Source organism: Mesoplodon mirus (genome assembly GCF_964341445.2).
Source record: "Mesoplodon mirus genome assembly, chromosome: 7".
NCBI classification, from domain to species: Eukaryota; Metazoa; Chordata; class Mammalia; order Artiodactyla; family Ziphiidae; genus Mesoplodon; species Mesoplodon mirus.
Window position 1 is genome coordinate 28,448,373 of NC_138983.1, and position 288,358 is coordinate 28,736,730.

At 40.7% G+C, this 288,358-nt stretch overlaps 1 protein-coding gene across 2 annotated transcripts; it reads left to right on the plus strand.

Annotated features, from left to right (window-relative positions):
• The first annotated feature begins 68,062 nt into the window (after positions 1–68,062).
• Positions 68,063–242,653, plus strand: MPPED2 (metallophosphoesterase domain containing 2). 2 transcript variants are annotated; one of them, XM_082628448.1, is made up of 7 exons: positions 68,063–68,112; positions 73,560–73,809; positions 116,801–116,982; positions 155,792–156,017; positions 234,957–235,072; positions 238,605–238,718; positions 241,379–242,653. In XM_082628448.1, exons 2-7 carry the CDS (start codon positions 73,682–73,684, stop codon positions 241,495–241,497), a joined length of 885 nt encoding a protein of 294 aa, XP_082484574.1. In that variant the 5' UTR covers positions 68,063–68,112; positions 73,560–73,681; the 3' UTR covers positions 241,498–242,653. The 2 variants fall into 2 exon arrangements, with proteins under 2 accessions (XP_082484574.1, XP_082484575.1); XM_082628449.1 differs by lacking the exons at positions 68,063–68,112; positions 73,560–73,809; positions 116,801–116,982 and adding an exon at positions 147,104–147,139.
• Positions 242,654–288,358: the final 45,705 nt, after the last annotated feature.

Consider the following 288,358-nt stretch of genomic DNA (forward strand, 5'->3'; position numbering starts at 1 on the left):
CAAATGTTTTTTTCTTGAAAGTGATGCATGCCATTTCCCTCACCTTTCATTGGTCTAAGCAAGCCACATGGCCATGCCCTATGTTCGTGATGAGGAACTGCATTCCTCCCATAAGGAGAGGCCCCAAATATTTAAAAAAATAAAAGAATCTACCACAAGTTCTCCTGTACTTTCCAAATTTTCTGCAATGAGTGAATATAATATTTGTTAAAAGAAAAATATCAGAGCCTTTGACTTTTAAGTAATTTTACTTCTCTTTAAATAGAAGTGCATTTAGCTGCAGATAATAGAAACTTTGACTTTCAATGGCTTAAAAAGTAAAGCCTTATTCTCTCACATAATAAGAAGTACCTGTGTGAGGTTAGGTGGCTTCAAGCATTGGTTCAGCAACTCAGTCATATTAGAGCCAACTTCTTGTCAGTTCTCCTGACTTTTCCCTCATGTTTGCAGCCCATTTCACACATGGCTGCTGCTACTGCTACAGACCTAACATCTTCAATGAAGAAAAGAGGAAAAGGAGGTAAGAAAAGCAGTAGCCACACAAGTCCCTGTAGCAGGAAAGAAAAGGTTTCCTCAGAATTTCATCCAGCAGACTTGCCCTCATAGCCTATTGGCCAGAAATGAGTCACATGACTGCTCCCAGCTATAGTGAAGTTTGGGAAAGTGGGAAACAGTATTGTTGTGATTGGCTTAGAGAAATCATGGTCTTTCCTGTGGCTTAGCATGTTGCTGCTTTAAGCAAAGTCTGGGTTATGTTAGCGAAGTGGAGTTGGGGACAGAATTTTGGCTGGCTATCTGCCACAGAAGCCAAGAGAAGGTGGAATTTGTTCTGATAAGTGAAGTACGTAGACATCTTAGCTAGACCTTGAAAGACAATAGAATTATGCCCCATAAAGTAGAAGAACACTATTTCATAAAAGAGGTACAGGGCTTCCCTGGTGGCGCAGCGGTTGAGAGTCTGCCTGCCAATGCAGGGGACACGGGTTCGTGCCCCAGTCCAGGAAGATCCCACATGCCGTGGAGCGGCTGGGCCCATGAGCCATGGCTGCTGAGCCTGCGCGTCCGGAGCCTGTGCTCCGCAACAGGAGAGGCCACAACAGTGAGAGGCCCGCGTACAGTAAAAAAAAAAAAAAAAAAGAGGTACGGCATGAGCCCCAGTAAAAAGGTGGTTTGGAAATGTCAACTAGTTCATCTGATATAACTAGAGTATACGTGTGGAATTGCCAAGAAAAAGTAGAAGCTGGGGAGACAGGAAAGAGCCAAATGATGAATAATAATAATAGTTTGCATTAATTGGATGTTTACTATAGATCAGGTACTTTTACTCCTATTGTTTCATTTAATTTTTCTCAACTCCATGAGTGATCTTATTCCCCCCATTTTACATACAAGGTTAAGTTACCTGCTCAAGGTCACATAGCTCATAAGGGGTAGAGCTAGGATTTAACTTGGTCTATGCTGTAGTGATTAAGAGCACAGCTCTGGAGTCAGCCTGCCTGGAGCCCACATTCCCATCCTCACTTCATTTACACCTTGATACCTACCTCACTTCCTCCTACAGTGTCCTCCAGGGAAATGTTTTGTAAGCATTCCAGGGCCTGGAAAAGGGAAGATTAATACAGAGACTGAATCATGCACAAGATGCTTCTCCTTGTCTGTACCTCTCAAATCACAGCAAAAGGGAGACTATTAGTTCAAAATGTTTGCTCCGCCCCCCAGCCAATTTACATTATCTGACATAAACAAGAAGGCATATGAGCCAATGGCTGGGCTATAATTCATCCACTATCAGAGAGGAGATGAGCTTAACAATACGGCTTCCCAGAAACATCTTTCAAGCACCAGTTCAGCTGCTTAAAAATTATTGCCTGAAACACTAATAAATACTGGTGATCCAGACAATATACTTCTTCATACCAACTTTAATCATGATGTAATTTCTTTTGGCTTCCACTTTCTTCATCCAGATCCATAAGATTTCTTTATAAGAATCTAACTTCTTCCCCCACCACTTTTTTTTTAAGCAAAAGACATATATACATGATTAAAATCCATAAAATAAAAAATGTATGAATATTCAAATTGTCACTTTTAAAACATAAACATTTTCAGTGCTCTACCTTATTTTAGGGTGTCATAGGTCAGTGTTCTTAATTGGGCACTATTGTGTTGGCATCCTTGGCCACCAATAGCCTTCCCCAACCATGTGACAATCAAAAAAATAAATAAAGCCCCACACATGTTTCCAAGCATCCCCTCTGGAGACATTTTTCCCTCTCTTTCCTTCTACCCTCTTGAGAAACACTGGTTGAGATGTGACAGAATTAGGAAAGTATTTTGCTTCTATCTATCTATTCATGGGAAATGAATTGATTTCCATACCTGTAAAATGATGTACCTACTTTATTGTATAGATTAAGTGAAACGTAAAACTCAATGCTTGATACATACTAAAGTACATAGGCCCATCCAAGTGAATATGCTAGCTTGAACTAAGCATAACATCTAAACTTTTTTTCCTCTCTCCCCAGGAAATACTTACACAGGTGAATAGAGTTTTAATTCACTGTTCATTCTGCATCACCATATTCTTGCTCCTGTTTATTTAAGAAATTAGATGACTTGAAGCAATATTTTTAAAAAATTGAACATAGCTGTATGATTGGTGTAAAGTAAGATACATAGAAATAATAGTGGAAGAGAGGGAAAAGTTCATTCTGGAAAGGGTGAGAATTACAGAGCAGTCATGTCATAGGGTCCTAGGAAGCTCTGTTCCCTTGATTTATAGATTTAAAAATTATCTTATAGGATTTCTTATAGAGAGCCTTCCTTCAATGAGTGGGAAGTTAAACCAGAGAATCCAAAAGGTTCATCCAATTTCTAAATACCTGTTGAAACTTCTGTGATTTGATCAACTTGATTTCTAGCACTAAAGACATGAATGACTTTCAATTCCTCTAACCTTGAACATTCTTTTATGTATTGTGATGACTGTACCCAATAGCCTAAAAGTGAACCACTATTCCTAAGTTGATGACTCTTTGGGGACAAAATATGGCTTCTATCCACTCAGTTACATATACATACTCAAAGACATATAAATATTTTTGTCACAGAGATTTAACTAAGCAGATTTAACTAAGGTAAATGCAGGGGCATTTAGCAAAGCCTAGCTCCTTTCCCAAAGTGATGAAAATAAAGAAAAAAAAAGGGATTTTTTAAACACCTTGTTAAATATGCTATTTTACTGGAGATTTCAGTTTTGTACAAAGCTATTTCGGGAGCTAAAAGATTTCCTTAACAGAGAAATTCACTTTGCTGGATATTTCCTATTCCTCTTCCAAGATATTCCCCATCCTGCTCTGGACCCTGGGAGGCACAGCTTTATAGACTGTGTCAACTGGGTTCTTGGCTCTCTGTGTTCCATTTGGGTTTAACCAACAGGAGAGAACAGCAGGAGATGGGTGGATTGGAGGAAAAATGAGAGGGAAGTATTTCTTCTGGCTCCCTCATTGTGTAGTCAGGGAAGGTTGGCTGTATTCCTCAACCAAGTGCCACAGATCTTACCTGGCAGCCCTCATATTTGGCTGTACCTAGTCTCTCTACATCCTAATAACCATTTCCCTCCTTTTACCCTTTTAGGTCTGGCTAAGCAATATTTTTTAAAAAATTGAATATAGCTGTATGATTGGTGTAAAGTAAGATACATAGAAATAATAGTGGAAGAGATGGAAAAGTCCATTCTGGAAAGGTGAGAATTACAGATCAGTCATGTCACAGGGTCATATTAGCTCCCCACTGTTACCAGCCCCTGAAGATTACACCTTTCCTTGTTAGTTTCCCCAAACACTGTAATATGTCCTTTATTAAACACTCCTCAGTTAGCCAGTTTTGAGTATGTCATCCATTTCCTGCTGGAACTCTGACTGATACATTCACCTTTGAAACTGGCTAAAGTCTTTTCATAACTACAGTGTTGGGTCATTTGGAACACAATAGTTCCAAGTGTTAGTGTGAGAGTCCAAATGCCTGGGTTGAAATTATGACTCAACCCTTCCTACCACGTGATCTTGAACAAATTTCTTAACTTCTACATCTCAGTTTCCTCACCTATAAAACAGAATGGATACTAGTAGAAACTATCTCATGGTGCTATTTTGAGGATTAAAATATCTAGAAAGATGCCTGGCACATAGTTAAGTGCTTACAAATGTTGACTACTTTTATTATGTCTTCATATACTCTGTATTACTCTTGGTAGTAGGTACAACATTTGTATATTACTATTAACTAAACTCCAGACTTCCTTTGGATTTTACCAGTTTTTCCACTAATGTCATTTTGAGTTTTTTAAGAAAAAAACTAATAAAAGGGGAAAAAAACTCCAGCAACTGATTGAGAAAAAAATAACACAAATAGGGCCTCCCTGGTGGCGCAGTGGTTGAGAGTCCGCCTGCCGATGCAGGGGATACGGGTTCGTGCCCCGGTCTGGGAGGATCCCATATGCCGCGGAGCAGCTGGGCCCGTGAGCCATGGCCGCTGGGCCTGCGCATCCGGAGCCTGTGCTCCGCAACGGGAGAGGCCACAACAGTGAGAGGCCCGCATACCGCAAAAAGAAAAAAAGAAAAAAAAAAAAAAAAACACAAATAAACAACAATTTTAATTTAAGATAATTAAAATGGAGATTTTTTTAAAATGCATAAGTTTAATCTTTTTGGCAAAGACTCTTGCCCACTACAATTTCTGGCTTTCCTTACAGTTATGTGTAGCCCTGTGACCAATTTCTCCCCCAGTGCAAAGGGAGTGGTATCTACCTATGTAACTTTGGGGCCTGGGTTTTAAATTAAGATCTTGGCCCTCCCCCTTCAAGTCTTTCTTCTCTCTTCTCACAATGAGAACAGTGGCCTAATGAAAGGCAGAGCACTTGCCTGGTCCCTAAATGACCCTGGAAGAGCATCATTCAACCACCCGTTTGAGCCATTCACATGGTAAATATTACATAAGAGAGAAATAAACAACTCTATCTCTTTCGTTTATAATTTTAAAAATGGATTTTTAGCCAACTAGAAATAAAAGGGAATTTTCTTAACCTGATAAGGAAATATCTAACAAAAACCTATAGCAAACTTCCTACTTAATAGTAAAAGTTTAAAAGCATTCTCATTAATGTAAATAATGAGATAAGAACACCAACCATTTTCACTACTATTCAACCTTGTACTAGAGACTTTGACACTACAACAAGGCAAGAAAAGGAAATATGGTCTATAAGACTCAGACAGGAATACACAAAATTGTCATTATTTGCAATACTATGGATCCGTTTACATAGAAAATAGAATAAAACTATGATTATTAAAATGTATAAGAATGTGGCAATTTTTCTGGATACAAAAATCCATAGCGTTCCTGTAACCAACCATTAAGTAGTTTCAAACAATTGGATTTCCATATAGAAAAAAATTAAATTAAATTTGTAAATTACACATGCCAAAAAATTAATTTCAGATTGATCAGATACCTACAAGGGAAAATAAAATTGTCTATCAGAAGAAGGTATATGAAAATAGCTAACTTTATGAACTCAAGGTAAAGATGCACTTTATAGGCAATATACCAAAACATCAAGGCATAAAGGAAAAGTTTGATAAATCAACTTCTGTTTATCGCTTCTGTCACTTACTGTCCATCAAAAGATGCCCAAAGTAAAAGGACATGATAAACCACAGACAGGTAGAATATACTCACAATGCACATAACTAACCAAGAATTGATATGAGAATATACAAATCACTTCAAGGAAATATGGAAAAGATAAATAATCCAATGGAAAAAATAGGAGGGGGCTATTATGAATAGACAATTCACAGAAAAAATAAAAATGGCAAATAAACTTATGAAAAGATGCTTCATGCAGAAAAATACAGAGAATATTATTCTCCCTATATATTAAACCCACCATCAGAATTTTTTAAATGTTAATTTTCTGTCATCATACCTTCAGATTTTTTTAAATGTAAAAATCCTAAGCCATTACTGATAAACCTGAAATCCCCTTCATTTCCTCTCTAGTACTATCTGGTTCCCAGATTCACCTCGGAGCAATAACAATCACACAGTGTGTATGTATAGTCCAGTCCATGTTTTTATATGTATATTTTAGATATAAACATTGTTATGTTGTTTTCAGAATGTACTTAATGAAATATTTTTTTTCAAAAAGTAAAACTAGAAGCTGTCAGAGCCTAACATTCAATCCCTGAATAAGCTTGACTTTAAAACCCACACTTTTCCCATTAAGAATGATCATGTGGTACTTTGGAAACAATGAAAATCTCCTTCTGGATCTCAGAACCAGACTGTTGTCCTGGGTGCCAAAGCTCTAGCGCTTTCCTGGCTGGGATGGGTGGAGCATGAGGCAGAGCAGAGCCGTGGATGAACTGGGGTCTCTAAGAGCTGGAAGTGCAACCCTTGTGAAAACCCCTCAGAGAAATCCAAGCTTTAAGACCTGGAAGGACTAACAATAAACCTGCAACTCATCAGAGGCAGAACATAAAGCTGGGTAGCAGGACCAAGGGTCCAACATCAGTAGAGATGGTGGTCAAATGAGAGCACTGTCTCAGGGCCTCACTGCAGCAAATGAGAGCACTGTCTCAGGGCCTCTGGCCTTTGTAAATTATAGACATATGATATCACCAAGTCCAGCTGGCTTAAAGGACGAGGGAAGGAACCAACATTTTCCCTCCTGAAATTAATGATTTATGGCTATGGAAGACTTGTTTTCTCCCTTCATGTCAAGATTAAAAGAAAATAAATCTTTCCATCCCTACCCACCCCCCTTTTCCCTGTCATCCCCTGGCTTAAGAAGAAGCAGATAATAGGGCCCCAAAGCAGAGTAAAGGACAGGAAGTAGTCCCACCCATTTTTGCCCTCTCCAAGAAAAAGTTGCTATCGTAATGGTGGGAGCACAAGGCTGTCTCAGCTTTTTGATGAATAAAAGGATCATAGAAAACCAACCTCACCGTGGGGCCTGCCGATGGATGCTTGACTGAGGAAGAAAGACGAGCAGGTGAAAATGGGTTGTAAGGGGGTCAGAAAAGTCGATATAAAAAATAAGACAGAATCCTAGGAGCGCAGTAAAATTCTTCAGCTTTCATAACCCCACCACAGTTGTGTCAGATTCACTGGGTCAGTTAGCTGCCTACTCTATCTTCCTCTACTGTTAATAATGGGCAATATCCTCTCCCTTTAAAGAATGAAAATGAAGGATTTGTGGTTATAGTAAGCTATCATTAAAAGCACGTGAATTCCTAAAAGCCTCTGAAAATAAATTAGTCTTCACATTACCATCTGCAACAATATCACCTCAGCTAGTGATCCCATTAGCCCTGTGCACTCTAAATAGGAGAGGGCTTGGATATTATTTAAGGAAAGTTCTCCAAGGGAATCAAGTGGTTGCAGAGATCAAAAAGAGAAATTCCAAAGATGGCATCTGCACTCTCACATCACTCCAGAGCCAGGACCCCAGTGCCACGTGAGGGACACCTACTGAGCCATCTCTCAAAGATGAAGACAGACTCTGTAGTACAAGTCATCAATAAAACTTCAGGATGACTGAAAACAAGAAGGGAATCTGCACATTCAGATTTAAGGATAACCCACTATAATTTTATCTGCAGATCTCTGCTTTCCAATAAACCAGGACAAGTTTGAAACCATTCTCTGGACCTCTCTGCAGCATCACATGCTGCTAACACTGCCTCCTTTTGGAATTTATCTTTTCCCCTGGTGTACTGGGTTGGATAGTGTCCACCTAAAATTTACGTATACCCCAAACCTTGAAATGTGACTTCATTTGAAAATAGGGTCTTTGCATATGCAATTAGTTAAGATGAGGTCATACCAGAGTAGAGGGGACCCTTAATCCAATACTACTGGTGTCCTTATAAGAAGAGAAGAAGAGACACAGAGACAGAGACATATAGGGGAGAACTCCATGTGACAACAGAGGTAGAGATAGGAGTGATGCGTCTACAAGCCAAGGAACACCAAGGATTGCTGGCAATATCACAGGCTAAGAAACAGGCATGAACATTCTCTCTCTGAACCCCTAAGAAGGAACCAATTTCTGCCAACACCTTGATTTCAGACTTCTGGCCTCCTGAACTATGAGAGAATACACTCCCATTGTTTTAAGCCACCCAGTTGCTGCCATTGTAGCCCCTGGAAAATAATACACCTGGCTTCTGTAATGCCACATTCTTTGCTCTCACACATTGTCTAACCACTAAACTACCTGACCCTCAAACGATAGAGTTTCTCCAGCCTCTGTCCTAGGCACCTTCGTTTTCTTTCTCTAATTTCCCCGCAGCTGACCTCATCACTTTTCATGACTTCCATTACAACCATCATACAGTTGATTCGTATTGGATGTTGAGTTATATTAGTTCCTTCCATATTTTGGATATTAATCCCTTATCAGATATATTGTTTGCAAACTTCTTCTCCCATTCAGTAGGTGGTCTTTTCATTTTGTTGATAGTTTCCTTCACTGTGCAAAAGCTTTTTTACTTTGATGTAGTCCCAGTTGTTCATATATATATATATATTTTTTTTTTTTTTTTTTTTTGCTGTACGCGGGCCTCCCACCACCGCGGCCTCTCCCGTCACGGAGCACAGGCTCCGGACACGCAGGCCCAGCGGCCATGGCTCATGGGCCCAGCCGCTCCACGGCATGCGGGATCCTCCCGGACCGGGGCACGAACCCATGCCCCCCTCATCGGCAGGCAGACTCCCAACCACTGCGCCACCAGGGAAGCCCTATATTTTCTTTTGTTTCCCTTGACAGAGATACATCCAAAAAAATATTACTAAGACCTGATGTCAAAGAGTGAACGGCCTATGTTTTTTCTAGAAGTTTTATTGTTTCAGGTCTTACATTTAAGTCTTTAATTCATTTTAAATTTATTTTTTGTGCATGGTATGAGAAAGTAGTCCAATTTGATTCTGTTGGGTATTTATCCAAGAAAAATGAAAACACTAACTTGAAACCCCTATGTTCACTGCAGCATTATTTACAATAGCCAAGATATGAAAGCAACATAAGTGCCCATCAATAGATGAATGGAGGGGCTTCCCTGGTGGCGCAGTGGTTGGGAGTCTGCCTGCCAGTGCGGGGGACATGGGTTCGAACCCTGGTCCGGGAGGATCCCACATGCCGCGGAGCAACTAGGCCCGTGGGCCACAACTACTGAGCCTGCGCGTCTGGAGCCTGTGCTCCGCAACGGGAGAGGCCGCAATAGTGGAGACCCACGCACCGCGATGAAGAGTGGTCTCTGCTTGCCACAGCTAGGGGAAGCCCTCGCACAGAAACGAAGACCCGACACAGCCAAAATAAATACATTAATTAATAAAAACTCCTACCCCCAACATCTTCTTTAAAAAAAAATAGATGAATGGATTAAGAAGATGTGATATATATATATATATATATATACACACATATATGTAATGGAATATTATTCAGACATAAAAAGGAATGAAATCTTGCCATTTGTGACAACATGGATGGACCTAGAGGGTATTATGCTAAGTGAAATAAGTCAGACAGAGAAAGATAAATACTGTATGGTTTTATTTATATATGGAATATAAAAAACAAAATGAATGAACATAACAAAACAGAAACAGAGTCATAGGTAGAGAAATAACAGGTGGCTGCCAAAGGGGCACAGTGTAGGGGAAGGAGAGAAGTGGGTGAGGGAGATTAAAAGGTACAAACTTCCAGCTGCAAAGTAAATGAGTCACAGGTATGAAATGTACAGTGTGGGGAATACAGTCAATAATTATGTAATATCTTTGTATGGTGACAGATCATAACTAGACTTACCATGGTAATCGTTTAGAAATGTATAGAAGTAACAAATCACTATGTTGTGTAACAGGAATTAACATAGTGTTGTAGGTCAGTTATACTTCAAAAACAAACAAACAAACTCATAGAAAAAGAGATCAGATTTGTGCTTGCCAGAGGACAAGGCAGGGGAAGAGGGAATTGGATGAAGGTGGTCAAAGGGTACAAACTTCTAGTTATAAGATAATTAAATACTTGGGATGAAATGTACAACATGAAAAATATAAGTAACACTGCAATATGTTACATATGAAAGTAAATCCTAAGAGTTCTCATCACAAGGAAAAAATTTTTTTCTACTTCTTTAATTTTGAATCTGTACGAGATGAGAGATGCTTGCTAAACTTCTTATGGTAATAATTTCATGATGTATGTTAGTCAAATCCTTATGCTGTACACTTTAAACTTACACAGTGCTGTATGTCAATCATATCTCAATAAAACTGGAAGGAAAAAAAGAATGTCTTAATATGTTTGACAGCCGTGAGCTAGAAATTTCTTTACCTCTACAGGGCTTCTGGGTCTAAAGCCAAAGCTGAGTCAGCAGACACCCATGCAGGAATGTCATTTTTACAGAAAGCAGCTGTACTCGAAATTTGAAAAACTCTTACCTTTTGTTCATACTACAAGAGTGTAAATTTTTAAATGTGGATTCTATTTTTTTTTACCTCCTAATTTAATTTTTAAAGGCATGACAACTTTCATATTGATAAGTTTTTCATAACTACGAAAGCATTACAGAGATTTTTTTCCTACCCTAAAGGTCAAATGTCTTACTGGACACAGAATAACATTAGACAGTTGCAACAGTACAACACTTTTGAGAAAAAAAACTCATGAAGAAGTTGAAAATATGAAGACAGGCCAAGGTGAACGGTGGGGATAAGATTTGATCAGATATTGAGGGAGATCAGATATCCAGGGTGGGATTTCTTGCTAAAGTGACTTAGCAAGATTCTTGCTACCATTGGGTAATGTAAAGAGGAACACAGAATTCCAAACATTGAAGCCTCCAGGAGAATAGGATTCAGAGGAGACTGACAAAGCTTGGTCAAGGAGGTAATATTGTCATTTGAAACATACACATCTAAGTCAAATGCAGAATACTAAGGAAAGATTGACAGTACTTTGCTAAAATCTCAAGAAAACCACAAATGCCACTGTGAGCATTCAGTGATATCAAGTGTTATACATTCATCTTTGGTTTATTTTTAGATATTTTTATGGAAAGTATTTTTCCTGCCTTTCTGAAAGGTTCTATGAGTCTTAAGTAATTAAAAGCTCATTAATCATAGAAAAAAACTATCATCTCTCCGTGATGAGTTAATTTGTCCACTGTGCTTGCTTTGAAATGTCTATTTTCAGTGTAATGATGAAATTATGCACCTTTCCTCATTAAATCCTGGCATCATATCAAAATTAAATGTGTTGAGCCTGACAAAGTAGAAAATTCTATTGGAGTTCACTTTTTTTACATTAAATATTATACATATGGTGATTTTTTTAAAAACTGACTTTTTTTCACATATTTATGAAAGCTTTTGAAGTGTCCAAGAAAGAGCTCTGAATAGGAATTGAGACACTCAGTCTCCACCCTGCCTGTGCCACTAACTAGTTGGCTGGCCTTAGAGCCTCTTCACATATAATAATGATTAAAAGAGTACATTTCCTACCTCCGTACTTGGAAGGGTTGCTATGACACTCCAAGAACATAACATGTGTGGAAGAGTTTAAAGAGTTAAAGTTCTATGCAAATACAAGGAGTAATTATTGTTACTATTTTTTATCAAGATTTTTTAAGAAGGCAAAGCATTAACACCAAGTTCATAGATATAGTGAACAGATTGGTGGTTGTCAGAAGCTGGGGTGAGGGGTGGGTGAAATGGGTGAAGGAGGTTAAAATAAAATGATTAAGTCCTGGGGATGTAATGTACAGCATGGTGACTATAGTTAACAATACTATACTGTGTATTTGAAAGCTGCTAAGAGAGTAGATATTAAATTCTCTAATCACCAAAAAATAAAATTTGTACCGATATAAAAAAAAAAAGACAGAGCATTCCATGGAGAACAATAAGAGCAAGGCAAGCACAATCTACAAAATATGGATGAATCATAGTTAATTAATAAAAGATTTCAAGTTATTGATGGATAACAGTTAATTAGTGGTCATCATCACAACCATCAGTTATCACCAGTATGCAAAATATAAAACACTTCCAAATAACTGAATAATTGCTGTAATAAAGGCAAAATATCCAGATGTTGGAAACCATCAAGTGAATGATTTAGAATAATTTAGACTTGTCTAAAAGGAAATGAAAAGCCAAAGTAAAAAGGATTCATATCACTGCTGATAGCATATATCAGCATAACCTTTCTTCAGTGAAGTGTGACTACGCATGTTAGGATACTTCAGAATGGACAGAACCTTGTACACAGGAATTATGTTTTTAGAAACTTCACCTAAACACATAATCAGGGATATGTTCAGAGTTATGTACAAAAACTCACAAGGGCTTCCCTGGTGGCGCAGTAGTTGAGAGTCCGCCTGCCGATGCAGGGGACATGGGTTCGTGCCCCGGTCCGGGAGGATCCCGCATGCCGCGGAGCGGCTGGGCCCGTGAGCCATGGCCGCTGAGCCTGCGCGTCCGGAGCCTGTGCTCCACAACGGGCGAGGCCACAACAGTGAGAGGCCCGCATAACGCAAAACAACCTCACAAAGTGGAAACCACAAGGAGATTCTGCTTCATACCCAGTAGGATGGCTATTATCCAAAAACAAACAAACAGAAAACAGTAAGTGTAATAAGTGTTGGCAAGGATGTGGAAAAAATGGAGTCCTTGTGCATTCCACGGAGTAAAAACGTAAAATGTGGCAAACAGTATGGAAGTTCCTCAAAAAACAAAACATAAAGTTACTGTATAATCCAGAAATTCCATTTCCATTCATACACCTAAAAGCATTGGAAGCAGAGACTTGGAATAGATACTTGTATACCAATATTCATAGCGGCATTATTCACAGTAGCTAAAAAGGGGAAACAACTCAAACATTCATCAATGAATGAATGGGTAAACAGAATGTGGTATAGACATACAATGGAATATTATTTAGCTTTGAAAAGGAATTAGATTCTGATATATGCTGTAACTTGTATGAACCAGAAAACACTATGCTAAGTGAAATCAGACACAAAAGAACAAATATTCAATCAAAGTATGATTCCACACATATGAGGTACCTAGAACAGTGAAATTTACAGACAGAAGGTAGAATAGTGGCTACCAGGGCTGGGGGAGGGAGTTATTGTTTAATGAGTATAGAGTTTCAGTTTGGGATGATAAAATATATCTGGAGATATATCTAGGTGAAGGCTGCACAACAGTGTGAATGTACTTAAGGCCACAGAACTACACAATGAAAAAGGTTAAATGGTAAATTGTATGTTATGTGTATTTACCATAATAAAAAAGTGGGGGCAAGAAAACTCACAAAGGTTTACACCGTAGCATTCTTTATTCTAATGAAAAAAGGAAATAATTTACTGACCAACAATAGGGGTTGAATTAATAGGAGTTGTATATATAGTGTACAGATTCAATGGTATACTACTCAACCACTGAAAATCATTTACATGTTCCAAAAAGACTTGTACAAGAATGTTTCCAGCAGCTTTACTCAAAATAGCAAAAAAATGGGAAATAACTCAAATGTTTATTAACTGGAGAATGGAAAACCTAACCAAATTGTGGTATATTCATATATCACATGAAGTTCCCCTCAGCAATAAAAAAGATGGAACTATGTGTAGCAACATGAACAAATTACAAAAGCATTATGTTGAGGAAAATATGCCAAACCTAAAAGACTAAAAACTGTATGATTCCATTTAAATAAGCTCAAGGACAGGTAAAACTAAACATGAGTTATCTTTGAGGTAATGTTAAGAACTGACTGGAAGGAGGAATAGTTCTCTGTCTGGATTGTGTCGATTATGTGGTTGTATGCATTTGTAAAACTCATCAAATTGTACAGTGCATTGTAAGATTTACTTTAATAAACTTATTGAGAAGGAATGTGCACTTATGTGGAAGTATTTTCATAGTATGTTCCTGGAGGTAAAACAGAGACAATAAAAACAATAGATGCTTCATGATGCTGGAAGGAAGGATGGAAGGAGAGAGGGAGGGAGGGAGGGAGGGAGGGAGGGAGGAAGACTAAAGGACATAAAAGTGTGATAAGCATGGCAATTTTGGGGTGGAAGAAATATGAGTCACTTTTTCCCTTTCTATTTTCTGTGTTTTTGAAGTTTTCCACATTACGCATTGATGATATTTTTGAAGAGAACAAAACAAATTTTTAAAAGTATGAAATGACCCCCCAAAAAAGTGTGAGTTTAGGAAGATAGTCAGGTTTTTCTTATAATTCAACTATGTATTTGATATATATTTAATACTGGCTTTTTTCAAGATTGTTTGCTGGAACACAATTCAAAACATGAGTTAGCCTACATTTCTGCAAACTTTGGTGTCATAGGCAGAGGGTAAGATTATTCAAGATATGTTAATAAGCTTTAAAAAAATTAACTGGGTGTCACCCTACTACAATTTTCAACATGATGCTTAATTTGGGAAGTGCAACTTTCTGTTAGAACAAAGAAGAGAGATGCAGATGATCTTTGAGAGAAGGGTTGGTTTTTGTGTTTTGAGGAGACTTATTTTCAAGGCTAGATTTGGGTTCTGCTTTAGGAAAAATCCAATGAAACAACAATAAATTTTTTACAACTATCATAGTATCTTCAAAATGGGTTTACAATATGACATATATGGGAAAGGAAAAAAAGCTCATGAAATTGAATGTGGGTTCCCTGAAATCTATATATCTGATAATGTGGTGGTTAGCCATGTCAGAAATCAATTTTTCCCTTCATCTTGAGAAAATTCAATTTAAATTTTTTTTTTGGTTTCCCATGTTTAGAATTTTGAAAAGTCGATTAAAGAGAACAAATATCTCTATTGACTTTTTTTTCTAGAACTTGAAGTAATTTGATGCGAGTGGCCAGGTTATATATAATCTGCCACTGTTTGCATCATCTCCTAAAGCAGAGATGGAAAGAAGCATTTAGATTTTTCCGTATTAAGCATGATGAATTTTAATATTCCAAAGGTTGTTTGTGATAATTTAGTCTAGGGTAAAAGAAGAGGTTTTCATCTCAGATGTTACCTCTACTGCATTGATGGCTTTCCTAGATTGCTAGATCAAAAGAGATTCAGAAGCTACATCCAAGCTGAACAGGACAATGGGCTATAACTGATTATCAAACTCTGACCTGGTTATGGAAATGGAGAGTGGTAGTAAGCATGCCAAAAATTTGCTGTCCCAGCTTTAGCCTAACTCACTGATTTTACAGAGGAGGAAAACAAGGTCCAAAGAGTTGAATTTACTGATTCAGAAGATGGATGAAATGACCAGTAGAGACCATTCTTTTCAGCATCTTCCTCTACTGTTAATGCCTATTCTTCATCAGGTTTACAAGCTTGTAAAATTTATCTCCCTTTCCCATTATCCCCATATTATTTCCTTCTTTTTATCTCTACCACCACTTGAAGATTATCACTCCTATCTCTTCTCTGGAAGGCACTGAAATATATCTGTTGGCATCTCATCTCTTCAGAACTCAAGGTGTCAATTATTTAAAAATGAAAAAAATTTATCATTATCACACAATTGTTAGATTGAGTCCCCACAATTATAGACATTCTTTAATTACAGCCTATTTGAACCAAACCTTGTTCATTTTCTTGGTTTGAGTATTTATCAATATTTGGGGGAGTATGGCCCATGGCAGATTGAGGGGAAGATATTTTTTAGACAGAGAAGTTTGATTAAATTGTCTAGATTTGACTATCCTTCAACAGAAAGTTTCCAACTTGCTTGTCTTCACTTCTGCTGTCCATCCAAAAAATATTTCAACTCTTTAGATTACAACTTTGAGACTTGGTCCCACTCCCCCTTATCCTGTTATGCCTCTTTCTCCATATTCTAACCATAAATGTTAGCGGTATTTTTTTTTAAATGAAGGTAAAGTTCTCAAAGATGAAGAACCCAAATCATGTAAGGAAAGCATGTCTGTAAAATCTCTATATGGACACTGAAATTCTCAAGGATAATGATAGAATTTATATATAAAAAGGAAAAGATGATCCAAGTACCCCACAACCTAGTAGCTAAAAACCACAATTATTTAATATCTAGCTCATGTTCTGTGAGTTGGCTGAGATGACAGGGACAGCCAAAAAGGCTGGGGCAGCTCTTCTAGTCTAGGCGGAATCAGCTGACTTTTGTCGTTGGTTGGCAGCTCTGCTGGGGATGGATGGTCTAGAACGGCCTCACTCACTTGTCTCTGGTTGAGACAGTTGACAGAGGCTTTATTACCTATGGAGAATGAACAGGAGATGAGAAGTTGCCAGCAGAGAAGGGAAGAGTGTGGTAAAGACAGGGAATGGGCTCTCATGGGATTTGGAAGTTACAATGAGAATGTTCCCTCTGTGTCCTCACTCCATAGTTCTTGGAGTAACTCACAGAGAGTGGTCTCCACTTAAGACAGCTACGAAGGAAGTAAGGTCCTCAGGGAAGAATAGTGTTTCCATTAAAAGAGGCAGAAACTCAAACATGTAGATAAACAATAATGAACTGTGGACTCCTGGACGCACTGTGGGAAGAGTTGAGAGAAGGAGAGGAAGAGAGTGACTAATAGGAGGGCAGTAGAAGGACAGAGGCATTTAGGTATTAGAACATGAAAGAGAAAATATTTGCGATGGTATCTAAAGATGACAGGGGGAAGAGGCAAGAAATAAACAAACCTCAAGGTGCTTAGCAGAAATTCGACCAAGGGGCAATTTTCAGACTGACACTAACATTGGCCCCCATGTTTACAGAACCTCTGCATCTTCCTGAACGAAGCTCCAGATATCACTGTGGGTCAGGGTGGTAGAGTTGCCAGATCTAGCAAAGAAAATACAAGATGTCCAATAAAATCAGAGTCTCACATAAATATGGAATACATTTTTTAGTATAAATATGTCTCATGCAACACTTGGGCCATATTTTTACTTAAACATTATTCTTATTTGTCTGACATTCAGAGTTAACTGTGCACCCTGTATTTTACCTGGCAACCCTGGGGTGAGGGAAGGAAATGGAGCAGGTGCTGAGCAGGAACTGATCACAGCGATCACCCCTGGCGGCTAGTTAGGACAGAACCCGATCTAGAACCACCAAGTCCTGTGATTTCTAGTTGGGTGTCCTTCCCTGCTTCCATTTACCAGAGAGGTTTTCTTTTTCTTCTCTGCACCTCCACCCCAACCTCACCTCTCTCCCACTTGTCCCATCAACATTCCCACATTTTCTTCCTTCCCTTTTCTTAGGCTTCAGATCTCCTGGTGCCAAACCACGACTCTCTCCTCCTCTCCACCATTCTCTGACCTTGTCAGTCAAGTTCATGCTCCTTCTCACGTGAGCATTTCTACTCCACCATCCACATGTGCAGATTTTTGTCTCCAGAAGAAGGGGAGGGGTAAAATTGCCATCTACTATAAATAGGAATAAGGGGTACTCCTTCAATCACATCCTCAATCCCCAACCCTGACGCCAATGCTGAAAGAATATGTCCTTAATTTTGCAAATCAGGAATGAAGATGACACCCACTAAGAAACATCAAATAAAACATTTAAATGTATTTAGATTTCATATCCTCAGGTTGAGGAAAGTTATAATATCACTGATTATGGAAACCCTTAGGGTTTGTAGGAAAGGTTGCTTCTTTTAGGAAGCAGTGAATAAATAGCAAAATGAAGTACTTAAAATTGGCTTACAATACACTTCAGCACAGAGCCAATAAATTAATAAAATCTGATAAGTTTTCAGATCCCTTGAGGGGTGAAATGCAGCTTGCAACACAGTGAATTTGCAGCAATATCACTGAACAGGGAAACTTAATTTTTTCATTCCCTATGTGGCAAGGTCTAGCTAATTTTTCACTGCCAACCCCCCTTTTAAAAAATAGATAGTTCTTAGTACACAATCGTGATCTCCACATCATTCTTTTTTTTTTCCAATTGTTTTCGAGGAATTCCAACTTACAAACGATGTGAACAGCAGATGACTTTTATCTTTTTTACTCAAGTATTTTCAGTGCACTCAGTAATCAGTGGGGTACACTTATTCTGGTGTTAGGCAGGGAATTGCATACCCAGTTCCTATTACTGTTCATAAATTATTGTTCCCATATGCACCATCCTGAAAATGTACCTCAATGGGCTTTGTTTGGGCTGTGTATACTCCTGTCATCAGTGGTGGTAGGAATCTCACCAGAAATCCGGAAAAGACCAATTAAAAGGCAAATCCGCTCTTCCCAATCCAATAACACTGACCAAAGCAACAGAACATAAGGAGATAAATGTGAATTATTTTCCATGTTTTGCATAATCGTTGTAAATTTTAAAATACATTTCAGCATTCAACACAACATAATGTCCCCTGGAGAGTTCTGCTTACAAACCTTTTTAAAGGTACAATGATCTCAGATATTTTGCATTAAGGCAGTTCTGATGGTTGGTGCTTCAATGGCCACAAAATTAAGTAATAACATAAAGAACTCCCATCTTTATTTAGAGCATAGATCAAACACTTTGACACAGCTAAGAGCCATCACATAATGCCACAGTAGGACATTTTAGTTAACTCCCTTGTCTGATTAAATAATGTTACTATATGGTTATTGATGATTTCCAGGATCTCAACTTGGGAGTGGTCCCATCTCACAGAGGCCCATAGGGGCGTCCTATAAAGGTCTGTAGAATAAGATAGTCTTCAATTTATTGGCTTTTGAGTACACCAGATGGAGTAGGACACCATCCCTATCCTTAAGCAGCTCCCATTCAAGTGAGGGAGCTTGAAAGATGCATCTAGAGCAAAAAGGATAAAGATGCCTGGAGTACAGAGGACTCCAGTAAAAGAGGTACATGTGACCTAGGTTTTCTTTTTTTCTTTTTTCCCCTCTTTTAGGAGCACTGATCTTAATTACTATTTATAATTTATTTATAATTTGAAAATATTTCAAATGTTTTTCCTTTTGTTTTATTTCCAAAAATTTTCTTTTCTTCACAGATAAAGATTTCTTTCAGAAAAGGTGTCCTCAGTAAAATAGCTACCACTTCAAAACAAAACAAAACAAAATAATCTCATGACACAATAATATACAATGGCTGGTCAAATAAAAATAAACACACTAGATGAAAAATGAAACAGAGTTGTCACTCATATGGAGGAACAGTGAGATAGTTCTGTAATAGTAGCAAACCTGATGATCTAAAATATGCTGCCAGATTCTTGAGCAGTTTGCTTCTATCTCCGTATCTATTTTATCTTTATTAGGGAAGTTGATGAAGCCTTTGATGTTCCAAAAATGCAATATGGGATGAATTAAACATCATTTTCACAGTCATGTGTGCAGATTTGGATTTGAGATTTTTTTTTTTGACTCAGCCGACCAGTGTCCAAAGCAGCTTTCCTTATTAACATCTTCTCCCACCAATTTCTTTCCCAGCCTGATACCTCATCCTGATTAATGGACTAGTAGCAGGGACGACTTTTTTTAAATGATGTTTTGCTTAAAGCATCTGTTTATGTTTCAACAAAACAAATAAAGTCAGGCATATTAAGCAATATGGTGTTTTAGAAACAAAGAAAACAACCAAGATTAGAGGAAAGTTAACTGTTCCCTCGGGAGAAACCCTGGTGGTTAAACTGATTCATCAGCAACAATACAGAAATTGTTTTAATGGTGTTTTGAATATCTTATTCTGGAAAAAGTAATACCTAGCCTCACAAACACAAAGGTTGAAATCAAGGCTATCCATTTGGAAGACTGACAGTAATTGAGAGCGATGTTTCATAAAGTCTGTTAAAGCCAGTAGGGTGAGCATATAGACACTTAATGAAGTACCTTCATCCTATCAAATATTTTTCATGCTAAACTGGTTAATACCACTCAGAACAATTAATAATGATTCAGGAAGGGGAGAGAGGTTTACATTTTAGGACTGGGTTCTTTGGGCAAAAACCATACTTCAAAGCTTATTTAATAACAACTGAAGAGAAATCACACAGGAAACAAAACCAAAGTCTTCTGTCTATAGATGAGCAGAAGGGCACCTATGGAGTTTATCTTAGCTTTCTCTTCCCAATTAAAAGTACAACATTCCTGGGACTTCTCTGGCAGTCGGTGGTTAAGACGCCGTGCTCCCAGTGCAGGGGACACGGGTTTCATCCCTGGTCGGGGAACTAAGATCCCACATGCTGTGCGGAGCAGCCAAAATAAATAAATAAATAAAATAAAGTAAAAATTAAAAAAAATACAACATTCCATTTTTTTCTGTTTTTATTTCCCAAGCTCAATTTAAAATTTTAACTCTGCTAAATATTCTTTTGAAGGGTAGGGAGAAGTCCTTTCTTCACAGAGTGAAATCTGTGGCAGCTTTTCTCTGTCCTTTAAAAACTGTAGTCATTAAATTCACACTGCCATCACTAGACTACGTCAGAGAAACTTCAAGATTTGTCACAGCAGCAAACTCCATCATGAGCACGGGAAGGTATAAACAGGGTAGGATCCACCTCAGGCAGATCATCCATATTAGAGGCTTTACATTTTTTTTTCTCCCTTCGCCCAAACTACAGATTAGTGTCCTTCTATTAAAGGCTTTGGTTTGCCTTGATAAAGGCTGTTTGTTACAGCCCGTGTTGGGGGCAGAAGTTCTTTAGTAAAACTTGTCATTATTTATGTACCAGAAAGGAAAACCTTGTCTATTAAATTAATTAGAATGTGACCTGAAAAGGAATATTTTTGATCAGTGAAAACAGAAGTCTTCGGGGAAAGGGGAAAAAAAGCAGAAAGGTTCATAATACAGAGCTGCATTGTTTGCAGAAAGCCTGCTGCTTCCTTTATGCGTAGCTGAACCATGCCAGGAGCCCTCTTGAATTTCTACAAGAATACAGTTTCAGATCATCTGCATTCAGGGCCAGAGTCATGGCCCTGGAACCGATAATTGCCTCTGACAGGATTTAATTACCTTCTCTAGGACCTTTTCTCTGTTTGATTGGAGACCACCCCCTGCCTCCGATCAAATCAGACAGTAATAACACGCTGAAGCGCAGCAGCCAATCACGAGTCAAGTCTGAACAGTGACCTTGTTGAGTCGAAGCTGATTGGTGGTGTCAGCCTTGTCAACGGTGTCAGGGAACCGTCAGACAAGAAAGAGCAAGGGGGGAGCTGAGGAGAGTGAGGGGAGATAAGAGAACAGCATTAATGCTAATGGAGGTTGTCAGCATTCAAGACTCCAGGCCGCCTTACAAGCGACCTCGCACAAAAACAAAAATATGAGAGAACTCATACAAGTCTAAAATATTCAGAAGGGGAACATTTGCGCTTCTCCAATTTGGGGAATCTATTCAAGGTATAATTCACATGCAATTCAGATCCAGCGACATACACACGCGCTTGATGTGACAGAATAATTTTCATGAGAAGAAAAAGCCCCACAAAACTTAGCCAGATGAATTGGGGGCGGGTGGGGGGGCGGAATAAACTACTGCTCCATGACTTTCTGTTGTCTTTTTTTTTTTTTTTTTTAACTAGACCCCTGAGAATGCTGGTATTTAAGATGCACCACAAAACTCTCGTTTTAATAGTAACCTGCTTTTAATATTAGCAGTCGCTATATTATTTATGACCACTTTAGTGTGGGATATAAGTCCACCTATAATGTTAACAAAGAATAATACATCATTAAATGGCCAATCTTTATGTACATATAGTTTTAAGATAATTTATAGCAATGGCATAATTCTGGTCATCTTCAAAAATTAGTTTAAGCTATAAAATTTGGTTAACCTTTATTCCATCAAAAAAGAAAAGAAAAAAAGAGTTCTTTGCTGCAGAAAATAACACCAAGGCATCAGTGAGTTATAATATGCAGAAAGTCTGTTACAAAATAGTAATCAATCGAGATTTGGAAGAGAAGTAGAACGCGTTATTAGGGCTGTACTAATTTGGAGTTTAGTTTATTCATTACATTTGTCTATAAATAACCTTCCCCATAGCATTTATTTTGTTTCTGACTCACCTACCTCTTTACAAATGTAGCAACTACTATGAAAAAATACATTTACAGAGGTGTATAGAAAGACAATGTTTATAGGGATTAACAGTATTTTTCATAAGTCTTTCAATCATTTAAGAAAACTGGTCTAATTTAACTTCTCTCACAACGAAAGGGACACTTTGTTACCTGATTCCTGGACTTTACCAAAAGGAATATTGTTTTAAAAAATAATACCAGATGATTCAAGTTTAATACAGACTCTTCCACATGCATACAAATACACATTTTTTCAAGTGGTTTCCAGCTTCACCAAGGAATTTTACCTAAACAGCCATTGCACACATGGATTCAGTGTTTTTGACTCCTATTCTATTCTTTACATACCTCTCCCCAACAAAATATGTTTTTAAATTAAGAGTGGAATCTTTTCCTATATATCTACAATTCTTTTCCTTTATAGCCATGGAATTTAAAACATAGTTAACATATAAATATAGCATATTTCTCTATACCAGATCAAAATTTATAATGGACTTGTTAAGATGATCATAGTTATTTCAATTTTTAAAAGAGCTATCTGCAGCAACCCATAGGGGTGCAGAGTTACTTTGAAAAGATTGAGTATTTTCAGAGACCCATGGTTAAAATAACTCATTTAGGGGGAAAATGTATCTTACACAGAAAATCAGAGGCTTAGAGTCTGGTTCCAGCTTTGCTATTGAGAAGCTGTTCAGTTTGAGCCAACTCACTTTGTCTTCATGTGTTTCGGTTTCCTCAGCTATAAAAGGCAGTTAACAGGAGGTTACCTAAAGAATCAAAAGTCTGTAGAGTACGCATGTAATTAGAACATAGACAGGATAACAGTCTTTTCGCTTCTTGGAAACGCTATTCAGGGTTGGTTTCTCTCTGCCTCTATTCCCTCCAGCTCCATCCTGTCACATGTGCTCACCACCACCCGACACACACTGACAAATATTTTGACAAATATTGAGAGATATGTAACATGTAGTCACTAGCAGCATCAGGACTAGAACCCAAATTTTCTAAATCTTATCCCTAGGTTCTTTCTGACTCCACTTTTTGCCACTTGGAACTAACACATTTTTTGGTACTCAGATAAGTGCTGATCTTTTACTGCACTGGTTTTAAGTATAGTTCATTGATAGACTCCATATGCATCATGCATCCTACTTGGGCAAGGGAGCAGATGCTTAACAAATGCTTTTAAAAGAGACTGTGCAGAAGTAAATAGGTCTAGTCATTGTGTGACTATCATCAACTTGAATTTTTGGCCACTTTGGCTATTATCTCTAATTCTAGCATATATGTAACTTTGAAAATTAGGACAAACTTTAGCTATTTTTCAAGTGTTAAAAAGAGTATAACAAACGAGTGTGTGTATATTCCAGACATAAGAAAGAAATATAAGAAGGTTTATTATGTCTCAAAGTGGATAGTCAATAACATTTTATTTCAATGGAAGATACTATGCTTTTCAAAGACAATCTACCCCCAGTTGTGAAGGGAAGGGGAAATTTTCATTCTGTCTCCCTGCTATCACATCTTCAGCCAGTTCAGACCAGAGCAGCAGCAACAGAAAGGAAAGAAGCCAGTAGCATGCCTTATTCATTTCTTTAGCAACGCTATTCTCGCCCTGGAAAGGTGAATAATTAATACCCATCTGACTCCACCTAATTAAATCCACATTTGCTTGTTCTGTTCATTTGAAAATGTTTTCCTTTAGAGAAAATAGCCTTTGCTTATCTTCACAGTTTATATTTCTTAAATGGACACTTTTGGAATTACAGAGATTCTATCTTGGTTTTGAAAAGCCTTTCCCTTTTTGTGCTAATCATTAGGAATAAATGAGAAAGCTTACTATTTTTTGAAATGGGAGACAGGATATTAACCAATTACTAGGTTTAGATTCTTATAAAACAGATAGTCAAGCCTAGATTACGTCCTTTCTTTTTCTAGAGAGATGAAAAAAAGTCTTTTGCTCCTTTAAAAACTGAATACACAACAACAAATAAAGAGAAATTAAAGAGAAACCATGCACTACATCCTGGGTTAAATCCCAATTGCTGTTTCAGAATGATCTTTGCATAATCTGAGTTACACAACAGAGTGACTAATTGCAAATTCAGTCACTCCTTGACTGAGCCTCAGAAATCAATTCCCAGTAAAATATGACACTCAGTCATTCAAAACAATAGTCAATGTTTCACCATCAACAGTCTTGTTAGGACCTATTTCAATACAATACAAATTCAATTTTTTTCTGTGCCTAGCAAACCTCTTCTATTCCATGTAAACTTGCCTAACATTTTCAGTAATTTAAACGATGATGGAAAGTTAAATAGAATCATGAGATTTCCAAGACTTGTAGAGAGAATTTCACTCAAAGACTTCTGATCCAGGCTTCTGATCTTTTCCTTAATTAGTATTGATTGTCAACTTTACTTGCGTCCTTGTGGCTAGTCAATTTAAATTTAGACAGGGATCATCCAAGTGAGGCAGAAAGTACTGTGGATGGGGGGGCAAGGGACATGGAGGGTAGTGAAGATCCAGGTTCAAGTAGATGGTCCAGAATCAGATCTGAGACTGCAGAGTACTGGAGTTTACTGCATTTACAGCAAACGAATGGAAATTGCAATACAATTTTCCAATAGACTTCACTTTGGAATCACTTTCTCTAGCTCTGAAAGACTAGGATAGAGGAAAGATAGAACTCAGATATAGAATTAGAAACCAAATCTAGATAGAAAACAGGTAAACAGACAGTTTTCAGTCAGTCAGTGTTTCCAAGACTAAAATTCCCCAGTTTTGACTTTTAGCACTGATTTTACTTCTCACTTGGTGATCTTGTCAATTCATCTAACTGCCAAAAACTCTATTTCTCTTTTTCAACCCTGGACTCCCAGATATTAAGGCATGATTCTCATTTTTCAGCTTGAATTTTTACTATCCCTAAATAAAATACCTAAGGTTTAAATTGTTTTGTCCCACTATTGTTGTTACTATTAAAACAATATTGGGGTTTGTCTGTATTTGGGAAGGGGGGTGTTTCTAAAAAAGAATACATCTGATTAAGTGCACTGTTTATTTACGTTAGAATCCACATTTTAAAAGACCAGCACACAAAAGGCTTGGAAATGCATCCAAAATGAGAAACTCCAGTCAACGGATTATTCAGCTGGCAAAATGGAAATTTCAAGCTGCATAGACAGCTAATTGTGGCCTACCTCTGGAATGACAGGTCTATAATTTTTAGTTTTGTGTTCATTGAAAGCTAGTCACCTTGACACTCAGTGCTCCATTATCCACCGGCCACCAACCATATGATGATATTCAAGGAGTGATGTACACTTTCCATTATGGGTGGTGAAACACACTGAGTTTTATTTGGATAAAGCTGTCCTGAGAAAAAAAGAAATCCAGGTGTCTATGCCTCCTCATGAGCAACAATGACACTGAAACACCTTTAATTCCAGAGAATCAACTTTGTTCTTGTATCATAACAACCATCAGTTATTCTTGGTATTCATTGTTAACCTCCTGAAAGTGCTTTAATGTGTCACCATCCTAGCCTTTTAAATACAAATTTTGCCTTTTAACATCAAGAGCTCTCCCCATTAAATTATATTATCTTAGAAGAACTTGAAACCTAGTTAAAGCCTGCATCCCAGAGAAAGTGTAAGATGTTTGTTCTTTGCCTTTTTTTCCCCTCCAAGTTATCATTTCAATTGTTCCAAGCCTTCATGGGTAGGGGAAATATTGTTGAACCAGGAACCAGGGTATGAAATTGTAATCCTAGTTATGAATGAATTTTGGCTGTTGACTTTGCAGAAATCTGTCAACTCTCTGAGCTTCAAATTAGTAATCTTTAAAATAAAGAGGCTGAACCAGATGTTCTCTTCATTCTCTTCTGTCTGTGCAAATTTCTGGTTCTATATTAATATTAAGGTCTATATTATTAAAGTCTGATCCACATAATATTGAAATAATATAACATTTTCCTGGTTACAAGCAGCACTGAACTTCATTTGTCAAACAGAACCATGAGGATGTATTCAGCTGCAAGTAACAATACCTACTAACTGTGGCATCAATAGAAGTCAGTTAATTGTCTTCACTAAAGGAAATTTGGAGGCATATTGTTCAAGGTTCTGTGCAGTAGCTCAACATTGCTATCAAGAGCCCAGCCTCTCTCTGTCCTTAGTGTGGGGTTTTCATCCTTTGATGTCATTTACCGGTTATAAAATGGCTGCAGCAGCTCCAAGCATCCGAGCCTCCACAAAAATGAACCTGGGGGAGCTTCCGTGGTGGCGCAGTGGTTGAGAGTCCGCCTGCCGATGCAGGGGACACAGGTTCATGGCCCGGTTCAGGAAGATCCCACATGCCGCGGAGCGGCTGAGCCCGTGAGCCATGGCCACTGAGCCTGCGTGTCCGGAGCCTGTGCTGCGCAATGGGAGAGGCCACAGCAGTGAGAGGCCCGCGTACCACACACACACAAAAAAAAACATGGCTACAAAAAAAATCTCTCCCACGAATTCTTAGCAAGGAATGGGGAGACTGAAAAGAAGGCTCTCCAATGATCAGAAAGCAAATACTTACCCAAAGTCCTGGTAGGTGGAATAATAGCCACCATATCCTCATCTTAGCCCCAAGAACCAGTGAGTGTTACTTTATATGGCAAAAGGGCTTTGTGGGTATGATTAAGGATCTTGAGATGGGAGATGATTCTGGATTAACTAGGTGAGCCCTGTATGTAATCACAAGGGTCCTTATGAGAGGGAGGTGGAGAGAGTTTGACACAGAAGAAAAATAGGTCATATAATGACTGGCAGGAAGTTGGAGTGATGTGAGGAAAGAATCACAAGGCAAAGATGCAGTTGGCCTCTGGAAGCTAGAAAAGGCAAGGAAACTGATTCTCTCCTAGAACTACCCAAAGGAACAGCCCTGCTGACATCTCAAATTTAGCCCAGTGAGATTGATTTTGGACTTCTGGCATCCAGAACTTTAAGAGGATACATTTGTGTGCTAAGGCACTGAGTTTGTGGTAGTTTGTAATAGCAGCAACAGGAAACTAATGCAAGCCCTGAACATACTTTCCTTTACAAATGATTGGCCAGATATAGGCCATTCCTTGACACGAGGGAGGCTAGGAGAATAAGTAGCTGGCAAACAGGAAGAAAACAGACATGATTGTGTTAGACCTATTTTGATTCATGCCCTGGGGTTGGGTATATTGCTAACCTCAAACAAACTGGAGTTCTGTTAGCATGTAAGTAGGGTCTGCCATATCAAGGTTCAAGGAAATTTATGAACTTTGAGATTATTTCTCAACTTTGAGATTATTGTGATATTCAATTACAATATTTATTAAGTGCCTAGTCACTCAGTTTAAAACTTCAGTGACTTGTAAAGTTCTCCTTGGCCTAAACCCTGCTTATCTTCCCAGCCTATCTCCCGTCATTTTCTAGGGATCCAGCCTTACTGGTTTTTCAGCTTTTGTTACAAATTAGGCTTTCTTCCTCAAAGTCACCCCAGTATGCATTCAATTTGCTTTCCATGAAAATCTCCCCCACTCAACCCAACTCCTATATTCTTTACTTTGCTAAATTCCCCTGACTTTTCAATTATCAACTTAAACAGCTATTCTTCAATGTCGTTCCCCCGACCACCCCTAAGTTAGCAGTCCTTATTACCTGTTCACTTAGCATCTTTTATGTAATCATAAGACTGACTACTCTTTGATATTGTATTCTCCACTAGTCCAGGGTACCCCCCTGGTTCTAACAATAGGAGAACATCCTTGGCTCCAGGCCAAGAAATGAGGTCAGCCCTATTGGCTTGCAAGGGAGCAAAATAGAAAGAAGGCAACACAGTTTTTCCTATCTGTCTCACTGCTATGGTCTGAATGTTTGTATCCCCCCAGATTTCATAAGTTGAAATCCTAATGTCTGATGTGATGGTATTAGGAGGTGGGGTCTTATGGAGGTGCTTAGGTCATGAGGATGGGGCCCTCGTGAATGGGATCAGTGCTTTTGTAAAAGGCCCCAGAAAGCCAGCTAGCCCCTAGGAATTAATAGAAAATACATCAGTTGGTCTCTGCCCCTGCGTCACGGCACAGAGCTCTTAAAACCCTTGTAATTTCCTAAGTGATAAGAGTACTAGCATCTAGAATAGCATCTTCTGTTCTAATATTTGGTCTTTCCAAGAACTCATAATTTCCAAGTCATGGGAATCTCTGATTTGTAGCCAAGTCAGACAGAAGTTGTGTGTGACCTGTGAACCTGCTACTTGCCATTGGCATCTGAAGCAGGGGGTGGGGGTGGGGGTGGGGTGGGGGTGGGCTGTCTCATGGGACTGAGCCCTTAACCTATGGAGTCTGTGCTAACTCCAGCTAGTGTCAGAGTTGAATTGAATTGCAGGACACTCAGCTGGTATCACAAAGAATTGTTTGGTGTAGGGAACAAACCCATACATCTGGCATCAGAAGTGCTGTCAGTATGGTTGTAGCTTGAGAGTTAAGGAGAAAGACAGGATAAGTCAGTTTTTCCTTTCTACTCCCCTTCCACCATGTGAGAACACATTGAAAAGTCACCCATTATGAAGTAGGAAGAGGGCCCTGACCAGAACAAAACCATGCTGGTGCCTTGATCTTAGGCTTCCAGACTGCAGAACTGTGAGAAATAAATTTCTGTTGTTTATAAGCCACCCGGTCTATCGTATTCTGTTATAGCATACCAAACAGATTGACGTTTACCCTGAAAACACTGATGTTTCCATTGTGGATTGAACAGTCTAACTCTTGGTTTCAACTATTTTCTTTGACATATTTCTATCATAGTCCCCACCAGAATGTCAGCTGTCAAAAAAGAGCCACTTTGGGCTTCCCTGGTGGCGCAGTGGTTGAGAGTCCACCTGCCGATGCAGGGGACGCGGGTTCGTGCCCCAGTCCGGGAGGATCCCACATGCCGCGGAGCGGCTGGGCCCCTGAGCCATGGCCGCTGAGCCTGCGCGTCGGGAGCCTGTTGCTCCACAACGGGAGAGGCCACAACGGTGAGAGGCCCACGTACTGCGGAAAAAAAAAAAAAAAAAAGAGCCACTTTGAGAGAATGTCCTAAAAGATGAGGTGTTGAAAAGTGCTCCTTCCCCCCACACAGTCAAAGCTCTGTCTGCCTTACTGTCCACTCTGTGCACAGACCTAGGCTCAAGTGCTCTTTGGAGAAACGATGTTTACTGAGTGAAGGCACCAAGCTAAGTTTAGAGCTATACAAATGAACAAGACAGGGACCTGGCTGATGTGGTGGACAAACACATAAAAGTGCACAGGCCTGTGCTTCTTAAAATTTGGTCCACTAATCACTTGCATCAGAAACACCTGCAGTGCTTACTTTAAAAGAATATTGTTGGGCTTCACCCTAGACCTATTGAATCAGATTTTCTTTGGGGATAAGTGATTTGAGACCAACCAAAATTCAAGAATCATTGCCATAAATTGAAAAGCAAAATAAACAGTTCTATGTTTTTGACCCAAGAATATTTTTGTTCTCATTTGGTTGCTTCACATAGATACTCACCCTTTCTTCCACATATATTTAGCACAATGCTTTATACACACCTACTCCATTAGCTATCACATCAGCTGAGCAATTCCATAATCCTCATCTATACAACTATAGAACTAACACACCATTTTTGCCACAGAATAGCTTGCACTTGGGGAATTGTGCTTCATCTAATTTCTTAAAATTAATGAACAAGTCCTACCAGTTTTAATGGCATCATCTCAGGCCTCCATTTTGACATAAATTATTTATCCTACTAATTTAATGGCAAACAGTCACCAAGTTAAGCTTAAGTCAGTGATTTCACACGTATATTGGTTATAGTTTAATTATTTAGGTGCCACAACTAGCTTTGTGATAATGAACTCTCCTGGGCAGACCCCATAAAATACATTCCTCAGTTTTAAAAAAAAAAAGGAGGTTTAATGTTTTAAAATTTTTCATGCTGAGGCTTATGTAACTTCTGAGTTATAATGAAATTTTAGGGAAGAGCCAGGAAATGTCTGTGCTAAGCAAAAGACAGAGAAGAGGCCAGGATCAGGGAAGAAAGAGCAAGCATATTTGCAAAATCTTTACATGAAAGTTCTGAAAATTAGTGGCTGCTTAAGTCAGAGAGTTTTGGGACTTAAAAAATTAAATGCCCACATTTTAGAGCATGCCATATTTTTTTAAAGTCCTTTAAATTCTTCCATTTGTACTATATAGACTTAATATTTATAGTATCTTATGCTTAATTCAAATGATTCATTCATTTAACTGTAATAGTAAAAAAAAAAAAAAAAAAAAGCCCAACCATTTTGATAAATCAGTGGTTCTCAGCCGCTATGAGACGTTGGTATACTCTGAATCTTCCACAGGCATGTGCCAAAGTTTGAGCACTTAAATTTTTATTTATTACAAAGTAGGATATATACAATGAGATGAAAGAGGTGTTGAACAGTTTATGCAAGGTGGCATATTGCAGGAAAAAAACCATGAGGAGTAAGAGATGCGATATTAAGCCATAGCTGTTGAGAAATTGTGCACTTTACTGAAAAGTTTGAGAAGTTTTCCTCCTGAGTGTATAAATCAGCAGGTTAAACGTCCCTCTCAAATAGCAACACAGGACTGAAGTGCTACCCAATGAACACAGTGACGTTGACAGATACATGTCAATGTCTTCAAATATTGTGGCAAAAATTCTATGCTCAAAAACCAAAAACCAAAAAGTTGAAACCTACACAGAGTGATAAGGGTTATGACACAGATATGCACAAGTATTTAGGGACACAGAAGAGAAATTCGTATTCTATTTGAGTTTGCAGACAGAGGGTTTGCCTTGAGGAGTTGAAATCATGGAAGAACATAATGCAATCTATGTGGGTAATTAACTTCTTTTCCAAATTACCAGGAAAGTAGTGAGCAGAAAGTCAGGCACTTCCCTGGAGAAGAGAACAGACACTCAATGTCCTGGGGAGGAAAATGAATGGCCAAAGATCCATCACCCCATCACTTGGATGTCCACATCATCTCCACCTGTTTTCCCTGCATAATAATTAGACATATATTCCCTTGTCTTCTGAAGCTAAGAGGCATATTAGATTAGCAGGCTGACATTTCACCTCTGCAAATCTGGGTCCATTTAGACAATGTGTGATGTGTAAACTTTTCAACAGCTGATGTCACTATAAATCCAAAAACACCCATATCTGTGTCATTCTCTTGACCCATAATCTTCAGGAAATCCTTTTAGTTCTTCTTCCCTGGTGAGATTGTTTTCTTCGTTGTGCGTTTGCACCACTCAACACTTAGAATGAATCTCAAACCTATGAACCCCCTCCTTTAAAAGCCCAGCTGCCTTTCATGCCTCTATACTACTCACTCATACTTACAGAAGTTTCTGTGAAGGTCTGATATAGTCTCAGTTTTCTGATGAGCAACAGATGAGCTCTGCAGTTTATATGGTATCTTTGGAGCATTCTATATTCATATATTGTTTTATTTTTTTGTTTGTTTGTTTTGTTTTTTGCTCATGGGAAAATTCATGTTTTTCAGGAACTGTTTAAAGTGTTCTTAAAAAATGAACTATCATTTCAGTTCTCTGTGTTTTCTAAGACTCTCTCATTGTGACTTACTATAGAATTAACTATCTATGTAATTTTTTCATCCCATTAAATAACAACTGCTGTACATTAAATATCTTATAATGGGTAGTAGGATCACATAAGATTTAAGCATTTATGTAACTTTAGATCTAAAATGAACATAGTTCTTTGATGAGCAACTATTGGTCTCAGAGAATGAATCCTGCCCAGCTTCTCTGTAGGATTTAAGATCTAATTTCAGCATGAATAATTGAAAAATTGCCTCCATATTTGCTTCTCTTTGGTGTATTCAGTTTAAATTATAAATGTATACATTTTCCATGAGATGAGATAAAATAGTTTTCATTTTGAATGAAAAACAAATGTGTCTTTAACATAATTTTTTGAATATCCTATTTACTTTAAAAAAGTTAATTACTATAGAGGGTGCAGATGCATTCATTACTGTATAATGAAACTGAGCCTCTGAAAACTAAATGTAAGGAGATTGAAAATCTACATTCTAACAACAAGTAGAAAAACTGAACAAACTGAAAAATCAACAACTCTTCTTAGATCCGTCAGAGAAGTAGAGTGACAGGGCAAACTACTGCCCCAAAACTGGAAAGACAAACAGGCAGATACAGAGAGTCATAACTTACCAGAGCAGACCAATAAGCAGGAACCAATATTAGGATAGGAAAACCTGAAGTATAATTGACAAATTGCTAGAGGCATTAGAAATTACCAAAACTGAAAAATAAAGGGAAAGAAGACTGAAAAAGAAAGAACACAATATCCAAGAACTGTGGGACAACTACAAAAGGTGTTAACAATACATGTAACAGAAGGAGAAGAAAGATGAAAAGAAACAGAAGCAATATTTAAAGCAATAATGACTGAGAATTTCTCCAAATTAATGTCAGACACCAAGTTAAAAAAAAGCAAAAACAAACAAACAAAAAACAACAACACCTAGGCATATTGCATTAAAACTTCAGAAAATCAAAGATAAAGAAAAGAACACCTTACCTAAAGAGAAGCAAACAAAACAGTTATGTCTGACTTCACCTCAGTAACCATACAAGCAGGAAGAGAGGGAGTGGAATCTTTAAAGTGTTGAGAAAATATCTAGCAGCATAGAATTCTGTACCCTGGAAAATTATCCTTCAAAAGTGAAGGAAATATAAAGACTTTTTCAGAAAAAAAAAAACTGAGAGAATGTGTTGCTAGTAGATCTGCCTTGAAACGTTAAAAGAAGTTGTTTAGAGAAGATGAAAATTATATAGGTCAGAAACTTGGATTTACATAAAAGAAGAACACTGGAGAATGAATAAGGAAAAGTAAAATAAAACTTTTTTTTCTTATTCTTAATTGATTTATAGGATAACTGTATGTTCAAAATAATGATAGCAACGATGTATTTCATTTTGTATGTTCATGTATGTATATATGCTTATATATAAGTGAAATGAATGACAGCAATTATATAAGGGGTAAGAAGGAGGAACTAGGAACATTTTGTTTTTATAAAGTACTTACACTATATGTGAAGCAATATAGTGTCATTTGAAAGTGGACTTGGATTAGTTGTAAATGTATATAGCAAACTCTAGTGCAACCACTAAACAAAGTAAAAAAAAGAACAATTGATATGCCAAGAAAGGAGAGAATATGGAATCATATAAAATGTTCAACTACCCATTCTCTCTTTTCAGAGTATCTGATATTTCTTCTCAGGTGCATGCTGCCTTCAGAAGCTTCAAGTAGATCATTCCTATGCCAAGAGTTGTTCGGTGCCATAAATTTTAATTTCTTGATTATCTGTTTAAGCATAATCTGTATTTCATTAGTATTACTTATTTCTCCCTAGAGAAAACTCCAGACATCTTACATCTGTTTCTCATAGTCTGATATAAATAATGATGATAAACCGTACATATGAAAAGACAGTATACTGTTTCACAATATTTTCTACTATAAGTCTTGTCAATTCAAGCTCTCTTTTATTGAAGTTAACATTCTATCTTTTATAATCTTAGCTGCAGCAGGAATAGTAGACAAATATTGTGAATGGGCATTATTTCCTATCTTTCATATTCAGCATCTGCAGACTGTTTATCCTCCAACAGGAAGTTAGCTAATGTAAATGTCTGGTGATTTGGATAGAGTTCTCCAGAATTCTTTCAACTGAGATTTGAATAATTAAACTAACCTCTACCTTAAGGCAGGGGCATTATTATGCTGAAACTTGAGATAATGGGCTAAATAGAAATAATGTTACTTAACATCCTCCTGAACCTAAACACGAAAGAAAGAAATGTGGAGTCCAAGTAATTTTTTTTAAATGAAATAAACCACATTTGATATAATTCCCTTTGAGAAATATTATCTGTGTGATTTCACTGCATGCTTAAAATTGCAGTTTGTAGGAATATGGAGAAAGGGTAAAGGATATACAAAAGAAAACAAAGAAGAACCTTGGTTTGTTTTTAATCCTCTCTGAAGTCATTAGTTTGGTCATAAAGCATAATAGGATCATGAAACAATCTGAGGGATAGTATTAGGGGAAAAAAAGATGAGCAGAAAAAATCCTGAGGACTGGCCAGTGTTGTTTTCCAGAACTTTGTTTCCTGGGACTCAGCAAACCAGGAGAAAATCATAATTTGCCTTGGTAGAGAAGATAAGAGTAGTTGATAGGTTTAGGTTTTGTTTTGTTTTGACTTGTTTTGTTAAGAGGGTATAGAATAAGGTGTTTCATCTGAGATGGTGTCCAACCTAGAATTAAAATAGCTTCATCCATTCATTCAACAAAGTGTCTATTTAGGAAATGGTAATTAAGCTGAGATCTACAGGATGAAAAGCAAGAATAAAAGCATTCCAGGTAAAGGAAACATCACATGTAAAGGCCCTATAGGTATAAAGAATTTTGAGAAGGAAAACGATCAGTGTATCTACAAAATAAAGTCTAAACAGAAAATTGGCATGAGATGCAGTTAGGAATGTAAGAAGTAACCCTTGCATATAAGGCCTTGAAAGGCTTTACAAGAAGTTTGAATAATTGCCTCAGAGCCACTAAAGGGCATTCAATGATGAGGCACTAATGACTTATATACTTTTTAGGTTGAACTTTGTCTCTGTATAATAAATAGATTAGAACAGTGGTTCTCGATGGAAGGTGATCTTGTTCCCAGGTGACATTTGGCAATGTGTGCAGACATTTTTGACTGTCATAACTGGGGAGGGAAGGGGGAGAGTGCTACTAGCATCTAGTGGGTAGAGGCCAAGAATGCTGCCAAATATTCTATAATGCACGGGACAGCTCCTCTGCACCCAGCTCTCACAGTCCACAACAAAAAAATTATCTGGCCTGAAGTGTCCATAGTGCTGAGGTTGAAAAACCTTAGATTCAAGGAGTCAACCAAGGATACAGGAAAATTAAGTTAAATGACTGTTTCAGTAGTCTAGGTAAGAGACAGTGGTATTTACTTAAGGATGTTGGTAGTGAAATGGACAGAATTGGATGGATTCCAGATACAGTTTAGAGAAAAACTGATGGAACTAGACTTCTGGTTTTGGTTATGGCAGACTTAATCATTCAAATCACTACTGAAGACTACTAATAAAGGTGGACTACAGGGTTTCTAAAAAAATCTTTTAAGGATAATCAAAGAGCTAACAAATAAGTGAGAAGTCAGTAGACTAAGATCAAAAGAGGATGTAAATCCAGAGACGTAAGCCCAATATTTGAGGCTATTTTTGCCCTATATTTGCCCAGCCAGAAGAGGAGGTCTGGAGGTTGAGTTGTTCTATTAGCATCCTCAAGAGGATTAGAGAATAAAAGAGTCTAAAATTTGGCAAGACTTGGAACTCTGCTGAGCCATTTCTACTTCAGCCTGGAACCCCAAAGGGCTGTATTATAAGAGTTAGGTAAACTGGAAGCAAACCAGCACTTGCAAAGATAGAACCAGCTTCCAGGCATCTGGGAGACCCAGAAAAATTTCAGGCATGGAAATTGAATTAAAGATGATCTTCAATTGCTAATGCATAAGTGCCTGTGTAAGACAAATGACAGTGCTCTCTGGAGAAAAATAGTGTCCTCCACAAATTTTTCTACAAATACTGCTTCAAGCCCAGCATTAAATGAGATCTGATTAGACACATGAGAATACAAGACCAGCAGATGTGAAGTGACTAGAAATCGACCAACCGATACTCTAAATCCTGGAATTTTCAACCACAGACTGTAAATCAACTATATTCTAGGGGATAAAACTTAGGCTTAATAATTTCAAGTAGGAAATCAGAAACTCTTAAAATGTGACAAGACAAACTTGAGAAGAAACCAAATAGAAATTCAGCAACTGAAAATTCCATCAAAATTAAGAAGCCAGTGGACAGTTGACATAGCTGAAGGGATAATTACTGAACTAGAAGAAAATATCCATAATGAAGCAGGGAAAGACAAAACAATAGAAAATGAAGAAGATAGCATATGTGACATAGAATAGAGTAGGAGAGGTTTCACACACATTTAACTGTCATCAGGAGAATAGGAAAGAGATAATAAGCAAAAGCAATATTTGAAGAGAGAATGGTTAAGAATTTTTCAGATCTGATGAAAGATATCAATCTACAGTCTCAAAAAGCTCAACTAATCCCATGAGGATACATGAAAATGCTTCATAGCTAGACACATCACCAAAGACAAAATGAAAGCCTAAATGCCGTTCACTGGGATGAAGAAAATTGGGGAAGGACTGATGAGAAGTAAGAATCTATTCCTACCAGTATTATACAGCTGGAATATACTGAAATTCTTTAGCTAAGTCTGCATCATGACCAAACAACATAAGATTTTTCTTTAAAAGAATGCCCCACGTGAGTTTGAGTATCCCTCCAAAGTGCTCTCCTAACACACTAAGCACTCATTACACATTATTATCGTCATCTATTTGCTTGCAATAGACTAAGTACTTTGAAAGCAAGAGTGATGTCTTTCATTTATTATCTTCACAACAGTGCCAGGCAAAGAGAAGTTTCTCAATAAATTTTCATTATGTTCCTTGTAATACTTGCAAATCGTATTTAGTTACTAGGAACAAAGACCCCAAATATGAACAACTTGAACAAGATTCATGTTTACTTTACCTCATGGAAGTGAAGATTAAAGGCAGGCAGATTCAGGCTGGTAAAACTTCTCCCATTTTCACAAATTTTCCAGGCTCACTCTTTCTTCTTCTACATCTTTAGTACATGGATTCTATGCTTAAAATCAGCTCATGACTATGAGATCATCACTGGAGCTCCAGCCATCATATCTGCACTTTGGGCAGGAAAAACAAAGAAAAAGAGCAAGTAGAATGTTCCTTTTCCTTTTTCTGGAATAGCTTTCCTGGAAACACTACTCAGTTAATTCTATTCACATCCATGGTTGCAACTTCTGCTGCCCCTACCAGAGCCCTACCCTTGCAATTTCCTCTGTATCTACTTGCTTCTGTTCCTCTAGTTTCAGACCTGTTCTGCATCTCTAACCCTAGAAGACTACTAAAGCCACCTCCTCGATTAAGGAAAATGTATTTCTAGATTTCCAAGGAAGAGAATAGAATGCATTTTCTTGGAAACAACATTATCAATAGTGATTACATTGTATAGTATGAGTATGTTATCAAGTTGTTAACTATTAAGTGGGTTTCTCTGGTGTAAACTTAGAACACAAACACCTTTTATAACATGCTTAAATTAACAAAGTTATTTCTGATTACACATATTTGCCGCAGAAACTAATTTCTGAAACACAAACCTTTGTTAGGAAGTGTCAACATTGTTAGGTGTGCTAGAACTCTGGTAGTGCACAGAGTGGGGGCCAATGTACTTTTGAATATTTGGTCATCTCTTCTTTCCCCCTTGTGCTTTATTATCTTTCTTGCTATACTCTTATTGCAATGTGTTTGTTTTGTTTTATTTTGTTTGCTTTTTTTTTTTTTTAACCCAAGGACATAACTGGGTGCCTCTTATGATCTGAGTCATTATTATTTTTTTCTCTTGAGACACAACAAAAAATGATTTGCTGGTGTCTTTAGAGCGGCATACGATCCAAACTTTGGTTTCATGTCACAGAACTCAGCTAGTTTGAAATGACACTTGTAACATTTTGCATACCTTAGTAAACCCAGTAGTGAGAGTTTAGCCTTTCAAAGAAACATGAATACTCTGCATATGTCTATCTTGAAGTAGTGATGAATGAGTACTAGTTTGATTGCAATAATTTCCCAGAATCTGAGATGAGTACTTGAGAATTATTTGAAATAAAGCTAATCCTATATTTTATCAAGTCATCTGACATAGAACTTTCTGTCTTCATCTTTTTATTTTTACCTCATCATTAAGGCACATTGTCAACTAGTAAAATCTCAGTATAAATGCTGAAAGCACAAAGTTAAAGGCATAATAACAAGTGGATAAAGTACTTGTTATTAAAATAACAAGTGGATTATACACTCAGTATATTATATCATTTTATAAACATGATACATTAGTATTAGATAAATGCTTATACAAATTGCTGTGCTTTGGAATGTAATTCTTCATTTCAGATGCTCTTCCATGGTTGAGAGCTTTGCTTTTTATCATAAGTTCATAGAATTTTTGACTTTTTAAATTATGTAGTGTGATATATTAATTTTTATTTTCTAAAAATGGTATAAAAATAAACTTAGAATTTTTCTTAATATCTTCTTATAAAATTAATGGAAATAGTATGGATTTTGGAGCAGATGGATTGGGTTTGGTCATGATTTTTCTTATCTATATGACTTTAAATGTGTTATTTATTTTTCTGACATTCAGGTTTTTTGCCTGCAAATTGGAAAAAATATTTCAAAGAGTCCTGGTGAGGGTTAATGACATTATTATCATTAATGTCATTAAACAAAAAAGGTCTAGTAGAATGTAGACCCTCAAAGAATGTCCATTTTCTCTGCTTTTTCCTTGGGTATGTTGTGTGCTGCTTCATAAGAATTTATTTAATTCCTTAATGTTTGGAACAGCGTGAGGTACACAGTAAGTGTTTACTAAACTCTAATTGAGATGGAATACCCTATAGGAATTTTGGAAGTGAATTGAGATTTTTTTTTCTTATTCATTCTTTGGTTTCTTAAATACCTCTGTGTTTTTGCTTAAGGATACCTTTTATAATAAACTTCTTACTTTAATACTGCCAGGCTGGGTTTGATAGCTGTGCCATGCGCTCCCACAAAGCCTCTAATGCAGGGGTCCCCAACTGCCGGGCCGTGGGATGGTACTGGTCCATGGCCTGTTAGGAACAGGGCTGCACAGCAGGTGGTGAGCGGCTGTCGAGCAAGGGAGGCTTCGTTGGCCGCTCCCCATCACTGGCATTACGGCCTGAACCATCCCCCCTGTCCCCCGTCCGTGGAAATACTGTCTTCCATGAAACCAGTCCTGGTGCCAAAAATGTTGGGGACGGCTGCTCTAATGTGTCTCTATTATACTGTTTATCATGTTACTTTATATTTATCTATGAATTGGTTGTCCTTTTTACTAGACTGTGGGGTCTTTGTAAATCTTACTCATTTTTCTTACATTCCTAGGACTTTGCAGAGTACCTGGCATATAGTAGGTTCAATAAACATTTACTAAGTAAAAATATCAATGAATTTATGCTTCAGCATTTGAATCCAGCATTTCATATGTCATGGTCTCGCAGTTCATCAAATGAAACATCAAAAGAGGGAAATTTAATACAGAGAGTTTTTAAGCACTTGTTCTTAACTTCCTCTATTTAAAAAAACATTGACAACAGTGCGAGGGGGTACTTAATAAATTTTATGATGTAAAGAATATAGTGGCAAATGTATAAAGATTTATATTAAAAATCAGAGTTTAGGGCTTCCCTGGTGGCGCAGTAGTTGAGAGTCCGCCTGCCGATGCAGGGGACACGGGTTCATGCCCCGGTCCGGGAAGATCCCACATGCCGCGGAGCGGCTGGGCCTGTGAGCCATGGCCGCTGGGCCTGTGCGTCTGGAGCCTGTGCTCCGCAACGGGAGAGGCCACAACAGTGAGAGGCCCGTGTACCGCAAAAAAAAAAAAAAAAAAAATCAGGGTTTATAATAAGAATTGTAAAATCATAGAATTAAGCTAAGTACAATGTATTAATAAAGCTAGGCAGAAATGTCCCGACATCAATCAGATTCCAGTAGAAAAAGAGAATCCACTCTGAGTATTTCAAACAAGAGGATTTTGAGGCAGGGAATTTTTTACACAGGTGACAGAGGAGCTGAGAAGCCAAAGGGTGAAAAATGAGGTAACCCAGAAATTGACAATAACCAGGAACCACCTCTGCTAGGGAGACAAGTGAGGGGGCTCAGAAACTGAGCCCAGGAGCTGAAGTCTCTTGTTGGAAGTTGGATCCGTGAAGGGTTATCCTGTGGGAGCTGGAACCACCAGGGAGATGCAGCTGCTTCTGGAGGTGCCACCCGGACAGAGAGGGAGGGGGAGAAACTCCCAAGCTTCACCCCTCCTCCCACCACCCATCTCCACCCAGTGACTCCCATGAGCCAAAGCCAGCTGACATGGGAACCTGGGAAACTCAGGCTGCAGGGGATCTAAGAATCCTAAGATCTAAGAAGAGGATTACCCCCAGAATGAAGTAGATAATAAAGGGAAAAATATAAAACTATGCTTTGGCACAAAGCCCGTGCTTCAGCCTCTATCAACTTACTGAACTGGTCTTCAGTTTCATGCTTGATATTGCAGTAAGCGCAGATGTTTAATGTCTAAATGATTGCTTATAGAGCTTCCCATCTTCCTCACACCAATCAGAAGAGGATTTACAATGGAGCTAATGATTCTTAAACCTCAGGGCCCTACCCTTGCTCCAACCTCTTCTAGTGCTCTGAGAAAGATCTTAACTACTTTTAAAAATTTATGATTGTATATGCTTTTTGAAAACAGAGGATCCAAAAGGTTAAAGCATCTTGTCCCTTGTATAAAATCTGCCTCTTTCCTACCTGCTCTCTCCTCCTCCCCTTATATCTAAGTTAGCTTCCTTTCTCAAATTTTCTTCTTTAATTCTTAGTTCAACAATTAAACCAGGACCCTGGATCAGGTGAGCTGGAGAAATTCTAATTCCATTCAGCAAGGTAAAAAAAAAATTATTCCACTTATGGAAACTTTCTTTACAATATGAATCACAAACTCAAATTCTTCCAGGGATCCAAGCAAATGACGAATGAAAAAGGATCAGTGAGGGCTAGAATGGCTCACGCCCAGGTTGAAATGAGCAACTGTTAATCAGCTCCATCCAACGGTTGCATGAAATTGAGCTCACTGGATCCAGACTGTCTTCTTTTTTCTTTTAAAGAGAAACTGAAAATATAATTTCTTTTTTCCAAGTCAAACTGTGAACTCTTTTGAGTTTTAAATGTACACTGAAAAAACTTTAATACAGTGCCGAGCAAAACAAATCACATTCAAGTGCTATACTGAACCCCCGGGCTGCCAGTTTACAACATTTGCTTTTTAGGAGACATGCATAACTTGAGAAACTTGGAACCAATCCTTGCAAGAAATCTGATTCTTTCTTTTCCCAAAGTCAAAATCAAGAGAAAGAAAAGGATAAAGCTACCCCAAGAAGTCTGCCTGAGCTCTAGAACAGGTTGATTATTATTTATTGTAGTAAAAAAATAGATTCAACAAAATCATTTTAGTGTCAAGCATATTGCTGATGCTGGTATATATAAGTGAGAGAAATGGGGCCAAAAAATCGGGAGGCCAACAGATGTACAACAAAATAGAATACTTATGATAAAATAGCTAACAGATATTGAGGACTTACTATGTGCCAGCCACTGTGCTCAGTGTTTTGTCAATCAGACTGTCAGTCAAAAAACATGTTCAACCAGGCACTGTTCTATGTGCTGGAATAAAGCAATGGCGAGACAGAGGAGCCTGCCTTTCAGAACCTTAGTGTCCGGAAGAGGAAGAGAGTAAATAACTGTGTAAACAAAGAGATATGTGCAAGATGATTGCAAGAGTTCTGTGACATAATAAAGAAAATGGGGTAACAGTATAGAGATTGACTGCAGTAGGGGAGATAAAAGAGTTTTCAAAACTGGTCCAGGAAAACCTTTCCAAGGAGCTGACTTTGGATAAAGACATGACTTAGGAGAAGAAGGCAGTCATGAAGCAAAACTTAGGACGTTTGTTCCAAGTAGAAAGAAGAGCAAATGCTAAAGATCCTGCAGTGGCTGCAAGTGTGGCATAACTGAGGGATGGAAATCAAGCCAGTGTGAGTAGAGCAGATGAGCTCAGAGGGTGGGCAGGACCATATCGCACTGTAGACCATGATCAGGTTGGATATTCATCTATGATGATGTGCAAGGAAGCCACTGAGACTTTTCAGCAGTGCCCTAGTATGGTTTGTTTGTTTATTTAATTTAATTTATTTATTTATTGCAGCATGTGGCATCTTAGTTCCCAAACCAGGGACCACGCCCCCTGCATTGATAGCATGGAGTCTTTACCACTAGACTGCCAGGGAAGTCCACCTTAGTACACTTTGATTTAATCATTAAGGTCATTCTGGCTGGACCATGGAGGGTGATGTATTGATGTGAAAACTGAGGTGATGGAGGGCTAGACTGGATTGTAGCAGCGCCGAGAGTGAGATACTGGTAGATTTTTATATCTATTTACTTATTTTTAATGGACTGGATGTGCGGTCTGAGGGCAAGACCTAAAACAAGAATGATATCTTGGTTTGGAGCTGACAGGAGCTGCACAGGCCACCACCGCCGGCATCACCTCCATTACCTTCTCCCCTTAGCAGTCACCATCCACCACCTACCTTCCTGCCAGCATTGTTCCTAAGCCCCATTACTCTCTGCCACAGCTGACCCTGCGCTAGATCGTTAGGTCTTTATAGAGTCAGTAGATTATTCCTCTTTACAGGCGGTATGGAAGTATTTTAATATTCTAAAAACTGATACAGGGCTTCCCTGGTGGCGCAGTGGTTGAGAGTCTGCCTAACGATGCAGGGGACACGGGTTCATGCCCCGGTCCGGGAAGATCCCACATGCCGCGGAGTGGCTAGGCCCGTGAGCTATGGCCGCTGAGCCTGCGCGTCCAGAGCCTGTGCTCCGCAACGGGAGAGGCCACAACAGGGAGAGGCCACAACAGTGAGAGGCCCGCATACCGAAAAAAAAAAAAAAAAAAAAACTGATACAGCCATGCCAGGTGATACCAGCTGAATATCAATCTGAGACTAAAAGGTCTCTAGTTTATCCTGTTGGATGTAGAACATCAGTGGCACTTTTGGCCAGGGGAATGACATGATCAAAGTAGAGTTTCCAGAAGGTTGAACTGGCAGCTGTGTGCAGGATGAGTTAGAGAGTGGAGGGAGAAGCAGGAGGCAAAGATCAGTTAACAGGTTATTGCAGAAGACGCACAAGATCAGGAGAGGAGAATACATCAACTCCCCAAAGGATTTTGCTGTGAAAGTTAGACCTTGCCTTAATAAGGAAGGTAATATACTCCCTTCTCCCCTTTAAATTGATTTGTTGGAGCTTTGTTTTGTTGCTGAAGGTACCAAGTGAATATATCTTTGTCATCTACATGCCTTGTGGGTAAATGATAGAATTACCATCCTAGCTTCCTCTTTACTGAAGGAATGAACTTTACAACTCTATGGTATGAAGTGGGCTGGATTAGGAGCGAATTCCTGAGGTAACTTGGTACTTCCCAGAGACAGAATCTCTCTATGAATCTTTAACACATTGGTTAAACTGGGGAAAGGGAGAGATTCACATCCCACATGAAGACCATTCAAAAATCCTTGAAAACAACCTTAAAATATATCTTTGCTTATTTACGATGGTCAGAATAGATAGAAAAATGGAGGGAGGGAGAAAAAAAAGAGAGAGAGAGAGAACAAAATCATAACATTTGAGCAATTGGTGAACCTAGGTGAGTATATGGCTAATCACTGTGCTGTTTTGCAAATCTTCTGTAGGTTTAACATATTTCAACATAAACAATGGGGGAAAATATTTCACTAGTTTGTTAATTGTTCTTTCTGGGAACTAGCTGACCTTTGATTTTTAGTAATGATGATTTTAATGACTCACTTCATTTTCACTCTTGGAGAGGTCTCTCTATATGTCTAAGTCAGGGGATTAAGGTCTTAAATATTTCCTAATGTACAGTGGTCTTTTTCTTCTTGTTTTAATTTCCCTAATTATTACTATGATAAAAGCAAGGGACCCTTTACAGATTTTCCTAGGAGAAAAAGCTACCTGTGTTTCTCTTTGCTGTTTAATTGTTATTCAGGTTGACACAGAAAGCACTCAACCCAATAACTAGATGTTGTGCCTTATCTATTTATAATGTTTGTTTGAGTCTCCGATAATTTTGAAAGTGTCTGCTGTGTTGAATAAATCTGATATAGTATTTAGGAATGTGAGAGGACACTAAATTTTACAGTTAGACCTCTGTATCTGCAGGTTCCAAATCTGCAGATATGTAGGGCCTATTGTTCTCTGCCATCTAATGTAAAGGACTTGAATATCCATGGATTTTGGTGTCTACAGGGGTCCTGGAACCAATCCACCATGGATACCAAGGGATGACTGTATTTATTTTTCAGTCCATCACATCAAAAATACAATCATGAAGTAAAAAGGTTCGAATCTCCATAGCTTCTGTAAAGTGGAACAAATTCCAGTGTAACTCCAGCTATTGTTAGAATCCAAAAAATAATATCTTTGCCTGTGGTTTATTCACATCTTAAAATATTAGGTTGTACCATATAAAATTGACATCTCATAGATCAAAAACAGTCAAACACTGTCAATTTCATATGGTTAATCCTATTAAAATCAACACATTTTCTGTAATGGTGACATCAGGTAAAAATATGATTCATATTGCCTATTATATATTATTTCCTCCCTGATGAAAGCTCACAGCTTAACAGAAACATGGAGACTTACAGTTCATAGAACTTCAGAACATGTGCCCAAAGCAAGTGCTAGAATAAATATAAATTCACACATAAACTTACAAATGGTAGAGTTCCATGTCATCCAACTTATTATTATTGTGTTCCAGCATCTCTAGGCTGGCAGCAATGGAAGAAAGAAATTTTTGATTAAGGTTAGCTGGATTTTTTGCATATTTTGCACATATTCCGTACAAAGTCTAAAAGCTATTTGAATGCCTTTGGATTCCCAAGATTGTCATCATCAAAATGTGTCACTTTTTTGGCTATCGAACCCCACTAAGGAGGTTGAAATTTCACTAAGTAGTATTAATCTATTGGGCAACCTACATCTTTTCCTTTCATCTTTTCCCCCTGAATTGCAGCTTCCGGTAACCTCTGACAGGTGAAAAACCACTCATAAGATTCTCTTACTCTTTCTTTTTAACAAGTGGATATTTTCAATTAAGCACGTATCATACTTAAATACCAAATCCTGAATGTACCACAATGATGTAGTAGAGCATAGATTATCCTAATTGCTCTGGTAAGTGCTATACAAAAATAGTCTGTGAATAATTCTCATAATTTGGCTCACAACACAGGAATATCTTTTCCTTGACAGAAAATGTATTTTTCCCCTCAAATGATGAGGGTTTCCCTTGGATATTCCTCATTAATATCCTTTAATACTGTAGTCCTGAGAAGTGTAGTTTTTCTAGAAGCAGAAAGTTACATAGACTTTTTTTTTTTTTTTTTTTGCGGTACGCGGGCCTCTCACTGTTGTGGCCTCTCCCGTTGCGAAGCAACAGGCTCCAGACACGCAGGCTCAGCAGCCATGGCTCACGGGCCCAGCCGCTCCGCGGCACGTGGGATCTTCCCGGACCGGGGCACGAGCCCGTGTCCCCTGCATCGGCAGGCGGACTCTCAACCACTGCGCCACCAGGGAAGCCCTACATAGACTTTTTTAACCAAACTCTCTTAACTGAAAATTAAATATTAGAGCTTCTGTGCCACGTAGCTTCTCTATCAGTTACCACTTGAAAATTATACTAGCAAAATGAAGAAAGAACTGAGAGTTGGGCTTCTTTACTTAATGAATTCACATAACAGCTTTCTATTCCAGTTGCTTTAAAAGTTTGCTATTCCAGTCAATAGAGGTTTGTTTTTTTTTCTTTTTTGTCAGAAAATCGACTTACTTCCTAATGCTACATAAAGTATCCCGATAATAAAAATAAGCAGAGGAGAAAAGGAATTGGAGTCTAGAAGGACAAAAAGTCAACTGGAGAAAGAGAGGCATGAAGAAGAAAAGTATTACGGAAGGAGGTAGCAAAAAGACTCAGGTTATAATAGGGAAGCTGCTAGAGAAATCCCTGTGTCCAGAACTGACCAATGCTTGGGCTTCACAGCAGTACTACCAGCCTGAATGCAGGTATCACATTATCTGGGTCTAACTCTTAGTTGAATTTGGGTGATCTTAGATAAATTGTTTGTCCTCTGTGCCCCAGTTTACTTGTCAACGAAATGGATGTAAGAATGGCTTATATAGGATTGGATTAAAAGGATTGAGTGTGATATTCCAAGTAAAGCACTTAGATCCTTAGATCTTGATTCTGATTAATTGCCAACAAATGTTAAGTATAAAAGCCATAGCTATATCTTAGTAATTTCTTTTCTAGCTTTCACAGCAGAACCCTTCAAAACATGAAACAAAATCATAATCCTTGGCAATAGTTGTGGGAAAGGAGTCTGAATAATTATATAGATTCAGCTGAAACCAAACTATAAGGTAATGGGATCGTATAATGATTGAGCAGCTATTAAAACGTCATTAGCTGTGCCTTCAGAAATGCATTGTGCTATAGTGGAAAGACAGCAAGCTTTAGAACCAGGTAGGGGTGGATTCTACTTTTAGGTGTTTGACCTTGGACAACTCATTTGACCTTCCCAAGGCTCAGTTTCCTGATCTTTACAACAGGAATAACAGCATCTCCACTGTAAGGTTGTTATGAAATAAGCAATAATAACTAGGCAGGTGCTAGGCGTGCCATATGCTCTTCATAAATGGCAACTCTTGTTATTCTCAAGGGAGAGAGGCTATTTGATACAATCAGACGAGAATATCAGAAACTTAAACATATGACAGACTCAATTCAGCAAACCTTCACACTTGCTTTGAGATCCAACTTAGAATGCTTTTGTCATGAAGTAATATTTTTAATTTACTCACAGTTTCTTTTGGTCACCCTGCAATTTTTTATTGTCTTAAACATTTCAACTTTCACAGCTTCAGGAAATTTGAAACTGAGGTCAAGAAAGATTAAAGAAATCCAGCCCCAACAACAAAAAAGCTCTCCTATTCTCCTAGTTATTGAGCCCTTACTATACATCCTATACTTGGGTCTGGTGGCAGACGAGAATGGGATACATTTGTACTCAGAGGATCTTAGACACCATTAAATTAAAATTCAAAAGTAACTACTGAGTTTCAGAGACTTGAAACAAATTACTAAAGCTAGTTAAATATATTTCTAATATTATTAAGCTCTTTTTCTGTACCAGTACTAAACTAAGTACTTTATGTGCATTATCTCATTTAATTCTCAAACTAGGCTCTGAGGCAAATAGTATCATGATCCTTATTTTACAGATGAGAAAACTGAGCCTTGGAGCTGCACAGCGTAAGTCACCACTAGCTACATGTTGCTATTCAAATTAAATTAATTTAAACAAAATTTTAAATTCTGTTCCCCAGATGTTCCTCAGGCCAAATTTCAAATGCTCAATAGTGGCTACTGCATTCTTCACCTCAGATTATACAGACATAGAAAATCATCACAGAAATTTCTATGAGACAGGGTTGCCTTAAAGTCTAAGTAATCATCTAAGTTAATACAGCTAACACATGGTAGAACCAGGACTCAAATCTAGGTGACCTGACTTCTGAACTTGTCCTTTTAAGCCCTCATTGCCAAAGTCAGAACCAAGATTTCCCAATATCCACACGAACTTTCTTCCTATTGTCCACTATTTCTTCTTAAGAATATCATTACCTCAGTGAATTATATGCTTCATGGTGACATAGCACTGATATTCATAAAACCAGTGTTTTCCAAACCTCAGGCATTCATGTATCACTTCATGATTTTTGGTACATGTACACACAGACTGTACTACTGTTACTTACTTTTTAAAATTTACTCACATTTTTATTTAAAGCTATTTATTTAAAAAATTTATATTACTATAGTAAATGATTTACTTCTATTACTTGCCTATATTTATGTTTATAAAAATAAATACAAAGAAAGCAAAATATTTTGTTATGTTCTATCCAGATACTAAGAGATTTTCATTTCTATGTAAGGAGGAGTGTGTGTTATATAGGTATTAAATATAGACTAGTACAAAACAGATACTGTTACTTGTCCTAATCCAATTATTGAAAAAGAGTCAAAGAAGGAATACATTTCTCACATATGTGATATGATGCTATTCATTGCTACATCTGTAAAACCACCTAAAACCTCCTCTATGCCCACCAGGAGTTTGTGTTGAACATTTTAGGAACTCTGCACCAAACATTTAGGGAAACACCAAAGCGGCATATAATAAAGAACAACTACAACCATGTGCAAAAACTATCACACAGACAATGGGTAATTTAGAAAGGAAGTGACTTTCAAGGAATAGCTTCATGGAAGGATGTGGAAATGGGCTTTAAAAGTGGAATAAAATGAGTAAGACTATTTTGGCCAAATGTGCACTAAAGTGGGAAGGCAAAAGAAGTTTTGGGGACAATAAGACTATCAGAATGACTAGCATTACAGGAACGCTTTGAAAAATTTTAGGAAATATAGCTAAGTAAGTTTGAAGAGGCTCAATTTGGAGAGTTTTGATGCTAGATTAATACAAAGTGAGAGGAAATCAGTTCAGAGTAGTGGCTTCAACTTGTGCACAGAAGGCTCAGGATGGGAGTGGCTGTGTTAATATCATTATGGAAATGAAGAGCAACGATGAGCTGGATAATTTCATGGAACCAGAATATTCTAGCCTTTATCAGTTGTGAGTTGAAATTCAGTCCCCTTTGCATGGATATCCCAGTATCCCTCCATAAGCCAAATCCCCTTCACTTGACTTAACAAAGTCCAGGCTTCTAAAGAAACTCATTCCCCAGTATAGTTCTAATCCTCAGAGATCTTATATGTCAACTTCTACCCCACGAGCCCCAAGTCTGGATGCCTGGCTCTGGGTTAGTTGTGAGAGCAATTCACAGCCACTGCTAACTGGAGGCTGGATGTGTGGAAATCCAGCCACAGCCTTTCCATTTTCATAATTGGTTCCCAGTGCAGTGGAAAAGAGAATGCACCTCCCACTGTGGTATACCCTGACACAGGCGTGGTTTTCAGAACCGAGTTAGCTGAGAGGGCTCTGGAGCCACACTGCCTGAGTTCAAATGCCAGTGTAACCATTCAATTGTATTCCTTTCTGTTATTGAAAATAGATTAATAATAATACATATCTCATAATTGCTGTTAATGTTAACCAAAAGTATTCATAAAGCTCCTGACTGAATTCATACCAGATGTCTCTCTCTTTTTTTTTTTTTTTTTGCCATACGCGGGCCTCTCCCATTGTGGAGCACAGGCTCCAGACGCGCAGGCTCAGCGGCCATGGCTCACGGGCCCAGCCGCTCCGTGGCATGTGGGATCTTCCTGGACGGGGGCACGAAACCGTGTCCCCTGCATCGGCAGGCGGACTCTCAACCACTGTGCCACCAGGGAAGCCCTGTCTCCCTATTATTAACCCCAGATTATTATAGCTCTAAGTCACTCATACAGGCAAGTAAGCAAGCGCATACACACACACACACCCATAGACCCCAGAAGGCTCACATCCCAGTGGGGTGAGTGTTTTGGCATGTTTCCCAGTATTAGCCATATTAGTTACCCAAATATATCTTCAACCATCATCACCCTCTGATATCTGAGGCTTGGTGCCATCTTGCTGAGGCAGATTGCTTCACCTAATTGCCTTCTCACTCCCAGACACACTCCCTACATAGACTATCTTTGCCACCAGTGTGCCAAGCTCTTTCTTATCTCAGGATCTTTGTACCTGCTAAAACTTCTTTCTTCAGTCGTACTCTCCCTTCTCTGCCTAATTTTTACTCAACCTTCAGGTCGCTGAGAAGCCTTCCCCAAACTTCCATCTAAATGGGCCACTTATTTATCCATTTATACGTATGTATGTATATCCTTCCTTTGTGAAGTACAACTTAAGAAATTCATAGACATTGGTATACACAAAGTTTTGCCCTGGAACAAAGCCAAGTTAATTCTATTTACCAACGACTTAAGACAGACGTGGTCATGTACAGTCATTTTAATCTTAGTCATCTTGTTTTCATTTTTTCTTGGTTCTCTAGAGCTTGCTATGTTTGTGTGTAATTTTGAGGTGTTTTATGAGCATTATTAATCTCGTTATGCCCAATGAATGTACAAGCAGTGAGAATGATGAAAACTACTAATTAGTGGCATAAGATTATGATGAAAACAAAATGAAACCTAACATTAATTGATATGCATATTTTCATCACTTTTATGGCATCATTTTGGACTTAGGAACAAATAGACTTATGAATAGTCTTTGGAAATTTAACACATTTGTACCCAGAGGAGGTTCTATGTTTGGTTTTCTGGTTATATTTTTATCTCTCTCTGCCTGTCTCTACTCTAAACTCCATGAGGCTAGGAATCAATGTTTTGCTCACCATGGTATTGCAGAGTGCCTCAGGGTGACTGTAATGACACCAACTACCTAGAGTTAAACCAAACTTCACAGATTAAGGGCAGAGTCCTCCACAAGACTGCCCTCACTTCAGACACCAGTCACAAGATCAGGAGTCCCCAGGCCACACTCACTTCTGACCAGCTGGCTGCAAATTCAAAATTTCCCACTACCCTCTCAGATTTGATAATTCATTAGAATAACTCCAGGAATTCAGGAAGGCACTATACTTAATCATTATAGTTTAATTATAGCAAAAGGATACAAATCAGAACCAGCCAAAAGGAGAGGCACATAAGATGATGTCTAAGAAGGTCCCAAATGTGAAGCTTCCTTGTCCTCAGGGTGCATGTTACCTCTGGGTACACCAGTGTGGGCCAGTACACAGAGTGTTTGCCAACCAAGGAGGCTCACCTGAACTTCAGTTTCCAGAATTTTTATCAGGGTTTCATTATACAGGCAGGGTTGTTTGAATCATTGCCCATGTGACTCAATCTCCAGCCCCATCTGTCTCCTCAGAAGTCAGGCTTACATTACTTTTGGGGCTCAAAGCCCCAAAGTCTAATTGTGTGGTTGGTCTTTCTAGTATGACCAACCCCTCTCCTGACTCATCTCATTAACATAAACTATCTAGGAGTCCACCATGAGTCTCCTCATTAGCATAAACTTTCAAATGTGGCCTGAGGGGTGCATAATGAATAACAAAGATACATCTGTCACTTGGGAAATTCCAACTGTTTAGAGGTTACTTCCAGGAACCAGAGAGAAAGCCCAGTAAAATTGTTTATTACACGGTAATACATAGTAGATGTAATAAATACTTGGTAAATAAATGACACACCTGAGAGTTAGGTCAGATGAAACTGGATATCGTGATGACTATATCAAGAAGAAAGATAAGAGAAAACTGATTGAATCTAGCAATGAAGTGATTGTACTCAAAGCAGTTTCAGATGTTAATTGATTAAAGAATAAATGGAAGTTGAAGTTTTATAGATTACTCTATTAAGGTGTTTGCTGATGACTAGAGGTGGAAGATATAGGATATACAGACATGAACATGTAGAAGATGATAGGAAGGAGTCAGTGGACTAAAAGAGATTAAGGAGAGGGCTTCCCTGGTGACACAGCGGTTGAGAGTCCGCCTGCCGATTCAGGGGACATGGGTTCGTGCCCCGGTCCGGGAAGATCCCATGTGCCGCGAAGCGGCTGGGCCCGTGAGCCATGGCCGCTGAGCCTGCGCGTCCAGAGCCTGTGCTCTGCAACGGGAGAGGCCACAACAGTGAGAGGCCTGCGTACCGCAAAAAAAAAAAAGATTAAGGAGAGAAGAATATCTTATGGGTAACTGACTTACCAAACACTGCTGGTGGCCAAATACAGGTCTTAGGGATGAAGTAGAGATCATTTACTCAACCAGATGGCTTCCAATGTCCCTTCTCAACCTAAAAGCCCATGATTCAGCTCTGTGGAAATACCATTGTTCAAAGATGTTCATTCCTTTAGACAAGGGGTTCTTAATCGGGGGTGATTTTGCCCCTCAGGGGACATTCAGCAATGTCTGGAGATATTTGACCCAGCAATTCTACTTCTGTCTATGTATTCAAAAGAATTGAAAGTAGGAACTCAAGCAAATATTTGTATACCCATGTTCACAGCAATATTATTCATAATAGCCAAAAGGTGAAACCAACCCAAGTTCCATTCAGAGATGAATGAATAAACAAAATGTGGTATATCCACACAGTAGAATATTACTCAACCTGAAAAAGGAAGGACATGCTGACATGCTACAACATGGATAATCCTTGAAGACATTACAATAGTGAAATAAGCTAGTCACAAAAGACAAATATTGTGTGACTCCATTTATATGAGGTACCTTGAGTAGTCAAATCCACAGAGAAAGAAAGTAGAATGGAGGTTAGCAGGGGTTGTGGGGAGGTGTGAAAGGCAAGCTGATGTTCAATAGGTATGAAGTTTCAGTCTGGGAAGATGAAAAAGTTCTGGAGATGGATGCTGGCAATAGTTGCACAGCAAGGGGAATGTACTTAATGCCACTGAACTGCACACTTAAAAATGATTAAAATGGTAAATTTTATGCACATATATTTTACCACAACTTAAAAAAAGACTGACGTGCTACTAGCATCAGGTGGGTAGAAGCCAGGCATGCTGCTAAACATCCTACAATGTACAGGTCAGCTACTTCAACAAAGAACTTTCCAACCTGAATGTTGATAGTTCTGAGGTTGAGAAATCTCCCTTTCACAAATTAGTGAAAGAACAGCAGTAAGAGACTGTACAGTGATACTGGTCTTTTCACTTTTACACTGCTTTCCACACTCAAGCCACTTTCCTTATTTCGCTAGATTTCACTGCACAAATCAAGCTAAAAAAAAAAGCAGAAGTAGTTAAAAAAAAAAAAGGAGGAAAACAATCACTTAAACCTCATAACAGAATTTTGGAATTCTCAATTTCTGAGATAAGTATTTCTCTCTCTCTCTCTCTCTCTCAAATAATTTCACCAATAAAGTTTGAAACTATGTAAGACTCCCAAGCTTGGCTTGAACTCTTCATATTCTGTTGTATTCCCAAGTCTATTCTATGCATGGTCAAGAAAAAGACAATAAACTATTTTAGCAATGCTGTATACTTTCAGTATATATCGTGTGTAAATATATGTAGTCTGATTTCAATTCTTGTGAAAAATCATGAGTCTTCTACAGATGTCTTTTCTACAGCAAAGAAGGCATCCTGGTTTAAAGGATGTCTTTATTTCTCATGTTTAAAGGCTTAAAGAAATCTCAGTGACAAAGGATCATTTTTTCTCACTGCATGTATTATCATTTAAAAGGGAACAATGTCTCCTGTTAAATAACTAAAACAAATTAAAACTTGAATGAACCATGACAGTAAGGGAAAATTATCCTTTGCATTTTCTATCATGGGGCCACTGGATCAATGGCCTTTCAATTCAGTCAAATAAACCACTGATCCAGTTGAACAATCAGTAAGTCTTACTATTTTCAAGAAATTGAGCAGCTTATTTGATTGAAAATGATTGAGGCAAGTGTGTGTGTGTGAGTGCATGTGTCATGCATGCATATGTTGAGCCCCACATTTGAAACAGATTAAATACAAGTGGAAAAGGACCATAGTTTGAGAAACAATGGTGTTCAAAAATCTTTCAGTATTTTATTAATTTAGTATTTGTTTATTTCTCCACCTTGTTCCAAAAAAGGTTTAGGGCAGCTCTGAGTGTTTGTATATATAATCTGCAGGCTCTTGTCTTATGTTTGTGACTATTTTGTAGACTGAGTGCTAAATACTAAATTATTAAAGATTATGAAAGAAAGAAAGAGAGAGAGAAAGGGAGCAAGGAAGGGAGGGAGGGAGGGTGGGAGGAAGGAAGTAAGGAAGGAGGAAAGAAAGAAAGGGAGAATGGAAGGAGGGAGGGAAGGAAGGAAGCTAATATATAACACCCAATGAACTACTTTATCTTGAAGACTATTTCAATGACTTCAGTCAATAAAACCACTAGCAGACAAGACATCCTTGTCATTAATTTGTATTCAAGGATACTATAACTATAGAAGGTTGTTTATTTAAGTAGAATGAAATGTGACCTGAGCGTACTCATTGTCTTTTTACTTTCTGTCTCCATTTACCCTTCTGAAAGACATCCAAATTCTTTTTGGAGAATTTCTTTCCCCTCGAGCCAGAGTCTTGGTGGGGATGATGAATCCAGGTGCCTGCCTTCCTACTATGGAGTCACACCAGCTGCTGGCGACTCTGTGTGCCAAATCTTTCCTGGATCACTCAGATATAGGCAGGAGGTGGACTTAACTGTTTCAGGTTGGTCCATGGATGTACTCTCCAGGACTTTGACTCTTGAACAAGTGATACAGGACTGAAGAGACATTTGGAGTTGAGTCATCCTGGTATCAGTACCGCAACCACACTATTCATGCTACAGTCTATTTCTCTAGTTCCTCGTTCCCAGCCCTTTCCATATTCTCTTCTTGATTCCTGCTTCCTGACCAAGTGTTACAATCCATCCCTAATTTAGTGGTTTAAAACAACAGAAACATAACGTCATTTTGCTCAAGACTCTGCATTCTGGGCAGGACTCGGCAGGGACAGCTTATTTCTCCTCTACTTATTTTTATCTGGTAGAGCACAGGCTCTGGACGCGCAGGCTCAGTGGCCATGGCTCACGGGCCCAGCCGCTCCGCGGCATGTGGGATCTTCCCGGACCGGGGCACAAACCTGTGTCCCTTGCATCGGCAGGCGGACTCTCAACCACTGTGCCACCAGGGAAGCCCTATCTGGTAGGATTTTAAAGGTAGGCCTTGAACGCATGCTCACATGTCTGGTACCTGCTCAGAGAAGGCTGAAACAGATGGGGACCAGAATAATTGGGTCTCCTTGGGCATGTCTTGAAACCTTTATATGGTCTTTCCATATATGACGACTTTAGGGTGGCCAGACTTCTTACATAGCAGCTCAAGGAACAAAGATGCACGGAGAAGCCCTATCTCTTGTCCTGACCTAGCCTCCAAAGTCACGCCGTGGCACTTCTGCTGCACTCTTGACTGAAGCAATGTGAAAGTCCACCCACCTTCAAGGGGAAAGAACTTAAACCCTCTCACCTCTCAACAGAGTACTGTCAACATCACATTGCAAGAACATGCGGGATAGAATATATATTAGTGCAATCATTTTCAGAAAATTTAATCCACCACCCCGAGCCTTCGGATTGATGTAATCCTGTTAACGTTTGAATAAACTCCCTGTTGCTGATCTTAGCCAGGGTCAGATTCTATTACTTATAACTAAAGAATCCCAATCTAATAGAGTAAGGATCTGTTTTATTAATCCCTTGGCAATTAAATGCCACCTTAATGTTGGATATTTAATTAATATCACCATCCAAAGGTTGGTACTTATTCGTTAATTAATTAATAGACACACCTGCATGACTCAGAAGCCAGCTTTGCTTCACTGATGAACGATTCCAACTATTTTATCAAGCTTCACTCCATCGCTGCAAAACAGACATGGTTATAAGAAAATAGCTGAGGCAGAGAAAGGTTATTTGGTTTATCACAGATGGCAATGGGGAGTGCAGTGCTTCCAGAAACAGACCCAGAAGTTTTCATTCCCTTGGCCAGGCTGGAACTATTAAATCACATAGAAATACCAGGAAAAGATAAGCTGCATGAACCAGTGATTGTTGGCACTAAACACTCCAGTGAGTTCAAAGAGCCCTTAGGGCCTGCTGTTTATTTGGAAAACCAGAAAAAAAAAAAAAAAAGAAAGTGGCAAGAGAATGGCAGGATAGAAGCCTAGCTACATATTAGATTATGATTTTATCTTAAACAGGCTTGTTTGAAGAATTTACATATTAGGGGTGCATGAGTTTATATATGTATGGGTTTAGAGCACTTTAATCCTTTTTTAAAAAAGCTTCAGGGCATGCATACACATATTAAATAAAAATGTATGTTCCATTAAATAGTATCAGTCGGTCATCAAAATATCACCCTGAAAAGAATTTTAACATAAGAGCACATAAATGTCAAAAAACAAGTTAGAAAAATAGCTAATGTTACAATTAATATATAGACTATGTTGCTGCTTTACTAAAGGTGAAGATGTTAAAATAAAAAATGAAGTAAGAGAATAAGCATGTTGTTTCTAGGAATATTCCATCCCTCCTTCTGGAACTTATTAGTCAATTTCCCTAAGATGCCAGAAGGTTCTAGAAGATTTTAAAAATGTAGTTGTGTGATTAACCACCTATACTTACTCTTTTATTAATGAAGTCCTTGGAGATAGAAGAGAAAAATATATGCCTGTGGTTTCAACTACTGATGTTTTTCAGGGTTCAAATATTATATTTTAGTTTCAAATATTATAGTGTTCAAATATTATATTTTCATCTTCTCTTTCTCTCTCTCTCTCTCTGTCTCTCTCTCTCTCTCACACACACACACACACACACACACACACGTGCACACACACACTCCATTTCCACCTCTTTTCCTCTTTGGTTCTCTTCCAGAGGCTGCTCTTTCAGTGACAGACATCTCCATGGGCTGTTCTTTGTGACCACCGGCTGCGCCGTGAGAACTGTTTTGGTCTGGCTTTTCTTCATGCCTGTCAAAGGCCACAGAGTGTTGGAGTCTGAAAACACAGCCCGAATCAGCATGGTCCCCAGAGACTCCCAATACATCTCAATAAAACTTTCAATGATCTCCATTTTACATATAGCATTTCTGTTGTGGATGACACACCTCATCTGAACAAATTATATTGAATAGTACCTTAAGTGAAAAGGTTCGTTCAAATAGGGATGATACAGAGAATTACCTCTAATAGCTTTTTTAAATTACCCATTATGAATAAAACCACTACTAAAACCCCCCAAAAATCATATACATTCCTTTCAAAAGCACAAAGGTCCTAAAACCTTTGATTTGAAAACCCCTTGTGGCCCCAGCATTTTAAGCCATCTTGCAGAATGTTTTATGTGTAAATACACTTGTTAGGACTATTTTTCCAAAGAAATGATTATTAAGGTCCATTAGGGAAACACCTTTCTATTGATGAATTTTGGAGGCATTGCTTTACTGTTTATTTGTTGGGTCTGTTTATGTAGTTTTATTAGCAACTTGTTGCTGGATTCTTATGTATTAATTCAGTGCAACAGTAAGGATTTTTTTGTGTTACGTTAGTATGAGGCTACTTTTAAATTTTTGTATTTTTACCTCTGTGTAAGTACAGTACTGAGGAACTAAAGGACATACATAACTCTCAATCTATCATCTGCATTCCCTTTGCATTAAGTGTAACACTGGCACGAAAATCAGAGCCCCAGCTGCAATTTTTCCAGCTGTCTCTGTCACCCTGTGATTTTTCGGTACAAATTTTCTAGCCTGTTTGAAAAGGCAGGCTTCTACCCTTTTCTTTGATTGTGCTTAGGCATTTGTCCAGCCTGAGACATGGATTAATATGAACAGAATCACAGACTTTTCTGAACATAAGTCATTTACGTGTGTTTAGTGGCAAATACCGAGCAAGAAAAAGGCAGACCGCAGTTGCCTTTGTACAGAGTCTGGGTAGGTTTTGATTTCACTCAGAGTCAAGAACAAAGCAACCTCTGACTTTTCCTCAAACTCAGGCCGTATGGAATGACTTCTAATGACTTCACGAACTGCTAGCCTTCAGATGACTGGAGCGTTTTCCGCTTTTTAAGTTTTCCTCCTCCTATGACGTTTTATGATTATACCTTATGGTGCAGTTCTATTTTTGTTCTTCATGATTTTCTGAGTGCTTAAAGTTTAGAGGGAATTTTTAAAAATCATTTGGTCACCATCAAACGTGCTCTTCAGTTTGGGGATGATGTGGAGAGAGACTTTAAGCACCGTGCCAACACCAAACATGGCATTCCCTATTGAAGGAGCCAAATCCATCCCCTGAGTCTGAATAATTTAGAGGAGACGTGATGTCATTGTCTACTTAGAGATAAATGGAAAGGAGTCTGGGTGTAGACTTTTGGAGTGGCCTTTGTAATAACAGTAATTAAAAAGAGCATTACCTCATATATTTAAACTTTTTGTACATACCATGTGCTTTTCTCATTTTTACCCAATATTACTCACAAAGGGCTAGTAGTCCTGTTTCATTATTTTTGAAGCACTGTTCGATGACACTGGTTTTAACAGTTTCTCACAGTTCACTGCTTCAGTTTTCATCAAAATTATATTTCTAGTTACACTAGACACTTTCATCGTCAATTTCCATATGCCTCAAAGATATGCGAGGACCAGTTAGCTAACTGTGAATTCGGATACCAGATAATAGCTGCTGTAGAACATGTTTTTCTCTTAGTACAACCTTTTCTAAAATGAAAATCTTAGACTCCACTAGGCAAACTCCTTGACCCCCAAACACACTCATATTTCTTTAACTAAATTAGCTTGTGCGTATGGGGAAGGTTGAGGATCACCACAGACTATTTAAGTTTGACGTACAAATCTTGTAATAAGATAAACACTAGTCATATAACTTCCATATACTTCATATCCCAGCTGGTGGAAACACAGCAGTCATATAATTTGCCAAAGAAGTGCCAAGTTCCAAAGAATTCTTAAATCCTCCCTCCTTTAAGTTCTACAACTTTCCCATGTTATTGCCATCACGTTTTGAACCTCCTGTTGTCAAATGAACACTACAGATTAAGGCCCATTATATATTCTAGACAACTCTGAAGTATGCAAATAAGTGTTATATCAACAATTGGTAGTAAAGTTTAAATATCAATTAGTCATCATTCTCAACAAACTATCAGCTTATTTGTTTTGCTTATGAATTTAAACAACATAACCAAAAACTGATGGCAGCTAGCAAAACATAAAATCCCTAATTTGCTTTTTAGAATATTACTTTTGCCTCAAATGTTATTTTTTATTAATAATATGACAATAAGACCATATCTCTTGGTCTTTCAAAGATCAATTCAATCATTCCTATAAATGTGAATATCAGAGAGATTTTAATGTGCTTTAGGACTATCGAATCCTTAAGGGAGCATCTTTTTTTTTGTTTTTTTTTTGGTGGTATGCGGGCCTCTCACTGTTGTGGCCTCTCCCGTTGCGGAGCACAGGCTCCGGACGTGCAGGCTCAGCCGCCATGGCTCACGGGCCCAGCCGCTCCGCGGCATGTGGGATCTTCCTGGACCGGGGCACGAACCCGTGTCCCCTGCATCGGCAGGCGGACTCTCAACCACTGTGCCACCAGGAAAGCCCCAGGGAGCATCTTTTAAAGTAATCTCTATGGTTATAATATGTGTGCAATGTCCTGAAATGGAATATGGACTGTTAGGTATTCTAAACTTATAACATGCATAGCACTTCTTTTAATGAAAGTTCTGTAGAGCCGTAGAAGGATGTTTAATGACGTGGAAAGATGTTCACAGTATTTATTCAGTTGAAAGAACAGGTTATATAGGTAATGGGATATAAGGAAGAAAGAGGGGAACTTTTACTTCCTAATGCACTTCAGTATTTAATTTATTTACAATGGCAGTATGTTAATTTTGTATTAAAAAGATTTAGAAATGTCTTACAAAACTGTATAATAATTACTTGTTATGTATCATGCATTATTCTAAGGTCTTAAAAAATACTAACTCATTTAATCCTTGTAACAACTCTACAAAGTAGGTACTTTTAATATCTCCTTTTTACAAACGAGGAAACCAAGGCACAGAGGGTTTAAGTAATTTACCCAAGGTCACGCAGGTAGTAAGAGGCAGAGGTGGGATTCCAATCTTGCTTTGCTCTCAACTACTACAATATACACTTAACTGTGCTCCCAATTTTCTTCCATTTTTGTAAAATACATCTGACTGAAAAACTATATAACCAAGTGTTAACAGTAGATATTTCTGAATGATGAAATTACAGCTATTTAAAAATTTTTCCTTTTTGTTTATTTGTATTTTCCAATTTTCACAAAACAATGGATAGAAAAAGAAATAATATTGAAAAGGAAAAAAAATCATCTTTTTACAGTTCCTTCTGTACTGAGCATGAAATAGGGATTTTGATATATCACTGTAATTTTTTTTAAAACTACCCTCCTGTAAACCTTCCTTTTATTTTAGAATCTAGTAAAACCATGTCCCGTAGACCTTGGCTATTCACCTCTTTTCTTGTGTGCAGATTTTGCTTTGTTTATAGGACAGAAGAAGAAACTGATGGAACTTTCAAAACATAGAAATTCCAAGAAAGGGGTAAATTTTGAAAACATGGTTGCCATTATAAATGTCCTTAAAAACTTATATATATTTCCATTGCATCTTTCTTGGCAGCATGACTTGCTAAGAGGGGCCATAGTGACTTAGTTTCCACCAATCAGGAACCCAATAATCAGAACGCCTTCACAGTGGGTTTGTGGGTTTGTGATTGGGTCCACATGGAATAATCCTGCACCAAAAGAACAATATTCTTACTTGTAATCAGTGTCTATGTATTTCCTCTGAGAGCATATCTGTTTCTTTGAATGTTTCACTTAAAAAACAACCATTTTTAAAGAATCACTTAGAATATTGTTTGGAATATTAAATAGAAGTGAACTAGCTCCAATAAAGACAGATGTGGAATTGATGTAGCATCTAAAAACTTTAAAGGAAAACAGAAATACACTTACTTCTTGCATTTATATTTCATACAAAATAAGACAAGTCCATATGTGAACCAAAAATAGGTGTGGGACATTGAATGAGGGATAACGTTCTAGAATCTGTAAGTTTGAAAAAAGTTAATGACATTTTATGCCAGTACTGTATTTCATACTGCAGTTCTTCATGACAAGATGGGATTCCAAAAGGTGTGTATAGAATAGAATGAAGTTGGCTTGGAGACATGGGAAGGGTGCCCTACGAGTAGAATGAGGCATTTAAAAAAGGAAGTTGTTGGGTAAGTATAGCTCTCAGCCTCTCTGGCTGGGTTTAAGATTCTGGTAATCTTTGTTTTTATTACATAAACTGTATTCAAATCTCTTAAATCCATTCACATCTCTCCATGTCTCATCTCCTCCAAACTGTTCTGCTGGAGGCTACCATCACCTCCAACCCAAAGACTGCAAGAGCTTCCAAATGGCCTCCCAAAGTTCACTCTAGCCCCCTAAAATCCATTCTCCACGCTGGGGCAAGAGTGACCTTTGCAAAACATAAATCTAATCATGTTAGCCTTTCTACTTAAGATCCTTAAACACCTTCCAGTTGCCCTCAGAATAAAGTCAAACATCTTCAACAAGACCTTAGTTGTGACCTTCAAATGTTTTTAACTTGGCCCTTCAGTTCTGGCCTCTGCCTACAGATCCGGATCCAGACCCCTCTGGAACTCAGCAACCCGCCACACTGCTTTTCTTTTTCCTATAACATCCTTGTATTCCTTTCCTCCATCAGGGAGTCTTCACTCAGAGGAGGAAAAGTACCCCTATTTTACGTTTTCTTTGTACCAGTTGCCTCTCCTTTTCTTAGATACAATTTTTATTTATTTATGAGATTATTTAAAGTCAGTCTCTCCCCCAGGCTCATTAGATTACCTACTTCATATGTGGGAGAAAACTATTGCTCTTTGCATCATTAGACCATCAGCATGGTTTGAGTACTCTGCCTGTCACAGAGCAGAGCTTAAAAAGTATTTTTTGAAAAACTGAACATTATTATTATGGAGAGAAATGGGGTTTAGATTCTGTTGGTCTCTCAAAGTCAATTTTTTAAAAAATGTATTCATTCATTTATTTATTTTTGCTGAGAGGGAAAATTACATTATACATTGCTTAATCAAAATATTGATATATCTTATACTAGCTTGTCAAACTGAATTATTAAACTTGAAAAACTCCACATATGTTTTCTTTAATCTGGTTATTATGGGTTTTCCACACTGCCCATCTTTCAAAAGAGATTACTTTGGCTTTTACTTCAATGAGATTGCTCATCTTCCACCACGACAAGCCTATCCCAAGTACCACTAAATTCTATCCCACTTATCCAGAATTGGGACCATGATATGATATAGGGAAGGACTCAGCAAACACTAATTGATAACAGAGATCATGCAAGTCTGTTAGGCTAGAAAGCACACTAGCACATGCTCAGTATCTTAAGATTTTTTTTTTGAAACTGATTATTAAAATTATTACATAAATATGTGCTTCCCTGGTGGCGCAGTGGTTGGGAGTCCGCCTGCCGATGCAGGGGACACGGGTTTGTGCCCCGGTCTAGGAGGATCCCACATGCCGCGGAGCGGCTGGGCCCGTGAGCCATGGCGGCTGAGCCTGCGCGTCCGGAGCCTGTGCTCCGCAACGGGAGACGCCACAACAGTGAGGGGCCCATGTGCCGCAAAAAAAAAAAAAAAAAAAAAAATTATTACATAAATAATACTCGTCTCTTGTTGATACATGCTAAATATTAGCTAGTAAGTATGGTAAGAATTAGTGAGTGTTTTGTAAAATTTTAAGATTTCCACTCTCTCCATCTTTATTATTTGAGCTGCTGGCAAAGCTGGATCAAATTTAGTCTTTCTAAGATAATGCCTATAAAATTTATTTTATGAAATAAAATTTCATGGGTTCTAGTGTTTCTTGAATCTTTCTTAGTCATACACGTTTTTATTGGATAACCAAAAGGAAATTTTAAATAAGAAGGACAAAAACCATAATTTATATATTTATTTTGAGCACTTCAAAAAGTGCCTCTCAAAGAATCAGGTTAATCACATAATTTTCTTTTGAGACTATATTTTGGTATATTATATCTGTAAATTTTAAGATACAAATTCTTTTTTTTCTTCTGCATCCTGCTGTGTTTAAAAAGAAGGCTGCCTTTAAATAAAAAGAAGGCTGCCTTTAAATGGATGGGATACATAAAAATCTTCAGCTTCTCTATGAGAAAATCAACTTATGAAGCAGTCTTATGTACTATTTCATGCTTCTGAAGACAGTAACAAACCCCTTTAATTGTACTATTTGAACTCCGTAGGAAATCCTTAGCTCTTATCCTCCACACTGGTCTCATGATATCACTTCCGTTCCTGCATATCTGGTATGGATTTTCCTTCATTGTGTAGTAGGCTCAATCACTCATGCATTCTCTTACTCTTTTTCTCATTTATTGACTCATAAGATTGTTGAACAAATATTTCCAAGTTTCTACCAAGTGCATACATAGCACATAAGAATGAAAACCACAAAGGAATAGAGGGCATAGTTCTTCAGCTTGAGGGGGTTACAATGAAAACATTTAAAACAAACTAAAAAAAAAAAAGTAAAAACTGTAGGAATTTAGAATAAAGTAAAGGTATTGGTTGGCTCAGATATTTTTCTAATTGTGTCATAATAGTTCTATTAACAGGCTCTGATTTCTGATAATATATATCTTAAGTTTTGCTGGAAAATGATTAAAATGCAACCAATTTAAAGAAAAAAAGAGGTAAAATAGTTGATTTTTTTTCTGAAGAAGAGCTGCAGGGTTGAACCAAGCTTTTAGTTATACACAAGTATCCCTGAAGTATTGGAAAACTATTCTCATAGGGAGAATGAAAGCCAACTCCAAATAAAGTACTGAGCTTTCAAGGGAAGTAGCATTCACTTTCCAAGCTTTCACCTAAGGTTCTCCCACGCTCCTATTTCTCATTTTCTTCCCTATATGCATTCTGAAATGATATTTTAAAAGATACTGCAGCAGGATATCAGGAAGTATGTTTGCCAGTTCCTTCGATGAAATCACTGGAGAAAGGGTCCAGGTTTACATTCCATTAAAGAAAAAATGTGTAATATTTGCATAGAGGCAAGCATAAACTTGGCATTCGATTTTTATCCTTCTTTTGTTTTCCATTAGAAGCAATAAAAATTGAATTTAACAACAACAACAAAAAAAATGCAGCTTACAGGCTCACTTATCTTAAAAAAAAAAACACCACCAAAACTCCCAGAATATAACATTTAAGATTTGGTATAATGAGGCTTCATGTTTCAAAGCTAATGTCAGGGGACAGACATGGTTCACATCCAATCATTTTAAAACAAGCTTTTAGTGTAGGTAGCTATGCTGGTAGAGAATATGATTTGACAAAATGCAATATGTTCAAAACCATGGGATGAGAATTATTTGAAAAGTGAGTTCTTTTTTTCCCTAATTTATTATTTAAATTCACTTATACTTCTCCAGCTTCTTTATTTTGGTAGACAAATGGAAATAAAAATTCATAACCCTAATACAGGTTGGTCACTAACTCTCAGTGGATAACTGATTAGCAGGGACACAGTAGAGGTTGACTTCTTCCTACACTACAAGTTACGATTTTAACGTTTTTTTGCCTCAATTTTTCCCCACTCAATAAAATGATAAACAATTTTTCATCAGCTTTGTAAAGGATCACTCACTTGATTTTTTTATAGCATTAAGTATCCTATAAAATGTGCCACTAAAGTAGAACAGATTATTATTTGTTTTTTGTGTGCACATTATTTAGATCTAGGATCATGTACAAACTAGTTTTCCTTTTTTGATTGACTATCAGGTTGTTTTTTTTCTAAAGGAAGAAAGCCACAGAAATAATTTGGCTGGTGCAGATTTATTTTTGACTGATTAAATCAGTCAAAATCAGTTGAAAATTTTTAACCATTTAGATAAGGGGTGTACTGCTAACTCATAGAAGAAAGAAAACAAAACCAAGCATTTCTTCAAAAACATGATTCCAGTCAGTGTTTGCTGCTGGGCTGGAAATCAAAAACAAAATATAAAGGAGCCCTTCCTCATCTTTGGCATTCTTGAACGCCAATGCCACTTGCTGTGGTTTATGCTGGGCAAGGAAAGTGACTGTCCTCTTGCTCCCAGCACATTTGACAAGTACGGACACTCTGGACATACTGTACAACAAAATAAATACATTAGCAAGCCCTTCATTTCTACTCAGGCTTAAGACATACCTTACTTCAAATTCAAGTGCCAGCAAAAATAAACTCAAAATGGATTAAAGACCTAAATGTAAGGCCAGACACTATAAAACTCTTAGAGGAAAACATAAGCAGAACACTCTATGACATAAATCACAGTAAGATCCTTTTTGACGCACCTCCTAGAGAAATGGAAATAAAAACAAAAATAAACAAATGGGACCTGATGAAATTTAAAAGCTTTTGCCCAGCAAAGGAAACCCTGGAAAAGACAACCCTGAGAATGGGAGAAAATGTTTACAAACGAAGCAACTGACAAAGGATTAATCTCCAAAATTTACAAGCAGCTCATGCAGCTCACTATCAAAAAAACAAACAACCCAATCCAAAAATGGGCAGAAGACCTAAATAGACATTTTTCCAAAGAAGATATACAGATTGCCAACAAACACATGAAAGGATGCGCAACATCACTAATCATTAGAGAAATGCAAATCAAAACTACAGTGCGGTATCACTTCACACCGGTCAGAATGGCCATCATCAAAAAATCTACACACAATAAATGTTGGAGAGGGTGTGGAGAAAAGGGAACCTGGTCAGAATGGCCATCATCAAAAAATCTACACAAAATAAACGCTGGAGAGGGTGTGGAGAAAAGGAAACCCTCTTGCACCGTTGGTGGGAATGTAAATTGATACAGCCACTATGGAGAACAGTATGAGGTTCCTAAAAAAACTAAAAATAGAACTACCATACAACCCAGCAATCCCACTACTGGGCATCTACCCTGAGAAAACCGTAATTCAAAAAGAGTCATGTACCACAATGTTCATTGCAGCTCTATTTACAATAGCCAGGACATGGAAGCAACCTAAGTGTCCATCGACAGATGAATGGATAAAGAAGATGTGGCACATATATACAATGGAATATTACTCAGCCATAAAAAGAAACGAAATTGAGTTATTTGTAATGAGGTGGATGGACCTAGGGTCTGTCATACAGAGTGGAGTAAGTCAGAAAGAGAAAAACAAATACTGTATGCTAACACATATATATATAGAATCTAAAAAAAATGGTTCTGAAGAACCTAGGGGCAGGACAGGAATAAAGACGCAGATGTAGAGAATGGACTTGAGGACACGGGGAGAGGGAAGGGTAAGCTGGGACGAAGTGAGAGAGTGGCATGGAGATATATACACTACCAAATGTAAATAGATAGCTAGTGGGAAGCAGCCGCATAGCACTGGGAGATCAGTTCGGTGCTTTGTGACCACCTAGAGGGTTGGGATAGGGAGGGTGGGAGAGAGGGAGACACAAGAGGGAGGAGATATGGGGATATATGTATATGTATAGCTGAGGGTGGGAGGGAGACGCAAGAGGGAGGGAATATGGGGATATATGTATATGTATAGCTGACTCACTTTGTTATACAGCAGAAACTAACACACCATTGTAAAGCAATTATACTCCAATAAAGATGTTAAAAAAAAATTCAAGTGCCAGGAAAGCCCATTGTAAAAGGGACATATTTTCAAGTGAATTCTGTTTGATCTTTTTTTATAGGGGCTCCAACCAGCCTCTCTCCCTTCCTCCCCAGACCCTGGAAACCAATTAGTCTCAGCACAGAGGCCACAGACCAGGCTGAAATGGTTCCTTTTTATTTTTAGGGGATATAATTTCAGCCAGGATGTCTAGTCAGTTGTCACATAGTATACCTAGCACACTTCTCCCTCTCACACACATCCATTGGATTTCCCTTTGGAGAATGCCTAGATTTTTGAGTCTGCGTCCTGGAAAGGAATTAGAGCTGGTTGGCGTCCAAATCCTTCAGCTCTGACAATGGCATAACATCACAGGGCCACCTCATCTTTCACAGTCAACACCACCAACCAAGTTTTCTAAAAGCCTTCTCTTCCTTGTCCTCTGTCTTCTAGCATTTCAGCGGCTTTTCTTTTCCTTACGTGTTTGCCTACAATTCTGAAAACCTTTTCTTCCATAATCCAAAGTAGCAGAGAAAAAAGGACAAACTTTGATTTTTACGTTTTTGAATTGCTTATCCTTTGGGAGAAATGTGCCCCAAACACAAAAATGGAAACAATTAGTCTTTGCCTCTCTTTGCCTCCATATACTGAACCTGCCTTAAATCATGGAGGTGAAAGAAATTATCAGCTGGATTGGCCTAGGAACAACATCGCAGAAAGAAAGGTGTGTGTGTGTGTCTGTGTGTGTGTGTGTGTGTGTGTCTGTGTGTGTGTGGCGAGTTGAAAGGCTTGAGAAAAGGGAGCATAGCTCTCCCCCAGGAAAGTCTAAGCTCAGCAGACGGGGAGGGAGACCCAGGGTCGCCTTGCCTGGTTTCAGCGCAGGGCCCGAGCCGCTCCCCTTGCCCCCGAGGCAAGCTCTGCGCCCTGGAGCTGTGCCAGGACTGCAGACAGCGCCTGGCAGGTCGGTGGGTGGGGGGCCTGGGGCCTGGGTGTTCCCTTTGCAGAAGACGCCCATTTGGAGGGAAAACTCCCTTTATTTTCCTGGGGCTCCGTAGCCCCTCTCCCAGGTCCCCTATCATTTTTACGCTGATCGCACTCCTGATGATGAACTTGCAGCTCAGCTTCCTGCCGCCTGCTTGACCCGGGAGCACCAGCAGGCTGCCGGCCTCGCCCTCAGCTCCCTCCTCCTCTTGCAACCCCGGGGCCTCAGGGCGCCAGTGGGGGTTCGAGTGGGCCGGGGCAGCAGGAGGGGCGTGCGGGGGCGCGGGGTCCCGCAGGGGAGCGCGCACAGAGCGGCGCCTCGGCCGCCCTGCTTCCTGGAGCTGTGCTCCTTTGACCCCAGTGGCAGTCCCTGTCACTGCACCGCTCTCGCTCCCTCCGGCTCGCCGCGCCCTCGCTCCCTCTCCTCGCCCCCTCGCTCGCTCTCTCCCCAGATCGAGGCTGCTCCCGTCCTTTCTCCCCCGCGCCGCGCCCCCCGGCCCCCAGCCCCTGCCCGCGGCGGGACCTCTGGGGTCGAAGGTTCTGGCCCGCCCGCGCCCCTCGCCGCCCCCGCGCGCCTCCCGCCGGCTCCTGCTGCTCAGCGATGGATCGCCTGCTCGCCGGGCGCTGAAGGCATCCCCGGGACCCGGAGCGCAGCCCGGGAAAGGTAATCCGCCCCGGGAAGGGAGGCGGAGGGCGGGGGAGGGGGAGGAGGCGGCCGGGCGCCCGGTGCCGCGCGCGAGAGGAAGGGAAAAAAATGCACACACAAAGCGGAGCCCGGGTGCGAGGTGCCTTGTCAGCGGCGCGTGCGAGGGGCTCGGAGGCTGCGGACCGCGGCTGCCCCGGTTCCCCTGACATTCTCACAAGCCGGCGCTTCCCGGGCAATTCGGAACCCGAGGAGGGCTTATTTTCAACCCCCGAGCGAAAGCGAATTCTTTCTTAGGAGCTGTCTCCCTCCCACTCCCCATCTTGCCCCTCTGCCCTTCTCCGCTTCCCCCCACCCCCAGTCCTCGGCCCTCGACCTCCCAGGGTCCTCACCTCGCGGCTCCCTCCTCCGCCTGGATTTCTTAGGAGGGAAGGAGGGGGTGTCGGCGAGGGGCGGCGGCGAAAGCCCGGCGGCGGGGATGGGGGTGGGGACGAGGGCAAGGCGAGCTGTTTACTAGAAAGTCCCGGGGTTACGTGTTCGAGCCGCCCCGGCCTAGGCCCGGGTGCATTGTGTTGGCCTGAACCCCGGGCGTCCGCGGCGGCCCGAGCGAGGTGCGGTGGCCAGGAAGGCGCCGCGCAGCTTTGTGCTCGGGCTGCGCTCCGCGGCCGCCCCCGGGCCGCCCGCGTGCGCGCCGCTCTCGCGCGGGGCTTTCTCACTCTCTCCCGGCGCCCCAACCTCGCTCTCCCCCGCCGCCTCCGGTCTCCACGATCGCAGCCTGCCGAGCGAGCAGGCGACCCGGGCTGGGCGGCGGGGGACGAGCGGCGAGAAAAAGTAACCGTTGCCGCCCGATTTCTTCCCTGAGGCAGGAGTTTCTTTGCTATTTACATGTAACAGGGTTATCTTTGTAAAGCCTTTGAATTCCGAGGTTTGCGGCCTAGGAGGTAGAGGGGGCATTTTCCTGGAGATTGGGGAGGGAATTAGAATCCACCAGCAAGGAAAGAAATTAAGGATGCTCCAGTGGGGTAGATTTATTACCACATTCCCCCCCAACACACCCCAAATTAAGTGCAAATGCGGGTCATGAAAAATGTGTAATTGATTTGAGATTCTGCAAACAAACACAAACAGGTCATGGTGGAAAAAACAAACAAAACTTTAAGTGCAAGAAAAGATTTCCGAAGAGGGGGGAATCCGTGGCCTCCACACCCCCTTCCAACGCTCGCTGGTTCCCTCCCTTTCTTTCTCTGCGGCTCCAGGGAAGCAGCCCCGCAGCTCCGGGGCAGAGAGCAGGGAGGCGGTGGCGGCTCCGGGCGCGGGCTCCGCTCTGAGGGTTCGGGGATGCCAACGCGCCCTGGAGGCTGACGTCGGGGGCGTGGGGCTGTGATGCTCGAGCGAGGATGGCGCGGTGTCAGAGCCATTGGCCGCCGGTGGTCATCAATCAATTCGGGGCTGGGGGAAAGGTAGAGAAAGAAAGACAGGCGCCCAACGGAGCCTGAGGCCGCGAGCGCCAGCGCCAACAGTGCCAGCAGCGGCGGCCTCAGCGGAGGCGACGGCGGTGGCAACGGGGGACTGAGCGAGTAAGGCGAGCCTGGTGCTCCAGGAAGGAAGGGGGAGCCGTAGTCCGGACGAGCCGGCCGTGAGCCGGGAAGGCAGGGCGCGCGCGAGTGCGTGTGTGTGTGTGTGTGTGTGTGTGTGTGTGTGTAGTTGCTGACCACCCCCAACTGCCCACCCTAGATTTAAAACAAACACACCAATCCAAAGTAGAGAATTCCGCGCCCCCCGCCCCACCATATATAGACTCTACGCGTTGCCAGAGGCGCGGGAGAAAAGTCCTGCCCTTTCTTTCCGAAAGAATGTGCCAGCCGGGTGTCCGCAGTGCTGGAGACAAGTTCAGGTGTAAGTGCGTCGGGAGGGAGGGCGCTCTGTGGACAGAGGCACGTGGAACTTTGTGCATCCGTCTATAAACACCTTGCTGGAGAAGCCGCCCGGAAGGCTTCTGGGCATCGCTCCGGAATACAGGGATGAGTAACTGGAGATGGGCATGAAAGCGTAAGGGCGTGAGTTGAGAAAGCACTCGATCTGTGCTGCAGAGGGAGGAGAAAGCGAAATTTGGCGGAGTCGGAGCAGGCGAGTCCCAAAGTCTGGCCAGGCGGTCGGGCGGTCTTCTTAGGGCTAGTGAATAAAATGAGCATCCTTGTTTAAACGAGGAAATCACGGGCTCCTTTCTCATAGGCTGTGCCGTGCGGTGCTCGGGCAGAGAGGTCATGAGTTGTTGCTTTGAAAACTTTTGGTAAATTGGACTTCTGGTGTCTAGGAGGTGGAGACAGTTATTTAATTCCTCAGCTTTTAATCCCTTCATTGCCAGCAGACTTTAAAAGCGTTTCCCACTAGATTCCTGAAAAAGAACATTCCAAGTTGCACAGCTTAAGGCACAGGATAAGTGATTGCTGTCTAGGAAATGCAAAATGTGCTCACATGATTCTTTTTTAAAGAGAAACTCAAAGTAGCACCAGCATGAATGTTTGGCAGTGTCAATCCCTTTTACATTTTTCTTTAGGATTCCTGGCATTTAGTACTGGGTTCCTTTGTTTTGTAGAGCAAATGTATTGAAGTATAAAAATGGAAATTTTAAAAAAGAATACTGGTCTCTGTAAATATTATACATAAAGTAATGTAAGTGTGATGAGGATGAGATGCTCCAAAATCTGGTTATTTGGAAGGTTTTACTGACTAAATATGTGAAGCAAGGTGATGCAGGTTCTTGGTAGTTTTAGGTGGTGTATCATTCTGTCTTGTTTCAAGCTTTTTCTAGATTTCTCGGGTTAGAGGAGGGAGTTTACCAAAAAAAAAAAAAAAAGTCTTTCCCATGGATTGGTGTTTCCTATTCTTGGGATATGATCATCTTGTGATATGAGTGGGGGTGAACATAGCATTTTTAAAAAATAAGCTTTTTCTTGATTTGTCTGTAAAGGTTCCTGTGAAAGTTCTGAAGCTCTCTGCCTCAGTCTGACATTTTCTTCAAAGGACTCCAGATTAAAGAAGATAGACACTGCAGGTGCACTGTTTCGATAAAACATTTGAAAGAGAACATGGTAAAGATGAATTCAAATGAGGTGCCAGCCGCCCATTTAGCCTTTCCGAGTTACAGGGGCCTGTGCTTGCTGAAGAGGCACAGATCTCACTTGATAGAAAAGGCAAAATCCCATGTTGACTTTAGGGTACAGTGGACCATATAGGAGTGCAAACTGATCACCTTCTAAGTTCCATCTTTTCTGGGCTTCAAACGGGAGGGTCTGATGCTAACTACTGTAAGTCATTGCCTAGATATTTACATAACAGGAATGTATCTTTCATTTGTAGGCCATTTTGCTTAGTTTAATTAGTGAGTTTACTCCAGAAACATTTAAACTGTTTCTGGCACCGGGTGCAGAGATTGTTACTGAGAGGTCACAATGGTCTAGGCATGAATTTTGCTTCCCTTGCTTCTTGATGTTCTGTATTTCACACAATAGACATTGATGGCAGGAACATAAGAATTGCCCTGTAATTTTTACACCACTCTCTAATTTATGCAAACACTAAGTTCTTGCAGTCTGAAAATGTGTATTTTTTCCCCTCTGTGCTTTGATGGCTAACATTCTTTTTAATGACAGTCATTTCTATAACAGGAAGATGTTTTCATTTGTTTTTACTTTTCAGCGTGGTGCAATTATGCAGTTTTGCGCTTCAGTCGTGTCTCTCTGTACTTTGTGTCTCAAAAGAGAATTACAGTACTTAGAACAGGACTGCAATTTGAAGCAGGTGTTGTGTTTTACTGTTATGCAAAATAACAGTAAAATATAATTGTGGGGGAAATTAAGGAAACAGCTGCAAACTTGGTATGAAAACTGCTACATTATGATTTGTAAGCAGTTCTTATAGATATCTTACATCAGAGGAGTGGGGAAAGATTTTAACTTGTTAATCCTACTGGCCTGGTTGTCTGTCAACTAGTGCTTAGAGGACTCATACCTCCCATGAAGTCAGGAAGAAGAAAGAGAACCCTAAGTGACACTTTGTTTAAAATGCCAGAGCATGAGGGATTCATTTCTTGGCGGTGCTGCTGTGTATTAGGAATGCAGGCAAGGTGGGTGTTATTTAGCTTGCTTTGCTAATATGAAGAAGGCAATGATTTGAGTAGAATGCTGCGGAATTTCTTAGCCCAGCTAGCATATGGAGGACTACACAAGCCCTGGGTTGTAAAATAATAAAATAAATGGCCTATGGCAGGCCATCTGCCTTTTGCTTGGTATTTAAGGTGTTTCATGCCAAATTTAAATCTAATCCTATTATTCTAAATATTTTTATTTGAGATAGCAGCTAAGATTCCCAGAGCTTAATGGTGCACATGGTGAAAGTATTCTAATGTGGAGCACTTAGAGTAAGAATGTGGGTTACCTAAGGGTTATCCAGGGAGCGTGCTGCCCGCTTCTTTAAAACTTCACTGATCAATTGCAACAGCAACCAAGCAGGGATGTGCACTGCTCAGTCTTTGCACACTTGGTATAAAAATAAGCATCCGCATTTCCGAACCCAGTGCAGCAAATAATATATTGACATTTATACAAAGAATCAAAAAGAACAGAAACATTTTTTAAAGTGTGAAACCAGCTACTGAGAATTATGCAGCACCAAGCAGGAGTGAAGTGGTAGATTCAGTGGCCACTCTCCTTTACCTCTCCTTCTGGGCTCCAAGAGGGGCGGTAATGAGTGCATCCAAAATGGTGGTCCAAGCCTGGATGTATTTGACTTTCCTCTGAGTAACTGGAGGGTTTAAAGAAATTATATTACATTTAGCAAGGATTTGCCTTCCATAAAGTTCTTGGCCAGAGTGGAATCCATATATATACCAAGCTTTGAGTACCTATGTGTGCTGGGAGCCACTGTGAAAGAAAAAAATATATGTGATGTGTGTATATATTATGCGTGTATTATAGTTACAAACAGGTATCTGTTATGAGCACAGCATTTAAAATTTACATTTGGCATTGTGTTTTATGGCTGTGCTAAGCACCGGGATTTCAAATTATTCTGTGACACCAACTTTGTACAGACCAAACATTCCAATTAGCAGGGAAGGTTTGGAAGATTCGCCACTTCGAGCACAAACCATTTATAGTTAGACACCATGGCAACTGTGGATGTGCCCCTTCCGTGATTCATGTTAAGTGCCATAATTATAATTAAAGAGGAAATCTTAGTTTGAACACCATTGAAATGATTTGCTAGCAGCCAGCCGTATCATTTGGAGTGTCACGTCCATTTTGAAGTACATGCTGGGTGGAGAATTGGGAAGGGTTTTATCCGTGAGGCAACCACACAGATTAAGATTTTTCCTGAACCAATTTCATGTCTAAGTGTCCCATCTGACATCGCTTAGAACATCCTCTTTTTCTTTGTTCTCATTTTTTTTCATTTGTTTTTTTCAGAAACACACAGCAGTATTGATGAGTAGACCCTTGGGTTCAGAGATTGGGCTGAAACGCACCATGCCTGCTTCCATCCTTGGCTCCGGAAAGTTGTGAACTGCTCATGCCTATAGGGAGGAAGGATGGCACATGGGATTCCTTCTCAAGGCAAGGTTACCATAACGGTGGACGAGTACAGCTCCAACCCCACCCAGGCATTCACGCACTACAACATCAACCAGAGCAGATTCCAGCCGCCACATGTACATATGTAAGTATCACTCATGAACTTAAAAAAATTAGCCATCAGGAAACTAGAAATAAAATAAGAAATTCACTAATGACTTCTGCCCAGGAGAATAAAAGGTGTATGATTCCCCAAACAGATGGGTATCTGTGGTTCCAAGTACAACTCAGAGGAATCCTCCACGTCGGTGTAACGTTGAACATTTCCAGAGTATGTACTTTCAACTACAATTTGGCATTAGATCTTCAGAGCCTCTGAGGGTTGCCCTCATTTTGTGTATTACAACAGAGAGGTTAAGGTATTTGCCTAATGTCACACAGTGAATTTTGGCAGAGTCTCCTGACCCCTAATTCAGGTTGCTTTATGTTATACTGCTGGCCTCCATGATGAAATATCTTTAAAATTTCTGTAGTTTTTCCCCCCACACACCTCACCCCGCCACCCCTTTACATTCAGCTGGGAAACAGGCCTAATTGGGACTAATTGTCCAGCCACTGCTAAATCCATCGTCTTGCCTGTTGCTCGTAGAACGTGTGCTGCATGCTGCAGGAACTCAAACAATATGGGGAACAAAGGATTAAGGGACAGTGGAACAGTTGGTTCCAGGAATTGTACTTTCCCCTCACTCCCTAATACTATTTAAGTCATGTCTCAGTTTAAACTGTTTCAGGAGCAAAGTGTGGGAGAAATCCAGAGGCAAAGATTTTGCAGCACCTGGATGCACACCAGCTTTTTTTTCCATTCCTCTGCTGCAGGATGTGCTTGGCTTTCAGCAGAAGGGGCAAAAGGTCACCATCTCCCTTGTTTATTCAAGACCTGGTGCTCATTCCTCTATTAGACTCTTCCAATGTCTAACATGAGTCTTTCATAGTAGGACTAAACCCCTTTGCAAACCATTATATAGTCAAGAGGGAAAAGAGGTTAGGGCTCTGTTGACTGTTTTTGCCATTGCTGGCAAAATTGAACTCGGGGCATGTCCAAGTCACAAGCTCTTTTTTAAGTAATTGTTTTATTTGGGCATTTAAAAAAAAACAGTAGGTCCCCCCCCCCACCCAACACGCACACATAGACACATGCACGCGCGCGCACGCACGCACACACACACACACACACACACTCTCTCTCAACCTCCCCCCCCCCAAATTTAGAAACACTAACCAAACAAAAAGATCCTTCTCTTGACTGCCTGGGTAGTATAGTAAATACTGGGATGTTACTTCTCAAGTATGTATATTCTGTAGAGATACTCAATTATCTATGATGGGAATTCTGCAAAAAAAAAAAAAAAAAAAAAAGAAATCGTTGCAAATGATTAATGCTAAACTATTTCTAAGATTTTTCTACTTTCTTTAAATCAGAATATATTCATGATGATGAAGGATTCCTAACATGGTTTTAAGGAGAGGTTTTTAAGGGGAATAAGATTTTTCTTTGTTAAAATGGCTTTTCTGAACAATAACTGTGTTCATTTCAAATATTCCTTTTCTTCTGCTTCTGATAATTTCTTTTTCTTCAAATATGTTATAGAATGTGTGCAAGCTGGACTTAGGATTCCTTTAGCTCTGCTTTGCTGGTGTGACATTTTGTATTAAAGAATCACAAAGCACTTTGTGGATTCTGTTTCCTCCCAGGCAAAGGAACATATGTTTTGCCCCACATTCCTTGGAAAATGACTGACCGGGAATCTCAGCTTATTCTTCGCTTGTTTGTAGCCCTAAGATTCCACTGGTGAACTTTGAATGCACAGAGATATTTTAAAAATCATGTAACTTTAGGACTGATGTGCTTAGATCTAGCCATGAAAAGTTCGAAGGATCAAATTATACCTTTTATGAAAACAAGGCTTGAAAAATGGAGTTTGCAGTGGCAGCCTAGACAGCTCTGTAGCCCTTTTACCAGACTTCCTTCCTAGAAGTAGAGGATTCTTCCATGGTCAACTGCAGCTGGCCTTTTCACCTTCATCACCCACTAAGGGCTTCCCACCTGAACCGTTTGTTCCAGCCACTCATGTTGGTTCTGCCACCTGAGCACCCCGTGAGCCTTTCCATCTCAATGCTTTCACTGTTTCTCACAGCTGAGACACTCACATTTATGCTCCGCTGAGAGCCAGTTCAGGCCCCTCTATGTCTAGGAAACCTCTTCTATCTCACCCAATCCAAAATGACTGTGCCTACCTACCCCCCTACCAACACGATGTCCCTCGTCATTTGGTATTTACTTCAAACCAGACCACCTCCATTATTATTTCCCTCTCTAGCTCTCCCCTCTCTCCCACCCGCCCTCTCTCTCAACTATATCATTCATTTCTTAAAGGCAGGGATTGAGCAGGTAACAGGTGCTTAGAAATACTAATTGATTGATTGCTTGATTGATCCATTGATTTGATTGTGCATTGAGATGAGAAATTGTGATTGAGATTTGGACATTTTCATTGGGGTCCTTCTGTCCTGTCTTAATATTTTGAGTGTTTGTATGAACGTGTGTGCATGTTATCAAGATGCTGGCCGACCTTTTCCTTGGCCTTTCCTTTCCGTGCTTGGTGCCCTGGCACAGTCACCGGCCCATGCTGGGCATTCAGCTCTCTTGGTTAAATGGGATCATGTTATATTTTAAAAGATTGCCTTGAGTCTAAATAGAAACTGAAATTGGCTGGAAAATACCTATAAAATGTTTAGTCTAAAATGTCTTAAGTTTTTCTAAAATTTTTAACATGTTATGGTAGAGCTTTAATCCTCTCCACAAAGATACTGTCTTTTCCACTTGAATAGTTGCTCATTTATTTTGCATGGGTTTCTTAAAATATTTGCTTTCCTTTGGCACTTAACAACTGAGGCCTGTGAAGACCCATGACAGATCACCTGGATTGGAGTTACAGTGCTGGGCCCTTAAATGATCTGTTATTTTCTTTCATGAAACCTAGTTGAGGTTTTCTTACCTTAGTTAAGGAATAGCTCACTTCCCATTTAATTCAGTTTGTCTCACCTCAGCTTTGTGACCCATCTTGGGCAATTTACTTCTTTTCTCCCGGCCTCAGTAAATGTAAACATTTGTACCAAATGATAGTTATGGATCTTTTTAGCTCTGACATATTAAGATTAAGATTGCAATTAAGACATTTATTTGCAAGGTGCCTATTTCCAAAGGTTGCTGTGGAGGGAACACAGATGCATAAGACCCGGTTCCCATCTTTAGAAGCTCATTACTGATTTCAGAGTTGTTTCCACTGGCTTTAAGGGTTTACTCCATGGTCTTGGTTTGGTTTCACCTGTGAGTTCTGACCAGGTTGCCACCAAGCTTTCTAAGAGTCACTAGCCTATACATCTCTGCCTGTGACGTAGGGAGGATTTTTTTTTTAAAGAAAGCAATCCGATATGACCTTGGAAAAGAAAATTAAAGTGCAGTTGGAGTTGACAGGGCAGACTTGAACCCAGAATTCATGAGCCCCTCTTATCCAGACTCTTGAACATACTGATAGATGTGATAATTGAAAACCAACAATTAACAGGGCTTCATTTTTCTACAACCCTGTCATCTTCCCCAGCAGAATGTTATTTAATATTTTTAACGATGAAAATTATTTAGTATTTTTAATGATAGTGGGAGGAGGTGCTCAAGGAGCCAGTGTAGGTCTGAAACACCATCAAGGTTTGGTATGTTTTAGATTATCTGAGGCCTAATAAAACTCTGTGAAACATCTTTAGTAGGGTACCCAACCATCTCCGTTTTAGCATCGAAATTCCCACATTCCGGGAGACCCCTCTGTCCCCTGCAAACCAAGATGGTTGGCTACCCTACTGAGGTTAATTCCTCAACTTTTTCTTTAAGGTTTGGTTGCTAGGAAGCTCAAATCAAATGTTATTATCAGTTTTAGCTACGTCCTTGTCTACGGCTTTAGTTGTCAACACCCCTGGAACCTTCCTTAGCTCTTGTTCTTTTATACTTATTTTGAGGAGGCAGTGTAGTGTCGTGGTCGGAGTCTCCAGTGGAATTAGATTGTTGGATTTAAAACCTGGTTGCACCACTTACTAGCTGTGTAACCAACCGTGGACAAAGGTATTAACTTCTCTGGGTTTTTTTCCCCCATCTCTAAAGTGTGGATGATAAAAGTAGTGCCTATTTCCAAAGGTTGCTGTGAAGGTTAAAAACATTATGACTTGTAAAGTTTTTAGAGTGGTGATTAGTACCTACTCTGTACTCAGTAAATGTTAGCTCTTCACATTAATGATTGTTTTATTGATTCTGCACCTTTTTATTCTAAGCTGTCTCAGTCCATTTTGAAACTCACTGGAAAATAAATAAATGAATAAATAAGAAAATCACTAGTAAGTTTGTCTTCCTCCAGGACTCATTACTAGCAAACTTGGCTGGGTGGGAGCTTTGGCTGTCAGGGTTGGAAGGTGCCCTGACTTCTTTTTTTAAAATTTTTTGTTTTTAAATTTTTTATTGAAGTATAGTTGACTTACAAAATTGTATTAGTTTCAGGTGTACAAAAGAGTAATTCTGTATTTTTATAGGTTATACTCCGTATAAAGTGATTATAAAATATTGGCTGTATTCCCAGTGTTGTACATTACATTCTTGTAGCTTATCTATTTTATACCTAGTAGTTCGTACCTCTTAATCACCCTCACTTATTTTGCCCCCGCTCCACCTCTTACCAATCTAGCAACCACCAGTCTGTTCTCTGTGTCTGTGAGTCTGTTTCTGTTTTGTTATATTTGTCCGTTTGTTTTAGTTTTTAGATGCCACATGTAAGTGACAACATATAGTATTTGTCTTTCTCTGTCTGTGCCTTGACTTCTTATTGCCTATCAAGGAGTGTCTCACCTGCCTTCAGTTACTCCATGGGATTGACAGTCCCAAGAGGGCAAGGAATCCCAAGAGCTGGTTGTTCTCTGCAGAATCACAGTGGCCTTCATTCAGTTGTGCTCATCTCAGGCCCTTGTACCCCCATCAGCGTCTTAGGCTCTCTACCTATGGCTGTGGTTACAACAGAAGCATCAAGAGTTAACCATAATTAACTAGGACTGAGTACAAAGGGCACAGCTTGAGCTGGGGAATGAGGACAGTATTCACATGGCAGCTGAGAATGTGGTCTGAAATCAGAGATCTGTGTACACATGCTGATCCCACCAGTTACTGGCTTGGCTAGGTGATGATGGACAGAATTATTGAACTTCAGTCTTCTCATCTATAAAATGGGTTTGACGAGTCTCTAATATGGTTGTAACCAATATATGAGATGATGTATACGACATAGTGCCCAGAAGATAGCACTTGATAAATAGATGCTGTGATAATATTTATGGTCTTGTGCATTAGCTGGTGAGCATGAAATGAGTGTTAACATCTTTTTGTTTGAACTGCTTGCATAAAACTTGACAAGTCCAACTTGTTCTTGTTGCTTTGTTGTGTTTTACAGCATCTGTCAGTGTTTGCTTGGGCATTGCTAATCCGAAATGATCTGAAGCTTTTAGGGTATCTGGGTGATCATTCCATGCCAAATTCTTACAGGATTTTGTCTGTCTGATCTGAAGTTTCATTCTTACATGGTAGAAAGTAAATGTTTATTTCAGGTCTGAATCAGGTATCCTTAGATGCAGGAAGAAAGTTACAGAAGAGTGTTATAGAATGATGCCATTTGGTTAAAAAAAAATCTCAAAATGTGTAGAAAGATAAATACCAACATTACTGGTGATCATGTAGGGACTAAATTTGCAAACAAATCTGGGGGAGGGATTGATGGGTAAAGATCTTACACTTTTTATTTTATATACTTTTGTATAATTTAAATTATTTTTATAAGAACTATGTAATACTTTTATAATAAAAGCTTTTTTTAAAGAATGATAAAAATGTGGTTTGTCTACAATCCCTTCTGCTTTGTTAGCAAGATTTGCATTAAAGGCTCACTCTAATGTAAATCTTCTACTTTCTTTGAGCACTGCTTCCTTGGGAGGTACCTTCTTCTGTTTTATGTTATAATCAAGGTATAGACCAAAGGCTGTTCGTTGGCTCAGTATAATTCAGCTTGGTCATGTGTGGGAAGATGTGAGGCCAAGGATGCTGACTACTTCTTAGTCCTATAACTGGAGGGAAATTTCTTTAAGTACCTTCAAATTCATTTTTGAAAGCCAGCAGAGTATACAGTATCAGTAAACAGATAGCTTGCTATAGTGGATGACTTGACAGTGTTTCAGGGAACCTGGATTCTGGTCCTGTCTTGGTCACTAATTAGGTTTGTGATCCCGAGCAAGTTGAGCCTCTTTGAATTTCAAGGTCCTCACCCACCATTGGACTCGATGCCCTTTAGCATCGTTCCTTACTACTCTGGCAGTCTAGGGTTTCTCCTGTTCTTCTCTTTTCTTTAGTCTGTTTGAAATTAAGAACACAAATCCCTCATCATTAGTGATATTCTGTAGGGAAAGACTATAATAGTGAGATATCATGGGGATGCTTTGGAGGGGGAAGACCAATGACCTCTTCCTCACACAGAGGAAGAGTATCAATGAATGAGTGAATGTCTGGGGCTCTGTAACATTGCACATTACTAACAAGGTAGAAATTCATCCTTTGCCACAGAGCTGGGCTGCATTCGCTGTGCAAAAAAAAAAAATTTATTTTTCTAAACATTTTTCTCTTGGTAAGCTGCTTTCTCCTTCTCATTACAAATTTATCACTGGCCTGAACATTAGCATGGCCATAATTTCTGTTAATGTTTTAAATCTGAAATTCGTCTTGGAGATGGCTGAATGGCCCTTTTGGTTTGTGCTCATATATAAACACAGGGTATTTTTCTTTTCCTCTCTCATTTCTTTTTAAAAATAAGTTCTTTTTCCTATATGCTCCCTGAGGGCACTGGTCTCGTGGTCCGTGGCAGTTAGACTTCATTTTAGAACTGACTTATTTCCTATTCTGTCGATTTCTTTGTTTGAATTCTGGCTTTAAAAAGGCAACCTAAAATTAGATATATTTTTTTGTCCATATGGATTTGTTCTTAGAAACTTAGCTGTATGTTGCATAACTGGGTAGTTTTGTTTGTTTTTTTGTTTTTGGTTCCTTGACTCTCTGGGAGGGTGAAGAATTTTGACAAATAAAGTAGATTCTTTCTACTGTGGTATGCCTGGATTTCAAATCCTGAAGCAGTTATCTACATTTACAGAGAGAAAGATTCGGAAAGTGTGGCCAGTTCCTATCCTGAAACTAGGAACTCGCTGCTCACCTCTCCTTATGGATTAAATTTGTCTCCTGCTCTAAGTACAGTTTTTTAAAAAATTTCTTTTAGGGAGACGTTTTGATAAAAATAGACAAAATGACAAGACTAGCTAAACAGGAAGTATTATAATAGGGAGTCTGTATTTGAAACATGCTTAATTTTAATTCTGAGATTTAGAGCCAATGAAGATGTTGATTTTAAGAGATAAAAACAAAGCTAATGCCACTAAATCTGCCACATTTTGTATAACAAACTCTAGGTAGTTCTGAACTATTTCCAAAAAGGAGAAAAAGCTCACCGAGTCTGGGAAGATCTATCCACCATCAGCTTGTTTTTCTTCTTTTTCAGTATTTCCTTAGCTCTCTCCTTCCCATGTCTCTTCCCCTTTTAGACTTTCCTAGCATCCAGGAAACTGGATGTTCCAGTAGCTATCCTGGCATGATCAGGCTATTATTTCAATATTAGTACAGACAAAACTACCACACTTTTCCAGACCGCCGTGTTAGTCTGCCTCTTTTTTTTTTAATGTAAAGAGCACACTTAGAGGCTTTGTCTATGTAGAAACACTAACTCTGCAAAGAGGAAACTCTGTTGAATTTATTGGCCTTTGCAGTATTTGGATCTGCATATTTTTCTTCTATTTTGCTTTGAAGATTTTTTTTCTTCAGTTTCTGTCCCTTTAGAATGGTAAAATATATGCAAATAAGAAAATGTGTTGTTGCAGGCTTTTCATTTTTTTTCTTTTACCACAAATCAAGAATATAAGCCCCTCTAGTTGGTTTAAATTTTTGTATGGCTTTATATTAAATAGCAAAGCTCTTGACACTAGTTCAGAAAAAAAAAACAGGAAAAGAAACACTAGTACCATTTAATAAAGCAAGCAAGTAAATTTTCAGTACTTGATATTATTGCACCTTAAAATTCCAGATGAGAATTAAACCCTTCTTGAAGTTCATTTGTCGGTAGTGGCTTCGTTAAAAGATTACAGGACACTACACCATAACATGAACTCTACTCAAATCCATTTATTTCTTTGGTAGACAGTCTCTGAAACCTTCCAGCTCAAAGATTTGACAATTCTTGGATTGGAAAAGTATCGTTTCCCATCTTTTGGTGGGCTATGTTGGCATTGCTGCTGATTGGCTAAGAAAAGTGGCTTACTTGTAGTATTCAGTTTTAGGTATTTGGGCCACAGACCAAGTTTCAAACCGTTTACATATTGTACACTTAGTTTAAAACGTGTTTTGCACAAAGACTTAAAACTGAAATCAAGAAAAAAAGTGAAATCTCCCACCAGCTAAGCAACCTCAGCATGTTTCTCTAATTTCCTGAGTTAGCCTTTTGCTATGACATAGACATTCTACTAGCTCTATTTTGGTCCTGAGTTTTGGAAAATTTTTCCCCCTTTTGTTTCATTTTGCTTTGCCTTAAGACTTCAGAGATAACCACAGAAGCCTGTCAGACTGCATTAGGCATTTTTAAAAAAAATCAGAAGTATCATACCCATTGCTCTTGGTTTTGCCTTATATTTAATATATTCCATTTTTTAAAAAAGTATCAACTTTTACATGTTGGTCCTGCTTGGGTGGGCAGCAAATATAATGTGGAGATACATGTTTTATGGAGAAGAGGGAAGATAGTGGTATATGTGAAGGAGAGAGAAAAGAGGAGAGGGAGGGCCTAGAAGATATATTCTGTTAGTTCATAACTCTTTCTTGCAATTATGATGTCCCTGGCCTTGGGCTTGACTTTAACACCAGGAGTGTGTCAACATCTCTAAACATCCGTCAGCAGGAAGATAAGACAGATTTCACCTTGGCTTCGTGGGGTATGCATGCCAACTCTACATACCAATGAATCCAGCATTTGAAAGGATCAGAATAGCAATTTTTGATACATTGACCTGTTTTGATCCCTGAGAAGGAACAATTTGGTAGGCCTTTTTAGGCAACTCAGAAGTTGAGGTTTGCATTTCAATATATAAAAAAAATTCCATTTGAGAAATAGTGAACTATGAATTGGCTTTTGAGAAATGTAAAAGTATCTGAAACTTCAATTGTCCAAGGTCTGCCATCTGTTAGTATCTAGGAGACTTACCATGCGTTGTGCTTAAATTCTGACTTTTACAGGTTAACTTGTTTTCACTTTGTTCCTGACCTTCACATTTTGGGCACAGCAGGATGCACTGAAACCTATTTTGATTCCACCAACTTAGAGAAAAGAAGAATGAGGAGGAGGGAGTCTTTGGGAAGAATAGACAGACTAGGAAGGAAGTATTAACTCCTAAAGGATATTAATTCCGAATTCTTCCATAATGCAGTTCAAAGAAGGATCTGTTTTCCCCCATGTGAAATATAAAGGCATAGGTAGGTGTCCTTTTCCTTACAGAAGAGTGAGTCCACTACCACCCCCTCGCCCACTGACACTCTTGAGAATTCAGAAGGGAAATAATAACCCCGCGGGAGGTGGTTGGCCCCATGTCGTGCCCCTTGGTGGCGGATGGCTGGCCTGTTTTGCATCTCTCCATCTCGACCCCTCCACCACGTTAACGGCAGCCGGCACGCTCCACTGTTTATCTTGGAATTGGATACCATCATCTTGGCAACCAAACTGGGACCTTTCCTGCTCAGATTGTTTGTCATTTGTTGTTAATTATCTGTTACCATAAATTCTGCACTTTGAGAAAAAAGGGAATGTTTTGAAATATTTCCTCCAACATGTAAGTGGAGCTTCATTTTCTGTGGACAGAAGAGGGGGAAAAAAGATCAGCCCTTTTGGGAATGGGTTGCAGGGAAATCAAATGCTCTGGTTTTTCAGACCGGATGGGTTAGATCCTGCTAATGCAGCCAGGATTTGCAGCAGAAGAACCTTTGCAATTCAGGAATGGTCTATATTTGTGACAGGTACCCCCTTTTGAGGGAAAAAAAATTTACCTTTACATAAGGAGTTGTGCTTTTATCGCAGTCTCTTTGTGCCATAATTGTGTGTTGTGTGTGTATGCTTGAGAGCCTGTTCCCTGCAGTTTCTCACTTTCAAAGGTTATTAAGACAAAGCAGTCCAAAGCAAAAAGTAGCTTCTGCTTACCTGCCTTTATGAGGCATTTATTTTGTCAAGTATAGAATTAAAATGAGCTTTCTGGCCATTAGTGGATTTTAGTCATGCCCCCCGCACTCTGCAGCGAAGGTTGCGTCACCTTATAAACAAACAGCACTGTTTTGTGAGGTGCTGTATCATGAGCCGAGGGAGCCACCGCTGGACTTACTGTCTTAACAAAGCGGTCAACAGAAGAACAGGAGACAGGAAGAATGCGTGCATGCATTTTGGAGGGAAGAGTTTGGGAGTGAAGTGGTTACTGCTAAGCAGAAATCTAGGCACATTTAAAGACATAAAAACTGAAATCGTTTGAAAAGTTCCAGAAGAAAGTATATCCAGAATCCAGGCTGTCTCTCCACCCCGGGACCCCTTACATGTGTCCGCTTATAGTCTCTGTTGCTTAGTAGCTCATCTTTACCATGGGGATCATAACGATATATGCTTCCATAGGTAATGGTGACGGTTATATTAGATGATGCTTAGTATTGAGTAAAGCACTTAGCACAGTATCCCAACGCTCAATGCGTGGAAGCTACTGTTACTAATATTGTTTACCCACAACATCAATGCTTGAACTTCAGCAGAGTTTTAATGGCAGCACATGGACCATCATCACCATAACCTTTTTTGGTTGCCATTAAGTTTGGTGTGTCTGTTTTCTTCTCGTTGAGGAGCTTTTGTTTTTGTTTTGCTCTCACTGTTAAAGTTTTTAGGGTTGTGCTGTCTCCCAAAGCATCCCCACACTGGGAAGGGGGGGATTGAGTCTCTGTTAACCTGCTGATAGTCAGGGACACAGACTTAATAAACACCCCTCGCAGCTCCTGCCTGCTGCTTGGGACAGTGTAGCTCTCAGAGATGTGCCTTTTCCTGGAGTTGAGGAATTTGCTTGGGTCTGCTGCCTTTGGTTTCTGCAGAGCCAGAAAATGTTCTTCCCAGGCTTAGAAGGAAGGAATCCTGACCTGAATGGTGTTGCCCCTGAAATAAAACATCCTTTCTACGTATTCCACTTCCGTTATCCTTTTATTTCCTCTCTCACTGTTTTTCAAAGGGAGTACGGTGTGTGTGTGTGCATTTTAGAGCGCAGATTACAATCAGATTTTAGGATTAAGAAATGAGTATTAACCTAGTGTCTCAGATTTAGGAACAGTTTGCTTATGAGAACAAGAGACTGGATGGAGGAGAATGGAGGTTGAAAAACGCACCTTCAGACTGCTCTGAGGGAGGCTGGGGAAAGGATTTAACACTTTGGATTCTTTAGAGGCCATTAAAACTCTGATGGGATTGGGTTACCTGACTGCACATCTGAAACATGAAACTCTTGCCCAAACCGTGCAATCGAGTTAAGCTCAAAATTCAAGGCCTTCCCCTAGGACTGGCCTCTGGGTAAGCCTCACTGTGGATGGCAAAATGATTTCCTTTGAGAGGAGCAAGACTGCAGTGAGGTTTTTATGGCCAATTGAGCCTGTATATTGGTGCCAGCCAGACAGTTGGCAGCACTTAGTGCCAAGTTCGGTGATCTGTCCACCAGTTTTTCCCAAGGTCTTCAATTCCGTCTGGATTCAGGGCTGACATTGAAGAGAAGTACATTGTAAATCCAACTTCCTAGGCATGCCTCCTGAATTTTTTATTCTTCCAAGTGGAGAGGTACTGGGAAAGCAACAGGCTGCTCCCCTGCTGCCAACTTTGAGGCATGGAATGATGTCCTCCTCCCTAAATACACTTCCTTTCCTCTCTCCACCTTCGTCACTGCTTCAGGGGAGCCCCTACCCCTTTCTCTGGATTACGTGAACCCTTTGTGTGTATGGACTCAGAGCACCTACAAGTAATGCTTTCCCTTGGTAGCACTTTTTATAAATGTGTTTTCTGAATGTTTGTGAAATGTCTGTCTTCCACTAGGCTTTAAGCTCTCTGAAGGCAGCAACTCTTTTTATTTTTTGTTGCCCATCTGCATCCACAGCACGTATCATAGTGCTATCACATTCTAGATACTCTCCAAATACTTGTTGAATGAATGAATGACAGTTGAGTTTTCAGGAATTCCATGTTCTCTTACTATGTGCTGTCCCAAGAAGTGTGTGCTCCCTTGGAATCATTCATTCATTTTGAGAGCATGTATTTAGACTTGATGGTATACTTGGCTTTAAAAAGGGTAACTTATGAGTCTCCCGTGTTTTTTTCAGGATGGAGCTGGATGAAGCTCAGAGTGAGTATTTCTGATACTCCTACACTAATGCTATAATCTATCCTGCCTTCGGTTGACTCTTACTTTGACAGTAGTAGACTCTCATTTCTAACACAGGAAAAATATCAAAGTTTCACTTTCATCTTGACCCTAAAGATTTGGGTTTCCTATCTTGTTCTCTACCTTAAAAATGGAGGTATTAGAAAGTATGTTGTCTTAACTCCTTGTAAAGTGCTTACTTATTTATCCTATTTGGTATCAACTATTATTGGCTAGAAGCATGAAATTCATTAGGATATATTTCAGCCCGATTACCAGGAGCCTGTCAGCTGTCCCTAATATGTGGAGTTTACCTGAAATGAAGACCATGAAAACGGGTCATCTCTTATCATAGGAATCACACATTTTGCATAAAGCGAACCAATTTTATTCTCTATCCTTATGTTTTTAACAACTTTACTTTTTTTTTTGTAGTAAACTCTTCTAGTTCTTATCATATGACTATTTTCACAGAAACCTGTGATTTGGGTTTACTACTGATAACACCATTATAACAACATTGGTGTTATATAGTGATTGAAAGCCTTCTGAAATTTTTGTTTTAAAAGTGAAACAAATGAAATTTAAAGGAAGTATGCAATGGATTTCTAATTACTGGTGACTAAGCTATAAACTTCTTGAAAAGTAAATGACAAAAAAAGTGCTCCTGAAGAGTGCCAAGCTTAAGAATTTTACAAGGGGCAGAACATAAAAGAGGGGAGAGAATAAGAGAGATTTGCATGGCAAGCACTTTGGGGCAGGAAGTTGTTAATTTAGGTGATGGGCTTTAGGTTTTCTCCCTGACTGTCCCCTTACTGTGTCTACTAAGAAAGGTGTTGTATAATTAGGCTTTCTGGAGCTCCTCTTTGGCTGAGGACCTAATTGAGTTTCAGGACTAGAGGGCTGAGCTGGATGGAGTTGGGGGAGCTTTTGGCCCTGCTGGTTGAAACCCATTGATGGACCTGCCTCTTTGATAAGTACCTGTAGTGACTGGCAGTGACATTGTTTGGGGAAACTATGGTTTAGTAATTGAGTAGTCAGTGCTCCTTAGTATACGAAAATCTCTCTTTAACATAGGGAAGACACCAAAATCCACATGTGCAATTTAAATGAGCTTGTATTCTGCATTATAAATATGCACCGGATGCCAAGTAGAAAACCGGAACACTCTCTCAGGATGCTGTTAGGGCCAAGCGGAATCTCATTAGGGACGGCTTCAAAGATCAGTTCCTCGTGTCCATAAAAACAAGTGTAAATTATCTGGTGCGCGCCTGCTGTTAGCAGTTGCGGTATTGCATTATGCATGATGCCAGACTGCACAGAGGCGCCGCAAACCGCTTGGAGCTCCGAAATAGATGTGGGGATTCCTCCACCCATACATAGATATTTTTTTGGTGCTGAGTCCTACATTTTGGAAATATTGGTGTGTTTCAGTTAATGGAGGGTGCCACATATAACCTGCTCGTACATTTTTGATGAATTGGAGTCAGTTCGGAGAGGCGTGATAAGGCTCTGAATTGTTTATATGAACAACCAATCTACTCAGATTTATGTATTTTGTTCACATCTGGAGTCAGATTAGGGGCATAGCACAGTGCCTGGTACAATAAATAGTTATTGATGAAGAAGTGAATAAATGGATGTCTTCTTGGGTCTAGCAGTCAGAATAATGTAGAAATGCAAACCACCCAGTCCTTGTCTAGTAGGGATGTTTTGCTTACTTAGGGAGACAGTCAACTGGGTCTGAATTAAATACACTTGATAAAATAACCGTGTGTGCATTGTTAGTAATAGAAGGATCAAGGTGTATTTTTGCATAACTGTGTGCTGTGCTCACTGTGAGGGAAACATGTAAAGACTTTTACATATGGACAGTTGGCAACCCAGAGAGCTTAAAAGACCAGAGCAAGGTCACACAGGACGCCTGACTTACAGTCCATCATGTGTGTCTTTATGACCCTTAGTGAGCAGAAGGTGCTTAAGCAACTTACAGTTTGGGGCAGACAATAAATCCTAACCGGTGTCCACTGAAAAAAAATGCATAACGTGAAAGTTGTGAGTTAAGTTTTATTTGGGGCAAATGAGGACTATAGCCTGGGAAACAGCTTCTCAGATAGCTCTGAGGAACTGCTCCAGAGAGGTGGCGGGGAAGGTCAGTATATTATATATATATGATTTTAGTGAAGCACCAGTTCTGGCAGAGGCTGGCTGCTAGTCACGAGGAGCATGTGTCTCCGTTAATGATTTTAGTACTTTTCTAGATATGAGGAGATGCAAGAATTTGCGCTCATAAAAATCTCCTCCTGAAAATATCTAACTATCTGAAGTCCTGTTCTGTCAGTTTTCCCCAGATCACAGAGGTGCCTCATTCCTGGTCTCCATCCTGAACTCCTTTCAGAGAGTGTTGAAGGTCAGTGGCTGTGGTGGATAGTGACTTAATCCTTGCAGAGGCAGATGGCAAGTGCCGGTTTTTAGTTGGCAGTGAGTAGGAGAAGCGGGGGAGAATTTCTTTAAGAACACATCTGAAATAAGCCTTTTACGAGTAATCTGACTTCATTCTATTAAATTGCTTTCCCATTTTATTTCCTAATTTTCCACTGTAGACATAGCCCAGGTTTGTCAAAGCGTCTTCATGTCTAATTCTTTTCCCAAACATGAAAGAAGGAAAGCTCCCTGTAGGAGGCACCCCGTTATGGAAAACTGTTTAAATGAAACAGGAGCAGCTATTTTCTGTCATGGAGGATCACACTTTGCTTTCATTCCATAATATCTCCTCCTTTTCTTACCACCCATGTGTCCCTTGGTTCCTCTAAAACCTGGCAGTGTTTTTCTTTACCTCAGAGTCCAGAAACCACTGACATTTCCTACTCGGAGACGACGCATACTGGACAGCACTTGCATCTTTGCTGGAATGTGGGAACTGAGAAGTGTGGAGCCATATGCCGTGGACTTGGACAGTGGCTCACATTCCAGACAAGTGAAATGGTTTCTGGCCCACTGCTTGTGCTGTGTGGGAATGAGTAAACCTATACACTTCTAGGTCTTTTAGAGACATGAAGATAGAAGGTTAGATGCTTCAACACAGTACCTTTTACAAAGTTCAATTTGAGTACAGTTTTGAGACCTGACTGTGGTTGAATATCAAGGGTTGCTTCAAAGTCACCTGCATTTTTGAGAATTTCTCAAAGGTTGCTATTTGGAAATAATCTCTCTGACCAAAAATAGTGGTGTTACTGCATAGAAAATTGCTTCCGCGAGCCGTAATCGGTGTTGGCGTCACTTGGGAGACCATCGAAGTGTGTCTTCTTCACTAAGATTGAGAAACCCCATAGCCACGAGTCACTCTGCAAGTAGCATTTCCAGCCACGTGCAGTTTTCCTCTTGGAAAAAAGCTCTGTGGTAAGCATGAGGTATCCTATTAAACTTCTTTATGTTAAAACTGCAGCTGGGCCCAAGTTGGCTTTGGCGATGGTCCTCTCTGCCTAGGGTGCTGCAGATCTAGCTATCAGCCAGACTCTCACCAAATGCCTCGGATGCTGGTGCAGTGGCCTGCAGCTGGGCCTTGGCTCAGTTGCCGGTGGTGAGCCAGAAGTACCTGTTAGATCTTTAAAAACGGAGCAGCACAGACAAGTAGAAGAATTCTTCCAGCTCTCCTGCTTTTCTGGGAAGTTTAGAGAGGGCATTTAGCAGCAACTTTTTTTTTTTTTTTTTTTTTTGCGGTACGCGGGCCTCTCACCGCAGTGGCCTCTCCCGTTGTGGAGCACAGGCTCCGGACGCGCAGGCTCAGCGGCCATGGCTCACGGGCCCAGCCGCTCTGCAGCATGTGGGATCTTCCCGGACCAGGACATGGACCCGCGTCCCCTGCACTGGCAGGCGGACCCCCAACCACTGCACCACCAGGGAAGCCCCTTAGCAGCAACTTTTGCATTCAGTTCTAACTATTGAAGTTCGTAATAGAAAAATTATCTAATAAGAGCTCTAGTTTGAGGTGGTGATTAAAATGAGTAGTTCTGAAATGCTCAAGACCCCCACTTAACTGCACAGAGAAGCTCATAAAATATGCATGATGAGGAGTCCAGCTAGTGAATATATTAGTTGTAGCAGTCTATACCTCCCTGTAGAAATTATACATCTCCATTGTTTATATACGAATGTGTGTGTATGTACCTGCACACATACCCACAGATAAATGAAGGTTTAAAATTAAACACAGATGAAAGTGTTTTCTGAACACTGCTTATGGCTATCTAAAAAAACAAATAAAACATTGGACATTGTTTGCATGTGGGTTGAACACCTCAGCTAACGATTACTAACACGGTTGACCTTGTTTTCTATTGAGGGCACCGAGAAGCTACATTATTAAGCATATTGGGTCAACCCGGAGTTCACAGTTGACATCATTTTTCTTTCTGTGGAGATGAAAAGGTCTTCAGCCAGATTGTTTTCTTTTGGTTCCACACCAGGTGGGGGGTAGCATGATTTTTGCATGACTATGGCTCTGCTCTATAAGTAAGCAGATTCAGTCTTTTGTTTTAAATGTAATCAGCAAGATGGCATTTGCATTGCTTGTAAGTGAATCGCATAAGTGAAATTACATTGCCTGCATCTCATTTGGTATCATAAAATGTTATGGGATGCAGGCTGTTTTTCTCCAACTAAAGTGTCTTCCGTTGGTATTAGGGTGCTTGCTTTCATTTTCCTTTGTGACCAAATTTGTTGCATTCTACAGAGCTAGGGCTCATATTTTCACTTAGGTTGGTTGCTGGAGAAATACTCATTCATGTTTCCTAGAATAAGCTAAGATATTGGTTCAGTAGGGGGTAAATGGAGTTTTAAGACTATCTCATGTCGTGTAGCAAGTGGTTGGTAATCACATTCTGTAGTTTGAGACAAACTTCTGCTTACTAAGAGTAAATAAATGCTAGTCACTGTTGGTTGGAACTATAATGCAATCTAAAGCTTTTCAGGCAGTTAATGTAAACCACAAAATGGTTTACATAAAACAAAAACAAAAACTTCAGTTAGTCACTTTTTTTTAATGACCAGTATAAAATACATATCTTAATTGGCTCTTAGGATATTCTTAAGGCAGATGACTTAAAAGTCATTTTGAGATTCCTCCGCTTATTTCCTTGAAAATAAATAATTTAACACAACAGTAATAATCACTGACTTCAAAAGTCAGTAATTTCAGTGACAAATGAGAATGCCCTATTTCACAGATCCCTCCCCCTTCCTTTTTTTTTTTTTTTTTTGCGGTATGTGGGCCTCTCACTGTTGTGGCCTCTCCCGTTGCGGAGCACAGGCTCCGACGCGCAGGCTCAGCGGCCATGGCTCACGGGCCCAGCCGCTCTGCAGCATGTGGGATCTTCCCGGATCGGGGCACGAACCCATGTCCCCTGCATCGGCAGGCGGACTCTCAACCACTGCGCCACCAGGGAAGCCCCCAATGAGGTTTTCTTAATTCATGAATTTTTCAGGTGGAAGTTGAGGGAAGGGTATGAGTTCTTAGATAACCTAGAACATGGTGTGGTTATCCACAAAACGGCTGTTTGTTAACTACATTACTGATAAACCCCCACAAGGCAGCGGGCAGCTGAAGTGCTGATTATGCCCTTTGGTAAATGTGAAAACTGCTTTCAAAAAGAAAAAGTATGCCAGTTATACTGATATACCAACAAAATCAAAGTGCTGAATAACGAATGATGATCTTTAGTTATTTGGATAGTTATTAGTAGAAAAGAATGGGAAGAATTAAATGTGATGAATAGGAAATGTAAATATCCGAGGGTGCATTTTTTGCCTATCAAAAGAGAAGACTTGAGAATACTAAATCCAAAAGCAAAACTAACATTCTAAAATAGCTTACAGGTTTTTTTTCAGTAAGACCTTGAAGGAGAAGTGCAGTTTTGTATTCTCATTATCTTAAAAAAAAAAATGTGTCTAGAAAAACGTTTCATAGGGAAGGAGAGGATTGAGTATAACTTCTTTTTAATTAGTAAATTTTTAATTGAAGCATGAGACATAGAAGTGTACAAATTAACTGTATTTGACTCAATGAATTCTCACAAAGGGAACATGCTTATGTGATCAGTATTGCATGTAGTTTTAAGGATCATGTGTCTTAGTCTGCAAAACAATATTCTAAAGTCATAAGATTTTAAATATCATAGTCTCTGATAAACTTGTATTAATAAAAATTGTAGAGACCTTTGTTACTAGCGCTGTGTGATTTACAAAGGAGATAATTGTTCATGTTGGGATCCCAGTGGCCTCCCTAGGATCCCTCTGTAGTTGGAAGTTGCAGGGCTGAGCATATATGTGACTATTGTGACTTTTATTTAAACTGGTCTCTAAGGCATACTTTCCATTTGTAGTCATTTAAGATTTCCTGAAGGCTCCTCTCTGGGATTTGATAATTCTCTGGATAATATTTCCAAACTGATGACCTTCTTGAGTTAAAATAATTTTTTTAGTCTAGCTTTAAAGACATCTTTATTTTCTATTCCATTCATCACCATTTTCTCATTGAAAAAATTAACCATGCCTATCCCACTTCAAATGAGCAGCTGCACTTTGAAACTAGATCCTTCTTTTGGCTGTAATTGTCCAAAGGAGGAGGACTAGGTTGGCTAACTATTTTGAAAGGAATTGGTTGTGACTGTAAAGCATTTTTATGCTTTCAGTTTTTTTCTGTTCAAATTTTGGTGTGTTCCCAGCTAGAAAAAAAAAAAAAAAAAAAAGGAGGAAGAAAGTTAACAAGGAAGGAGGGAGGGAAGAAAGAAGGACAGAAGCAAAAGAAAGAGGAAAAGGAGGGGAGGCAGTTCACAAAATACTTTATAAGCAAGACAGCTCTTACATGGAAATAGCTTAACTCCAGCCTTGGAAGAAAGGGAAAGAATGACTCCAAAATCTAGTCTGAGAAAGACTTCGGGGCTTGAAGTATGACTGTAAACTACTGACACAGAGTTTTCTTTTCTTTTTCATAAATTCCCCAGAATAAATAAAATAGTAAAAAAATTGCATACATACATACGTGTGTGTGTGTGTGTGTGTGTGTGTATGTGTGTGTGTGTGTTCTGTTTGGTGTCACTTTCATCTATTCCTGCAATACCTACATTGCTCAGTATGATTCTGAAACTATTTCTTTAGCGGTTGTCTTTGGAGCCAATTCATGGATATATAAGGAAAGAGTTCTATTTTCCAGTTACAGATAGCATCTTCATACATATTCATTCATACCTTCCTGGTGAAATCCTTAAGGTGCCCAAGGAATAAAATTCATCAGTGAGTTTTTACTTTTGACTTTCTCACTCTGGCCACAGGGCACTTTAGAGTTACCAGGCTAAATGTCTTCTTTGGTTGCCTGAAGAGTTTTTATATACATAGTACTATGGCAGCCTTATACTTGTCTACAAAGGTACTAGACTGTCTATTGGAAAGCTGATCCAAATGATCCCATGCAAATGGGAAATATGGTCTATCAGCTTACAGACTGAAATAATTGCACATTCTGTTTAGGTGACCAAGATGGCTGATTAGAGATGTTTACTGATTGGTTACTTAACAAGTAGCCATTTTTTTCAAAGGAAACTAACAATTGTAATAGATTAGCTGGCTATATATGTATGTTAAATCTCATAATAACTAGGGAAGAACACTTCCAAATGAACATGAATTATAGCTCTGTTTATTATACAATTGTGAAAGCTAATAATTTGTCTTGACATAATAGCTGCTTTGAGCTATCAAGAGTCACGATTAAGTGAAAATACATATAAATTTCCAAAAATATATTTGAATTCTTATATTTTGATTATACAAAATTATACATTGTCTCCAACAAAAAGTTCATACTGATAACTCTAGTTAAGACAGAAATATTCTAAAACTCACTTAACCTTATAAAGAGAATGGCGAATACAATGGTCTCAGAGTTTTGATATGTACTTGCTTATTCAGCATGGTCATGCTTTTATTCATTCACTAATTCAAGTATTTATTGAATTCATGCTATGTCCCAGACAAGCAAACTGCTTGAGTCTGGGACTGTTTAACAAATTGAAATGATAATCTCATAAATTTATTATGGGGGAAAATAATTCAATGTAATGCACACTAATGATCTGTATTGGCCTTGAATCAAAATTTGTCATAGCCTAGAGTATAAAACTAACCCTCATTGTTTTGATTATCTTCGATTTGATGGCTTTTTCTTCATTTTGTTGTCTTATTTTGCTTGGTTAAACACTCTTTTTAGGGAACACTTTTCCTCTCTCCTTCAGGGCATCTTAGATCTTCTGGGCTTCAGGGCAGACAGTCTACGTTAGACCAAGGAAACCAGTTAAAATGAGCAAACCAGACAGAACAAGACAAAATCCACAGAGATTATAATAATAACAATAAAAAATAATGGCTACCTTCTTTTGAGTGCGTATTGTCTACCCAGTAAGTGCTAACTGCCTTAATACATTATTTTATTTAATTCTTAATATAACCCTTGGAAGTAGGTGGTGTTATTCTCATTTTGCAGAAATGAGAAAACCAAGGCTAAAAGAAGCCGCCCAGAGTGACCTGGGTTTCACAGTTGGTCAGTGAAACATGTTTACCTGAGTCTATGCCTCATGCTAGTCTGTCAAGGAGGCAGTGATAGACCCACAGATTAAAGACTTGGATTTTGACTGTTTTCTTCTTCATGAAGAAGCATGAAGTAAATACAATCCTGATCCACAAACATATTTTTGGAATAGTTCCACTGATTGAGGCTCTGTAGAGAAGCATGACCTAGGATAACTTTTTCTCTCAGATAGAAACACAAGTATGGAGGAATTCATTATTAGGAGGCTGGGGGAATCCATGGAGAAAATCATATTGGATTGAGACTCAAGTGGTGTAGGCTTCATCTCTAAAATGGAACTAATACTGGTTAGAGCAGATGGTCTTCAAGGATCCTTGCATCTCAAGCGTTCTAAGATTTTAGTCTGAAGTTACTCAGAATTCCTTGTATTCCTGGACTTTCCACTCAAACGCTACATGGATTGGAAGATAATGCAAAAAGAGGTACAAATGGAAACATTACACTCACAAGTCATGTAATTCCAGAAGGAATGCTCAAGACTGTTAACCCATTCAGCTAAACACCCAAAACTGAGTATAAGCATTTAAGAAGGAAGAGATTTCCTCTATCTCTAAGTACATTTGGGGGCCTTTGGAAGACAGATTTCCTCAAAGAACACATTGATATGGAAGTATGAAATAAAGATGTGGAGACTGGGCGTTTTACTGACTGAAATGAAGAATTTGAGATTCCAGAGAAGTGTGTCAAGGATTTATTTCTTTCACTGGTTCTTAGACACACTCATCTAAGAATATATCAGTGGCCTGAGCAAGCCTCTAGCTTCAGAGTGGCTGCTGACTCACGCTTTGATATTGGACAAGTCTCTCCAGCCTTGTTTTCTAATCTGTAAGATGTAGTATAGGTCCCCCAAGCTGCCAAAACATCTGAAAATCAAGTATATCTTTAGATGTCACACAAGCCAGAGAGTGACAATATTGAGATGGTGTTTGGAGTGATGGGGCTCCCAAGTGCCTTGAGTTATGGCCAAATGACCAAGTCAGAGGACCTGGACTCACGTCATTCCTATGGATCGGAATAAGAAAATTCCAAAGTGAAGAAAAGAAATATGCAGTTCAGTGAGAATGGTTTGTCCTCTGGAATGAGTTAAGTAGGTGATGATAATTCTGCTGTCGTACACAATGGCATCAAGGTGGATGGTGGAGGAGGCCAGATCGCTCAGTCCAGCATTGCTGTGGAGTCCCGGAGACTCTCTGCGTTGGGGTTGGTGTGAGCTGCAGGTCTAGAGAGGACCAGAGGGCCTGTTACTGTGAGGAGTGTATACTAGTGCACTAACGTAAGGGAGACCAGGCTTAAGGGAAGGCAGAAGTGGGACATCTTCTAGCCCAAAGGTGTGGCAGGAGGTGGCAAATCTCTAGTAGATAATCTTGAGTTTGGGGGAAGAACTTTTAAAATAGGAACCCAGCCTTAAAGGAACAGAGTGAGGGCAAATGGATTGCATTCCCTGCAATTGTAGGTTATAAAGACTTATGGCAGGAAGGAGGAGAAGCTCATTTCCTAGAACTGAAGTGGAAAACAAAGCAGAGGGAGATGCCAAAGTGGCTTGTCCCTGAGATGCTTGAGGAATGGATTAGGATTTTCTGGATGCCATTTATGGTCAGAGTTGGTCAGGGTCAGCCCAGAAGCCTGGCTTGGGACTGAGCTGAGTGGTGAGCATGCAGCTGCCATAGCTCTGGGGAGAGAACTGGCCTGGGGACAGGGAACCCTGCTGTGTATTTGTTGGGAAATTCTCAAAATGCCTGGAGGACCCTATGTTAGTTAAGGTGCCCCAAGACATGCCAAGAAGTCTGAGAAGGGTGTGCTTTTTCTCTCTAGTTCTTAGTTTGCCTCATAATTTAAAAAAAGGAGCAGTAGTCCTCAATTTCTTAATCTCTAGGTCTTTGACTTATGTTTCTGACTATTTATGGTCATAAAATGGTCAGTGTAATCTACCTGACAGCTTCCTCCTTGCTGTATAGGCTTTTCTTGTCAGTAATACTGAAATCCTTACAATGTAAGACAGACCTGTGCCGGAGATGGTCCTTGGAGTTGTAGATACCATACTTAACACTCAAAGAACCCTTTGAAGTGACTACGGATCCTTCCTTCATGAGGCTTGAATCAGGATTCAAACCCAGCTCTTCTTATTACAAAGCTCATTCTTTTTCACAAGGCCATCCTGACTTTCAGCTTGAAGTACTTTCTTTCCTGTGTCTCGATCTTGTTTTTAACAGGAACAATGAAGATTTTCAAAATTCCAGCTGCCGTGCCTAGAACTCTACAGAAAGAAATGCTGTCTTTGCTTAACCTTTAAATGCTTCAGACAAAAATATGTGTTGGTTTGTTTTTTAACTGTAGGAAATGCAAATGTAACTCACAAGTTGTTTCTTGAGACCACACCATCCTTCCCAAATTTGAAAAGCATGGCACTGAATTTTGGACCTTAAGATGATGGTCGTGGGTGAGCATGGAGGTAGTGAGTGAGCCCTGATGATTGTGTTTTCTGACTTCTAAACAAGATCTACATTGTTTTTTTTTTACTACATAAGCCTTGCCTTTCTGCTTCTTTTTTTTTTTTTTTTTTCTGAAAGACAATATAAGGAACGTGGTAGTTTACTTTATAAAGTAGGTTTGATGGTGTAGTTGGCGGCAAATGGTGTTGAGTGGTGATGGAACAGTGATTTTTGGAAATAAACTGTGTAGGGGAAGAAGAGGAAAGGAGATACATATGTGCCCTGTGTTTGTATTGGAGCAGGCAACGCACAGGTGGGAGGTGTTTGTGCTCGTCCCTGGGCTCGCCGTGGGTGGCCAGGACTGTCCAGAACATGATTTTATTTATCTTAGAGGAGTTGCTGTCATTTTTTTCCCCAGAACTATTGGCATTTGAGGTTCACACATCACTGAACTCCTGGTCTGTTGGCATTTGAAGAGTAGGACTCACGGTGTTTCTCACTTATGGCGAGAAGTTATATAGCTAGTGCCCCAAATGGCCCAGTTCATGACCACAGGCAGCCCCGGTGTTAGGGCTGTATGTCTAGAAATCTTGTCTGGGCTTGACAGCTTAAAAGCCTTTAGGGGGAGTTCAGCAATGGGAAACGGCTAAGAAAATTATGACAAAACTAACCCATGAAATATCCTGCAGCCAGTGAAAATGTTATAAACAGTATGCAGTAACACTGAAAATGCTGATGTTATAATGAGTGAAGTGGAGCCCCCAAGTCCCCGAATATAACATTTTGAATGCAGAATGATCCCAATTATGTTTTTAAAATGCATAGTGAGGGCTTCCCTGGTGGCGCAGTGGTTGAGAGTCCACCTGCCGATGCAGGGGACACAGGTTCATGCTCCGGTCTGGGAAGATCCTACATGCCGCGGAGCGGCTGGGCCCGTGAGCCATGGCCACTGAGCCTGCATGTCCGGAGCCTGTGCTCCACAACTGGAGAGGCCACAACAGTGAGAGGCCCGCATACTGCAAAAAAAAAATAAAATAAAATAAAAAATAAAAAATGCATAGTGAAAAGATGAAATGGAAAGAGACCAAAATGTTACTAGTAGTAATTCTTAGGTAAATGAAGCTGGGTTCATCTTTCTTTGCTTTGTATATACATATTCTTAATTTTGTTGATGTTAGTTATTTGTGACTTTAGTAAGCACATATTTCCCAATTAGGAGGATAAAGCCTTTTTTAACAGCAGAATAATAATTTCACATATTTGGGGGAAACTTGCCTTTCTGGATCAGGGAAATTTGCTTGTCCTTTGTGATTCTGGTTTCTCAGGTGACTCTCATTTGACTGAATTAACACATCACTGTGTAAAATAACACCTATTTGACACAAGTACTGAGATGACCTAGAAGACTTGGCAATTTTAATAGTATTAGGTGAATAATAATTTTAAGAGATAGGGTTGAATTATGAGTCACAAAATGGTATGTTCTTTCGCATTTAGGGTGCAGGCTGCTTTATTATCCATATATAAGAGAAAGTTGGAATAATTCATTGAGCAGACTATTGGGTTTTGTCATCCTAGTGAAATTAGGGCTATTCTGAGAAATTTCTGTAGAGACAGAAATAATGACAAAACAATGCTAATTATGATCATTATTGGTCCTTCACACCATACTCAGTGCATTCTCATTACTTCCTCACAACATCTCTATGAGGTATTTTTACCCCTAATGTAAATGTGGGAAAGCTGAAGTATGAGATTCAATAACTTGCCCACGTTCCAGAGATTGTCCGTTTGTATATTTGGGATTTGGATCCATGCTGTTTGTCTCGAGAACTTATTATACTCATAAAGTATTATGAGCGATTCTAGTAAATTTCATGCAGGAATTTATATTCAACTACCTGTTTTTCTTTTAAATGAACTAAGAGATGGTTCATTCACATCTTTAGACCAGTCAGATATTTAAACCAGTCAGAACACCTGATGACAGATAGCACTTTATGGTTTTCAGGGTATTTTCTGTTGGACAATAACCAAGTGGACAAAACTTGAATTTCAGAAGCTTATTAGGTGTTTAAAAGTTATACCTAGTATTTGAAATCTTCAGATCTAGAGAAAACTTGTATTTCTTCAATTTAACACTGGATTTGTATAGATAAAAAATACTGGACTGGGAGGCAGTGTAATAGTGAATAAGCCAGGAGTTGGACAGACACCTCTTGTAATTGAGGCTTCACCATTTATGGCATCTCTGACCTTGGGGAGATCATTTATCCTCATTAACCCAGTATTTCTTATTTGTAAAATGGGATTAATAATACCCACCTTATAGGGTTCTTGCAAGGAGTAGAGGAAGTAATATTCATAAAATTCAGGCACAGTGCCCAATGCCTGGCATTCACTGATGGGAGCCATTATTTTTGTTACTGGGAGTTGGGAATCATGGAACCCGGAGCCCGTTCTGCTGCTACCATTGGTCGTGAGCAAGTCCCTCAACCCGTCTGGATCTTAGGCCCCAATGGCAATAATAACATTGTCTTTTTTACCTACAAGGTGAGGATGAAATCAGATTATACATGAAGCAGTTTTTGAAAAAGTGTGAAGGGTTGTACCAACATACAAGTTAAAGAGGAAGGGAACAGTAAGCAGATCAGAAGGGGCAAAGTAGTTGACTTGAGTTTAGGTTGTAACTGGAACTTTCCACAGAAGTTCATTTTGCAGAGAACAAGTTGAGTGAGTTATATTCAGTCTCCTGTGAAAAAAAGCTTTAATCCAGAAACCCAGCAGCATTATTCACAGATTCGCCTGCCTTGTGACCTCTTATCAAGAAAAAGCCAGCCCCAAACTGGACATTGTGGGAAGGCTTATTGCATATTTTCTCCAGTGAGGGCTGTGCCTTTGGTTATTAGGGAACTCCCTGACAGACCTGGCCAAGGTTTACTCTTTCACTTGAGAGTGAGAAAAAGAACAAAACAGCCCATTTCTTCAGCCTGGCAAGCTGTGGAAGCATTAAGTGTAGATATGTGCAAGCTGGTCCATACCCCCTCAGACCAAGTTATAAAAATTATCTGTGTGCTAAATTGCCAGCCACACTCAGAGAAGTTTTGCTTTGGCAAACTCACATCAAAATTCCTGGCTATTCTCAAATCCCTGCCCGGCTGCAGGTCCTGTAGCAAACATTTTAATTACTCTTTGTTTGTCCTGACTCTTAAATGTTTGCTACAGGACAAAGAGAAATTATATTTCCAGTCCCGCTGCCCTTATTGAGATGGGTTCATGATTCTTACTGTGTTTCCCAGTATGGTGACATGCTACAACATGAGTGGGAAAGACACAGTAATTTCTTTGGAATCAGAAACTGATTTGTAATTGGGGGTTATAAATGCTCTCAGTGACTTTCTCAGGCTACCACTCACCCTAGATTCCAACAGGAATCACGTCTGTACAGAACAGTGCCAGCTCCAACCTTAATCAAGTTTAATCTGTCAGCCAAGACTGCTTTCCTACAACGGACATTTGGAGGCATTGCCTATTAAAATATCAAGTCTTTAGCACCGCCTGGAAAGCAAATCTGAAGGCTTGATTGGGACTACCATCTTTTAATTATTATTATTGTTATTGTTGTTATTTTCAAGAACAATTGATTTGAGAATGAGAAGGGGACTGGTTGGAACTTAACATGCCCCTTTGGCCACCCCTCCCTAAAAGATGATTTAAAAACGGGCAGTGAGCCAGATAATTTGCAAGGCTAACTTTCTCACGTGGAAGAGAAAAATTATTGCAATGCCCTTTAGCTAAGTACACTCACTTCAGCCTTTATAGACGGCAGTGGTCACGTGGTCACCTCTTCAAGAGGAAGAGAGCTTGAAACAATCACACAGCAGAACCTCCAGAGATTGGGGGTGGGATGGTATCTGATAGGGCACAGGCAGTACCTGTAAGGTTTTTTCTTTTCCTTCTTTTTTTTAAAAGGCGAAGGCTTTTTGAGGAAGTTATCTTTTTTCCAGAAAACTAAGGTGGCCCAACTTCCTTTTCATCTTATCCATCATTGCTCTAGCAGAAAGAGTTAGCTGACATGCCTGAGTCTTAGCAGACCGGTAGGGCACTACAATAGGCAATTTTGCAGAATGCACACCTCAGATAACCGCCCTCTACAGTTTAGCATTTGAATGGGTACATGCAGGCGTGAAAAGGAGCAGACAGTATTACGAAAACAAGGTGGAGGAAGACTTCCTCGTAAACTTTTGCAAATGTTGACACAGACCTCAGAATTAGCTGAAGTTTATTCCCTATCCAAAGTATCCAGGAAAGTCATTGATTTGAAATAGAACAGGGTAATTTTATATGTGAACTATCATGAGACCAATAAAAGAATGTAGAAATGACATATAACCAGGTGCTGAAAGAAATTGGATCTGGCCAGGATAAGGACTAGGGTGTAATTGGATTTGTGTGTTATCTCCTTGGGTGTTTAGGAGATCCTGTGTGTGTGTGTGTGTGTGTGTGTGTTTGCACTGAATGTAAGCTAACTGTTAAAAGTACGTTGTATAAAGTTTGGCCTCTGTAAAACGTGGCCTGTACTTTGGGCTCAGTCAGTCTTGGTTAGTACCTTTTGTTGTTTTTATAAAGTTTGGAATAAAATAACCACTTGTTCCTGATGGGTACCTGGGCTGGGTGAGTAGTCATAACTGTAGTCATGATGATTCGTTGTCCAGATTTTGTGAAAATTGGAATGTGGATAATGCATTCCGACTTGACTTAGCAATCCTTACACCACTGTGAAGTAGAGAGGTACAAGCTTTAACAATTTTAGGAAAGTTTAGATCACCTTAGAAATGCAGTGTCTACCAGGGAATTACCTTCCTGTAAATTCGGCCCTCTGACTCACTTCCTCACCTTCTTACCTCTCTCTCTCTCTTTTTTAATATAGTGTTCCTTTTATGTTGAATGACATTACCGTAGCTCTCTGCTTGGTGATCTCCTACTGCCCCTTAAAGACGCAGATAAAATATACCACTTTGTGAAGACCTCCCCATCCCCAAATAGAACTAATTCCTTCCATCAATCCTTTTCTTGGAAGACTCTCAATAGTGATGGCTAACGCTTAATGAGCACTTCATATGCACCAGTCCCTTTATAAGCAACTGTCTTTTAATCTTCGTGTCAACTTTATGAGGCAACTACTATTATTATCCCCAGTTTACAGATGAGACACCTGAGGCTTTGAGAAATTTAGTAACTTGTCCAGGGTCTCAAAGCTAGGCAGAGACAGAGCCATGGCCTAAACCCATGCCTTTTTGATCCTCTAAGTGACATAAATGACTCCCGGACCTACATAGATATATGTGATTTATGGTCACATCAATTACAGTTTGGTATGCATGCCCTCCCAAGCAAAAATGTGAGGTTCAAGATGGTAAAAATGACAACCCTTGTAAAAGAATAATTCTTAAAAATTCTGACTCTCACACAGATATAAAATGAATACTTGTTAAAAATTTTATATACCTCATTAATAAACAAGGGAACCAAGAAATTTGTTATAACAGATTTATAGGAGGACCACAAATTTATATGGAATAAAAAAATGTTGAAATGAATTCACAAATGGATGCAAAACTAGAGGGGGGGAGTCAATTGAACCTCCACTGGACAGAATTTATTTGCATCTGTAGATAAGAATTTTTTGCATTGCCTTCACTTATCTCCAAGTTATAAAGTTGTATAATAGCCCACAGACTAAGGCCTATATCCCTGTGGGATCAGATAATGCCTGGAGGCTTTATCATTCCATGAAAAGGATGATCACTCCAGTCTTAAATTTTTCCCTATACCTTTGAGAAACAGTATTACATAACAAAGGGCAGAAGCTCGTGGTTTAGATAGGCTCTGAATCCAAAGTACCAAGCTTACTTTTGTGACCTTGAATAAAATTTGGAAGGAATACAAAAAAGTTCACATGCTTGGCCGGTGTGTGCATGCACACACACATGCATCCTGCAGAGAAAGATCTTGAGGGGATTAAATGTAATAATACAGGAAAAGCCCCTGGCACATAGTAGATACTACTAAATTTCAGGTATTATTATTAGTAATAAAGTGTCATGTAGTTGTTGCTTAATAAATGTTGAGTGACAAAATCAAGAGTGGACAGACTTTCCTGTTAAGGTCCAGATAGTAAATATTTTAGGCTTTACAAGCCATATGGCATCTGTCACAACTGTGAAACTCTGCTGTTGTAGCTCAAGAGCAGCCATAATAATATTTAAACAAATAATATAATTGTGTTCCAGTAAAACTTCTTTCTAAAAACATGCACTAGGCTGGATTTTGCCTTTGGGCTACAGCTTGCTGACCCTGGACTAAATGATTAAAATGGCTAACTCAGAAGCTTGGGGTGAAGGACTAATTGCTAGTCACACCTATTGGTAGACTTTGCCGATGTCACTCAACAGGGAAACCTGGGCGGAGGTTGGCCAGTGCTAATCTGAAGTTGTAACATGGGAGAAGGCATTTCCCTTTGTTATTATTCAAAGTAAATCGACTACTGGATATGCAGTCAGACCTAGATTTTAATGTTTTTTCTACCACGTACTAGCTGGGTGATCATGGGCAAGTTACCCATCAGGTCTGTACCTTGGATACACCAACCCTGAGGTAACCATGGGGAAATGTAAACTGTGAAATACTCTACCAAGGTAGTAAGTACTAACTGCCGGAGAGGGAAGTAGTCCTCTATTGATTCTACCATTGTGTGGGAACTATGTAATTTCTATGGTTGAATAGTAGACTAGCTATTTCAGCTAGTAAAGATGTAAGGTAAAAACGTTCTCTCATTGTCATGAATCAGTCTCCAGAATAACATATATTGAGTCTGAAAATAATTGTATTGGATTAGTCTTGAAAGGTCTTTAGATGTTGGTATCATGTTAAGTTGCCTTACAAATAAGCAGTTGAAATGGACTTACATGATGTCCCATATATAGCTAAAACTGGTCTTTCTGCCTTAGGGACAACTGATATTTTTGAAAGTAAGTCAATAAACTCAACCCAAAGTTGGAAAAAAACATTAAGGACCATTAAAACCCAACATCTGGCTCCACACTTTAAAGAAGGCCCATTAGCCATGCAAATATGAAGTTACCTGCACTTCTGATAAGCACAATTAACTAAATAATGAATTCCATTAACAGCTACTTGTGAGACATTAAGACTTGGAAAACTTGGCTTTGATGAGTTGGGAAGTAGAAGAAGACAATAGAATTTGGTTTCCTTTGGCAGAGTTTAAATACAAGAAAACCCCACTTTCTATCAGTTAGATCCAACATCATCTCATGAATATCCCTCCAACATTTAAAAAGTAAATGGTTGTGTTTTTTATGTCTCTTAACATTCTTTCTACTGGACTGAGCCAGTTGAAGACATGTTTTCAGGTGGATCCAGTGTTCAAAAATGACCCATATTTTGTTCTTGAGGTTGTAATTGTAATGATTAATTATTAATTTAAAAAACTGTGTGCCCCATTTTAGGACAGAATCTGCTCTTAAATCTCTGTGTGTTGTGTTGTGTAAGAGGAGGTTGTAAAGCTGGCGGATGACAGAGCAGACACTGAGCGGTCAGCTTGGGGCAGAGCCACCTACTGGACTTGTGCCTTTGCTTAGTCTGAGTCTCAGGTTCCTCATTTGTAAAATGGGAGAAAGACAGGGCCTACCTGCTGTAGGGATTAAATGAACACTGTCCAGATGAAGGGCATCACATAGCACCTGGCTTTTGAAAACTGTTGCTGTTGCTCCTCATCATTACCATCGTTATTTTCAGCCAAAAAATTCTATGTCAGTATCCAGATGTCTTAGTCAGCTGGTATCACAAATACTATAGACTGGGTGGCTTAAACAACAAACATTTATTTCTTATGATTCCAGAGGCTGGGAAGCCCACGATCAAGGTGCCAGCCAATTTAGTTCCTGGTGAGAGCCCCCTTCCTGGCTTGTAGATGGCTGCCTTCTTGCTCTGTCAAGGTCATCTTTCTTGTGTCTCTTTTTATAAGGACACTAATTCCATTCATGAGGGTTCCACCCTCTTGACCTAGTTACCTCCCAAAGGCTCCACCTCCAAATACAATCGTATTAGGGCTTCAACATATGAATTTTAGGGCAAGACACAGACATTCAGTCTGTAGCATAAGATTAGTGATAAAAAATGGGGACAGGATGAAGCTACAGGAGCTGTAATCATGTAGGATGTTGTAGTTCATTTTTGACTACTTCTCCAGTCCTCGTTTACAGTATACTCACGATAGTTTCTGTTTGTAATATCATCAGGTTTCTATTGCCTTTCCTTCATATCCTCTCCTTTCTGTTTTCACTGGGCTTGGCTTTATCATCATATGCCTAGATTTTTACAGTTAATTTCAAGTTAGCCTCCTTTCCTTTAATGCTCCCCCACCCCCATCCCCATCACCCTCACATCCTGCAGGGGCCACATCAGTTTTCCTAAAGCCAGCTTTCTTTGTGGCCCCCTGCACCTTTCAATGAGTGAAGGAGGAGGAATTTTTCCACAGCCTCCAGGACTGGTTCAGGTCCCACAGTCTGGCTCTCTGTGGTGTGATCCTCAATGCCACCAGCCTTTCAAACCTCCCACTGCTCATTGACACAGTGACTGTGCTCTGGCCATGCCTCTTTACTCACAGGTCCCTGAGTAAGCTCAGTGTTTGCACGCAGTGCCCACTGTTCCCTGGACAGCCCTTGTTTTCTGCCTGACTTTCCAAGTCCTGTGCTTGTTTAAATCCCAATTCAAATTCCAGTTTTAGGCCACTCTCATGCCTCTTCTTTCTGAGTCTAAGATCCTTTGTCCCAGGCATTTGAAATTGACACTCTACCTTGTATTCCATGCCCACTGTAATGTCCCCTGTCCTTCCTAGCCCTCAAGCAATGCCAGACATTTTCTCCTTTACCCCACAGTACCATGCACATCCTTGATTATAGTACTTTGCAAATTGTTTCATAAATCACCTGTTTACATATCGCAGAGACCATCTGGGACTTGGCTTTAGCTGTCTCCCCAGCACTTAGCACAATCCATGGTTCAGAGAAGGCGCTTAACAAATGCCTGTGAAATAACTAAATGACTGAGCAGGAATCAGGCAGGCCAATAAACATTTGTTGAAGACAGGCATACCTAGTTTTATTGTGCTTCACATTATTGCGCTTTGCAGATACTGTGCTTTTTACAAATTGGTGGTTTGTGGCAACCCTGCGTTGAGCAAGTCTATCGGCACCAATTTTCCAGCAGCATTTGGTGACTTTGTGTCTCTGTGTCAGATTTTGGTAATTCTTACAATGTTTCAAACTTTTTCATTATTATTATACTTGTCATAGTGATCTGTGATCAGTGATCTTTGATGTAACTATTGTAATTGTTATGGCGCGCCACAAACCATGCCCCGTATAAGGCGAGGAACTTAATCGATAAATGTTTTGTGTATTCTGACTGCTCCACCAACCAGCCATTCCCCTTTTCTCTCCTCCTCTGGTCTCCCTATTCCCTGAAACACAACAGTATTGAAATTACAACAGTTAGTAACCCTGCAATGGCCTCTAAGTGTTCAAGTGAAAGGAAGAGTCGCACGTCTCTCACTTCAAATGAAAAGCTAGGAGTGATTATGCTTAGTGAGGAAGGCATGTCGAAAATCAAGATAGGCTGAAAGCTAGGCCTCTTGCCCCAAACACTTAGCCAAGTTGTGAATGCAAAGAAAAATTCTTGAAAGAATTTAAAAGTGCTATTCCACTGAATACATGAATGATAAGAAAGTGTAACAGCCTTATTGCTGAGTGGTCTGGATAGAAGATCCAACCAGCAAGATTAGGCTTTCGCTTTCCTTTAAGTGAAAGCCTAATCCAGAGCAAGGCCCTAACCCTCTTTAATTCTGTGACGGCTGAGAGAGGTAAGGAAGTCACAGAAGAAAAGTTTGGAGCTAGCAGAGGTTGGTTCGCGAAGCTTAAGGAAAGATGTCTCCATAACACAAAGGTGCAATGTGAAGCAGCAAGTGCTGATGCAGAAACTGCCACAAGTTATCCAGAAGATCTAGCTGAAATAATTAATGAAGGTGGCTGCACTAAACAACAGATTTTCAGTGTAGGTGAAACAGCCTTATATTGGGAGAAATGCCATCTAGGGTTTCCATAGCTAGAGAGGAGAAGTCAATGCCTGACTTCAACCTTCAAAGGACAGGGTGACTCTCTTGGTAGGGGCTAATGCAAGTGGTGACTTTGAGTTGAAGCCAGTGCTCCTTTAGCATTCTAAAACTCCTAGGGCCCTTAAGAATTATACTAAATCTACTCTCCCTGTACTCTATAAATAGAACAACAAAGCTTGGATGACATGGTTATAAACCATGTTTATAACATGGTTTACTGAATATTTTAAGCCCAATGTTGAGACCTACTGCTCAGAAACAAAACAAAACAAAACCTCCTTTTCAGAATAAGACTGCTCACTGACAATGCACCTGGTCCACCAAGAGCTCTGATGGAAATGCCCAACGACGAGATTCATGTTGTTTTCATGCCTGCTAACACAGCATCCATTCAAGTTTGTGGATCAAGGAGTCATTGTAAGAAATACATTTTGTATGGCTGTAGCTGCCACAGATAGTGATTCCTGTCATGGATTTGAGCAAAGTAAATTGAAAGTCTTCTGGAAAGGATTCATTCTTCTAGATGTCATTAAGAACACTTGTGTTTCATGAGAAGAGGTAAAAATATTAACAGTAACAAGAGTTTAGAAGAAGTTGATTCCAACCTTCATGGATGACTTTGAGAGGTTCAAGACTTCAGTGGAGGAAGTAACTGCATATGAGGAACTACCAAGAGAACTAGAATTAGAAGTGGAGCCTGAAGATGTGACTGAATTGCTGCAATTTCATGATAAAAGTTTAATGGATGAAGAGTTGCTTCATATGGATGAGCAAAGAAAATGGTTTACTGAGATGGAATCTACTCATGGTGAACATGCTATAAAGACCGTTGAAATGACAACAGAGGATTTAGAATATTATATAAACTTAGCTGATTAAAACAGTGGCAGGGTTTGAGAGGACTGACTCCAGGTTTTTTTTTTGTTTGTTTTTTTGTTTTTGCGGAACACGGGCCTCTCACTGTTGTGGCCTCTCCCGTTGTGGAGCACAGGCTCTGGATGTGCAGGCTCAGTGGCCGTGGCTCACGGGCCCAGCCACTCCACAGCATGTGGGATCCTGCCGGACCGGGGCACAAACCCATGTCCCCTGCACTGGCAGGCGGACCCTCAACCACTGCGCCACCAGGGAAGCCCCTGACTCCAGTTTTGAAAGAAGTTTTACTGTGGATAAAATGCTATCAAACAGCATTGCATACTACAGAGAAATTATTTGTGAAAGGAAGAATCAGTAGATGAAACAAACTTCATTGTTGTCTTATTTTAAGAAATTGCCACAGCCACCCCAGCCTTCAGCAGCCACCATCCTGATCAGTCAACAGCCATCAGCATCAAGGCAAGATCCTCCACCAAGCAAAAAGATTACAACTCCCTGAAGCTCAGATGATAGCATTTTTTAGCAATACAAAATTTTTTTTAATTAAAGCATGTACATTTTTTTTTATTTTTAGATATGCTATTGCACGCTTTATAAAGTATAGTGTAAACATAACTTGTATATGCACAGGGAAACAAAAAAAATTCTTGTGATATTCGCTTTATTGTGATGGTCTGGAATCGAACCCACAATCTCTCTGAGGTATGCCTGTCATGAACTGACAGATCAACTGCAGAATGCTTAAAGGAAACACGCTTGTTGCTTCTTTGTCTTCCCGAACTTGCCATGGCACCTGGCATGTAGGTAGATGCTTAAGAAATCGTTACTGGCTGACTACCTTACCGACTGACTGTGTGGAATGACAGGCCTTCAGTACAGTGTCACGTGCCTTGTTTTTTTCAAATGCAAGGCCAGTATCCAGAAGTGTAAGCCGATTAACCTGATGGTTAGGTTAAAAGAATAGGAAACATTTAACCCCAGACAACACATTTCCAGTGGGATACTTATGACCCAACCATATGCCATCTGAGAGGCTTCAGTGGCTCCTACAGTAGCTAGCCTGACGGGCACCAAAACCCCTCCAGTGGGACCAACAGAAGGACCAGGAATTCTTATCGCGTGCAGTGCGTGAAGAATTAAATTGTTACCACTTAATATTCATTGAATGTCAGCGCTGTACTTTTGTACTCGGAAAAAAATAGATGAGACACGAGACACACTCCGTGCAGTGGGCTTTGTTAGCTCTAATTAGTTGGTAGTAGAACAGTGCTGATACAGCAGTTCAGCAGTTAAAGGAAAGCAGTGCCCTCGGTACAAATGTGAGTATATTTATGCATCTGGTTCTGTTATGCTTCCTTACTGTGTTTCAGTACTGTTACTGTTCTGGGGCATGATGGCTAAACTGGGAGAGTTTTACCAGCTCAGAGTTGTAGAAAAACAAGAACAGCCCCATTTCTGAAGGAACTATTTAAATCCCACATCCTTTAATGTTTGTTTTATTGTGGTAACTGGGATTCTGGCTTCTTTGTTCTCTTGTACACTACAAATACCTGGGAGCTCCATCTGTGGCCCTAAATTGCAGTTTCACTTCTTTTTATATGTAAGGTCTGGCTAATAGTGATTATATTTGGATGGATCTGGACTGTGTTCACCTTTGCATTGTCTGGAGACCAGAAAGTAAAACTGCAAAGAGAAAGAACATGTTTTAAGCTGCTTGCAAGACTGACTTGTTTCTGAGGTCTTGCACAGATTCCTAGTGGTGTAGGAACGAAGCAGCTAGTCATCTGGGCATCACTTGGTCCTGCCTCTCTTTTCATACTTGAAGAACAGAGGCTATAGGAGGGAAAGTGACTTGCCCAGGGTCACATAGCTAATTGATGACCAATGTAGTTGGGGTGTAGGAAGGCCCTGGACACCACAACCAGAGCTCTTTTTTTTTTTTTTGCGGTATGCGGGCCTCTCACTGCTGTGGCCTCCCCCGTTGCGGAGCACAGGCTCCGGACGCGCAGGCCCAGCGGCCATGGCTCACGGGCCCAGCCGCTCCGCGGCATATGGGATCCTCCCAGACCGGGGCACGAACCCGTATCCCCTGCATCGGCAGGCGGACTCTCAACCACTGCGCCACCAGGGAGGCCCCCAGAGCTCTTTTTAATGAGGCTTGTCTCTCAACTAAAGTAGCCCCTCTAACGACACCTGTATTTGGAAACATTCACAATCAGTCTGACTTGACATCTCTGAGAATGAGAAACACTCTTTATTATCTTTACCAATATTCTAAAAACCAAATTTTATATTGCTTATTTTCCCTATGAACTATAACATGTAGTTTTTGAAGTTTTAAGAGACTCCATTCAACTGGATAATGTACATAAGAATTGAGGGTGTCAGTGTATGGAGCCCTAAAACTTGGATAGTTTTGACAATTAATTCAAATAATTTTGAGCAGTCTCTCTAGATATTAATGGCTACAAGAGTTTAGGTGGTTGATTTGCTCTCATTTTATAATTTTTATCATCTTTTTCTCCAAGTGCAGATATATTTTTAGGTTCCAAAATTAAGTTGGTAGAAAGAGAAGTGAATTGGAAGTTAGAAAACTTGAGTTCTAGTTCTGTAGAGTGGACAAACCTGAAAAAATTTTAGTACTTACGTATTTCTTTTAATGTGTCATTGAAAAATACAACATGTATCCACGTCATGACTTCATAGATGATACTGTTTAGGGCAAAACTAAAAAAAAATGTGTAAAAGCTGTAAGACGCTTAACAAAAATTAAGTAATAGTATACACAGAAAGGCAAAAACTGTGAAGAAGATATTCAAAGAAGAGAAACACAGGATTAGATCATCTCTGAAGCCCTTCCAATCTAAAAATTCTGTCACTGTACTAACTTAAGCCTGGTATTTATTTATTCATTGTTTTGCTGGCAGGTTTTGCATATCTTTATCAAACAGTCAAGTGGAGAAGGGACTGAATTCTTATGTCTAGGGAGGATGGTGTAACATCACAAACCTAATTTTAACTCTCATGCCATCTGAATTTTCAGGGTAAAAAAATGAAAGCTTTAATATCACATTCGAAAACTTTTTAAAGTCAGTGGAATGCATAAGCACAACATTGGGGTTTTCAAGTGGAATGGGGGATGATAAATACATAGAAATCCTGATAAAATGTTTTGTAAGGGTTATAGTCTACTCTGACGCTGAATTATAAGCTAATTGTGTACAATAGGCTTTTACTGCACTCTTGGCATAAAGAAGAAATCCATGTCATAACAAACCACATGATTACAGCTTTTCTGAAGATCTGTCAATAGGACTTGCAACACTGTGTACATTTGTTATTGGAAAATATATCAAATATGGCCAGAAGAGGATTCCATAGTGGAAGCAATAATATTATCATATTATTTTTTTATGGGTAAAAAACTCTAACGGGTCAAGATGGAATAAATGAGAATGTTTTATTTGTTTGAATAGGCCATGGGATATATAAACACTTGACAATCAAGCTTTAAGAACAAGATTTGAGGCTTGGCACAAAACCTGGAGACTTAATTGGAAAACCATTTAAGATGTTAACTCAGGCCTCCCCTAGGAAAGTCCTCCAGGGCGTCCAGCTCTGTTGGTTCTCCATCGCCTGTACTAGCCTTTGTATCAGATAAACAGCTCACTGGCCCATGAATCCTCGTGGCCCATGAATTCTGACACTATAGATGGAGGGGTTCTGACCAATCAGGTCGTATTCAGGAGATCACTAGGATTCTGGGAGCACTTGACATCCTATCACGCAAGGAGAAGTTGAACAAAATGTGGCCACTCAACTAGGTTAGGGAAGATTTCAGGGGATTGTAATACATGTCCTCAAATATTTGAAGAATTGTCAAACGGAAAAGGGACTGAATTCTCCTTTGCTATTTCAGAGTGCAGAACTAGGATTAAGAAGGAAGTCACAGGAAGGAAGTGAATGTTTTTATTGACTGTGGATTATGTGCCCAGTGCTGTGCTGGCTGTTGTTTGTGTGATCTCCTTTAATTTCACCAAGTTGTGTGGTAGCTGTTATTATCTCCTTGTAACAGAAGGAGAGATGGAGGTCAGAGAAACTAACTACTACTACTAATAGTAGTAAAAATACTACCACTAAATTAAAAAAAAAACAAAAACCAAAAACCCTAGCATTTATTGTCTGCTGTGTGTCAGGCACTGTTCTAAGTACATTATTCTTGAGTACACTATTTGTACATTATTCTTTTTCATCCTCATGGCAATCCTATGAGTACCGCATGGCAGGTACTATTTGTATACTCATTTTATTGGTAAGGAAACCAAGGCACAGGAATTAAGCACATTGCTTGGTGTCACACTGTTAATAAATGTGGAGTGGGATTCAGAGCCAGATTGTCTGGCTTTATAGCCAAACATGCCCCACCCTTACGTCATTCTGCATCTTTACTTTCAGAGCATGTGCTGTGTGCCAATCTAGTGCCTGACAATTTATATCCTTATAGTAATAGAATAGACTAGGCATTATTATTCCCATTTTACAGATGAGGAGAAAATTGAGGCTTAAAGAATGAAATAACCTGCCTGAAACAAATAGCTCGGCCAAATTGTTACTCAGTCTTCAGACTCCAGGCCAAGTCACTTTGGACCATGCTCAGCTTTCTCAGAGTTTCTGGATCGGAAACTTTCTAGCAAGTAGAGCTATCAATAACCAGAATGGGCTGCCCTGGGGGAGGAGAGGGGACTCAGGATCTCCCCTTCTCTGGAAACGCTGGAGAGAAAATTTATGTTGGCTAGGCAGGGAAGGGATAGAGGAGATTCAAGCTTCATATGAAGAATTGAACCCGATGCTCCCTAAGGTTTTGTCCAGCTCTGGGATTTTATGATGCTGTGTTTTCTTCTCATCTTCCCATGTCATCTTGTTTTCCCCTGGGTGTACTCAGATGTACGTGCAAATCTCAGTCTGCTATTTGAATCTAGCTCTGGGGGTTAGATTGCCTTGGTAAGAGACTCACTTGCTAGGATATTTGACATGATTCCCTAGGGGAAATGTTAGGTCATGTGAGAAGTCAGCAGCATAAGCAGTAAGCGGTAAGGTTGTTAGCTAAGAAGGAAAATGCAGCGGGAGGGTCTTCCCACAATGTGAACAGGTAGATCTTCCCATAGCAGTCAGGGTCTCCCTTAAACTTGCTTTCACAGGAAAATGTTTGGCTGTCTTGCCTTTTTCAAGGCGTTTACCTAATGCCCAATTTGGAAATAGTCGTTTCCCTAGGGTTGTCTCAACTTTCATTATATCCATGGCAACTTGCCTACTCTACTAGATATCTTATTTTCAGCTCTGAATGTCTTTGGGTGGAAATGCCTTCCTTCCTATGACCCCCCAGGTGATATTTGTCATGTTATTCAGTGTGGCTCTGACAGGCTGCACCATCTTGTCTTCCTGTACTTAGTCCTGTGCATGACAAAGAACATCAGTGTCTCTGGGTCAGGGGATGTATGTAAATGCTGCATCTGCATCTTTATATCCCCCAATTCCCCAATCTTCTACCTTGAGTCAACCCTCCATATCTCTCCCCAACATCTACTAATTGTTTCTCTTTGATGACATCAGGTTGGTGGTGTTGATGGGTGGGCCCTCTCAGCCCTCCTGTGTCCCTCTGACTCATTGTTTTATTTCAGCTGAAAGCTGACAAGACACATTTTTCTTCCTTCTTCCTCTCCCCTCTTTTTTTTTTTTTTTTTTTTTATCCCTTGGCCTTTATTTCACTGTTAATGATGTTGGACATTTGAGTGTTTCTCTGGAGGAGGCAGGAAGGTGGGGAAAGATGTTGAAGCCACTCAAAAATTTGACTGGTGTTTCAATAGTCATAGAAAGTTATCTCCCAGCAGAGAGCTAAAAAACATATGTACCACATGATGATTCACTTCTCTAAACTGAAGAGGTTCATAGCATACATCTGTGCTCCTTTCTGCTTTATAAATTCAAAATGATGACTCTGATGTCCCTCTGATAAATTCAGATGGACTCCTAAAGGATTTTTATGCAGTAGTTGTGTCCATAGCTTAACTGAGTTGAGGAAAGAAAGAAACGGGATTGTTTATACTTTACCATCAGGGTGAGAACTGAACTGGAAAATAAAGATATATAAATATTGAATTTATTCATATAAAGTCCAGTGGTTTCATTCAGATGTTGGTGGTTTCAGTGCACAGTCCCATTCTAGCGAGTATCTTAACTTTAGGTATAAGAATAGAATATTACATATCACTTTCAGAGGGTGACAGTCTGCTGCGGCAGGGAACAGTCCTTCATTCCCTGGTCAAACTACTTTTAGAAGATAGGCAATATCAACTGATACAATTAGAATCACTGAGACCGAGTATAATAGAGTCTCAGTAATGGAAAGGCAGACAAACGTTTTTATATATATTTTATTTTAACTATTTATTTAGTTTTATTTATTTATTTGGCTGTGCTGGGTCTTAGTTGCTGTACACGGGATCTTCATTGCCGCATGTGAACTCTTAGTTGCGGCATGTGGGATCTAGTTCCCTGACCAGGGATCGAACCTGGGCCCCCTGCATTGGGAGTGCGGACTCTTAGCCACTGGACCACCAGGGAAGTCCTTATATATATTTTTAAAAATCAACATTGGATATAATCATGAGGGTTTCCAGGTTACTCATGAGATCTCAGTGGATTAGTGAATTTTCTCCATGGTAACAGCATTGTTAATTTCTAATCTTTACAGGAAAAATCCTTTTTTTTTTTTTTTTTTTGCAGAAGTTAAACTTTCTTTTTGGGTTTCCAATGAGATTCACTGTGTTCACCAGTTCACAGTCCCTCCGTCCTTTCTTTCTTCTTCCAGCTCTCCTTTCTTCTTCCTTACTTTCCTTCTTCTCTGACAAAGATAAAATAAAATTAAAAGATTAACCATTAAAGAAATGCAGGACTATCCAGGTTGTATACTGATGTCTTTATTTCCTTCACGAAAATTGCCATTGTTCAAACAGATTGTTTCTTTTTTAAAAAGTGGAAAAAGGAACAAAAAATTAAACAAAGCCTTTAGAGGCAACATGTACAGGGAATCTTGTGTTGAGCTTTCCCTGTGTTCTCTGCTGCATTTTAATGACCCAGGGTGGGGCAGTGATATGAAATATTGTTCCTTATTTAACATTTTACACTTTCATCTCCACATTGTGTATTTGCTTCTCTTGTGACCTTTTCGTTGCATTGGTAACTGCTTCTTTTCACCCATAATCCAAAGTAAGTGTACCTTCCTGCAGAGAAATTACAGGAAGCTGTCAGTGTAGAGTTAATATAGTTAAAGCACCCTTAACTCTACTATAAACCCCTTAAATAATTAAAACTGTATGCTTGAAGAGTCAGATTTGCATTTCTTTACCAAGTTTATTTAGCACACTTTGTTACACTCAATTAAATGAGAATGTTCTGTTTCACTTTCTTTGCTTCGGGTGGATCATTTTGCCTTTTGCTTCTTGTGCCCTAGTGGTAATTTCACAGTGCTTATGTCTCTAAAACTGAACATATATTAATGCATATGTAGATCTATACACACCCGTTAAAAGGTTTACTATTTGTACTGAATAGAATCTTTGCCCAAGGCACTTGAGCATTCCAAGTAACCTAAGGTGTAACTGGGACAGCAGATAATTCACGGTGGTAAAGAAGGAACTGGACAGAGTTGTTGGAACATCCAGTGTTTTATTTAAAAAGCCCTGTTGCTTCGGCATCACCTTCCGTCCCCACAGTTTGATTTGTGAATCTCCCTGCGAAAACAAGAAGATAAAAGGTGTTGAATGGTTCTAGAAAGGAAATTAAATACAAGTACTATGACGCTTCACATCTCAGTTGGCAAAGCATGTGCAGAATGTTCTTCATAAATTAGTTCATTGCTTAAGTTATGCATGTTTAAGGAGGAATACATTAGTTATCCATTTCCTAATGAGTAGTGGGATCAATTGGAGCTTGATGAGAGAGGAAAGAGCCTCATTTTACTTCCCCAGTTGGGTTCAATATCCCTAAACTTCACCATTAATCACTCTCTCAGCTTCCTGAGTTATTTCTGACTCTACGTGTAAGATAGTCTGGCCTTTTAATTTTCCTACCAGGTAAGTAAGACTTTTTGAATTTGCCCAGTGGGTTTGTAGACGGGAGATGCTGTCTCCTTTGCACCCAGAAGTGTTCCTTGTTACAATGGGCCCTTCTGTCTTTGCATCAGTTTGTCTGGGTGTGTTCACGGATAACAGTCAATATGTATGTGCGATGACAATTACGAGGGTTCTAATATGTTTAACTGTTATGGGATCTGTTATGTCTACTTTAGGGTCGACCCCATCCCATATGACACTCCAAAACCAGCGGGCCACACGCGGTTTGTCTGCATCTCAGACACACACTCCAGAACAGATGGTATCCAGATGCCTTATGGGGACATCCTTCTCCACACAGGCGATTTCACCGAGCTGGGACTGCCCTCAGAGGTTAAGAAGTTTAATGACTGGTTAGGTAAGGAATGATTGCGTTCTGGCGCCCCCAATTAACCTTTCCCGTCCGAGTGTCACTCACTGCGTCCTAATTGAATTAGAGCACTTGGAAGCTAGCTCAGCCATTTCTCGTATGAAATGCAGTGGTGTCTAGCTTTAATCCAATTCTGTTAATTAAAGATGAATTTTTAGATATTTAATTTTACTGTGCATCCTTTCAGTGCCTGGCCTCGGTGGCTCTGGGGCAAAGGGATGGAAAGCTTTGAAACCAATCTCATCTCACTCATTCTGCTTTAATGAGGGCATTCATTGGCACACATGAGACGTAGAATCATATTTTTAATTCATTGGCTCTGCAATCTTTCCCAGATATTATGAGTGAAGACCTACTAGTAAGAGACCGTTTCTAAGGAATGAAAGAGGATGTAAAAGCCCTTATATAAAGGGAGGGTCCTAGCACAGGGCTGCTTGGGGGCAGCTTTCCCAAGTGAACCAGAAGGGTGTCCTAAGACCCCTGAAAAGATAAGATGTCCTGCTGTAAAGCTCCAAAAATTTGGAATACGAAACCACCCTCCTCCACTCTGTGGAAAGGGTAATAGCAACTTTGTGGTTTCTGTAGGGGCACCCATGGGTCGGGGTTATGGGAAAAATGTTGGCTCCTGGGTCAGGCAGTTGCCAAATATTAGCATTACAAGGCAGTCATGGGGTTTTTCATAGCGAGATTAGATGACAGATCTTTTTCAGAATCCTCTTAGGTGAGGGAAAGGAGTATAAGGGTTCTGAGATTTTAGAATCTCCAAAGGCACTGAAGAATTACATAGTAAAGAGTAAAAATCACTCTGCAAGAATAATATCATGAATAATGTGTCAGCCAACAAAAATTACTCAGGAGATTTAAGCAGAAACCTGAAAATTCATTTTTCCATCAAACTAAAGCAAGGTTTGAGACATTTTTAAATAATTGATTAAGTGATAAAATATATGTGTTAATGGAAAACAATATTAATTAAAAACAGTTAAAATATTTTAAAAACAATGAGCCTAACTATAACATAACTATTTTGAGTTTTCCTGTGACCTTGCACATCTATCCACCTTCTATAAAGTTGACATCAGAGTACATATCTGCTCTTTTACTTTTGTCTGTTTTCATTTGATAGTATTGGTAAGATTTTAATTGATTTTGCATAACTTCCATATTTCTCCTTTTTGATAGCAGTATGACATTTGTATTGTTCTGTATTTTTATTTAATAAGACATCCCTCCAAAAAATGAACATTTAAATTGATAACAATTTTTCCTCTGAAGCTAGCACTGAAATGTGCATTTTCATTTGTATATGTCTTTTTGCTTCCATTGACTTATTTCTAAGGGTAAAATACTGTATGCGTTACATTACTAAGTCAAAGAATAAGAAATTGTTTATGATTCTTGCTGTACATTGGCATCTTGCTTTCCAAGGGGATTGTAGCTGTGTACTGAATATACCAATTTTACCACGATCTTGGCAACACTGGATATTGGAGCTTTATATTTTGTACTGTTTCAGTAGGTATTCAGCCATCTCACTTAAAACAGCAAGATATCTTAAATATCATTCAGCATAATCTCATTTTTACAAATGACTCAGATACAGAGAAATTAAATGACTTTCTCAGAGTCTCCTTGTGGTAGAGCTGGGCCTGTAATCCAGATCTGCTCACTCCTCTTTTGCATCTGTCAAATTTGCTTTCAAGTACTATTATCTCTTCATTTTAGCAACTTTATGAACTATTAGCAGACAAAATTATTTGGGGTTGAATTTTGACAGTTTTAAACTGTTCTGTGACAACTGAATCTCAACACAGAAATGATTTCGCTGCATTGACAATGTTGATTTGTAAAGGAGTAACCCTGTGGGAAGCGTTTACAGAAATAAAAGACAGGATAGATCCTGGTTATAATCTTCAGCCACTGACCTTGGGCAACTGAGTTAACCTCGCTTTTCCCCTTGGTTTCTCTCTGTAGAACGAAGGATTAATACCACCTGTCTTTCTGGTTTGTTGTGCAGATTAATCAGTAAATGATTGCAGCTAGGAAGTTTTTGTGGGCCATTAATAACTGAATGGGGAATGTGGCGAACGAACCATCAACAGATATTTAAAGGGTAAAAACAAGAGGAGGTCAGAGGAATTATTTAGTAGAATGGACGTAAACACGGGGAGATTTTATAAGGGAATGTACTCCATAGATGGAAAAGTGCCATAACTAAGGAAATAAAAAGGTAAAGAAATAAAATGCTGAGGTCCAATTGCCAGGTCAGTTCCTTCTCGTCCCATTTCCCCTCTGATCTCCTGAGGCAGGAGGAAGAGGTCTCTGCCAGGGACGCAGAATGTGAGGCTGAAGGGAGCCCACAGCGGGGTAAGGATAGAGAAGTTTAGAATCCCATAGGGAAAGCCCAGAGTAGCTGTTACCCCAGCAATCTCAGGGTGCTCCAAGGGTGAGAGACGGTGTGTGATGACACTCTACCACTTGGCTCAGTTGGGAACCTCTCACCTGAAAAGAGTGCTTCCAGCAGCAGCTGCCAGGTGGCCTAGGAGAGGAGTCAGGGGTCAGATCAGTCTAGGGCTTTTGCCATAACAGGGCACTCAACTCTCACCAGAATGGTTCCTCACAGATTTGGCAGGCACTGAGATCCAGTGAAACTCTAACTGATTTCCATCTCTCGAGTCTAGGCCACCCTAATTCTTGGAAACAGCCTGATCATCCCCCAGGCTCCCTTACTTTCCCAAAAGGCTGATCTATTTCAGCTATAGGCTAGGCACTCCTTCTATCCCTATAATATCCTTTGAAGCTTGCTAATGTTATCTGCATTTTACAGATGAGGAACCTGGAGCTCAGCTGGGCTATCTTACCTGAGATCATTTAGCAGAAAAGAAACTCAGGCTAAGAAATCCACCCCGATTCACTCAGTGAGTAAACTTGGGGTTGTCTGACCCCCAAGTTATGAGCCCTTTCCCATTCCGTGGTGTTATGAGTGGGTTTATGGCAGCTAGGTAGCTTGCAGACTTTAGGCTTGAATTAAATGTGGTAGCTTCCAGCAGCTTCATGTGGAAGTTGAGTAGCTATTTGACCATGTGCTGTTATTTTAAAGATGTGGTTAAGCTCTGCCCATCTTGAATCTCACGCTGACCTACCAGCTGCAGGGGCTGAGAATCCCATCACGAGTTCTGTGTTGGTTCAGACATGATGGGTCCCTGGTTAATTTGTACATACGCCACCTGGCAGGAGGAACACACAAAGGTATTAATACAAAGTAGTTTATGAGATAAGCAGGCGGCACAGGGTCATAAGATGATAGGACCCAAACTAGGTACAGCCAAAGGTTGGAAAGGTAATGCAGCCTGTAATGATTACGAGCAGCTGGGAAGAGCCTGTGTTGAATTCCCTGCCTTTGATAAGTTGCTTAAACTCCTGAGTCTTGATTTTCTCATTTGTAAAATGGACGTAATTATAATAATATATCCCATGGTTGCTGTGAGAATATACTCTGTGATAAAGCTTGTACCATCCTTAACACACCCCTTGGCCTCTGGATTTTCAACAGATAGTGTAGAGGGAGACAACAGAGCCAGCGGCATGGAATGCAAAAGGCAGAGACTAGAAAGGACTGGCGCCATAGATTTAAGAGGAATTTAGAGTGTAAGAGGGAGCCCAAAGAGGCATAAGAGTAGAAGCTGAAGACAGGTCTCCCTCTTAACTAGTGGGAAAGAACATTGGGACTGTAAGAAGACTTGGAGGTCCCACCTCCTCATTTTTTTTTTTTTTTTTTTTTTTTTTTGCGGTACGCGGGCCTCTCACTGTTGTGGCCTCTCCCGTTGCGGAGCACAGGCTCCGGACGCGCAGGCCCAGCGGCCATGGCTCACTGGCCCAGCCACTCCGTGGCATGTGGGATCCTCCCAGACCGGGGCACGACCCCGTGTCCCCTGCATCGGCAGGCGGACTCTCAACCACTGCGCCACCAGGGAAGCCCCCACCTCCTCATTTGATGGAAGGGGAAACTGAGGCCAGAGAGATTATATGAATTACTCAAGGTCGCTCAGATAATTAATGGTCTTGTTGGGACTGAGACTTGTATTGTCTATGGGTGGCAGGGGCTAGATGCCATACCTCTTCCCCCACCCCTCCGTTACATGTATCATTTCATGCAGTCCTCAGAATAACTTGTGATGTAGCTTCTATGACTTATGAGTAAGCTATTATTAGCTTCTTTATTACTTAGGAGGAAAACTGAGCCTTGGTGAAGTGAGCTTACCTAAGATCACATGACTAGGAGGTGACCTGAGGATTTAATATTAGGTCTATCAGACTCTACTTCCCATTTGTGTTCTCCTATCTTTCTCTAGTCCCAGTCTGGGGCTTGGGATCCCTGCTGCAGGGACTATATCCTGAGTAAAATGGTGTTTTTTAAATAACTACCTTTCTAAACATACACACTAACACATATATAGGCTCAGAGCCTGAGGTGGGTCTATGTCATTTCTCATATGTCAAAGTTGTGGGAAAGAGGTACAGATAGGTCTTTGCTAAAGAAATACTTTTTAAGGTGATAGTTAAATCCTATAGTCCCATTCATGTGTTAGTTCAGATATGCTCCAGGGGTGTCATGTATGAATAGGCTTTGGTGAGATGAATTGGGATCCTAGCCACTCAACCATTATGGCATTTTCTTTTTTATCTTGGCAAAAAAGTATCTCAGTCACAGACTAGGCTTAAAAATAAACTTGCCAACTATAGATTAATTGCCAGTTAAAATGTCCTTGTTTTTATTGCTGGTAAATCCTAAACCGCTGAAATGCCTGAAGGCACCTTTTGTGAGGCAGTGAGTCGTGTGTGGTCTTCCTTCACTTTGCCCCTATGGTCTTCCTGTGTCTCTTTGCTGTTCTTTACTGATCACTTGATTTCATCGCTCCTGTCCTCTCATCTTTAGAATATCTGTGGTCACCTTCTTCTTGAATATGCATATATGCTCGTGGATGCTGCACAAATGGAGATCTTATCATTTGATTGCACACCCACCTTCATATTTCCAACTTTCGGTTACACCCACACCAACGTTCTCCCCATCCCTCGAATGCACATGCCCTTCCATACCGCTTTCCTGTCACAAACCCTGTTCCCACTTCCCGGAATGACCTTCTCCTCCAGGAGAACTCCTTCATCGTTATGACTGGTTCTTTTTCCCTTAACACTTTGGTCAGGCATCTGTGCAGCCCTTCCCGTGGTTGCTGTCATTGTTTCCTTGTCTGTCCCCTGCCTAACGAGTGCCCCTCGTACACCCAAGTTCTGAGTAGGGCCTGGAACATAGTCAGTGCACACAAAGGATTGTTCAATCACTGAGTGAATGAATGAACATAAAGGACAGGACTTTTCTTCTGCCTGCACTTTTGGCCAAAACTTTAAAATTATGTCGTACTGCATGTAAAACGTCTTGCCCTGTCCTTCCTTTTCCTTTTTGTCCTCAAAGTATGTATCCAGTTGGCTATCGTTAGTGATTCCTATATACTGTGCAGAAATGCTTAAAAAGGGTGTGTGGTGGTTGTTTTGTTTCCTGTATTATAATTAGAAAGACAGCTTTCTTGGGTGGCCTGTTCTTTTAGCCGAAAGTTGATGTTTAACAATCTAGTCACTGAAAATCCCTTTTAACACAGCACCAATGCCATGAAATTAAAATTATGGCTTTTCTTGGATCTCAGTTGTCATTTAATAGCTCTGAGTTTCAGTTTCTCCAGGCCTAAAAGAAAGAATGAAAATGCTTCTTTGGAAGATCTCAAGCAAAGGGTTCTTTGTGTTTGTAGGAGCACTGTATTAGGCGCAGTTATAACAGAGTATGACTGTAGCAAACATCCCAGATCATAGACACACAAACTGATTTTGCCCCTTTCAGAATAATCATACCTGGAGAATGTGTTCCTCTTCCAGTGATCTTGCTATTGGCCCAAAGCTTTGGAGCTGGTCTTTGGGAAAAGCTTTCACAGCTTGGGCTATTTATTTTATTCTTATAATACATGTAATGTTCATTCCTGATAACTTAGAAAATAGAGATAAGTGAAAGAAGATAACAAAAGTACCCATGGTTAGAGATACCACTGTTAACATTTTTAAAGAATGCTTTCTGTTGAATAGAATAGGGTGATTCTATACAGAATGTTTTCTATTGATACACACGTACGCATACGTATACGTGAGTGCTTTTTACCAAAATAGAGATCTTACAGTAATACTGTTTTGTAGTCTGTTTTTCATCTTAACAATATATCAAGAACAACTTTCCACATCAATAAATATGGCTAAAATACTTTTTCCCAAAAAAGCATACTTTCGATATAAATAGGATACACATGTTATAGAAATTCAAGTTTTTCACATGTGCAAAGTAGAAAATATACATTCCTCTGTATAATCCTGTCTCCAGAGTAATTACAATTCGATGTGTAGCATTTGAGAAGTTTTTCTACTTTCTATTTTGAATATCCTCAATAGCAGCAAGTCTTTACTCTTTAAGTGTTTTTGTTTAAGGAATATTTTCATTTTTTTTCTTTTCACAATTTGTTGATTTTATTTTAACCATCCTCATCCATGTTCTCTGCTGCTATAATAGTCAGTCTCTACACAGATGACCACTTCTCAGCAGCCCATTTCTCAAGGTACACAGCAGATGGTTCTGAGGACTCTGGCCCTTGCTCTGTAGTTACTGGCTACACTGGTAATTACTTGAAGTGGTGAAGTTTTCTAGGGTTCTTGGTCCTGGGAGGACTGTTTTCATTCAGTTTCTTATTCATCCTGTGACAATGGCTGAACACTTGTCCTTCTTGTTCCTTTAGGACTTCATGAAACGATGGTAGTTATTGGAGAGGCTTTCTTTCCCCCTGAACTCCCTTGAAGGGCCCTGTTTAATTTCATGTTGTCTTAGCCTAGAAGGGCAACAGAGTGAAACCAGAAGGACATTGTTTTAGGAGAAGAGGTTAGGGACAGGATGGAAAGTCAGGCTTCGCAAGAAGGAGTACAAGATGAGAATGGTGTTTGTACCACCAATGGCAAGCAGGAACCTTGGAGGGAAGGAAACCCATGGGAAGAAGAAGAGAAGCATGGCTAGGGTCATTTGGCCTTGCCACCATCTCTGTTTAAGGAGTATTTTTAAAAGTTAATAGAGCTATGCATAGTGTCCTGTAACTTAAAAAAAAAAAAATTGCAGCACAGCATTCTGCTGAATAGGTTCACTCTGGCTTATTTAGCCAGATCTTTACTAGTAGACACCTATGGTGCTTTCATTTTTCTTTATTATTATCTGCACCTGTGTGATGAGCACCCTTCTTGCTCTCTCTTTGCAAACATCCTTAGTTTATAGGATATCTTCCTATAAGTAGAATCGTTGCTTCAAATGATATGTACTTTTAAAAAAGGGTTTAATATGTATTGTCAAATTTCCCTATATAAAGATTGTAATTTCTTTCTAATACTCTCAGTAGTATTTGGGAGTTGGTGTCACATATTTTTGAATATCCTCAGTGGCAGAAAATCTTCACCCTTTAAGGGATTTTTATTTTTTATTTATTTATTTTTTTACCCCAATAGAGAAAGGTTACCTTCCTCCATTAAGGGCTTTTTAAAAATGACTACAGACTCTTTTTTTCATTGTGAAAGCTTACGTACTCATTGTGAAAAAATGCAAATAACTGTACAGAAAAAAACCAAGTTCACTACTCTTCACAGCGAGAGTGTATCCTGTCGTGTGGTGTATGAATGCGTGTGTGTGTGTGTTGATGTATGAAAAGACAGTATGGTGTCAGGTTAAGAGCGTGAGTACCAGATTTAGTCTGCGTGTGTTTAAATCCTGGTTTCAACATTGTTAATTTTGTGATCTTCAATTTATTCATCTGTAAAAGGAGAGTTATTAATGCTTAGTGTATCTAACCTACAAGGATTGTGGTGAGGTTAAATATGGTAATAGCTACCCAATGTGTACAAGTCGTGAATGGTCACTAAATGTTACCTACTACCCAAGCTGCCATGACTCCTCCTTTCTGTCCTTCTGGTGAATTTTTCTTATTCCCCGGAACACCAGAACTTCAGGGAAGGTAGCCCTATATTCTCTTGTGCCACAGTGACCTCTGGCCGGTAGCCCACTCTGCCTGTGGAGCATAGAAAAGGATAAGCACCATGGCCTGCCTGGCCCCCAGAAACCTGGCCCTGTCTCCTTTCCCACACACAACACACAAAGACGTCTCCTTGGATTCTAATTAACCTGTGAACCACACACCTGAGGAGGCCAGGCTTCAGTCTCCCGTCATCTCCCTTGTCTCCCTCCTTGAATCTGGCACACTGACTCGCCACCCCTACACGTGCACACAGTGTCACCGTCTCTCCTGAAAACCATTCCTGCCTAGTAGCTTCCTGTCTTACAAACTCCAGCACACCAGGCTTTAGCCAGGTTATCGATGGCAGATTTCAATTTATTTTTAAAATTCTTACGCATAATGTTTTCTAGGTGTGGTTTGCACATTTAAGGTTGGAACTTGCGAAGTGGGCAAGTTGAGATATACCATTTTGAATAAAAAACAATGATGTGACATATTGGCAAAAAAATAAATAAGTCATGGGTCTGTCAAGTACAGCATGGTGACTATAGTTAATAATTAATACTATATGCTATAGTATAGTAGTATATACTATAGTATAGTTATACACATAAGTATTGCATATTTGAAAGTTACTAAAAGAGCAGATCTTGAAAGTTCTCGTCACCTGAAAAGAATTTGGTCTATGTGTAGGTACAGATATCAACTAGATTTACTGAGGTGATCATTTTGCAATATATGCAAATATTGAATCATTATGTTGTACACCTGAAACTGATATGTCAATTATGCCTCAATAAAAATAAGTAAAAACAGAACAAAACAATAATGTGACATAATGGCAACTGCTTTCTAGTAAAGTGCCTAGCAGTTCCCAAAGAAAAGTTTCAGAAATGATTTGAGCAGGAGAGCCTTATTGGAATGTTTACAGTGATATGACTTTATGACCACTTAATAGTCATATCTAATAACGAGGTAAAGGTAAGAGGCTTTAAGAAGGGCAAACAAGATGACTTTTCCCATGATTTATAGAGGAGAATGTGCGAGACAGTTTCTTAGAGCCTAGAATTCCCTGGTTCTTATTGTTTACAGTTTTAATATCAAAGAAATTTCTTAATCTTCAGTTTGCTCACAAAAACAGTATCTGACATGATGTACTCTTCAGCTTTTGACTGATAATTTGTTTTTCCCAGTTATCACCCTAGAGTTATAGTTTATTTAATGGCTTCTCTTTCTGTTTAAATTTATTTATAGCTTCTCTTTCTAAGCAATTTCCCTAGGTTTATTTTTTCCTTAGTATGACATTCTAGAATAAAAGTGTCTATGAGCTGCCTATATATTCTATCAGGTGGATACAGAGATCCTGTTTTCCTGTCTGTAACAGTATAGGATGAGTATCTGTGTAATCCAAGTAACAGTTGATTCATGCTTACTATTTACTTGTCCTTTATATTGAAGAATCTTTTATCCTAAAGTGAATTACTTCATGAGTCAATTCATATATAAATACATTTTCCCAATAAGGATAAAATTAACTTTAAAGTAAAAGTCATTTTATTAAGTACAGTACTTAAAAAAAAAAAAAAAAACAAACACAGAATAGTTGAATATGCTCAAATAAGTAAGATTGGGTTTTGTTCCAATGGAAAGGATCATCAGTGACCTGAGGACACAAAGCCTAGGTCATTTCGTGGTCCATGTGAACCCAATCCTGTCTGTTATGGCCAGCCATTTTCTTAAATTACATTAATTGTACTGCTTCTAATTTATATGACATCTTTCCTCCAAAGGACTCAAAGTACCTTGAGTATATTAGATCATTAATGCTTATAATGGTCCAGGGAAGTTGATATGGGCAGACAGTATTACCCCTGTCTTGCTGATCAATGGATGGAGATCCAGAAAGGTAGAAGGACATACTGGGGTCATACCCTGAGCCAATCCAGGAGCTGAGACGAGAGCTTTGAACCACTCTTTGAACCTTCACTTCTAAAGCTTCCTGCTTCCTCCTTTGCTGAAATATCCCCATCTCCTAAAGAGAAATAGACATGGCCAAGACACATAGAACCATTACTTCATCAGCTTAACAGAAGAAAACCACATAAACACTGTCCTGAAATGGGTGAATCTTTCCTCACTTTACTGTTTGAAAACTGTATCACTATTAAAAATAAATGAATAAAATTTAAAAAGGAGCTCTTTGGAAATAAAAAAGTCCCCAAATTTTCCAAACCATCTGGCTAAGAGGCATTATTGAAGCCCCTAAACTGTATAATCCTAAATCTGGACCAGGATCCTTGTATCCCAGAAAGTGAAGGGACTTCATCCTCAAAGGATTATTTGCATGTGATCTCCTCTGGACCAGGTCCTGCTTTGTGGTAGGCGCTGAGAATGGAGAAGGGAACAAGAGAGCAGTGTCACTGCCTTTAGCATCCAGCCCTGATGGTCAGTATTATTTCCCTGATTTTATAAATTAGGCAGCTAGAACTCAGGGAGTTTAAACATCTTACCCAATTTTGCACAGGACTAGGGGCTTTATCTTCTGCCTGGGTGTGATGTCATTTCTCATCCTGCACTATTTCTACATATCAAAACCTGGGAGATTATTTTCATTCTTTGAGGTTTTATTTGTGGCATGGAGTCCTGATTTTATCTTAATCTGTTTTTCTTTCCAGATACTTGCATTTAACTGGAGACTAGGTATTTTGCCACAGATGGTAGAAGGTACACAGATACCTCAAAGACGATATATCTCAAACCGAATTAGTATCTCCTCCAAATACTGCTCATTTTCCTGAATTCCCATTTCTGATTCACATGACCATTAACCCAGGCACCTAAACCTCCTCTATCTAAAAATGACTATGTTTTGTTAGTTTTCCTTCTTGAGTGTCTGTTGTACCTAAAGAAACTGCCAAGGCTCAGCCTACCATTCATTTTCCTGGAACTGTTTAATAACTAATGCTTACTGAGTACTCACCACTGCCTGACTATTTACAAGAATTAACTCATATCTTCACAACATTCAGGTGGGTTGATACTGTTATCACCATTTTTACAGATGCAGTAGAGGCACAGGACCCTTTTCCCATGGATTATGCCGTCAGACTCATATTTTCTGGAATGCATTTTAGGAACCATTTACTGATGGAATAAAGTCTGTTATGCCATTCAAGGCTCTTCATGAGCTGGTCCAATCTTTCTGCCCAGCTTCCCTCCCCAACATACTTCTCTCCACCCTCTCTTTAGCTCTTTGGGCTTATGTCATATCTTTTCTCTCTTGCTAGTGCTCCGGCCACAGACACATGCTGGTCCAAAGTCATTCCCACCTTATCTATTTCCCAGGTCTGTTGGTCTCTGCTCAAACCTCCTTGGTGAGATCTTATTTTTTCTACTTCTGTGTCTTCTTATTTATTATCAGTCTTCCTCCACTGAATGCAAGCTCCGTGAGGGTCTGGACTTGTTCCATTTACCACTGTCATATCCTCTATACCTACAAGAGTATACACCTCTGCGCAGGAGCTGCTCAACACATGTGCGCTGATTGGATGGGTAGAGGAAGGAAAGCAAGCTCTGTGAGAGCAGGGGTGTGTCTCTCTGCTCCTTGTCATTGATGAGGTCGCAAGCATGATGCCATGTGCATAGTAAGTGCTCAACAGATTTTTGCTGAATAACTGAATATTTGCTCCTGTGGGTCCCACTGCCTGCCTGCCAACCTTGTTCCCTCTCTTCTGTGAATTTTGTTCATTCTTTAAGGCCCAATTCAAAGTTTACCTCTGTTACGAAACTGGCCCTGCCTTCCCAATTGGTGGTCATCTTTTCCTCCCCTCTGTATGGTGTTTAGACCGTTAGCACAAATTACTCAAGGGCTTCTCATCTCCTCTTTTGATTATGAGTCTCCTAAGAGCATATTGCCAGCGGAGTCTTTAGCAAATAAAGACTCTTTAATAAATATTTGGCTTCTTCACTTCCTAGTTGTATTTCCATGAACAAAATGCATTGCTTCCCTGATGTTCAGCCACCTCTTTTCTCCAACAAGGAGAAATAGAGTTGTGAGGGTAACATTTGAGGGACATCCTCAGAAGATGTCACGTGCCATGTAAATGTTAGAGATGATCACGTTCTTACATCAGAAACCTTCGAATGGATTTCCAGACTCCACCACAGGTTTCTGGATAAAGACAGTCATCCTTGTACCAAAGTGACCCCGGGTTTGGCTTTGAACTTGCTGATACTGCATAGGTCATTTCCATTTCAGCTCTCCCACCTCCTTCCAGCCCGCCTGCATATTGTCCCCTGGAATCTTTTTTTCCAGCTGTCCCCTGGGTTTTTGACTGTCATTTTCCTGGCCCTGAAGCTGCATGGAGAGTCAGTTCTGCTTTTAGTCTATCACCCGACTCGCTAATTCTTGACATCCTCCCTCTCCCCCTTTGACTGATAAATTTTTATTATTGGTTTTGCGTGCGAGTCTTCAGGGTTTCACTCTGCCTGACCCCTGTGGTCACTTAGTGATTACATGCACCAGCTGAGGTAATTTATTCACTTTGTTTTGGTGTGAACACGTCCCATGGGTCTTGTAACTGCTGTAATCACTTGACCCTCCTGACTGTTAAATGCCTTAAACACAGTTATTTTAAATTTATAATTGTTTTCATTAAAAATCCCTTATAGTAACTTAGTTGACCTTGCTGTCCACTTGGCATAATGTGCAAAGGGGGGAGAAATGAAAATATTATGATGCAAATAATATAGTACTCATCAGAGATAACACGGCAAATCATTAGCTCACCCCACGCATGCTCACTTGGAGTCTTGCAAGGAAGATGAACGAGAAGAGGACACAGTTGTAGCGCTGTCCACATAATTCAGTTCAGCCATTCCTGCACACGGGGCAGGCCACTGGCCTAGGGAGCAGGAAGTGGAGTGCAGTCCAAGGTAAAGTACCAAAAGGGCCATTAAGGTGTAGACAGCACTTCTCACACCAGTGGGTGGCCCCAGTTGATTAATCATTTTTCAATGAACATTTTTACACTTCTTATTTTGAATCTAATTTCAAATTTCAGAGAAGTTGCAAGAATAATACAATGAGCTCCAATATACCCTACACCCAGATTCCCCAGCTGTTAGTTTTGCCTCATTTGCTTTATCACTTTCTTTCTCTGTCTCCCTTCCTCCCTCCCTCCCTCCCTTCCTCCCTTCCTTCCTTCCTTTCTTTCTTTTCTTCTGAAGCATTTGAGTGTGTGCTACAGATATCAGGCCCTTTACTCTAAATTTTTCAATGATTCTTTCTTGAGAACATGGCTATTCATTTACATTAACCCACTACAGTTTTCAAAATCAAACATAAATTGATACAATTCTATTATTTAATCTCAGATTTTTTTTTCAGATTTTGCCAATTGTCCTAGTAATGTCCTTTATAGCATTTTTTTCTCTATTCTAGGATCCAATCCAGAATCATGCCTTGCAATTAGTTTTAAAAGCCAAACCAAATCAGACTAAATCAAAATACTGTTTCTCACTTTCTTACCCTTAAAGAGTGAGGAGGTTATAAAGGAAACTTGACCTTATAAAATTAGCCTATTTATACCTACATCTCTAAGTAATATTATAAGAAGAGTTGTATATTAACTGTCAAGATGCCATGCTATGTGGACGTTTTGAAAACACATTTGTTATCTCATTCAGTCCTCCGAGCAAACATACAAAGAAGTTATTCTTAATCTGAAGCTACAGATGCTGCATCTACCATAACATAGATCCCCAAATTCTAAAAGGCAGCGTCTGTGTTGAGTCCTATCTTCTTCCACGCATTCGGGGAGGGTGGGCCTCCAGGATCTTAGAGATTCATGGCAGTGGGGACTCAAGTGATGTTATCTTTCTTTCATTTCTAGTTTTTACACTATACTGTCAAAGACCAGAAAATATGTTTACCGTAGAGAGTTATCTAACATGATTTTTTGCTCCGAGAGGTACTGCCTGGTATCTTAATTAATTTTAAAAATTGGTGAAATTCTTAATGAATGTCAAATAAATTAGGTTTGTTTGATGGAAGGCTGTTAGACTGCTGGCCAGAATGTTCCAGAGTGAGATCATAAGAGCTTGGATAGCCTGGCTGATGGCACTGGAAACTTGCACACTCAGATTTTCTGTGTGTTTCTGGCGTGACTAAGTTAGTCCTGATGGAAACTTGAAGGCAAAATCCAGAGCTATCGATGGACGCATTCCTACAAAGACAGCTGGTTAGTAGCATTCATAATTTAGCCTAAAAGGGGGGAATTCATTTTGAAACTCAGATCCCTACACTTGGTTTTGTTTTTGTTTATTCTTGTTGTTTTTCTATGTTATTACTTGGGGAAGGAAATGGGAGTAGTTTTGCATTTTCACTTAAATTTTTTTTCAGTCTTCCCAGTATGTTGTTCCTGATCAGGACTGCTGCTTGTCCATAAAGTGCTTTTGTACAAAGTGTGAAGAGGTATCTTCTGAACCTGGTGGGTACATGCTTGTTGAAAAGCACACAGCTCCCACTCACCCCCTTGGCTGTTGCTCTTTTGCAGTCAACAGCCTTTGCAACCATATATAGCAACCTTCAATTAGTCTTCTATTTTGACTTGCCCCCCCAAATGAACGTTCTCTTTGTTTGCTTTTTTTCACTTTTTATTACCTATTTTTGGATAATGTTTTTAGACTCAAATTTACTTGTTTGTCACCTTGTAACCTTTTGATAATGTAATATATGCCATTTTTATGTACTGTATTTTGAAATGGGGGATTTAAGGCATTTGTTTTTAGCATTTGTAAGAGTCCATAAAACATACATAATTGTAAAAAATATATATAAAGTTCTTAATCAAAATATCTCTTTCTAATTTTGAAAACTAGAGGAGACTTTTATAATATTCCAGATAAGAATTACATTGGGGAAATACTTTTCTTTTTGATTACACTACCTGTACTTCCTAGTTCTTTTCACATTTGGAGTTTGTTTTAAAACCTATTTGGTTACATCCAAAATGAATAATTAAGCAGCTAACTATAACATGCATTATTGATCTATCAGATTTAGATGTTATCACAGAAGGTCTTGTGTGCATTATGAAACTGAAATAAACTTTTTTCCTGGTATTTCTTAAATTCTGGTGCTTCCTGAAATTTCAGGAGCAGGGAAGAAAGAGCACATTTTTTTCTTCTAATTTCAGGGTAAAGTTGTACATTAAACTGTGTTGTCTCCCTTCTTTCTGCCACTGATATGAATCTCATTTATTCTCTACTTTGTACTTCTCTCCTTTGTTTGAAAATAAGGTTGGGAGATAAACTTTCCGATTCTGAGGAGACTAAACATGCCTGTGAGGACAGACATCTGATATAAAACATACAACTTCCAAAGCTTTGATTTCTCTGTAAAATACTGAGAATGAGATTGTTAATTCTTTACCTATAGACTCTGAATTATTTCACATTACACAGTCTTTTGTGATTCAGTGCCTGCCCTTTATCAAAGACCTATACATTTATTTCCCCTTATCACCTGCATTTGGAATTGGTAGTCAAACAAAAGCCTGTAGTAATAGTCTTAGCGGTGGTGATAGTGGTGGTAGTCCTAGTGATTGGACTAGTGTTACTAGTAAGAGCGGAGGATGGGTTAGCTGTACTTTGTGAGGTCCTTGGGGGTTTAAGAAACAAAACTGATAGTTGCATAGTTTCATATTCTTCATTTTATGAATCCTTCCTTCACAGAAAGCCTGGATTTAGAAAGCAATGTAACACAAAGCCTAAAAATAACTTATATTGAGTTGACAAATGAATCTCTAAACTTGAATATGTAGCACTGTGAAAGTGAGGAAACTTACCATTCTTCTATAAAAATAGGCAGAAACCAAAAATACATGTGTGTCTTTTGTAGTGCAGATATAGGTTTTGAGTCTGGATGTTTTGTTTTTTGGTTTTTGTTTTTGTTTTTTTTTTGCGGTACGCGGGCCTCTCACTGTTGTGGCCTCTCCCCTTGCGGAGCACAGGCTCCGGACGCGCAGGCTCAGCGGCCATGGCTCACGGGCCCAGCCGCTCCGCGGCACGTGGGATCCTCCCGGACCGGGGCACGACCCCGTGTCCCCTGCATCGGCAGGCGGACTCCCAACCACTGCGCCACCAGGGAAGCCCAGGATGTTCTGTTCTTTGGAAAGGCCGCGTGAGGGTTAGGGGTGGGGAAGGGTGTGATTTCCACCTTCACAGCTGTTTGCATGTGCAATTCCTACTCCAGCTAAAGCCCTCTGTCCAGTGTGACAGGGACTGGAAAGTGTGCAATTAATCAAGAAGTCGGCTAAAGTGGGAAACTATAGCTGTGCTAAGCATGTAGCTAAATATTTTTATTTTAACTTGAAACATACAGATGTTCATGTTTTGGCCAGTCTTCTGATCTATAGCTGCCGTGTCTGAAGGCTTTTCTTTGAATATAGACATTGTGATTTGGAAACTGCACTATCATTCTTAGGTAAATCACACATATAGTTTATCACCTTTATCTAAAATGTATCATATTTATCACATTTCCACTTTATGTATTGGCGAGTAAGAACGAAAACTTAGTTGCAAAACAATCTGCGTACAGAATAGTTCTAGATTATTATGATTCTTTTCCCCTCACTTTTTAAAGTGGTGTCATATACCCTCACGCAACAGTGAATTTATACAGTCTTTTACTGTTCATATCTAGTCATTTTAAGTCTCCTGGAAGTATTTTATACGTGGTTTTAATAAGGTCAGTTTGGAAACTCGTTTCTCATGACAGGAAGAAGGATCATGAAACTTGTTAAGGTGGTTCCTGCCATCCTCTCTGATTAGACGATTAGATGATTATGGTAAAAAGTACAGCCAGCATAAACTAGTTTGGGGATAAAGGCACGTAACTCTGGGATGCTGTATGTTGGAGCAGAAGTGCACAGGGGTCGCCAGGGATAATTGTGACTGTTATTAGTCAGTGCACTGTGGGCAGCAGCCAGTGTGTGTCTCGGAGGGACTAGAGAGCGTCAGTTAAAAGAGTCTAGGATTTCTGGAAATATCTAAAACAGAAACTATGTGCGGTGTCTGTTAGTTGTTTTGTAGCTCATAACTTGCCATATTCTCTTTCAGTAGTCCTCAGATGTAAGTTTTTATTCTTATGGATGGTCTCTTTGCCTGCCTTGCAAATATTAAAAAAAAAAAAAAAAAAAAGGTCATTGGGAATTCCCTGGCTGTCCAGTGGTTAGGACTCCACGCTCTCACTGCCGAGGGCTTGGGTTCAATCCCTGGTGGGGGGACTAAGATCCCGCAAGGCGCACGGCACGGCCAAACAAAAAAGATCATAGATACAGCTTAGTGATATAGAGCATGCATGTGTTCACAAGTCAGTGTATTTGGGTGTGTCTTTCATTTTTATTATACATAAGCCAAAATGCATTACAGAGTAAGATTCCATAGTCTGAGGTGTCTGGAAAGAACTCGAGTTTTAAGAAGGGTCCAGTCTCCTGGAAGTATTTTATACATGGTTTTAATAAGGTCAGTTTGGAAACTCGTCTCTCATGACAGGAGGAAGAAGGATCAAGAAACTTGTTAAAGTGATTCCTGCCATCCTCTCTTAGTTTTCTTTCTCAGGATTAGAGCAGGTGACGTCTGAAGTTGTCCATGCTTATAGAACATGCTGTTTCCCCTTGCATTGGCACCCTGCTCCGTCTCCTAAAGAGTGAGAGAAACACACCAAATGAGCAAGAACTCAGCCCACACAGGCAGCCTCATCCTTCAGAAAAGTTTGTACTACTTCTAGACTTGGATAGTTCAGAGTTTCTGAAGTGTGCTTGCTTCGTCAAATATGCAGTGTGCGGGATTCTGTACATCCTTTTTAAAAATGTAACAAAGCTCCTCAATAGAGTTGGTTTTTAAAAATCTCTTCCACCATATGTGTATGTTTGAATCCATCCTTTTTTAAAATGTGTGCCTGTGGTATTAAGAAAATAGGCCCGGTGTTCATAATACTGTTTGTGTATATTCTGGTGTCAAATATAGATGCACAGCAACTAACAATAGCTGTGAAAATGAAATCTTGCACAAGCTGTGTCCTGCCTTCGCAGTCAGCAGGAACAATGCTTTTGGGGTTGAAGAGAGGCTTTATCACCGAGGAGGTGTGTGTAGGAGTCTGTTAGCTCAAGAAGTGGGGAGGGGGAGGTGCTACAAATTTTAGTATAATGCATAATGTAGAAAGAAATTTTATCCCATCATAAAGGTTAGCAGGCTGTGTAATTCAATTTCAAATTGGTCGGCGTGTCCTGACCATTATAATAGCCTTTCTTTTTTTTTTGTTTTATCGCCATTCCATTATTTTAGGTCGTACGCCAATGTAGAATGGAGCATACAGCTGAACCATAGTAAGTCTCTTTCTGTGGTTCCACCCATTGGAGAAATTGTTGGTGAATGCAAGAGATTATCTTAAAATGAGTTAAGAAAATGCTTGCTCAATTGAATGCCTCCTTGTTTTCTCTCTTACTTTTTTTTTTTTTTAACATAAAATGAATTTCTTCTGGGCAAGCAACCATTGAGAGTGAAATTCTTTTAAAAGCATTTGCTGGACACAGGGCTTGGTTCTCAAAACTCCAGCGTTAGCACTTATCTGCAGTATCATAGGCATTACTGTGCCATTGAAAACCAAGATTCAGTAGCTTATGTTAATGCAAGACTGACAGACCCACATCTGATGGCAATTACCCATACTGGGGGGTTAATAAATGTTCTTATAATTACTGTCTTTATTTTCTTTATTACAAGAAAAATGGGCAGCTTCCTAAGCCGTACCTCCTGCTTCTTGCTCCAGTCTTGGTGACTTGCTAATTAACTGCTTTGGTTCCAGTGCTTCATGGGCTCTGCTGAGTTTAATATTCATGTTAGGGAAATGCTAAATTCTTTGGCCAAAGTAGTAGGAAAAAACTAAATTACATTCAGCAAACATTTATCCAAGTGCTCTTTATGAACAAGAAATGAGGAGCTATAATAATAATGAGACTTGGATGCACCAGAAAAGTGTATGGGAGATGAATGCATAATATTTTCACATCTTTTTTTTTCTTCTAGTTGTAAAGGATCTTAATTTTTTTCCATGTTCTTAGGGGATTTCAGCCCTGAAGCACTTTGTTAAGAAGGATCTTCATGCCACATCCAGACTCAATGGGAAAGACATTGTGATCAGTTAGCAATGTTTGCCGTGTTGTAGGATGGGGAGATGGTTACGCACATACCATATGTTTACAGGTCCTGGTTTAGTGTCATTCATCTTTTATCAAACTCATGCTCTCTGACCGTGATAGACAGAAAATTGCCATAGTGAAAATGTATGCCTGCTTTATTTTAACTCTCTGGCCAATCCAGACTTTCAAGTATCTCTACTAGAAAGTTCCTGAAATTACTGTCACCTTGGCTTGGTGGAATTTTTAACTATCTTTCACATTGTAGGCAGTTTCATGTCTGTTGCTAGAGGTTCTTGGTGTATCGTGGGGCAAGTTGGGGCCATTATGTGAATCAGGCAGTCAAGAAGACAAGAAAACACAAAACTGTTTGTGTTCTATGGGATTTAGGAAGCAGATTCATTTTGGTTTATGATCCTAATCTATAAAGAATCAAGGTTATCTAATCACTCTGATAGGAGTTAACTTTTGAGCCTTTTGCATACTTAGTTAAAAAGGAGTTAATAGACCAACTCAGTTTATCCTATTATGTCCCCCAAATCTTGGGCAGCTCACTTTTCTCCCATTCCCTATCTCCTAAAACTGACTGTTTAACCCAGGTAGGTGGTTAAAAATTCAGATTCCTGGAATCTAGCTCAGACATATTGAATCAGATTCTCTACAGGTGAGTCTGAATAACTGGAGTTTTAATGAACTCCTCTGTGGCTTTCCTGCCAGTCCACTGCCACCATTCTCACTTACGACAGTGTCCCATGGTCAAGTTCAGGGATACGTTCTGCAAACTCTCATCACCCTTAACAATAGGCCATTCTTTTCCATTGTGATCTCTGTTTAATTCAGTTACCTCATCTGTAAAAGGGGATAATAGTTCTCACTCCATAAGGTTGTTCTAAGGATTAAGTAGGTTAATGTATAACGTTTTTTAGGGCAGAGCCCAACAGAGGGTAAGTGTTTTGTGTGTTAGTTCTAAGCCTCATAATGGTCATCACCATTTGATTTTGTTTACACTTATCAGGATCCTTACTAGGCTGTTGTAAGGAGGAATAGAAGGTATACAAGCAGTATTATTTGGGAGAAAGATTATTAATTAAACATGTGGACATATAAACATAGTGAGTTGCATCGGTTAGGAGGCTTTTGGCTGCAAGAAACAAAATAGCTTAAACAACAAGGGGCTTGTTATCTCACACAACAAGAAGGTTGGGAGTGAAGCATTTTTCGGGATCCGGTAGTTCAGGGATTCTTTCAGTCTTCCTTTCTCCACTTCTCATATGCTGTTAGTCTTGCTACTAAGGTTGGAGAGTAACCGTTGAAGTACCAGGCATAGAATGAAGGCATGACAATGTTCAAAGGAAGAAGAGGGCCATTTCCTCTTTGTATTGTCTCTTTGTACAGGTGGTGACCCTTTCTCAGAAGCCCGTCAGCAGATTGGCCCTCATGTCTCATTGGCTAGGACTGGGTGACATGCACCTTTTTAAACCAATCACTGGCAAGGGAAATAGAATTGCTGATTAATCAAGATCCATTTGCCTGGGTCTTCTAAGAATAGGCCCTTCTTTCTTGAGCACATGGCTTTGGGGGGTGTGGTGGGGAGGCAAGAGGGATGAATATATGAACAAAATCGGAGGCTCTGCTATCTTGGAAAGCTGGGGTGAGGATTTGAATAGACCATCAACAGTGTCTGCTTCATGAGTCAAATAATGAAGGATCTTTGGATGGCACCTTGGAGAGAGTCACCTACTATTTTCCTAGAATAGAGTTCATTTAGTATGACTTACTGTAATTCAGGAGACAGCTGTTGTGGCATGGCAAGCTGGTGACTGAGACACCTTGTGTAACACTTAAAATGTCATGCTTATCACCTGTTTCCTATTTTCATCTTGAAATTTTTTACTTTTCTCTTTTCCTTTTCCTTTGATTCTTTTTCTCTTTTCTTTCTTCTGTTTCATCTCTTGCCCTTCTCATGGAACAACTACCAGGCCCCATATATTAAACAGGATGATTGGCTTCTAGTCACCTATGTCTCTTTCCAGTAGAAATGATGTCCAGAGAGAAGATTCCTGTTATGCAGTCAGATTCCAAAACTTTGAGAGGCTCAACCCATAATCGTGTATTATGTTTGATGGCTGGCTGTTCAGAGTAGCTTAATCTTCTTTCTCTCTAACCCATCTAAATTTGACCTGTCAAGGTTCTTAACGATAGCACAGGGAGTATCCTTTTAATAATCCAGATGAATTAGTTGTCACCATCAGTTGGTCATCAAGAGATGGGAAGACCCATTGGAATCTGAACCCACTGGTATAGGGTAGCAAGGATGCCTGTTAAACCCTCAGTAAAAGAGACATGCACAGCAGTCAAAGCCTGGCAAAAGCAAAAGTAAAAGCAAGAACAAACAGAAATGAATGATATCATTGTTCAGTTCTAGTGGTTTTGAGCTCAGTTTCCTTTATAGGTGAATTAGCCTGAACCATGGGTAGATTGAGGACTCCCTCTGCCTCTGGACAAGAACGAAAGTAGGACAAGAGACCTCCAATACCCCTCTTGCGAGGGTCATGTTGGCCACTGAGATCGTACCTAATTGCTAGAAGATGCAAAGAAAAAGTGGAAGTGAGAAAAGAGAATATTTTTCCTTAAGCTCATGGCCCACTCAGACCTAGAGAATCAGAGTCTCCCAGGAGGGAGCCTGGAATCTGATTTTTTTTTTTTAAACTCCCTGCCTAAGTCAGGACATCAGACAGGTTTGGAAGCCACTGGCCTAGAGTAACTATCTCAGACCTTATAATGATTAAAGGGTTTGCACAATCTGACTTCTAGGGCAGTGATTTTTCAGCCGTGTTGCAAGGGGCTAGCAATGGGGGCCAAGGGGGCAGAACTCTACCTCTCGCCCCCCACCTTCAGGCTCTCTTCAACCACAGCAGACGCATTTTGACGCTTGTTCTTTAATTCAAGCTTCTTTATAAACTTTTCTTTGAACAGAGTTTTCCCTTCGCTCCGCTTGTTCCACCACACAACAAACAAAAATGATCTGCTTCTGGACCAAGACACAGGCTGGTATGACTTCCTGTAAAGCCTTGTCCACGGCATCTTTGGAGAGCTGAGAGAAATCCTATTAAGACCTTTGAGGTCTGAGGTTGCATGAATAGAACATGGAAAGTCAGTGGTGGCCAAGTAGAATGATCATGGCAGGGGGGGAGCAGAGCCCCTGTCAGGAGTCAGCCCTAGTCATCCCCTCCCCCAAGTCTCCTGCGGCTCAACGCCAGTCAGCACAGTCTTCGTGGGACAGTCTGTTACCTCCTGTTTGGCATCCCTTCAGTTAAGCCATCATGCTATAGTAAACCTCAACTACCCAGAGCCCAGTTCCCTATGATAATGAGGATTTTTAAGATGACAAAGGTAAAGCCTAAGAAAATAAGCAAATACATCAGCTTTGTTGCTGCTCCCAACCACCCCCAGACAGCAGCAATAACTCACTTGCAGGGTATGTGCACATCTAGCCCAATCTTGTACTTTTCACCTCCTGCATGGCTGCTTCACCATCAGGCCCTTAGTATGCTTGTCTTCCCGGGGCAGGAAGTTGAATAAACACGTTTTAGAAATATTTTTGATCACAAGAGTAGGTTTAAAAAATATTCCCTAGTTAATTTTCCACTAATTGACAATAGAAGATGGGTGTTCTCATGAAAATGGAGATCTTAAAGGAACCACGTGGTTGATATACGCTTCTAAACATCACGTGTGCACATGCGTGTGTAAGCATGCATGAATGTGCTTCCTGCCTCCTTACATTATGTTACACATGATCAGGGAAGTCTATTTCTTATGTATCTTGTTATTGAAAAAGGGCTGGGCAGACTGAAAATGTCCACTGATCTCCCTCAAAGACACCATCCTTGATTGGCATATCTCAGTAGATTTCCTCTATTATTCTCTGTCATAGCACCTGCTAATACCCTTCCGAGCACTTACCATAATCTGAGTTACATTAGTGGGTATTTACTGCTTTATTGTCTCTTACTCCCAGCTGAGTTTAAGCTCCATAACAGCTGAGACCTTTTCTGTTTTGTGCATCATTACATCAAGCACACTGCCTATCATGCACTAGGACCCCAGGGAATAGCTGTTGAATGTCGTAGGGAGACTGACCATTTCATGGGCATTCAGGACCCTATTTCATTATCAGATCTCATTCTAACTTTGAGAGGGTCAGGGATCTAATGAGATTTAATGGAATCTAATAGGATTTCTTTCCCCCAGGGCTGCTGGATTAGGAAATCAGGTTGTGACCCAACTTTGCAAGAGCTTTGAAATGAGCCCAAAGGGAAAGGAAACCACAAAGTGGGTGAATCTAAGAATGTGGCGTTTAAAGTGAAATGCCACACTACAGAGTTAAAAAGTGAGAAGAGATGAACCCGAAGAATTGAAATCTGTCCAGACCTTCCCAGTAAGGAATCAACTTTACAGTCTTTGGATGGGTTTGAATATCAATAGTTTTAGTTCTCTGTTGTGGGGAATTGTTAGACCCTGCAAAAATATCTTCTTTTCCTACTAGTGTATCTAATCTCCAGTTTCTGGCTAAAACACTCCAAAAGAATTCATCTTAAGAAAGTAGTCTTTTTCAAAAAATTTTGACTGCCATTTTCAGCATTTAAGAATCAATGATACTGCTTTTACCTCCCACTCTGAAGAGAATAATCCTAGTGAAAAAATGCTAGTATTTCAGAGACAGGCAGACATGAAATACCATGGTTGAGATGAGCCTATGTGTTATAAAAATATCAATCTAGAAAATCTTTTGCTCAGAGCCTTGAGAAATCATCTTGGTATTTTATATGAAAAAGGGGTGCTGAATTGGCTGAGAGTCAACAAATATAGCTCCTTAACTACTGAAGGAAAAAAATAAGTAAAAATGGCGCTGTTGCTCTCATGGAAGATCTTTACTGTTGGGTTTCATTAAAGATGCTTCAGCAATAGTGTCAGAGACAGAAGAAAGTTTGGAAGGATAGTGGCTGGATTCAGAGCAGTCATTTCTTTTCTTTTTCTTTCTTTTTTTTTTTTTTGTTTAAGATTTTTTGATGTGGACCATTTTTAAAGTCTTTATTGAATTTGTTACAGTGTTGCTTCTGTTTTATGTTTTGGTTTTTTGACCCTGAAGCATGTAGGATCTTAGCTCCCCAACCAGGGATTGAACCCTCACTCCCTGCATTGGAAGGTGAAGTCTTAGCCACTGGACCGCCAGGGAAGTCCCAGAGCAATCAGTTCTATTAAGTTACTCTCTGATTTAAGCTCACAGTGAAGGTGGCTAAACAGATGCCCTTATGGATCAAATGAAAGAAAATAATCTTAAAATGTAAGAGTAGAAGTTTAAAAAAGAACAGGAAAGAGTATCCCAACAATAAACTCTGAGCAGTCCTGAGTGTCCATGAGATACGAAGAAATTAGTGGCCATATGCCCGGGGGTTATTTGTTGGTCCTTGCAGGTAGTGGCAGATTGATTTTAGTCAGGATTCATGATTGTAGGCACTGTCTTCAGAAAAGCCTCTCAGTTTTTCAGAATCTGAATTCCCTAATCTTTAAAGCAGATCATTTAAATGATCTCCAACTCAAAAACTCTGACCCTGCCATTGTATGAGGTGGTAGAGAAGGAGAGGATTGGTCTGCAAAATAAGGAGTTTCACCTTGCACAAACTCACTGGGTGACCTGGGTCGTTTAACCTTGCTGGGTCTTAGTTTCTTGTTCCATGGAAGGAATGATTCTGATCTCAGAGGACTTGCCTAGGTTGGAATCTCAGCGAGCCTGGAATTAGAGGATAAGAGGTCAGGAGCACCCTGCTGCCTCTTGATTTTCTGTTGGAAGCAAAAGGAAAAAGCTGGCCCTACAAGTATGTTAGCCTGGATTCTTTCATCTGACCCAGTGACTTGGGGGCCTGAGAAGATGCACACACATGTCCTGTTTGGCTTGGTCAGTAGACTCATTCGTGAAGAGTGGCCTCTGCAAAGCCAGCTGTCAAAACATCAGTGATTTGCCTGAGAGGCCTAGAAGGGAAAACGTTCAGATGAAGGGATACAATGAAGAAGAAATACAGGCACCTTCCTCAAATAATGAATGGCTGTTGCATTAACTCCACTATTGATTATCTCCTCTGGGCTCCCTAATCCTGGGAACAAAGGCTGGAAAAATCTTTAAACGAATAGTGTTAATCATTCAACAATAGTAATTCCCTTCTCTTTTGAAATTGAAGCATTATTTGCGTGATGTGTATAGCTTATTCATTCATTTATTTGTCCATTTATTTGTTCACCCATTCAACAAATTTGAATCCTTACTATGTGCAGACCAGTCTCTTTGCTTCCATCTGCCTTCCCCAACAAAAAGTCCCCTTATAACTGATTTTTAAAATCAGATTTGGTTTCTCAATGACAAATGAATAGAATATCTTGTGATGGATATAACTAGTGCCATCTTAGGATAAAATAAAAATAGGATTTGTAACACTTTAAGGCCATCTGGAGTCCAAAACTGAGATACTAGCTACTCATATTCACATTATCCTTAACCAGGATAAAATTATTTCTTCATTAATTCATTTGATAAATAATTATTGAAGCCTGCTGGGAATGCAAAGAGGAATAGAATAGAGTCTGACCCTCCTGAAGTCTGTAGTCAAGTGGGAAAGAGAGCCCTGTAGACAGATTCTTCATTCTATGGACTGCAAGCACTTGGCAAGCTCAGAGACCAGAATATGAGTGGAGGGGTGACTAATGGGGGCCAGGTCACAAAGACTTGTACACATCACACAATTGATGTGTTTGGAGTTCGGCTTTTTGTCTATAGGCAATAATAGGGAGTCTAGGAGGATTTTAACATGTGTGACTGTGTAAGTGAACAGAGGAATATATGTGAATAGTTTTCTATTCTGATAAGATCACCTTAGCATTAGTGTGTAGGATGGATTAAGCCTTATAAGAAGGTATATTAGTTTGCTAGGGCTGTCAACAAGATACCACCGACTGGGTGGCTTAAACAACAGAAATTTATTTTCTCACAGTCTGGAGGCTAGAAGTTTGAGATCAAGGTGTCTGTATGTTTACATTCCCCTGAAACCTCTCTCCTTGGCTTTCAGATGGCTGCCTTCTTGCTGTGTCCTGACATGGTTCTCCTCTGTGTGTACACATTCCTGGTGTCTCTCTGTGTGCCCTTATTTTTTTTTTTTCTTATAAGGGCGTCAGATTGGATTAGGGCCCATCCTATGACCTCGTTTTAACTTAATTACCTCTTTAAAGACCCTGTCTTCAAATACAGTCACATACTTGAAGTACTGGGGGAGAGGGCTTCAACATAAGAATCTTAAGGGGACTCAATTCAGCCCATAAAAGAAGCAAACCGAAAGGTAGGGAAATCGACACCTTGTTAGAAGGCATGGATATGTGCAATAAGGGACAGAAATGGACATGCATTTTAATGAACAATTTAAGGCTAAAGCAGTATGTATTCATTTGACTTCAAATGTTCAGGAATAGGGACCCTCATAGAACAAGACCACCTGTGCTTTTTTTTTTTTTCATTTTACTGTCTTGTTGCAAACAGTATTCCACAGACGGTGTGTTCTCCAACTGTGGCCTGATTATCTGGATTCCTTAAAATATTTAATTGAATCATTTAAATGAGAGCTTTAAAAAACACCTTATGCTTTAAGCATACTACTTATGAGAAAACAGATTTAAGAAGACACAATGCAAATTTGTCTCTTGAACTGTAGCTTTAAGATGCTGGGGGCTAGATCTCAAGAAACTAGTAAACTATAATGTCTCAGTCCATTCAGGCTGCTATAACAAAATACCACAGACTAAGTGGCTTATACGCAACAGAAATTTATTTCTCACAGTTCAGGAGGCTGGGAAGTCCAGAATCAAACATGGTTGAGTTCTGGTGAGGGCCCTCTTTGTGGTTCATATATTGTGTCCTCTTTCTGTGTCTTCACATGGTATAAGGAGCAAGGGAGTTCTGTGGCTTCTCTTTTATGAGGGCACTAATCCCATTCATGGGGCGTCCACCCCCACCCACATGACCTAATCACTCCCCAAAGGTGGCACCTCCAAATACCATCACATTGGGAATTTCAATATATGAATTTTGGGGGAACACAAATCTTCAGACCATAACATATGAGTAAAGAAGAAAAATATAGAAAGTGAAATAGACCTCCAACTCTACTTCCTGGAACCTTGGGCCCCAAGGGCCATGATGGACTTTCCAGAAATCCTTTCTTCCTGAGAAATTATACTACATATTTTGTACTGCTTCATCCCAAAGGGGAGGCTTGGGGCATTAGGCCACAGAGCTCTTCCCAAGAGAAGAGGTCAGAGACTATTGGAACTAGTGTTTCAATGAAACCAAAACCTTATCAGCAGGAGACTTCATGATTTCATACTACCCAGCAAGTCTTCTTTGTAGCTTCCGATTATCTAGTTCTTAGTAGAAAATTTTGCCAGCTGAGGGGTGGGGGAAAAGCAAAAATGGAAGAGGAAATGAATGCGATCTTCGTTCTCTCCATCTCATCACTGTCACTATTGATCAAAATAACCTTCCCTGAGAGATTTCTCTTAAGTTTTTACCCTTGGAAGGCTTCATTAAAAATTTGAAATATAAAATGGAAAAAGTCGATTTTATTGGATCCTAAATTTTGCTCTGTGTGGCTTCCTGTCCAGAGTGCAAATTATTAAAATTGACATAGAATGTGTGTGCAAGGTAATATCATTTTTTGTAGACTCTTTTCTAAATTTCAAGATATCCATAGAGTGGATTAGATTATATAGCAAGTGGGCACTCTGAAAAGAAAATAGAATTGTGTATTGATGCCTTCAGAAATATTATTTGATGGCAATAAAATATTCTCTGAGATTCCCTTCAGAGGGGAGAAAATGGAGTTTGTTTGCAGTAATTGCATTTTCTAGCATTTGCTCTCACACTTTCCAATATAAGCCGATTGAAACCTGTGATTTGGTTTTGCTTATTGGCAAAAGTACCATGTAAATTCATCTGTGATGCATTTAAAGAAGATGCATTTGAAAGTTTGGAAATTGAGATGGCTTTTTCTTATTAGATTTCAAGAGTATTAGGGTTCATTTCTATATTTTAGTCTAATGTAATATTAGCCAAATATGTTCTTTTTCAATTTAGTTTTAATCAAGTTCTAGAAGGCCATTTTCATCTAGCCCAAGTGGCACTGTTAAGGCAGAGATTTTATTTCTGCTGTCAACCCTCTGTTCTGGCTTCTGTGGACCAGCCCCTTGGAATCACTGCACACTGAAATCCTACATTCATCTGCCCAAACATTGTTTCAGCATGCAAAAATCATAGTAGTTATTACAAAAAATTTTTTTTAATTATTACTTTTGGGGTTAAGGTGGGGAGGGAATCTAAAAAGCCTCTAAAATTGTTATTATTTTTTAAAGAAGATGGCCTTTATGCCAGCATTATTTTTATTTGATTTTTTTTACCATACTTAATGGTTTAAAATGCACACACATAGGATTTGTATTTGTTCCTCTAATTATTCAGTAGAGTAATTGCTGCTTATTTTGTAATTATTGCTGGAAGGAACACCTTTTTCTTAGTTGCTTTTTTAAAGGCTTTGTGGGGAAAAAAAATCCCAACATATTGTTTTTCAGCTCACCATAGACTTTGTCAGTCAACACTAGTAGTTTGTTAAAGATACTCATTGAATACTCTTTTAAGATGGTAAGAAGTAGGAGATGAACCCCTTATCTCGAATGAAGTTACAATGCAGAAGAAAGACAGGATAAAAATAATGATAATAATAATCATCCTTTATGTGTCAGTTTTATATTACATTCTTTATCAATCTCACTCAGTCTGTGTGTCCACTATCCAGTGAAATCCTGATTTGGATCCAATTTTCGGAAACTTGAGGAAGTCAACTGAAGGGTCTTTAGGAGATAGTCTGATTGTTTCAGATCAGATTTGTTGTATGGCGTATCAGTCTTTCTCAACAAGCCAAGGCTCTCATTTGTAAGGAAGAGGTTGGACAAAATAAACAGTGAAGAGACTACCCATGGTTCCAGTTACATAGCCAGATGGTAATACTCAAGTATAATTGGAGCCATGCTTCCTTGGACAGTTACCATCACGGCTTTACATATAGAACATGCCATGTTGGTCTGGGAAGCAACTTAGAGGTACTCAGTTGGGAAACAAGGAGGAGATTGTCATTCATTTTTAACACCTTGTGGTAGTAAAGTGTATGAATGTGTGTGTGTGTTTGTGTGTGTGTGTGTGTGTGTGTTAAGTCACAGAAAGCTGTGTTGGAATAAGGTTATGGTTGAGATGAGAATGCATGCAAACAAGTTGCTGCTGAGCAGCAATCAAATCTCTGAGATGTTTTCAGGTCCATAATAATTATGAGTACTAATGGCCTTGTGGTTTACACTTCTTAGTCACGTTACCTGTCATCAGTGCCGTATACTGGTGACTACTCGGGTCCAGAGGGGGGTCTGCTTTCCTGGGTGAGGGATGGACTTTGTGGATTTAGGCTTATAACATCTCCTGATGCCTTGTGATTCTTTTTATGGAGGAGGCTGAAGAGGAGGAGGGAGCATTTCAGCTGTGGCTTCTTAACACTAGCCCTAATTCCTGCAGCAGACCACTGGGCGTTCACTCAGCATTCCTTACTTTCTCCTGGGTTTCCGGCTCAGCCTTGACATTATTGTAATATAGTTTTCTGTGTTTAATATTTCTTAGACTTGGTTTCCCATTGCAAGCATGGAAGAAACCCTAATGCATGAGTTTCAGAGGAGAAGGTAGCAGTCTGAACCTGCTGTGTGGCTCCATCAGCAAGTGTGAGTATTAACGTTAGAGCTGTCAGGACTTGTGAAAATTAATGGAGCCTGACGGGGGACAGACTGAGGTCAGAGACGGAGCTTGCCCTGATTGAATGTTTCTGGTGGCTTTGCAGCTGAGGCAAGTGAGTGCAAACCGTGGAGCCGAGAGGGAGTGCTGGAGGTCCATTCATTCATTTAACATGTAGGCAGTGGGCACCAAATATGTGTCAAACACTTTTCTAGGTGTGGGAGCAAAGCAGGGAAAGGTGGGCTCTACCTGCTTCTAGCTTCAGAGCCCTCTCCCTGCCTCCAGGCTGGACTCAGCCTTTCTCTGCTATTGGCCCCCAGCAGTCATTAAGGAAGGAATTTATTAATTTATTTTAATTTTTATTGAAGTATATTTGATTTACAATGTTGTGTTAATTTCTGCTGTACAGAAAAGTGACTCAGTTATACATATATATATATTCCTTTTCATATTCTTTTCCATTATGGTTTATCACAGGATATTGAATGTAATTCCCTGGGCTATAGAGTAGGATGACCTTGTTGTTTTATCCATCCTATATATAATAGTTTGTATCTGCTAATGCCAAATCCCAATCAAGGAAGGAATTTAACTGACACATCTCCTTAGTCCATCCCAGAGCCTCATAATTCTTCCATCCTCATAGCCATTGGTATTATTTTTTTCTTTCCATCCTCCTGCAAAATTTTCTGCTTGGCCGATTTTCAAGCTCAAGTTATTCTTATTTAGTCCTGAGTGGAATAGAGAACCTTCAAGAGTTTAAACATTTCCCTCTCTGCTGGAGTCATGATATTAAAATATAATAATAATTTTAAACAGAAAAAAATGCCTTCTATTATCCACCTTGGGGCTATAACAAGGTCCCTTTATAACACTGGCATTAGGGAACATCTACAGTGCCCCACACACACCAAGGGTTTCAGAAATGTGATTGAATTGCAATATATCTCTTTTGTGTATAACAGTCCCATGATAATAGGTCTGAGTATATATCTGTTTTATTCTTTTTAATCTCAGAAAGTTCATTTTTTCTAGCACATTGGCAAGGGAAGGTGAGCCTGAAGGTTGTGCCCTGTGTATTTTCCTGGGCATCTGGGAGCCATTGCAGGTTCTTCTGACTTGTTATCTCTGTGTTGTTTTCTTCTTGCTACATAGTGAGCTTTATTTTATGTGAGTGATATGCTAGAAATATTTTTGGTTTCCTCATATATTTTCAAAGTCTGGAATTTAGGAGTATGGAGGGGAGTGCGCATAGAGATTGGAGATATTTAAATTAATTTGTCACCTTCGTATAAGTAGGTTTTCCTTTACCCAGGAAACACAGCAAGCCATGTTTGCTTTGGGATGATCTCCTTCACAAAGAACTACTATTGTACTCTGGGTTTTTTCCCCCTGGGTTTTTAGCAGAAACAAATAGGAGATAGCAGTCAGTTAACCTTGCCTGTCAGATCCCTGATAAAAATTGGGCATGGTGAAGGTGGTATTTGTCGTAAGTCACAACCTGATGGCCATTTTAGTTGCCCCTATTTCCCATACTCCCCATTCATGATGAATGAAGGGTATGGGGCAGGAGCCCACTCCTCGTAGGTGGCAGGCAGATTCCCAGGAAAAGAAAGTATTTTGGAATGACCTTGGATTCTGATCTGACATGAACTTGAGTTTTCGAGAGGAATACATTCTATAATGATTTTAAAAAATAGGTTGCAGTTGTGTGATAATTTTGAGGAACATTACTTTTATTGGTGGGTGCGGGGCAAGCTAGCAAGGAATCGTGTTTGGCCAGAGGAGTGCTTATATATGTTTATTGTAAAATGCTGATGCACACGTGCCCTAGTCCTCACCACTCTCTCTTACTTCTACCTAGTTCAGTTCACGTTTTTGTCTTATTTCTCTGGTCCCTGTAGACATTTTAGTTTTTTACCTTGGACTTCTATTCTACTGTCAAAGCCTCATCTTATTTCTCATAATACAGTCAAGAAGTTTTTAAATTCTAGGACTCTGCATCACAATGGACAAAGGAGCTTTTTTCCCTTCTTCTCAAGTCTGTGACCTTCCCTTCCTTGGTTGGGTAGGCTCCCAAATTCTTCTGGGAGCTAGTGGGTAAGAAATTACACCTATAGCTGCAGTAACATCTGGGGAATGCCTAAACTGAGCCAGCATGTGTGGTATGAGGAGGACTCATGTAAGAGATAGGTCTTAAGCCAAAGTCCATGAGGCTGTTAAAAGTTTGGGCTCACCTCCACTTAGAGGGGTAAGATAGGGAGGGTGGGAAGGAGACACAAGAGGAAAGGGATATGGGGATATATGTGTATGTATAGCTGATTCACTTTGTTATACAGCAGAAACTAACACACCATTGTAAAGCAGTTATACTCCAATACTGATGTTAAAAATAAATAAATAAATAAATAATGTGTCAAAAAAAAAAAAAAAAGATTTGGGCTCACCTGACAGAATACTAGCAGGGGAGGCAAAGAGCTTTTCTTGTCCCACTTTTGCCACCAACTTGACTTGTGACTTTCCTTAGCAAATGACAGCACCTCTCTGTCACTCACTCTCTTCATCAGTAAAATTGAATTGGATACATCAGTGATTTTTCTTCTTAATATTTTAAAGCCAGGGCTAACTTTCTTCGAATCAAATCTTTCCCCAAATCGTAAAATAAAGGAAAGCAGTGCTGCCATGGTGGACATGGGAACAGGCCCCTCCCCTCCCCCCTTGTCTCTTTCCTCACATCACCCTGCTCCAGCCCCGGGGAGGGTTACAGAGCACAGCTTTCCAATCACTCAGGGTGTGAAACATGGGAGCCGCTTTAAGTGACACATTAAATGTCCAGAGTTTGGGAAGGAAGGGCAGCTGACCTTGACAAAATCCGCTGTGTGTCTGCTTTAAAGTTGTCACGGCTTTATCAGACATGTGCATAGCTAAAGATCTTAGTTTTTCTTTTTCTGTTCCTCTCTATATACTCATCGAAGAGTACCTTCATCTGATTCTGTGAAGATATTAGGGGTATTCCAAATGAGTAGTCACTCTTGAGAGAAATAGAATCTGGGCGTTACTTATCACAGGTTACACTATTCATTTGTGAATGAGGGGCCGATCCTGGCCCATTTTTTGGCAATCAGTAAATGTTAGAAGAGATGGGTAACTGGATGTTAGAAGGAGGAAAGAAGTGATGTGTTGAGTGCACACATTTTCAAGGTTAGAAGCATCTCGACAGAGGCAGCTAGGTTTGCACTGTGTATAGGTTGAAGGCCTCATAGGTCCACCCACCATCACCTCAGATCCAGATATCTTAATGACCCTAGTAATGTTTTTGTTAATTTGAAGGATACATTGGACCATGCCAGTTTCTGCCTTTGGAAAATCGAAGTTTTCTTTTTCATCTCCACATGCTTTTCTTTGAAGGCAATGACATTTTGCAATGTGACCAGGGAGTGATCCAATTTGTGGATAAACTAATATTTTCTTGGTTGACAACTGGGAAGGGCAATCATTATAATAATTATTATAACACAGCTAATATCTATTGAGTGATGATAAAGTGTGAGAAACTGTGCAAATCTTTACATGCAGTATATTGTTTAATGTGCATCAAACCTTAGGGGTAGTATTTTTATTTTCCCCCCATTTATATTTGAAGAAACTGCAGTTTAAAAACAGTGTATTGGAGAATATTTGGCTAGACTGGATTGGAGATACTTCCTCATTTCACTACTAAAGTTCTGGAAAGAGAATTCCAGAAGCTTGCAGCTGGTAGGCCAAATTAGATGTATTAGAATTGGCCCCCAACTGTGTTTGTTTGTTTTTAATTGAACTAGCAATTCAGGAGGGCTTAAACTTGGAGGACAACCCAGTACTGGTTTAAGCCTTATCGTATAGCTCAAGATGACAAGCCCATTCCTGGAATTCTTTTTAGGAAGTTCCTGGTAAATCTTGCAGAGGTTCATTCATTCCTTTAACAGATACTTATTGTGTGCCTGCCATATGGGAAGGTATTGAACTGGGTACTTTGGGCCAAACAAGGAACCACAAGCCACAATCCATGCCTTCAAGGACCTCACAGTATAGGAGGAGACAAGTCACATGCAAAGGGTAAAAGTAAAAAAATGGAGTAAAATAATAAAGTGCACTGATTATTTACTCCATACCACTCATGTGCTTTAGAAGCTTTATGTCATTTTATCTTGAACACAACCTATGAGGTGGATGCAGTTATTATCCCCGTGTTGCTAACGCACCATAGAGAACATAAGGGCTCTATCCAAGGTCATACAGCTAACATGTCGTGAAGCCTGCAGAGGCCCCACTCTTACCCTCTTGCTTCCTCCACAGTTAATTTGTAATGAAATTTAAAAATTTGAAAATTAAATTGCAGAGAATAGAAGTGTGACACATGCAGTAAGAAAATATTAAATAATATTCATAGAAGTAAAGATGAAGAGGGAAAGTGTAATGGTCAGCTGAGAATGAGGTGGGACGCAAAGGGAGTTGAGGAAGGAGAGAGGAAAGGAAATACCGGAGAGGGAGGGGGAGAAGGCAGAGTCCAGCATCACTAATCCAGGAAGAGATACTTTGTCAGACAGGGAGGTCACTGTGGAGACATCCATGGAGATGAGGATGGAGAAAAACCCTTGGCTTTGGTTTTTAGGAGGTTTTATTGACATTCAGGGAAGCTTTTGGAAGAGTACAGAAACAAAGGCAGATTGCATTGGGTAAATTCTGAGTAGCCATTTATGTCTAAGTTGCTGATTCTAATAGTAGGGTGGCCCATCAGACAACACAGTCGTGATAAGTGGGCCAAGGTGTGAGAAGTAACAGGGAACGAGGAGGTCTGCAGCAGACTGAGGTCAGTATCGCCTGATTTTTTATCTTCCAAAAGAAGCCAGAAACCCTGAACTTTTGGTGTGATATTTCCTGATTTCTAAATGTTAGTTCAACTAAGAAAATAAAATAAAACACAGTTGAGGGCCCACTGTAATACATCTGTGGGCTGAATTTGGCATATGAGCTGCAAGCTTCTAGAATCCTCCTTCCAGAAGTTTAGAAGTAAAATGAGGAAGCATCTCAAAGAAGAAGTAAGGTTAGGGATGGTTTAGGATTGCATTTGAGGAGTGTGTGTGTGTGTGTGTGTGTGTGTGTGTGTGAGTGAAGAGCTGCTTGTTTTTATTTTCTTGGGGTGGGTAAACATAAACTCACTAAGGAGGAGAAATAAAGAGACCCAAAATATCATAAAGAGATGTCTGAAAAATTAAAGTGCCAGTGGCAGGAAATGGATTAAGAGGCCAGTTATTAGAAAGATGAGAAGATGTAACCAGTGATCGGAAAGTGAAGAGAAGGAAATGAAGAGACTCTATCTTGAGGTGAGGACGTATTGTATGCTAAGTGCAGAGTCAAAAGGAGCCTGGAACCTAGAGAGGAACCTGGAAAAGTTTTGTGATAGCGGCTTAGGGGATAGAGAGTGGCAAGAGTATAGGATGATTAGAATTGTAGAGTAGCAGTGAGGACCCAGCTGACCTCCATTATCCATTACTTTTAAGTGAGCATCTATTTATGTGACACAGTGAGGTGATACAGATACAGTAGGAGATACAGATTTGAATAAGACTTAATTGCTGCCTCCAAGAGCTTATCGTCTTACTTATGATCAGTAGCTCTAAACTGAACTGATTGATGGGCTAGTTTCCCAAATTACATTCATTCACTTGCTAGTCATCACTTTGCCATATCTGTGAATTATCTGTATTATTATTTGCTCAATAGTTTTCTTTGAATCACCTCTTAATTTATATACAAAAATAGAAAAATGAAAATAGAAATGAAAAATGAAGCCATATATCATTACTTGCATTGTTGTGTTTTTCCAAATATGCATTTTTAGAACATACAAAACTACTTGACGTTTTGTCAGAAGTTCATCTCTATTCCACCTAAAATAATCTTGTATCTTACCAATAGAACATATACCGTGTCTTAGGAAAGATAGAACTGGTTAGTTGGTAGAATTCTTTAGGTCATTCAAAGCAAGAATTTTTCCACATTAGAATAACTGCACTATGGCCTTGGTTTTTTATTCAGGCAGGTCAGTTTGGATGGCCTGATCTGAATTAAATGGATAAAGGCAGGCACCTCTTTGTCTGACAATTTTAAAATAATGCTATTTGAATAACAAGAAGTTAGAGCTTGACTGCAGAGCCTTCCAAATTAATCTAGTCTGGAAAAAACCAAAAATGTCATCAAGTAACAGGAGATTTGTCAGCTTCCCTGCTTACAATTTTTATATAAAACACAAAGGTTGGCAGATTATAGACGAAAGGTCAGTTCAGCAAAAAAAATATGTCAGACAATCTCATAACATAGGTAACAGAGGATGGAAGTTGGAAACTACTATTGGATTCTCAGAAAGAGATGAGTTTGTTGGCAATGCGTAAATATCATCACGATTTTCTGTGGCTGTTCATTTTGGTGGCTACTTCTTTATGCTGTCTCCAAAATTTGATTTAAAAGACACTGAAGAGGCTGTCTTCCTGAGAAAGATTTACTTTGCAGCAGTTTTACTTTTTTTTTTTCTTAACTAATCTGAAGAGAAGAAAGGTACTTCCTTCACCTTGTTTCCCAGTCTCACCCATTCCATCCCTTAACCAAAGCTCTGAAATGGCAAAAACAAGAAGCCAAGGCCTCTTGCAAGAGCAGTGGTACATAAAGACAGGGCTTACAGTGAGTCCATCATCCTGAATGATTAAAGGAGGACCAGCAGCTAAAGCATGACTTGTACAAATAGAGTTGCTCAAAGGTTCATGCAGGTAGGACCTGCCTCGGAGCAGATTACTGTCCAGGAAAACATTTCAGCCCGTTCCAGCCTTGGGAGCACAGGTGAGTCTGGGGATGCAGTATCAGGCCAGTGTGTTCAGAGCCATGATGTTGAAATTGTAGGGCATCTCAAAAATTTCCAGCGTGTGCAGTGCTGGGAATTTGCAGGCTCCTTAATACATCTTTCATCTGTATTTTAAGTGCAGGGAATTGTGCAAAATATCATCATTCTATCCAAGTAGCTTGCAACATACATCACAGTCTTATTGCCTTATGCTAGTGCAGATTATAAGCTCTGCATGCATTTAAGAGAGGCTTCCTATCTTCTATGAGCTCTTCACTGTAGCCTTGCAAATAACTGAAGCCAAAGGCATTTCACACAGCATTGTGGGCCAATAATCAAGGATATCTATTGATGCTTGGCCACAATGTTTTCGGTTTCGTCTTTCTGCAGTGTTGTTTTCTGACTGCTTTCACCTCGCTCCTAAGTCTCCCCCTTAACCCACATGCTATATATACAATTTTAATACTTATATTAAATTTTAAAATTTTAATAATTTTAAAAATTTTATACAATTTTTCAGCAATTTGCATTGCTGAAATCCAAGTGGGCCTATGACAAAACTTGCCTTCCCTTCCAAACAATGTAATTCTCTCCCCCACTATAAGCTTCATTAATTGAATCATTGATTCTGGCTTGCTGGTAAGGACCAATTCTTTCAACAAATGTATCCAATTTCCTGCTAGTGGTAACTTTCATTCTTCCTGGAATAGCAGGCAACATTAATTTTGCATTGGACCTAGGAGTCTCAGGAAGCTGGAATTATAGGCACCGTCGTCCCGCCCTTTTCCTCCTCAAAATAAAATGAAATAAAATAAAATGAGCAGCTGCCCAGTGGTGAGGCTTGAGGGATGGATAATGACAAAGAAGAGAAAAAGGCATTAATTTCAGGATGGGGGCAGCTGCCCGGCACTATCTCCCTTTGGATTTTGGTTCTTTTAGCATCACGGTGAGTTATTAATATGTATGGTCCGTACTTTATTCAAACATTATAAATCTATGCAGAAGTCTGGTGTTTGGGTTTTCCTTTATAGCTTTCATTCTTCTTCCCAGGATTATCTCATTTTGATCGGGAAACTTCTGCATAAAAAACACACATGGAGAACTCACATTTCCATACCATAAATATTAAAAGGTGTTTAAGCTTTACAGTTTCTTCTCCCATCCCAATGGGAGGAAATTTAGCCTTCTAATCAGGGGGCCATTCTTAATGTTCTTTTTATTCGCAAGCCAAAAGGTAAACTTTAACTTGCCGTATGAAATTGTACTGTGTAGTTCTTTTCATTTATGTAAATTGTGAAATGCTTGGCTATGCCATGTCTTTTGTATGAAGCTTATACTAAAAAATCTAGCAGTTATCTGAGTTGTTAAGAATAGTTGGTTGGCTTACTTTTTAAGGGTCAAAACCAAGTCCAGACCTTTTTAAGACTCGTGATTAAAGTACTTTTTGCTGGATAATTATAAAGTATGGATTCGTCACAGTGTGGATTCATCACAGTGAATCTGTAGCAGACAGAAAAGGGAAATGGAACTAGCAAACTTAATATCTCCTTAGTAGCTTTTTAGCTTCTGAGCAGCTTCCTATCTCCCGTTTATTGTCATTTTTGTTAGCATAAAAAAGTAGTCATAAATTTTGGTTCCCATGGAAATATAAAGGAATGCATGAGCTATTTCATTTGGGGATACTGTCTGCTAATCACGCAGTCTCTGCTGTTGTACTTCGTGATGGGAAATGAACATGCTAATTCGTGCTTTTTTTTTCTTATTTCAGGAAACCTGCCATATGAATATAAAATAGTGATTGCTGGGAATCATGAACTGACATTTGATAAGGAATTCATGGCAGACCTTGTTAAACAGGACTACTACCGTTTCCCCTCTGTGTCCAAATTGAAACCAGAGGACTTTGACAACGTTCAGTCCCTCCTGACAAACAGTATTTACTTACAAGACTCGGAGGTAACAGTGAAGGGATTCAGGATATACGGTGCACCTTGGTAAGTGTTCATTCCAACAGTCTTCCCCTCTGTTTTATTAGCTCAGCACTCAGAAAGCATGGTTCCGGCTTAGGTGCCTTAAACCAAAAGGATAAAGATGAAGAGAAACCTTTTGGCTGTATTTAGAACATAACACATATTTTGGCACTGCTGCAAAACACGATGCTTGTTGTTTTCATTGTGATGCAGATTTCTTCAGGCAAGATCAATGGGAGCATGGCTTTGGTAGATACGTGTCTGTCTGTGTGACTGGGGCTGCATGTGTGTCTGTGGGACACAGAAGGATTTGGTGGAAGGTCACTGTGTTACCCTTCACGCAGCTTCAGCCACTCTGAACATTCCATCAGCCTACGTGACTTGTTCCCATCTCGTTTTACATTGGAAGCACTCATAAAATATCTTGCTTACATTAGAGTTTCTCAAATTTTGCTACACATCAGAATCACCTGACCAACTCTGAAGAAATACAGATTTTGAAGCCATATGCCCCTGAGACTCTGATTCTCCTTCCTGAGGTGGAGCCCAGTGACCTGTATTTTTTAAAGCTCCCCAGACAAGACTGAAGCACAGACAGTTTGGAAGTTACCGGTTGAAAGCTCACTCCTAGAATTCTCAGTACTGAAATTCTCAGCTCTAGAAAACTTGAAGCAGGCGTGTATTCCTTGGGACCAGACAAGGAAACATTTTGACCTTGGCTCTATCAGTTGTCAGTTGTCTGGTTTTGAAGAAGTTAATTCATAGAGAAGGAACCTCAGTGAAAATAATACCTACTTTTAGAGGGTTATTATGCGGATTAAATTAGGTGATGTTTGCAGTGGATTGAGAAGAGCGCCCGGTGATTTGCTTAGAATAACAATTACCATTTTTCAGGCCTTAGCTCTGCCACGAGATATTTATGTGAACTTGAGCAAGTCACTTAGCCTCTAGAGCCAGATTTTTCATCTCTAAAATGGGAGTGTTAGATCAGAAGGTCAGTAGCAGAGGAGTCTTGGATTTTTATTTGCTTTCTTACTTTTTGAGAGCCCTATATGTATATAGAGCAGAAAAACTAATCTTTACTCACTTAACCTGGAAAAGTATCCCAGTCCTGCCTTAGGAGTTGCAGATAAGGCTGGAAAAGGACAGGGTGAATTCAGATTGGCCACCCCACTCAACAGTTTGGATTGTCTTCTGTAAAATAGAAAGTTGAGACATTTCCTGTAATTTGGTTTTCTAGCTTTACTAGTTGGTATCCAGAGGGACTGATGAGTGGATACAGGAAGTATATTTCCATTTAAAATCAACCTGACTGTGATTCTGAACTCTTAATTGAGTACTTAACCAAATGTCAGGCACTAAGTCCTTTATACCTATTATCTCCTTTTCTTCAAACCACCTTTAAGAGACAGCCACTCTTGTGATTCTCATTTGGCAGATCAGAAAACTCGGGCACAGAAAGGTTAAGTGACTGCTCAAGAATCACATGGATTCTAAGTGCTAGCATCCTAATTTGAGTCTGGCTGCAGGGTACATGGTATGCCTGAGGAGGTGGTGGTAGTGCTGTGGTAATTGGTGGTTATAATCTGCAGTGTTTATATCCAGCTTTATGAATGCACGTCAATTAGTTCTTTTTATATGTGACAAGGTGATAAAGGGCAAGAGAACAAACAGCAGAAATTAGTCCTATCAAAACAGTAATCTGAAAGCTGATCTTGGGGTAATGTAGGATGTCGATATCAGCATTTCTGGGTAAAGGGCAGGAGAGAGAGAGCTTTTTCAGCTTCACAGCTCACTTCTTAATGACTATGCAGTAGTTGAGGAATGACCTCTAATTGGCAGAGAAGCTCTACATGGAGTTGAGATGATTTTTTCAATAATTTAAGATGATTTTTGAAAAATCTTCAGAGCCCAGAACATTTCAGCCCATTCCTGAACAAACAGGACTTTCAGAGGTTCCCTGGATTGATGGTTGTTGGTGTGATGACAGCAAGCTTCCTCCATTATCTGAGCAGGTCCATATCTGTTTAGGATAGGGTTTAGCTCAACCAGATTATGGCTGTGATGCATGAGGGAGTGATTTTGGATTCCGAGGCAGATCGTGTAGCACCTCAAGAAATAACATAGTAGTTCCAATATGCGAAGTGATGGGGCATAATTTGGTTTTGGTGGTGGTACAAACTTCGGACAAAGTTTATGTCTGAACTGGATTGACCTCATTCAAAATTTTTTATTTTAATATTGGAGAAACTGGTAAAGTCAAGAAAACACACAGCATTAGTCTTCTAAAATGTTACCCTGAAGTTGTTTATTACACACAGTTTATTGGGATTTCTAGAAAGTTTGAATTATTTCCTTTCTTTGTACAATGAGGGAGATCTTTAAATGGAATTTGTCTCACCCATAGGAATTGTTGATACTTTGTCTTTTTACCAAGAATACAGGGGTTGATGAAAAGGAAATTGCAATTTCATCATATTTTTATGATGAAAATTAGTGTTAATATTAAAAAAATAATAATTAAAATAGTTTAAAAATTAATATTCCCAGAACTGCTGTACTCTGAACACTGATTTAGGAATGCCTATGTTAGCATTTCTATGCAAGGAGAGCAGATTTTCCCATTTCTGCTACTTACTAATTCAGCCTTGGGACCTTGGGCATTTTTCTGAAAGTCTCCATGCCTCCGTTTTCTCACCTCTAAAGTGAGAAATAGCAGTATTACTTCTCTCTCATGGTTGTTATAAGTGAGTTAATGCATCCACAGCATGCAGAAGACTTCCTGGCATAGAGTAAGTACTGGATAAGTGTTAGCTCTTACTGATGTAGCAGGGTTGGTGTTTCCAATGTACTTTATACCTTTGTCTACCTTCACATGGAGACAATTGCACTAGGAGTCAGATGGGCTGGCTTCTACCCTTAGTTCAGTCTCTGCTGTTTGCACAACAAATCCCTTCTCTATTTTGTAAAACAGGGGTAATGAGGTCTGCCCCCACTTTCTCTCTGATGCCACTCACTTCAATAGTCACCAAAATTAGAATCTTTAAAGAGCATACATATTTGCAGGCATGCTTGATTATTTTAATATCTTGTACAATTTTTAGCTTCTTTCACTAGTAAGAATTTGACTGGAAGCAAATCTGGGGCGGGGGGGATTTATGCTAGAGCTGCTACTCTCCTCCTATGAGAAATAAGGATTTTCCATCCTGAGATTCACACATAGGTGGACATCTGCTTAGTAACCCATTAGATACTCCAACTCCAAAATAATGTGAATGGTTTTAACTTTGATTTCCATGCTTTTCCTGTAACATTTCTGGAGGGAATATTAAGTTCTGATTTACTGATATTGCTAGTGGTTTTCATTTAAAAACAGAAATCAAAATAAGAACCTTGATACTAAGGATTTCCATCCTGTCACAGGTTTATCAAAAATAATTGCCATCTCTGTGATAAACCATAATGGAAAAGAATATAAAAGAAGAACGTCTATATGTGTATCACTGAGTCACCTTGCTGTACAGGAGAGATTGCCACAACTTTGTAAATCAGCTAGACTTCAATCAAAAAAAAATTTTTTTTAAGTAATTGCTGTCTGACCAGGGAGAGAGCTTATTAACTCATGTATTTACAAAATGTGGATTGTGACTCAGTTTCACTCTAAACAAGGTATATTAGCTCATACTCCTTACATGTTTATAACTTGTAGTACCGCTGAAAGCTTCCTAAAGACCAGAGAGAATTAACGCAGTGTCTCCTAACTTACAATTTAGGAGGAATTTGTATGTGGAAAATAACTTACAACAATCCTGAGCAGTCATGTGTGTTTGCAATTGGAGCACACTGTCGTGCCAATTAGATCTGCAAAGAAGAGGGTTTGGATGTGGTTTGATGGGTCTGGGAAAATCCAACGGCCTACACTGAAGAAGTTGTAAATAGGGTGCCTTATCCTGGAAGAAAGGTGCTCCCTTGGAAGGAAGACAAGGGTTGACCAGTTCTCAAGGGGCAGCCCGGCCTCAGGAAGCCTTCCACCCAGTTCTGTGGCTTCTGTATGTATTCCTTCGCCACCTCATTCTTCCAAGAATCGTGAAGAAAGGAGTCAGGCGTGATGTATTGTCATGGGACTAACAGTTCAGTCACAGCTTTTCTTAACTTCTCCTATTACATTTTCCCCTCCCTCTCTGGGGGACAGAAGAGGGTCTTGTGTGGCCTAGCAGTTAGATCTTCCCAGGACTTTGCTCTCATAGCAGCACAGCTCGTGGATTTCTTGTATCCCTTGTGTCGATTTTCTGCCACCGAGGTGCTTCCTGATCTCCTTTTGTGATCACTTTCAGCTTTGATCCCAAAAATGTCTTTTCCGAAGGCTGACTGTGGTCAGAAAAAGGAGACACAATTCTAATCTGTCAAGTAACAACCACTGATATTTGTGCTAATTCACTGCTTGTCTGGTCAGGGTGGAGGGGAGGTGGCATTTTGAAATCATCTTTGTATTTTTGGTTACTGGATCTGTAGCCAGCATTTTAGTGCAAGTAGATTTCCATAAACTCACTTCTGGGACTGGGCATTTAAAAATCGACTAGCCCCTTCTTTTTTCTGATTTCAGTTGCTCTTTGGCTACTAAGATGCTTATGTAGAAAAAAAAAAAAAATCCAGGTGCAAACGGATCAGTAGCCAAGCCACAAAAAGTAAAAAGTCTGTCTTGCTCTGACCTGAGTGTGGCAGTTGTATTGTTCAGCAATGCACCTTGTTCCTCTCCTGAACAGAAACGCAGAGCTAGTCTCCTGTGACTTTTAATGAATATGAGCGGGGCTTTCCAATGTCCAGGAATTTGATCTCTACGCTGACCAAGGGGTCAGGAACAAAGAGCACACTTTCTCATGTTAGAGTAGACCCAGGTGTAATTTGTCAAATTTAGTAATTGTAGAGGAAGTGCCTTAACTTCTGCAGCAGGAAAATTAGATCGAGCCTAGGCAGCGTAATTCTAAAATGGCTGAAATAGCGAGAGAAAGTCCATTGAGCTGCATTTTCAAAGGAAGTGTGTGCAGGATATTTTTTTTTCCTCCCTCTCTCCGCCTCATTTTGGATCATCAACACGTTGAGTTTGTCCATTCTGTTCAGATGTAATTTTCTCAGCATTTTTCAAAGTGGGAGTTAAGCGTTGATTCCACTCTCTGCAGCCTTTATAATTGTGTTTGCATCCAAACAGCTACAAGGTTGCTCACGTTTCCTCGTTCTGATCAGCACAATGGTACTGTAAGTTTACCCTGTCAGAAAGCTTCAGATATTTTTATTTCCAATTATAAGGTTTGTAATGCATCATGTATTTCGCTGACAGTCTTCAAGTTCTTGCAATAGCGAAAAAATTAACAGCAGATACTGAGTGAGAGGATGAGAAAACCAATTGGCAACTCATGATAAAATTCAGATCTGGGGATGGGTGGAATGGGCTCATTTTATTTTCAAGTCATACTTTGTAATTAACTTGGGCCAAAAAAAAAAGGGAAGAAGAAGAAAAGAAAGAAACATCTCCACGTTCAGAAGGAAAGTCCTTTCACGTTAAAGAACAGGACTGTACGAACAAGACTGATTCTGTGCCACGATTTCAGGGATTCCAGCTTTTATTCAGGAGGGCTCAGGAAGGTATTGGCACAGAAACAGGTCTGTGTGTGTGTGTTAAACAAACACGCACTCTCCTTCTACACGATTCTGTTCCAGGGCCCAGGCTAACGTTTCATTTTTCTTGGCGTGAGGCCCACGGACTCTCCCATTCTGAAACCTGTGGCGGGTCTGTCCTGCTCTAGAATTACAGGCTCTGTTTACATTTTCGCCTGCTTCAGAATGCAGCTGACTGCTCTGAAAGCTGCACGGGATCAGCTTCATTTCTGGTTTAACAACCGCGCTGTTTATTTGGAAAAGGAGAAAGCAAACCCTGTCCGCTTGCTTCCTACCTCCCATCGCTAGCCATACCAGTACATACCTTGGCAAAAGCTGGTTTATGTGGAGTTTAGGACGTTGGATGCAACTCATACCTTTCCGCCTGCTTTTCGTGTGCCTTTAGCTGATGTGTTGGTGGTGGTCGTATAGACAAATGTGGGGGGGGGTATAGAAGTGTTCCTGGGCATTCAGTTATGCTTGATGTCAGCCATTGGCATAATTTAAATTTTTGCCTGCACATTCTGAGAGACCAACTCAATTAGCAAACGACGATAATATAAACTTCTATTTGGATGATATATTTCACTTAGAGAACTTTTACATGTGTTATCTCCTTTGGGCTTCACAACAATTCTAAATAGTTAAAACTTAAAACCAATTCTAAACAATTAAAAGGCAAAGGGCATGTATTCATAATAATTATTAATAATAGCCAGCATTTACAAGTGCTTGTATGTCTTTTTTTTTTTTTTTTTTTTTTTTTTTTTTGCGTACGCGGGCCTCTCACAGTTGTGGCCTCTCCCGTTGCGGAGCCCAGGCTCCGGACGCGCAGGCTCAGCGGCCATGGCTTACGGGCCCAGCCACTCCGCGGCCTGTGGGATCTTCCCAGACCGGGGCACGAACCCATGTCCCCTGCATTGGCAGGCGGACTCTCAACCACTGCGCCACCAGGGAAGCCCCTGCTTGTATGTCTTGACAGTACGGCCCGGTGTTGCCTCCTATTGACAGAAGAAACCGAGATTGAGCTTTTGGCAGAAAAGGCGACTTGCCCAAAGTTAGTTTGGGGAGAAATAGGACTAGAATCCAGCCTTCCTTTGCTGAGCTCTTGAGGCTGAGCCGGGATATCCTAGTAACCGCACATGTCACTCTACTCCTTGACCTGAGGCAGCTCAGGAAGTGGCCACTTAGAAGCCTTGGCTGTTCCCATCTAGTTGCCAAAAGGACACACAGAAATCCAGGCCAGTCCTCTCAGGAGCTCTCAGGCTTCAGTGATGAGGTGCTTGAAGGTGAGGGGACAATGGGATGTTGTGGGGACCGAACAAAAGAATGATCCTGATCTTCCGCATGGTGTGCTCCAGAGCCTAGGGTTTAAAAAATGAGGATCTATACCTGTGCGTCATAAGACATGGATCAGCTCCTCTGGTGTTTCTGCTCCATGGCGACAATTTCCGTTTCCTTTGCACACACATCAGAGGGGCAAGTATCGGGTATACGTGGCTATTTTCCTCTGAAGCACCAAGGAGCAGCTGAGAGACACGGCAGCCCCGGGCACACGCACCGAGAAGGAAGTGCTGACCATGCTTCCCCACGGAAGTCAGGCTGGTGTGGACCCACACACCATGCTCCAGGCAGACCTGGACTTCCACGATGAGACCCTGCCGGCTCGCTGCTGGGTGTTCTTTCATTTTCTCATGTTACACTGACAGGTTCCTTTTTAACCCAGAGTTGCTGCTGGTGGAGGGAAGGACATGATACAGTGGCTCTAAGCTCCACAAGGGCGGGGACCCTGTCAGCTTTGTTCTCCATGCATACCCTAGGCCAGCCCAGGGCCTGGCACACAGTGGGTGCTCAGTCCATTTCTGCTGAATGAATGAATGAATGAATGAGGGTGGTAGTGGTAAAGATTTGTCTGTGGCTGCCTGACTGAAGGTCCACACCTATGAGACACCCAGTTGCAAAAGAAAAAATATTTCCAAGACAAGATCAAGCATAGCCATGAATCTGCAAGGACAGCTAGAGATGGTAGAACAAAGTGGAACCAAACAAAGCACTAATCTATGTCCCTGAGCTCTTCATGCACATGTCTAGAGCCTTCCTGAACATTCAGAAAGATAGAGTGCACGGCATCTCTCCAGGTGAGCATGGTCAGGGAGCAGTGGGACAGACCTACCTAGAAGGCAGTGAGAATTTTCAAAGGAAGGTTCAAACAGTATTTTTAGACTCTTAATTGTCATTTCTGTACTGCATTTGCCTTATCCCCATGCTCTGAGTAGCTACAGAAATTTCTATTAGATTCGGAGACTACGTCTTCAAGCTACAGTAAAAGCAGCCAGCGTAAAGTGTGAGTTTGGTTGGAAGCTAAACCGAGTGGGCCCTCAGAATGTCCTTTGGACGTTAGAAACCAGTTATTAAACATGTAGTATTCTCTTTTCTCAGTGGTTGAGTTCTCAATGGTTGAATTCTTTGAGTTGAATTAAAGCCATACAGATTCTGTACCATTTATTTTCAAGCTATTTGGCAAACATGTATTTCTTCTTTAATCCTTTGAGTTGTAAGTGTAATGTGAATTTCTCCAGATAGTACCAGGTGGTGAGCCCATTGGCGTCCCTTTGACAGTTGTGACCCATATTTCCCGGGTTCCAGGCACTGCTGCTGCTCTGCCTTCCTGCATACATTTATGCTATAGCTCAGGTGTGCCCACAAGGAAGTCCAGGTAACTACACAGGTAGGTTCCTTCAATCCTCCCGATGATCCGTAGTGAGGGTGAATGGGCTTCAGAGCCCACAGCTTGGAGGTTGCCACTTCTACCTAGTGCTCCGTTTTTGCCGGGAACCTCACCTGCATGGCCTCAGGTCACCCCTTTGCCCCTCTTGGTGAGTCTGCCTGCTGCCAAAGTTGTCTCACAGCCGAATTACGGTGATCAAAGCCATGTTGTGTTCTGCGCTCGACAGGGGAGAGGCCCTGTGCCCTTCTAGGCTGCTCTGTAAGAGGACCATCAAAGGACGTCACTCAGCCTCCCAGAGAGTCACCTGTATGCCCGTGGGAGGCTTGTTGGGAGGCAGGACAGACATGCTGTGCTCAGGGACATCCCTCTGACAATGAAGGGTTTGTTGAAACTGGCTGAGCTCTTCTTGCTGATTCCCTCTTTCCTTAAAACATCAGTTCCTCAGGTTAACAAACTTCTGGATGGACCTCCCCAGCAGGGAGACACCCCCTGAAAGGTCTGGTCCCCAGGCTGGACATAGCTTAAACAGCTGCAGCCCTGTTCTACCTACTGTCGGGAGAAGCAGTGTGTGTATAGAGGCCGCAGGCTTTAGCCTTTAGAAGCAGCTGTCCCCAGTGAGCTTGTGTCTCAGTTTTATCATTTAGAACTCACTTACCTTCTTAAGCATGTTGTTTCATCTCTGAGCTACTCATCTGTGAAATGGGTATGCAAAGAATAACAACTACTATTCCTTAAGCATCACCCACATACAGGTATTTTACGTAAAATAGTTTTTAAGCCTCACAGCCAACCTGTAAAGAAAGTAATATTTCCCCCATTTGGGAGATGATAAAATTGAAGTTTTATGATGAAAATAGAGAAGTTAAATAACTACACAAGGACACTCATTTCCTAAGTAGCAGAACTGGAAGTCTAACCTCAAAGCCTTAATTTTTTCACTGCTCTGTGTATTTTTCGTGGGATTAAAATGTGATCGTGTATGTTAAGTTCCTGGCACTCAGTAAATGCTCAATAAATATTGTTTTCTTCCCTGGAAAGTAATAGTTGTGTAGTTTTGTGATGGCTCTTTTTGTTTGTTTGTCTGTCTGTTTTCTTATCTTTTTTTATGATGGTATATCAGGGTGGAAGAGGAGAAGCAAAAAGGGACAGAAAGGAGGTGAATAAAAAACTTAGTCTAGGAAAATAGTTACCCCTATACGTGTGTGTGTGTATGTGAGGGAGGTAGGGAGAGAAAAGAATTTTTAAAAGCAAACATTGTATGGTTTCATTGCACGGCAAGTTGCTAATGATCTGGATAAGTGGAAACCATTTAGGAAAGGAACCCCATGTATCGGCAGCATGTGGTCAAAGGACATGGAAGAGTGAATAGATGTCTGTTAAATGAAGACATATGGAGCATTTTAAGGTCACTTACATGGAGCATCATTTTAAATGTATGAGTAACACTTGGTACTGCATTTTCACCCAGGAAAAAAATAAAGGTAATCTTGGATGGGAACTATAAATTGAAAGTGGAATGTTCCGTGAGGGCTGCTCAAACAGGAAGTTAGTGGCAAATCGGAAAGCTTTTGGATTAGCAGAATGTGTCTGCATTCTGTGAAGAGCAGAAAAAATGAGTTTGAAAATCTGCTTTAATTCAGGAGAGGATATAGAAAGATTGTTTTGTACAAATATTAGAAAAGATCAGCTAGGTTAAAGTGTAAATACAATTACTGTTACTAATCATGCCCAAGTATGAAATTTGCAGCAAAAAATGAAAAATAAATAAAGAGAAGCACCTGGGATATACAACCTAATGTCTGGCATGGTGGGTTTAGGATGGATCACATTTTTTTAAAAAAAGCAGTGCTAACAGGGAGATCAGCTCGGTGCTTTGTGACCACCTAGAGGGGTGGGATAGGGAGGGTGGGAGGGAGACCTAAGAGGGAGGAGATATAGGGATATATGGATATGTATAGCTGATTCACTTTGTTATAAAGCAGAAACTAACACACCATTATAAGGCAATTATACCCCAATAAAGATGTTTAAAAAAATAAAAAAAGTTAATTTAATTTTTTAAAAAAACAGTGCTAAAATTTCATAGAACCTACAGTAAATCAACACTGAAGACTAAGTAAAACCAATGCTATGTGTGTAAAGGAAAAAAAAGAGGTCAGAGCTGACACACTGATTTTCCATCTTCTCCTAAAATTTGTTATGAACTTCTTTTACATATGATGTACAAAATGATGGCACATAAAACTAAGTGCCTCTGATGCCTGCCTGGCTTTATAACTGGAGATGACTGTTTCTCTCACTACATTTCAAGCTACTTTATGCATTGAAATGATGGGACGTATCAATTTTAATTCTAAATCCAGTAAGGTATGCTGACCTTCCGTGCCACACAAGACTCCATAAGCAATGGGAAGTAGCTTAAAGCATCATAATTCCAGAAATAGGATTATCAAAAACAGAAACTAGGGGAAAAAAAAGTTTTTATTGTCTTATTGATTTAAAAGTCCAACCCCTCAAATCACTAGGCCATATCTGGGGCCTCTATTTTCATTTTGAATCAAGAATTAATAGAAAAAACCTTCTTGCTTTGATCTTTTCAGAATGAAATAAAAGCTGCTAGACTAAAACCTAATCAGAAAATGTTGATGGAAAAACTAGTTGGAAATAGGCTGTTGGGCTATTATTAGCCACCCCACCACTTTTTTTTTTTTTCTTTCCTTGGGTGTTATGACTTAAGGGGAGAAATTGTGGAAAGGACATTTGTTTAAGAAATTCAACTCAAATTCATGAGTTTTGCTTTTATATTTAAATATATTAATACGTAGGAAGCACTTGAGAATGAGGATTTTAGGCTGTGTTATGATGCCTCTGTTACTAAACATTTTTTAATGCTTCCCTATTTTTCAGATGAAACAGCAAAGACAAGTTATTTTTCTTACCCAAATTCAGCTTCTCCCTTAAAAAGATGTAGTAATTCTGTACAGGGAAGTACTTACCTGTAGGTCCTGCCGAATGAATATGAAAAACGGGAGACCTAAGTGTATACATATAATGCTGGCCCTGACCTTTGTGCTTTGAAACAGCTCTTACCAGAGGCGAATTCTGCGTGGTTTGCTGGCTTTTGCTGGCTTACAGAGCAGCTTCAGAGGCAGAGCCAGGAGAGGTGAGGGAATTTTCAGGGTATTGAAGTGCCTGCCTACATTCAAACACACCATATGTGCCATTCAGTACTACTCTTAAAGGGAAAATCTGATATTAAGGAGGGTATTGGTTTTTAAGGTTATTTGTTATAGAAATTGCCTCTGTAGAGTTTGAACTCTGTTCTGAAAAGCCTGAGAGAAACAGGATCACTTCTTTGGAAATTTTAAAGTTTGGCTGGCCTGTAAACCACAGGCTTAACCATACTCTAAAGTCAGTTCTGAGGTTTTGTAACTGTTGATACTTATGATTTTCATTATAAATGTGTTTTTACTTTGTTGATTGTTGCAATAAACAGAATCATTGGATTACTGATAGAGCAGAATACACATATGCCAGAGAAAATCCATTTTCTTTGTCCATTGACTCAAATAACTCTTCTTGTGAATGAGACCAAAAAAGCTTGTCTTTCTGGGTTTTCTACAAGTAAGAACAGGACAGAAAAAAAAAAAAAAAGGTGAAAGGAAAATAGCTATTTCAGAATATCAAGGGTAGAAATCATGCAAAAAGTAGACATCTCAATTCCTAAAGATTATGTTTTCCAGGCTGTGTAAACTCTCTTCAGTTAATCGGACACTCACATGAATAAAAACTTTACAATTCCAGTGAAAATTCATCCATTCACCTGGTTTTGGTCATTCAAGAATTAGCATCAGACATCAGAAAGCAATGGTATGTTTTTCTTCTTACATGTAGCAGTAAGCTTTTCACAAGCTATATTCCCACCAAAAATATACAGAGGTATCAATAGCTTCACAAAAAAATGTATATACATATATAGAGAAAATGAAAACCGAAAGGTAATACGCCACAAGTATAACAATGGTTTTCTCTTACGAATTGTTCTTTCTTTCTTTCATTCTACTTGTCTGGGACTTTTATGTGTTCTTGCAGTGGGTAAGTTTTATTTTTACAGTCAGAAGAAAAGGCCCCATTCTCTAGCCGTAAGATGTATGCTAGGGGTAATTTGGACATTGACTCTGTCATTTTTTCTAACTTTGTGCCGTCGTTGTGTATCTAGTTCTTGCAGAGTTGTGGGTCTGCACATATGCTCACACTTCAGGGGTTACCTGTGTCACAGGCCATTGCCAAAGATGGGGGGGGTTGGATGTGTGTCCTCATCAACAAGTTCTGTGTGTGCCCTGCTGAAATGGAAAGATTCCCAGAAAGCACCAGAGCTGTGCTTCGTTCCGCTGAAAATTTTTATTTCCTCTTTTAAATCAGTCTCTCCCAAAGAAGGTGGAACCCAGATGGCTCATTTGGTGCTGGGGTGACTGATGGAACCCAGCCCTCTTTGGTGCTGCATTTTTGATTCACCCCGCTGTGTGACTTGGGTCTGTGGGTCTGGCTTTACAGGATGCGACTTCAGTCAAGGAAAGCCTGGTGCCTACCTTTGCTTATTTGTATTCCAGTGCTGTACCCTCCCCTCCTCTCGTGTGTCTTTGTTCTATTAATCTGCAAAACAGGGCTCGACTTGTGATTAGTCCTCGGAGCTTGTTTCTATTAATCAGCCTGCAAAACAGGTCGACTTGGATGCTTTTGTTCCAGAGCTTAATGTGTTCTCCTTGTCAGGCTGTGGTTCAGGCTGCTCGGTTTGCCTTAAATGGGACCAGGCAGTGAAATTTGATTTTTATATGCTGATTGCATTGTCAAGAGAGAAAATACCATTTGAAAAGCCAACAAGAAAATGCTAATGTAGAATTGTAGAGATGTGTTTTAGGAAGAGGAAAAGTTTACAGAAAATATAACTTGTGTAGCTTGGTTGTGTTGTAGGATACACTGCGGAGTGCAGTTGACTGGAACAGAAAATAAAGCATCAAATATATTATATAGTCAAGAAGTACGGTGTGCGGCAAAGGTTGCCTATAAATAATAATTTTATGTGTATTTATATGTAATTTTCTTTTGATAACTTAAAGTGGGAACAACATCCTTTTTGCCACGATATTGAGGGATTATAAGAAGACCCAATACGATTTTGTGAGTTTCCTTGCTCTTTTCTTCCCACCTTCCCTTGTGCTGAAGGACCTTGGCACAGATTAAAATTATTCTACCTGTTAGGTAGGGGAAAACTCTGTATCTCAATTTTGTTATCTTCATTATCAAGGGACAAGAATTGACCTAACTGTGTGAGACAGAGTGTGGGTGAGCTGAGTGATGATTATAAATTGCTTTGTAAAATGCTCGTTATCACCATTTAAAAAATTCTGCTAACTCTAATGTGAGAAGGATAAGATTGCTGGAAAAGAATTTTAAGGTGTAACTTTTCCCAGTGACGGGGATGCTATTGGAGAAAAACAGTTTTCTACTGGAAGTCATCTTTTACATCTCTAAAAATTTCTAGTGAATTTCAGCCTTCATTACTTGTGAAATAATACCCCCTCTAAAAAAAATAATAATAAAGAAATCTGTTGAAGTATATGCAAGGAGCAAACTGTCAGAGTCCCAAATTAAATTTGTCATCAGTGATAAATTTAGTGCTGTAAGATACTTTAATAAGTGCTTCAGTGTGATTTATTGGTTTTGTGAGTTACCAAGAGTATATTATGTCTTGTACAGAACTTAGCAGAAGCAATTTCTGACTAGACCTTCCTTGATTTAAAAAAATGAAGTCTCATTTTAGTCGCGGTGGTAATTATTTTAGTGCCAAATTGGAAGGTAAGCACACTGCAGTTCTGTCATTAATATAAAAAAAGAAAGAAAAGAAAAAGACAAAAATGCAAAAGAGAAAACATTTGAAAGGTTCTGGTTCTTTATTTTTGCACATACTTTATTTCCTTCGTGTATACTGGGTGTCTAGGCTGTTTTACTGGTTGGGACTTAAGTTGCAGCCATCACACATATAATCACTAATGAGTGTCAGGATTCAGCTGCTAATTTGAAAGGCTTTGTGGCTCTTTCACCCCAGACACTAGCAGCTTCATTAGGCTCTGCTTTGTCCAACCTGACCTTTGCTGGCCTCTAGATCACAGCTAAATACCAACATTACACCAACACTCTCCCATTGAAACAGTCCAGACCTGATTCCTTTGGTGCATATCTTATCAGAATCTGCTCCTGACATAAACTTGGGTGCCTCATGCCGCATAATTAGGATTGCATTCCCCCAAAGAGGCCTATTTCCTCACACCCATGAGAGTGTTCAGTTTGATTGGAGATCTGAATTTTAGAGCAATTAGCAAATTTCTGTCCTTTTTTTTTAATGTTCTTTTAAAAGGTATAATTTTTAAATGTGTTTTTATGGGAAAAGCAACAAAAAAATTTTTTCCCTTGGGGAAGGAAAACCCATACAATTTATTATTAATGGCATCAAATAAGAAAAAAAAAAAGGAAATCTAACAGTGTTTTATTTTTTCTTTAGAGGTTTGTCTTTGGGAGTGCACTGTCCTTAAAAATCAAACCAGTTAGCAAGCAGGTGGCGGAGAGCTTTCTATTTGTTGTGCTCTTTTAAACATCCTGAGAAATAAAACGTTGGCATGATTTGTCAAGCTTTAGGTTGTCGGGAAGGAAAGCCTTTATTTCTCAGTGACATAGTTTGTAGATTCTCCGCCTGCTGTTCCCAATTCCCAAAGAAATTATTCTGCATTAGTTTAAAATTTTACCCTATAGTTGCTATAAAGCAGTAGTCAGGTGGTGGTGTCTTTTGGCATGGTCTGTGACTGTCAACTAGGAAAATAAATCCTTATAAACTTCTTTCTCATCAGATCCAGTCTTCCAAGCCAGGTCTCCAGTGATCTTATTTTGAAGTGGTTTGAATTCTCCTTCTTTTTACGGAGAGTCATAAAATTAGAGATGGGCAGGAGCTCTCTGATTGCATCACTTTTTCCACCCCTTTGGCCAGTGGCTCCCCTCCCTCCAGCATATTCCCTGGTGTTCCATTCAGCCTCAGTTAGGATACTAAGACCAGAGAGGCTTCTTGTTCAGTCCCCTCTGGGAAAATGTCCCACGGTCCTTGACATGTGGGTATGCTTTCAGGCATGCAAGCTGAAGTTTTCTCCATTTTAAGAATCCTCTGCATTCTTACCTTCAGTCTCTCTTCTTATTCCTTGACCCTCAGGAACTTTTCCTGTCTCGGTCAAACAGCCTGTATGTATTGTGAACAAAGAAACAATCCACACATGCATGGTTTTGTCTTTTTATCCTCCTCATTCAAAATGACAGCATTATTTAGGGGATTTTCTCATTATTAACCATGTGTCTAAGATGTGCCTAAATTCGAATAGTCCATAAATTTTACCTATAAATGAATCTCATAAATCCTAAGCCATTTTATAGACCCTGTGACCAGAGCTTTTCAGAATCTTGTTGGTATTGAGACTTTTCAGGAATCTAAGATCAAGATGAGGACTCTGTTTTTAGATGGACAAAATTAAATTTATCGAAGTCCTTGGTTCATGACACACTGTTCTCATGGGCCTGTGCATATCCCTTATTATTATCGTGTTATTTATCCATTTATGAATAATGTAGTGAACATCCATTGACCCACACTACACAGCCAGAGAACTAGACTACTGACAATAATTTGTGTTTGTCTTTGTGCTTTCCCCTCTCTTACTGTTACGCCTTCCTTCTCCAGGTATACATTAATTTGAATTTTGTCTTCTCAAATAGATACAGGAAAAGCTTTTGACTAATTTCAACATTCATTCATAAAAACTCTCAGCAACTAGGAGTAGAAAGGAACTTCATCATCTGATACAGGGTCACAACCTACTGTTAGCATCAGAGTTCATGGTAAATATTGAAAGCTTTCAAACTAAGATCAGGAAAATGTAAGGGTTCTTGGACTCACACTTCTAGTCACCAATTTTTGGAGGCCCTAAACCGTGTAATAAAGCACAGAAAAGAAATAAAAGGAATGAAGATTGTAAAGGAAAAAGTAAAAATGTCTCTTTTTTGTATGTGGCATGGTTGTTAATTTAGAAAATTCTAAGGAATCTCCAAAACAACAGAATTCTAAGGAATTGCTAAGAATCAAGAAGTAATAAGTAAATTTAGCAAGGTTACAGGATAAAGGGCTAGTATATAAAAAGCAACTGCTTATTTATATACTAGCAACATAAAATTGAAAATGAATTTTTTAAATGTTAATTACAATAGTACCAAAACCATAAAATGGCAAGGGTAAATATAACAGAAGACCTGGAGTATCTTTTCACTGAAAATTAAACAATATTGCTGAAAGGATTAAAGAAGACTTAAACAAGTGAAGATATACTGTGTTTGTAGACTGTTCAGTCCTCCCCCAATTAATCTATAGGTGCAACTTAGTCTAACAGCTGAGTCAAAATCTCAGCAGACTTTTGATTTTTGGAAATAAACAAGTTGATTCTAATATTTTTTTGAAAATGAAAAAAGAAGATCTAGAATAGCCAAAAGTAATTAAAAAATAAAAGTTGATGGACTTATATTATCTGATATCCAGACTTACTATAAATCTTTTAATAATCAAAACACTGTGATAATGGTGAAAGATAGACATATAGATCAATGGAAGAGAAAAAGGAGTCCGGAAACAGACTCACACATATATGGTCAAATGAGTTTTGACACAGTGCCAAGGCAATTTAAAGAGGAAACAGTAGTCTTCACAGTGCCAAGGCAATTTAAAGGGGAAACAGTAGTCTTCAATCAACTTGGACAAATATATGGAAAACCTGGACTCATACCTCACACCATGTACAAAAATAAATACAAAATAGATATTATACTGAAATAGAAAAAGTAATTCTATAAAACTTCCAGAAGAAAACTTAAAAGAAAATATTGGGATAGGCAAAGATTTCTTGGGCACATAAAAAGCATGAATCTAAAAGGAAAAAAATGACAAATTGAACTTTATCAAAATTAAAAACTTTTCCTGTTCAGAAAACACCATTACAAAAATAAAAAGGCAGTCCACAACCTGGGAGAACATATTCTCAGTATATAAAGCTCACAATTATGTAAATCTCTATCCAGAATATCTGAAGCACTCCTACAACTCAATAATAAGAAGACAAATAGCCCAATAAATGGTCAAAAGTTTGAATTGTCTCTTCATAAAGAGATATATACAAATGGCCATTAAGCATACAGGAAGATATTCACCATGATTAATCATGGTGGACATGCAAACTAAAACCACAGTGAGATACCACAATGCACTGTGTAGAGTGACTAAAATTTCTGACAATACCAAGAGTTACAAGTATGGAGCAACAAATAGAACTCTTACACACAGCAGGTGTGGATATAAAATGGTTAACCCACACCTACCATACAACCTGGCCATTCTGCTCCTAGATATTTACCAAAACAAATGAAAATATATGTCCAAGTAAAGATTTGTACACAAGCATGCATAGAAACTTTATCCACAATAACAAAACCCAGGAAATAGCCCATATGTCCATCAACAGGTGAATGGATAAGCGAGTATAATATAGCCATACATTGGAATACTACTCAGCAGTGAAAAAGGAGTGAACTACTGAAACATGCAATAATATGGATGAAGCTCAAAATTTTATACTGAATGAAAGAAGCCAGACACAAAATAGTATGTAAAGTATGATTCCATTTGTGTGAAATTCTAGAAAACACAAACTAATCTAATTTGACAAAAAGATCATCAGTGGTTGCTTACACTGGGTGTAGAGGGAAAGGCGTACTGCAAAGGGTACAAGGAATATTGGGGGCAGGTGATGGAGACGTTTGGTGTCTTGATTGTGGTCATGTTTCATCATCACAGATGTGTATACATATCAAAAATTCCATCAAATTGTATACTTTAAATGGATACAGCTCACTGTATGTAAACTTTATCCAAATAAAGTTGATTTTAAAAAGGATATTAGGCTGCATGTAGTCTTCTGGGGCTTTCTTATTTCATTCAACACTTATTGGTATGTTTAATCAAATATTTGAGGAAAGGAGGGAGGAAGGAAGGAAAGAGCTAATAAGATATATTTATGCCAGTTATTTCTTTCATAGGAGAAAACATAGGAGAAAGATGGGAAGAAGTTCATCTTCCTAAACAAAACAACCCAATTTCTAGATTCCATTATCTGTCCATCTTAGATATAAGAGAATGGCCTTTCTAGAACGAAGTTTACCATAACTTATAGCCCAATGCTATTGCTGCTTTTAATAATCAGGAAAAGTTCAATTTGTATCAGCACCATTCTTTGTCAAGTTACATAGCTTTGTGTGTGTGTGTGTATGTGTGTGTGTGTGTTGGAGCAGCAAAGCAGGATGAGGGTATTCGTTAAAACTCTTGGTTACAAGTAACAAATCTATTCAAAATAACTCAAGCAAAAATGGGAAATTATTGACTCATGTAACTTAGAAGTCTGTGGAGATAATGGCATCAGGCATGGCTTGACCCAGATACCCAGGCATTATTATAGGAATCCAGCTCTATTTCTTGGCTAAGTCTTCAGGTGTTGACTTCATCTGTAGACAGACTCTCCCTTGTGATGGCTGCTGACATGTTCAGCTTTATATTCAATCAAGAGAGTCTAACCATCTCAGCTTGATTTACATGTCCTTCCTAAAACCAGTCAGTGTGGGAAGAAAGATGGAACGCTCTGATTGGCTAGGCCTAGTCATGCGCTCCTTCCTCAGGCAGGCAGGGGGTGAGGTGGACCCTACCTGTACCACTCGAATTAACAATGGAATAGAGGTGGGTTTTCCAAGGAAAATTGATGTGCTGTTACCAGAAGAAGGCGGACTGAATGTTCCACAGACAAAAATAATAGTCTGATCATCCAAACGCACACACAAAAGATACCTGATGTGGGTAAGAAGAGGAATATCTTGTCAGTGGTAAAGTTTTTAAAGTTTCTGGTCCCACTTTTCTTACAGCCTATTTTTTCATGAACCATGGTCATTTTTTCATCCCAGTATCTTTGCTTCTGGCACTGGAAGCTAGAAACACTCTCAACAGTGGGTGGCGGTGATGATGAATTGAAAATTCTGGATTGGCATATGCCTTTATTTATAATGGACCCAGCAATCTGAGATTCTGATGTAGCTGTTCTGGTTACCTATAGCTATATTAAAAAAAAACACAACATTTAGATGCTTAAATAACAGACGTTTTTTATCTTACAGTTTCTGTAGGTGAGGATCAAGGCACAGCTTAGCTGGGTCCTCTGGCTAAGGGTTTATAGACCATATAGTCAAGGTGTTGTCCAGAGATATAGTCTCATTTCAAGGCTAGACTTGGGTAGAATTCACTTCGATGATCACTTTAGTGGTTGTTGATAGGATTCAGTTCCTTTCAAGTTGTTGGACTGAGAGCCTCAGTTTCTTGCAGTTTCTTGTTGACTTTTGGCCAGCAACCTTCCTCAGTTCTTTGCCATGTGGGCCTCGCCATAGGGTAGCACACAACTGGGCAATTGGTTTGAATGAGAGAGAGAGCAAAAGAGGACCAGCAAGATGGAAGCCAGGGTCTTTTGGTAATCTAATCTCAGAAGTAACATCCTATCATCCTACCATATTCTTTTCATTAGAAGTACGTCACTAGGCCCAGCCCATACCCTTAGCGGAGGTGGAAAGGATTACACGTGGGCGTGAATAGCAGGAAGTAGGATCATTGGAAGCATCTTAGAAGCTGTGCATGACAGTGACAGTGGCAGTGGCTGTAGAGGAGGGAATTTGCCCATCTCCCTTGCCGTTGAAAAGTTTTGTTTTGGGAACTTTGAATGGTGGCCTGGGTGCATGAAGTGGACTAAGGAAATTCCCACAGTAGGATGAGGGCTTTGGCGGGAGGGGGTTTTATGTTTATGGTTAGAAGTTGGATTGTGGGGTACAGAAAATTATTACAGAAACAAACTGAAAAAATAATTGCATAACAGGAGGTAAAATAGAGATGCATACAAAAAGTTATGTTTAAAAATGTAAACATTTTTCTTTTTGACATTTGATTTTTTAATTTCCATATGCAATGCAATGTTTAGGCATGCTGCTTGGGATGCTATTTCTAAAAAATCATTGACCATTTTTCAGCATATCCTTTTGGTTTTAAATACTGGTCAGGAAAAACAAATGATGTAAAAATATGGGAATAATTTTCTATTACAGAAATGAAAAACTGATTTGCATCTAAAAGTGCAGGAAGTGAAGTAGTTTAACCCTTTCACCAGACAGTATGGCAATGTACAATATATTGCTTCAGCTGTTTGAGAAGGCTGTGATGTATTTTTATACTGACATAGAAAATTATAAATTACATTGAATTAGTATCCATAATCACTATATATGTACACAAACCAGTTCTAAAAAAAATACATTGGTTTAGAATTTACAAGTGAAAACCTCACAAGGTACAGTAAAACAATTAACATGCTTAGGTGCCATATTTTGATTTCTAGTTTAAAAGTACTAGCCTGTAAAATGAACGCACTCTTAATTCCATTAGCAGCACGAGCATTTTTCCACTGACTTGCCTAATATGATTTAGGTATGTTAAATATGCAGATTTCTCTGAAACTTCATTGGTGTTGCTTGTCAAGAAGGTAAATTTTGGTGACTGGAGTAAAAGGCAGATGCACAACCAAAACAAAACAAAAAACAAAAACAAAAAACAAACAAACAACAAGCCACGTACACTCCAAATATTCTAGTGTTTCACCTGTAGGGATAATCAGTTCAAGCAAACAAGACTTTACCAGAACATATGGCTTTACAATAACATCAATTCATCAACTAAGTTGTAGCAATAAATACTTAATCTCTACCAATAGACTTACATTTTTTGATCCGCTTTAAATAATACAGAAAACAGTTACCAATCAAAAACTGGTTATAAAAAGAACACCAAGTATTTCTTATTCAAAATCACTTTTGTAAGTTAGAACAACCAAAATAACACTTAGTATTAGCAGGGGAAAAAAAAAAAAAAAGGAAAAAGAAGAAGGGAGTAACGGAAGGAGGGAGGGAGGGAGGAAGGAAGGAAATAAATGACTTGAATGTCTAAAAGCAGGAGACTGATTTAAAAATTGCAGTATATTTATATGATAGGATGTGATGTAGTGATTAAAAATAATTTTTGGAACAGTGGTTTTAAACTTTTTTGACCACAACTCACAATAAAAAATCTGTTTTACATCAAAAATAAATATACACAAACTTTTACTTGAAATTAAAATTTCATCTTATCCTTTGTATATAAGATGTACTTTTATATTCTTTATTCTATTTCATATTTTAAATTGTGATAAAATATACATAACATACAATTTACCATTTTTACCATTTTTAATTGTACAGTTCAGCGGCATTAAGTGCATTCACATTGCTGTACAGTCATCACCACTATTCATCTTTGGAACATTTTCATCTTCCCCAAATGAAACTCTGTACCTATTAAACATTAACTCCTGTTTCCCCTTCTCCCAGCTCTGGCAACCACCATTCTACATTCTGTCTCTATGAATTTGACCATTCTAGGTACCTTGTACAAGTGGGATAATAAATATAAGTGAAACATACCTATATATTTACATGCAATACTTATCCTTTTGTGACTGGCTTCTTTCTATTTATTTATTTATTTATTTATTTTTGGCTGCCTTGGGTCTTCGTTGCTGCACATGGGCTTTCTGTAGTTGCAGCAAGTGGGGCTGCTCTTCATTGCAGTGTCCGGGCTTCTCACTGCAGTGGCTTCTCTTGTTGTAGAGCACGGGCTCTAGGCATGCAGGCTTCAGTAGTTGTGGCACATGGGCTCAGTAGCTGTGGCCTGCAGGCTCTGGAGCACAGGCTCAGTAGCTGTGGCACACGGGCCTAGCTGCTCTGCAGCATGTGGGATCTTCCCGGACCAGAGCTCGAACCTCTGTCCCCTGCACTGGCAGGCGGATTCTTAACCATTGCGCCACCAGGGAAGCCCTGGCTTATTTCAGTTAGCATAATGTCTTCAAAGTTTATCTATGTTGTAGCATGTATCAAAATTTTCTTTCTTTTTAAGGCTGAATAATATTCCATTGTACGTATATTCATCCATCTGTCAAAGGACATTTGGGTTGATTTCACCTTTTGGTTATTTTGAATAATGCTGTTATGAACATGGGTGTATAAATACCTGTTCAAGTCTCTGCTATCATTTCTTTGGGAGTATATAGCCAGAAGTGGAATTGCTGGATTACACTATATTTAATTTTTTGAGGAATTGCCTTACCACTTACACAGTGGCTACACCATTTTACATTCCCATCAGCCATGCACAAGGATTCCAGTTTCTCCACATTCTTGCCAACACTTGTTTTTTTTTGATGATAGCCATCCAAATGGGTGTGAATTAGTGTCTCATTATGTATTTCTTTTTTTTTTTTTTTTTTTTTTTTGTACACGGGTCTCTCACTGTTGTGGCCTCTCCCGCTGCGGAGCACAGGCTCCGGACGTGCAGGTTCAGCGGCCATGGCTCACAGGCCCAGCCACTCCGCGGCATGTGGGATCATCCCGGACTGGGGCACGAACCCGTGTCCCCTGCATAGCAGGCGGACTCTCAACCACTGCGCCACCAGGGAAGCCCTGTATTTCATTTTTTTTTTTTTTTTTTTTTTTTCTGTACGCGGGCCTCTCACTGTTGTGGCCTCTCCCGTTGCGGAGCACAGGCTCCGGACGCACAGTCTCAGCGGCCATGGCTCACGGGCCCAGCCGCTCCGCGGCATATGGGATCCTCCCAGACCGGGGCACGAACCCGTATCCCCTGCATCGGCAGGCGGACTCTCAACCACTGCGCCACCAGGGAGGCCCTGTATTTCATTTTTTAAATGCAGGTCCCTAAAATCTTTTCATGACCTGCTAATGGGACATAATCCTCAGTTGGAAAAAGAATTCTTCTCTGAGATTGTTGGATGAAAAAAGTCAAAGTATGGTCCCAACTTAGTGGCGGGGCCAAAAAGCTTTGTGCAGAATATGAAGAGTGCCTCCAACTAGTGGTGGTGTCAGTGATTTTCAAATTTTCTTTGTGCTCTTCCAAAATCTTTGAAAGTGAAAATGTGTTTATTTTCTTTAAAAAAAAAAAAAAAAGAGGTTGTTTGTGCCTATGTGTGATGAGTTTTTGTGAAGGGACTGTAAGAATTAGAAAACTTAGAAGAATGTACAGGAACATGTATATTCCCAAAGAAATGAGCCCCAGTGGGTCAGTGAACAAGTATTTAGTGCATCAAACTCTGAGACTGTAGTAATGAGTAAGAGTGTGTGGTCCTTCCTCTGGAGCTTACATTCCAAGGCACAAAAAAAGATGCATTCAAAGCAGATTGAATATGATTTGCATAGGCTGTCAGATACTGCGAAGGGTGTCCTTGGTGTGCTGAGAAGGAGATTCGGAGGCTCTGTGTGAATGTACTTGGAGCAAATGTCTGAAGCCTCCCCATGAGCATCAGGTTGAAAATCGCTGTTGTTTCACAGCATCTTGAACTGCATCCAGGGTTCTTTCCTCCCTTGGCTTTCATGCTTCACCTGAGGAGTGTAAACATAGTCTGTACAAGTACCCAGATACAGTCCACAAATGGTGGGCACTGTATATAGGATTAACAAGAATCACACCTGACCTTACCAACCCTGAAAAGAAAAATGATTTTTGTCAATTGATTGCATAAGGTTTATTAGAGATTATTCTGAATCTGTGTTTTAAACTGATTCATTGTCCTTCAGAGATCCTTGGATTCTGGGTCCATGAGAAAAATGAAGCAAATTAGGGAAGATGGACATTCTCAGGGGATCCTTCTAGAGCCCCTTCTCAGTGGTAAAACTTATTTTTATCCTGTCTTGGATTTCATTTGTTCATTAGTTTAGTGAACATTTGTTGAGTTGCCTGCTCAGTGCACAGTGCTAGACGCTGGCAATATGAGAATGAACAAAACAAAATACTGACCCTAGAAGACTTCATAGGTCTCTTACTAAAGAGAGGACAAGTCGCTCATTTAACAGATTGTCACAAATGCTACAGCTAATTTTGTAAGATTCCTTTGGAGACAGACATGATGAGTACCCGATTCAGCTTTAGGTGGGTAAGGAAATCCTTCAGGAAGACTGAGAAGAATCTGTAAGAGGATATTTCAGGCAGAAAGAGCCACACATACAATGAATAGAAGCAATTAAGAATTTAGGATCTGCAAGTAATTCCATTTTCCTAAAATGCTGGGTGTCGTAGGGTAAGAAGGCCATAAAGAGCGTGATGAGCCAGGTGAAAGAGTTTGGACTTTATCTTCTGGTTCTGGTGAGGCCATGGAAAGGTATGAAGTGGGAGAATTATTTGGCTCTATTTATCTTTTGGAAAGAACTCTAACAGTCGAAAATGAAGGGAGTGAGGAAGGAAATGAGACTGGGAACAATAATCAGAAATGTTGTAATTGTCCAGGAACAAGATGTTGAGAATCCTCCTTAAAACATTCTCAGGAGGGATGAAAAAGACAGCAAGACTCCAGGAATGTTGAGAAGATAGAATTGAAAGATTTAGGACCAATGGGCCGAGGGTAAGGGAAAAATTTAGATTTCTGGCTTGCCAACTAATTAAATAATTCTAGTAACCTGATAATGGACGTTAACATTAACGGAGTCTTTTTCCAAGGAGTCCTATTTTGAGAGATGTTTGATTATTTGTCTTGGATATAGCTGGGCACCTTCCTATGTGGCACATCCTACAAGCTTCCTTCTTTCATTGTCCTGGGAGGCATAGTCATGTAGAGTCTCAGAGGTCCGAAGCCTACTCAGGATGACTTGAGGTGGATGAGGTGGGGGAAGAAGCAAAGAGAGAAGCATCCATTGAAACCAGACACTGGGTGCCAAGTGTTGGGCTGAAGTAGTAGCAGGGTGAGTGTGCAAGGAATAAGCTCCCAGGTCCTCAGCTGGGAGGGCTGGGAGATTTTTGGAACTTAGATACAAGTAGCTCAGAGCACGGATGATTTAAATAAGGCTGTGAATGATATGAAGATGTTGGCACTGTACTTTTTTTTTTTTTTTTTAATTGCGGTATGCAGGCCTCTCACTGTTGTGGCCTCTCCCGTTGAGCAGCACAGGCTCCGGACGCGCAGGCTCAGCGGCCATGGCTCACGGGCCCAGCCGCTCCGCGGCATGTGGGATCTTCCTGGACCGGGGCACGAACCCGTGTCCCCTGCATTGGCAGTCATACTCTCAACCACTGCACGACCAGGGAAGCCCGGCACTCTACTTTTAATTGGTGCCTGTTGCTGATCATGTGGGGTTGTTGGCTTGAATGTCTATGCTGGATGGATAGAGTAGGAGATAAATGAAGGGAGAATGTTTTCTAAAACTTCCTGTGTTTGAATCAGGAACTCTTATGTTTAAATAACTAACTGTCTATCCACTGACCACTCCATGATGGACCATCCTACTTACATCCAAAAAGGAAAACGTTAAATGAAATTAAATAAAAAAGTTACATAAAGAAACATGCTAAAATAAAAGTGAATAGAGTGGTTCAAATGGATAGCTGAAAGAATTCAATCACCAAGCACAAGTATAACCACTCATAGGCAAGAGAGGCTCTTTGAGTTGAAGTGACTGCCAACCATACTTTGAATGCTGCTGGTTAAGGGACATGGTTCTAGTTGGGCTCAAGGCACTTCCTGCGGAGTTCTCTGGGTACCTTCCAGGACATCATGACAACAAGCCCGAGCTCATTTCCTTGGAGAGATCCTAGGGGTTAGGCCATGTTCCTTGCATTGAAATTTACTTGTTTAATATCATTAGATTTAGAGAGAGAGAGAGAGAGAGAGAGAGAGAAAGCATTATCTTCCTAATCAGTGGAGGATATGGAAGAAGGAATGAGGGTGATGATGATGATGCTGCATTGCTTTTGAGGCTTACTCTGTGGCTAGCACTCTCTGAAGGAATTTACACACCTCTCCTTCAGTCCTCATAGCAACCTGCCTCTTAGATAGCTCTCACTACAGAGGAGGCTGGGACGAAGCGAACTTAGGGAACTCTCATGCTAATGTACTTATTTGGAGAAGCAGGGCTAGACTTGGATCTCTCTGCTGTGCCATTGCTACATCTCTGATTCAGAGTTTCCTCCTCTCTAAAAAGTGAATAAGAGTAACCATGCATCCCTATTACTTTATTTGTTGTGCAGATTGGATGAGTTGGTACATGTAAACTTCCTAGAACCATGCCTGTCATCTAGTAAGTGCTCAATAAATATTAGCCATTATTTTATATTATTATCATTATTATTCTACATGACTTAATATTTTTTAAAAAGAGGGGCCATATGTTAAGAAAAAAGTACATGGTAAGGGAACAGAAATGTACACACATACAGCCAGTGAAAACGGCACTCCTTTTCTGCTTCCATCAAAGGCTATTAAAATTGTAGGGCCTGCTATTGTATATTTATTCAGACATCAATCTTAATCAGCCCCTTTGCTACTTTGGCAGTAAGGGCATTGTAATTCTATTTTTATCGGTTCCTTCCTGTGCACCAGACATTCAAAATAGCATGAGTAAGGATCAAAAATATCTTAATGGATTTGGTTCCCAGAGATATCAGTGACCAGAGGAAGAGTTTTGCAGAAATTTCTTCCTGAGCTGATAAGGAAGGTAAGCAGGGAAGGGTGGAGGGAGGGCTGGCCGAGCAGCTAGCTGTGAGTCTCTGTAGACGGAAGAGGCCAAGATCAAGTGGCAGCGAGGGCTACAAGGGAAGAATCTGGAGGATTAGAGTATAAATGCATCCTATTTCCAGGTTTGTGCTTGGGACCAGCATTGTATAATTGTTCAGGATGACACTGCCCCTTCATGAGGTAACGTGTTTTTGATAAACAGACGTAACTGGTGTGATCGCATTGTTTACACACACATACACAAATATAGAGGTTCCTAGGCTATTCATATTTTTGTTTGGATCTCTTGCCTGGGCATCTTTTCTTTCTCTTTCTTCTCCTCTTTTCTTTCTGCTTCTCTCCTCTTCCTCCTCCTTCTTCTTTCTCTTTTTCTCTCTGTACCATTTTATAGTCAGACCACTCATCATGAGAAAGTTGTCAAAGTCTGGAAACTGGGTTCGAAGGGAAGAGAAAATGCGATCAGAATATCCAGAACAACTGTATTTCTTCCAGAAATGCATGTGATGCAGTTTCCCAAACAGTGCTAAGTTATGCCACTTAATGAAGCATGACATAATCTCAGGCAGTGCACAGATGAACATCTGTCCTTTAGTAATTCTGTATTTATGGCACGCATATTGAAAAGTGAGAGTGTATGTGTGTGTACATGTAGCACACCAAACTTGTGATTTCATGGATATTATTGTTTAGTGTGAGGATACGTTTATTTAAGTAAGTACTAAAAATGAGGCCATATGTAGAGAAATATTTAGTAAATATTAATACAGGTGGTACACAGATGTGGCAAATGAATCATGACTGTGGTACACGAGGACTGAAGCTTGGAAAACACTGTAGTAATATACGTCATCTTTTGCTTGTACCCAGGGCCTCTGGTGCCTTCTCTGTGGATATTGTGGGATTGGCCATCCCTAAGTTACTCTAAGAGACACCCCTGCCATCTTACCGTGGTTCTGCCATACCATCAGCAAGTCGATCTCTGAGGTCAGGATTCTGAATATAACCAACCCATTCCCACTCCCAGCAATTCCACAGCTGCATCTACTGATGAAAGCCCAAGACATGAGCAATAACTCTGTGCCAGCAACTTCAGTTTTTAAGGTGTGAATGTTATTCTACTAGGTTACACAGATGCAAGAAATTTCACATCGACTTGTTTGTTTGCTTTTAGAGTTGAAATAAATTTAAATCTGAGTCCTTACCCCATAGCGCAGGAAGAAATTAGATCTCGCTCATGACTGAGGCTCCCAACCCTGGGCCTCGGAGAGAAGAACCTAGACATTTGGAGGGGGCCCTCTGAACTTTGGTCCACTGCCAAAGGGCCCTTTGGTGGCGTTTCAAGGCCCTTTAGTCCCTTGAAAGCCGGTGATGGCTCTGTTTTCCCTGAGCCAGGCTGGGGAATCTCTGCCCAAGCTGGGGGTGAGGGCATGATTTGGCCTCCTGAGGGATGTCACACAGCTGTTCCTGCTGAGGGCTTGTCACTCCCCCGCCCACCCTGCCCCCTTGCTAGGAACTCCAGCTGAGTCCTCACTACCCCAGACAGACCTCCCATTTCACTGTGGAGAAGCTCTGCTGGTCATCCTTCACCCCGACCCCTGTCCCCAAGCGCACTCACCTGGCTGACCTCCCAGGGTGTTGACCTAACTTCATGCCCTCAGTGAGAACAAAAGCCAGGAAGGGTGGGGGTAGGGAGTGTTTCTGGCAACTTCCACTTAAACCATGATCTACAAACACCCCTGAGGCAAAGGAACACAAAAGCCTTCTTGGAATAAGGGAGAGAAAAACAGAGGAAAACCAAACAGAGATTAATATTTCTGTTAACTATTCTGTCATGTGTGAAGGTAAAAATTTGAAATATGTGTATATGCTGTAAGTATTTGTTATAATATTACACACACAAACTCTCTCTCTGTCTTTCATCTCAGAGACTGAGAAGTGTGTTCAAATATGTACAGTATTGAACATGGTTTCCCATTCTTAACTAAATAGAGTTGGCTCAAATGTAGAGTCAGATAGACATGGTCACACAGGCCTTAATAGTTCAATAATAGGCCTCTTTCAAATGCATTTTATCCAAAAATTCAGTAGGTTTGGGGGGCCAAAAAGTACTGTTTCAGTTGAATTTGCAAAAGCCTTTAAAGTGGGGGAAGATAAGAGAGAACCAGCTCAGTCCCTGGCATATGATTAGATCCAAGCACGTCATTGCCCCTTTGGTATCGATGTTTTAGAACTCACAGGCCACGCTGATCCTTTGTTCTTTGCATTCAGATCCATTCTCTGCCCTTGCCCTGCTCCTGTCTGCATCACAGCGCAGACTGACTGCTGCCAGCTAGGATTCCAGGCTCCTTTGCCAACTGGCCTCCAGTGGGGCTCTGGAGTTGAGCTTCCCCTGAAGAGCCCTGTCCTCAGGGGTCGCAACTTCTGCTGGGTAGGCCGTTATGGCCCCGGTTGTTGGGTGGTCCTGGCCGCCAGCAACAGCATCTTCTCTCTTTGTCATTCCAGCCCCATGGGAGGGCAGTGGCATCCTACAGCTGCTAAATCCAAGTTCCTCTTCAACACCTTTGAAACTAACTCTTCATATTAACATGAATCCTTTTATTAAATTACCTGTTTACCATACATTGATGTCCTAGCTGGGTCCTCATTCAAAGCGGAAGATAAATCTGTTAAATTTCAGAAACTGAAATTCCTAATCTGAAAGTAATGATACTGTGTGGAAACCCACAAGACCAAATCATAATAACTTTCCTTTAGTCATTCAACAAACACTTGTGGAACACCTTTTTTTGCCGGGGTTAGGAGCAACGTCTGTGCTCTTGTGGAATTTTCATTCCAGCCAGAGATCAGCAGACCCAAAATAAAAATAATGTAAAAGAAGAATGTCAGAGACTGATAAGTGTGGTGCACAGGAATAAAATAGACTGATGTGTTAGCAAGTGGCTACTTTAGGGAAGGCATTATAATTACTACAAATTTGGGTGTAGCTTTCTAAGGTATTCCATTCACTGAAACATTCTCCTTTTCACTATCTTTTCAGATTCTACCTGCCAAAGACCCTAAACTAGGAATTAGGGCTACATTTGGACCCCAAATATGTTGTTTTCTATGTATGGTATTTTGTTTAAGCGAATAAATAAATAAGTTTAAGGTCTTCTGAGGTCCATGGACCCCATCACTTTTTCCAATTGCTTTCATATTCTAGCTTCACCTACTTACCATACCTACATGAACTCTAAACGCAATCCCAGCCCGAAACACTTGAGATCCTTTTAATTTGCTTAGTATTGGTCTTTCTGTTTGAGAACTTACCATTTGCCAGAGACGGTGCTGAACTTTTTTTTTTTTTTTTTTTTTGCGGTACGCAGGCCTCTCACTGTTGTGGCCTCTCCCGTTGCGGAGCACAGGCTCCAGACGTGCAGGCTCAGCGGCCATGGCTCACGGGTCCAGCCGCTCCGCGGCATGTGGGATCTTCCCAGACCGGGGCACGAACCCGTGTCCCCTGCATCGGCAGGTGGACTCTCAACCACTGCGCCACTAGGGAAGCCCCGGTGCTGAACATTTTATTTCATCTTCACAACCTAGTGGGAAAGACATATTACTCGTCCCTGCGCCGACCCCAGAGCCAAGACTCGCAAGTGACTTGCCTAAAATCATAGAGCTACTGAGTAGCAGAAATAGTAATCAGACTCAGTCTGCTTAATAGCAAAGCTGAGTGCTTAGCTGAGTGGGATGGTCCCAGAGAGCCTGCGAGGTACCCAGATGCCTCAGGGGTGTTCCTGCTGGCTTCCTAACCAGATAACTTCTTTGAGCACTTACCTAAATCCTTGCACCCTCACGATAGAAACTCAAACATAAAATAAATTATAAGATTGTAATTTTATAAAATTATAAATCATAAAAGTAAACTGAAGATGAGCAATAGGAAACAACTTTGAATATTCATGTGTTTTTCTGTGAACTTGATCAGAGACTCTCCTGATAGGCAAAATCATCTCAAATTAACAGATTTCTGCCCAGTGTCACAGAAGAGACTCATGAAATGCTGTGTATCCAGACAGCTGAGAAAGAGCCAGTCTGAATTAGTGAAAAGGCTAAGTTTCAAAATGGTTTATTATAGTTATGTATATTGAGGAACTGAAGTAAACTTTCATGGTGTTATTATGACAGTGAGAAAGACAAACAGTGTGTATGTGTGTCATGTTTCATTGTATGGAATCAACTTTTCTTGGGAAGGGGTATTCTTTATTCTGAAATTATGTTTGTCCTACATTTGGGGCTTTAATTTTATTTTTTAATGAAACGTAGTAGATGATAGTCAAGTGTGGGGTGTTTGTGAGTGCATGTGTGCATGTTTGTGTTTTAGTATCCTTTCATGCTAGAATAAAAATTAACAACTTATTATTAGTACCTTAAACATTCCTTGAAATTTAACAAGTCTGTGAGATCCAAAAGTCTGGTTACCTCTGGCTTTTTATGATAAAGATCAAATCAAAGAAGCTGATATGTGTTTATTTCCCTTACTTGTAATGAGTATTTGCATAGTTGTTAAGATAGCCTAAAAATTATCAATATAACTAAATCAAATTTTTATTGAATGCTTACTATATAACAGCTTATAGTCTACTAGTTTAAATGTTCTCTTTTAATCTTGTCTCTTTAGACACTACATGGGTGAATTTCAGCTTAGCCTTTCCCTGAGTTACATTTTTTAAAAAATTCACCAATATGGGTTCCATATGATTGATGTTTTAACATATTAAAATATGTATTGTAACAGTTTAGGCATAGCTCCATATCAGTGAGGATTTTTATGCTGCAAGTGACAGAAAAGCCAAACTGGCTTGAACAAATGTACTGGCACACGTATTTTGAAAGGTAAATATGGCTTGAGAGGAGGTTTTAACGTGTCCTTAGCTATGTGACTGTGGCACTATCTCTTTCCGTTTCTTAGGTTGGCTCTATTCTCAGGCATACCGTCTCCTCACGTTTTCAAAACAGCTGCCTGTGGCTTTGGGGGACTGAGGGGAAAAGAGACAGCATATAGGGGGAAGACAGACTCAGTAAAATCCTGCAGCTAATCCTGCTGGCTGACTTGGGTCATAAGCCCAATCGCCAGGGCCAGAGTGATGGAAACTGACAGCCTTAGCCTAAGCTGCAAGCTCTGTCTTGCTGGGCCTGAAGTGCAGTCAGCTTACCATGGATGCTCAGTGGATTCTGGGGCAGTGGGGAAGAGAAATGGAGGAATGAGCATGGGAAAGCAACCAACAAATGCCCACTCTGAGCTGTTTACTGAGGGCGGGAAGTGGACAGCTCCCCCTTTGAAGCTCCTTTCCTTTACATAATTACAATTATTTGGTGTTTATTTCTTTCAGTAGTTCTCAGTAGTTTATTGGAACTGATATTTCAAAATTGGCCTGAATAGATAGCGAAGAAACCTTTCTTAGTGACATAAATCTGTACAAAGAAAAGATGTTCGGAATTTTTTTTTTTTTACCTCTTCTCTCTCTTTTAAAAGTTTACCATTTGAATAAAAATGGACAAATTCAATTGCAAAGTCACTCAACTATTCTTAACTACTGTATTTCCTTTTTTTTCTAAACCACAGTTTCTTGAGGAAATTCCTTCCTTCTTTCCTCCAACAGTTAAAACTCTTTTCTCCAACCAGTTCCCTTCTGTATGATTCTTTTCCTTCCAGGTTTAAAATCTCTTCACATATGCCTTTTTAGATTTCTTATTAAACTTTCCATCCATCAAAGAAATACCAGATGATAGGAACTGCGCCCTTTTCCATACTTTTTGCCATGTGGGTAATAAATACATCTATTTATTTCAGTTTCCATCAGTTAAACACACTACAGTGGCTTTTTATTTAATCAGTTATATGGACATTAGAGTGGATGGGAATGGGATATTACTGGATTCCCTGTTTGCAAGTACTTGGACGTTAGTAAACTTCTCTTGGAGATCCAGTCCAAGAAAATAGATGGAGGGCCAGAAATAGAAATAGGATTTTTTTTCCCTTAAATGAAGGAAGTCATTGTTTAAAATAATACTTAAAAGAGACTAACTTCCCCCCCCCACTTCCTTTTTAAAAAAGTTTCTGGACATACTTTTTAAAGATTCTTGATATCTTTATATTATTTTAAATACTTTGGATTATTTGTACAGTGATTTTTACGCAGAGCATACACTGAAGTCTTGTTATTCCTTCATGGCCAAGTTGAATCTGTAGGCTGTGAGTGATTTTTTCTCTCTTTCCAGATGGGTCAAAGAATAACATAAGCGAGTTCATGCTGGTGGTTGGTACTTGTAGTTGGTTTTGTTTGCATTCTGCTTTTTTGCTGTCTTTGGTTTCTTGTTAAGTTAACGGAATGTTTATATCTTTGATTATTCACTGGTACAGGGGTACCTTTACCCTGGAAAGGGGGGTAATGAAGAACAGGTGTTGCCTGTGAACTTTGAGTTTTATGTCCTCAAAATGTGCCCAGAACCAGGGAGGAGCTTTCCAAGTTCTTTAGTGTGGATCACTGTGTTGGTGCCTGCAGTATTTCCCCCAGCATCCCCCAATGCCCCACTTCCCAGCCCTCTGGGTCTGGCAGCACCTGAAGGGGGCATACAAACTTGTTGAATTACAGTTGATAAGTTCACCAGATGAGCTTATGCATGACAGTGAGTGCCTGGCAACTCTGTCCAAATGTTTACACAGGACCATCTCCTGAAACATAGCGGAGTTTCCATTTGTTATAGGAAATGTCTGATGCTTACCTTCAGAATCTGAAATAAGAGTGGGAAAAAAATTCTAGAGATTAAGTTGTCGAGGTGATTTTTCACTTATATATGTGAGGGCCAAAAGAACGTTTGCTCTTCATAAAGATGTAGCCATTGTAGTCAGCTTTCAAGGAATATTCTCCCGTTTTGAAGGTCTTTTTTATCATATGCCTGCCTCACGGTGCCATACTTTGCACTGTCAGGTCACGTGTAGCCATTTCTTTATCCCGTAGCAGCCCTGACAGCCTTTGGGGTTTCTTCACGTGATACCGATGTTGGAGTGTGACTTGCAGAAGGTAGAGCATCCTTTCCCCTCCAGCAGGGGTAGACAGGTTGGCGCTGGGCTTTGCTGTGGCTCAAATGAAGTGCTAACCGAGTCCCATTCAGTGGTATCTCTGGTGCAACATCCCCTTTTTCCTATCAGAGTGTTTTACGTTTTTTTATTATGTTAACATACATAACATAAAATTTACCATTTTAACCATTTTTAATGTACAGTTCAGTGGAATTAAGTACATTCATATTGTTGGGTAACTATCACCACCACCATCTCCAGAACTTTTTTATTATTCCAAACGGAAACTGTATACCCATTAAATAATAACTCCCATTTCTCCCCCCACCCCCGCAACCCCTGGCAACCATTCTACTTTCTGTCTCCATCAACTTGACTACTGTAGGTACCACATGTAAGTGGAAACATACAGTATGTGTCCTTTTGTGTCTGCCTTATTTCACTTAGCATACTGTGTTCAGGGTTCATCCATGTTGTAGCATGTGTCAGAATTTCCTTCCTTGTTAAGGATGAATAATATTTCATTGTATGTATATACTTCATTTAGTTTATTCATCCACTGATGGACACTTAGGTTGCTTCTACCTATTGACTATTGTGAATAATGCTGCCATGAGCATGGGTGTACAGATTTCTGTTTGAGTCCCTGCTTCCACTCCTTTGGGGTATACAGCCAGAAGTGGAATTTCTGGACTCTGTGGTAATATTATGTTTAATTTTTTGAGGGGAAAAAAATATCATTTCCGTGATGACTGCACTGTTTTACATTCCTACCAGCAATTTATCGGGTTCTTTTTAGCACACCCAATTCTCAACCACCCTACACCCCAAAATATGGTACTTGGAGATGACTAATTCTCATCAGTAAAGGTTTTCTCCACTTGGCGGGGGAGGTGGGTGAGAGTGGGAATTGGACTCCACATTTATATTATGGCTAAGGAAAGCAGAAATGTATTAAAAAAAAAAGAGGAAAAGAATAAAATGTTAAAACTATGGCATAATAAATGCAGAGAAGCAAAGCGAGCTTTCACAAAGAATACAGGATCCTCTAGATTTAGACAGAAAATGCTGTAAACAGGGTGTGAAACTCTCAGCTGTCCAGCACTCTTTCATTTCAGGGCACACCTGGTCTTTTGTGTGCCAAGTACAGGATGCCCTATGTGCCTCTGCGTGACCGAGCCTGCGGTGTTTTCTCTTCTACACCAGTGTCCGTGTGGACTGCAAAGTGGAACAGACGCTGGTCTGACTCCCTTGCTGCCATTTGTCTCCAGATAGTTCAAACTGTGTCCTCTCCTTTCTGGAAAAAGAGAATGTCTGTTTGGCTTTCTGAAAACAGTTGCCACCCTTGGGCAAAACTAATTGTCACAATACACATGTTCTGCTCAGGATGTCCAGAAAGAAACACATGTTTGATGCCGGTACATACAACCCAACCTAAGCAACCGCATGTCTGGCAGGTTTTGGGTTGGGGACTGGGTTTGAGGCAACGGGCAGGAGAACATTGCTTCCATTTTCATGTAACTCTGTTAGCTTGAAATACCTCTTGGAATAATATGACCCAGAGAAAGAGCTTCTATGTGAAACTTTGTGGATTTGAAAACTGCTCTACTGAATATTTTATGATCTTCTTGCCAAGGCCTCGCCTTATAACAGTGACCTACAGGCGCTACAATGGCTTCTTTCTTATGAAGACTTGAACATTTCCAATTGCAGAAAAGCCTCAAGAGATGCAGCATTTCAAAAGCCATAGTTTAGGTTCTGTTTTCTCTGCTGAGATGTTTGTGTATTTTCTTATTATAAAATTAGAGTTGTCATAGTGACTTTGTCTGTTTCAAAACAGATATTCCATGGTCCCATAAAAGCCCCACTTTAGGAAACTGGGTTTATTTATCAATGCACTGACATTGGGCACAGAAAGTAACACTTCCCTGATAAACAGGCATTTTTGATAGATGGAGTGGTTGGGTAAATTTAAATTTCTAAGGATTAAACAAACAACTCTTTTATTTCAATACCTTTTGGAAATTGCCCTAGGGATTTTAAGTCGGGGGGGGGTGGGGGGGGTCGTCTAGGGTCTCCAGGTGACCATAATTAACAAACTTTTATTGGTCCCGCTCATCTAGGTTCAGAACCGTGGTTCCTGAATACAGGTCTCAGCCTTGACCTCGGTTCTTGTTAATCCAGTGGCTGGGCCTAGCCTAGCCTTGAATCAGAACCTTTGATGGTGGGACGGAAATCTGCACTTTAGCATCCAGGGTGATTTTTATGCCCCCTAAAATGTGAGAACAACTGGCTTTGAAGTTACAGTTGTTTGAGTTGGCAGTGTATTTATTCCTCGAATTTCTCCTTGTAAACTTCTCCTGATTGGGATATATTTTTGCCTCTTTCCTGTAAAGTGGAGGGCAAAATAATTTAAAATCCAGTTAATTCAGGACTCTGGGTTTATTGAGGTATGGATAATTGTGACTTTTATTGATTTTTAAAATATTTTCCCCTTAGTTATATGTTTCATTTCAAGCGCGTTCTGCTCTGTGTTACAGCAGAAGGGTTGCTGCTGCAACTCAGGGAACCCAGTTATATAGATGGTTCACTTTGTAGTCATATAATTTTGGGTGTCACCTTGTCCCTTTAGCCCTCACTCTCTTCATGTATAAAATGAAAATATTGATTGATTTCTAACTGACCTCCGAGTTTCTTTCCATCACTAACATTTCATGGTTCCTTATTTTATTTTTTCACCTTTTCTCTCCCAACTGCATAACATTTTCTCATGCATGGAACAGGAAAGGACCTTTGAGATCATCTAATCTTAATCGCTCATTTAGCACAAGAGAAAACAGACTGAGAAGCAGATGGGAGGTGCTGCTTTGGAGGAGCCAGAATGAGAGCCCAGGGCTCCTTCCACTGTGACATGAATTGTGTGTTACAGGAAGGGCTCCATTTCTTACGTTCCAGGAACACCCCATGTGCATTAGGTGCTGTAACATCAGAGGTTGCCCTGGACATTTGGATATTAGGAATTCAATGCAGATTGGTTCATTAGTGTCATTTTTTAAATTGAGGTATCGTTGATGTCTAATATTATATAAATTACAGGTGTGCAACATAGTGATTCACAATTTTTAAAGGTTATACTCTATTTAGAGTTATTATAAAATATTGGCCGTATTCCCTGTGTTGTACAATATATCCTTGTAGCTTATTTATTCTATACATAATAGTTTGTATCTCTTAATCCCCTACCCCTATCGTGCCCTTCACCCCACCTCTCTCCCCACTGGTAAGCACTTGTTTATCCTCTATATCTGTGAGTCTGTTTCTTATTTACGTTCACTAGTTTGTTTTATTTTTTAGATTCCACATGTAAGTGATATCATATAGTATTTGTCTTTCTCTGACTTATCTCATTTAGCATAATACCATCCATGGTGTTGCAGATGGCAAAATTTCATTCTTTTTCTGGCTAAGTAGTATTACCGTGTGTGTGTGTGTGTGTGCGCGTGTGCATGTGTACATCACGTCTCCTTTATTCATTCATCTATTGATGGAAACTTAGGTTGCTTCCATATCTTAACAATTGTAAACAATGCTGCTATGAACTATGAACATTGGGGTGCCTGTATCATCAAACCATATCTTCACTCTGAGAACCTAGATTCTGGGGAGACCCAAATATGAATGAAGACCCAAATTAGGAATATGGCAGTCCACAAGTAAACCCCGGATGACGCTTGTTACTAGGTCTAGAATGCCAAAACAGCGTAGACTGCAAACTTTATTGGAGCCTCTGGTGCATTGGAAAGAACATGGCTTTTGGAGTGAGACCTGTGTCTGAACCCTGGTTCAGTTACTTACTAATTGTGAGATCCTGAGCAAGTTACTTTACCTCTCTGAGCCTCATCAGCGTAAAGGTTGTGAAATAGCTGATTTGCAGATTAAATACAACCACCTATGTGAAGATCTCTGGAATTTAATGGGCACTGAGTAAATGCTGGCTTTCTTCCATGGACTTTTATTTACTTTTTGGTATTATTAGGGTCTGAAACTTTACAAATTTGGGGCACATATCAGCAATTTGAAACTGACAAGGGGTCATTTTAAGCTTCTCAGGTGACTTAAGGAAGACATCAGTTTCCAGCCTTTGGAAAAGAAAGGACCACTTTGAAAACTGAGAAGGTTGAAATGCCATATCAGTATATGAGTGAGAAACTTCTTTTGAGCTGTCTTATTATGGGTTTATGTCATCATTAAGCATCCAGCCCCTGAAAGAACCCTGTCCCAGACCAGGGCAGAAAACCTCGCTCTCCTTCCGTCCCCACCCTTTCTGGTTCTCAGCATCCCTTTATTTATTTATTTATTTATTTATTTTGCTGTGTGCGGGCCTCCTACTGCTGTGGCCTCTCCCACCGCGGAGCGCAGGCTCCGGACGCGCAGGCCCAGCGGCCATGGCCCACGGGCCCAGCCGCTCCGCGGCATGTGCAATCCTCCCGGACCGGGGCACGAACCCGTGTCCCCTGCATCGGCAGGCGGACTCCCAACCGCTGCGCCACCGGGGAAGCCCTCAGCGTCCCTTTAGAACATGTTCAGGGAGTAGAGCTGGGTGAGCCTTCTCAGAGCGTGGTGTTTTACTCCATAGATGCTGATGAGCCTTTTTCACAGAAAGTCTAAAGCCTTCTGAGTGCACTCCCTCATCTTAAGGCATGGAGAGTAAAATGTATCAAACAAAGCCTGACAAGACTGATCCCCACCAGGAATTTTTTTCTACAACTTACTCCTCTTGCAGAGGTATTCATTTTTAACAGGGGTATGGATCACTATTTTTCCAGGTGTGAATTAATTCCTGCTGCCGTGTATTTATCGGTCTCAACAGTTTTCGTTCATACTGCTAGCTGTGTCGTTGAATGAATAATTAGTGCTCACATAGTGTTTTAAGAGCCTAACCTTCCTGGAAAGACAGTGCTAGTGTAAAAGTTCTTAAATATGAGGCTGTTACGGCACTATTTAAGAAACTGGAAAGGCCCCAAATGAATATACTGTCCCTATGAAAAAAATGTGAGTGAAGAAATAGGAGGCTAGGCCATTTCTTTTCATTCCTGTTTTCATTTGATTTTTAGGGTGACAGAATCTCTGGATTGCAACATTCCTTAAAGTTTAGTTAGCCATCCAGTGCCTCTACAACAGTCCTTAACACAGGAGTGAAAGAGAGAGAGAAAGAGAGGTATGAAGAATGAGAGAGGGGCTTCCCTGGTGGCGCAGTGGTTGAGAGTCCGCCTGCCGATGCAGGGGACACGGGTTCGTGCCCCGGTCCGGGAAGATCCCACATGCCGCGGAGCGGCTGGGCCCGTGAGCCATGGCCGCTGAGCCTGCACGCCCGGAGCCTGTGCTCCGCAATGGGAGAGGCCACAGCAGTGAGAGGCGTGCGTACCGCAAAAAAAAAAAAAGAATGAGAGAGAATGAGAATGAATGGATTCATCCACTTGCAGCTTACTCATCTGAGTAGTATAAAGGATGTGGCCAGGCCACCTGTTACCACATGTATGGTCAGGATTGATTTTGCTGGTTGGGTGCTGGTTCTCCTTCCACTTGCACTGCAATGCTTTTGTTCCTCATCAGGAAAGGCAGTATGTTCTCCTTTGATTGAACCTATATCCATCTGTGCCTCAGTCCACATGTCAGACAGCTCCTCAGATATTCAGAGAGAATTGGCTGTTCTCCTTAGCTGTTGTCTCTTTTCCAGGTGAATTTTCCCCCAGATTCTTTATTTGCACCTCATTTTGGGGGATGACAAGCAAAACTAAAGGAACTGCCACAAGGTTTCCTCTGTTATTCATCCTAGTGCAGGTTTTCTATGGAGAAACAATATTTATTAAGAACAACTCAAGCCATGCCTGGAGAGAGTTTTCAATTTTTTAGAAATTATGCTCTACTTCCAAAGTAAGACATAGAGGCTTTGAATTAAGGATGAAACATTATCCAGACCAGTGTCCTGTCTATGTTAGATTGGGGAAACTGAGGCACGGAGCCTCGTGGTTAGAGCATCAGTGTGTCAGTCTCGAAGGGCAGAATGGATGGCAGATTAATGAATTCTGGATATGCCCAAGGGCTGTTCTGATCTGGGCAGGACTGTCCAGGTGAGGGATCTTTACCTTTGTGAGTGGGGAGCTCCCATATCTCATCATGTTAAGCCAGGCTGATCTGCAAAGAGATGGCTTCCTGGGGGGAATAGCGATGCTTAATTGATTTACACTGTTGATGAAGCACACAGCCATGCCTTCTGATCACCTCCCATCCCATACGGGGAGGAAGGTGTAGGTTGTAGAAGCTGCCTTTTGGTATTAAAAAGAAGAAAAAAACAAGACACTGGAGTAACCTAAGGATATACACTTAGCTTTTTTATTTTTTTAACACTATGTAAACTAGTTTTATGGAAAACTGGTTTTCTGTTTTAAATGTATATTCTAATAATAAAATTAGAGCTATTGCCAAAACTCACTCCAAAGGGCAGCCTTTTATTTTTAAAGCATGAAGAGGGAAAGACACAGAGAGAGATCATGTCCTTTATTTTCAGTAATAATTGTCCACAGTCTCTCCTAATTAGCCTTTTGAGAGGGTCACTGGCAAGGCTTTGGATCCCCTTTGGCAGAGCTGCTTGGTGGGACACAACATTCCCAGCGCCTCCGAGGGGAGTGGGGCGGAGGATCTTAGGCTGCTTCCCTGTTTGCTCTGAGCACCAGCCAAGCCAGGTTTGGCTTTTGCTCACCTGTCATTCCAGCAATATGTAGTGACATTTCAAACTGCTAGAGTGGAAACAAGGTAAAAACTTCTTGGGGCATCTGGGAAATTTCATTTAGACAGAATGTCAGACCTTAGTCTCCAGTGTAAATACTAGAGGCTTTGCTCTGTCCAGTTATGCAATAGCATTTGGTGTGAAATTAAATCAGAGGCCAGTGAAAATCCGGGTAGGATCTAAATGTGATGAGTGCATTTCAGTTTCTCCCCTAAGTTAGGAAACCTTATGCTTCTCCACCCTTTGGCCCCTGCAAGTACCTGGAAGAGTCCTCCACAGTCTTGAATATGAATCCAGTGGTTAAAGGATCTATCACAGAGTAAAAATACAGAGTTTATAGGCCTTCTGATTTTTTAAAAACTAGTGCTTTAGAATCTGGCCTGCTACTGGTTGTTTTAACTTGCCCAGCAACCTAACCCATATTCTCAAGTAAACAAGCGAGACTTCAGCTTCTAGAAGGGTGAGCTGTGTATATTCACAAACCATTTTGTTCATTTTTCAGATATAGGATTTTTGAAAAAGAAGAACAGGATCATTTTCAGTCTATTGCCAACCCTTTTTATCTTTCAGAGATCAAATTATCAAATTTCAGGAAAACTTTTTTTAAACTATCATGAACTTCAAAGGTCATCTTTACTCTCCTCAACAGAAACATTAAACTTGTAAAAAAAAAATTATAAATTTCCCTCTAGTAAATTTTTTTTCTTTTTTACCCCCCAACACATACCAGAAAATGCTTGGGGAAAACGTTTGCCTTCACTTCCTGCTATTCAGCACTGTGCATTGTTAAACTGGCTGTGTTTATACACATCATGGTTATGGCTGGAGCCCGGCTATTGTTGAAGGATGTTAGACAGCCATTTATCACAGTGCGCCAGTAAACCCATTGTAAAAAATGTCCTACTAGTTAAATGAGGCTTAGATTTAATGAGGCTGTAAGAATGGACCAGGTTTTTGTCATACTGTAAATAAGGTTCCTATAGCAATGCCATCAGGATGAAGGTGCTTTTGTTTTCAAGCGACAATAGTCTCCTTGCCAAGGTAGAAAGAAGCCCCTTCCTTTTTTAAGGAATCTTTTGAAGAAATTGTTGCTTGCTCAAAGGAATTCATGAAACAAAGGTGTGTGGCACCGAGACAAGATCTGGGATGACCTCTTTGGGAAAGGAATGACTCTTCCCTGACCTCTTTTGTGTCCTGCAGCAGCCGGGAGAGCACCGGAAGTTGCCTTGTTGACGCCAGTTCCATGCAAATGCCATTCAGATGCTGTCCTGGTCCTCCTCAAGGAGGGCAAAGCCAGCCCCACAGAGAGCAAGTCTGAGACTCCTGCCAACCTTTTAAGGGAGTAATCAAGTTAGACATAGCGGGAGGGCATCTGCCCTTTTTTGAGCCAAGTGGGGGAAGCTCAGGAGAGAAGAAGCAGTCTCCTTTGCTTGGTTTTATCAGTGCACAGTGAAATCTGCCATTTCAGAATCACAGTGCACACTGTAGAAAATGACCAGAAATTTTGGTGCACTCAGTTTTCCCCGTGGGAAGGGAAAATCAGTTATTTTCCTGATATTGAAGGAAACAAATTCAGTGAGAATGTCACCACGCAGCCAGAAGCAGGTATGCAGGGTGTGGTGTTACTGGTGGGCCGCAGTACGCTACTTACAAAAATAGCCAGTCTTGAAATTGCCCGATTGAAGAGAAATTTGATTCTCTCAAATAAAATAAAGCGATCTCGGTCTTCATTTTGTCATGGCCCCCGCAAAGCCTCAAAGAGATGGGTTTTCAAGACGGCTAAATGAAAGGATGCCGGAGGGCCAATGGATGACAGAGGCGGCTCTTCCACCTCTGCAGGTCCCCACATCTTTCTGGACCTGCAATGCCTTCAAGGTGTGGAGCTTATTAGACTGAGCCTGTAGCTGGGCAGGACAGTGCACCCCTTTAGTCTTGGACCCTAAATTCTCTTTTCAGTGAAGAGGTTGTCCTGGGGAATCCATTGCTTCTACTTTGGTGGTCACGAGAGGCTACATTTTAGCTGCTCATAGTTTAGCTTTTTATATTTATTTTGCCTTTATTTTATATTTATATGAAATATAAATATACACAAACATAAATATATATTTAAATTTATTTTATTATTTTTTATAGTTATTTGTTTCTGGGTAGAAGAAAAAAGTTCAGAGGGGTGTGTTTCCTCTCCGTGCCCACAGCAGAGAGCTGGATTGATCGTGCAACCTTGCAGGGAACGCCTGCTGACTCCACCACGGAGTCACATGTGGACACGGGGGGCAGTCCGTTCCGGGCCTTCTCAGCCAGCAGGGTCTCTTCTGCAAGGTTTCCATCTGCAGCAGCTTTCCCTGCCCAAAGCCCTTCTTTCCCAGATTCCACTTTTTTTTTTTTTTTTTTTTTTGCGTTACGCGGGCCTCTCACTGTTGTGGCCTCTCCCGTTGCGGAGCACAGGCTCCGGACGCGCAGGCTCAGCGGCCATGGCTCACGGGCCCAGCCGCTCTGCGGCATGTGGGATCTTCCCAGACCGGGGCACGAACCCGTGTCCCCTGCATCGGCAGGCGGACCCTCAACCACTGCGCCACCAGGGAAGCCCCCAGATTCCACTTTTGTTGTAAGTTCCCACCATCCTTTTTGCAGAGCAACGTAGAACAGTGTTAGCAAAGAAACATGACAATTCTCTGTGAGCTCTTTTGTCCCAACAGTGGTTTTTATAGCCCCACTGCTAGACAAAATGTGTTTCTAGAGACATCTTAAGGCAAAACATCTTCATGCCAAACCCTCAGGACAAAAACTCCACTTGCCACATCTTCTTTATCCATTCATCTGTTGATGGACACTTAGGTTGCTTCCATGTCCTGGCTATTGTAAACAGAGCTGCAATGAACATTTTGGTACATGACTCTTTTTGAATTATGGTTTAGAAAGAGAAAAACAAATACCGTATGCTAACACATATATATGGAATCTAAGAAAAAAAAACTGGTCATGAAGAACCTAGGGGCAAGATGGGAATAAAGACACAGACCTACTAGAGAATGGACTTGAGGATATGGGGAGGGGGAAGGGTAAGCTGTGACAAAGTGAAAGAGTGGCATGGACATATATACACTACCAAACGTAAAATAGATAGCTAGTGGGAAGCAGCCGCGTAGCACAGGGAGATCAGTTCAGTGCTTTGTGACCACCTAGAGGGATGGGATAGGGAGGGTGGGAGGGAGGGAGATGCAAGAGGGAAGAGATATGGGAACATATGTATATGTATAACTGATTCACTTTGTTGGAAAGCAGAAACTAACACACCATTGTAAAGCAATTATACTCCAATAAAGATGTTAAAAAAAAAAAACTCCACTTGCCTATGTCCTAAGGTCATAAGTGATTTATTCACTCACAAATGTTTATTGAGTGCCTGCTAGGTGCCACATATACTGTGCTAAGCCCTGGAGATACACAGGGCATCAGGCATGATGCCCACCTCTCAAGAGCTCACACACAAGCCCGGTGATTCTTAAACTTCAGCATGCCCAAGACATACCCTCCTCCAGAGGTGTGAATTCATTGAGTTTCAGTTGGACCCAGGAGTCTTCATTTCTAAGGAGCATCACAGGTAATCCTGATGCAAGGATCACAAAAGAAACACTGATATAGTGAGGGGTGAGAACACTGAAACATCATGAATTACAATACTGCAGAAACTGCCTAAATGAAGGTCCTCACAGAGGGCTGTAGGAATAGAGGAGAAAGAAGGTGGTCGTGCTAAAGGTGGGCCGGCGCAGGTTTATGGACCCAAAGACAGGGTCGTGTTCAAGCCAGATCTTGAAAGATGACCCAGACACGGCCACTTGGCAGTGCTAGAGAGGGAAGGCCTTCGGAACAGGAAATAGCAGAATCAAGGAGACTGAGGCGAAAGAGTAAAGGGCACAGAGAGGCCAAAGGAGTGGATGCAGGTGAGGATCCTGTGTGGGGAGCTCACAGATTTGGGGTTTATTCTTGGATAATGAAAAGCCTGTAAAGAATTTTAAGCAGAGAAGTGAAACAACCTGATCTCGGCTTTTATTCTGTAGTGACCAAGTGCGGTGGTTTCAGGCAACATTAAATGAACAGAAAGGGCAAAATGAGAAGAGGCAGGAAATGGGAACTGTCTCATGGCTCCATTCTACTTTCCCGTTCCTTTGAGGCAGGCTTAATTGGTGTGATTCCATTCTCAATTTCAGAAATCAAGGTTAAATGACTTGCCCATGATTGCACTGAGTTACAGGGAGAGCGGGAACTAGGGCACAGGCCTCCTCCAAATCTCCAACTGGCTCTCTCCCTGCGGGCTGTCAGTCAGGGAGATGATAGAAAAAAATCCCGCCCCCACCCCTTTAAATTCTGTGATAATGAGGCCCACTGCACAAAGCAATTGTATTCTTTTTTTGGGGGGGGGAGGTCACCTTTTATTGCAAAGGGGATGGAATGTCATCCTTGGGTTTAGGGTACATTATAAAAGATTCCATTTCTTTAGCAGACTTGCTTTAGAGACTTTATTTTTTTCTGGCTTTGAAGAAGCAAGCTGTCATGTTTTGAGAGGCCCCCATGGAGAAAGCCATGTAGCAAGGAACTTCAGGCAGCTTCTAGCAGCTCAATAACCCCTGAAGTTCCATACCTGCAGGAAGTAAATGCTGCCAACAACCACATGAGTGTGGAAAAGCCCCGAGCCAGGCCCGGTCTATACCTTTTTTTTTTTTTTTTTTTTTTTTTTTAATAGATTGTGCTTTTATTTTCAGGTGATTTCTGACATAGTAATATTACAAAATGATTTGTTAAACAATATCTGTTTCAAATACTCTTTTTCAAAGCCAAAAAAATGTGTTACTAGAACATGGGTACTTCTACTACAACCTTCCTAAGATTGAATTTTTTTTTTATTAGTTTCTGCTTTATAACAAAGTGAATCAGTCATACATATACATCTGTTCCCATATCCCTTCCCTCCTGTGTCTCCCTCCCTCCCACCCTCCCCGTCTTTTGAAAGTTCCTCTAACATTATAGGAACACACGTGACAATGCTTAAAGTTAAATGGACATTTGTGGTAATAGGCTTCTTTTAACATTAAAATAACATCTCCCGTGGAGTATTGGGGCGGTTCCTGATAAGATTCTAAATAGACTAAATTTCTGGCCCTAAAGTAAAGATTCCTCCGTAGCAAAGTCCCTGAATCAGTCCAGTTTAAATATGAGACACGGGGTATTAGGAATCCCCATTTTCCATCATAACAAATGCTGCCTGATGACGAAGACCACCACCTCCCCCCTGAACTGCTACTTCACCATGCGCCAGGGGCGGTTGTGTTTCTGAGACCTGACAGCCAAGGTCCTTAGTCCTGAGGAGACAGCCTTTGTCACATCCAATTCCCAAATGTTATAAAAGAATCTAAAAGATGAAGAAAGGAAGCCAAAAAGGAGAAAGAAACAAGGGGTGAGATATAGCTTCCCATTGTGTCAGTGCTGGGAAGTAACTTATAGATTCATTGTCGTCAGGGTCCCCACCCCACTCTTGGATGGGAAGAAGCAGAGCCCAGAGAGAGTAAGTGATTCCCTCAGACCCCGCAGCTCATCAGTGGTGAGGCTGGGACAAAGAAGCCAGGTGGCTCTTGCACCCCAGTAAGCTGCTGCTCTCCTGTCTCCTGATCCTGTGCCGCCCACAGATTGTTTGCCAAAGATCCACTAAGATAGTTTCTGAATCCTTGAAATGCAAAAACTAAAATGATACCGGGAACCAGAGAGCCTCTTCACTACTGCTTACCAGCTGTGTGGCCCCAAACCAGGCCTTCCTTGAGACTGTTACCTCTTCTGAAAAAAGAGGCTAATATTCTCTTTTCTCTCCCTACAGAGTTTCTCTGAGCGTGAAACGTGTCATTTTATGTGGACGTTCTTTGCAAACTGAAAAACTCCATTAAAACATATGACATTAAACTCGTGGCTGTAAAACCTGGGTGCAGAACAGGATGCAAGGAAGTTCACATATATAGCTTATATTTTTCTGGGTCTGTTTCCCGGATGTTTTAGAAGCACCTGGGCGTGACCCTATTGCTCATCCTAGGAATCCAGGCTTCAGAGTCAGACCCAGCTGATGTCAAACCCCAGCTCCCCCATTTGCCCCCTGCTGGCCATTGCCAGCTTACGTCACCCCTTCAGACCTCAGATCTTCATCTGTAAAATGGGACCAATAACAGCATTTCAGTTATAAGATAGTTACGAGCATCCATGAGATATGTGCAAATTACTTTGCGTAACCTGAATTTTAAGAACAATCTAACACCTGTGGTTACTAATATAGTTTCAGTCGTTATATTTATTATTTATTCTGATTTAGACAAGGAGTGAGACTGTAGAGCTTCTTAAAGGCAGTGTCAAGGCTCTTTTGGTAACTGAATCCCTAGGTTCTAACAAGGGCTGGCAATATTATTAGATGCCCAATGCATATTTTGAAGTGAAGTAATGAATTCATATTCAAACACAGATTCATGGTATTCTGATTAATTTTATTTTCAGCTGAACTTAGGGACATACACTCATTCATTCATTCTGCAAACATTTATTGAGCACCTACTACGTGCCAGGCTCTGTGCTTGGCAATGGATATATATATTAGGCATAAAATAGACCACAGACCCTGCTGTGGTGACCTTAAAATCTAGTAGGGGAGACTAAAGAACAAGCAAGTAAACAGGTGAGTAAAACAAATATGTCCAGTTTTGAATTACAATAAGTGATAAGAAAGAAACATAGAAAGGGGGGGTTAAAAAATCGGGGGAATACATTCAAAAAACAAAAATCTTAACCCTTTGCATTTCTCCCTTGTTGATGAAAGTCGTCTAAAATGGTTTAGTCCATGTCCTAGTCATAGATCAGCTTGGACACATAGCAGTAGCCTCCATAAAGGCTGTTATAAGAATCAATGTGATAAAGCTGTAAACCTTTTGGGCATATCGTGATCCTCTACGGAGTCCAGGAAACCATCAGAAGCCTGGTCCCCTTCCCAGAGGTCGAGAATGGGGCTGCCCTGTGGGGGCCTGGCATCTGTGCCAGGTTTATGGAACTCTTCAGGTGCAACTGCTGTACCCTTAAGTCTCAGAGCCCTGCTCGTTCCGGGAGCTGTTGATTCCTTTGCTGGCTGACGCCTCTGAACACTGTGGCTGCTTCCTCAGCAACAGAGATGTTGCTGCAGAAAGAATAAGATGGGGTTCAGTGTGAGGGATGTGAAGACATTGTCTAGTTTTCTGATGGAAATCCTGTTATGAAAATGGTGCCCTTGTGGTGTGTCTCCTTCTCCCCCGCAAATGATGCTCATCCACCTCTGAAAATATACCCCCTCTGTAGTAAGTGGTGACAGAAGACAGGAACTCAAGCCAGAACTCCCCTCTGAAAATGCCCCTGAATGGGCTTCAAGTCTGTAAAAGCCCTGAAATTGTATGTTAATCCTGTGTCTTTGGTGTAAATGTGAATTCTCTCTTTTGAAGGTCTGTAGCTTTCATCACATTCTTAAGGGAGGCTGCTCTCCAAAATAAGCCCAGCAAGTAGGGGTGACCTCTCATGCATCTTGGCATCACAGCACCCAGCCCAGGACTAGTGCAGACCAGCCTGTGGAGAAATACTGGCTGAATGAAGTAAAGTTTCATTTCAAGTATATGTACAATGGAAGGTAACTCAGCCATAAAAAAGAATGAAATTCTGCCATTTGCAGCAATGTGGATGGACCTAGAGAATATTATGCTTAGTGAAATTCGTCAAAGACAAATACTGTATGATATCACTTCTATGTGGAATCTAAAAATACAAATGAATACATATGCAAAACAGAAACAGACTCACAGGTAGAGAAACAAACTTGTGGTTACTGAAGGTGCGAGGGAAGGGGGGAGGGACAAATCGTGGGTCTGGGATTAAGAGGTGCAAGCTACTATGTATAAAATAGATAAGCAACAGGAATACACTGTATAGCACAGGGAATTGTAGGCATTATCTTGCAATAATTTATAGTAAAGTATAATCTGAAAAAATGCTGAATCACTATTCTGTACACCTGAAACTAATATAATATTGTCAATCAACTATACTTCAATTAAAAAAAAAAGACTAATTTTCAAGCAAACCCTTTCAGCTCTCAGCAAAGGACAGAATCTGCCCGCTGTCTTTTCTCCCTGGCCCCTGCCTAACTGCACACCCCTCTTGGCTGTGCCACCCTCTTTGATATGCCCCTCTGAGCCAGGCTTCCTTTTTTTTTTTTTTTTTTTTTTTGCGGTACGTGGGCCTCTCACTGTTGTGGCCTCTCCTGTTGCCGAGCACAGGCTCTGGACGCGCAGGCTCAGCGGCCATGGCTCACGGGCCCAGCCGCTCCGTGGCATGTGGGATCTTCCCGGACCAGGGCACGAACCCGCGTCCCCTGCATCGGCAGGCGGACTCCCAACCACTGCGCCACCAGGGAAGCCCCAGGCTTCCTATTTATTAGCTATCAATATCCACCAAGGGCTGGCTCTTGTCAGTCTAATCTCGAGTTGCTGCTGCCGCTTGACACCCCGCACTTTATCAACCACACACTGCTTGGCTCCTATAACCACTGATCTCAGCGTTGCGAATAAACAGCAACACCGAGGCCATATTTTCTGGTCCCTGTCAGGCCTCCGCTTTCCTGGGTGAAATACAAGTCCTATTAACATGCTCCTCCTCATTGCCTCTGACAGTTTGAGTAATTAGGCCTCCTCTTTGGATGACCTCTGTACTAACACGACAAGGAGGTGAATATAAAATGAATAGTTTGCCCACATAATGGGCTACTGTGGGTTTGGGATTTTTATCAGATCAGTCAAAAGTTCCGAACTTGTTTGAGATTCCATGGCGAGCAGAGCTCAGGAGGATGGCTTCTGGTCCACTGGGCTGTCACTTAGAGATGGGACTTGATGCCATTTGCTCCAGGCCAGGGAGAACCCTACCTGACAAACAGCACCCTGTCTGCCGAGAATGACCCTTTGTTTACGCAGCCCAGGTCATAGAGTACAAATCTAATGTTCTTTAAATGCTATCAGGTAAAATGACCTTTTGTTTTCAACAGCTTTTCTCTACCTCTGTCTCTCCCTCCCTGCTGGAAAACACAGTATGTTAAGTTTGTTGCTGCTTTGCCTCACAGAATGCTAATGCAGGACCATTAGGGAAGAGAACTTGAGTTAAATGTCCACCGTTTCATCATCACTCGCTGTTTTCAGGGAAATCAGTAACTTGGACAGGAAAAGTCATTTTAGACTTAAACTGAGCATGGGGGTGCTCCAGCAGTCTTGGCAAATAAGTTGGCCTGCTTGTTTTCCATTACGGGAGGGCGGAGGGGGGTGGAGTCGAGGGATTCTCCTCGCTGCCTGTGCTGGGAAGCACTTCTTGAGCCAGGGAATGGCTTGTGAAGCCACTGACCAGATTGAAATGTAAGCGGGGCTCTCTAACTGCTTTGCTGAGCAGACTCTGTAGATGTTTTAAATCCTGCCTTCAAGGAAGAGTGGAACAGCCAGGGAGAGTACGGAGGCTGCAGGAGGGAAGCAAACAGGGACAAAGGTGCCAGGAGATGGAAAAGTGTCTGTTTCTTCTGCATACTTACACTGTTTTTTTCTTTCCTTTTCAGTGAGTTAATTTATTCTTTTTAAAGTCACAACTTGTAACAGCTAGCACTTTTAAAAACATGCTGTTCCATTACAATGTCTTCCAAAGAAAAATAGTTTAGTGATGCTGAGATCCGGCCAGTAAATACCTAGCACAGAGCTCAGTGCTTGCTAGGTGCTCAGTAAATGGTTGTCGGGTTGAACTGAATTGAATCTTTGCACAGGATGAATTTCTAGAGTGTGGGATGCTAGGAGCAGGGAGTAGGAGAGGGAACTTGCCAGTATTCTCTCTCTAGCATATTCCCTTTTCTGTACGCAGTTGGAATTCCCAGGGCCAGGGAGGAACTTGCCACCTTTATCCTTGACCTCAAAGCTATTCATTTTGTGGCAATCCAAATTTGGACTGGGTTAACAACAGCTCTTTGCAACCAGCTTAGTGAAATACTGGGTGGTCCCTGGAGAAATGATTGTACTAGTAGCAAGTGGGGTACTCAAGAAGGTGCATATCCTTCTACCATCATCTTAGAGATGAAAACATTGACACTAGGGAAGGGAGAAATTGCTGGATTAAAGGTTACATTAATTCAAGCAGATATTTGTACATCCATGTTCAGAGCAGCATTATTCACAATAACCAAAGGGGAGAGGCAACCCAAGTGTCCATCAACAGATGAATGGATAAACAAAATGTATGTACCTAAATGGAATATTATTCAGCCTTAAAAAGGAAGGACATTCTGACGCCTGCTACAACATAGATAAAACTTGAAAATATTATGCTAAGTGAAATAAGCCAGACACAAAAGGATGAAGATTCTATGATTCTGTTTAGATGAAGTACTTAGAGTAATCAAATTCATAGAAACAGAAAGTAGAATGGTGGTTGCCAGGGGTGGGGGGAGGGGGGAGGGGGAGTTACTTCCGGTTGGGGAAGGTAAAAATGTTCGTAAGATGGAAGGTGGTGAAGGTTGTACAACAATATGAATGTACTTAATGCCACCAAACTCTACTCTTATGACTGGTTAAAATGGTACATTTTATGTTAGGTATATTTTACCATAATAAAAAAAAAGTTTACATTAACTAGTGACAGATTGGACTGGAACTCAGGTCCCAGGTCCCCTGATTCCTAGTCCAGTAGTGGAAAGGAAAGATCTTTGCCTAGGGGTCAGAAAGTGTGAATGCTAGGTCCATGTATTAGTCAGAGGTCTTCTGACAGATCACGTCAGCCCTTTGAGACTTATTTCCTATCTATGATGTGCAAGGGTTGGACAGTATTCCCATTATGCCAGCCTTACACAGCCAGGTTACTTCCTCATCTACTGGTTCTCCTGTGGATATTTTAATGAGGCCAGCCTGTTTTTTGCTCTCTGTATTTTCTCTTTGTCACAGGTCATTCAGGCAATGACTGAACACCTAGACTAGGTGTTGTCAAGGGAAAAGAGTGGAAGAAAAAACAAAAGCTTTAAAGGGATTGTTCATCTCCCCCAAACTTAATTTCACAGTTCCCAAAGAGAAAAAAAAAAAAAAATTAATGCAGTTGCTGTCAAGAAATTGCTGTGTGTCCTGTTCTTTCATCCCAATGTGGGTGATCACTGACTCCCAGAAATCCTGACAAATACAGTCAGAGGACATGGTGAAATTTATTTAATTAAGGCAGTACAGGGGCTGGTTCCATGTCATACACAGTTATAGGGATTTAAGAACTTAATGTTGTCGTGAGTGCATCTGAGATTGTTTAATGTTTTGGTGCATTACTGAATAATTGAAGCATTTTTAGACTAGAATAAATAAACAAGTGGGAAAAATCAAAATAAAACCAAAAGCAAAAGTGGAATGGAGCAAGATTACAATAAATGTCTTTTTTAAAGTGAATTAATTTGTTTATTCTTGTTAAATCTTAACGTGTAACATTACTTGGCATCAAAGCAAATGTGCATTTTATGTCTTATGTCAGCCCTGAGGTGAGTTTATTTGGAATGCTTATTTTAAACAGATTTAGCCATCATGGAAGTTAGGTCATCTTGGAAAAATGTGTTCCGTCTTAAAAAAAAAAAAGAAAAAGAAAAAGAAAAGGATGACATTTTGTATGTTTGAGAGTAATTCAGAAACCACTATTAATTTCCAGTCTTGTTATGGACTACTTCTTCAAAACAGCAAGTGCGTTTGATATGTTTGAAGCACTTTGTGAGACAAGCAAAACAATTTGGATCAATTGAAAGTGACAGCCCTGCCCCAGCACGTGGCTTTATTTTCATTAGGTTAGAATGCAGGTGGAATGCAAATCATGCCTCTCATCAGTTGCCTCTCTCAATTTCATATGTTCTACCTTCCTGTGCTTTAAGGGCAAAGTTTTCACCTAACATTAGGATTCCATCCTGTTTGGTTTCTTTTTGACTTTCCCAGCCATTTGGTTTTGTTACTTGCTTTTCAACTCATTACCAAAAGCTTTAATCAATTTCCATTCCAAGTAAGTGCTTTTGCTTTAACTCTCACAAGATCTCAAGAAGACAAACAGGTTTATTTGGCTTTGAAAGGAGTGCTTCTTCCCGAAAATTTTGTGTCCCTTAGCAACTTGCATTCATCCATATATCAAATGTGGACTGAGAGCTGTACACGGTTCGGAGCACCTGGGTGGGAGGGAGAAACATAAGGTGGGCTCATCCCTGCTTAAGACGAGTTTTTTATTTAGTTAGGCAGTCTGCCTTCTGGTGAGAAATGTCACTGATTCGTAGTGTTTTCAAGCAGACAGAATTCCATCCAACTAGTTACTGGTCATTCTCTTGAGACAATAGATCCCTGAGGAGGGGTCTACTATTGATTAACCCCAACTGCATGCAAAGCGTGCCGTTCCACTCTCCCTTGTCACCTCTGGGAAACACTTGGCCTCTCTCTCGCCTGTCCCCTTTCACTCTGTCTCTCCTCCACCTTCTCTCTTTCCCTCCTACCTCTTGCCTCTTCTCCCTCCAACACTGCCCTCCCACAACGTGAAAGGAGCTCACTGAGACAAGACACCGACCCTGAAGTCAAGCAGACCCGAGTTTGACTACCACCCATGCCGCATGACCTTGGACAGGTTATTTAACTTTGCTCAACCTCAGATGCCTCAGGTGAAAGCAGAGATGGTACAAATACTGAGAAGTCGTTCTCATAAGCTCCATCATGTAAAGTAGTCTGCCTAGCGCCTGACAGAGGAAGCTCTCACTAGTGTTAACTGTTTTTACTGTCTTCTCATCGTAAATGCCGTTTCTGTTTTATGACTTTTTAAAATATATTATTTCCTGCTAGATCCCCAGCAGAGTGGATGGGGAAGCAGGTGTGGAGGACTGGCTTCAGGAATCTGTGTGTCTGTGAGCAAAGGGATGTATTAATATGGCATCTGAGGAGTTTCTCATGTGATGGATCCAAAGCAGATTAGAATCAAAGATTAATAATAATAACTATTTTTTTTTAAAAAAAAGCCCCATTGGATAGTCTGCTGAATTATCACCTTGCATGTGATGTTCTGGGACTCTCCCAGTGGAGGTGGTCATTTCAGTCTCTACACAGAGTGTAGAGTAACTTTTGTTGTGTGACTGAATGAGTGAAGTAATGAATGAATGCCAACACTTTTCACATTGTTTTTAAATATTTTCATATCTGTTTCCCTTATCAGACCATGAAATTGGTCGTATTCAGAGCAGTGTCTGTCTCTTCCCCTTTCCCTGCTGCCCCGACATAGTATGCAATCAGCCAGTGTTTCTTTGTTGCTTTTGTAGACTCTTCCTATCAGAGACAATTCTCCAAACGCTCACAACTTCATTCGACTAAGTTCGCACATCGTACGTCTTAATTAGTTGGACTCTGTTTCTTTTTTCTCTAAAACACCCCTGAAGTATTTCTGTCTCAAGGCTACTCTTTCTAGTTTTCTCCCCTTCCAGAGTCTCAGAATTTTCTTCTTAAGCTGCCGTGCTTGAGGGGTCTTCTCTGTGCTTCTTCAGATTCTTCCCACATCCTTCCACAGCTTCCCAACAATTCTTATATTTCTACTGAAACCAGGTTACCTTGACCATGTATGAACTGCTCCCTTCTCGCCATCTTGAAACAACTTATTCCACAGAGCCAGAGATCAACAAATGGAAATACTTGTTTAACGGTCTACTAGATGCCAGGCACTGGACTAGGCTGTGAAGATACAGTAGTAAACAGGATCTGCCTCATGGAACTTAAGTGTCTAGTAATGGAGCAATTCAAGAGTGATTGAATTGCACTCTGAATGTTGCAGAGTGCTAAGTTGGCAAAGGAGGGCAGCCTAGCCTAGCCCGAGGGAGGGTCTCTGAAGACTGCCGTGTTCCCATTGGGTCTCAGGAATGGGGAAACATGCAAAACAAAGAAAGGGAACAAAGAAAATACAGGCCGTGGTGCTGGAAAATCATGTGGGGACCAAAGCTTTAGAAATGTTTCCCACTTTCATAGTTGAGATTGAATTAAAAGACAAAGTGGGAGAGCAACATGAGACTGAACCACAGAATCACAGATGTGTTGCCAGGCTCCTGGAAGGAGGGGGCATTTTTTTTTTTTTTGGAGGCCTAATTAAGCTATTACCGCAAGATTAGAGTCGACTGTAAGTACTTCATACATTACAGATGTTTCTCAAAGTGATTGGTTTCATAGAGAGGGTGGTGGCAGATGTTTTACAAAACTATGATCTCTTACTTGTTCCACTTCTGATTCCCACATGGAACAGATGGTCTTGATTGTCTCATGGTCAACCCAGAAGTATGAAAGTCTAGGACGATTAGAAGGAGCATAAACTGCTACTTAAATCTTTTCTCAGCAGCATTAGAAAGCATGTGTTTCTAGTAATAACTCCTGGAACTATTTGGTCAGTAAAGGCTTCAGCTGTCATTAAAAGGGCATTTCCTTGGTTTTAACTTCTTTTAATTAATTAAAAAATATGTCATCTGGTTATGGGGAGGTAGGGGCCTTTCCTAGAAACAGGGAAACAGTATCTCTGAGGCCAAAAAAGCAGTATTTCCCAAAGAGTGTTCTGAAAAGCAGCAGTCCTGCTGGGTAGCTCCCAGGATGAGGAGGGAGAGGAGGGATTGATTTGCAGTGCTTCTCACTGTGTCCTCTCGGAGTGCATCGGTGCCACTGTGCGCTGATACCCTGAAGGCTCTAAGTCCTGCAGCAAAGAAACTTCTTTAGTTTCACTCCACTTTTCACAAATATGCTTGACTACAGCACCCTGTTTTTAACCCCAGACCTATTATCATTCCACAGAGCACACTTTGGAAAACGGGGCTGTAGTGGGGTCTCTTAACATCCTCTGGATGCATCCTTGCGATGAGTCCCAGCTGGCAGGACTCACAAGCGTGTGTCCTTCATACAGAAGTCAATGGCGAGGCTCAGCCACTGATGTGCTGGCAGCACCGACTCAGCCCTGGTTGTTTATCAAGTGAAATGAACGTGTCAGTAGAATGTAGTAGGAAAACATTTGGGCTTGGAGGCAGACAGTCAGGGCCTCGTCTTGGCCTGGCACTTACTAGCTTTGCTACCCTGGGTCAGGAACGTAACCCTATTGAGTTTTTCTTCTTTTATCTGGAAAATGCTGTAACGGTACCTGGTCTTCTGCCCTCTTAACCATCATTCACTCAGTGCTCTAGAGTCTAGAACAGGGGTAGGGAAACTTTTTCTGTTAAGGGCCATAGAGTAAAATATCTTAGACTTTGTGGACCATATGGGCTCTGCCATGACTACTCAACTCTGTCACTGCAGGGTGGAAGCCACCACAGACAATATGCAAAGGAATATGTATGGCTGTGTCCCAGCAAAACTCTATTTACAAAAACAGTCACCACGTGAGATTTAGCAATAGGCCATAGTTTGCTGACCCCTAGTCTAGGGTCTGTTGAGGGCTTTACATATATTGCCTGTAATTAACCCTGTGGGGTAATACAATTAATACCTTGATTTATACCTGAGGACAGGGAGGCATAGAGATGCTAAGTAACTTGCTTAAGTCAGTTAAGTAGTTGCTAAATAGGATTAAGAGCTACACTCTTGGGGGCTTCCCTGGTGGCACAGTGGTTGGGAGTCCGCCTGCTGAAGTAGTGGACACAGGTTCATGCCCCAGTCCGGGAAGATCCCACGTGCTGCGGAGCGGCTGGGCCCATGAGCCATCGCCGCTGAGCCTGCGCGTCCGGAGGCTGTGCTCCGCAGCGGGAGAGGCCACAACAGTGAGAGGCCCGTGTACCGCAAAAAAAAAAAAAAAGAGTTATGCTCTTACCTTCCATACTAAAATCCCCTCCTTATGACATCACAAAAACAGGTTCTAAATTACAAAGGTATATCCAAATAGGATGTAGTACTATCTGAGGAAATTCCCTTTTACTTGGCTGTAGGAAGCAGTTCAGGAGGGAAAGCGTGTATTATATAACAAGCTTACCATTTCCTCTTATCCTCTCTACTCCTACTTCTATACTATGTCCTAGGGCCCCACCTATTCACCTCTTCTCCTTCAGCAGTGACTGGGATTTCTAAGGCAGCACGGTTGAAAGAGATCGCCTTTTTCTGGAAGTTACCAAAATCCACCAGCAGTCTATTGAATGTAACAGTGACACTGCAAATGTGCCCGAAACGTCAAACATCAAAGTATTGGGATGCTGCAGACTTGGATTTACAATAGGAGCCTAGAGTTGCAGCAAATGCAGACTATTTCTTAATAAAAAATAACCCCGTGTACATTCATTTATATTTTTCTTCCTAAGTGGAGTAAAACTAGCCCTAGGGTCAAGTTTGAAATTATTTTCATAATTTTGGGTAATTAAGACACTTCCCAGATCTCATTAGCAAAAGCCCCAAATAGAATAATTGCCATATAATTAGTGATTGGTAAACCTTTAGAGGTTTAGAGAGGTTGTTCTTCTCTGAATCTGGAAGTACAAGGGCCTAACCTGAGTTTATCTGTGCCTGGGATGTCTCAGAACCAGACAGTGTTCCTTTCTGCATTTATTTGTTTTAGTCCTCTTGACTTGTTCTACCAAACCCCTTATCCTTCTATGATTCCTTGGACACATTTTGTCATTTTTTTACTGAAATCTTTCTCTCTTGCTGGAGTTCTGTTCCTTAACAACTGGTTAGTGTGTTCCTTCTTTCTGTCTAACACGGGTCAGAATGCTACAGGATTACAGGAAGGGGGAGATGCTGTCTCTGCCCTCAGGGAGCTTCCAGCCTGGGTAAGGAGATAGGACTGCATGGTAACAGCTCAAGAAAGACAGGATGACAGATCATTCCACCAAGGCTGCTGTGCTCTGAGGTTTAGAGGTGGAGCATCCTACTTTTCTCTAGCGTTCTAGATGCTTCTCAGGGTTGCCCTGGTTATGGCTGTTGATCTCACACTAACTCTTAACTGGCAGTGCAGGTTGGACACAGATGAACACTGTTTTATACCTGGAGAAGCTGAAGCACAAGGGAAAACAGTAATTGCTCCAAAGTCACACCGTTATCTATGGGTTGAGGAAAAACAAAAAACAAAAACTAGTCTCCTGCCCTCTGGCCGCACCTGTTTCTTCTGGGATGCAGGGCACACGTTTCCTAGCGTCTCACCCCTTTATCTTGTCAGGAGGAAGAGCGTGAACTTTGAAGTCGGGCAGGTCTGCATCCAAATCCCAGCTCAGCCGCTTGGTTGTGACTAGTCGGTCAGTGACTTAAACTTTCTACATAGATATCTTGAGACTATCATTCCTACCTTGCAGAACTCTTAGAAGGATTAAAGAGAGGACAAATGTAGAAAGCACCTAATAGATGCTTAATAAAAGGAAGCTGCTATATTTATCCTCCAACTAGAGTTCATCACTCCACACATAACTTGCACCACTTACTTCTTCCCAAGCCTGTCTCCTTTACCAGACCATGAATTCCTTAAGAATAAGAACCATTTCTTGGCCATCTGTGACACACAGCAGGGCTCAATACATTTTATTCATTTAACAAACACCTAACACTTAATGTGTGTCGGGCACCATTCTGTTTTACATATTTGAACTAAGCTTCCTAATAATCCCTAATAATAGGTAGAAAAACTATTATTTCAATTTTACAGATGAAGAAACTGAGGCACGAGCAGGTGTGCCAGAGTTCACCCAGCTAACAAGTGGTGGAACAAAGATTCAAACCCAGTTGTGTGGCTCCAGAGTCTGTGCTCTCCCCCATCGTGTGCTGCTGTCAGATGGACTGGGTGGCCAGGCCTGTCAGATCTGCCACATTCCTGTTCCTTGACCCCAGAGGCCCATTTTGTTAACAAGTCAGAGACTCTCTCATGAGGTCAGATTCCCTCAAACTGCCTCCCTCTTACTGCCCTTGATCACTTGATTTTGATCTCTTGATCTTGAAGTCGCAAGTAAAGATGACAGCTAGGGCTTCCCTGGTGGCGCAGTGGTTGAGAGTCTGCCTGCCGATGCAGGGGACACGGGTTCGTGCCCCGGTCCGGGAAGATCCCACATGCCGTGGAGCGGCTGGGCCCGTGAGCCATGGCCACTGAGCCTGAGCATCCGGAGCCTGTGCTCCGCAATGGGAGAGGCCACAGCGGTGAGAGGCCCGCGTACCACACACACACACACACACACACACACACACAGATGACAGCTGAACCGCAGGCCTGAATTTCAGTGGAAAATCTGGAGGTGTTTTGAATAGAGGGAGATTCTCATAAGCCAGCTGGGTCGAGGAAGGCTGGAGACTGGACTGGGTCTAGAATTCAAGTGAGTGTTGATCTGGAAGAGCCCCAGATCATGTAGCCTAGATAACAAGGCAGGTTCTCATTCTTTTGCAAGGAAAGGACTTCCTTAGAAACAGGGCAGTCCCCTCCAAGCACCCTCGGAAAGGACTGCTCCATTCTAGGGCTGGAATATGATGGAGAAGAGAGAATTTTTCAGATCTCGCTTAAGAGAAAGTGGCAAAAAACGATTCCATCTTTTGGTTCCCAATGGAGCTTCCGTCTCAGGTAAGGTGTGCAATCATTTGCAAAGGTTTGTGATCAGTTTAACAGAATCATAGAAAAGCTTGAATGAACAGGGAGAGGAACATATTAAAGCAAACATAAGGTAGTAAAGACAAGATTGATCATGAGTTGCGGGTAGGTAACTCAGTGTCTAGGCCTGGTTTTTTATTGCATCCCTGCGTTGTGAACCCAGCAACTCTGAGGTAGGCCTGGTGATGACAGTATCCATTAAAGTTAATTTCCTGATAGAGGCCACTTAAATCTGATTGTTGTTTTAATTTCCTCCAGCTTAAATAGAGGAAGTTCTCTGCACCTCCCACAGCCAGCCCAGGCGGTCTCAGAAAGCTGATATCCATCATGGCCTTGACCATCCAGAGATGACTGTCATGGCCACTCTCTCTAGGCAGAAGGTGACCTCTTTATTTATCGCTGGAACCTAGATGTTGCCTGATTGGGGAAATATAGACACTCACCTTAAAAGGCTAAAGGTACATTGACTTCTTAAGTGAGACATCTCTTTCTGTTACTCAGCATAGGTCCAAATCCATATAGATCTTTTTTTTTTTTGCGGTACGCGGGCCTCTCACTGTTGTGGCCTCTCCCATTGTGGAGCACAGGCTCCGGACGCACAGGCTCAGTGGCCATGGCTCACAGGCCCAGCCGCTCTGCGGCATGTGGGATCTTCCCGGACCGGGGCATGAACCCGTGTCCCCTGCAGCGGCAGGCAGACTCTCAACCACTGCGCCACCAGGGAAGCCCCATATAGATCTTAATGGGTAAAAGCTGGTCCCTAGTAGCATGCAGAATAACTATTGAGGTAAGAACCAGGATTTCCGAACTATATATCCTCATTTTGTTGTTGGAAGAATGAATACAAATACAGACTAAAACATCAAAGCAGGAGAGAAAAATCTCCCGATAATACTAGCAAACACAAGGTTTTTGAAATACCAGGCCCTGTTGGAAGTATTTTACCTACAGGAATCTTGTGAGGTCGGTTCTTGTTGGTATCTGCATTTTTACAAGTGAGGAAGCTGATGTTGAGAGAGTTGAAAGAAGCCAACAGCCAGGATTTGGATGAAGGAGGCCCTGCCACAGAAGCCAGCTCTTTTCCACAATACCAGTAGGTCTCAGAACCCACAGAACAAGCAGCAGCCCCTGGGACCTTGTTGGAAAATGCACATTCTCAGGACCCACCCTAGACTCCTGCTAAACCTTGAAATGGGCCTTTCAGGCGATTCTGATGCACCCTAAAGTTTGAAAACCACTGCACTACATCATGCTCCCTCTCCAGTCTTTTTTCTTGCATTCCATAAATAATTCTCAAGTATCTAATAAGGGGCAGGCACTGTTGGAAATACAGCAAAGACAGAAATGCCTCCCCTCATAGAGCTGACAGCTTAAGAGAGTGAGACAGACACAAAAGAAAATTAAGTAATTGATACACCAAGCTCTGTGCTCTCAGGTTGGCAGATTACATTGTCAGACGGTGAAAAAAATGGTATGCTGAACCTCAGCCCTCTACCCACTGATGGGCAGATGAAGGAACGGCTGCATACAAGGGTTTAGCAGCTGTGACCTCAGGTGACACAACTGTTTATCATTCAGAGGCAGGTTTAAAACCCAGGTCTCTTGGTCCCTGCCTGGAGTGTTTTGCTCCAGTGCTAGTCTGGACATGCTTTCCTGAGCTCCCCTGTCCTGTTATCTTGTCAGGAGAAAAACATGAAGTTTATAGACAGGCTGACTTGAGACCAAATCCCTTCTCTGCCATCTACAGATTGATCCCACGTGGATTAACATGGGGACTTTGACAGTTGTTGGTAAAGACAAAGCTGGAAATTCAAACCCCTGGTTACTTCTAGCTCACAAAACCCAGAGAAACTCCAGTCTAGGGAAGAGAAAGGAATGATGTGCAGGCAGGCTGTGCTGGCCAGCTGGGCGTCACTGCTCCTGGGCTTGCAAACTTCCTGTCCTTCACCGTTGTGGTGGTTTGGGGGAAATACGTTTTCCCCCTTTCTCCCTGTGGTGTGCTTAGCCAGCATCCTCTAAAGCAGCCCAAATGTGTGTATACTAGGTATTCTTCCAAATGTAGAGCCACTGTGATTGACTGTCACTGCCACGACTGGCTCAAAGCTTTTTGTTTTAGGGAAAGTGAGCAAAGCTCTAATGCTTGGAAATTTCCACTTGTTGAAAAAATCAGACAGTGCCACATTTGACACTGTTCATTAAAAGGCTTTGAGAAGAAAGGATTTGACTAGTCAGAGGCTGGGGCCATTTCTCACAGGAGATGGTGTGTCCCTGGAGAGGAAAGGTGACCTGAGAAGAGTGGGGGGATACCAGTTCTGGTTCCCTCATCCTCTAAGACACTGGCCCCAACAGGGAAGTACACAGAAGTGTGTTCTTTGCAGAATTACTAACTCAGAAAGCCTACAAGCAAGAGCTCCTTAGGAACTCACACGGAGGCTCTGCTAATTCTGATTTAACTCGTGGTTGTGACATGCTCTGCTGGCTCCAGAGGAACCGGAGCAGCAGATTTGAAGGAGAGATGCAAATGCTGAAACTGTGGGCTCTGGAGGGAGAGTCGGGATCCTGACTTTACCAGTCAGATGTGTGACCCTGTGGAGTGATTTAAACACTGTAGACCTCGCCTCATCTGATCCTCTGTAAAACAGAAAAAGTAGCAGTTGTATCTCATAGGGTTGTTGTGAGGCTACAAAGAGGCAGTGTAGTGAAAGCACCTGGCAGATGACTGTCTTATTGTTTTGGTACTGGAGTAACAACAATCACATCGAATTGTAACTCTTCTTTTTTTTAATAAATGTATTTATTTATTTATTTTTTTATTTTTTTGGCTGCATTGGGTCTTTGTTGCTGTGCGTGGGCTTTCTCTAGTTGTGGTGAGCGGGGGCTACTCTTCGTTGTGGTCCGTGGTCTTCTCATTGCGGTGGCTTCTCTTGTTACAGAGCACGAGTTCTAGGCACGCGGGCTTCAGTAGTTGTGGCACGCGGGCTCAGTAGTTGTGGCTTGTGGGCTCTAGAGCATAGGCTCAGCAGTTGTGGCGCATGGGCTTAGTTGCTCCGCGGCATGTGGGATCTTCCTGGACCAGGGATCGAACCCGTGTCCCCTGCAATGGCAGGCGGATTCTTAACCCCTGCTCCACCAGAGCTTCCTATGTGTCAGGCACTGATCCAAGCACTGAGTCGGTATTTATTTAAACATCCTTAGTACCACTGAGGTAGATGGTGTTATCTCATACACTCTGACAACCAGCAAGATTCTTAAAGTTTTGTATTTAAGCAGAACCAAAAATATGCCTGTGCTTGTCATATTCTGAAAAAAGTGATTTCAATTTTGAAAATCTCAACATCTTTAAGGAAAATTATTTCTCCAGAATGATAAATCAGGATGGTCTATGGATTTAGGTGTTCCCAGCATAGAACCCCGCCCCTTGGGGATAAACACACACCTGCTTGGGAAGTGCAGCTCTGCCTTCCTTTTTCATCTCTCCTCTGCTATTCAGGGGCCATCATAGCTGAGCTGGTGATGTTGAAGGGGGCAGGTGAGGAAGGGAGAAGCCCCATGACCTTGTCTCTTCCCCCTTCCCCTGTAGCAGGAACTCGGGGCCCCAAAGGAATCTCCATCTCCTCCCTCCCACCGCCTGCCAATTCCAGGTCTCCATTTTCCTCTTCAGCTCCCCAGCAGTGCAGTGCCAGTATGGTAGGCAGACTAAGGGCCCCCCAAAGATGTCCCCATCCTAATCCCCAAAACTTGTGAATGTCACCTTACAATAGCAAAATTGATTTTGTAGATGTGATTATATCAAGGACAGTGAGCTGGGGAGATTATCCTGGATTATCTTGGTGGGCTCAGTATCATCACAAGGGTCTTTACCAGAGAGAAGCAGGAAGGTCAGACTGGGAGAAGATGTGACTTCAAAAGCAGAGGTCGGAGTGATACAGGGCCAGGAACCAAAGAATGCAGGTGGCCTCTAGAAGCGAGAAAAGGCCAAGAAATGGATTTTCCCCTAGAGCGTCCAGAAAAAGCCAGCCATGCCAATACCTTGATTTTAGTCAGATGAGAATGATTTTGGACTTCTGACTTCCAGAACTGTGAGATAAATGTGTGTTGTTATAAGTTTGCAGTAATCTGTTATAGCAGCAGTAGGAAACTAATACACCAGGATAAAGTAAACCTGATTTTCTCTGAAGCATGGATCTCTTTTGTGAATACAGACCCATTGTTAGACTTTGTCTGTCTCTGTTGCAAAAGAGGGAAACTTGTAACCCTTAGAAGATTTCCAAGTCCAGCTTTTTAAAGACTCATGGGCTGGGACTAATGTAGGTGAGGAACTAATATAAGAAAGGAAAGGGGTGACGGGCCAACTGAGGCAGCCTGGACCTGCCCCTTGGACAGTGTTTCGAAAAAGGACTTTCAAGGAGATTGGTTTCCAGGGTTGATTTGACATGGTCATTAAACACGGGTCTCTGTGTGACTTTGGGAGTCTGTCACCTCTCTTTGCCTCAGTTTCCACATCCATAAAATAAGGTTAATCTTAGCCTCCACCTCAAAGGGTTGGATGTGTGGGCATTAAGTGAGTTCATGCATGTGAAGTGCTTAGAACAGTACCTTCTTCCCACATCGTAAGCTTTAAATAAATGTTAGCTATTATTAATAGGCATCATAGAAAAAAGTGGGACAGGATTCATAGGGGCCTGATATGTTTGGAACATGTTCGGTTACATAAACATTTCTCTCCTGCTTGGTTTCTCGGAGCTATTGTGGCAGCGTTCACGTTACAGCCCCAAAGTGGAGGGGGTAAGCGGTAGCATTTCTCAAACCTACTTAACCCTAAACCCTCTGTGATCCAGAACACTCCCAGTGAATCAGCTCTATTGGACATAGTATGGGAAATACTGCCCTGGAAAGTTACACCAGGAAACCTCAGTTCACTTCTGTCTAACTCATAGTCTCTGCCCCTGGCCCCAGAGCCACCACTGAACTGGGGACTGGGGAGCCCCCATCCCACCAGGGCAAGGACAGATGAATCCCTAGCATCCAGAGCTGAAAAGTAGGCTTTTTGCCAAGTTCACGTTGTTCTAAGCAGTGAGGGAGCTCTTAGCATTGTCTGTGTCATTGTCTGTTAGTCATGAGTTAGCTTGGCTCCCGGGGTCTTGCCTGGGAACGTGGTGTTGTTTCCACAGCACAACACTTAAGTTCCAACCAGCCTACCTAGAAACAGTCTAGAGCACAGTCAGTTCACAATTTGGGGACCAGTGGGTTCAGCTTCAAAGTAACGCTGTCTAGATGTGAGCAGATAACCTAGAATTTATATATCGAAATCTTTATCGTACTCTTCAAAGTGAGCAATTTTCAAAGAGGACGTGTGTGAGTACTGTATAGGATGGAAGTATAACATTCAGTTGTATTCATTCCGGGGCAGGTGTTTAAAACAAAACAAAACACTCCTGTGTCTGAAAATAAAAACCACTTTGGTGTCATTACTTTACATAGGCACACCTTGTATAAACATAGGAAATCTAATTTCTGAGGAATTTCGTTTCAAGAAATCAGGGCTGGCTCACATAAAGATGCCTTTCAAAATAGAAATATAACACATTTAGTTAAGCTCAGGCTTTTGTGTTTTGTTTTATTTTGTTTTGAAAGCTATAAAGAAGTAAACTGTAACCCTCTTTATTTTTAGCAGACACCTCTAGAAAACCTTGAACAATGTTCTATTTATAAAACAAAGTCTGGTGATTTTTTTTTGTTTTTTGTTGTTGTTGTTGTGGTACGCGGGCCTCTCACTGTTGTGGCCTCTCCCGTTGCGGAGCCCAGGCTCCGGACACGCAGGCTCAGCGGCCATGGCTCACGGGCCCAGCCGCTCTGCGGCATGTGGGATCCTCTCAGACCGGGGCATGAACCCGTGTCCCCTGCATCGGCAGGTGGACTCTCAACCACTGCGCCACCAGGGAAGCCCCCAATCCAGTATTTTTAAATGGCCTTTGTTTTTTAAAAAACCCAAACCTTAATCTATCTTGCCCTACTCTAACCTCCAGAAACACTTATTATCTGGATCACTCCCTTAGGTACTTATTCTAAACTCTTCTTGCTTTTCTCATTATTATGAATATTCTTTGACATCTGTCATGTACCAGGCACAGTGCTAGATCTCAGGGTCCCCAATATAAATAGGACATGGCTTACAATCCATTGGGGAACGTAGGCATATTCATAGCACAACTTTGACTCACAGGCTTGTTGGAATGAGGTAGGAAATAAGTTCAACACACACACGTACACACACAAGCCAGGAATAACTCATAATATGAGAAATTCCACAAATGATGATTAAAGAAAGTGCTGAGGGGATCAGGGAAAGCTTCTTAGGGAAAATAACGAGCCTTAAGGGCTCAGTAGAATTTTAATGGGCCGAGATGGGGAGAACAGTTTTGCTGGTGACTATCTCGTTATCCCTACCAGATGGCAGGTTGGGATGGTCTTGCATTGTATTTAGATCCCTGGAGGCCTTGCCAGAGCCTTGCAGTGGAAGGTGCTCCATAACATTTGCTGAGCCCAATTAATAATACATGGTTGGCTGGCACACAGCGACAGATACACCAGGGTCTGTCTGCTCGCTTTAACCTCTGAATTGAAGGGGCAGCTTAAACTCTCACTCATTCCTCTGATTGTGTGTCCTGCCAGTTCGCAGCCACAGTTTCCTCACTTTACTAAATCGGTCTGGACTGAAACTCGTCGTTTAGAGCCAAAATGGTAGATAAATGGAGGCCAGCACTTTAACATACATCTGACCTACTTGTCACTTATTCTGGCCCCTCTGAGATTTTCAAACAGCACAAGCAGGCAACACAGACAGCAGTGATATGGGAATTCGAAGGCACTTCATCAGAAGGCACTTTTTGTATAGCTGCAAACTCGTTTATGAAGGCATTTGGGTGACAAGCTTGCAAGTTTCATCAAAATCGTTATCCCCCTTGCACAGTAAAGGAAACAGGAGATCAGAGACGTTACTTGCTCAAGGTTTTGTAGCAAGTAAGTTGGAAGAGCCTAGACTAGCACCCAGGTCTTCTAACGCCAAGTCAGTGCCTTCCGGTTCCTTATCCGAGGCTGGTCCACCTGTATCCAGATGCTGCCACTCATTGCTTTGCGATAGATCCGCTCAGTTCTTTGGTATCTACATTGTAAATCTGAGAAAGGGAGAGAGAAGTACACTTTGTGAGGGTACGAAGAAGATAAATTAGGGAACAAACACCTAAGGATAGGTGATATTAATATTTATAATGATATTAACATTCATAATGATGAAACAAGAGCTAACATTGGATTCTTTTTTTTTTTTAAAATAAATTTATTTATTTATTTTTGGCTGCATCGGGTCTTCGTTGCTGTGCGCAGGCTTTCTCTAGTTGCGGCAAGCGGGGGCTACTCTTCGTTGCGGTGCGCGGGCTTCTCATTGCCGTGACTTCTCTTGTGGAGCATGGGCTCTAGGCGCACGGGCTTCAGTAGTTGTGGCTCACAGGCTGTAGAGCACAGGCTCAGTAGTCACGGGCTTAGTTGCTCCATGGCATGTGGGATCTTCCCGGACCAGATATCAAACCCGTGTCCGCTGCATTGGCAGGCGGATTCTTAACTACTGCGCCACCAGGGAAGTCCCACATTGAATTCTTAATATAGGGCAAACACTCTGGGAAATGCATTACATACATGATCACAGTCAGTCGTCACAATAAACCTGTGTGGGTGGTCCTATTATCTCCACTGAATAGATGAGAAAACTGAGATCAGATGGATGAACTTGCCCAAGGTCACATTGCTGAGTGGAAAATAGTCAGAATTTGAACCTAGACCTGTCTAACTTTTAACCATTCATTTGAAGTCACTGGAGTACAGAATTATGTCCATGCCACCTCAGCTGTAGGTGACCTTGTGCAAGTTACTAAAATTCCTATTTCTGTATACCGTTTTCTCTATAATTAATACCCTGCCCACCACTTGGGGGTAATTGTGAACTAATAAATGTGAAAATGATTTGTAATGAGTAAAGTACTATGCAGCTATATAATGTTATCTACAGTGAAACGGAAATCCCTCAGTAAGATGAACCACCCCCAGCAGACTGGTGCCTGGCACGTAGCAGATGCTCAGGAAATGTGTATTGAATTACTTGAATGAATAAAAGACTCTGCTGCTCAGGACGACTTTCTGTCCCCACAAATGGTAATGAGGAGGGGAGAGATGGAAGGCAAGCTTCCTGAGCTCAAGTCCCCCAAATCCACCAGTTTCTTCACCCGCTGGAAGAAACTGCTTTGCAGTCTAAGTAGATAACGAATCCTCCAAATTTCTCCATCCCTGCTCAAGTTGCATTTGACTGCATGGAGATTTTTACACTGGATAAATTTTTTCCAAATTATAGGTGGTCAGTATAGAAAAAGTAGAGAATAATAGACAAATAGAAAGAAGGGGAAAAAATCACTCCTGGTTCTCCTCCCACCCCTGAGGTAACCATTTAGCAGCTTGATCGCTTTCTTTTCTCTAAGCATTTTTTACATCCTTGCGTTCATACTGGTCTGCGCTTTGGCTTTTCCACTAACCATCATGGAACCATCACATTTCCTCATGAAGTTACAAACTCTTCATGAACACTCACTCTTAGTCAGTTCAACTGACAAATACTTAAGCATCCGCTCTGTGCCAGGTGCTAGGGACACGGTGGTGAACCAAGCCAAAGTCATTGATCTTCCAGTCTTCCTTGTTACGTTTAATGACTAGCTGCCTAGTATTTTATGGTCCACTTATCACTTATTCTCTTTGGGTCTATTTTTTCAGGAGCAGGCTTTCTTACCATTGCAGTCCTCCCCCTGGTCCCCCCAAATATGAAATTGTATAAAAAGAAACCAGCATTAGCAAAATAAATGTGTGACAACACATGCTCAACACAGGCACATTCTAAACTAAACTAAACATAATAAAATATTGTATTAGCCCCTATTTGGGGGCAGAGATTTTATCAGTCCATCCCTGCTGTTACATCAATTCTTAAGAGTTCACTGGGTAACAAGACCAAATCCAGCTAATCCTGAACCCACCTTTCCTCTTTTTCTTACTCTTTTGGGAAATCTAAGTTAGAAAAATACTGTTTTCTGGCTAGGTTTCTGTGACATGTCTACAGGGTAGGGGTGGAGGCAGGTGCTCTCTGCTGAATTTGCTGAGTACCTGGCAATCTTCCCGCCTCCTTCCCTGTCCTGTTTGTCCCCTGCTTTAGAGCCAGCCAGGCATGTGACGCACGCTGCCCTCTCAGGCTTATTTTCTAGTAGGATGTGGTTCTGTGTTTCATGGTCCTGGTGTTGGCTGCAGAGCTTTCTTAAGGAGTGTGCAGGAGGAAGTGGAAGGAGACCTTCCCCCCACAGAGTCCTGCCAGCTGTGCCCCAGGTCACCTCCTATCCAGTCTGCACTTGGAATTGCTGGGTTCATTCTCAGATCATTTTGACATTCCCCAAGCTCTTTGGAAATTAGGTTATTTTGGAATGAAGCCCGGCATTTAAAGACTTCTGTCCAGGGCAACTTTACCTATGAAATGGTGAGCTGTGGGTTTATCCTGGAAACTGTATTCAAGTTTGTATTCCTAGCAACGACCTTGCTAGAATCCGGCTCATAACAGGCATCCAGGTCATGTCTGTGGAATGATTAAATGCCCCAGAAGGACCATATTGATCCCATCCTCTGAGCTTTCAACCCAGTACCTGTGTACCTCCTGAAGGAAGGGACTCAGACTCATCATCCATGATGCCTTATGGCCAAGCTTAGTGCCTGGCATATCCTAGACTTACAGAAACCTTAGATGAAAAAAAAGTGAATGTTGTATACCCATACAGTGGAATATTTTTCAGCCACACAAAGGAATGAATTTCTGATACATGCTACAACATGGATGAATCTTGAACATATTATGCTAAGCAAAATAAGCCAGACCCAAAAGAACAAATATGGTAAGATTCCACTTACATGGGGTACCTGGAGGGGTCATATTTATGGAGACAGAAAACAGAATGGTGGTTGCCAGGGGCTGAGGGGAGGGAGAGATGGGGAGCTATTGTCAATGGGTACAGAGTTTCTATCAGGGATGTGAAAAAGTTCAGGAGATGGATAGTGGTGATGGTTGTACAACATTGTGCAGTACTTAATGCCACTGAATTATACACTTAAAATGGTTAAAATATTAAATTTTGTTATATATGTTTTACCACAATAAATGTTAGTGGAAAAAAAGATGATTGCTGCTTTTCTTTTTTCTACTCCTCTCCACCCATTGAGCCTTCTTTTCCTTCCAGACTTGGCCCTGATGTCCCTCTTTGAGGAATTCTCCCTGCTGGGGATTAGATATCAATCAACGCAGGTTCCATTGAGGGCTGCTCAGATCAAGGCCCATCGTGGTCAGGGTACCCTGGTACTTGGTCCTCTGATTTCCTTGGCCACAAAACAAAGAGCCATTTCTGGAAGCACCAGGGCATAACCCCAAGTCCACTTCACCTGCCCACCAAGACAGAAGTCCTGCCGTGGTCTTTCCTCTCCCCTGTCAGGCTCTTTGCATGATGGATGGGAATAATCTCCCTCACAACCCTATGGGAAGGAAATCTATTGGAAATCTTTCTCTTCATGCTGTGAACTTGTTTATAAGATTAAAGGCAGGTATGCTTGGGAGGACCAGGCAAATGCTGTAACATTATTTTTAATAATTCAGGGCACACCAAGTTCAAAAACAGGTCAGGGTGGTTTTTTTTTTTTTTTCCTTGGCTCCTAAAGCAAACTCTGCTTATGCCATCTCCTTTCCAGCAAGAGAGGAAAATGGGTAACAGGCTTAATTCTGACACTTGCTCCTTATTTGTTACAAAAAGGGGACACCGTCGGCGTGTTTGTCAAGACAGCAGTGTGTGCTGCCTTGGTTTACGAAACCCCTATTTGTAGCTCATGGGCCTCAGGTGACTACCTTGGGTATGATTTGTTCCTATCCTGTCTATGGCAGCAGACCATATTATTCAACCAGGCCTTCCCTTTATCAAAATAAGATTTCTTGGGGGCTTCCCTGGTGGCGCAGTGGTTAAGAATCCGCCTGCCAATGCAGCCCTGGTCTGGGAGGATCCCACATGCCACGGAGCAGCTGAGCCCGTGCGCCACAACTACTGAGCCTGTGCTCTGGAGCCCGTGAGTCACAGCTGCTGAGCCCGCGTGCCACAACTACTGAAGCATACATGCCTAGAGCCCGTGCTCCGCAACGGGAGAAGCCACCGCGTTGAGAAGCCCACGCACAGCAACGAAGACCCAACACGGCCTAAAATAAATAAATTAAAAAAAAAAAAAACAGGATCTCTTTTCATCCCAAGGACCTTATAACAAAAGACCAAGCTACAAAGCCATAGTGAAGTGATGGGACTAGACAGCTGGTGTGAGAGAAGCCGGCACTGCCCTTTGGAGGCAGCTGAGTCCTGGTTTGGGTGAGGCAGGCTTCCCAGGCAGCTGCCCAGAGGTGTCAATCTTGCCCTGAAGTTAAGCTTTGCATCTCTCTCCTAGTGATGTCAATTACCATGTGCGTGTCTTTGCTGCACAAGATGTGACGTTCTTCCGTGGGCTAATGCAAGACAGCCTTTTAATTGCACGGAAGAGTAACTTCCAGGCTGCCGAGTGGAGGGACTTGGGGAGGGAGAAGGCTGGCTTCTTAAACAAACTCCACTCCAGAGCTATGGAGAGAAAGGGAAGCAAGCAGGGGAGCGGGGCAGGTGTCTGCCTTTCATCTGGATATTCAGGATGACACATCTGGTGCCAGGGAAACTGCTATTTCTAACTGATGGGAAGCTTTGCAGTCAAGGGAGGGCTGAGCTGTCAGGTGAGCCAGAGATCAAGAATTATCATGACAGCTTCATGGCATGTGAAAGGCGCTGTGAAGTGCAGTGTGATTTTAACCAGCAGTGGTTAAATTAGCTTCCCTTGGACCTGGTGTGATGTGTAGTCGGAGAGGGGCCGATGGTGGCTGGGAGTGCCGGGCGTGCAAGAGGTTGTAATTCTGAAGCACCACCATTTAGAAAAGAAAGGGATTGTGGAAACTGGCTCCTGGTTTCTGAATTTTTTTTCCCAGAGGTGCCAGGCGGTGGTGATGGCTTTAATTAGTAGTGTGTCGATTCCTCCAGTGAACCTCTCTGAGCCCCTATTATACATATTCCAAGGACCCAAAGCTAACCCCTTCCTTGAACTTCCCCAATTTAAAATCCTGTCAAAATCTAGCTACCTGTACTTGCCGGCTAAGCAGCCTTGACTAACCGTTTTACCTTGTGATCTCACATTCCACAGGATTGTCTATGCAAGACTGAGCCAGCCGGCAGGCGAGGGAGTGAGTGCCTTTCTGAAAAACTTCCACTCAAAAGTGAGCTGAGGAAGTGCCTTTTAATAAGTAATCAGCCGGAGGAAATCAGGCTCTATGTAGCCATCTAGTAATGCTTGCCTACGCACTGGGGACTTTTCCAGAGTCTGGAGCAGCAGGGTCTGTGATTTGATGAGCCATAGCTTGAGAAATTCTAGAGAGAAAAAAATAACATGAGCAATTTTGTGTGTGTTTGTGTGTATATATACACACACACTGCCAATGTATATCATAATAAATTAGAAGCTGCACATTAATACTCTATGGCAGTTCTCTGCCAAAAGTTTTACATAAATTATCTCATTATCTCACTTTATCCACGTGGGTGGATATTCTGCTTCTTTTTGAAAGATGAGGAGACAGGATCAGAGAAGCCAGTAAGTAGCAGACCTACTGAACATGGGTCTGTTTGACTCCATAATACATACTCGTACCCACTGCCTCCAAAACAAGAATGGCTAACGTTTACAAAACCCCCAGGTTCTCATAGTTTTAAGTGGCACAGCCAACACACCAGCCCTTTAATTAAGTCTGGGTGTTCGTGAGCTTGCACTTTTCCCCTTCACAGCTTTCATGCAGAATCCCAAACCCTAATCTCTGCAGTGGGCACCCAGGAGACTGTATTCAGAAGAATCCCAAGTCTTTGTGATGCAGTCCGCCCAGGACCCAGGGTCCATGGGGAATTTGCCGGCACTGACCAACACCAGGGCAGTGAACCTGAGTAGCCCATCTGAGCTGAACAAGAACCAATTGCTCATTTCCAAATCCTGCTTTCCTTGGGTGCACCCAGCCCCCACCGAAGTTGGTCAGGGAGTGAACGGCCATTCACCTGTCCAAACCTGGGATTTATGCTCCGGCAGCTCCCTTCCGCCCACACCACAGCATTGTGTACGGCAAACACAGATGACCTTTGCAGCGATTTAATCTCAACGTGCTTCCAGGGAGCAAACCTGTTTTGTATTGACATTGTTTGGAACAAGTTCTGCCAATGTGAACTCCCGCAGCACCTGCCCCTGGACTCTCAGCCCCGAGAGGCCAAGTGCCTCTAATTCTGAGTATAAGGGGGAGGGCGCCTTGAAAGCATCCCCAGCTTCCATCCGTCTGAGTCTTCGGTCCACTGGCTTCAGGCAGCTGAAGTACTCCCCTTGCTTCCAGGATCTTCTAATCCCTGTCTAGGAGGGGCGGTCATGGGCTCGGATTGGCCCACTGGCAATAGGGTGCTTTGTGGGACATTTTCTTACAAGTCGGTTCCCATGTGGCATTTGTTAGTCACAGCTAATTATTAAGTCCTTGGCCAAGGCAGTAGACATTGTTCCCTTGGATTCCTCCCTCCTCCTCCTTTCCCCCCTCGCCTCCCCACTGCTACAGAACAAAACTCATTGTGGGGCTCGGGAGGTCGGCTGTGCACACGTTTTCCAGTGAACTCCTGGGGGGCTCACTGCTGGGGTTTCGTGTTTCAGGTTGAAACTCAACTGGATAAAGCATTATTCATTGATGCTGACACAGTCGGTCTCTGCTCTGTGCAGCTATTTCTCCCACACTGGACTTGGTCCTTTACAGGCAATTTAGGTAATTCATTGAGGGCAATTCACAGCAGTTACTCAGAACATTGATAGCCTGCACAGAATGACAGAATTTGGGGATTTCTAGATCACAGAAAGATTATCAAGTGTCAGGTTTTGCCAGCTGTGCTCAGAGGCGTAGGTCAGAAAGGAGGAGGGGGCTGAGTGAGTGAACAGGTTCAGAGCCCCTTCCCCCCCGTCCCCTGGCAAGAAACACCCCTGCACATACCTGCTTTGGGTCTGGCGCTTCTGCATAAGATTTCTGCAGCCTAAAAGCAATCCTGAACTCCCGTAATCGCATTCACCCATTCATTCTTTGCTCAGATGAGGAAACTGGCCCACTGAGGACCTTCTCTTATCCAACGGTCTTGTGCATTAGTGAATTGATGCCAGAATGCAAATTAGCACATGGGTCTCCCATTTCTGTATGCCCCATTTATTACACCATGCTGAGATAATGCTGGAGCCCATCACTGGGCTGCTTTTCCCACTTCCTGGTCACTGTATTATGGAAAAGGCCTGATCTAGGGGATCTAGAGGAACAGAAAGCATCCCAGAGAAGCCGTACCAGCATTGTTGAATTCACACTGCATTTTCACTAAGAGCCACCTCCATCACACAATGCCGTGGAGCCCTCTGGAGTTGCACAGTGCACAGCCTCAGAGACCATATGGATCAGCCCTGTTTACTTTATGTATGTGAGAGCCAAAACCAAAACTGGGCTGGAAGGTTTTAGTTCAGCATTGTGCAAAGAAAGAACACCGGCTTTGCAGCCAGCAGATCTGGGTTCAGATCTCGGTTCCACCACTTACTAATCCCAAGAAAGTGAACAAATTACTTGATATCACTGATCTTCAGTTTTTTTATCTAAAAACAGAGCTGATAATACCTAGCCCAAGTATTGTTATGAGGAGTTAAATGTCATAGCCTATGTAAAACCAAACCCCTACGTAAAAAACGTATCAGGGGCTTAATAAATGTTCGCTTTCATATAACTTAACCTCTGTCTCATGTACATACAGGTTTGAGTCAAAAGAAAAGCCCAACATTTTCAAAGTTTACCCTTAACTTGGAAATGTCTGGGCTTTGTCACAGGCTTAACATTAACCAAATAAAATTTAAGGGACCTCTAGACCATGGACCTGCCTTAATCTTTTACAGAGCACTTGTAAAACTGAGCATTTCCTGGGGGGATAGGGCTGTAGGTTTCCAAGAGAAAATTCTATGAGGGAAAACTGGAAAGAGTGAAAAAAGTAAGTCCCGTTCTTTGACTCTGGAAGCCCCTGGGATATCCTCGGGGTTCAGGGGCTGACTGCCCTCAGACTCTGGCAGTGAAATCAGAGCCCCTCATTGAACCAACTACTTGGGTGTGCTTGGGACTCTTTCAAACCCTTCTTTATTCGCCATTCAGACAGGAACCATAGGCCCAGAAGCTTGTTTGCAAAATCTAGGAAAACAGATGTTTTTGCTTATTTTTCTCTCTCTCATGCCAGAATGCTCACTGAGTCTTCATTGGGTTCGGAACTTGTCTTTTTTTTTTTCTTTTTACTTTTAAAACAAATCTTGGAAGAGGGTTATTATTGTAAAGTAAAGGGGAAAGATGGGTATCCCAAACTGGGAAAACTCTATTTTAGAGTCTAATGAAAATGTTTAAGATCCTGCCGTCCGGGAGTCCTAGAAAGCAAGAGAGAGCAGGGTTGACTCATTAAGCTCTGAAAGGGTCTATGAGGCCTCACCCCCATACCCACGATGCCTGGTGCATCCCTGACAGACTGGGATAAGAAAGTGAGCGCTGTCTTTTCCTCAGAGGAAACCAAAAGCATTGCACCTAGCTGAGCAAGACAGTGTGGCTGTGGAAGGGCCGTGTTGATTGAACACATGCTGTGTACCAGGTGAGACTCAGGCCACTCACACTCCGTGGACTTTATAACCAGCTCAGACAGTTTAGATACCGTATTAGTTTTCTATTGCTGCTGTAACAAATCACCACAAATTTAGTGGCATAAAACAACATATATTTATTTTTTAATGTATTTTTTAATTGAAGTTTAGTTGCTGTACAATATTATATATACAGGCATACAATATAGTGGTTCACAATTTTTGAAGGTTATATTCCATTTATAGTTATTATAAAATATTGGCTATATTCCCCGTGTTGTACAATATATCCTTGTAGCTTCTTTTAGACCTAATAGTTTGTACCTCTTACTCCCCTACCCCTATATTGCCCTTCCTTCCTCCCCTCTCTCTGCTGGTAACCACCAGCTTGTTCTCTATATCTGGTGAGTCTGCTTATTTTTTGTTATATTCACTAGTTTGCTGCATTTTTTAGATTCCACATGTAAGTGATATCATACAGTATTTGCCTTTCTCTGTCTGACTTATTTCACTTAACATTAGACCCTCCAAGTCCATCCATGTTGCTGCAAATGGCAAAATCTGATTCTTTTTTATGGCTGAGTAGTATTCCATTGTATATATATACCACATCTTCTTTATCCATTCATCTAAAATGACACATTTATTACTTCACAATCTGTTGGTCAGAAACCTGGCGTGGGTCTCACTGGGCTGAAATCCAGGTGTCGGCAGGGCTGTGTTCCTTTCTGGAGGCTCTGTGTGAGCATTTGTTTTCTCTCCTTACCTTTTCCAGCTTCTTGACGCTGCCCACATTCCTTGGCTTTATGTTCCTCTTCCTTCCTTTTCAAAGCCATCAACAGCAGGTTGAGTCCTTCTTACACTGCGCCTCTTTAATTTCCTCTTCTACCTCCCTTCTCCACTTTTAGGGACCTTGTGGTTTCACTGGGTCCTCCTAGGTAATCCAGGATAATCTCCCTAGTTTAAGGTCAGCTGATTAGCTCCCAAACAAATTTTTAATCCACCTTTGCCATGTAAGGTAATATATTTATAGGTTCCGGGAATTAGGACGTGGACATCTTGGGGGGTGGGTAATCATTGCCAATAGGTACATAGGTCGTTTCTACACTAAATACAGTAACTGTATATATTAGGACTCTTTCAGTTGCAAGAAACGGGATCTAACTCAAGCTAATAAGAAGAAAAGGATTTTACTGGCTTATATACTTGGAAGAAAAATGTGATTGGCTTCAGGCACAGCTGGTTCCCCGTGTCCAGCAAGGTCATCAAGGCACTCTGCTTCTTGGCTTGGCATTCTTTGTGGTGATTTGCTTCTCAAGCACAAGCTATCCGCATGGTGGCTGAGATAGCTCCCAGGCAGTAGCAGGCTTACGTAGTTCTCAAGATAGGAAAGAGAGGAAACTATGACTTCTCTTTAGGTAGCACCAACAAAATCCTGAGGATGACGCTCATTGGCCCAACTTGGGTCATATGCACATCCCTAGACCAATCACTGCTCACGGAGAGGCCATACGTGCTTCATTCTGAGCAGGGATGAGTCAGCCTTACCAGAGCACATGTACTGAGCGGGGGAGGGAAAGGTACTCCATAAGAAATTAAAATGTTGTTACCAAAAGAAGGCAGAAAGAGCTGACTAGGCAAAAACCATTGGTGGGCACTTCAGCATCTTATGGCTGTATTATTTTAGTCCAGTGCTCATTTGGCTTCAAGCAATAAGACACTCAAACTTGAAAGAGTACAGAGGGGGCTCACTCAGGGCAAGTAGTAAGTTAATTCAGGTAGTATATAAGAAGGGGAATTGCATGCAGGTTAAGAGTCTGGGTTTTGGAACCAAACTGCTTGGGTTTATGTCCAATTTATTGGCTGTATTTAATTGACCTCTCTTTACCTCATTTTCCTCATCTGTAAAATGTGGTTAATAACAGCACCCACCTCATGAGCTGGTTGTGAGGCTTCAGTGTGTCAGTACAAATAAAGTACTTAGAATAGTACCTTGACCTAGAGCAAACACTCAATAAATAATAACTTTAATAATGATTATTGTTGTTATATAGCTATTGTTATTACAAGTAAGCTTCCTGAGGATGGCTCAGGGACTTGGAAGATGGTTAGGGACCAAGCCAGATACTTCCTTGGTTTCTCTTTTTCTAGCTGAGGCCACACAGTCTCTTATCTCTTGAACTTACTCTCTCAGGCACCTCAGTGGGAACTGCGGTTCTTACCTGTAAGGTGGATTTTCACATGGCTTTCAGGGGCCATCCTTTCACCTCTGGCCTTGACTACGCATGCCCACCACCAAATGAATGATGGTTAGTGTTTCTGAGTGCAGAGTCTTGAAAGACACTGGTTAGTCTGGGCCATGATTGGATTTAAATAATAACGCCCCCTCTTTGATTAGCTGTGACAGACCAGGTGCTCTTGTACACAGGGTTACCTCTCTCAGTAGGCGTGGAAGAGGCAGCTTAAGCTGAAGGGAAAAGTTGGGCTTAGCCAGAATATTGACCAACTTGTCTTTGATGCATACGCCCTAGCAAATTGGAATTCTCCTCCAGGACAAAGAGGGTCAGTTTCAAAAAATAATGGTTACATCTAGATGTTTGGGAATAGGACAGCACTGGGAACTGTTTTGTTCTGATGTGATGTAGCCTGTAGTATTTGTAGAGAAAAATTGATCATTCTCCCGTTATTATAAATGGTAGAGACGTTTTCAGCTCCAGTTAGAAATGCTCACTGGATGGACAAAGACGCCATTCGTTTCTACGTAGAGCATCAATCTCAGAAACTTATTCCTGGAGCAGAAGTTCCCGAGAGGGTGGAATGCTCACATTCACTGTCAGGAGATTGGATTCCAGAGTGAACAGGGGTGTCCCCAGAAATCTTCTCTTTGGTGACCGGAGGAAAGTTCCACTTTGGCTTTTTGTTCAGTGTCCCACCTCACCTTTCAGAACCACCACCCCCCGCCCCCCGCAGTATATTTTCAGCATTCTCAGTCCGGGATGTTCAGAACATCTCTATGTGTGGCGGTTTCTGCCTTCAGAGCACTTGCCCTTTTCCCCAAGGATTTCAGTAAGAATCTTTCTAGTGAAGCCATTCCACGGTGATGGGAAGGAAGAAGGAGGACTGATGGAATTTCTTAGCCCTGAGGCACTACAGGAAGGATGGACACGCTTCGGATCTGGGCTGGGCATCTTTAGGAAGCACTGAGATTTGGGGGAAGACAAAGCATTGTTAAGATTTTGATAGAGGTCTGCTGGGAAAGTCTCCACTGTAAAGACTCTTGTGCCTCTTTCTAGTTGAACAATTTGTAGGCTCCACACTTGCTTTCAAATGAATTGGTTTTGAAGCCGTCAACAAAAAAGCATCCTGCTGCCAGGGCCAACCATCAAAAAGAGAAAAGAGAGCAATGCAAACCAGGGGGGAATGTGCGAGAGAGAAATAGTGTAGAGCAGAAACTGGCTCTGCTGGCCTGATACCATGTGCATTATCTCCCCCAAAGGACCCCGTGGTTTAATGGCTGGGGCTTTAACCTGCCCAGAGGTCAGTCTCTGCTGGACAAGTGGAACCTTATCCCCGAGGGTGTCGACATACTCATGACACACGGACCTCCTCTCGGTAAGTGAAGCAAAGGTGTGCTTTCGTCATACGTGATGCCTTTTTTCCCCAAGCATAATAAATAATGCTTCAGGGACATAATCATTTTCCTCCAAAAAAAAAAAAAAGTGAATACGAAAAGAAAAGTCAGTGTCTTTAAAGAAACCCAGTATGATAACTGAACTCAGCAGTTCTGCTGGGCTTACAGGTGTTCTTGAAATTAAATTTTTTGATTTAGTCAGGTCAGGGAAAATCAAATGAGTATAGAGCACCACAGTCTTTGGAGCTTGATAATTTATTTTAAGAACTATATTCACTTTGGAGTGAGGGAGTGGGATGGGGAATGGAAGGAAGACACAGACCTCCCAATCACAGGGCTTTTGAACGGTAATGAAATGATGGAAATTTTTGTTCAAAGTAGTTCATTTTCCTTTCCCATATAATAGTAGAACCTAGGAGATCTTTAAGTATAACATCGAGCTAATTATACAAGAAAAGAATCCTTTTTTTTTCTTTTTTTAGCTAAGGTGTTTGGTAAGGACTTACGTTGAATATTACTTAAAGATACTCATCTTATAGATACAGTGAACCTACATCCAGGTTTAGATTGCCAATATGCTTCAAAGCTACCTTCAGTCACCCAGATTATAGGTCAGAAGGTGATTGTTTGATTTATGTAATAATCTTCTAATTATTCATGAGCTTGTTAGTGGTTTGGCTTAGCCACAGAACATTTTTCAAACAGGACTACCACCTTGATCTGCCCATCTACTGGGTGTCTATTACACCAGCAGCCTTCCTCGTCAAACTAAGGTATGCTCAGGCAATCCAGATGTTTCCCTTTTAGTAGGAGAGTTTCCTCTTTTAAAAAATTATATTAAAAACCACATAACATGAAATCTATCCTCTCAACAAGGGCTAGAAAAGTTTTCGTGATCATCTTGCTTTGGAGAGAGGAGGAAAACAGTACAAAAATAAATGATGTTCATCATTTTTTTCCTGTGGTTTGGGGTTACTCTCCATGTCACTTCCCTCCTCTGTCGGCCTGAAAAATAAAAAATCTAACACGCATCCCCTAATGTGAATTTAATCTTTGTAGATATTTTCCCCTTCACGCCACTTAGTGCTGCCTTCCTGCCCTTACAAGGGAAGTGCTCTGTGTTTCACAAAGAAACAGCGGAAGGGAGGACCAGGGCATGAGCCACAGTGGCACAGTTTCATGATGGGGGGGTGGGAGGGAAGCAAGAGAAGGGAAGGCAGCTCTGTTGCAGACAGGGAACTTGTACAGATTTGCACAAGATCAGCACTTCCTGACTTTTTTCAGAGCTTCAGAATCACCATCCCCTTGCTCTTTCCCTACCCCATCCTACCCCCTCCATACTTTACAAGATTATACTTATCAATAACCTTTATCAAGTCATGATTAATTAAGTTCCCTATTTTGCAATCATTAGAGACTAACCAGATCATTAAATTGCTGGCTGAATATTCTGCTCAGCATGAGTTACACAGTGAGACCCTACAGAGACCACATCCCAGCCAACTTGATCCTTCCCCTGAGCAGCCTAGTTGGGTGCAGGCTTCATCCCCCTTAGGCTGTTTACTGTAAGGGACGTGGGCATCCTCAGCATAGAAACATTTACATTTGGAATAAAACTTTGAACAGAACAGTTCATTCACAGACTTCATCAAGTCATTAATTTTGGTACAAAGCAAGTGGCATTCTGGCCCCCAAAGAATTCAGACATTCCAGGAACCCTTTTTTTTTTCTTTTTTTTTTGCGGTACTCTGACCTCTCACTGTTGTGGCCTCTCCCGTTGCGGAGCACAGCCTCCGGACGCGCAGGCTCAGTGGCTATGGCTCACGGGCCCAGCCGCTCTGCGGCATGTGGGATCCTCCCGGACCGGGGCACGAACCCGTGTCCCCTGCATCGGCAGGCGGACTCTCTACCACTGCGCCACCAGGGAAGCCCCATTCCAGGAACTCTTCATAGAGAGGCTACCATCCCTCTCTTTGTAGTAAAGATGGAGTAATCCAGAGAGTGGCTGTGCATATAGCAGAGTAAGATCTACATCAGGGAGTTCCAAAATAAAATGTCAGGCAAAGTTTTCATAAGGTAATGTTGAGCCTTAATCAGTGTAGTTATTGGGATTCTTGTGAACATTCTAGACTAGGAGGTAGGAGGTGGGCGTGGGGATTGACCTTGAATTCTCTTCTGCTAAGGGAGACATGGCACATGGGACTTCACTATTATGGTACGAGCAAGACACTTTCTTAGGTGATTGCATGTGAAATGAGATGTTTTCCCTCTTCAAGAAAAACACATCCATGAGGGAATATGCCAATCACTGTGGATTAGAGACTTTTCCCTCTAATTAACAAAGTTTTGAAATCCCTGATTGGATTTTTATAGGGCCCCTACTTGTATCTGGTGTTTTTCCCATATTTTCTGGCTGCTCACGAGCCAACACGTCTTTACAGAGATGCTAAACCTTCATTTTTACCGTTTGCCAAACAAAGTGGAATAAGCTGGCCTGTCCCTTTCTGCCTGATCATTTCTGAATAGCAGAAATCAACTAATGGAGCTATGGAATGGGTTCCCACTGATTATGATTTAGCCTTTTGTCCTATCTGCTTTCTTTATACCCCATCCCACTGAGGTGACTGGATTCCATTCCGGGCCATAATCATTCAGATAGCTGACTTTTGCTATAATTGATGTCAGTTTTTATGGATTTTTTTGCATTAGACTTAGAACTAAGTGGCTTTTGCATAAGATAGTCAATCAGCCCCAGCTTGCTGCATGCCACCACAGGGTCACCGTGGTTGCACTATTGTTGAAGAGGAGACTGGAGGAGGAACTTGGCATTCCCAAGCTTGGGTCATCAGGAACCAAGGGTTAAGAGTTGATGTGTCTAAAGAGAATAAGGTGGGACTTCCCTGGCGGCACAGTGGTTAAGACTCCACACTTCCACTGCAGGGGGTGGGGGTTCAAGTCCTGGTCGGGGAAGTAAGATCCTGCAGGCCACATGGCTTAGCCAAAAATTTAAAAAAGAAAAAGAAAATAAAGAGAGCAAGGTATCTTGTGGCCAGTTTCCAGGAAGCCCTTGCTAGCCCTTCTTCTTTGAACCATCTTGAAGTAGACTGCTATAAGAGAGATACAATAAAAAAAAAGAGAGAGAGAGAGAGAAAGTAACTGAATTGAGAGAAAAAGAGAGCTTATAGGACTACAGGGAATAAAGGTCATTGGGCCCATGAAGAGTTGAAACCCAGGGCTGAATAAATCAAATCCCTCACAGAAAAAAAAAAAAAAAAATGTTAATTAACAGGAAGAAAAAAAAAAGGGAAACCAAAAAGAAAAAAAAAATCAAGAACCTAAAGAAGACAAAGTGACGAGTGAAAAGTTCCTTAAAAGCCATTGTGAGCGTTAATGGAGAGGCTAGGATTACAGATCATGTAATAAACCTTCTGTGAGTTATGGCTTCCTGAAAGTCTAACTGAAACCTTACCTGGAGACAGAAAATTAAAAGTATTGATTGCATTTTACTCTTAGGTTTTCGAGACTGGGTTCCAAAGGAGCTTCAGAGAGTGGGCTGCGTGGAGCTTTTAAACACAGTCCAGAGGCGAGTCCGGCCCAAACTCCATGTGTTTGGTGGAATCCATGAAGGTAAGACCGGGAGAAAGGAGTTCACAACATGTTGGGTCATTATCCGTGATCTCATTCACAGTGGGGACCTTAGTTACACCAGGAGTTATTGGCGTGGTGGTTTCCAAACTCTTTTTCCCAGCGGAACCCTTTCATGAGATGAAATCTTAGGAGAAGCACATATGTAAAGCTGAGAAGTGTTTTGTGTGGAGCTGCTCTCTTTTAAGCAGAGTGGAGAGTAAGAAATCACCTTTTGGAAAACCCAGCACTAACCCCAGACAATTTCTGGAATCTCAGGGCTCCAGTGAAGAATGTTTGATAACCACCGCTTGTAGAGAAGCCCTGAGGGAATAAAGGACAGATCTTCTCTTTAAGAGCATCAGAAGAAATGGCCTGCATTTTAGACTAAATAACTTCTATGTCTTCTTCTACCTAAATATTGTGTTTCATATGGAATGCACACAAAGACCCAGGAAGACAAGACTTTGTCTAAAAAATAACTTTGGATGTACAATGAAAGATACAGAACCGAAGTGACAGAACCCACACATGTGCAGGCAGACATTTCCTCACTGATCTCAGAAAACCATTTCAGACTCCTCAGAAATCATCAGTGCTATAAGCCCGGGCTGAGGTTAAACAGCATAATTAAATCTCCCCTAGGTGGGAACTGGTCCAGTTGCTGTTTTCTGCTTTCCCAGGTAATCTAGAATCAAGTTCACAGAACCGGAAAGCCTCACGGGAATCTTCAGGACTGTAGTTTTGTCTCTCCGGACTTTTTCAAACCAGGGGTAACTGGGCCTTGGGACAGACCCGAGGCCTCTTTCAGCAGGCCTTAGGTTTTCTGGCCGTACCGGCCTCTCCTGGTTACAGACATTTGTGTGCAGTGGGTGCATGTATGTAGGCAGCCTCCATATTGACTCCAGCCCCTGCTTACGGCTGTTCTCTGGAGTTATTTATGAACCTGCAACAGGTGAGGAGTTTAGGCCTGACACAGCAAAAAGTAAAGTTTGCTTTTCAAAGCCCTCAATCCAGTGGCTTCCTGGCTAGGCAGGTAGTAAACAGCATATTGAAAATCATCCTACAGAGGCCAAAGAAAGTCCATCTTGCTCCAAGTCAGGCATGAGCTGAGTGGATGGAAAGCAGTGGCAGAGGAGGGTGGCTCCCCAAGAGTGGATGTCATCCTGCCCTGACTTTAAGCCATACTCCCTGAAAAGGAAGGCACTTCTCTAAGGCATGATACAGGCTGCGGGGAGGGAATAGGATGGGAGATGGTGTCTAAATAGCATTTCTGGGGAGCAGTTATCAGGTTTGAATTCCTGCATCGTGCCTATAAGTTTGCATTTCATCTTTTTTTTTAAAAAATCATTAACTAGCTTTAAACTAGCCAGACAATTGGGGAATTCCACTGAATTCCCAAAATAATAAACTTGCTTAAAAGAGAGGAGATCATATTCAAATAAACTTTGTCTTGCTTTTATTCGCTTAAGACAGCTGAAGAGGGCAGAGAGAGGGCAAATACCAACCTCTTGATGGAGAGAGATAACAAGATTTTATGACCCCAGAACTAAACAGTGCACATTTGAAATGCTTCTTTTCCTTTCTTAAGAAATTTTTCCATTGACCCTCATTAAGCTCTCCACAGGCTTACTTGGAGAAGTTTTAGCAAATGGAAGGAAAAAAAAAATCTTATCAGTTATTTCTATAAGTCCTGATAATTTTCTTTTTTCACAGACGTATTTTTCTGTGCCATAAGAGCCTGATACCAACATAGAATTACAAACTTAATTGCAGAGGCTGTAAGACAAAATAAGGTATCCAGGGAAATGTGCAAATTTGCAAACCTGCTAGAAATTTCAACATGTTAAAACTTATAAAAGGAATATACGTACTAAAGACCCAGAGAAACTTTCTTAGCTTTCTTCCAATAGGTCACAAGAGGTTTATACTGCCTATGGGAAGTGTTTTTGCTTGATCCAGTGTCCAGGTAAGCGTAGGAAGCAGTGTCCTCTGGTGTCCAGATCACTTGGACATTTGATTACCTGATTCTTTTGAATGAAATGGAACTCAGCATTAAAGCCACACAGTTCAAGTAAGATAAGGTCACTTACTGTTAACTTTCATTGAGGCAGTTTAGAGCTTATTTTATAGGTAAGGAAGCTAAGCATTCACCTCTCCCAACTCCCAATGCAATACTCTTTCCCTTCTCACCTGTCCTGAAGCCCATTTGAGGTTTGGATGATGGATGTGTTTGCCCCTGAGGGGTTTCTTACGTTACTCATTCTCTTCCCTGGAACTCAGTAGTCAATACAAGGACTTTGAAATGAAAATCATGTTTTAAAAAGAGGAAAAGGTGTCTTGTCTTTATTTTCACTAGTAGAGAAATCACAGCCCTCTCCCCAACAAATCTAGTGTTGAAATAAAGAAAGAAGAATCACTTTCAAATCTAGTGTTGAAATAAAGAAAGAAGAATCACTTTTCTTGGAAGTAGAGGATTCTCCCTTTAAAGAAAATAAAATCGGGAGGCAGCTTCTGAAAGCTGTAATATCTGGGGGATGCTCTACTGAATTTCATCTCACTGCCCACTGGCAAAGACCTTTTGTTTTCCTTGTCTGATGGCCCTGCATTGAGTCACTGTTATTTATATATTTTACAGTAAGTGTGACACTCTGTCTTCACAGGTTACGGCATTATGACCGATGGTTACACAACGTACATCAATGCCTCAACGTGTACAGTCAGCTTTCAACCGACCAACCCTCCAATTATATTCGACCTTCCAAACCCACAGGGTTCCTGAACCTCCAAATGCCCAATTGGAATGTGAGGAAAGGTCTAAAAACTGCCATTTTTCTAATTATAAACTTACGTTCTCTTCCTTGTTTATTTCCAGATCATGTGAGTTCTTTTTGTAAATTACTGGAACACAAATGATGCTAGAGGTTGTGCTTCTTTATTTTTTTTTTTTTAATGGGGCATCCATTTGGAATCAAAGGAGCGTTGTGAATTTGTAAAATGACTTCTGTTTTCTCAAAGGCCACGCCATTGTAAATTGTTAGTGTTCGCCAAAGGACAGCCAAGCTTTCTTTTGAAAAGGTGACAAAAGTCTTATTTTAATATGCTTTAAGCTGGGAAAAAAAAAGACAAAAAAAAAAAAAAAGAAAGAAACAGGTAGGCAGTGTTTTAAAAACCACCCAGATTTGCACAACTGTTTAAGAGTATTGTCTGAAGTATTTTATTTTTTGATGTTTTGTTGTTGTTGTTGTTTTTCTTGGGAATGCTTCTTTTTTGCAGATGTGGCCTGGATTTAGAACAATCTTTTCAACAGAAGTAGGCGTGGAAAAGACTTCTCTGCAACACTGTCACTATAAAAAAAGCTGTGTCGAGGGAAGAAAACGGCCCTCTTTTAGAGGATGGCTTAGCTAGTGAGATCCATATTGTGGTTATACAAGGATTCATTGTATGTTTGTTTCTTTTAAATTATTTTAGCTTTAAAAATATGGAAATGGAATCTGTCAAGAGCAGGTATTTCATGCAGTAAGAAAAAAAGAAAAAAGAGCGTACAGACTCCTTTTCAATATGGGTTTATATATATAAATATTTTTTGTGTATTATGACTAAGTTAGGAGTTTAATATTGCCAAGGACAGTACAACTGTAAAGGGGTGCTTGAAGCAGGGCATCAGAAGTCCGAAGGAGCTGACACATTTTCTCAGAACTCAAGGTCTTAAAGAGCTTGAGTTACTTCTAGGTACAGTCGCAGGCGTGTATAGATTTAAATGGATGCAATGGAAGCTGACTAAAATAAGGCTTAGTTGTCCTTTATATTTAAATACCCTGAATTGTCTTCTTACTTCCTTCTCCCTACCCCACCCCCCATTTTGCACTGTGTGTCGATGCAATCTGCGCTAGCACAAAATATTGTCGCTAATAGTCATTTCTGTTTTCCCATTGTAAATGCTGTTGAGCTTTATTCTATTTTACGTTATCTTGTTAATGAAATTTAGGAAAGCAGTTGTTTCTTTAAATTTATTGTGATATTCTATATCTAGCGGCCTTTATATGCAAATAAAATTGCAAGATTTTTAAATCCGTGCTGTTTGGAGGGTTGGCTGGTTGGGAAGATGACGGTTTAGTGCTGAGGGAGGAGGGATTTATTCCTATGCAACATCAGCACTCCCTTTCAGTGGCATCAGAATAAGTGACATTTTTTTTTCTAATTTTCAATAAATTTTTATTACCTGCCATTCACGGGCTGGCAGGTGGATCGATAAGACACTCAATGTACTCTTTCCTTCCATCACGCTGTCATCTATCTGGCTGTAGATTTCAGAGAGTGAAGATTTCATCTTTGGCCATAGTAATTTCTACAGGAACAGAGGGACCGTGCAGTGGAGGCTGAAGATGCTATTGTGGATGTATGTGTGGTAGTGAGAGGGTAAACCAGTGGGTCACGGAGTAAGCCCTGCACATTCCCTTTTGTCCCTAGGAGCAGTCACCATCTCCCCGTCACTGTTTTTTTAATGATGTCCCCAGCTAGAATGCTGTGGCAGCCAGTAGGCGGCAGAGGGTGGGATGGAAAAAACCCTGTTATGTCTTTTTTATTTTCTTTGGAAGAGCCATTGAAGAAAAGCAGCATGATCTTGAATCTGCAGTCTCTCCTCCCCCCGGAAGTCTGCATTCCAGTGTCTGTTCGATTGCATTCTGACACATCTTCCTTCCTTCCTACCCATGGTGCATCCTTTGGTGTAATTCCTGCAAAGAATTCTTGATTTCAGTACCAGTGGAGTACAGAGAATATTCTAGGAGAGAATTCCAGCTCAGACTCGTACTTTTAATACTCATTAAGGTGTCTTGGGTGGCCACCCAGAGCTGGAGGTGGTCCATGACCGTAGTAGCTGAGATGTGCCATGGGAGATGAACCATGCTCCCTCGACCTGACACATCAGCAGAAGAGGGTCGTGACTTCAGGCTCATTCGCAGAGAGCTGGACTGAGAGTTGACTGAATGGAAATTTCATCTGGTTACTGTACAGGGAGTTAGGCTCAGACTTCTGGAAAAACAGGCTTTCCAGAGACAGGTGGATGAGCATGATGACATGTGTGTGTGCACAGCCCTTGAGAGCACATCTGGACACAAACTAATTAAGCTAAGCACTTACTAAAATTGCTTTCCATTGTGTGGGAGCAGGAAGCAACCCAGTCTGCTAAATCTACGGGGTGGACTGGCTCAGACAGAGCTTCCTTTGGCCGGTCCAGGTTCACCAATCCATATGTGTGAACTGCCTCCATGGGGGCCAGGATGACCGTCCCAAGGAAATATCGGAAATAGCTCTTAGACACCAGGCACTCTCTATCCTTCTGTCACCAGTGACTCTAATGAGTGGGTCTCATATTTTGTTTCTAATCCTCACAAAATCCTGCAAAAGGTCACCTAAGCCCCACTTTTTAGATCGGAAACCGAGGCTCCAAAAGTTAAATAACTTTCCCTAGGAAAATGGAAGGTTCACAATCATTCCCTAGGAAAATGGAAGGTCTGTCTGACTCCATAGCCCATGCTCTTTTCATCACCCTGCTTCTGGGGCAGAAAAGTTGACGCCCTCCAAGAGCTGATAGAAGACTGATGCAGGCCTGGAGGTACTTCCTACCCCTCACCTAGGGGCCTGCTGGAGCACACTGCCTGGGGCTTTATGACGGCATCAAGTTGAAGCCCATTCTCTCTGCTTGAAGCACAGCACGGCGTGGTGCAGAAGAGCACAGAGCCTAGAGCCAGCGTGCCTGTCCAGGTCCTGGCTCCATCTTGAACTGGCACCGATGCCTTTGGCTGGGTACTTACCCTTCCTGTAAAATGGGGGTGATGATGATGATGCAGTTGTTGTAAGTTGAAGTTGTAAGTCAGTTGTTGAAGTTGTTGTAAGTCTCACTCTCGAGAGCATTATTTCCGAGAAAGCGCGTTTGTTTGCATTGCTTGGAGACTCACAAATCTCTCTTTATAAGAATATGAAGGACTCCAAGGGCATTTGCGAGAGGCAGATAAGGGAGACTGACTTTTCAGTTTGGGTATCGTAGTTTGCAAAATCCCATCTAATCTCAGAAGAGGAAGGGGTCTGCACTCTTTCAAGTCGCATTAAACGGCAACCATGGATCTCAGCCTGGCTTGCCCTTTGGGTCTTTACAGTTCATCTCACCATCTTTTTCAAGCTCAATTAGTGATTTTTTTTCCTCTGCATTTTCTCCCCAGGCCCTTTTGTCTTATAAAGATGTTGAGGGGTTGCTGAAATCCCCTTAAGAGGCAGGTCACTGTTATTCTGACAGGTGGCCAGCATTAAGCCTGCCTTCATCTCCATCACTTAAGTAAATAAATACTGTGACCCAGGTCTTAAGTAGTGAGAAACAGAAGCTGGGAGGATTGAGGATTTGTCAATTGCAGATGAAACACTTGCTGGGCCCTGAATAATGTCCCCCTCCCCCAACCCTCCTCCAGCAAGGATGTGCTGCTTCGACAGAGTTAACATCCACATATTATTTTGGTTTTCCAGTGTCTTCCCACTTTCCTAAAAGTTTTAAGGTACTTTTTGTTTAATTATTAAACCAACGCAACTTATTAAGAGATTAAGTGAATTTTGAGAATTCGGCTATGAGCTGAGGCATTTGGAAACACTGCTGGGCATGAGGCAGGAGGTCATGGGATGTGGGGACGGTTCCTGGACCGGACAGTCTTAGTGGGTGGTTTCACAGAAAGCTCTAGGTCCGCTTCTGGATGTCAGTTTCTTAATACAAAATGTTTTCTCTCCTACTTTGTAGTGAAGTAGCAGGATTGCTGCATGTCTGTCCACTCTCTGGTATGACTCTTCCAGAAGTTTAAAGCGACGTTCCCTTCCTTTTCAAAATGTCACCTCTACCTTTTTACTCCTATCCGGCCTTTCCATGGAAGAGAAAACCACACTGATTCAAAAGCCTCTCTAAGAAGCCTCCCCCCTCCCTGGTGCCCATGGTGTCAGTCTCTGCAGCTTATGAGAAGTTCAGAGGGTCAGTGGCACCACCATGGTTACACAGCAATTCAAAGAGATAGCCCCACATTGGCATTTGGACTCTCAATTTTGAACATGAACTGCTTTTTCAGCTTGACATTCAGGAATAATAGAAGATGGGGCGATCAGTTTGCCAGACATAATATGATTTTGTAGCAGAGAACAAGCTGCCTATATGGGGCTTATTAAACCAGATTCGTTGAAAAAAAAAACTCAGACTCTGACCTCCAAGGGTTCCCATGAGGGTTCACTTACTTTCACTTCAAGCAGTCCACCTCCTCTGATGGGCAGCCAGTTCCTCCGATGGACAGCTAGTTCCTCCTCCTGAAAAAGAGATGGGTACATGCTTGCTACCTCTGAACTTTGACAGCTCTTTGTCATGCATTTTGACATGCATGTCTAGCCTGGAAGACATTGGGAGCTGGTAAGAGCCCCCAACTTTGGCATCAGTCATGCTTGTTTTCAAATCCCAGCTACGCCATTTACCATCTGGGTAGCCTTGGACGTGCTACTTGACTTCTCTCAGCCTCATGCTCCACGCCTGTGTAATGGGGATACTTCCTACCTGACAACAGATTAGTCAGAGTTGATATAACATCAGTAGGGTCCTGGGCCCGGTGAGCTATTATAAAAAAAAATGGAAGATTTTATTACGCTGCCCATGATACTTTCTTAAAAAGAAAAGCAGAAACATTTAGCTTATTTTTCTCTGTTAGAGCCCTTCCCAAGAGAAAGTGAATTCCTTGAACTGAACTGAGTCAGGGTAAAGGAGCTGCAGACCCAAGCCGTACATAAATCAAGCTCTTTAAAGTCCTGTCTCTCTCTCTCTCTGGGCTACCCGACAAAACATTTGTGGTAGGTTCTTCTCGACTCCTCGTTTCCTTCCTGAATTAGGGATGCCTTACAAGACAAAAATCTTGAGGTAAAAGGCCTTTCATATCTGAGAGCATCTATATCTGGGTAATGGTGAGAGAGAAAAAGGCATTTCCATTAGGAAGCATGGCCACCGTGGTACTAAAAGCACGGGTAGACTAAACACATGAAGCGGAGAGCCTGCGCCCATCAATCAGCTGTGATTTTTATGAAGCCACAGTTACCATGAGGTGCATCCGAATGCTCTCAGAGCCCGCTTACCAAGGGAAAGGGCCTGTGGTTTCATAGCCCGTTTCCGCCCCGACCTTAGCGGCTGACCTTGGGTATAGGCTGAGCTTTTCAGTAGGAGCTCCTGAAATAGCAAATGACTCGGAACCCAAATGCGCCATGCTTAGGTTCACCAACATGCCCTCGCACGTATCGGCAATAATGCTTCGGTAACAACTTAATCCTTAAAGGGACTCATATTTCCTAGAAGCCTTCCCTGAGCTCCCTTATCCTCACCCAGAACACCCCCCCACCCTTGATACCGTCACAGCCCCTCACCTACCACCCCCGCCATACACACACATACTTCTACCTGCACGACGTTCTGATTGCTGCTTGTCTGCCTGTGAGCTTCCTGAGGTCAGTGACCAGGTCTTCTGTCTCTGCATTCCCAGCATTTAGTTCCAAAGAAATGCTTTCTTAATAAATTAATCAGTGTTTGGCAGAAAATAGCCAGGTCTCTGAGAAAGATAGGAGAAATTAATCACGGATGAAATCAACAAATATTGACTGAACACTGTAAGCCTATGATGTACTAGAAAGCTTCATTTGTAAGACCCAGTTCTTGCCATGAAAAGTCCTTATAATTTGGTTCAAAAAGCAAGATATTGACACATGAAGTTAAATAGCAATAAGAAATTTAATTATTAATTCAAGACAGCAATAAAAGAAAGTCAGGGTCTGTGATACACAGGTTTCTCCAGTTATGTGAGTGACCATCGTTCCGGGGAAGTACTCACTGGGGGTATAAGTCTCAGACAAGCACAGGCAGCTACCCTAGGAAAGGGAGTCCGAGTGATAATGATGATGTCAATCCCATGCAACTTCATTCCTGGAGGAGAAAAAAAGGTCTGGCCAGTGGCAATTCCGAGTGGGTCACGTAGCTGGTTGGTTTTCTTAATTTACTCTGTGAAATGGTTTTCTCTAATGGCATGCCATTGACAAAATGCACCCTAATGTCTTCATCCATCACCTCCAAATGCTTTTGCATGCATTAGTTGTTGACTTGTTTTCTCCTGTTCAGCACATAAATGAAAGGAATGATTTATCCAAGGCCACCAGTTACTCTTATGTGGAATCTGAAGTAGCTCCCTGGAGAAATACTACCCTAGCAGGTGTTTCTTTATGCTGCTCTGAACTTGTATGGAAGGGTGACTTTGGCCTAGGCTGCACTGATATCTCCTGACCAGTGTTTCCTGGGGAGCTGGTCCAGGGGTCCACTGCGGTTTGTAACTCTCGGATATAAGAGCTTGTATTCCTGTGGTTGTGACTATTAGGGTTGGGTTATGGGGGTGGAAACTAGGGCTGGGCAATTGATGCTGTGTGTAGGCATTTGAACAAGTAATGAGATTCCCCTATGAGCTCTCCTGAACTCATATGCACCAGGAAGAGAAAGGGTATTACATGCATGAATGCACTTCCCTTCTTTCTTTTAATTTGTCCTACTTCCTTGAACTTTGCTCCCCAGGCTGGAGACATCTGGCCCTTAAACCTTCAGAGTTTTGCACATCATTGGAGCAGAAATGGAAGATAAACAGGAACATCAAGATAATTCTTATCAGACCTGAACAGACATTTCTCCAAAGAAGACATACAAATTACCAACAGACACGTGAAAAGATGTTCAACATCACTAATCATCAGGGGAACGCAAATCAAAACCGCAATGAGAGATCACCTCACGCCTGTCAGAATGGCCATCATCAAAAACACAACAAAAAATAAGTGTTAAGAAGGATGTGGAGAAAAGGGAACCCTTGTGCACTGTTGGTGGGAATGTAAATGAGTTTGGCCACTACATAAAACAGTAAGGAGGTTCCTCAAAAAATTAAAAATTGAAGTACCATACAAGCTAGCAATTCTACCTCTGGGTATTGACCAGAAAAAAAATTACTTATCTGAAAATATATCTGCACCTCCATGTTCATAGCAGCATTATTTACAATAGCCAAGATATGGAAGTAACCTAAATGTCCACTGATAGATGAATGGATAAAAAAGATGTCTCATATATATATATATATATATATATATATATATGTGTGTGTGTGTGTGTATTCCATTATATATATAATAAAATATTACTCAACCATAAAAAAATAAACTATGGCCATTTGTGACAATATGGATGGGCCTAGAGGGTATTAGATTAAGTGAAATAAGTCAGAGAAAGTCAAATGCTATGAGATTTCACTTTTATGGGGAATCTAAAAAACAAAACAAATGAACAAACATAACAGAAACAGACCTACAGAGAGCAAACTGGCAGTTGCCAGAAGGGAGGGGAGTGGAGGGTTAGGTGAAATAAGTGAAGGGGATTAAGGATGGCAAACTTTTAGTTATAAGTCACGGGGATATAATACGCAGGGTAAGGAATATAGTTAATAATACTATGATAATTTTGTATGGTGACAGATGGTTACTAAACTTATCACAGTGATCATTTCATAATGTATTTAAATGTGGAATCACTATGTTGTACATCTGAAACTAACCTAATAATGTATGTCAACTATACGTCAATTAATTAATTAATTAATTTTTTTACAAAAGATCATTTTTATCTGCTGAAGTTTCCTTGAGAGAAGGCAGAGAATGGCATTCTCTAAACAAGATCTGGTACTGAAACCAACAGCACAAAGTTTCCATCTCATTGAATGATGGTGATGGTAAAGATTAAAAGTTTGAAGCATCAAATAGTACAGAGATCCTGGAACGTTAAACACAGTACTCCTATCTGCAATATTAACAAATTGGGGCAAGATTTGAAATAGCATGTTTACCCTCTTAGTTCTTATCTCAAAATGTTGAAAAATGTAACTTGGAGGGTTTCTATCACCTGAGAAAATTTGTTGAAATCAATTTTATGGAAATAAGAAAAATAGTGATGCTCATCACAATTTGTTTCTGCCTTACAGGAGAAAGAGAAAGAGACTATATAATACCTCAACAATACTATGTCCTGTATATAACAAATTAACCCTTTTCCTTGACTGGCTATATTTCTGGGTACAAATGGAATTGAAATAAGGTGTACAGAAAGATAAGAATTTTCCTTACGTTGTTTTCTAAAGGTCTGAAAAACCAAAATAAAAAATCTGGAGCTAATCATAAGACCATTGGGAGTAGTGGGAAAAATCTGTTGCTTTCCCATCTTATAAACAGAGGCTGTGTGTTCTGAGAAAAGTCAGAAACTGTGGTAGATTGGCATTGTATTTCTCTTGCATTTGTATTAAATAGATCATCTTCCCAAAGAAAGATGAGGTCTATGGGTGCAGCATCCAGGGATAGCAATAAAATATACTTGAGTTCAGAGATTATACAGAGAAATGTACTCAATAAAGTGGGGGCGAGGGAATGAGAAGAAGAAGGAGAGAAAGCAAGAGGTCTAAGTCCAAAACTAAATGAACTTCTGAATTTCCCAGGCCAATAAGTATGACTTGTATATGTCTTTTGATCACTTTCTTTCTCTAAACTATGAATTGATGGATTTTTCTTCTCTAATGTTAGGACACCGGGTTGTTTCATTCATATGAGGTCTGCTGGTTTTATAGGGGACCGGGAGAGCTGGACCCCTCATCACAGCCTATATGTGATGGGTTTTTCCAATACAGTCAACACAATGGCACATGGGAGACTGTTTTGTGCAGATATTACTTTTAAAGAAGACTTTTTCCAAGAAATAAATTATATACCTCCAGTGAAGTGACAAGATGTAGGCTCTTCCAGCTCTACTTGTGGATTCAGCAGTCTCCCACTTATTGATATGAATATTTATATCCATGCCAGTCGTGCTGTGGTTGTTTAGTAGTATTTGCAGTGAATAGGTTGGTTGGGATGCTGAGGACATCACCTACTGTTTTTAAAGCTCAGCATTCTTAAAGCTATTTAAAGAAGCCCTTCATCCCCACCACTTTTGACCAATGTTAAAAGCAATTCAATAGAAGTATTCTCCTTTCATAGCCCCCCAAGTAATTGTTGCTGACCTAGAGGCATTCTGGATGGAGATGTATGTTGGCCATTTTTTTCTCTTATGTAGTTCCCTTTCATCTGAAAGTTTTGTAAAATTATAACTGTCTTTCTTTAGTTGAATGTATGCACAGTTCTTTTAGTTTGTTAGAAAATGCCTCTACTACTCACCTAAAGTCAAAGAGATTTTGTTTTAGTCCTCATTCTAGGAATGAGGTTTGGAAGTGGCACACCCAGTACATAACTTTTCGGGTGTTAGTGGACAGTAACATGGACCTGGGGGATGTTAGATGGAGGGAAGAAATGCATATCTGTACCTCTCTAGCCATGTACCAGGTAACTAATGTTTCTCATGTGGCCACTCTGCATCAGGCACTCTGCTTAGCATAATATTCAGTCCAGAGTCAGGCCAAAGAGAGGCTCCAACTGAAGCCTTAACCACAGTGGTCTAATCGGCATCAGAGCAAATGAGCCTGTTTTCCTCCAAGTGACCTGCATTGAAATCATTGGTGCTACTCCCTTTTCTCTACCTGCTATCCTATAACACAGAGTCTCCAGTTTCTGCAGTGATTTTTGCAGACCACGACTTGTATTTCATAAATTTTATTCTGTAGTCATGATGTATATAAAAAGCAAAAGGTGCCAGTAAATTCATTTATTAATGTTTGATGACAAACATGCTTTATTGGGAAAAAAATGAATACGAAGTAATTGACCTTTGGACCATGTGGTTAGGAGTGCACGTGTATAAGCTGGAGAGGTCTGGCTAATGTTAAATCTCAGAAATTAAAGTTTTAGGCCTTTTAAACTTTCATTGTTTGGATGATACAGCTTAAACCAGGCTAATGAGTACACTCTCTATTCTTCAAGGATTTAGAACTTCTCTGGCTAATATTAACATTGACATCTGCAAAGTGATGTTGAAATGGACACCCAAATAATAAGGAATGGAATATCTCTACCATGGGCCAGGGCCTTGACTGCTTGAAAGTTTTGGGGGATTCCTGAATGTTCCTGTAGTTTTAGGGTGCCTCCCTTTTATCCCAAGTAAGTCAGCCAAAAGACTTCTCTCCACAACTATGTTTCTCTAATTACAGTTAAAGAATTAACTACAAACTCAAGAGTTTAAATATTTCTCCAGTACAGTGCTGAGTTCCACGACTCTATTTGTCAGGCTGATATATCATAGATAGAAAGATATAGATATATACCATATATATATATATATATATATATATATATATATATATATATATATGGTATGTATATAAAGTATTTATATATATAACCAGATAGCTGTATCTCTGTTTAAAAATATATACCTTTTAATATATATTCATTTTTTTCAGAAATTTTGTCTCTTCTGTTTAAAAGCAGTATCTAAAGGTTAGAGATTATGGCCATAATTTAATATCCACAATTTATAATCTTTAGCTGGTAGTTCAACCATTTTTTGTTTGAGATTCCATTGAGGTCTTCACTGAAAATGAAGCCTCTCTAATCTTCACCCCTTGTCCTTTAAACATGAGTAAATATGTTAAACTGCTCATGATAAAATAATTCTGAAGATAAATGTAAAATGACTTTTACAAAGACATGAAACAGTACATTACATTCTACTCTGGGTAGTGCTTGCCAACATTCCAGAGGTCAGAGATTTGATAGAATACCAATTTAAAGGATCGGAAGAAATGATTCTTTGAGTGAAGAATTTTAGTTCCCCAGGATGGGAGTCTCAGTCTGGAGGAAAGGCGAAACATATAATTTTTTCTTACCTTTGAAATTCTTAAGCTAATAAATTAGAGCAAGTGGTTAGTCTAAGACATAGAGAAAATTGGATACAGCATGAAAAATTAACAATAGTGTTAATGAGAAAATGGTCGACTTATAAGTTCTGTGCTTGAATTTAGTATGCTGGGGGATTAGGTCTTCATAAAGTTGTTTATTAAAGAAAGGAGTATTTGATCTTTTTTTAATGTTTCCAGATCCTGCCAAGGTCAAAGAAGACAATCTTTGCTTTGTCACGTTATGTTCTATTGTAAGGGTTGATGGTTTAATGAAACTGTTATAGAAGAGCCAGCAGCCAGTGTACATCAGACTTGTGAGTGTCACTGGGAGAGCATCTTTCACAAACAGTTAGCTCTTTATAAGACATATGATAGTCCTCACATTTATCACATATGTCCCATGCCTCCTGAATAAAAACACCATTTACAACCCACCAAAATTAATCTGGGCCCCACTGAGGAGAAGGAAGTCAACGCTTTAGTTCTTTGTGGGCAAGTTAACTCTTTCAAGTGTGATACCATTTTATGCTCTTTAGCTGATGGACTTTTACCCATTTATACTTCCAAAGAGTTCTTTCTGATATTAAAGAAAGTTTAAAAATCTCTCTTGTCTGGGTAATGTTTGATTGCAAGGAACCAAAACTCACTCAAATTCACTAAAAAAAAAAAAAAAAGGGTTTATTATAGGATACTGACATAATAAATAGCAAGAAACAAGCCTAAGGAGGGGATGAACCAAGAATCTCCAGGCACCTCAGTAGTGCTTGTTCATGGATCTTCTATCTGATGCTTAGTAAAAAATCATCTGATCAGCTTCCTCCTGGTCAATGTGTCTCCTCCAGGTCATGTGTCTCTCCTGATCAGTAGCCAAGGTTATGCAGGACCTAGAGCTACCTGCTTTGAAGAATGAGCGGAATAGTTTGAGTTTAGGTCAGAGCAGTGTATTCATGAAGACAAGTACTTATTATTCTTGTTCAAGGCCCCAAACAATTTCACCCCTACCACCTTTACTAGTAACTCATCAGCCTGACCATGGAGATTGCTTGAAAGTACATTAAGTGAACTGAGGCAGATCTATCTCTGCTACTGAAGGGGGGAAAAAGCTGCAATAATTCATAGCCCTTGATGTACTGATAGGAATCAGTAGTATCATGTTTACCTACAAATTGGAGAAATGAATTGGCCAACCAAGATAAGCTATGAGCATCTCTTGCAAGATGTTAGGCCCTGCCCACATTAAAAACTCATAATAGACTGATTTAGTTACATGGTTAAGCAACCTCACAAAGTGTGTGGTTAAAGAGATGAATCTGAGATGGTAATGGTGGTGAGTAGCTCACATTTTTGGTATCATGTTTGGAACATGGGATTTGAAGTCAGGTCTGGTTCAGGACAGGATTCCACCACTCACTTCCTGTGAGATTTTGATCAAATGACTTAATCTCTTTGATCCTCAGTTCCTTCATCATTAAAAAGAGAGTGATAACAATACTGATCTCACAGGATTGTTGAGAGCAGTGAGAAGAAGGATGCAAAGAACTTAGCATGGTACCTGGTACGTGTGTGCTACCATTATCAAATCGTTTAAGTAGACCTTTCATACATGTTAATTCTTGTTTTATGACTTATCTCCCTTGTAGTTTTTTATACTCTCTAAATATAATTTTTAAAGTAAACAAAGAATCTTCAACTAATGATTGAGATGGAGATAATTCTATTCTGGACCCTGAAATCAAAACGTTAACAAAGAAAGAGTGGAAGCAGATCAGATGTTAAGAAGGTATGACTCTGAGCTTGAGAGTAAACCTAGGATTTCCTTCAATAAAGGTGGTTTCCACCTCTGTCTCCTTGTGTTGTTGAGATGAAATATGGAATTAGAAAGCACATATTCCAGGCCAGCTCTGGGAAGCAAACCACCAGCTGCTTACAAGACTTAAATTTATAGCACCTATAAAATGTATCCTTATGTACCTGCATAAGGAATAAGCAGTCTAGAAGATAAGGAGTTTAATAAAAATTGCGGATACACACAGCCAGCCGCTAAAGGTTGGAATGGGAGTATTTTCAGCAGTGGATGTGAATTGCCATTGAATGCTTAAATCAGTGCAGGTGGGGCATTCAAAAAGCTTCTGCGGTGGGGCTTCCCTGGTGGCGCAGTGGTTGAGAGTCCGCCTGCCGATGCAGGGGACACCGGTTCGTGCCCCAGTCCGGGAAGATCCCACATGCTGCGGAGCGGCTGGGCCTGTGAGCCATGACCACTGAGCCTGCGCGTCCGGAGCCTGTGCTCCGCAACGGGAGAGGCCACAGCAGGGAGAGGCCACAGCAGTGAGAGACCCACGTACAGCAAAAAAAAAAAAAAAGCTTCTGTGGGGTCAGGTTGCTCCAGGTACTTTGCAAGATTATGTTGTCCGTGAGTGAATGATTTTGTACAGGGGAGTCAGAGGACAGAGTACTCTCTTAATCTCCAAGGATTCTCATCTGTTGTGACTAGCAAAAACCCAAAGTAGGAAGGATGGGTCACAGATCTGATATCCAGAGCCTTGCTTGAATGCCTTGATCCTTAGAAGTAAGTGACTCAGTATGATAAATACGAACTCCTCAAGCCCGTTAGGGAATGGAAATTTAAGAACCATTTAGGTCAAAGATCAGGAAATTTATGACGATTATCTGCGGTTACAGTGTAGAGTGTTTGAGAATGGTTTAAGCCAAAGAATCCAGTGCCTGTAAATCTTCAGAGTGATATTAATACCTCTGAGCATGTGTGTACAACGTTTCTGAAAAGATTAATTGCAAAGGCCAGTTCCCAGGAAAGACAAGCAGGTAATTGGCGTTTAATTAATGAGAATAAGTTATATTTAATTAAAGACTTATAATCCTTGATTATTTATCCTCCTGTAGCCAGTGTGACAATCTAGTCTCAGATTATTAACTGGGCACTGTTTTACACGAGGCCAAACTAAACCTTCTGTTCAGACTGTATAAATAAGAATATGTTTGAATCTCAACCATGAGAACAAAATGACTTTTAGAAAACCATGGAGGTTGTTTTTTTTTTTAACATAAATGATATCTTAAAAATTAAATCCAGCAGAGCATCCAAGGTATTCTCAGGCATATTCCATACCTACAGAATCGAGAAGAGTTCAACTATTATGTAGAAGAAGGGGCATGAGCTTGAGGGTCAGTCTGACCTGGGTTAAGCCCTAGTTCAAGTCCTAGCTCTGCCTCATATTAACTCTGTAGCCTTGGGCATGTTATTAAAATTCTCTGAGGTTCAGTTCTCTTATCTTCATAAATGGGAAAAAAATACCTACCTGGAATACATTGTGTTAAAAATTAAATACTTTAAATTTCCATAGTCCACTGCCTATGACATGGGCAGTGCTCAATAGAAGTTTTTTTTCTTTATTTTCTCCTTCTTTTGTAGCACAGGATGACAGAGGTTAGAAAATTATTCCAAAAAAAGTTGAAAGATTCATTCTATTTGATTTTGACAATTACTATAAAGATACGTTTATCAAGACGGCGTGGTTTGTGGAAGGGATAGATATATACTTCAAAGGAATAGAATAGAAAGTCCAAAATAAACCCATACGAGTATGACCAGTTCATTTTTTTAACTTTATTTTATATGGGAGTATAGTTGATTAACAATGTTGTGTTAGTTTCAGGTGTACAGCAAAGTGGTTCAGTTATACACATACATGTATCTATTCTTTTTCAAATTCTTTTCCCATTTAGGTTGTTACATAATATTGAGCAGAGTTCCTTGTACTATACAGTAGGCCCCTGTTGGTTACCCATTTTAACTATAGCAGTGTGTACATGTCAATCTCAAATTCCCTAAGTATCCTTCCTCCCCACCCCTCCCGGCTGGTAACCATAAATTAAAACAAACAAAACAGACAAAAAAATGTGAAAAATGAAAACCTGATAACACCAGTGTTGATGAGGATGCAGAGCAACTAGAACTCTCATGCATCACTGATAGGATTACAAAATAGTACAGCTATCTGGAAAACAGTTTGGTAAGTTTCTTATGAAATTAAGTGTACATTTACCATATGACCTAACAATCCCACTCCTGGGTATTTACCCTAGCGCAATGACAACTCAGGTTCACACAAAAACCTGTACACAAATGTTGATTGCATCTCTTTTCATAAGCACCAGAACTTGGAAACAACTCAAATGTCCTTCAGTGGGTGAATGGATAAACAAACTGTGGTACATTCATACCGCTTAGCAATACTACTCGGAAGACTACTTGGCAATAAATCAGGCAATAGAAAGGCACAAATCGTTAAAACACACGACAACATGGATGAATCTCAAGGGCATTATGCTGAGTGAAAGAAGACCGTCTCAAAAGGTTACATTCTGTATGATTCCATTTATGTGATATTCTCAGAAAGACAAAACTATAGTAATCAATAGTTGCCAGGGGTTGTTAGGGCAAGAGGACTATGCGACTCCAAAGGGGCAGTATGGGGGATGATGTAATTGTTTTGTTCCCTGACTATGGTGGTGGTGGTTACATAAATGGATACATGTGTTAAAACTCAGAACTACATGCCAAAGATGTCAAATTGACTGTATTTTTAAATGCAATAAAATAAAAAGAAAACATGATTCCATCAAGAAGTCAATCTTGGGCTTCCCTGGTGGCACAGTGGTTGAGAGTCTGCCTGATGATGTAGGGGACGTGGGTTCATGCCCCGGTCCGGAAGGATCCCACATGCCGCGGAGCGGCTGGGCCCGTGAGTCATGGCCACTGAGCCTGCGTGTCCCAAGCCTGTGCTCCCCAATGGGAGAGGCCACAACAGTGAGAGGCCCGTGTACAGCAAAAAAAAAAAAAAAAAAGTCAGTCTGACTTATGATAAATAAAACATAATACCCAGGAACCCTAAGACTCTTTTTGTGAGTATAGTTTATTCATTTATTGGAAAAGTGTTTATTGAGCACTTCCTATGTGTCCACAACGTTCTAGGTGCAGGAGATGAAGTACTAAACGTAACGAACACTCATGGGAGCTTGAATCACCATAGGTAATAACTATATGGTATGTCAGATGGTATAAATACTATGATAAGGGAAATAGAAAATTGGGGCAGGTAGTGTTGCCATTTTATATGTGGTGGTTGTGGAGAACAATTCAATCACAGACACAAAGGAAGAGAAGGAGCAAGCTATGCAAATACCTTGGGATGAATGTTGCAGACAGAAAGAGCAATCTTAGATGGAGCTCCAATACAGTACACAAGACTGGTCAGGGGAGAACCACTCTCCTTAAAACCAGGTGGGAGGTTCCCAAAGAATCCTTTGCAGAACACTAGGGTTTGGATGAGGAATGCAATGTGACAACCACCAAGCCAACCCATCCCTGTACAGAGCTTATTTGGTTTGAGGTCAAGAAGAAATCTATCTTGGGTAAAAAAAAACTCTTACACAAGGCCGAAGATAGAACTCCTGTCAGTTGGAGGTATGCTTTAGGCTTAGCTGATAAAGCCAAAGTCACCTAAAGACCACAGAGGCTATGTCCAGCGTGTGGTGAGAGCAGAAATCCATTTGTCCATTAGCAAAGACACAGAGGAGAGGAGACTGACCCCTAGTATCTTTCAGTGATGCTGTGGGTACTCAACAGGTGTGGTGGAGTGTCAAGACTGCAGCCCAGATGGTTCATAATTAACTTGAGAAAGAGAAACGACTGTAGATGGGAGGTGGTCCCCAGATTGACTGCAGATTGAAGGTTCCCAAACCTCAGGGTGTGGATGTTCAGAGAAGAGGAGCCTGGGAAGAACCCTAGGGTTGACAGAGGTCAGCAGGAGGGACAGAGGGCAGACTATGGCTAAGTCAATAAAGCCAGAGACCGAGTATAGATGGCAAGATAGTGGATAATGTGACTGGAAAAAAGCTAGTGGGCATATTGAAGCCTGTTTGCCTTAAGCCCGGAGCAAAGCTGAAAATATCCCTTAGTATTGCTTCTTCTCTTTTTCAAGACTCAGTGGCTGCTCCTTGAGTTTACTTTGAAGATGAGCAAACCTTAAGTGGGGAGCATGAAAATTCCCTCCCATCAGCCATTACTATCCCACACTCTTGCTGGGCTGCAGCTCAGGAAAATCCAAGGGAACCCGTCCCCTTTAAGAACCAATGGCTTACAGGGACTGGCTTCCTGCCAGTGTGGAAAAGTAGAGCGGGAGACATTTAAAGCCCTGTTTGAAAACTGTCATTTTTCCATCGGTCTCAGATGGGGTGATTAATCAAGAAGCAATTCCGGAGAGAAGCCATCTTCTTTACCTACTTAAATCTCCCAGGTTAAGTTGTATTTTAAGCCCTGGTTTATTTTTAGACAAGTTTGTTGCTGTTGCCTAACCCTATGTTGAAGCAATTATTGTCTGAGAGGGTCATGCAGAGTTCAGTAGAACTGCAAAACTCACAGCCTTTAGTATTAACTCAAGCCTTTAGCAGCTTGTCCAAGGTCTTTTCCTTAAAGGGACAGAACAGTGAGAACAGCAAGGAGAGGAACACACTTGACGTTTCAAGAGACGGGAGGCGTCTTCTTTTTGTGGCTTCTGTCAAAGGCCCCAAAATCAAATAAACAAAAAAATGGTTAGAGTCAAGTCCCATCCTCTACAGACCAGTGCCCCCCAAATATTGTTGAATTTGTTATTTGAACTTAAGTGAGAAATTAGAAATTCAAAAAGTGGACGGAAGAGAATACTTCGAACGCCTACTATATTGCCAGTTGCTTCACATAAGTTTACCTTAATTCTCACATCTTCTCCTTTGATGTAATTGTGTATGATGTAATTGTATATGCTATTATGACACGTACTTTGCAGATGAGGAAACTGAGAGAGTTAGGTACTTTGCTCAAGATTACACAGTGACTGGCAGAGCCAAGATGAGAACCCAGATTGGTTTGACTAAGTACCTGGACCCTTTCTCACTACCTGCTGGCCCACATTAAAGCACAGCAACAGGGCTTTAAATGTCAGGGTAACTGGGCAGGTTGAATTTTTCTTTGTTCTTTTAGATTCTACAAATATATATTAAGATACTCATTTCAGACAACTCTTTTTCCTTTGAGTTCTGTGTCTTTGGAAAATAATGAGAACTAATATTTAGGACAACATATGCCAGATATTGAAGCCAAATACCACGATCTCATTAAATCTACACACAACACACATACACACATAATTAAAAATAAAAGAAGATTTAATAATCATCCCACTTTACAGAGAAGGAACCTGAGGCTTAGAGAGTTTACATCTCTTGTTCATGTAGCACAGCCAATATGTGGTAGAGCCAGGTTTCAAACCCAGGCATTTTGATTTGAGAATCTACTCCTACCTACTGTTTCTTTCAGGCAATATGTTTTCCTTTTCCCCTACCCTGGCAGATAGAGTTAAGCACCCATCCCAGATTTCTCGTGAGGAATCTAGGGGCTGATTGGCAACCTCACTGCAGAGTGTATGAGCCCTGCGAGAGAAAGGGCAAAATGACCACATATGAAACCGGTGCCTCTTTAGTCCTTGTGTCTCAAGCTGCTTGGCCAAAATGCTGCTAAGCTACCCTCCACGGGGAAGCCTCTCTATAAAGGGAGTGGGGCCCAAAAGCCACAGGCCTGTGGGTCAGACCCAATGCCCCAGCTTCTTTGAAGGCTCTAGACTTTCCCTTCTCCCTCGCTTCTGGGACCTGCAATCCTTCTGTGGCATCACTGTGGTATGCTGTTTAATGACTGCAAATTCCTTCCATTCCAGTGTCCAGGCCCCTTTGCACTATAATTCCACACCCTTCCCCGTTCTGGAGGAGAGTCTATTTCTCCACCCCCTTCAACCTGGGCGGTGTTAAGACTTGCTCTAACCCATCTGCTTCCACCCTCTTTGAGTGCTGTCCTGAGGCCACCATACAACGAAGCTGATCTAGCCGACTGGATAATGAGAGGCCAAATGGGAGAGAAGTGAGGCACCCCAAGCCAACAGCCAGCACCCACGACCACACAGGCCGGGGTGCCCACCATCTTGACCTTGAGCCCCGCTGACCCTCCAGCTGAAGGCAGCTGCTTGAGTGAACCCCGGCAAAACGGGCAGGGCAACCTTGGAGCCAATTCAAAGAATCATGAAAAAATAATCATTGTTTTAAGCCACTTTTGGGGGTGGTTTGTCACACAGAAAAGACTGACTGAAACAGTGCTCCTTTGAAGTTCAGAGCACTGTAAGGGTGTATTCTTGGTTCACACTCTTCTCTGGAACACTTCAGAGGCTGCCACTGTGTCATCAATGAAAATCATGCTCTCCAGAAGCCTGCCTCCACTTCCATAAATTCCTCCAGAGAACACTGGATGGTTTCAGGCCTCTTTTATACTTCGAGCAGCACAGGCAGGGCACCCGGATTACTAGACTGACAATATTTGAGATCTGGAAAAAATATCGTACCAATATTTTAAAAGAAAGCTAAAAATCAAAATTAATATCTCATTGAATGCAAATGTAATAATCTGCCAAGTAGTTGCCTACATTTCAACGCTTACATACAAAATACACTTAATGTGGACCATTATGCTTGAATCAATGATACAGGATGTTTCTTCCAAAAGTTATATGACCTGGGGCCCCTGACAATCTTGAGTATCTTGGGCATTTTGTGTGCTGATGGACCTGAGAACTCTGTATTTGGTCTTTAAGTTCTACCCTGATGCCCCAAACTCTGGCTGAGTTATACTATCTTGTCCTTGGGGAGAAGTTTTTTTTTTCTTTTTTTTGGCTGCATTGGGTCTTCTTTGCTGCACGCAGGCTTTCTCTAGTTGCGGCGAGCGTGAGCTACTCTTCCTTGCGGTGCACCGACTTCTCATTGTGGTGGCTTCTCTTGTTGCGGAGCACAGGCTCTAGGCGCGTGGGCTTCAGTAGTTGTGGCGCATGGGCTTAATTGCTCCGTGGCCTGTGGGATCTTCCCAGACCAGCGCTCGAACCCGTGTCCCCTGCATTGGCAGGTGGATTTTTAACCACTGAGCCACCAGGGAAGCCCCGGGAGAAGATTAATCGAGGAGTTCCTAAAACTAAGGGTGCCCTATCTACCCAAGTTAGTTACCAAAAAGGCAATCACCTGGCTCAGCTAATCAGAGGCTTCTTAAGGCAGGTCAAGGCAACCAAATTCAGCAGAAAGGCCGTAGAAAAGCAACGGAGTGTTTTCTAGAGAAGCAGGATTGTGGGGACACAGTGCATGATGGGGTAAAAAGATGAAGCCAGTAAGAACAATTTAATTCTTCATTAGCTAATTGAGAATTATTTGAAGCCTAAATCCCTCCTGAGGAAAGGAAGCAGGGAGCTCCTGAATTTCTGACTGTCAGAATCATAACCACAGCCACACATTTTATGAAAACATAGAAGCAAAACTGGCACAGCAGCTTAGCAGGGGGACCACAAAGAGCTCTTTCTGCCACATTAACCCACAGAGAATCGGCAATGCCCCAGATGCCATTTTCGAAAATGAGGATTAGCCACTTCTGCCTGAGTGGAGCTCAGCTCTCAGTTTGGTTCTGCAAGTGACCACACACCATGTTTTTTCTCACACTCTCTCTCGTATTTGGGAATATACCCAACCTTAATTAAGGGTCTCCAAATCCAGTCCATGTAGCCTAAAGGCTATGTTGGAGGAAGGGGTCAGCCTTACTGGAGGCCATTAGGATCATAAACTAAACTCATGAATCACTCCCGCAAGGCAACTGCTTGGTGGAAAGGCCCTGCTAAAAGCCAAGATTGCTCTTAATTTAATCTAGTACAGTCAGTCCCCTGGAGAAGTGCCGAGGGGTTGTTTATGGGAATAGGGAAGTAATCAATACACCATCAGAGAGGGAGCCAAATAATTTAGGTCATGTTCATCTGAGGGAGGGCAGACCTTATAGAAAAGGCATCTGTAACCGTGGTTGAGGGAGGGAGAGGAAGAGAGGAGGGGAGGAAGGAAGAAACAAAAAAAAATATGTTAACAAGGAGAATTTCAACACTTTTGTCCTCATCAGGACAATGAGGAAAAACTGACAGTTTTCTTTAAAGATGTTCCCTGCCAGATTTATTATTCCTCAGACAGAGGTTTATTAAATGCCCCCTTGGTTTCTTCTCACCCACAGTTGTACATTCTGGAGCAGGCATTGAATTCCTGTATTGCATCCTCTAAACTTCTCATCCATAGCTTCTCAGCTCATTGATGACAGCTGACAAATTCCTGTTCCAGCCCACAAGTGTGGAGGGAACTCACATGGTACATTTCCTTTATCTGTTGCAAACACCTTTGGGCAGACACATCCCATTGTTCTAGATCATGTTTGGGCAAAGAATAAGAGAAGTAAGACCAACCTGAGCATGAACTACTTGCTTATTCCTGCATTCAACAAATACCTTTCTACATGTGCAAGTGTATTTGTTTCTACCTTTTTAAAAGGTAATATTCATGCATGCTAAAAATTTCAGTTTTACAAAGGAGTTTAAAGTGTGAAATCAGTCTCCTTTCCACCCATCATAACCCTTTTCCAAGTACTCTGCCCAGAGGCAGCTCTTACCACCGTTATTATTTTTAACATAAGATAACATTCTTGGCACTGGTACCTTGCATTCTTTTCTCTTAACAATACACTTTGGGCTTCATTCTTTGTATGTGTAGATCTGCCTCAGTATTTTCAGTGGCCACATAAGATTCCATTTTATGTGCATTTAGGTTGCTTCTAGTCTTCTTGTTTCTTTTTTCTTTTTTGTTAAATCTTTTGAGCTTCTTCAAGATTCGAGCACCTCCAGGGGATCTTGTCCCTGCCCTTGAAGCCTCCCAATCTAGTGGAGGAGACAGGTGTAGAAATAATTAATTGATGATTTGATTAATTAATGTTCAGGCTATACTCCTTACATGAATCCAGGACTACAGAGGCACACAGAAGACACAAAAATCTCCTTGGTGGGGGCACAGAAGGCATCACAGAGGAGGGCTCAGGGATGCTCACCAGGTGGACATGCAGGTAAGGGGGCAGGAGGAAACAGCCTGTGCCAAGGTGGGCTTAGGCAGCTGCAAGAACGAGTGACAGGAGGAAGGGAGAGACTGTGCAGCCACTGACCACCGAGGTCTGCAGATGGAGCTAGTCCCTCGTCTAAGCCTCAGCATCCCCAGCAGACAAATGCTCCCTCCTGCTTCTTCTCTCCCAAGTCCCCCAAACAGCTCAATGCACAAGCCTCAGAGAGAAATTCTCCGGCCTAAGCCGGGCCTCCTGGGCACGGTGTTTGGAGTCCTCCATGGGAGCAACGCAGGCCCCCTTGGTGTCCCCTTTCCCTGCGGGAGCGGAGGCGGCACTGTGCACCTGCCTCTGAATTGTGCTCGGCAGTTGCCTGCCGGGAGCTGAGTGACACAGCAGGTGCCTCCAGCCTGCAGACAATTCCATATTTCAATGGAGCGTCGCCACCAAAGCTTATTATCTAGGGCAATAAAGTTTGGGATTAGGGGGATTCGGAATGATTGTGTGATTCTCCACAAAGCTTATCTTCTAATAGACCAGCTGCTTTATTAGGCCGCCCCCAGCCGCGCCGGGCCCTTCCCAAAGCATCCCGAGTCCCAGGCAGCCGAGGGGGGCCCTTGAAGGCGGCAGTGGCAGACAGCTGGGGGTATCATATCACCCTCAGTCTCCATCTGCGAGTGTTAAATTACGGGCGGCTTCCAGCTGGGCACACCCAGGCTCCCACCTTCCTCCCACAAAGCCCTCCCCCCACGTCAATGTCTGGCATCTGCCAAGGACACGACATGACCGCCCCTCCCCCGCTGGTCCCCACTTCTGAACTCTGAAAGGGCCAAGCTTGGGCATTTGCCTGCTATTAGGGCACCACTGTCACGGGGTGACCGTGGAGTGCAATGGCATGGAGGGCTGTGGAGAAGCGGGTTACCATGAAAATTTCTGTTGCACGCGGGGCTCTGCTGGAAAGCGGATGGGATTGTGCACCTCGGAATCCCAAAGAAGCTGGCATGCTTAGCAAGCTTCTGAGTATTTTCCCCTAAACAGGAAATTAATTCACCCTTTGTTGTGATGTGGATCATTCCCACACCCTCCTCCGTCCCACTGCGCAGTTCCTTCTCTGGCTGGAGCCGAGCATGGGGACAGTGTCTCTTCAGCCCCTTGTGGTCAGCGGCACCGGACTACTCTCATTCCCTATCCCTCCCTGAGAGCCTCTTTCGTCCTGGGTCCCTGGCAGAATATCTGCTCAGAGGAGGAGTTTATTAATAAGCATTGATAAGCATGCTGAGAGGAATAAGGGAGTCTGCGAATAAGTTTGAGACATAAGGAATGTGTGCCCTGGTTTTCCTATTGTGCAAAACACGAATTCTATCACTTTCTTTGCAGGACTGTTGTGTGGGTTGGAAATAAATGTGAGACAAGTGTAGTGTCCAACATTTGGCATGTGCTCAGTAAATGTCACTGTGATGATGATGATGATGATGATGATGATGATGTGGTATTATTATTGCATTTGTTGTCATTATGTATGACCTGTAAATGCATTTATTACCATGGCTTCTATAATAATCCTACTGGTATGATTGTGGGCAAGAAATATTGACTGTGCATCTAGCACACTCAGTCAGAAGGGCCTGACTGTTGTGAATGAGCTTGAGAGCAGGACTAAGTACTTAAGCAGTGATGAGAGTTACTAAAGTGTATCTAATCTGTGTTCTGTTCATTCACTCTTTCATTCATTTAACAACCAAATTCTAAGCCCCTACTATGTGTTAGGCACTGTTCTAAGCTTTGGGAAAACAGCAGTAAATGAGAATTTAAAAGTCTTTGCCTCTATGGAACTCATATTTCTTTGGGGAAGAAAGAAAATAAAATGTACATTTGAAAAAGAATTTCAAATGGTGATAAGCCCTATGAAGAAAATAACCAAGTAATGGACTAGAAGTTGATTGGCAGGGTGTGGTGAGATGGGTGAGTGACCTGAAGGAGGGTGGCCACAGACAAGGCTCTGATGAGAAGACAGTTGAGTGAAGACCTAAGTGATGAGAATGAGGCAGCCTCATGAAGATCTGGGAGAAAAGTGCTCAGGCAGAGGGAACAGCAAGTGTGGAGCTTCTAGTAAGAGAGATGCAAAAAAAAAAAAAAAAAAGGCCAGTGTGACCAGAGCAGGTGGGTGGGGAGCAAGGGAGGGGAAGTGACAAGTGCAGAATGATCAAAGTTCTTGGAGGCCCCGCAGGGGTTAGGATTTCATTCTTTCTTTTTCTTTTCAGCTTTATTGAAGTATAATTGACAAATTAAATTGTAAGACATTTAAAGTGTCTATATTGTGATTTGAGATACATTTACATTATGAAAGGATTCCTCCCAACTCGTTAACACACACACACACACACACACACACACACACACACACACACACATATAGGTGAGAACATTTAAGTTCTACTCTCTTACCAAATTTCAACATAGGATTTCATTCTAATTGCCATAGGAAGACAGTGGAAGGTTTTCAGTAGTCGAATTACATGATTTAATTTGTATGTTGGGGAGGTCCTTCTGGCTACTGTGTTCAGTGTCAGTGTACTTGCATGAAGAGCCCTCACAGCATCAGTCTACACAGATGCTACAGCCTATCACAAAAATTCAGAAAGCCAGGACAAGAGGAGGCCTGAGCCGCCAGAGACCCGGATCTAGAAACTCACATCAACAAGAAGCCCGAGAAAAGCCTGTACTGAGGACAAGTTCATAGGAAGATAACCTATATTGACATCGCATTTCCTACAGGTCTGGGACTTTTGCTCCACTTAAATTAATACCCAGGGCAACTGTCAAAGTTTAAGATTTCGAGAAGAGCAAGCGATAACATCTGATTATCTTTTGAATTGACTACCATGTCTGTGGCTGTTCTTCCTAAGTCCCTGTCCCTTACACACATATTGCAAAACTTTCCTCAACTCTTTGTTCTCCTATGATTTGATATGAGGAGACTCACATAGGACAGCTGCTTCATAGGGAAGAAGGTAAGTGGCTCTTGTCCCTCATTTTGGAAAGCTCTGGGAATATTACACAGAGATGCATGCAAGGTTTACTTGTAGGCTTTGTCATTCTGTTACAATTCCTTGTGAGTCTGTTGTCTGGTGGGAAATATATAGAATTAGCAGCCAAGAAAGGTAAAGTTTGGTTCTGACTCTGCTTCTAACTAGCAACGCAAACTTAGACAAGATATTTGTTCTTTCGGGCCTCAGTTTCATTTCTATCATATGGGTCTAGATTAATACTTCCTCTCCAAACAAACAAACAAACAAAACTTAGGTCTCCTAAACATAATTGAGAATCGGATGTAATTTTAAAAAATCCTCCATAAACATCAGACTAGATATCACTTAACCTACATACAAAATCTCCTGACAGTCCAAATAGGAGACTCCTTTCTATACCTTCTTTCTCATACTTCACACACATTGCTAACACACTTGGTTACTGATTCCTAAACTCACTACATAGCATTACAGAGCAGAAGTAGATTCAAAATGAGAAGGATTCTTGTGTACTGTCATCAAGGTCATATGAGGCCTTGATCACTGTGTACTGGGACTGTGTCACTGTTTTTTGTAATCATTATTACATCTTGCATACACCAGGCACTGAATATAGACGTTTGCTGAAATAAAAATGGATGCTATCAATTGTAGCTATTTTTTTTTGGTCAGAAAACTCAAGAATTCAAACAGAATTAAATAAATGCCTAGGTGAGTTAGGGTAGAGGTAAAGAGCCTGATACATCTTGAGCCTTAAAATCACAGTGGTAAAATATACAACAAAGTAATAGTCAACTATACAACGATGATCTTGTACTCCCAAGAAATAGCTAGACTGTGGACAATACGCTCTGTTTATAAAGGCAAGAAAGCCTTTTATACATTTCAGCAAAAATTCATTTAGATTTTTAAAAATCCAAACTGTCAGTTATCCAGGAGATAGAGATATGTAGAATAAATTATTTGTTATTTATTTTTACACATACATTTATTGACAACTTAAAATATACCAGAGAGAATCAGACATGACATAGACAGACAGGGTCTCTTGCCCTCATGAAATTTGCATTCAACTGAGAGAGCCAGAAAATAAGCAAGTAAACACAGAGAAATACGTAAGGAATTTACCTTAGGAATCTTAGTGATTCAAGGTCTCTTCTAATAAAACCTCATAGGTCCATCTAAGGAGCAATTAAGAAATTATATGTGAATGTGCTATAAAAGTTAAACACACTCTCAAAATGTAAGTTTTATTAGTAATAAGTGGTATAAAGAAAACTATCAGTTATTAATGACCATCTTATTACTATGTATTCAGATTTGAGAAAAGGAAGTAAAAAAAATCAAATTGCAGTAGCATATGAATAGTGTGATTTGACTTATGATTGTGCATTGGAAAGAAATTCTCTTCAAGGTCTTTCACTTTTTAAAAACACTTCTATAATGTTTGATTTTATTTTACAAGGGACTTGCACGGCTGTTGTAATTTAAGTGTTTTTAATGCAAAAATGGTCAATGGGATGTTCACAGGCCCCTATAAATAACCACTTGTGCATTCAAAAGAATCAGAGTGTGTGTAAGATGGTCGCCATTAAACATGAAAAGTCTCTGCTGTATCTAGCTTGGGTAATGAGGTAGAGAGAAAAATTCACCAAGATGAACTTGGAGATACTTCCTTTAGCACAGAAGGCAGAAACATTAACTGATGGATGTGATGCCCACGCAGGATAACACAGTTAGCTCCCGAACATGACAGCTTTAGTTGGTCAATGCAAAAATGAAATGAAATGAAATGAAAGCCTCTTGAATTGGAGTGATGGGGGAGAAGAGGAGAGATAATTCTACTGGGCACCAAATATTTGTAGGGTTTAAAAAAAATTTTTTTAACATCTTTATTGGAGTATAATTGCTTTACAATGGTGTGTTAGTTTCTGCTTTATAACAAAGTGAATCAGTTATATGGGCACCAAATATTTATTTTCCATTGATACAAGGACTTTGGTCTCAGGGCAAAAATCAGGATAGGACCTTTCTTCCTTTCTTTCCTTTTCCTTTCTTAATTTGTATCTTTTTTTTTCTTTTCCATTAAATAACTTTACTCAAGATGAAGTATAGAAAGGAGGAAAAATGTTTTACATTTCAAGAGAAACGATTTCCACTGGAAGACACAACACAAATCTATCTCTGGTATTTCTTAGGTGGGTGGCTGGAGAAACATGGTCATGATTTTAAAGATCATAGTCAAGGTGAACAAACATTACACTGAACTCATCCCGAGGCTCACATTACTACAGAAGAAAACAAATCTTCGTGATCCTGACAAATCCAAACTGAAGACTGCCTGCCTAGACAAATCCCAGTTTATCAATCAGGCTGCTCCAAGGAAGCTAATTCCTAGAGCCCCAGCCTGCCTAGGATTCACTGCTCACTCTTTTGCTCGATTTTCTCTCTGAGTACACAGATTATTCAAATGGTGTGGCCATCCAAACAATTGGAAAGCAAACAGGCCAAGGTGAGAAAGATGCCTAGAGTGTTTCTGAGCAAGATTTAAGATTCTCCTGCTCCCAAGAGCAACAATTTGCATTTACCTGGAGCATCAAAAACAACCCTAAAGGGCTCCCCTGGTGGCGCAGTGGTTGAGAGTCCGCCTGCCGATGCAGGGGACACAGGTTCGTGCCCCGGTCCGGGAGGATCCCGCATGCCGCGGAGTGGCTGGGCCCACGTGCGCCATGGCCGCTGAGCCTGCGCGTCCGGAGCCTGTGCTCCGCAACGGGAGAGGCCACAACAGTGAGAGGCCTGCGTACCACACACACACAAAAAAAAACCTAAAGTAAAGAAAGGAGGCAGAGGCTTGCTGTTCACCAGAAGTGGGTTCAACTTCAGGCTCGGCTGTACACTAGCTTTGCAACCTTGGGCAAGTGCCTTAAATTCCCGAAGCCTCAGTTTTCTCTACTATATCCTGGAGATAATGATACCTACACCTCAAGGGATTAGGTGAGGATTAGGTGAGAGCATGCAAGTCAAGTGTTTGGCATATAGCCTGTCACACAGGAAGTACTCAATGTTCGATAGTAGTATTATTACCGAGAGAGAAGCAGTTAAGTTCTGAATTGAGGCTTTGAAGGAAATTGGTGTAATTGGCCAAGCAAAGCCCTTGAACATGGAACATTACCAGGATGGCATGCGTAGGAATGCAAAAATGGGTAGTTTCATCTGGGCTGCTAAATCACACAGTTCCACAAAATGTTCTGAAAGCTTTGGGTCAATTATGTAATTTCTTTGAGGTCCAATATATTTATCTTTCCATGAGTAATATTTATACCCTAATCCTTAATGAACTCAGAGATCATGTAGTTCTAGCTCAGAGCAATGTCACATATACTAAGCACTGATTTCAACAGTCCAAAAGCAGCTGAAAAGATATTCTGTTTTTTTCTGGGCTCCTTCAAAGAACATGATAGAGGATTTAAATACTTGGTTTACAACAATGTTTATTCAATCTTTATACTCTCCCACCCACTTAATTTACTCTCTGCAGCTGTTCCAAGCCTCTCTCCTCAAATACTCCTGAAAAACTAAACCTCACTGCCCCCCATCACCATCAACAGGCATTTTCCCACCCTTCTCTCTCCTCTCTCTATCAGCATCTTATTACTTAGATCCGTGTTTAGCCCCTCTACCAGCAAGAAAGACTCCTACCACTGTGAGAGGGAGGAATGGGGGGAAATTGAGATGAAGATCACAGGTGTCTTTCCGTTTAGGCTAGAAGTCTATGAACATTAAAAATGTTTTTTAATTTAATTTGCCTCAAAAGGTTGTTGTGAGAATTAAATGAGATAATGTATTTAAAATCTAAGCAGAGAGAGACCTTCAACATGTTGTTGGAGTAAGACATGGAGATCACCTTCCTCCCCACAAATACATCAAAAATACATCTACACGTGGAACAACTCCTACAGAACACCTACTGAACGCTGGCGGAAGACCTCAGACCTCCCAAAAGACAAGAAACTCCCCACGTACCTGGGTAGGGCAAAAGAAAAAAGAATAAACAGAGACAAAAGAATAGGGACGGGACCTGCACCAGTGGGAGGGAGTCGTGAAGGAAGAAAGGTTTCCACATACTAGAAGCCCCTTCGCGGGCAGAGACTGCGGGTGGCGGTTGGGGGAAGCTTCGGAGTAGCGGAGGAGAGCACAGCAGAGAGGCTTGTCTGCTTACTCGCCGGGGCGGGCGGGGCTGGGAGCTGAGGCTCAGGCTTCGGTCGGATCCCAGGGAGACGACTGGGGCTGGCGGCGTGAACACAGCCTGAAGGGGGCTCGTGCGCCACGGCTAGCCGGGAGGGAGTCCGGAAAAAAGTCTGGAGCTGTCGAAGAGGCAAGCGACTTTTCGGGGTGCGCAAGGAGAGGGGATTCAGAGCACCCCCTAAACGAGCTCCAGAGACGGGCGCGAGCCATGGCTATCAGAGCGGACCCCAGAGACGGGCATGGGACGCTTAGGCTGCTGCTGCCGCCACCAAGAAGCCTGTATGCGAGCACAGGTCACTCTCCACACCTCCCCTCCTGGGAGCCTGTGCAGCCCGCCATTGCCAGGGTCCCGTGATCCAGGGACAACTTCCCCGGGAGAACGCACGGCGCGCCTCAGCCTGGTGCAACGTCACGCCGGCCTCTGCCGCGCAGGCTCGCCCCGCACTCCGTACCCTCCCTCCCACCGGCCTGAGTGAGCCAGAGCCCCCTAATAAGCTGCTCCTTTAACTCCGTCCTGTCTGGGCAAAGAACAGACGCCCTCAGACGACATACATGCAGAGGCGGGGCCAAATCCAAAGCTGAACCCCAGAAGCTGTGCGAACAAAGAAGAGAAACGGAAATCTCTCCCAGCAGCCTCAGGAGCAGCGGATTAAATCTCCACAATCAACGTGATGTACCCTGCATCTGTGGAATACCTGAATAGACAACGAATCATCCCAAATTGAGGAGGTGGACTTTGGGAGCAACTGTGGACTTGGAGTTTGCTTTCTGCATCTAATTTGTTTCTGGTTTTATGTTTATCTTAGTTTAGTAATTAGAGTTTATTGGATAATGATTTGGTTACTCTCTTCCTTTATATATATATATATATATATATATATATAGATGGATAGATAGATATTTTTCCTTTTTTTCTTTTTGTGAGTGTATGCTTCTTTGTGTGATTTTGTCTGTATAGCTTTGCTTTTACCATTTGTCCTAAGGTTCTGTCTGTCCTTTTATTTTTTTTAGTATAGTTTCTAGTGCCTGTTATCATTGGTGGATTTGTTTTTTAGTTTGGTTGCTCTCTTCTTTCTTTCGTTTTTTTTTTTTTCTTTTTTAACAACTTTTTAATTTTTAATTATTTTTTTATTTTTTATTTTTATAACTTTATTTTTTTTCTTTCTTTCTTTTTTTCTCCCTTTTCTTCTGAGCCATGTGGCTGACAGGGTCTTCATGCTCCGGCTGGGTGTCAGGCATGTGCCTCTGAGGTGAGAGAGCCGAGTTCAGGACATTGGTCCACCAGAGACCTCCTGGCTCCACGTAACACCAAACAGCGAAGATCTCCATCTCAACGCTAAGACCCAGCTCCACCCAACAGCCAGCAAGCTACAGTGATGGACACCCTATGCCAAACAACTAAAAAGGCAGGAACACAACCCCACCCATTAGCAGAGAGGCTGCCTAAAATCATAATAAGTTCACAGACACCACAAAACACACCACTGGGTGCAGTCCTGCCCACCAGAAAGACAAGGTCCAGCCTCATCCACCAGAACACAGGCATTAACTAGTCCCCTCCACCAGGAAGCCTGCACAACCCACTGAACCAACCTTACCAACTGAAGGCAGACACCAAAAACAATGGGAACTACGAACCTGCAACCTGCCAAAAGTGGACCCAAAACACAGTAAGTTAAGCAAAATGAGAAGACAGAGAAACAAACAGCAGATGAAGGAGCAAGGTAAAAACCCACCAGACCAAACAAATGAAGAGGAAATAGGCAGTCTACCTGAAAAGAAAGAGTATTACAAGAGACAAAGAAGGACACTACATAATGATCAAGGGATCAATGCAAGAAGAAGATATAACAATTGTAAATATTTATGCACCCAACATAGGAACACCTCACTACATAAGGCAAATGTTAACAGCCATAAAAGGGGAAATCTACAGTAACACAATAAGAGTAGGGGACTTTAACACCCCACACTCACCAATGGACAGATCATTCAAAATGAAAATAAATAAGGAAACACAAGCTTTAAATGACACATTAAACAAGATGCACTTAATTGATATGTATAAGACATTCCATCCCAAAATAACACCATACACTTTCTTTTCAAGTGCTCAAGGAACATTCTCCAGGATAGATCATAACTTGGGTCACAAATCAAGCCTTGGTAAATTTAAGAAAATTGAAATCATATCAAGTATCGTTTCCAACCACAATGCTATGAGACTAGATATCAATTACAGGAAAAACTAAAAATAGAACTATCATACGACCCAGCAATGCCACTACTGGGCATATACCCTGAGAAAACCGTAATTCAAAAAGAGTCATGTAGCACAATGTTCATTGCAGCTCTATTTACAATAGCCAGTACATGGAAGCAACCTAAGTGTCCATCGACAGACGAATGGATAAAGAAGATATGGCACATATACACAATGGAATATTACTCAGCCATAAAAAGAAATGCAACTGAGTTATTTGCAGTGAGGTGGATGGACCTAGAGTCTGTCATACAGAGTGAAGTAAGTCAGAAAGAGAAGAACAAGTACCATATACTAACACATATATATGGAATCTAAAAAAAAAAAAAATTGTTCTGAAGAACCTAAGGGCAGGACAGGAATAAAGACACAGACATAGAGAATGGACTTGAGGGCATGTGGAGAGGGAAGAGTAAGCTGGGATGAAGTGAGAGAGTGGCATGGACATATATACACTACCAAATGTAAAATCGATAGCTAGTGGGAAGCAACCGTGTAGCACAGGGAGATCAGTTCGGTGCTTTGTGACCACCTAGAGGGGTGGTATAGGGAGGATGGGAGGGAGACACAAGAGAGAGGAGATATGGGGATATATGTATATGTATAGCTGATTCACTTTGTTATAAAGCAGAAACTAACACATCATTGTAAAGCAATTATACTCCAATAAATATGTTTTAAAAAAATAAAATCTAAGCCAAGTATTTGAACATAATAAGTGCTCAGTACATTGTATTATTTTTATTACTATTACCTTTGGGCTAAGTATGGTCCATGTTCACCAAAGAGTATAAACTAGTATAAGAAACATACAGCAATGTTAGAATGAGCAGATCAAAGGTCAACCTTGCTCACAGGTATAGATCTTATGACCCTTATAATTGACATCTTGCCTATTTAGACCTATTGTACCTACTTGCCCCTTCTTAGCTGACCTCCTTGGAAATGACCCTTTGCTTTCCTAGGGGGTCTCTCAGACCTTTAATTTCCCTGGTTCCCCCTGCCAGAACTATCTAATTGTGACTGTCACCTGGAATTCCACAATGTTCTCTATTACATCATCATAGGTTCCTCAAAGATCTCTAGTCATGAGAATATTCACATTGCGTGATAGTCACTGGATTATCCTGTCTTAAGAATAAAGAATATTTCCTACCAAATCTCTTGGCTAGACTTCTGTTGATCCAGACTTCTATTTTCTTCTTTTAACAAAGTGAGTAAGTAATACAGAAAGATCCAGGCTACTGCAGTCTGAAATGGCATCCCCAAGCAGGGAGCTGCCTACATGCAAACAAACCTCAGAATAAACCAGTAGAATGTTTACCTATCTGCCATGTTAGCATTTTCTGGTAATAGCCTTGGGAGCTTCTTGTCCCATAGTAAAAGATCAAGTTGATTAGGGAGCCTCCTTCCCTCTGCTTACACACAGATGTTTAACAATCAAGCTTTAATTTTTGCAGAGGCTTATTGATATTGTCCAGCTCTGACAACTCTGGTTCCACTACCAGACCTGTTAGGAGGTGACATGGACTTAGCAATGCCTTCGACTTTCATTACTCAGCCAGATTGTGGAGTCTATCAATTATCCTAGCATTGACAGTCACTGAATTAATTGGTGCCTTTGACGAGGACAGCTTTATCCTATGTTGTTCTGACAGCTGGTTTTGATATCGGGAATTTGTCAACCTCCCCTTCAAGGGAGCGGTGGGAGGGACGGTTGAGTGAATCAGGAGAGGACATTTCGGAATTTTTTCCCTACTCTCAGCAGCCGCAGGCTGTCCTCCTCCTAAATAGAATGGCTGACATTCTGAACCTGAGCGTCCCAACACAGGTCAGACCTGCACAGAGCAATCTACACTGAATAGGGCTGACGAAATGAGAAAAAGACCCAGAAAAGTTCACGAAGTTATTAACACTGACCTGGGAACCCTTTAGCAATGATTTCAAGTGCCTTTAGAGGCCAGTTATTCTCACTGTGCTCCACTCTCCTGGGCTCATCTATCTGACAGGAGTGGAGTTCTCATCGTGATCAGGAGATAAAGTAGCTTCAGTGGGACGTCATACATGCAGCAGGTTCTAGTCATCTTTATTTGAGAAGATGTTCAAGGTGTAGAGATGCAAATACTAAATAACTTTTTTTTTTTTTTTTTTTTTTTTTCGGCACGTGGGCCTCTCACTGTTGTGGCCTCTCCCGTTGCGAGCACAGGCTCCGGACGCGCAGGCTCAGCGGCCATGGCTCACGGGCCCAGCCGCTCCGTGGCATGTGGGGTCTTCCCGGACCGGGGCACGAACCCGTGTCCCCTGCATCGGCAGGTGGACTCTCAACCACTGCGCCACCAGGGAAGCCCACTAAATAACTTTTAAGGTCCCTTTCAACTTTGAGTCTATGATTCTAAAGCTTTTTGTAGCTTCCACAACAACTTTTTGGAAATCTCCTAACCAAGTGACTTGTGCTAGTACAAAAAAAAAAAACAAAAAACAAAAAACAAAAACGGAGCAACCTCCTGACCTTCTGTGTGACTGGGAAGAACTCACATCTTTCTCTGGAATTCTATAACTTGCCTATAAAATGGGAGAAGTGGCCATCCTGCAGCTTTCAAATATAATTTTCCAAGATAAGGCAGCTAGGAAGACTGGAGTAGTAATCTGAACTCTCTGGAAGATAAGGACAGTTAACCCAAGTCATTATGCATACATTCCCCCTGGGTTTTTGCTGGGTGGAAAAGAAGAACCAAAGTGCTGATTTCACTGGGCCTCACTAAGGCCAGGTGTTAATTGTTCTCTGCTACAGTCATTTGCTATAACTACTCTCAGACAGTAATGCTGACCATGGGAGTTAACAACTCAGTAGGTCTGCGATTGTCCAGGACCGAGTAAGAAGTGCTGAGCAGTAAATGTAATCCACAATCCATAACATTAAGCCTGGTGGAGAAATGCAGTTCAAGGACATTTAAAACAGTTAAGCAAGAAGAAAAGCAAAACTGATGTTCAGTTACATTTTCTGGTTGGCGTGTTGGGTGCATGGTGTGGAAGTTACCCCTTGAAAAGGTTAATGGCAAAGCAACTGCCTCCACCTTTAGTGAGAAGCTGGGCCTTTCCTTTAGGATGTGATTAGGTCTTTGGGAAGCTTGTAGAAGGTGTTTCTAGAAACTGTCTGCAGTGGATTCCCTCTTGACGGCTGAACATGCCAGGCCATTAATCTCACTTCTGAGCCCTCAGTTCCTCTTCATAAAAAGATTGTCAGGTTCCTTGTTTTCTGTCCTCTTTACTTGGACAGAAAGTAAGAGTCTACTGTGAAAGCAGTGTGAGGGCATAAGAAGGGGGCTGTGGGTACAACAGAAAGGAAGAAGCAGAAACTCTAGGCATCAAAGTATATCTGAAAATTCATTATGCCCAAATGGCCTTCCAAGCTTGGGCCCACACGACAATAGCCATGTCAAGTGATGGTGAAACTTTTACTTAAATATCTCCACTGTCATGGAACTCACTACTCCTCATGATTTCCCTTTTCATCTTTGGAAGGCTCTGAATATTAAAATATTCTTCTTAAATTGACCTGAAGTCTGTTCTCCTGCGACTCCCACCATCAATTAAATTTCTGGCCAACTGGTACCCTATGAAACAAATCATCTTTGCATAACAACACTTTGAAAATAACTAAGCCAGCCGGGATAAATCCAAGTCTTGTAAGACCTGAAGCTTATGCAATTTCAGAGGCCCTCTTTCATAAAAGTGATACAAAATTATTAATACAAAGTTAGGTACAAAAGTACATATTTATTTTGAATAAGAAAATAAATCTCAAGAAATTACACATTTTAAAAAGCTGATAATAATCCAAACATCACAAAGCCAGAAAAAGAGCATAATAATTGTATTAATTAATTGCCCAACACACCTCTGTGACATTGTGATTTATAGTAAGAAATATATATTTGGTCTACATCCCCATTCCTGGCACAGAGCTCCTAAAAGCCTCAGAACCTCCTAAGTGATGAGAAAGATAAAGGTGTGTTTTATTATATTATGAGATGACTTTTGGAATGCACCTAAGGATGGGGGCTGGTTGGCAGGAGAACCAACCACATGATTAGAGGGTTGGAAATTTCAGTCCCAGCCCCCTGCCTCTGGGGAGGGGAGAGGGAAGGGAGTGGAAGTTTAATCAATTGCCAATGGCCAATGATTTAATCAAAAATGCCTATGTAATGAAGCCTACATAAAAACTCAAAAAGACAGGGTTCAAAGAGCTTCCAGGTTGGTGAACGTGTAGAGATTTGGGGAGAATGGTGCACTCTTGAGAGGGCATGGAAGCTCTGTGCCTTCTCCATGCCTTGCCTGTGTATCTCTTCCATCTGGCTGTTTTGGAGTTCCATCTTTTCATGATAAACCAGTAATTGAGAAAGCAAAATCTTTCTCTGAGTTCTGTGAGCTGCTCTAGCAGATTAATCAAACCCAAGAATGAGGTTGTGGGAATCTCCAATCTATAGCCAGTGGGTCAGAAGCCCAGGTGACCACTTGGACTTGTAACTGGCATCTGAAGTGGGAGGCAGTCTTATGGAACTGAGCCCTGAACCTGTGGGATCTGATGCTATCTCCAGGTAGATAGTGTCAGAATTGAGTTGACTTGTAGGACACTCTGGTGATATCTGAGGATTACTTGGAAAAACCCTACGATACACTGGAATTGGGGTGCTCAGAACCTTTACCTCTCTAATACTTCTTTGTTCCTTGCATTTTGGGGGATCAACATTCTGAATAACTTTTTATTTGACAATAATTTTGTAATATCACTTTCTAAGGGAAAGAAGAGAAAGATAATTCAATCTTTCCTCACATCAAAATTTGTCTTTCATTTTTGATAGACTAGGAAAGGTTTCTTTCAGCTACATCAGTTGTGATGGGTAACATCAGTACATTTTTAGGATTGTTGTCAAATTTGGGAAAGCCTCTACAAGTTTCTTTTGTATATGAGCTCTAAGATTTCGAAGAACTTTTCATGGACCAACTCCTGGCTCTTTCACACCTTGTTTCTCTACTTTACCTATAAACGTCTGATGCTGGGCACCATATGTATGACATTTTGAGAGTGCCATGCAGCCGCCAGCCTGTATCTTCATGACACACTTGAAGATAGGTGAGCAGTATAATCAGTGAAAGGCAGATTCTGAGAAGCCATTGTTATCCCAGTGCAACTAGCCATACTTAACTGTATATAGAAGTGAGTGATCATTTTACAACATACACATATGTAAAATCATTATGTTATATACCTGAAACTAATGTAATGTTATATATTTATTACATCTCAATTTTAAAATTTTATATAAATATGTAAATAATAAATAAATAAATAAAGGAAAACAAACACACAACAAAGAAATGAGTGCGAACCACAAATGTATATCCCACTACACCCAAACTAAATGTATCCCTATCTCAAGCTCTCCTTAGCTGGAACTAAAACTACAGTCACTACTCCAACACCCTCCTGACAAAGGGGCCTGGGAGGGAGGGGAAGCCCACATGAAGACTGTGGCCTTAACCAATTATAATTACAATATCTTACTTTTGCAGATGTTATTAAAACTTGAAACCATGGGAACATATGATTGGCCCCCTCCTGAATCTTAGGAGGAGCCTGTACAAATGAGGGGCTCTGAATCTTAAGCTTCTTTAGCAAACACAGAAACCTGCCTCTGCCTGTGAGTCCTGAAAAAGAAATAACTTCCCTGGGATAAAAAGACAGCAGTTCCCCTTAAGACTGGTCCTAGGGCCAGTGAGGAGTGAGCATGGCAGAAAAACAGTGGCATCAGACGGAATCAGGAAGTGGGCCACACATCCACGCTGTGGTGGCTGTGGCTTTGGGACATGGCACAAAGCGTGATGCGTTTACTGACAACTCGATTGATCCTTGCTTTGGGGGCTGTGGTATTTTCTTCCAGTAAAAATCCGGGTGACCCCAAGGCATCAGCTCTGGAAAGAGAAAACTGGCAGTAAGTTATGTCTCATAAAGCCAGGATAAACCTCAGAATCAGCTTTACTTAGGAGGGAAAAGTGTGTGTGCCTGTGATATGAAGTTTTCATTGAGCATATAACCAATTAGTTTCCCATCCCTTGAATGCAGCGTGAGAAGAGAAAGCCTATCTAGAAACTCAGCCCTGCATTTCGATGAAGAGATGACACTGCCCCTCTCCTTTTGTACTTTATGTATACTGGACTCTGTTGCTTGTTCTTTTGCTCATTTGTTTTAAGTAAATGTATGTTATCTTCCCATCTATGAGTTTCTCAATGATAGGGTTGTGTCTTATACTTTAAAAACCACTTTTGTATCCTCAGCATTTTTTAACATATGTTATATATAGAAGACATCAAATAATATTTCTCATTGAGAAACTTTTACATGTATTTAGATTACTCAGCAGAGTTTAACAATTGAAATGAAAATTACTTTGTATCCTTTTTATTCTCTATACTTTTTCTTCTCTTTTTTTGCCTTCTCTATCCTTTTTCCTTAATCTATCTTTCTGTCCTTTGTCCTCTTATTTCCATTAAATTTGGGGCTTCAGGATCAGACAGAAACCGTTTGAATCCTGGCTTTGCCAGTTACTGGCTGAGTGAGTCTGGGCAAAAGACTTAACCACTCTGATCTCCAATGCCTCCATCTACAAAATGAGGCTAACAGGATATCCTCTCAAAATCATTGTGAGGAGCTGATGAAATGATACAGTGAGTCTCAACCCTCTTAGAACAAATACTGCAATTTTATTGCAAATATTTTGTAATGCCTCCTTTACTATCCTGAAATAAAATTCATAAATAACGTAACCTATATACATACATAAAAAATAAATAAATTCCCATATGTGATATAAAGATATAAAAGGAGAGTAATTTATAATAAAATAATTTGTAAATGCTCAGGTACAACTATACTAGATAATACAACAAAATGGTCCAGTGTTTGCACCTACATTTTTCACCATAATATGTGACAGTCAAATGCAGACCAATACAGGTGTGTCGTACTAGTAACTCAAGTACCACATAGCACAAAATAAAGTGCAGTCTTCCCTCAGTTTACTTAACTTTACAGTTGCATCTCTGAAAAGTTATAGGTATATTAAAAAAAACCTAGGCAAAACATACTTTTTAAATAAGATAAAGCCAGTTTCTAGACTCAGATAGTTATAAGCAGCTTTTCACCAGGGAGCCCTTTGAAAGTCATGTGAGATGCAGGACAATTCTTCCTTCTGCAGAACTATTCCAGGCATTGCAGGATGCCTAACATGATGCATGTTTGTGCCCCATCTGAGTTGTTTTTTTCCATCTCCAACAACAAATTCTCCAACACCACTGGGTATCCAAAATTTCAGTTCAATTCTGACGCTATCCAGAGTTAGTGCAGGTCCCACAGGTTAAGGGCTCAGACCCACAAGACTGTCCCCACTTCAGACGGTAGCCACAAATGGAGTGTCCAAGCTACCCACCTTTCTGCCCCACTGACTATAGACTTGGAAGTCACCACTATTTCCCTGCTCCAGGTTCAATAACTGACTCACGGAACTCAGGAAAGTGCTATACTTACTATTACAGATTTATTATAAAGGATGCAACTTAGGAACAGCCAAATAGAAGGGATATAGCCAGGTATGGAGTTGCAGGAACTGCCAAGCTTCCATGCCCTTCCTGCGCATGCCCTCCTTCTAGCATGGATATGTGATCACCAACTCAGAAGCTCTCCAAACCTCATTATTTAGGTAGTTTTGTGGAGGTTTTATTACGTAGACACCAATTAATTTAATCATTGGCCATTGGTGATTGACCTCAATCTCCAGCCCCCTCTTCCCTGCACAGAAGTGGGAGTGGGGCTGAAAGTTCCAACCCTCTAATCATGGCTGGTCTGTCTGGCAACCACACCCTATCCTGAAGCTATCTAAGTCCCCCATACCTTTCCCCAAACTCCCTAAGAATCATCTCACTAGAATACAAAGGACACTCATCGCTTAGGAGATTCCAAGGGCTTTAGTGGCTCTGTGCCAGGAAACATGAAGAACAAATATTTATTTTTTATTATACCATACCACCCCATAAATATCAGTAGTACTCTTCAATTATTATAACAAAAAGTGGCTCCACAAATTTTCAAATGCCACTTGGGAGTGGTACCCTCTTGACTAAGAACCACTGAAGTAATATATCTCTAAGTAGCTAGGATAGTGCCTGGATTATAGTAGAGGTGCAATCAAAGTTATTTGCCTTTCACTTGTCACTTCCACTCTTTTTCCCCTCCATCAGTTGCATGTACCCTGAGGCACCGAGGAATTGTAAAAGGGTGGAAGGACAGCTATGTCCAAATCACCCTCTTGGGAATAAAGTCATGAGAAAAACAAACATCAGTTAACTAGATAAAAATCCATTCCCATCCATGGAGCGCTTAGGCTTTTTTTTTCTTTTGTCCTGCTAGACATCTGTACTCTATAAAGACACACATCCACCTAATTAACTTATTCATAGATGGGAACTTCATCATGTTCAAATAATTTGGGTGCAGCTGCCAAAGGATTAGGGGACTCATCTTGGTTGTGTTTGCTTTGAATGGTATTGAAAACAAGAGTGACATCAGACTTCCTTATGGGCATCTGTTTCATTTCATAGGGACACTGAAAAGGAATTGCTTGTTGAGGGAAAAGCACATTTGGCAAGGGGAATTCCAACGAGTACCTTCATGGTACTGACAATAACCAGTGTCAGCTGAAGATTCCTGGTTCTACAGAATATGTGTCCTTTGGGAATGACCACAAAACTTTGAACTTGGGGCTGCGGGCAGGAAAGGGCTTTGGCGAGATAAGGTGATAATAAATTGGGTTCATTAGAATCCTTTCTGGAACTCATTTTGATGCTCTTATCTGCCAGCTCAGTGAGCCTTATGGATGTTAACTCCTTCATTCTCATAATGTTTCTCTGAATTCATTTAGAACGGAGACATGATAGTATTTCAGAAGATAAAGTACTTCAAAAAGCCAAGAGAAGAACAATTTTGATGAATGTACAGGTGAATCGGTTAAAATCTCTCAGGTTCTTTGCTCTTATAGAAGTGGTGGAGTCTTCATGAGCTAACATTGAGAATAAAATGTCAGGTACATCTCTTGAGATTTTATTAAATTATCATTTAGAATTAGATGTATTATGTATATAATAATAAAAGCATTGAAACAAGCATTTCAAATCCTCACAACAGCACACAGTAGGTTTTACCACCCCATTTTACAGATGAGAAAAACTAGGCTCCAAGAGGTTTTATACTTTGCCAAAAGTCTCACAGCTAAAAGGATGAAAGTGAACTAGGTAGGAACAGAATCTCCCTGACTACAGGACCCTTGAAATTTCTACTTTCTTACTCTTGGGTTTAAAATATGCTAGAGTAAGTTCTTACTTTTCTTTGCACTGAGGTGGTATCTCAGTCTTTCAGGTATAGCACAGGCAATGCATTTAAAAATATATAATAAAATTTAGAGATTAAACGAAAGGTTTGATAAGTTTTATAAAATTAAATAAAAATTTTGCAGGGCAAGAAACACCTATTAAAAAGCTCAAAAAAAAAAAAACCCCAAAACAAAACAAAAACTAACAAACTGGGAGGAAATATTTGCAACATATATCACAAAGGGCAAATCGACTTACTACATAAAGAACTCTTAAAAATTAAGTGATAAAGGACCAAAAGCATGATAGAAAAATGACAAAAAGACATAAACAGGCAATTCACAAAAAAGCTATAAAATGGACCTTAAACTTACAAAAAATATGTTCAAACCCACCAACCTTTATTAGAGAAATGAAAATTAAACCAACACTCAACTTACATACTTTTTCCTATCTATTAGATTGGGGAAAATTAAACAGCAGACAACACATTCTGTTGGCAAGACTATGGAGTAACAAGCATTCTCATACACTTGCTGACGGAAATGCAAACTGGTATGACCATTCTTGAGGGTAATTTGGCAATGCCTAACAAAACTACATATGCACTTATTTTTGACCCAGCAATTTTACTTGGAATCTATCCTGAAGATATATGTCCAACAATTTATAAAGACACATGCACAAGATTATTCATTTCAGCATTGGTTGTAACTGCAAAATATTAGTGAGAACTTAGATACTGATACATAGGGGAGTGGTTGAATAAACAATGTAGAGTACCCTGTACTCTGTACCATACAGTACTCAACAGAGTACTATGTAACTGGTTTTTAAAAAGCTGGAGTGATTTCTAAGATATGCTGTTAAATAAAAAGAGCAAAGTATATAGTGTATTTATAGCATGTTACCCTTTATGTAAGAAAGGAGATAGAGGAAAATATATAGGTATCTGCTCATTTGTGCAAAAGAAATACAGAAAAGATAAACTAGAAACTAATAGAATTTGTTACTGAGAGGTGATGGTTGGGAGCAGGATGGAAAGAATGAGGAATGGAAGGGGGTGGGGTACCAGGGTTGAGGGAGAGTGACACTTCCCTGAGTATATGTTTTTAAATATGTAGCTCTGACTCAGGTATATTTAGCGAATCATTAATATAAATTTAAAAAGGTAAAATCAACCAGGATGTCAGGAGATACCCAATAGAATACAAATAATAAAAATGAAACTAATTGTATGACAAATCAACAATACATATACAGTCGGCCCTCTGTATCCAAGGGTTCTGCGTCCGTGGATACAACCAACTGTAGATCACATACTACCTTTACTATCCGTGGTTGGTCGAATGTGGGGCTCTGAATCCATGGATACAGAGGGCTAACTATGGAACTCGAGCCTTGGCTGGATTGTGGTATCCACAGCAGGTCCTGTAACCAATCTTCCTCAGATACCGAGGGATGGCAGCTGTAATGACACCAAAAGGGGAGGAGAGGACAAGAACTAACCTAAGATTAAATACAACACTACTTTATCATTATCGTATACTTCAAAGCTGCTAAGAGACTAAATCTTAATTCCCTCCACAAAGAAGAAGTGATAATTATGTGACATGTTAGCTAATGCTACCGTGATAATCATATCGCAATACGTAGATATATCAAATAAACACGTTGTACACCTTAAACTTATAAAATGTTATATGTCAATTATATCTAAATAAAATTAAAGTTAGTGTCAGCTTTTAGCTTTTTTAAAAAAAACTAACCTGAGTAGCTTTGGAAAGCAGTACTTAGTAAGCAGTACTTAGACAAAAAAGAATTCCATACAAATATTCTACTCCAGTTGGTAAATTTAAATTTTTTCACAGGGGTACGGGCTAGCAATTCTGAAACTGTTTATATATATTCCAGGATTGAACAAACAAAAATAAACGTATTGTGGATCATGAGAGCTGGGTTTCCCACTGTTGGAGAAAAGGGTTACAAATGAGAAAAGGAGGAAGACTAGAAGGAACTTGCAGAGCTTGACTGGGATCAGAGGTATCAGCATGAAATCATGGTGATAGGTAAATAGATGTCTATATAATGAGTATGTATGAAAAAAAGATGTTTCTATATGCATGAGTGAGCACACTTTGTAGATTCCCAAGCTCTGTCCACTAAAAGGGCCTAGAAGCAATAATACCCTGGTAGAAGTGAGCTCGTCATGTGACAGATCTTGGTGTCTCCAATAAAAAGAACCTTGGAGAAATATTTGATTCCAGGGCTGGGGAAAGGAGAGCACGAGTTGATTCTGGAATATCTCCGTGTTCCAGAAAGTAATGAAGTGCTCAAAAAAGGATGGAAACATGTTAAAAAAGACACAGGAATGAACTTAAAAAGGCTCTGAATGGCCGATTCTGGGATGGTTTGAGGATAAAAATTATAGTAATGATAATCCATGAATAAAATAATCATTAGTCCAAATTTATATAAAAATAATTGATATATAAATAAATGGAGGCAAAGGGACAAATCTTTCTTGTAGTAGATTTCCAAGTAATAAATGTGGAATGATGGAAATAGAAAATCATTAGGAAAAACACAGCAGTGATAACTTTTATAGACAATAATCACCAGTGGATACTAAAATCAGTAGGTAAAAGTGTGATGAGAGGGCTTCCCTGGTGACGCAGTTGTTGAGAGTTCGCCTGCCGATGCAGGGGACACGGGTTCGTGCCCCGGTCCAGGAGGATCCCACATGCCGCGGAGCGGCTGGGCCCGTGAGCCATGGCCGCTGGGCCTGCGCGTCCGGAGCCTGTGCTCGCAACAGGAGAGGCCACAACAGTGAGAGGCCCGTGTACCGCAAAAAAAAAAAAAAAAAAAAAGTGTGATGAGAAACAGGATTTGCATAGTCTCAAAATATCTTCCCTCAAGGTACTTATTAAGTGATCAAAGTTAACAAGACCAGTAATAAAATATACTGACATCATGTAATTCCTGATATGATGCACTGAGAAGGGCATGACACAACTTCTGGAACATTTTTGCCAAAATATCAAAAGTGCATGAATCTAACCGGAGAACACATCAGACAAACTCAAGTGGGAGAACACTCTACAAATAACTAGCCAGGACTCTTTGAAAGTGTCAAGGTCATTAAAGACAAGGGAAGCCTGAGAAACTGTCACAGAACATAGGAGACTAAGGAGACAGGATGACTAAGCTCAGTGTGGGATTCCGGGATGGATTCTGAACCAGAAAGAGGATATTAGTGGGGAAACTGGTGAAATCCAAATGAATATTGCATCAGTGTTAGTTTCCTGGTTTCCATCATTGCACTGTGGGTTTTTTTATAAGATGTCAATACAAGGGGAACCTGAATAAAGGGTATATGACAATTTTCTGTACTATTTTTGCAACTTTTCTGTAACTGTCTTAGTCTGTTCAGGCTGTATAACAAAACACCATAAACTGTATGGCTTATAAACAACAGAAATTTATTTCTCACAGTTCTGGAGGATGGCAAGTCCAAGATCAAGGCACTAGCAAATTCAATGTCTGGCAAGGGCCTGGTTCAGAGATGGCTCTGTTTTTGCTGTGTCCTTACATGGCAGGAAGGGTGAGGAAGCTCTGTGGGGTCTCTTTTATAAGACACTAACCCCATTCATGAAGGTTCCACTCTCATGACCCAATCATCTCCCAAAGGCCCCACCTCCTAGTGCCATCACCATGAGGATTAGATTTCAACATATGCATTTGGGGAAGATACAAATCAGTCTATAGCAGTAACTCTACAATTATTTAAAAATAAAAAGTTTAAAATATTTTTTCCTCATAAAAAAATCAATGTCTATTATTAATAAAAAGTGGGAAAAAATTTTAAAGTACAAAGAAATAAGTAAAACCATCAGTAATTCTATCATCAAAAGATTAAATCTGTCATTATTTTGGTATAATTGTACACACAATTGTCCAAAATTAGGATAACAAAATATTCTTTTTTATGTAACCTGCTTTTTTTTTCACTCAGCAATGTATCATCAGCACTTATGCCATAGGATCAATCTTCTTTATCATTGTTTTAAATAGCAGCAAAGCATTCCATAATACGGTTATGTAAATTTATTTAACCTAGTATTTCCTGAAATATATTTTGGAGTGTCCTAGTTCTGGAGTATGTTAAGATTATGCAATAAAGGGGTTCCATGGCCAAAAGATCTTGAGAAACACTGAGTTAAACATTGTTAAATAGATTTCTTTATCACAGGAATTTTTCAGAGGAGATTCTTGCTAATATGCTTTGTGACTCCTTAGAAGAGGGATATAGTGTGTGTGTCTCAAACTTATTTAATCACAGAATCCTGTGTGTGTGTGTATGTGTATGTGTGGACTTGTGGAGAATATTATGAGACCAGTTTCTACAAAAAACATTTTGAGAGATTCTAATCTCCTTTAGATTATTTTCAGTATTTCACTATCATAAATAACATTGCTGTGACTATCTTGTGATATAAATCTTGCCATATAATCTTGCAGGTATTTCTGATTTCCCTATGATCAAATCTTAGAATTACAATTGTTGGGTCAAAGTCTACATAGTTTTTTGAGTTTCTTGATACCTAATAGCCAAATTGAGCTCATGAAAAAATGACTTGTTTACATTCCCCCCAGCAGTATGAGAAAGGAGAGAGAGACTTGCTGAAGAGAAGACAGATTTTAAATGTTGAAGGAGAGTATTGTGAACTTGAGTTTCACCAGAGGTACTGGAGAAGGGGCTAGGTTCACTTTTCTAAACTTTCTTACTAAAAGGGCATTTCACTATTGGACTGGGCTAGACTTGGAATTTTTTCAGTACTAGTACAGTGATGATTAGTTATGTAGTAGTGGCTGGAATTAGCTTAGTCTTTGCCAGTTTATAATCACCGAAAATATTTCATTTGTCCACCATTTTTTTTCTACTGTTTTAAAATCATTTGATTCTATTATATCAGAGAATTCCCATACTTATTTAGAATCAAGATTGCTGTCAAGGGAATTTCCTGGCAGTCCAGTGGGTAGGATTCCATGCTCTCATTGCCGAGGCCCAGGTTCAATCCCTGGTCAGGGAACTAAGATCCCACAAGCTGTGCGGCAAGGCCAAAACAGAAAAAAAGAAAAAGACTGCTGTCAATTCATTTGCTGTTGGGGACCCAAAGGGACAAGGTGAGGGCATGGGGGCATATGGTTATCCTCCTTGACATGAATATCCAGTAATGGGAGGCAGGCCATCCTGTCCCATCTGCAGCCCAGCCAGAACTTATAATAATCTCACTGTTCTCAATGAGATAGCCCAGAGGAGATAGTGGTGTGTGGTTCCTGTTAGGGGTGAGAGATTTTTAGCTCACCTTTGGCTACTGACAAGCCCAAGAAATCAGGAACCCTGAGCTAAATTTTTAACAAAAGTCAAAAAGGCTAAAAAGACATATAGTGATGGTGTGTCTTTGGGTCATAATTTCATATAGAACAAGACACCAGAATAATTTTCAAGAAAAAGTAACCTTTGGTAAATTCTGCGAAGACCCATGGGAGGCAGAGTGGTGTGGGTCAAGAACACCACCCTGCAAATGCAGAAGCCAGGACTTTCTTTTGGTTTCTTCCACTAAGTTAACTTATTAACCAGCAGTGTGACCTTGGGTAAATTACTTAACCTCTCTGGGCCTCATATTACTCCATCTCAAATTAGATCTTGAATTGCCTCAACTTTCATACCTAGATCTTTACAAAAACTCAAAATGATTGCAGGAAATAAAGCACTG

Bases quoted from the DNA above. Each gene is read 5' to 3' on its own strand.
- MPPED2 (XM_082628448.1), top strand. From the start codon at position 73,682: ATGGCACATGGGATTCCTTCTCAAGGCAAGGTTACCATAACGGTGGAC. The intron at 156,018-234,956 runs GTAAGTGTTCAT...TCTCCCCCAAAG, and splicing joins AGGATATACGGTGCACCTTG to GACCCCGTGGTTTAATGGCT. The intron at 238,719-241,378 runs GTAAGACCGGGA...CTGTCTTCACAG, and splicing joins GTTTGGTGGAATCCATGAAG to GTTACGGCATTATGACCGAT.